Source organism: Amia ocellicauda, chromosome 5 (genome assembly GCF_036373705.1).
Source record: "Amia ocellicauda isolate fAmiCal2 chromosome 5, fAmiCal2.hap1, whole genome shotgun sequence".
Taxonomy (NCBI): Eukaryota; Metazoa; Chordata; class Actinopteri; order Amiiformes; family Amiidae; genus Amia; species Amia ocellicauda.
The window spans coordinates 45,972,340-46,198,477 of NC_089854.1; the positions used below are offsets into that span (position 1 = coordinate 45,972,340).

At 38.8% G+C, this 226,138-nt stretch overlaps 8 protein-coding genes across 11 annotated transcripts; 4 read left to right on the plus strand and 4 right to left on the minus strand.

Annotated features, from left to right (window-relative positions):
- Positions 1-863: 863 nt before the first annotated feature.
- On the minus strand, positions 864-19,614 carry slc5a8 (solute carrier family 5 member 8). Its single transcript, XM_066705466.1, has 15 exons — positions 18,797-19,614; positions 18,334-18,399; positions 17,193-17,244; positions 17,033-17,100; positions 16,791-16,945; positions 16,513-16,653; positions 15,381-15,510; positions 12,502-12,590; positions 12,209-12,318; positions 11,986-12,053; positions 11,727-11,813; positions 10,639-10,850; positions 8,729-8,832; positions 3,316-3,404; positions 864-3,110 (listed from the first exon to the last, which is right to left on the minus strand). The coding sequence occupies exons 1-15, from the start codon at positions 19,145-19,147 to the stop codon at positions 2,961-2,963; spliced, it is 1,872 nt and encodes a 623-aa protein (XP_066561563.1). The 5' UTR covers positions 19,148-19,614; the 3' UTR covers positions 864-2,960.
- A 3,824-nt stretch (positions 19,615-23,438) lies between these two features.
- Positions 23,439-49,789, plus strand: utp20 (UTP20 small subunit processome component). Its single transcript, XM_066705465.1, has 62 exons — positions 23,439-23,610; positions 23,884-23,964; positions 24,184-24,250; positions 24,418-24,550; positions 24,797-24,985; positions 25,355-25,436; positions 25,859-25,996; positions 26,331-26,486; positions 26,619-26,762; positions 27,188-27,322; positions 27,415-27,492; positions 27,608-27,786; positions 27,903-28,061; positions 28,188-28,276; positions 28,727-28,832; positions 29,057-29,207; positions 29,348-29,410; positions 29,551-29,709; positions 29,831-29,907; positions 30,079-30,158; positions 30,518-30,755; positions 30,934-31,131; positions 31,422-31,512; positions 31,731-31,816; positions 32,478-32,603; positions 32,915-33,081; positions 33,206-33,414; positions 33,977-34,120; positions 34,330-34,409; positions 34,707-34,942; positions 35,063-35,207; positions 35,801-35,888; positions 36,002-36,145; positions 36,467-36,520; positions 36,631-36,783; positions 36,984-37,139; positions 37,257-37,397; positions 37,575-37,712; positions 38,001-38,140; positions 38,401-38,483; positions 38,868-39,148; positions 39,241-39,380; positions 39,470-39,626; positions 39,738-39,836; positions 40,143-40,310; positions 40,616-40,782; positions 42,482-42,629; positions 43,082-43,198; positions 43,557-43,727; positions 43,937-44,068; positions 44,267-44,377; positions 44,544-44,623; positions 44,977-45,046; positions 45,265-45,447; positions 45,567-45,698; positions 46,270-46,402; positions 46,567-46,763; positions 47,093-47,164; positions 48,021-48,275; positions 48,504-48,630; positions 49,068-49,213; positions 49,426-49,789. The coding sequence occupies exons 1-62, from the start codon at positions 23,566-23,568 to the stop codon at positions 49,579-49,581; spliced, it is 8,370 nt and encodes a 2,789-aa protein (XP_066561562.1). The 5' UTR covers positions 23,439-23,565; the 3' UTR covers positions 49,582-49,789.
- A 503-nt stretch (positions 49,790-50,292) lies between these two features.
- arl1 (ADP-ribosylation factor-like 1) lies at positions 50,293-53,765 on the minus strand. Of its 2 annotated transcripts, XM_066705467.1 has the most exons (6): positions 53,623-53,765; positions 52,459-52,596; positions 52,197-52,278; positions 51,815-51,926; positions 51,119-51,297; positions 50,293-50,905 (listed from the first exon to the last, which is right to left on the minus strand). In XM_066705467.1, exons 1-6 carry the CDS (start codon positions 53,624-53,626, stop codon positions 50,875-50,877), a joined length of 546 nt encoding a protein of 181 aa, XP_066561564.1. In that variant the 5' UTR covers positions 53,627-53,765; the 3' UTR covers positions 50,293-50,874. The 2 variants fall into 2 exon arrangements, with proteins under 2 accessions (XP_066561564.1, XP_066561565.1); XM_066705468.1 differs by lacking the exon at positions 52,459-52,596 and having other exon boundaries at positions 53,623-53,724.
- Positions 53,766-66,428: 12,663 nt separating this feature from the next.
- On the plus strand, positions 66,429-70,175 carry LOC136750410 (transcription factor Spi-C). The gene is made up of 5 exons (XM_066705473.1): positions 66,429-66,576; positions 67,118-67,214; positions 67,600-67,712; positions 68,115-68,214; positions 68,778-70,175. Exons 1-5 carry the CDS (start codon positions 66,574-66,576, stop codon positions 69,230-69,232), a joined length of 768 nt encoding a protein of 255 aa, XP_066561570.1. The 5' UTR covers positions 66,429-66,573; the 3' UTR covers positions 69,233-70,175.
- Positions 70,176-80,908: 10,733 nt separating this feature from the next.
- mybpc1 (myosin binding protein C1) lies at positions 80,909-126,696 on the plus strand. Its single transcript, XM_066705474.1, has 31 exons — positions 80,909-81,003; positions 86,532-86,567; positions 89,267-89,311; positions 97,042-97,092; positions 99,095-99,136; positions 100,158-100,265; positions 100,418-100,566; positions 100,994-101,111; positions 101,238-101,289; positions 103,892-103,948; positions 105,857-106,023; positions 108,855-108,987; positions 111,238-111,246; positions 111,991-112,115; positions 112,484-112,589; positions 112,728-112,894; positions 113,119-113,284; positions 113,729-113,835; positions 113,985-114,121; positions 114,634-114,793; positions 115,071-115,175; positions 116,044-116,232; positions 116,317-116,451; positions 116,929-117,096; positions 118,114-118,202; positions 118,832-119,027; positions 119,352-119,491; positions 119,944-120,103; positions 120,953-121,089; positions 121,438-121,624; positions 125,445-126,696. The coding sequence occupies exons 1-31, from the start codon at positions 80,979-80,981 to the stop codon at positions 125,543-125,545; spliced, it is 3,567 nt and encodes a 1,188-aa protein (XP_066561571.1). The 5' UTR covers positions 80,909-80,978; the 3' UTR covers positions 125,546-126,696.
- Positions 126,697-130,305: 3,609 nt separating this feature from the next.
- Positions 130,306-154,871, plus strand: chpt1 (choline phosphotransferase 1). Of its 3 annotated transcripts, none has more exons than XM_066705470.1 (9): positions 130,306-130,750; positions 142,598-142,745; positions 144,177-144,318; positions 145,976-146,060; positions 148,904-149,035; positions 150,763-150,921; positions 151,225-151,350; positions 151,759-151,866; positions 154,164-154,871. In XM_066705470.1, the coding sequence occupies exons 1-9, from the start codon at positions 130,511-130,513 to the stop codon at positions 154,209-154,211; spliced, it is 1,188 nt and encodes a 395-aa protein (XP_066561567.1). In that variant the 5' UTR covers positions 130,306-130,510; the 3' UTR covers positions 154,212-154,871. The 3 variants fall into 3 exon arrangements, with proteins under 3 accessions (XP_066561567.1, XP_066561568.1, XP_066561569.1); XM_066705471.1 differs by having other exon boundaries at positions 151,759-151,854; XM_066705472.1 differs by having other exon boundaries at positions 151,759-151,797.
- Positions 154,193-158,754, minus strand: LOC136750412 (synaptonemal complex protein 3-like). Its single transcript, XM_066705475.1, has 8 exons — positions 158,180-158,754; positions 157,241-157,325; positions 156,576-156,610; positions 156,329-156,446; positions 155,927-156,026; positions 154,966-155,064; positions 154,527-154,631; positions 154,193-154,246 (listed from the first exon to the last, which is right to left on the minus strand). Exons 1-8 carry the CDS (start codon positions 158,391-158,393, stop codon positions 154,193-154,195), a joined length of 810 nt encoding a protein of 269 aa, XP_066561572.1. The 5' UTR covers positions 158,394-158,754.
- Positions 158,755-167,180: 8,426 nt separating this feature from the next.
- gnptab (N-acetylglucosamine-1-phosphate transferase subunits alpha and beta) lies at positions 167,181-194,251 on the minus strand. Its single transcript, XM_066705476.1, has 21 exons — positions 193,916-194,251; positions 191,673-191,758; positions 191,084-191,203; positions 190,238-190,288; positions 189,269-189,471; positions 187,783-187,847; positions 186,832-186,966; positions 178,211-178,372; positions 177,938-178,117; positions 177,411-177,581; positions 177,053-177,176; positions 176,562-176,777; positions 174,726-175,852; positions 174,287-174,486; positions 173,696-173,915; positions 172,906-173,019; positions 172,589-172,674; positions 171,608-171,706; positions 171,048-171,215; positions 167,893-167,983; positions 167,181-167,322 (listed from the first exon to the last, which is right to left on the minus strand). Exons 1-21 carry the CDS (start codon positions 194,042-194,044, stop codon positions 167,251-167,253), a joined length of 3,819 nt encoding a protein of 1,272 aa, XP_066561573.1. The 5' UTR covers positions 194,045-194,251; the 3' UTR covers positions 167,181-167,250.
- Between the last annotated feature and the right edge of the window lie 31,887 nt (positions 194,252-226,138).

A 226,138-nucleotide genomic window follows, 5' to 3' on the forward strand; every position in this document is an offset into this window, starting at 1 on the left:
GTTTTCTCCCTTGCTTTTCAGTCCAATCTTTTTTGCATTTTTATTGCAATTCTTAAAGATGCCTCTTCTCAGAACACAATCCTGAGCAAGGTCTCCATGTATTTTCCCCTGGGCACCAAAATCTATTTCTCCTCCATTCCACAGGAACCAGGAAAGTAAATGAAAAGCATTCTACCCTATACAGTCATAATACCACCTAGGCCTAGAGGGCTAGGGCAGTCAAGCTGTAAGTGACTATTTAACTGAGAAAGGAAAATAAAGAAGGCACAGAGTGAGCAGATCTGCCCATTTTAACCCAATAAAATACAGAACTCCCAACACTGACTGCACCTCATACCTTCCCACACATGGTGGCCATGTAGTCTGCTTAATGAAACCACTTATCGCTGAATACTCTCATGAGTGCTTAAATCACCTCTATAAGTGTGCATCGACATTATGACTACGCAGCACTCGCTACAGATTTTAAGGGTACATGCACCACTGTATTACCAATGTCTTATTCAAAATTATTTGTAAGAACCTGTAAGTAATCAATTTAAATTTTAACATTTTCTAGTAGGAACACATAATTTGTCAACGAAAGAGTAAAACACTTTATAAAAATATAGCACTGATTCACAGAACATTTTAAATAAAATACTGAATTCAGAACATCAATGTTGTAACATTTGAGGGTCAGACGGAATCCAAGAGCTCGGATGTTTGACGTCAAACCCACAGAAAAGCTTTAAATAGTAGAATTCCCACAGAATTCAATGAATTCAAACTAAATGAAAGTAATACCATCTGTCAAAGTATTATTTTAATAATAAAATAAAATAATATAATCACAATAAAATGAATCCAAAAAACAGTACAAATTCTATCTTGTTTCCACATTTATTTAATGTACACTTAATACATCCAGGTTCATAGAGATCGTTAGTTTGACAGTTGCATTTCATGTTTTGATTTGAGGTACTGCACTCGTATGAGACAATCTCAGCATGAGGCTGAGAACACAAAACTAAAATGTCAAATCAATTGGAAAAATTAAGCATAGCAAAGATGATGTCAGCAAAACATTTTATATATATATATATATACACTCACCTAAAGGATTATTAGGAACAACTGTTCAATTTCTCATTAATGCAATTATCTAATCAACCAATCACATGGCAGTTGCTTCAATGCATTTAGGGGTGTGGTCCTGGTCAAGACAATCTCCTGAACTCCAAACTGAATGTCTGAATGGGAAAGAAAGGTGATTTAAGCAATTTTGACCGTGGCATGGTTGTTGGTGCCAGACGGGCTGGTCTGAGTATTTCACAATCTGCTCAGTTACTGGGATTTTCACGCACAACCATTTCTAGGGTTTACAAAGAATGGTGTGAAAAGGGAAAAACATCCAGTATGCGGCAGTCCTGTGGGGGCGAAAATGCCTTGTTGATGCTAGAGGTCAGAGGAGAATGGGCCGACTGATTCAAGCTGATAGAAGAGCAACTTTGACTGAAATAACCACTCGTTACAACCGAGGTATGCAGCAAAGCATTTGTGAAGCCACAACACGTACAACCTTGAGGCGGATGGGCTACAACAGCAGAAGACCCCACCGGGTACCACTCATCTCCACTACAAATAGGAAAAAGAGGCTACAATTTGCACAAGCTCACCAAAATTGGACAGTTGAAGACTGGAAAAATGTTGCCTGGTCTGATGAGTCTCGATTTCTGTTGAGAGTCAGAATTTGGCGTAAACAGAATGAGAATATGGATCCATCATGCCTTGTTACCACTGTGCAGGCTGGTGGTGGTGGTGTAATGGTGTGGGGGATGTTTTCTTGGCACACTTTAGGCCCCTTAGTGCCAATTGGGCATCGTTTAAATGCCACGGCCTACCTGAGCATTGTTTCTGACCATGTCCATCCCTTTATGACCACCATGTACCCATCCTCTGATGGCTACTTCCAGCAGGATAATGCACCATGTCACAATGGTCGAATCATTTCAAATTGGTTTCTTGACCATGACAATGAGTTCACTGTACTAAACTGGCCCCCACAGTCACCAGATCTCAACCCAATAGAGCATCTTTGGGATGTGGTGGAACGGGAGCTTCGTGCCCTGGATGTGCATCCCACAAATCTCCATCAACTGCAAGATGCTATCCTCTCAATATGGGCCAACATTTCTAAAGAATGCTTTCAGCACCTTGTTGAATCAATGCCACGTAGAATGAAGGCAGTTAATTAGTATGGTGTTCCTAATAATCCTTTAGGTGAGTGTATATATATATATATATATATATATATATATATATATATATATAGATAGATAGATAGATAGATAGATAGATATCCATCAAAATGTAAGCAAAAGTGCTTGATAAGGTTTACTTTGGGTGCCTTCTGTTAGTTAGCACACCGTTAGAACACTTGAAATCTGACTTGCAATCTGTATTTCTAAACAGAAGAACATGAAATCCAATATATTATTGTTATATATTATATTGTTATATAATATATTATTGTATATCATTTGTACATATATATGCCAATTCTATATGCTTTGTATGCCCACTAACCAGCTCACCTTACATACTGTACTATCACTATTCCATCAGTACTATATAAAATATAGTCTTTAAAGTATCTTACTTAAAAAGTAGAAATGTGATGCATGAGAGCACACCATAAGCCCCCCCCCCTCCCAATTTGTATTTCATATGATGCCCACAATGCAGAAATTAATGTATTATTAATTTATTTGTGCTATTTAACAAAATACTTGGTGATACAATGTGTAGTTATTTTACCATGTTTGCAATTAAAAGATGAAAACTGTATTGTACTTCACAATTTTAACGTTTCCCAGAGTGAACTGCAATTATTTTATTTTAATAAAAATGTCTATGGACTACATAAAAATATGAATACAATGTGAAGCATTATGGGGAATAGGATTAAATGGGTGTTGTCATGAGCGTTTATCATGTGAGAAAGTCAAGTTGTTTTTTCCTGTGTTTTCCTCCATTGTGTCCACCTCTCCATCACTGAAAGTAGGGTTTAGTGTCCCACAGGCTTTCTTGGGGTTCACCCCACAGTCCAGTAATTCCTCATGTCTGTCCTGCTAGAAACAAGTTTGTAACATCGTTTAGTATGGAAAACCATTCTGTACAGGTTACTGTTTTTGTTTGTTTGTTTTCTAAGAAAATGTTCAACATGAAAGTGGAGACTTTCCCCCTTAGTCTCCAATATGATTTTTAAATTAATTTTGTAGGCCATCACAACCAATTCCCAACTGAATTCCATAACAAGCAAATGAAGCAAACCTTAGGTTTAAAAAAACAGTACATGTGGTAGAAGGTGAGGTCTTCTTTCGTTAAAGTCAGCCCTGGCACCAAGTTTTGCTTTCTTCCCCCTGATTAGAAAAAAAGAAATACACAAATAAAACAAATACCTGCTCAATACTATAAATATATATGCATAGTTGCATCCAAATGTATTTATACAGTGGATAAAGTGTAACTAAAACTAAGAGCAAAAAAAGAAAACACAAACATGATGCCTGGATTTTAAAGATAAATAGTAGGTTGATGTAGTAACTTTGTTCAAACACGATGCATGATATTTAAATGCATTCACACCTCACCACACCACCACAATCACTATTCTGTGGATCCTCTTCTGGGTTTATTTTCAATTATTATTATTAAAACTGCCAATATTACATCAGACTATTTTAAGCAGATATGCCACTGCTATGCAGTATGCAGAAAACATTTTAAATATAAATAAGTAATTTGAAAATCTTACATATTATCAAATGGTTAAAATGTAATTTTAACTGAAATATATTTTATTTTATGAATGTTAACCATGTAAAATAACAAAATAGTAATGAGGCACCATGTAGGAAATAATTCAAACTTCTTGTGCACACACATATGAAATGCTCGCACACACACATATGAAATTGAATACTCTCTCACCCACATATGAAATGCTTTCACACACATATGAAATTCTTGCAAACACACATATGAAATGCTTCACACACACATGAAATGCTTGCACGCACACATATTAAATTCTCGCACATACACATATGACATGCACGCAGACGTAGGACTTGTATTTTGTATTAATGGTATAATTTCCTATCCACTTTCCCAACTTGTAATTGTATTGTTTTGATCTGTAATTTTATACTGTATTATTTCACTTTTGTAAAGCTCTTATATTTTGAAAGTTGCCAAGGATAAGGATGTCTGCTAATAAATACATAAAATAAATACATAAAAATAATATGAAATGCTCTCTCACACAGACACACAGCTGAAAAAGATGAAGCCTTGTTCCTTCTACTTAAATAACCTGAAATAACATTATAGATACTGTATAATTTAAAGAAAATGTATACCTACAGAAGAAATAACATCTCTACATCAGGAATTGAACCCAAAATGCCCATATCACAGTGATGTTCCATAATTACTATGCCAGCAAAGACACAAGCTTTATTGTGAAACCTATATTATGTAGCGTATAGATGCATCCAACTGTCCTGATTAGTTGTACAGTGAGGGAAAAAGGTATTTGATCCCCTGCTGATTTTGTACGTTTGCCCACTGACAAAGAAATTATCAGTGTATCATTTTAATGGTAGGTGTATGTTAACAGTGAGAGACAGAATAACAACAACTTCGACTAAGTACTTGGTGGCAAAACCCTTGTTGGCAATCACAGAGGTCAGACATTTCTTGTAATTGGCCACCAGGTTTGCACACATCTCAGGAGGGATTTTGTCCCACTCCTCTTTGCAGATCCTCTCCAAGTCATTAAGGTTTCGAGGCTGACGTTTGGCAACTCGAACCTTCAGCTCCCTCCACAGATTTTCTATGGGATTAAGGTCTGGAGACTGGCTAGGCCACTCCAGGACCTTAATGTGCTTCTTCTTGAGCCACTCCTTTGTTGCCTTGGCTGTGTGTTTTGGGTCATTGTCATGCTGGAATACTCATCCACGACCCATTGTCAATGCCCTGGCTGAGGGAAGGAGGTTCTCACCCAAGATTTGACGGTACATGGCCCCGTCCATCATCGCTTTGATGCGGTGCAGTTGTCCTGTCCCCTTAGCAGAAAAACACCCCCAAAGCATAATGTTTCCACCTCCATGTTTGACGGTGAGGATGGTGTTTTTGGGGTCATTCCTCCTCCTCCAAACACGGTGAGTTGAGTTGATGTCAAAGAGCTCGATTTTGGTCTCATCTGACCACAACACTTTCACCCACTTCTCCTCTGAATCATTCAGATGTTGGCAAACTTCAGACGGGCCTGTACATGTGCTTTCTTGAGCAGGGGGACCTTGTGGGCGCTGCAGGATTTCAGTCCTTCACAGCATAGTGTTACCAATTGTTTTCTTGGTGACTATGGTCCCAGCTGCCTTGAGATCATTAACAAGATCCTCCCGTGTAGTTCTGGGCTGATTCCTCACCGTTCTCATGATCATTGAATCTCCACGAGGTGAGATCTTGCCTGGAGACTGAGGGAGACTAACAGTTATTTTGTGTTTCTTCCATTTGCGAATAATCGCACCAGCTGTTGTCACCTTCTCACCAAGCTGCTTGGCGATGGTCTTGTAGCCCATTCCAGCCTTGTGTAGGTCTGGTGGAGAGTTTGGAATCTGATTGCTTCTGTGGACAGGTGTCTTTTATACAGGTAATGAGCTGAGATTAGGAGCACTCCCTTTCTTCTCTCCTCTCTCCCCTCGCTGTCCTCACCTACCATCCTCCTGGGAGACTTCAACATCCACCTCTCCAACCCTTCCCACTGTGCCGGATTTCTTCCTCTCCTTCACTCCTTTAACTTCTCTCTCTGCCCATCTCCCCCCACTCGGGCTGGCCGCCAGCTAGACCTCATCTTCTCGAGAGGCTGCTCCCCTTCGACACTCTCCGTGACACCCATGGACATCTTGGACCACCACTTCATTTTCTTTTCCCTTTCCCTCCCCTCCCTCCCCTCTCCACCCACTCCCTCTGTCACCTTCCGCCGTAATCTCCGCTCTGTCTCCCCCTCCACCCTTGCCTCCACTGCCCTCACTCTCTTGCCTTCCATTGATTGTTTTTCAAATCTATCTGTCAACTGTGCTACCTCCTCTTTGTTCTCCTCCCTCACCTCCTCCCTTTACTCTCTCTGTCCTCTCACGTCTCGTCCTGCCCATCCCTCCCCTCCTCAGCCTTGGCTCTCTGCTGTTCTCCGTGCAACCCGAACTAGTCTGTGTGCAAAAGTGGAAAATGACCAAACTCCCAGCCGCCCTCGAACTCTACCACTCCCTACTGTCCACATTCTCGTCCTCTCTCACCTCAGCCAAGAAGTCTTACTTCCAATCTCTCTTCGAATCCACTATCCCTCGCAATCTCTTCTCCACCTTCTCCTCCCTCCTTGCCCCCCCTCCCCCTCCTCCTCCCCCATCTCTCACTGCTGATGATTTCGCCTCCTTCTTCTCCTCCCTCCTCAACTCCTCACTCCTCTCTGGCTGTTTCCCCTCTGCATTTAAACAAGCTGCTGTCATCCCACTACTCAAGAAACTAACCCTTGATGCCACCTCTCCTCAGAACTACCGCCCTGTCTCCCTACTTCCCTTCCTCTCCAAGACTCTCGAGCGGGCGGTCCACCGTCAGCTCTCGGACTTTCTGTCCCAACACTCACTCCTTGATCCTCTGCAATCCGGCTTCCGCACAGCTCACTCCACTGAGACGGCTCTCCTGGCTGTCACTGACTCCCTCAGCCGTGCTCGGGCGGCCTCCCTCTCCTCAGTCCTCATCCTCCATGACCTTTTTGCAGCATTTGACACCGTTGATCACTCCACCCTCCTCTCCTGCCTCGCTGACCTTGGGATCTCTGGGACTGCTCTCACCTGGTTCTCCTCCTACCTCAGTGACCGGTCCTACCAAGTGACATGGCGAGGCTCCTCATTCACCCCCCAACCTCTCCTCACAGGCCTCTGTCCTGGGCCCGCTCCTGTTCTCTCTCTCTACACTCGCTCCCTGGGCCCCCTCATCGTATCCCATGGTTTCTCCTACCACTTCTACGCTGATGATGCCCAGATCTTCCTGTCTTTTCCCTCTTCTGACCCTCTCATCCCCTCACGCATCTCCTCCTGCTTGTCTGCCATTTCTGCCTGGATGCACTCGCACCACCTCAAGCTCAACCTCTCCAAATCAGATCTCCTCTTTTTCCCCCACTCTTCCTCACCTTCTGCTGACCTCCCCATCTCGATCCCCTTGGAATCCACCACACTCTCTCCTTCTTCTTCCGCTAAAAATCTAGGAGTCACCCTCAATCCTGCGCTCTCCTACTCCCAGCACATCACAACGCTGACACGCACCTGCAGATTCTTCCTGAGCAACATACGCCGGATCCGTCCCTTTCTCACCCACTACTCAACTCAGCTACTCGTCCAGTCACAGGTCCTCTCCCGCCTGGACTACTGCAACTCCCTCCTGGCTCCACTCTCCTTCCTCCAGAGCCCACTCCTTCTCATCCCTGGCCCCTAAGTGGTGGAACGACCTGCCCACCGAAGTCAGCAGAGTCCTTGACCTCATTCTGGCGTTTACTCAAGACGCATCTCTTCCGACAGCACTTGTAATATTAGTCCTCTATCCCTGCTAGATAGCACTTCAGCTTTATTATGCTCCTCGCGTTCTTGATTGTTTTCCTCCTTGCTCCCTTTCCCGTAGCCCTCGTCTGTAACCCTACATCTTGACAGCACTTAGCTTTCACCGTCCAGGATGTAGGAAGGACTTGTGTAAATTGTAAATTGGAATTTGTAAAATGTATTATTTTGAATTGCTATGTTTTAGCTAAGTTGAATTTGTAATGATTGATGCCTTGTACTTCTCTGTATTTTTGCACTTTGTTTGCACTTATGTTGTAAGTCAAACTGGATCAGGGTGCCTGCCAAGAAATAAAAATAATAATAATAATAATAACATGCAAATCAATTTATAACTTTTTTGAAATGTGTTTTTCTGGATTTTGTTGTTGTTATTCTGTCTCTCACTGTTAAAATACACCTACCATTAAAATTATAGACTGATCATTTCTTTGTCAGTGGGCAAACATACAAAATCAGCAGGGGATCAAATACTTTTTTCCCTCACTGTATATGACTGAATTATTGGAGTTTCTAATAAATGTATAAACATATAAGCCTATATGTATGTGTTCTATGGCTGTACAATAAGTAAATGCATTCATGGTTACAAATGCTCATGTGGAGAACGTGTGATGTGGATGTCGCCAGGATGAATTGTCAGAAACCAATTGTTGTTGGGTGAATTGACAGGGATGAGTTGTCATTTACCCATGAAATGACTTCCTGATATAGTGAAATGACTTTCGGATATACTGAAATTGTCTGTCACAGACACGGAATTGCTCGCACACACACATATGAAAAACCTCTAACTCATGTATTTGAATTTCTCGCATGCACTTTAAACATTTCATATGTATGTGTGTGATTGTTTCATATGTGTGTGTGCATGAAAAGCTTCCTAAACGGCCCTTTATAAATGGTGGTGTAAGCACCTGCTAAATACAACACATTCATTGTGCAGCTCAGGGAGAAATATTTTTTTTTAATTAAGTTTAGTGTGAAAACTATATTTTTTAAGGTTCATTTTAGTGAGAGACAGGATCAGAGTACCACAGCATACATGCTAATAATAAGAGAAGCTACACCTGTAAGGAGACTGACTGTCACACCAACAGCCATAACTGACAGAGTCCCAATGGTGCTGAAGTACATGAAGGACAAGGAATACAAGTTGTCTGCAAGATAAGGCCTGTAGATGAACAAAGACATATTAATACTTATATATATATATATATATATACATATATATATATATATATATATATATATATATATACACTCACCTAAAGGATTATTAGGAACACCTGTTCAATTTCTCATTAATGCAATTATCTAACCAACCAATCACATGGCAGTTGCTTCAATGCATTTAGGGGTGTGGTCCTGGTCAAGACAATCTCCTGAACTCCAAACTGAATGTCTGAATGGGAAAGAAAGGTGATTTAAGCAATTTTGAGCGTGGCCTGGTTGTTGGTGCCAGACGGGCCGGTCTGAGTATTTCACAATCTGCTCAGTTACTGGGATTTTCATGCACAACCATTTCTAGGGTTTACAAAGAATGGTGTGAAAAGGGAAAAACATCCAGTATGCGGCAGTCCTGTGGGCGAAAATGCCTTGTTGATGCTAGAGGTCAGAGGAGAATGGGCCGACTGATTCAAGCTGATAGAAGAGCAACTTTGACTGAAATAACCACTCGTTACAACCGAGGTATGCAGCAAAGCATTTGTGAAGCCACAACACGTACAACCTTGAGGCGGATGGGCTACAACAGCAGAAGACCCCACCGGGTACCACTCATCTCCACTACAAATAGGAAAAAGAGGCTACAATTTGCACAAGCTCACCAAAATTGAACAGTTGAAGACTGGAAAAATGTTGCCTGGTCTGATGAGTCTCGATTTCTATTGAGACATTCAGATGGTAGAGTCAGAATTTGGCGTAAACAGAATGAGAACATGGATCCATCATGCCTTGTTACCACTGTGCAGGCTGGTGGTGGTGGTGTAATGGTGTGGGGGATGTTTTCTTGGCACACTTTAGGCCCCTTAGTGCCAATTGGGCATCGTTTAAATGCCACGGCCTACCTGAGCATTGTTTCTGACCATGTCCATCCCTTTATGACCACCATGTACCCATCCTCTGATGGCTACTTCCAGCAGGATAATGCACCATGTCACAAAGGTCGAATCATTTCAAATTGGTTTCTTGAACATGACAATGAGTTCACTGTACTAAACTGGCCCCCACAGTCACCAGATCTCAACCCAATAGAGCATCTTTGGGATGTGGTGGAACGGGAGCTTCGTGCCCTGGATGTGCATCCCACAAATCTCCATCAACTGCAAGATGCTATCCTATCAATATGGGCCAACATTTCTAAAGAATGCTTTCAGCACCTTGTTGAATCAATGCCACGTAGAATTAAGGCAGTTCTGAAGGCGAAAGGGGGTCAAACACAGTATTAGTATGGTGTTCCTAATAATCCTTTAGGTGAGTGTATATATATTTACTTATTTATAATAATAGAAGCTCTACTTTGCATCTGGCTGGTATTGATACTTGTGTGTTATTTGGAAGAATAGTGGTCGGGATGAACAATAATCTAGATGTGTTTCCCATTATTTATCAGTTTTGATGTCTTCGATGGGGTCCTTAAAGGCAAGAACTACCTCCAGGTAGGTAGATCAATTGTAACTTTTATCCATTACCATTCTGATACAAAATGACTCATATAGTTACAACCAAAGTACTACAGTCAGTGAGCTGTTCAGCCATAATCTACTGATCCTGACATTTCTAGTGTTTAACTGGTGTGGTTACTATTGAAACACTTGACAGAAGAAGCTGTTACAGCTATGTGTAATTAATCTAGACTGATTGAAAAGCTACCAAAATCATGATCCTAGTCATTATGCTGACATATAATTAGAAAACCTTTCTGCCCGACTGAGAGGGAGATATGAACACAATCACTGTGAAAGGTTAAAGGTCACACCTGTAGGCAGCCAGGTCCTGCACAGCAGTGGTCAGCAGGGGGAGCTGTGTTGGAAACGTCTTATTGAACGCCTGTGTTATAAAGCTGAAGTTACAGTTGGCTGTGCTGAGGCTCAGAGACATAGCTTTCTCAGGCAGCTGAGGGTACAGCTGGGCCCCGATCCCCACCCAGAGAGTGAGACACAATCCACACACCAGCCCCACCAAGCTGCCCTGAAAGAGGATGGGATTACTGATCACAGATTTGCATGATTTCTAGTTTTCTGTATTATAGACCACTGTTTCCCAGCTACTATGCCATCAGGCATAAACAGGCATGTCATAAAAAATTATTGAAGTATAACACATGAGAAAAATCAAAGACATAAATGAATAAGTATTAAAGTCTCCTTAATTTGAATGAAATTATTTCCTAACAGAATTCAACAAAGTTTGGAATATTGCAAAGTATTTAAAGTGAAATAAGTGTGCCGTATTGTATTACTTTAATAGGTACCTTCGTACCTTCCTTAATTATTGAAATCTTCACTGCACACAGGGATAAGAATAATTTGAATTCAAATTTTAAGATGTGATACTGTATTGCAGTGACAATGCACACAGGAGAAAAATACAGCTTTCTCACAGGAGAAAAAAACAGCTTTCTCACTGAAATATAGTTTTGTTTCAAAGTTTTTAATGTGCTGTACAGACAGGAGGCCTGGTTGACCATTTTTGGCTTAGAAATTTGGAAAACAGTGGCACAGACCACCACTGACACAAGTATTCAGAGTGTAAGAAAGTGCAGCGCCCCTCACAACAGAGACTGGCAGTTTTTACATTTCTTTGTAAAGTTGATGCATAATTAAAATAGGTTTTAGGATCTGATTAGAGAACTGTAGAGATAACATCTTATGTTTCGTAATGCTCTCACTTTAGAATTTACAGAATATGTTTTTGTGAGGGAGAATACAAGCCTCTTTCTTCCTGCAGGAAAATAATACAGACACACATAAAAAAATAATAAAATAAGATATGGGCACTGGTGGAAGGATATTTCACATCTGACACAGCATTAATACGTTTGGAATCTCTTGAGCAGCTACTTACTGTGGCGTTGGCACAGGGGAAGAGGATGCCCAATGCAAAGAGGCCCAGCAGGGGCCCCCCAACGACACCAAAAATACTGAGAACTGCCTGCAGAGGGAGCAGAACAAGTTCATCTCTGACTGTGACTCGCTCAAACTAATTGAAAGCTTTGCTAAAATCTGCACATAACCAGTTTGTTAAAGGTTTTATAATTCAGGCCCATGAGCATCATTTAGGTAATATGTTTGCTGTATGTGATTGTTTGTTTGCTTGTTTGTACCTGTATGAGACTGTCCATTAGAGATGCCATGCCAGCCACCCCAATACACAGGGCCCCATATAGTAAATCTGAAACACAGAAACAGGAGGCTTCTTTAAGCTATTGCATCACTCTCATTGGAGGTGATTACATCCCCATTTATTTATTTTGACAAATCTAAACTCTTCAAAAATTGAATCTAAACTCCTTTCACTTTTCAAGGTAAAAAACAAAATGCACTCACTCAGGCCCTTGGAAGTCCAAGAGAGTTTTCTGTCTGACATTTTGAAATATGGCTTCACCAGATCCTCCACGGTCACTGTAGCCAGGGCATTGATGCTGGAGGACACGGTGCTGCGGAGATACACACAAGCGCTGAGCTATCAACATGAGAGGCTGCCAGCTAACAACAGGTTTGTAGTATAAAGTCCAAGACACATTTGGTTACACAATTATTAATTTGACATGTCCAATGTAATTTCATATATAGAAAACATTTTGGATATAACAGGTTCATAGAGATAAACTAAGTATTACCTTAATGTCCCGCTGTAAGCAGATGCCACAAAAAGCCCAGGGACTCCAGGATAATCTCTCAGGATGTCTAGAACCAGGTATGGCATCAACTAATGAAATGGAGTTGGAGTTGAATCTACATCCTTTCGTATACATGCAGACATATACATATATATATATATATATATATATATATATATATATATATATATATATATATATATACACTCACCTAAAGGATTATTAGGAACACCTGTTCAATTTCTCATTAATGCAATTATCTAACCAACCAATCAGGCAGTTGCTTCAATGCATTTAGGGATGTGGTCCTGGTCAAGACAATCTCCTGAACTCCAAACTGAATGTCTGAATGGGAAAGAAAGGTGATTTAAGCAATTTTGAGCGTGGCATGGTTGTTGGTGCCAGACGGGCCGGTCTGAGTATTTCACAATCTGCTCAGTTACTGGGATTTTCACACACAACCATTTCTAGGGTTTACAAAGAATGGTGTGAAAAGGGAAAAACATCCAGTATGCGGCAGTCCTGTGGGGGCGAAAATGCCTTGTTGATGCTAGAGGTCAGAGGAGAATGGGCCGACTGATTCAAGCTGATAGAAGAGCAACTTTGACTGAAATAACCACTCGTTACAACCGAGGTATGCAGCAAAGCATTTGTGAAGCCACAACACGTACAACCTTGAGGCGGATGGGCTACAACAGCAGAAGACCCCACCGGGTACCACTCATCTCCACTACAAATAGGAAAAAGAGGCTACAATTTGCACAAGCTCACCAAAATTGGACAGTTGAAGACTGGAAAAATGTTGCCTGGTCTGATGAGTCTCGATTTCTGTTGAGACATTCAGATGGTAGAGTCAGAATTTGGTGTAAACAGAATGAGAACATGGATCCATCATGCCTTGTTACCACTGTGCAGGCTGCTGGTGGTGGTGTAATGGTGTGGGGGATGTTTTCTTGGCACACTTTAGGCCCCTTAGTGCCAACTGGGCATCGTTTAAATGCCACGGCCTACCTGAGCATTGTTTCTGACCATGTCCATCCCTTTATGACCACCATGTACCCATCCTCTGATGGCTACTTCCAGCAGGATAATGCACCATGTCACAAAGGTCGAATCATTTCAAATTGGTTGGTCCATGCCCCAATGAATTGAGAAAGGTGTTCCTAATGTTTAGAGTGTATTATATATATATATATATATATATATATACACATCGATCAGCCATAACATTATGCCCACTTACAGCTGAAGTGAATAACACTGATAATCTCATTATCATGGTACCTGTCAGTGGGTGGGATATATTATGCAGCAAGTGAACATTTTGTGCTCATAGTTGATGTGTTAGAAACAGGAAAAATGGGCAAGCGTAAGGATCTGAGCGACTTTGACAATGGCCAAATTGTGATGGCTAGATGACTGGGTCAAAAGTGGTCCAAGGAAGGAAAAACGGTGAACCGGCGACAGGGTCATGGGCGGCCAAGGCTCATAGATGCACGTGGGGAACGAAGGCTGGCCCGTGTGGTCCGATCCATCAGACGAGCTACTGTTGCTCAAATTGCTGAAAAAGTGAATGCTGGTTCTGATAGAAAGGTTTGTTTGTGTATGGGGCTGCGTAGCCGTAGACCAGTCAGGGTGCACATGCTGACCACTGTCCACTGCCGAAAGCGCCTACAATGGGCACGTGAGCATCAGAACTGGACCACAAAGCAATGGAAGAAGGTGGCCTGCTCTGATGAATCACAAGTTCAAGGTGTTGACTTGGCCTCCAAATTCCCCAGATCTCAATCCAATTTAGCATCTGTGGGATGTGCTGGACAAACAAGTCCGATCCATGGAGGCCCCACCTCGCAACTTACAGGACTTAAAGGATCTGTATATTGGTTATTCTACTTTACATGTTCAGTATTCAACTAAATTGTATTGTAATCACTCAGTTTATTTGTTGTATTTGTTTTAAATGTAATTGAATTAAACTTAACATGTTGATCCTTCCAAGTACTTCAGCCTGCTTTTACAAGTGCAGGGAAACCACAGGGTTATGAATGAACATGCAATGCAATAAGAGTTCAGAAACACATGCACCTTATAAGATGTAAATGTTGTGATGTAGCATTGACTGAACATTCATTGTTGAGTATTCTGATCACAGTTCACATGCATCTCTTTATCTACCTTCGATTTAATGCACTTTCCACTCTCCATGTTATGTCCACTGTCTTGTCTACACTATGCATTTATCCAATCCACCACTAGATGCTGTCCAGTCTCAGTTTTCCCTTCCTGGCCTCCTGTCCATCAGCAGCTCATTATTGCATCATCACTCTCATTGGCTTCACCCGCTACTCATCCCTGTGATCATCTGCACCTGTATAAATACTCCCTCCTCCCAGCAAACCAGTGTGAGGTCTTATTGGTGTTTTAGCAGCATTTCTGGGCATTATATCTTCTTACTGATCTCCTCTGTTTCTGACCTTTGGATTGTCCTCTAACACATTGTATGCCTGATTAACCGACCTGTGTCCTGTGACCCCGACTACACCGTTTGCCTTGCCTTCATTGCCCTGTTTGCCGTCTCTCTGACCAAGCCTGTTCCGTACCTGACTCTTCCCGCACCTGAGTCCTCCACTTCCCTGGTTGACAGTCATGACACTCCAAGTCTTTTTACGCTTTGTATCTTTGCTCAGTTCCCATTCTATCCTTTAATGCAGCTTCATTCTTGACAGTGTGCCATCATAGCTTAAGGTTTCAGTCAAGTTACTATATAATAATAATAATAATAATAATAATAATAATAATAATAATAATAATAATAATAATAATTTGTCAGTCAGTGACCTGTCAGTTCTCACTATTCAATAATTGTGATTGTTTTGTACCTGGTCTGGTGCTGATATGATCTGTGAAGTCCACGGGTCACAGTCTTTATAGATGGAGTACAAGCACAAGCCTGAAAACACACTACAGAATAGGATCACCCAGAGTCCAACCAAATTAAGATAAAGGGACCTGTGGATAAAGCACACACACACAATCACTTACTCCTCACTCTCCTCATAAACTCTTTTTCCAACACCTGACTTTGGAGCATGCTTGTACAAGCATTCCTCCAGGGCAATGTTAATATAGTCATCAGTTTTTTATTTAGTCGTAGTCTAAGTCAGGTCAACTAAAATGTCTGAGATATAGTTACATTTTAGTCATGCATCTACTAAAAATGTTAGATTATAAATCCATATAATAATTGTATGGCAAATTATTACTTACCAAAACAATTTAGCAAGGAACAAATTAATAAAATGGATAAGGAGTCTTAATTATTACTCTAAGAATATATAAGAATCATTGACTAACTTACATTCAAAATTATTATTTGACCTCCAAAGCCTTCACATGTTTATCTAAGAAATTAACACAAAAATCATACAAATGGAATTTGATTTATTTCCCTCTTCAGATGTTGTTTCAAATTAATTGTATTTTTTCCAGTCATATTATAGCCACATGTGGTTTCGTTTCCTGCAGTTAATATCTTTGTTTTCTCATTGTGCTGCCAGACTGCAGTGTTCTTTCTTCCAAGTATTGAATTAATGGTTACTTAATGGTTAGTTGAATCGACCATGCTAGGTAGCCTAGGTACTGTTAAATAGGCTGCAGCCTCGCCAATATATATATATATATATATATATATATATATATATATATATATATATATATATATATATATATATATTTTAATCAGGTTGTGTATAATAGCTAATGATAATAACAGTAACATTATAGGTAATGAGATTAGCATTTATTGAACACTCTCTTTTAGTGGGGGATGGGGGAGAAGTGTCCCACCAATGTTGAGAGAATGTTATATTGTCCCCCCAATAATTTATGTCAAGCTCCATAGGTGCAGGGGACAAGTACCTCCCAATTCTGAAACCAAACCTACGCCACTGCTTTTATCAAATATTTGTATTTATTTTGGATGAAATTACCGCACTCTCAAAACATACTTACATTTTTGCATGAAACATAGACTTGCACGAGATGTATCTCTGTACTTGTGCCTGATTGACACCATACACCCCCATCCAGGTAAAGGTACCTCCCAGTATAATAGTCCAAAAAGTTTGTCTTCTCAAAGGGTTGGGGTCAAAGCTACAATGAGATTGAAACAAATTAATAATACTGATAGAACATTATCATAAATAACACTTCATCCCCACCAGGCCAAAGAAGGCTTGGTTTGGGGGGTGGGGGTTTACAATTCTTTGACAATTCATGTTTGAACTTACTCCCAAATGTTCAGCCTTCCTCCATGATAGGAATCATTAATGATGGCGGAGAACCCGTTCTGCACTACCATGGACCGCGTGATCACAGACAGAAACCCGGCGAACATTATGCCCACTTGGAAGACGTCGGTCCAAACCACAGCCTTCAGCCCACCCTGCAGTGACAAACGAGATGCTTTTAATGCATGACCGTTTAAGTCAAGACTGCTGGACACCATTGTCACCATTGTCACCAATTTTACCATTGTGCAGTAGAAAGTGCAGACGATTCCAGTGGACACCACAGCTCCCCACAGGTCAAAGCCAGTAACTGCAAAAGTAATTCATTTTATTAGGTCTCAACTTAGATTTCTATATGAACCAATTATTCAAATTGCTAACAGTATTGTGCATCATACAGACCTTGGTTTAAAGCAAGGGCTGGAGCATAAATAACTACTCCAGTATATAAAACCTGAAATGTAGAAAATAAAATTTGTATTAACAAAATACCGATTGAATATAATTTTAATTGCCTCTAAATTTAATTGTATCTAAAGTGACAATGTGAATGTATTTAAGGGTTGCTTTCTTCATTATAGAGATGAGTAATTAGGATGGAGAATCCAATAATAACAACACAAGTAATAATGTACTTTTAGTCGCTTCCTAGCATTCTCTCTAGGAGTCTAGTTTTAAGGATGCAATGATTGTAATCATGCCAAACGTTTTTCATTTTCATTCATAATAGTAGTGTCTCTTCAGACATAATCACATGCTAAACCGAATAGTAATTTCAGTGTTGGCTCAGTTTCTGCTTTGTTCACCTCATATGACCAAGCCTTATATTGACATAATTATTTGTTAGTCATGATCGCCAGGTCCTTTTTGTTTCTATATAACCCGAAATATATTTAAATGTAATACCATCTGAATGAATGCATCTTTCCTTTACACACACACATACAGTGCATATATATGTATATTGTATTGTATTGTATATATGTGATCCAGCAGTGAGGGCTGGAACCCAGCAGCAGTGGAGCGCAGGGGCTCATGGGAGTGCTCCCTGCTACATTGGGTGGACTGTGCGGCCAGGGCAGCAGTCAGTGCTGCCTGTAAATAGTTGTGCGAGGGACTACTGTATATGGATTTGGCATCCAGACAGTTCTCTATCCCCAATGAGTGCCTGTGTTTATCTGCCATGGATGAGCAACCGTCACAGCCTTCCTTCCTTCCACTATATGATGTGTCTGTACCTAGTCTATAACTCTTGTAGAGGTGCTAGTGCTAGTGGCTAGGATGAGCACTCCTGTTTGAAACATAGAGCCTGTCTCCATGCTTCATTGAACACCAGTAACCAAAATGTTACAATATATCCATAATATGTTATTGGTATGGTATGCTTTGAACTTCATGTGTCATTTCATTATTTCTATTAGTCAATTATCAACACATTTTATTTCTGTCCTGAGCATGTTTCAAGTTTAACTGAAACTTCAAATTGAATCACATTTCATAATAGATTATCAAAATTATCATGAAGATGTTAAAAGGTACTCACTGTTAGAAATATGAACATTGCAGTCCCACAGAGTCTAACCACTGTGTTAAAACGCATTTCCAAGTACTGTTAAACAAAACAAAAAAAACAACAATAAAAAAACTACATTTATATGTTTGAAATTGAATGGTATCAGTAATACACACATGAAGCTTTGTATTGAATGGTATCTAAGAAATATGTTTTTTTCTTAGTTAATGCTAACTAAGAAATATATACTACTGGGATTTTGGATATTATTGCAGAGATAGTAAGACATACACTTTCTACTGCACAGAACAGTTGCTGACATTGACTTGGGTGAACTTTTAGCCATGCCAACATCCAAAAGTATTGACTTCCCAGTCAGATATAGAGACAAAATTATCCAACATCAATCTGAAACATTGTGTTATGTTTCTGAAAAAGAAAACTCTATCAAGTCAGAGCCAAACTATTATTAAAATGTTTATTACACACTCACCTCATAAGTGCTGGTGATTCCTAGTCTGTAAAAGACAGGAAGGAAAACCTCGGAGCAGACAATGACCACTAACAGAAAGGAAAAGGCGAAAACCCCAAACATGGCACCATATCGATACACCTCAGAGGGAGTCCCCAGCACTGTCACTGCAGACATGAAGCTGGCAGTCAGAGAGAGAGACACTGGCACTGCGGTCATACGTCTTCCCCCTATTAGGAAGTCCTTGGTTGTCTTTTCCCCCCTGTCAAAGATGGCATAATATATCCCAATGGCTGCTGAAATTATCAGCATTAGAGCAAACACAACATAATCCCATATGCCAAAGGTACCTACAATGGAAGAAATCCCCATGTGAGTGTTTGTTTGACTTCCAGTAAGTTCACAGCGAGATTCTGAATGTTTCTCAAGAAGCCACTAGAGAGACGAATGAGTCAGTTGTCCCTCTGAAGTTATCTTCTGAAAATTGGCTGCTGACAAATAGATCTCCACATTATCTAAGTCAGTAAGTCCTTCATATACTAAACTTGAAACAGAGGGATTAAAAATAAGAAATAAGTATTTCTCTTTAAAAGATGTATGTGAAGATTTGTTGTTAAAAAAAATCACCTAGTAATTTATAGGCTCAATTCAACTCTCTAGTCAATTCACTTAATATTTACTGATTACAGATAAAGCATATTGTTTTTCATTAGCCTACCCAACAGACAAGGCTAAGCAAGGCTTGGTGCAGGAAAAATTCAGTTCAGTACAAATCCAAAATAGCCAATTATTTTGTGCTCAAGACAAGCATACAAAGCAGATTTCTAGCCATTCTCTGTGTGCTGTGGAATACCTTGCAATCAGTGACTGTGTCTGGGCTTTATAAGTACCTGGAGTTCATTCTGTGATAATTCAGGAATTCAAGTTTGTGGGGGTGGTTATAATGAAGTCCCTTTGCCTCGTAAGAAAACATATTAACCTTTTCTTTGCCGTTCTGGTGAATTTATGGGAAACAATCAGAGAGAATAATATATGCACATGCATTAATAAATATTATTTATTGGATCCAGATATCAAACAAATCAGTTTTCATTGCTTGCTCAAAAATAGCATTGCTTTCAGAGACAAAGTTAGAACTGGCGATTACACGGTTTTCTGAATAGGGTAAAGCCATTATATCATGACTGTGGTTACAATTGAATGTACACTCACCTAAAGGATAATTAGGAACACCATACTAATACTGTGTTTGACCCCCTTTCGCCTTCAGAACTGCCTTAATTCTACGTGGCATTGATTCAACAAGGTGCTGAAAGCATTCTTTAGAAATGTTGGCCCATATTGATAGGATAGCATCTTGCAGTTGATGGAGATTTGTGGGATGCACATCCAGGGCATGAAGCTCCCGTTCCACCACATCCCAAAGATGCTCTATTGGGTTGAGATCTGGTGACTGTGGGGGCCAGTTTAGTACAGTGAACTCATTGTCATGTTCAAGAAACCAATTTGAAATGATTCGACCTTTGTGACATGGTGCATTATCCTGCTGGAAGTAGCCATCAGAGAATGGGTACATGGTGGTCATAAAGGGATGGACATGGTCAGAAACAATGCTCAGGTAGGCCGTGGAATTTAAACGATGCCCAGTTGGCACTAAGGGGCCTAAAGTGTGCCAAGAAAACATCCCCCACACCATTACACCACCACCACCAGCCTGCACAGTGGTAACAAGGCATGATGGATCCATGTTCTCATTCTGTTTACGCCAAATTCTGACTCTACCATCTGAATGTCTCAACAGAAATCGAGACTCATCAGACCAGGCAACATTTTTCCAGTCTTCAACTGTCCAATTTTGGTGAGCTTGTGCAAATTGTAGCCTCTTTTTCCTATTTGTAGTGGAGATGAGTGGTACCCGGTGGGGTCTTCTGCTGTTGTAGCCCATCCGCCTCAAGGTTGTACGTGTTGTGGCTTCACAAATGCTTTGCTGCATACCTCGGTTGTAACGAGTGGTTATTTCAGTCAAAGTTGCTCTTCTATCAGCTTGAATCAGTCGGCCCATTCTCCTCTGACCTCTAGCATCAACAAGGCATTTTCGCCCCCACAGGACTGCCGCATACTGGATGTTTTTCCCTTTTCACACCATTCTTTGTAAACCCTAGAAATGGTTGTGTGTGAAAATCCCAGTAACTGAGCAGATTGTGAAATACTCAGACCAGCCCGTCTGGCACCAACAACCATGCCACGGTCAAAATTGCTTAAATCACCTTTCTTTCCCATTCAGACATTCAGTTTGGAGTTCAGGAGATTGTCTTGACCAGGACCACACCCCTAAATGCATTGAAGCAACTGCCATGTGATTGGTTGGTTAGATAATTGCATTAATGAGAAATTGAACAGGTGTTCCTAATAATCCTTTAGGTGAGTGTATAGTTGGGGAGTGACCCACGAAAGAGTTGCAATTGATGCATTATTTGTGACTGTATTTTCAGCTGCAAACTAGACAGTGATTTTTTGTTTTGTTTTTTAAGACCAATGGTTACCAGTGGAATATTTGTAGTATAAGCTTCAATTTGGACAAATACTTGTTAAAACAAACAAACAAACAAAATAGTTACTTTCAGGATTAATTGACAGATGTCCAGCAAGTTTGAAGTCCAGCTGAGTAAGTTACCATAGCAACACACACATCCTTAATCTTAAAACTACGGGGCCCTATTCCTTGTAGCTGATTTAACAAATTCAGGCTAATCAGACGTTAATCAGATTCAGTTAACCTGATAATTAAAGTCAGGCTATCTCCATTCCTCAACAGCGAATACAGGCTAAAATTGTCTTGTTAATTCTACTTAAGAAATCTGAATAATTGAGTGTGCTCATACTGCCTCAACAATGAGAAATGCAGAGCATTGAAACAATGACCTCCATGGAATGAAACATCAAAACAGAGCAACGTTTTGTCAGCCCAACTGAGCAAGTTCATCTCATGGAAAGTTTTGGGGAATATAAAGACATTATCACAGCTAAATGTTTCACCAGGAGATATGATGGGCTTAATGAGGGTTAATTGATTGTTTTATTATTTAAGTTAATGTATTATTGCTGTATTTGTTTTCTCTTCGAGTGGGTTATGTAATAGGTTGGGTGTGGTTATAAATGTATGGATTTTATTTTCTTGTGGTAATGGGGATATTGGAGTTAATTGAATTATTGCATTGTTATTTTTTGAGCCCTTGTCGCCTGCAGGTTTGGCTGTTGCTAGAAAATAAACCCCAGTTATAGCCCCACACCTGAGTCTGGTTGAAATGGAATTGGATTGCAGGCTTAACAGGAGCTAATGCCTGAGCTCACCAGAACAGTGTAAGGAGGCGTAGGCGTCGGCGTCGGCGTTTTGGGTTATATATGAGGGAAGATGGGCCTTGATTGAGAAGAGTCTTTCTTTTTTATTCCAACTTGATTCAATGGGGCAAATTCCATTTATATCCCTGGGTCACATGAATAAAGTTTTTTAACTGACCTCCTACACTGCTGCCTGAATTAACCACCTTTTTTTTTCTCTTTGGCTGGCTATTGGTGGCCACTTTGCTGTCACTTGCAGGTCTGATGTGGCCAGTGAGGCCACTAGTTGAAGAAGCTCTTTTGTGCACAAAAATATGTATTTCATAGACAAAATGGGTGATGGAAACGGCACCCCATATAAATCCACCAGTCCAGCACTTGCCTGTTTCCTAACTGAAACTTCCCTCTGCACCTGACACCTCAAAATGTTGCACTTGCTCTGCTTTCCCTGTCTGCTCTCCCTGCCATCCCTGTGTGTCATCTTTACTGTAAAAAAAAAAAAAAAAATGATATCCATTCCCTATGAAGTTTTATATAAACTTTTGATAGGAGTTCACTTGAACTGATATTTATATATAATTATCACAGAAGATCCACACTACTGATGTTCTACAATAGAACAAAAGCTGTGACTAAACTGTTATGGTTTTGGTCAACTTGAATATAAAACTTGTTATAAAAAGGATTCCAATTACATGTATTTTCATTTTTTGGGTTATTTTCTCCTTCTATTGATGAGACTAACATTAATAGAAAGGGTTAAACACACATATTTACCATACATTCACAATTAATTACTTAAAAAATATTTTTCAAATCAAAAATATATGAATTTTGGCAAGATGGCAAAAAGTGACCAACTCTAAGAAATTTAAAATATCATTGCCTGTAACATTTTTCTGTTCTGACCATGTCCAAGTCAATCACAGCCCATAATCGACATGATATTAAAAGAGGATCTAAAAATGCAGCTTAAACTCATGTCATTGTTAAACACGCCACTCAAATGTGTACTGAAATTAATTGCAGCGAAACAAAAAAAAATACACTATAGTTTTCATTCTTCTTTTCTTCTTCAGTGTTTATTAAAATAGGTACAATACAAATGCAATACCCAGAGAAGACCCTGTTGTACACTTTACTCTTGCTTTTTCTGTAAAGTAAGAAAGTATAGAAAGTATAGCAAGAGCACGGATATTGAATCACTGTAGTTCTGTGAGCACAGATGATCTGAGTCTGTGAGCCAGACCAACTAAATCGACACTGTACATCCATGACTACCATCCACGTGGTTGAGACTACACGCTCCCAGAATCCCTCATTCAACATGGCTGCGCCCCTACGTAGCGGCATGTGTGTGTAAACAAGCATTCATTCTAAAACAAAACTACATGTTGTGTTAATTTTGGATATTGTGTATTTTCAGATAGAATTAATTATTTAGCTACAAAATGAAGACCAAATCGTCACATCACAAGTCGGAAAACACTTTCAGGGTGAGTTTAACCGATCTTCCGTTATTTTGTTTTACAAGGCAGGCATCGTGATTTCAAGTCCGATTTGAGGAATAAAATCAAATTATTTGTAAGCATGTATTTTATAACACAATTGAAAGAGATGTTTGAAATGAACTTAAAATATATATGTTACAAGGGAGTTATGTGCGACACCGGTTGTTGTCGTAAACTGATATTAAACTGAACAGACTGCAGTAGTTGCCTTAAATCTTCTCTCCTTTTTAATATTGTATTGTTGTTTTAAAATTGCAGTTTCTGACGTTTTCTGAACGTCTATCAAATGTAAACATAGATGTCATCCATCGCATTGACAGGACCGGCAGCTATTCGGAGGTAAGCGTGGTTTAACGTACTCTTTTGATATTTTTATATTGGTGTTTTGGGCCCTTTAATCCTCTGGTTCAACTCATACACCAAGTTTCTTTATTGCCTACAAATGCATACTGCTTTATTTTTTTCTAGCATTAATATTTAAAAGTTAACTTTTTGCCTTAAAACAAATATTTACTTCAGTTAATCAGTTAAATTATATGCATCGTTTTCTCCCATTAGGATGTTGAAACATATTTTTACGAAGGACTGACCAAATGGAGGGACCTGAATTTAACGCAACATTTTAGTAAGTGAAAAACGTAATGATCACATCTATTGTTGCCCTCTTCTTAAGAAAAGTAGTTTTAAAGCAGCTTCATTCATGTTGGCTGAAGAATGCATGAATGTTTTTCTTATTATGGAGACTGTGACTGTCTTGTTTGACTGCTAATGTGTGGACTTTTTGTTTTACAGTGTCATTTTTCCATGAAGTTATCAAAAAATGCCAGTCGTTCAACCTGCTGGTGTTTCATCAGAGCTCCATTGTGGAGAGCTTGAAGACTCACCTGAAAGTCAAAGACAGCTTGGCCTATCAGCCCCTATTGGAGTATGTGCAAAACCTGCTTTTTATTTTAGTGTTATTTTGTGAAGCCCCTTTGTATCACTTTAAACCCCCTATTAGCATTGATTTTTATGGATTCTGCATGGATTCTGTGAGAAAAATGTATGAGAGATTTTAAAGCACTGTGAAAATAATACATGTCCCAATGTTGATATTTTGTAACCACTTCTGTATGATGGTCTAGGTCTCTAACTGTGCTCATGGAACTTCTGTTCTCTGTTTGTCTTTTAGTCTGGTGGTCCTGCTGGCCAGAGACCTCCAAGCAGATTTTTATCCTCATTTCCCAGATTTCTTTCTCATTGTCACCTCTGTGTTGGAAACTCAAAACACAGAGCTGCTGGAATGGGCCTTCACCTGCCTCTCGTACCTCTACAAGTATCTGTGGAGGCTTATGGTGAAAGATATGTCTGAGATATATGGGTGAGCCAACAAGAATGAGAAAAAGAAAAAAAAAGTATTTAAGAACATTATACATTGTACATGGATTCCTACCACAGCTGAGTTATTGTGTTATACATTTTTGTGTTTAATAAACATGAAATAAAGTAAAGGGAGATTATCAAGGAAGGAACTTGCCAAAAAGTAATTAACTGGACTATTTTGGGATCTAATTATCTAAATGTATTTTATTTTTTTGTCTTTCCTAGTTAGTTCAAATCAAATAGGCAATAAATAATTGTTTAAGGAAATGTATCTTCAAACCTTTCAGGTGAAGTAATTATAAAGGATAATTTATTTTTCATAAAGAAAACCCTAACATATTACATAAACCTTTTTTCTGTCTTGCAGTATGTACAGCAAGTTATTGGCCCACAAAAAAGACCATATCCGTAATTTTGCAGCTGAAAGTTTTGCTTTCTTGATGAGAAAGGTAATATTTGTATAATTGTATTGTTGTATAATTATTTGTCATTTTTTATTAGAAGAAAACAAACTATTTGTTTAGTTTTTAAAGTGCAGGTTTTCAAACTCCTTATTCTTTTCTATTGTGACCCACATTTTATAATGCTTAGTTTAATTATCTGTTGAGACTGAAGTTGTTCACAAAGAATACATCCAAATTCATATTAGTTAATGACATTCAAATGTTATGCTCATGTCATTAGGATTTAGATCTAACTCTACATGGAAATTAATGTCTTGTTGGTTTATCTCATGATGTACAAGCATAGTCTATTCAGTGGAGATTTTCATAATAAAGAGAGATTGTTGTTTGTATTTTCTTGTAAAAAAGCACTTTCCACTGAGACAATTGACCGCATGGTGCTGATGTCCTCTTGTCTTTGTCTTCAGGTGTCAGATCTGGACAACCTCTTTAACCTGATGTTCCTTGACCTGGATGAGCACCCAGAGAAGGCAGAGGGGATGGGACAGTTGCTGTTTGAGATGTGCAAAGGAGTCAGGAATATGTTCCACTCCTGTGCCAGCAAGGTAAGTTCTGCTCCTTAGATACATACAGTACAGACAGACAAAAAACCAGAGAGTTGTTTACAACAACAAACACAGCTGGTCTCACGCAACCTCTCTGGCGGCCACACAATCTGTCCTGCGATATAAAATTAAAGCTGAAGCTGTTCATGACACATTTTTATCATATTTGTGTCAAAAATGTAAAAACAAAAAAACATCCAGAAATGTTTATCTTTAGGTATTCATATATATATATATATATATATATATATATATATTTTTTTTTAAGGAAAACCAAAATGTAAAATATTAATAATAACATTCTGATATTTGTCTTATTCTTTTCTCACCAAAGGCCTATCCAGTGGCCCTGAGAAAAATGGGCCCTGTGACCGAGAGAGACTTGACTCTGTGCTGGGCGGCAATAGAGGAGGCGATTGGTCACATGGCCAGAACAGCAGCATCGCACATCCACACAGAGCACATGATAGTGCTGTGGAACTGTCTACAGGTTTGTGTACAAATTCTGAACACTAACTCATTAATCATGTCTTCTTCTTTTTTTACTTTTTTTACTTTTTTTTGACGTAGTTCTGTGCACTGTAACCACTCAAGTCTGTAAGTCACTTTTTCTCATCTGCAGGATTCAGTCTTGGAGGTGTCGAAGGAGCTAACCAATCAGAGCAGTGAAGCGTCCAAGCAGATGCAGAGGCTTTTACAGATTTATCTTATTTTAGTGGAGCATGGCCGGGGGTCAAAGGTGACCAAGCCCGAATCGGTTTGTGAGGTAAATTGCCTGGAAAGATGAACTGTAGATGTTATTTTATGTATTTGTTTTTTATGACTGTACTACATATAGGACAGAAATCCTACTTCTTTTTCTATCCTTTCAATTGAATTTCGATCTTTAGCTGTAAAATAGGTAGGGTTTCTATTGCAGCTGTCCAATTTAGGTCACTCTAGCACGAGTTTTGGTTTTTAAATTCAGTCAGCAGTTGGGTGTGGGTCCTTATTAATGGTCTAGTGTAATGAGACCATGTAATGTTGTATGTATAGTATTGTATTTGTGAATTATATTATACTGTCCTTAATTGTTTTAAGTAGTTTTCATAGTTTTATTTAGCTAGTCTGCACAGTGAGTAGTATCATTGCAGAATTTACTACTACTGCCAAAAATAGTATTAATGTTACATTTTGCTGTGAATGTTTCAGACTTTGATACAGTTAGTCCAGGCCCCACACTTGTCAGAGTCCTGCAGTCAGACGCTACTCAAAGTGACCTCCTCTCTCGTGCTGGCGGAGAACATGGCCTTGCCTAGCAGTCTGATCGAGGAAACTGTTAAAAAGGTACATATGCCCAACAATTCAGTCAATTTATCTAAATGTCCAAATCTATCTCTCCAGGTTTACATCGATCGTTATTCCTCTATTCAATGCAGGTGTTCAGGAGCGGAATGAGCCACCAGTTGATTTTGCCCTTTTCAGAAGCGCTGTTCGGCATGAAGCAGTTTGAGCAGGTAAGGAATGTGAAAGGTGTCCAGAAAGACAGGTCTGCTTGCATCTTTAACTGTAGACTTCCTTTGCTTGAAAGGCATGAATTGGACCAAACTAACACACTTCTCTTTTTGCCAGCTGTTCCTGCCCAGCCTGCTTCAGTATTTGGAGCACCTGTTTGGGATGGGGGACTCGATTGTGCGCCAGCTGGCCCTGGAGCTGCTCACAAAGCTAATTCTGGTGAAAGCTGCACCCCCCACTGATGGATCAATGGCTTTTGAGAAGTACCCTCTGATTTTCACTGGACAGTCCTTGGTGTAAGTCTCAGGATTTGTCTGCATAGTCTACTTCAAGGGCTAGGCCTACGAAACACTCCTGGCTTTTGTTTCCCCCAAGATTGAGGTTATAATGGTTGTACATGTTTTGCTTCTAGGTTCGGTGGCAATAAACAGGCCACCCAGCCAAGTGAGAGAAGAGAAGAGAAATTTTCTGTGCCAAAATACATTCTGTCTTTAGTCGGTATACCGCAGGAGGAACCCTTTGCTGATCTCTCTCACCCATGGGCGGCTCTTGTAGTTTTGCCTCATATCAGGTAAAGATTTGTAATTCCTGAAACCTAAACTGTTTGCTTATAACTTTGGTCTGAAAATGGCATATATGTTGCCATTGCTTTTGTATTTCATTTTATACATAATCTGTTTTTATGACCGCGTTTTAGGCCACTGGAACCAGGAAAAGTGATACCAATCCTTTCGTCATTAATTGAGCACTTGTTCAAAGATGTTGAGAGCAAAAGTTTGGAAAAAGGTAAATGTTTCATTAATTTGGGCAGACTTGAGGAAAAGAAAAAACTAATTTTAATGTAAATGTTAAGGTGCTTATCTCCTCTTTGTCTCTCTCTCTACTTCTGCTCTCCTCTTTCCCATTTTCTGATTAACAGGACAGTTGAACTTTCTAACCTCGCTAAATTATTTTCATGATGTGAACTTTGAGACCAATGCATTAATGGATGCTATTGTCACTTTGGTGTTAATTAAGATCTAAGTGATCTCCTGTCTGCAAATATCTGCAGGTTCGGGCAGGTTATTCTAGCCTGCAGGGCGTTGTGTTTAGAGATTTGAAGGAATTATGACAAAACAAACCATTTTATTGATTGTGATTCTCAATGCTTAAACTGTAGATTGGACAATTTAGGCTATTTTAATATCTTAATAATCTGAAATCATTTTATAACTGTTATGACATTGTGTTTATCAGGAGGTCTTTTTGTAGCACTGCAAGCCGTAAGCACACTGTTGAGCTTCAAGGAGTCGGCTGAAATACTATCCTTGATACCAGCTGAACGTGTGAGGAATATATTGAAGTATGTGCATTTCCTATATATTTTATATACTTAATTTGTTTAATTATTGACAGTATTTTTTATGGGTCTGACTGATTTCTAACAGAATTGAATTTGAATGTTGTTTCACAATGGACTTTTTTATTTATCTGGTTTCAATCCTCATGCTAAATGCATTGTTTACTGTTAAATGCACTTTATTGAATATGCTGAAAGTTGAGATAACATTATTTGTGTTGTTCCAGAAACTTCCCTTCAGACCTGTCTGCTCTTCTGCTGGGTGACCTGTACTACACCAGACTGGCTCTGAACGGCTGTACTGACCACCTTTCCCATAAAGCAATGCTTGAATTGTATGACACCCTTCAACATAACCTCTCGTCCAATATATCCAAGGTACAGTTTAACTGCAAACACATTAAGGATTTGTTTATTTATGTGTATTTAAAAGACAGACCCTCCTGCACAGAAGTAAATGAGTTATGTAGCATAATGTTCAAAGCATTTCTTAATTGATTTATCTTGTTTCCTCTCAGGTTCGATTACTCACTTTGAGAATCTTTACTCACTTTGAAGTCCCGCTTCTGCAACGACCACAGGTAGGTTTCCTTTTAAAATCCTGTGACTCTCTGTTATTAATTTATCACTGGATTTGAAGAATGCTGTTGTGAATTTTACTATGCCAAACATGGGATTTGTTTTCTCTTGAGTGTGATATGACTAGTGCTGTAATTCCCAGGATGACGAACGTCTGGAAGTGCAGAGCGTGTTTGTGATATCCCTGCAAGCAGAGCTGGTCCCCGCCACTGTCCACGACTACAGAGAAAAGCTGCTTCACCTGCGAAAGCTAAGACATGATCTTGTGCAGGTCACCCTGCCAGGAGGGGCCTTCCAAGAGGTTTGTCTATACCCTGTTTTTTTGTTTTTTTAAACAGATATTCTTCCCTGTGGAAGTCCACAAAACTTTTTTTTCCTCCAGGTCTTCATCTTACTAAAGGAACCGTCTTTTTAATTTACAGGTTCCTTTGCGCTACCTAATAGGAATGCTGTATATCAACTTCAGTCCTCTCTGGGACCCTGTCATAGAGCTCATAGTGTAAGTATAAGAGCTGTGAGAGACACTGAGCTAAAGAGCCATAAAGCAGAAACAGTTGACTTGGCTTTTTGTCTTTATACATTGTTAGACTATTGCTTGTTCTTCATGTTTGCTTCATCATGCTTTTTTTGGTAACATGTCCTTCTTCATGTAATTGTCATTACTTTTCAGTTCCTTTGCCAAGGACATGGACAATAAAGATTTCTGGACAGTCTTTTTTGAGCATTTGGATAAAGTGGCACTTTTAGCAGGTGAGTTCTTCTATGACAGTTCAGAGTTGTTAACATGACTTTCAGTTTTTTTGAGATATCTAAAGCTTTGAGCCTTATTGTGTTAACATAATAAACCTTTGAGAGAGCCCTGCTTTTTATTTTAGTGCTTCAGCCTACTTTGCTTTGCATTTAAAGTCCTAATCCTAAACTTAACCCTAACTGTGTACCTTGCTGTCTACTTAATACTAACCCAAGCCCTAATCATAGCCTTTTCCCTAACCTTCAACAGAATTCTATACTTAACCCTTAATCTGCCAAAATCCTAGCCTTGGTCTTGTCTAAAACTTCTTCAACTCAAAAACGATTTCTAATGAGCTGCTGATATTTTCCTGCATCAGAGAAAGAGCTCCGCAGTGAGCTGGAGGATGAGCAGGACTCTAGCCTCGATCAAGACAAGGTGGCATTTGGCGACGTGGGGGTTCTGTTCCTCCAGCAGCTCAAAGGTGCCACAGAAGTAAAGGACAGGACAGACTTCACCAACTTCAGGTTTCTGCTGTGGAAGGCTATGGCCCAGTTCCCAGACAGAGTGGAGCCCCGCTCCCGGGAACTGTCCCCTCTGTTGCTCAGGTTCATCGAGTAAGTTAAACACTTCCCTCACCCACTCACTCACTCAATCTTTCAATTTTGTATCTTCTGAAGCAGTAGCCTTTGTTGATTTGCCACGGGACAGTTATATCTTTAATTGTATTAAAGAACACTAAAACATGTTTCCTTTTTTTTTTTTTTTTTTTTTTTAATCCTCCTTGATGGGCAGTAATGAGTACTACCCAGCCGATCTCTTTGTGGCACCAAAAGAAGATCTAAGGAAGAAAATCATTGCTACTCCAGAGCCACTGAAGAACATAGAAGAGATAGCAGAGGATGTAGAAATGAAAGAGGAGGAGGACGAAGACGAGCCCGTGGAAACCTTAAAACAGCCTAGGAAGAGGACGCCGAGAAGGGCAGCCGCTAAGTACGAACCGTTTTCTGATCCACTAACGTTAAATTCTGCAAAACAAAATTATTTCAAAAGAGGACTTGTCTATTATCATCGCCTTGGTTTACTTTGGCTAACCAAGTTTGCTGTTGATAGTTTTTAAGGACCATAGCTTTTATTAGCTAAATTGTAGTGTATGATTTTTTTTTTTTAATCCAACAAAATTATTATTTTATGATGATCTAGGATGTTCTATAACCCTTCCTTACCTGTCTGTTAAATTATTAGTAATAAAACGTACCTAAAAATCCGGTTTCATTTCGCAGACAGCTGATAGCTCACTTGAAGGTGTTTTCTAAATTCACCAATCCACGATCACTCTACCTGGAACCGAAACTGCAGGAGCTTTACACACAGGTATTCTGACTTCCGCCTACTACAGATATAGAGACATGTCAATAAGCATTGTTTTAGGCTTATGTATTTATGTATTATGTACCCTCCTCTTTGTTGTCTTCATATACCCTTAATATTTCAGGGTTGTTTATTCTGATGGGACATTATGTGGCAACTTTGCATTTGATTTGCAATCTGTTTCTGATTTGGCTCTTCTTGTCTTGTTCTTCTTTATGAAGCTGCTTTCCCACCAAGACCAGGACATCCAGAAAATAGCTTTGGAGTGCATTCTGACTTACAAGGACCCTCACCTTCTGCCCTACAAGTAAGACTGATTGTTTCAAAGGCCTTTGTTTGTACTTTGTCCTTGCTGGAGTATAAGGCCATGGCTCCTTAGTCCTCAAGACACTTGTATTATAGTGGATAAATCACCTATAGCCCTGTACATCATCATATTAATAATAGTATGGTAACCACTGTGCTGTTTAATGGTGTACAACATGTACATCTTTTTTCGAGGGCCTTGAGGAGCTTGGTGACTTTAAAGAGATTAACAGTAGAGAACACTGCTGGACTGTTTTTCCTTCTGAATTGTGGTCTTTGTGGCTCTGTTATTGAAACCCACCAGTGTCCTCAGGTTACCGTTCTCAATTTGACATTGTTGAACCCAGCTTGCTCCTGCCTGCTTCCAGTTCTTTAGGCATTAGCTGCCCAACTTTATTGTACTATATGAATTAAACAGGATTTTCTAGATGGTGAAGAAATAGATCCCAGAGAGAAAGAAAATCTTTTTTTTTTTTTTTTTTTTTATAAACCTTTTCTTCATTTGTATCATTGTGATTGAAATGCCATTAATGAAGATTAATAATGGTTGACACTGCTTCATATTTACATTGGGCCATACTGGGTATCCTAGATAAAGGTTTTATTTCATTAAGTATTTCAGTCAATGTATATATGTAATTAATTTGATTTCCTTTTTATAGAGAGAACCTCCAGAGACTACTGGATGATAAACACTTCAAAGAGGAGATTGTTCATTTTAACATTTCTGAAGAGAGCACTATAGTGGAGGCTCCCCACAGACCACGGCTCATTCCAGTCCTAATGAGGTAAGATAAGACCTCCTCTGGCAGTCGCAACACACCTGCGGCCTACTTCAGCCTGCGTAACCTCCTGAGATGTTGCCTGGGGAATCCACAGCATGTGGTTCCACCAGTGGCTTCTTGAAGCTCTTCGACTCTTTGAGTGGTGTGATAGTCGTTTGGTGGCATTGCCATAGGTTACCATGAATGTGTGCAATCTTTGAGTGGTTTGGTTTTAGGTCGGTAATCTACACAGAAAGCCAGTCTGTGTGCTCTATTTTTTTAATGTTTCTCTTACTGAGGAAAACATTCTCGTGCCCTTGGACCTTGTCTTGCAGGATCCTGTATGGCCGCATGAGGAGTAAGACTGGCAGCAAGTCCCAGGGGAGGGCTGCATCAATGACCCGTACCTCTATAGTCCTGCGCTTCCTGGCAGGATCCCTCCCAGAGGAGATTGGGATGTTCATTGACCTTCTTCTGGAGCCCATAACCCAGTACAGTCAAGGTCCAATAGCATTCCTCCTTCCTCATTTATTTAGATTTGCTGCAGGTGTCTTTCAATCTGCTTTTGTCATTGATATGTGTGTGAGATTCTCGTGAGCTCTGAATCCAGGTTCTTTCGCATGCAGGCAGTTGTTTCGCTGCTGTACAACAGGCCATGGAGGAAACCGATCTGACAGGAGTTCTCCCACTGGGCCGACAGCATGGCCTGCTCAACAGCATCGAGGTCGTCATTAAAAAGCTGGGCCATCTGATCCACCAGTATCTGCCAAAGATCCTGCAGATGCTCCTGTGTGTCACGGGTTCTGTGTCTGTCATCCTGGAGCAAAGAGAAAAGGTAGGCAGATTGTTTCCCTGGAAGCGCACGCCTCTCAGCTGGTAGAAGGAACTGACATGTTGTGATGGGAACAATGCACTCCTGCAGTTGTGTTTCCTCACTCTATTGGAAGAGTGCACTGAATATGGTGCCCAGTCTCAATCTGTCATGACAGTTGCTACAGTTTTGCTAATTACTCTCTGCTTTGATGTTTAAAACAAACAAGATGTACAAGGAGAAAGCAAGATAACAGTGTTCTCCTTGTACAGACATGAGCAATGCAATGTGAATGCGAATGATATCAGAAGTGTTGCAGTGTTGCTCGTGTACTCTTGGTATTCAGGACATTGTGAACCTTTTAAATTAAAAGCAAAAACAGATTATACCTACAACATATAACTTGTTTCATTTGGAAGTTCTGTTTCTCCTACTTCATGTTAAGAATTTACAACCAAAATGTCGATGGAAAATAACCGATGTCAAAGCTGCAATTATTCTTGAATCCATTCCTGTATGTTTCAATATTCATCTTCTTTACATTTTTCCCATTTTTTTTTTATTTAAAAAAATATTTATTTTATAGATACATCCAGGGAGCATCAGTCCTCTTAAAAACTTAAGGCGTCTGGGGATACTTCGAATCCAAGAATTCTTTGATGGTTTTGAGTCGTACAGTTTCACAGCTGAGGAGATTGATGCCGTGTTCCAAGCAGTCATTTGGCCACAGGTAATAAAGAATGGCCTGACCTCTGACCTCTCAGATGTTTAATCCTAAGCCATTGCTTTCAAATGAATTAATGAATTTTAAGTAATTCACATTATCAAGTTACAGTGCTGTTCACCTGTCGTATAAAGATATGCTTTATGCCTTCGCTTTGTCTCTTTTACTGTGGAGAAATAAAACACAGGCACATTTGTTTTCTTATTTATTTTTAGATCAGTCGTCTTCCCACTGAGGGGCCTTATGCTCCCACCCCCCTGATGAAACTCATCCATGTCTGGAGTAAGAATGCCAGGTGAGATTGTATAAGACAGGTACCATAATGGTCATGCAACATACACCTGTCCCAAAATGTAAGTGAATAAGGTTCTTACGGAAAACTTTTGCAAACCTTAAATGATTTGTGACGGAAGCTGCAGTATATAGTCTTGGTGTTTTCGTCAGATAGTCACTGACAAAGCAAAGTCTTTCATTGAAATATTGCAAGGGCTTATAAACCTAATAAAGCTGCAATGTTACACACAACCCGAGAGCCAAGTGTTGTGAATGGGCAGTTTATGCCACTAATGCACCATGTTCTTTCTCACTCCAGGTATTTCCCTCTGCTGGCCAAACAGAAACCAGGACACCCAGAGTGTAACATCCTCCTCAGTGTGTTCGCCCTGCTTACAGCCAAGAATGTCTCACAGTCTACCGTGGCCCTCGTCATGGACATCGCTGAGAGCCTGGTCACTACCCCGGACTTTGAGACTACAGAGCGTGAGACCCCTCTCACTGTCGACGACTGTGTGGTGCCGGAGCCTGAGGAGGGAAGCGACATTCCTGAAGGTAGACCCCAAAAACACGCAGACCTGGAGTAGAGAGCAGAGATCCTTCTAGAAGGAGAATGTTTCTAGAATCAGACCAGTGTTCCCTGCAGTACATTGTGTTTGTCTGCCCTCTGTGTAGAGTGCCTGACCATGGGCTCCAGGCTACTCCTGCCCCACATCCCCGCAGTGCTGGAGTATCTCAGCGGCGTGGTGGGCAACGCCGAGAGGATGAAGAAGAAGAAATTCAGAGTGCAAGTCAGCAAGGAGCTCAACATCCTGTCAAAGTATGCACACTTCACTTTCAGGCAGCTTTTAAATAAACAAAATTGCCTTAAAAGTGTTCATGGCTGTTTGAGAGCATACCGTTTGTGGCAGAATATATTACAGAGATATGTATTGGTCTGATTCATTTAAACAAGGTTATCTTACTGCTTGTCTCTCAACTTGTAACACCATTTTAAATTCCAATGTCTTAACTTTCAATAATGATTAGCAACATTCAAATGTTGCACAATTGTCTGCTTTGCACTGGTGGGAGTTTGCTGTTCATCACATGAGCAGTTAAATGCTAAATTAAATTCTCCAAATAGTTATGCACAAGCCTTGGAGTTTTATATATATCTTAATTTTATCCCTTTTCTTCACTCAGAATTAAACCCATAGAAGCCTGACTTGTTTTGAAAAATAATTCAGATAGTTAAGAGCCATCTTCCCACATATTTGGTCTTTGTGAAAATCATACAGTAAAAACAGGGGAAACTTAAGTGAGCAGACTACACCTTAACAAAAGGAATTCAAGAATATTCAGGACAGGTTTTGGAATACTTTAATTAGAATTCCTGCAGCTTTTTCTGACATTTTATTTTTCATTTATTAGGATCAGCAAGTTTGTGAGTGACAAGGAACAGAGTTCGATGCTTATTAGCCTCCTTCTTCCATACCTCCACAAACCGAACATTGCACAGGTATTTATTTGATATGGTTAGAGTCATTTCAAAAGTCAAACTCATTGCATCCTCAAAACATGACGTATCGTTGTTCTTCACTCTTGTGTTGACATCTTTCTTTTCTCTGATAGGAAACTGAGGTGGATATCCTGGAGACGACTCAGAATTTACTGAGGCAGTGTGCCAATCCAGCCACGTTCCTCAAGCCAATAGCCAGGCTATTCTCTGTCCTTCAGAACAAGCAGTCGCGCCAGACTCTCTGCAGAGTGTTCCAGGTACAACTCAATATCCATCAGCCCCACTTTTTCTTTGCATAAGACTTGTTATGACATGTTATACCACTAGTTTCTTACGATACTATTCATTTGCTTTACTGAAAGCCCAAATAATGAGGAAATAACTGCATTCCAGAAGGAAATGAGTCAGAAATGTATATAATTAAATGTATATAATAACTGGATTGATCAGTTTTTTTTTCCTTCAACACCCATTATTATTTAAAGAGGTTTTGAAATGGCGTCTGGCACTCGATTTGGGGGAACTCTTGGCATCCTGAGTATCATGGAGTCAAATCTTTCACTTATTTGTATTTACAGACATTATCGGATTTGGAAAGCGGACTGAAATACATTACTGATATCACAGTCAAGGTAACTCTCTTTATTATTTCAGTCATTGTGAGTAGTACAACCTTTTGATGATTGAAAATATGATTGTCAGCATACACGTCCCTCAACAAGCTAATTTCTTTCCCAACTAGCTGAACTCTTATGACCAGAGACACCTGGATGAGATTCACTATGATGTGCGTCTGTCAGCCTTCCAGGCCATCACCAAACACATCAAGGAGATGAAGGCTCTGGATATGAATTACCTTTTTACCATCATGCAGAACTGCTTTCACTCCATTGAGGTGAGGCCAGTCATGTTGTACCTGCTGTAGCATCACAATTGGGTTTGGTCTGGAGCTAATCTTGTCCAACAGTAACAAGCTGAAATGACTTGTCATTTCCTGCTTCCTTGACTGAGCTCAAGGCGAGAGCATTTTTCTTGCTGCATTCATTTAAACGTTTTTATTTCATTCTTTCTTTCTTTTTAACACTCCTCTCTCAGTTAGGTGATATGTCCCTGAGTGACAGTGCCACCTTGTGTCTGATGGCCATCGCTACCCAGCTTGCTACTGTGGACCACACTGAAGAGGAGTATCGAGAAATCATCCATCGGATACTCCTGGAGGCTGTGAGGAAAGGCCTAAGGAGCAAGACTGAGGTAACGCCAAATTAAATGCAAGAGGCTTTCAGTATGTTTTTCCCTTTGTTAGTTGTGTGCTATGATGGCTGGTCTTCAGTCCTCTTACTCAAGGGTTTTCCATTGTTCTCTCCTCAGAGCGTTCAGCAGGAGTACACAACAGTGCTGTCGTGCTTGATCCGTACGTTTCCCACCAACTGGGAATTCAAGGACCTGGTGCAGCTGACTGATTACAACGACCCTGAATCAGACTTCTTTGAGCACATGAAGCACATCCAGGTAAGTTGACTAAAGCCTGCAGACATTTATTCTCTAATTAAAGGCTTTTCTTGATTCATGTTCTTGGAATTGTGTTTGTAAGAATACTCTGTTTTAGTTCAAATTGGAAATAGACCCAAATTGAAATGAAATGCGGTGCGGTGCAGTCACTGATCTTTGTTTCTGTGATTTTTTTAGATCCACAGAAGAGCCCGTGCCCTCAGGAAGTTTGCTAAGCAGCTCACAGAAGGAACTGTAGTGATGTCATCGAAATCTCTTCAGAACTACATCATGCCTTATGCAATGACTGCTCTGTTTGATGAGAAAATGTTAAAGGTAATGTATATCTTTTGATTTTGGCAGAGAATGTGTGTGTCTGTGTGTGTACCATATTGCATTGTTAGTTCGATTAAAGATTCAATTAAGCAATTAAGAACTCAGAATAAAAAAACAGCAAGGCAGGGGGTATTCCAGGACAGGTTTGAAAACCCGTTTGTTACATATGCAAGCATCCAACCAAGCACATATTTTTGGGAATTCATCTGTATTTATTTAATTAATTTATCCTTCTGTAATGTACAAGGACAAACATGGTTTATTTTTGTTAATTTTTTTTTTAAACAGTATGAGAATATGACATCTGCATCCGTGGAGGTGGTGGGAGCTATCTGTAAGCGCCTCACTTGGTCAAAATACATGTACCACCTGAAGCACTTTGTGCACGTGCTACAGACAGGGCAGACCCAGCAGAAACTGGCTGTCAGGTAAGTTAAAGATTTTTCATAGCCAGGCAGGTTATATCCACAGCTGTAATAGATAGTTATTGGATGAGTTGGATGAGGAAGTGACAATAGATTTAAGTAACCCAAGGGTAAAGCTGTTTTTTTTAATTGTTTTTAATTGATTACCCCTCAGGGAATATTATCCTTATCATTGTGATTTTTCTTCTCAGGCAACACCATAAAGAATAGCCCATTTGTGTTTAACTTGATTATGGAAAGACTAATATTACTTTTCCTCCTAGTCTGTTGGTGACAGTGTTGGAAGCTTTCCACTTTGACTATGAAACACTAGGGAAGGAACTTGAGGCTGCACAAAACACTGAAAGTAAGTCAAAGCTGTGAAACGTAATGATTTACCAAATGGTGTGTAGCTCTGTTGGAATGGGGGGTATGTTTGTATTTTTTATTTTATTCTATTAATTGATAAAGAGCAGTCACATATGTGTACTCTCAGGAGAACTCTGGAGCCAGAGTATGTATTTCCTTCAGGTTATCACAACTATGGACCAAATTCAAAAATCATTTTTCAGTTTCTAATATGCTGGTTACCTTTTGCCAGCCAGGACAGGGGTATTTATAAAATCTGGCAGGGTTCTACCATTCTGCCACCTGATTATATTTGTATGTCCTCATTCAAAATAATTGCATATTGAATGAAGGGAAATGCTGAAGCTGGCTTTAAAAAACATCCCTTTCCTCCTATGCGCAGGTGTCGTAGACATTGACCCTGAGGTGGAGGACGAAGCGATGGAGTCTGGAGACAGTGATGCGGAGGAGCCAATGGAAACAGTGGCTGACAGGGTGGAGAAAACTGACACTCCTACTGAGGAGATCGTACCTCCTGTAGAGGGAGCTTTGGTGGAGACTCCAAAAAAGGGCTGCACAGGTCTTCCCAGGACCAAAGAAGAACTGGAGACCCTGATACAGTCCATTCACAACACAGTCACCATCAGCGTCCTGCCAAAACTGCAGAAGTGTCTCACTGCAAGGGTCAGTCCCACAGTCCTCAGACCCACAACCCTAATGGCTATAATGTTTTTGTGATTGCCTGTATTGATGGGTGACTGCTTGTTTCCTTCCAGGTGCAGCGAGATGAGGAGCACAAAATGGCAAAATCCAAGGAGGTAAAGGAGGAAGAGGTGGTTAGAGTCCCCATAGCATTCGCCATGGTCAAACTGATGCAGTCCCTGCCAAAGGAAGTGATGGAGGCGAATTTACCCAGGTCGGTTATGTGTGTGAGTCGCACTAGTGGAATCATCTAGGCAACCTGTATGTTGTTTATTTCCTAACTGTGTCCCTCTGCTTTCCCAGTGTCCTGCTGAAAGTGTGCGTGCTGCTGAGAAACCGCTTCCAGGAGATTCGAGACATCGCCCGCAACACCCTGATCAAAATCATGGACGCCCTGGGTGTTCACTACCTGCACTACCTCTTGAAGGAGATGCATACTGTCTTAGTCAAGGGCTATCAGGTAACGCACATTCATCTCACAGTCAAATGATTGGTGGTGATGGAGCTCGCTGTCAACGTATGACCTTGCACTTCCAGGTCATAGGTTAATCCGGTGTTGTGTTGATTGCAGGTTCACGTCCTCACCTTCACAGTGTATCAGCTGCTGAAGACCCTCAGTGGCTCCCTAAAGAGTGGGGATCTGGACCCCTGTATGGACACCCTTGTACAGGTCAGATTCTCAGTCAAAATAAGGCCTTACTGAATTTATTTAACATCTGTGTAAATCTCTGACACTGTTCTAGGGCCCACCTTAATCATTTCCTGTATTTTACCGCTTCTGAAAGTGACAGTGGTTTGTTGAGGTAGGATATGTCAAGGAAGAGGGAAATAAATCTTCAGTCTGTCCGTTTTTTGTCCTGATCGTTATTTGTCATCGATATTATGTAGCACAAAAATGGCTGGATGGGAATAGGCATTAACTGAGAGAATCATCGATTTAGATTGACTCACTGTTTTGACTCTTGTGGCCCCTCAGATCTTCCACAGCGAGCTGTTTGGCAGTGTGGCTGAGGAGAAGGAAGTGAAAGGTATCGTCTCCAAGGTGATGGAGGCGCGCAGGAGCAAGAGCTTCGATTCCTATGAAATACTGGCTCAGTTTTCTGGGAAGGATCAGGTTACACAGCTCATTCTGCCCTTGAAAGAGGTAGGTCAGACTACTGGCGTTATTATAGAGATGGTGAGGGAGCACTTATTTTAACACAAGCACTTATTTTTATTGCTTTCGGGTTAGACCCCTAAAAACACAATCAAGAAATTCATCATGGTCTAATCTACTGTATCAGACAATTTAAAAGTGCAATCAGCCATGACTACCTTAAATAAGTCCCTACTTCTACCATCATGATGACTTACTTACCAGAATGAAAACAAGGCCATTGTAACTCAGTGAAGAATGTAAGATGTATGTAGTTGCACCTCCAAAGTCTTGTTCTGTGTCCCTGCCTGCAGGTCCTGGAAAACACCAACAGTCTGAAGATCTCGCGCAAGGTCAACGAGGTGTTGCGGCGAGTGGTTGCCGGGCTGCTGCTCAACCCGGCCCTGACGGCCCAGGCTACTCTGCTCCTGAGCCACGGCCTGGTCAGCGAGAGCCTGCCACTGCTGACCGAGAAAAACAAGTAAGGCACCCTTCTGCGAGACACTCATCCCAAGACAAAGACCAAGAACAGAACTGCTTAGTGGACACCATTACTCAGGGCAACTTTTTATTATTATTATTATTATTATTATTATTATTATTTATTTCTTGGAAGACGCCCTTATCCAGGGTGACTTTCAAAATATAAGCGCAGTACAAAGTGCAAGAATACAGTGCATTTCAAGGCATACAACATTACAAATTCCAATTTACATAATACAGTGCAAACTTACAGTTACCAAACAAATACACTCACCTAAAGGATTATTAGGAACACCTGTTCAATTTCTCATTAATGCAATTATCTAACCAACTAATCACATGGCAGTTGCTTCAATGCATTTAGGGGTGTGGTCCTGGTCAAGACAATCTCATGAACTCCAAACTGAATGTCTGAATGGGAAAGAAAGGTGATTTAAGCAATTTTGAGCGTGGCATGGTTGTTGGTGCCAGACGGGGCGGTCTGAGTATTTCACAATCTGCTCAGTTACTGGGATTTTCACACACAACCATTTCTAGGGTTTACAAAGAATGGTGTGAAAAGGGAAAAACATCCAGTATGCGGCAGTCCTGTGGGCGAAAATGCCTTGTTGATGCTAGAGGTCAGAGGAGAATGGGCCGACTGATTCAAGCTGATAGAAGAGCAACTTTGACAGAAATAACCACTCGTTACAACCGAGGTATGCAGCAAAGCATTTGTGAAGCCACAACACGTACAACCTTGAGGCGGATGGGCTACAACAGCAGAAGACCCCACCGGGTACCACTCATCTCCACTACAAATAGGAAAAAGAGGCTACAATTTGCTCACCAAAATTGGACAGTTGAAGACTGGAAAAATGTTGCCTGGTCTGATGAGTCTCGATTTCTGTTGAGACCTTCAGATGGTAGAGTCAGAATTTGGCGTAAACAGAATGAGAACTTGGATCCATCATGCCTTGTTACCACTGTGCAGGCTGGTGGTGGTGGTGTAATGGTGTGGGGGATGTTTTCTTGGCACACTTTAGGCCCCTTATTGCCTTATCGTTTAAATGCCACGGCCTACCTGAGCATTGTTTCTGACCATGTCCATCCCTTTATGACCACCATGTACCCATCCTCTGATGGCTACTTCCAGCAGGATAATGCACCATGTCACAAAGGTCGAATCATTTCAAATTGGTTTCTTGAACATGACAATGAGTTCACTGTACTAAACTGGCCCCCACAGTCACCAGATCTCAACCCAATAGAGCATCTTTGGGATGTGGTGGAACGGGAGCTTCGTGCCCTGGATGTGCATCCCACAAATCTCCATCAACTGCAAGATGCTATCCTATCAATATGGGCCAACATTTCTAAAGAATGCTTTCAGCACCTTGTTGAATCAATGCCACGTAGAATTAAGGCAGTTCTGAAGGCGAAAGGGGGTCAAACACAGTATTAGTATGGTGTTCCTAATTATCCTTTAGGTGAGTGTATATACTGTCACACAAGCAGTTTTGTGTTTTTTGTCATTGTCCTAATTGCAGTGTTATCAGATAGCTATGCCCCAGAAGTGGCTTTGAGAAACAAGAGTGTATGTAAAACAAGGTACAATAGAACTAACACACACACTTTCTAAGGATTTTTGAGAAGGTGCTCGTCAGTAAAGGCTGATGAGAGTTTTCATCTTTTTCTGGGGCTGGTGAATCTTGCAGGGAAAAGCTGGAATTGAAGCCTCCTCCAGACCCCAGGCTGCCCCCCCCAAGCTGCCTCCTCCTCCCCCCCACCCCCAAGAGAGGAGGACTGAAGGTGCCGGTCAGCAGCAAGACAAACATGCACATCCTAGTGAACACTGGACTCAGGGTAGGTCATCTGTCACTGGAATCATGAAACCAATTGATGATTGTTTGCAGAGAAAATAAAAACCTTGAACCGGCGTATCAAAATCAACATGTTACCTTAAACACAGAATTCTGACTTTAGAATTCCTGGTTTCCTCGCTGCCCGAGACGTTGAAAAATACACAGAGCTACAGGGTTTAGTTGTTCTATTTAGTATGTGAAATAAAACTACACATCTTTGGCATGGCAGACATGGGTTTTGTGTATCTGAAGTTATGGAAAGATCATTATTCATCTACTTAAAAAGAGAAGGACCCCATCAGTAGGCCTGTTGGTTGAAAAATTCATACTGTATTTTTGTGATGCAAACTGTTTTATTTGTTTGCAAACGCTGACACTGAATTTGATATTTCAGTGTCTGCGTTTAAATGCAAATTGCCGTGGGTCTCTTATCATGCTCTTATTTTTCGCCAGCTCCTTCACATGAGTCTGAAGAGATCCAAAGTGAATTCTTCCGAGAGAGACGTGCTGGAGATGCTGGATCCCTTTGTGCAGCTCCTCATGGACTGTCTCAACTCCATGCATGTGAAGGTGCTCTTCAGCTTTAGCGGTTCTCCCCTGCAACGGAAGGCTATTCAGTCCTCAATCTTGAAGCACGCACTGTCAGCTCACGTGTTGGTTGAGTACTGGGAGAGCTTTTCAGCTGCAGTATATTCCTCACCTTATCCTTCCAGTTAAATGTCCTCCCTATTTATTCATGCTACAACCTTGGAAATGTTCAATATCACACTTGTTCATTTTAAAGGGTTAAGACTAAAGATACAATAAGAAGAGGCTTTTAGAACAGGTAGTCTTCAGCAAGCCACCCTTGATACGTTACATTGATGGCAGTAGGCATAAGTCACTGAAAAAATCCAATGTAACCTTGAAATATCCTGGTTTGTGGCAGGTGATCACAGAAGCCTTGCAGTCTTTCACCTGGATCCTGAAGTTCCCCCTTCCTGCCATCGAGAAGCATGCTGAGCAGCTGACAAAGCAACTCTTTGTCCTGCTGAAGGATTACGCCAAGGCCGGTGCAGCCAGAGGGGAAAACTTTCATCTGGTGGTCAACTGCTTCAAGGTAAGTTATGTGATAGAAGCACTGTTTTTTTTGTTTTTTTTTTTAGGTGAATGCAGTCAGATACAAAGATAATCTTAATTAAATGTGGCCCATAACATTCCAACTATACTATATTATACCAGCAGTGATAGTTTCTTCCTGCTTTTTCACCCAACTTAATGTTAATGTTATTTATTCATGCATTCAAGGGCACATTTTCTTTCTTTCAGTCCATCACCATCCTAGTGAAGAGTATGAAGAAACACAGAATCTCAGACAAACAGCTGCAAGTGTTGCTGGGATACGCTGAGGAAGATATCTACGACCACTCTAGACAAGCTACTGCATTTGGCCTGCTGAAGGTAACCGGGTCAAATGGGTTGCTCTTAGTCTTTGTAGTTTCCTTCTTGAAAACCATGACATTGCAAAAATATACAGTAGCAACAAGTTAATTTAGTTTTTAAACAAGGAGTGGTCAAAGTTAAGATGGTGGTGATTTGTGAAACAAAAGATTATGTTAACCTCTTAAACAACTAATATAATAAAGTGTTGTCTTCTAGGCTATTTTATACAGGAAGCTGATTGTTCCAGAAATAGAAGATGTGATGAAAAAAGTGGCCAAGTTTTCCATAACCGGTCAGAACGATCAGATCAGAGTTCAGTGTCGACAGGTTTGTGGACGTTTTTCATTTTTTGGTTTATAATTGTATTTCATTTCATTTCTTGGGTAGAGGATACATTTATGACTAGACAGTGTAAATATATATGGGGGGGAATAATTCTATTTAATTTGCTAAAATCTGCCAATTACATTTTCCTCTTGTTTTTGAAATACAGATTTACCTCAAATACATTCTGGATTATCCCTTGGGGAAGAAGCTGAGATATCACCTGGATTTCATAGTTTCACAACTAAGGTACACCTTGTGTGCAGCCTCTTTTATTTTAACAGTTTTTTTCCCCATTCAAACAAGTACAACAGAAGTGAAGAGAAAAACATGGCATTTGCAAGAATTCCTCTGAGACGAAGCCAACTCCTACAATTTAGAAAGTCTTTCTCTCTTTCCTGTATAACCGGTTAACAATGAATACCCTGGACTGTGGACAGACTGGTATAGTAGCTCTTACTAGGATATCTAGCCAAACCCAGCTTCAATTAAGTTGTGTAAAACTAAATGTGCAGTTTATCAAATGTCTGCAACCTCCTGCCATCAGAACTGTATGTATCCTGACCTACGCTTCTGTTTACAAAATGTCTTCTCGCTTACAGTTACGAATATGAAACTGGAAGAGAGTCCGCTCTTGAAATGATGGCCTACATCTTTCAGACATTTCCTCAGGTAAAACAGTTAACATAGAAACATTAATTAGAAAAACCCTCCCATTTTCAGTTATTGCACTTTTTGTCTAAATGTCATTGCCTTCCAAAATTCACAGGTATAAAGGCGTGAAATTAGAATTGTATACTTTCATCAACTCAAACAACTGAAACTTTTTTATGCATAACATCTGAAAGGTCATCCTTATCACAATTTATGTTCTTATGTTTCTTTATTAGGCTTTACTGCATCAGCACTGCAGCCTGTTCTTTGTTCCTCTCGCTCTGATGATGGTGAACGACGACTCGTCAAAGTGCAAGAAGATGGCAGCCCTCGCGATCAAATCTCTGCTCAGGAAACTGAACTTGGAACATCAGGATAGCATGTTTGCGTTGGTGAACGCCTGGCTCACCGACTCTAAGGTACAAGCCTACATGGCCATTTAACTGCAGTGTGCCACTGTGAGAGTTAGGAAATCCTGTATTCATGCACCTGACGCCTGTGTAGCAAATCCATAACGGTATTCCATGCTGCATTGCAGATGTCTCACCGGCGGCTGGGAGCACAGGCCTGCGGTCTCTTTGTGGAGGTGGAAGGGGTGCAGTTTGGCAGGCGGCTGGAAACTGTGCTGCTGGTGATTGAAAGTCAGATCAACCCCTCCAACTTTGAAGATGTAAGTTATATCAGCAACCAACGTCGAGAAACTGTTTATATGTATTTTTTGAGTTTCCTGAATAATGCTTATTTATGGAAAAGTTCAGTTAGTTATTAAATAATAAATGTTCTTCATTACTACCTAAACAAAATATTCTCAGTGAATATTTTTTCAAATTAAGAAGTATTTTTGGTAAGTCTTGCTTAATTGAAGTTGAAACAAAAAGTAAAAAAAAAAAAAAAAAAAAGTAAGTTTTGTTCTGTACATACCTAGCAGGTGGTTTTCTTTTTCTTTTTTTTTTGTGGGACTCTACTTATAAAGTCTGAATACATTTTTAGCAGACGCCCTTATCCTAGGTGACAGTTTACACAAGGAACATTTCAAACTGTATAGTGAATGAGGACCATGACATGCAGTTTGGAGGGAAATGTTGTGTTTGTTACACATCTTCAGTCTTTCAGCATTAGGTAGATCACTGGACAAGACAGTCCTTCTCTCAGCCTGCTTTTAAATTAGATTGACCTTTAGGTTCACAAGCTTGAGGGTTCAGTAGATAGAGACTAACAGATGCGTTTGCCATTTGTCTTAGATTGAAGAAGAAGCGGACGAGAAAGCTGCTGACAGGCTGCTGTTCAGCTTTTTGACGCTGGTTACAAAACTGATCAAAGAATGCAACTTCCTTCAGCTCTCCAAGCCTGCAGCCACCCTCAGCAAAATCTGGAGTAAGTTACCCTCTGAAAGACCAAGCCTTGAATGAATCTGCACATTCGCATGCATTGCAGTACAACATATTATTCAGAAATTCAGCCTGTGTTGACACAAATATCACACCTGAAGTCAAATCCATATAGGTCTTCACATTTTGTGTGTGCATTGTTTTTTGCAGGCCACATCCATTCCCACCTGTGGTATCCTCACTCCTGGGTGTGGCTGACCGCGTCACAGATTTTCGGCCTGCTGTTTGCTGCCCACAAGCAGGAGGAGGTGCTGAGCAAATGGAGGAGCAGCCAAGACCCCGACTCGAAGACAGTCACATGTGACCCCATAGCCACCATGTTTTTACTTGATAACCTGGACAAAAAGGTAGCGGCCAACAAGCAGATTGCAAAGAAGCGATGGGAACACTTGTTTAGAGTTAAACTAAAAACTATCCCCCACCTGGGATTAAACCCACGACCCTCGGCTCGTGCTGCTTTCCCCCCTGTACGTACAGAATGCATAATGAAACCACAGTGAAGTATGGTTGTCTTCTGCGGCTCATCAGGTACTCGCTCTGTAGGGTCTTGGGTTATATTAAAATCCTACACCAATGGTTAAATAACCCATGCTGGAAATATTAGACCTCCTCTTAATTGCATTTCTTTGGATAGTATCCAGGTAGCATGACCACCATGTTCGTTTTCCCCTCACAGATGAGAGAGCTGGTGCTGTCATTCTGTCATCAGCTGCAGTCGAAGTTCTTGGACCAGTCACTGGGAGAGCAGGTAGGGGCCCTAACAGGCAGGGCTTTGTTTTAATGGCCTAGTATTAATAAACTTCAGAAATGCCAGCACAACACTCACTCTCTATACAAGTCTTTACCAAGGAAACTGTCAATGAGAAGCATTTCTAATAAATCAGGAACCTGGATGTGGCTTATTAAAACATTTAGAAGTAAATAATTAGGATTATTTGGTTTGACTTGTTCAAGTATCAGTATCTAAAGGCCGAACAGATACGTCATGTTCCTCAATGAATCACATTAAGGGCAAACATTACTCCTGTTCTGGAAAACCTACCCTCTGCATTCCAGGCACCATCACTAAAACAATTAAATAAATAAACCTACAGATGCCACTTAAAAGGAAGTAAGACTTTTGAATGCACATGCTGATTTCAGTAATCACTGAAGTAAGTAAATTACTGATAGTGTGAAATGTTTTCTTCGTTTTGACCTTCTCCGTAAATTGATGCTCATTAACGCATGTTTTATTTGCCCTGTATGTGAGGTTATATGGATCAAGCAGATCGCTTATAGTAAAGATTAGTTCAGATCCACATTTTTCTATTGATTACTAAGTCATTGGTTTCAATTCGCCAAGGCACTAGAAAACACAACCTATTGAAATAAACCAAGCACAAACCTATTCAATGTAGTGCTTTTTGTGAGGCATCACCTACATCAAGTGGTACCTTGTCCATTTATAAATGTTTGAAAGGGTTGACTTGACCATCCTGAGTGCATGCCTCATTAATAGTCACCACACGCCACTGGGTATAATTGATATCACTGTTTACATTTTAATTTATGAATTATTTTCTGAGGATGTGATTTTTGATTTGACTATTTCCTTTTGCTAGGTCATAAAGAATCTGCTGTTTGTGGCCAAGGTGATCTACCTGCTTGCTCCAGACTCTGCACTGGAGAGTGTCGAGAGTGGGGAGAAAGAGGAGTCTGAGGGCGAGGGGGAGGAGGAGGAGGGCAGCGAGCCAGCAGGGCAGAGCAAGGGCGTGGCCCAGGAGGAGGAGCGGCCTCCCTCGCTGCTCTGGGTGATGAAGAAGCTGTCAGTGCTGGCCAAGAGAGAGGCCGCAGACACACCCAAGATTCACTTAAAGGTGAGCAGGAAATCAACCGCCCCTTCTGGGAAGTGAGTCTGAGTGTGCCAGGCTCCTAACCTCACTTTTCCGAAGCCCTGCACTATATGTCTACTTCCACCTCTTTCTAGTAATTCGTTAAATTTAGATTTTATAGATAAATCGTTTTTGCATACTGTGAAGACTCTTACTAGTAGCCGTAGGTCAGAGTGGGATGAGATTATGTATTTTGTGTTTTTCTTCCTGCAGAGAACTTGTGTTTTCAAGTTCCTCGGTGCTATGGCAGTGGATCTTGGCAGAGAGAAGCTGAGCCCTTACTTGACTACAATTATCGGACCCCTGTACAGAGAGCTGGACAGTACCTACGCCGAGCACGGTATTATACATTGAAGATGAAATATCTATGATAGAAAATACAAAGATCAGAGTTGTTTTTTTCTCTATATTCTGTATTTGTCTGCCATGCAGAGTATTGATTATGGACTTTTACATAAAGAAAACAAATAGCAACATAAAAAAGAATTCAAACATCAGCATCTCTTTCTTCTACATGCAGAATGCTGTTACAGTCTTGGATTTATATGATGTCATACACAGTGTACAATATATGCTCATTTACACACCAGAAATACAGAGGCTGCTGCATCACATTCTGTCTATGACTTCTAATCCATCGTCACTGGATTCAGAATCTGAGCACTCCAACCTATTGCAAAGGAGTGGACTTGGACCATGTGTTTTATATACCTGTACACTGGGGGGAGTGTAATAATATCACTTCCACAGTGACTTGATGTGGTTGATCCTTCACAGATCCAACACTGAAGAAGCTCTCCCAGGAAATCATTGAGCTCCTGAAGAAACTGGTGGGACTGGAGAGCTTCTCTTTGGCCTTTGCCACAGTTCAGAAACAGGCCACCCAGAGGAGAGCCATCCGTAAACGCCACAAAGCTATGCAGGTGAGTTCACCACCGCTGATCTTTAAACGTGTCTGTGTGTATATACATATGAAGTCCCATTAAATTACTGAAGCAGGAAGTACTTGATAGAACCTTCAGCTAGGGAAACCTTCCAATTTGCATTAGGATTGTTTGTATACAACGGTAGCAAAAAAAGGGAACATACAACACATGTATTATATAATTAAACAAATGTTCCCTCTCTTGTGCAGGCTGTCGCCAACCCGGCTGTTGCTGCTAAGAAGAAACTGAAGAAGCACAAAAACAAGATTGAAGCCAAGAAAAGGAAGATTGAGTTTTTACGCCCCGGGTACAAGGCTAAGAAGAACAAAAGCACCGGGCTGAAAGACTTGGCAATGGTAGAATAAAATCCCAGGGCGAAAATCCTTTCACATTGTAGCTGTGATCTCAAATGCCTCCTGGAGTGGTTTTCACTGATCTTAAAGGTTGTGTAAACCTAATTATGTGCCATGGTGATAGCATCCATTTCTAACATTTTAATCAGTGTCCATTTGAGTAAATAATGTATAGTTAAGCTTTTATATGAATGCAAAATTAAATGTTTACTTGTATGCCTATCATTGTACATATCCCTATTTGGATTGATTTGTAGATTCAACACCCAACCTATGAAATCAACTTGTGAAAACAGTCATTCTTAAAGAATCTCTCTAATGTCCCTGAGCTGGTATTATAAATCATATAGTCTAAATAGTAACCAGTTATGAAAAATAAAACATGGACCAACTCTGTATGCCAGGTTATAACACTATGGCAAAACTGGATCAATAAAAGGCTGTAGTGATATCTAGTGAAAATCTGTGAAAAAGCTGCTTAGATAGTCCTCCATTTAGCACTGTAAAAATAATTGAATACCAAATCCTATCCACTGCAAAGCAACATTTTGGTGAAATGGATGATACCATAACATGTCTGGTTATTGCTCAGAGTGGTAGTTCTGCTGTATTGCATTTCAGTTTCAGGCAAAGAGAATTCTCAATCTACACACGGTTAATCACAAAATCCCAATTATGTATTTCACTGTTCAGCTGCACTGAAATCAGGAGGAATCGCAGCAGTGCTGTAGATGATTTATTGATTTCTTAGTGTGAATCAATCACATTACAGAAGCCTTCCTCTGCTGTAGATGTTGATAAATAAATATGAAATTCAGATATCGCATACATTAGTGTCAGTTACTAACTAAAACATCAAACAGAAGATGGACTCTGTTGACGTGCAAGTCTTTTAACATCACTGACGGGAGGAGGGAGGGAGAAAAAAAATAAAACAAACACAAAAAGCCCAGCCTATATCTGAAAACACCACTAAATCCATATAAATAAAAAAATAACACCAGTACATAATCTGCAACAAAAGGAGCAGGTCAAAGGTGTTTGCAGTGCAGTGGTACCTTTACTACCACTTCCTCGGGTCACAGACAGACATGTGGGATTCAGCAAAGTGTCCTTTTGTTTGTCAGGCGCTGCCCCAAGGGGTTCCTCGTCATTTCCCATCACTGATTGAGTGAAATTTCTCACCCGGCTTCCTTGGACTGAGAATGACTGCCTTCTGTTAGTGAATACACCACCTCTCTCACCTCATTCTCTAGGGGAAGTATTTACACAGGGTATATGGTCAAGAGGGTGAAAGCTGCAGATTTACTGCCTGCTCTTCAGAGCTTCCACCAGCCTAAAGAGAAAAGAAACAGTGTCAAGACATTTGCAATTAAAAAAAATAAGTAGCAAAGTAGAAGTAATTTGAAGATTTTATAACCTGACAAGAAAATTCCAATCCCACCTTAGATTTTGTACACTAGCGAAGACTAAAACTACATACATTCAAGATGTGTTTCTTATTTGCAGTCTTAAATGTATCAAATCTCTGCTTTAACACACAACCTACCAATCCATTGCTTCATCTAATCCAGTGCCTTTTGTTGCAGATGTTTTGAAAATCTGCCATTTTCTGTCCTTCAGTGCGGGTAACCCCAGCGAGTTTGCCACTTCTGTGGGTGTCATGGCCTGTTCCATATCCTGTTTGTTAGCAAATACTACCAATATGGCTTTCTTAAGCTCTTCTTCCTGTAACAGGGGAACAACACACAACTGAAATACAAAGGCCAAGAAGACCTCTGTTGCACATGGCAGCACTCATTTGAAAAGCTTTTTGTTATTTTTAAGCAAAGAGGCCAAAGAGAAGACACTGGCTCTGTTGGATGCTTTAACAGGCAGGTGCTTGACTGAGTTCAGCCACAACAGCATTACTGACACTAGGGTCATAGGTTTCTATAAATACATATAAATTCACTCTCAGCCACCTAACACCAGCATTAGGAAAACAACAAAAATACAGAGATGGTTCAAGTGTTAAATTCAGTAATCTGATTAGATTTGACTTTTTAAATAGTGTAATAAAAGAGTTAGTTCTTTAATAAGTTCATAAGTTATTTATACTTAATAACCTTACTGTTTAAACTAATCTGATTCAGGAAATTAGTTCAATTAAGTAATTGAGAGCTCGGTTGGAACAAAAACCAGCAGGGTAAGGGGTCCTCCAGGACCAGGGTTGGGAATTACTGCTTCAGATAATTGGTCCTACCTCCAGCATAGCCACAAGCTCCGATTTGGAGATCCCCATTCTGTCCCTGTCACTGCTGTCCACCACGTAAATCACTGCATCAGTGTTGGAGTAGTAACAGCGCCAGTAAGGCCTGAAGCACAAATAAAAGGTTCAATGCATCAGGAGGTATGTTCACAAACATACACACTTCTGCCTTAGCTCTTTTGCAAAATAAAGTTGAAAAATAAAAATTAAAAAGATTGAATTGCAGAATCTTTCAAATGCATGTTACTATAACTGAAGCCAAAGAATATTCTTATTCATGTAGATAAATTAGTAATACCTGAAGATGTTTCAATTTTTTTTTTTTAATTTCTTTTTAAGTGGCCCATATTGTTTGTTCAACAAAACAAATAATTACCTTATACTTGTCTGCCCTCCAAGGTCCCACACTTGGAACTTAAGATTCCTGCATGTAACAGTTTCAACATTGAAACCAATTGCTAGAGAGGAAAAGAAGAAGATAAAAACATTTGGCTCTGTTGTACATTTTCTCTCCTTGTGATCAAGGAATTTCAGATTATTATTTTTTAAACAAATATTGATTTTATTTCACAGAAGACTTGCAGCCTTTTATCCCTGAACTAGATACAGAAATGCCACTTTTTAAAGCACACACTCACTTGGAATTGTAGTAACTACCTCTCCGACCTGTAGCCTGTAAAGAATAGTCGTCTTTCCAGCACCGTCTAGTCCCAAAATCAAAATTCTCATCTCCCTAGTCCCAAACAGACTGGAAAACAAGCTGGTGAAGAAATTACCTTCGGAAAGTAAAACACAATCAATTAGGTGCTTGCATGCTGAGGGGTAATCAATTAATACAATCCCCATTACCAACTTTTCTAATGTAGATTTGTTTTCATGATCCATATAGCTGGGCAGTGCCTCATTTTAAAATGTAACTACCAATTTGTAAACCTGTTTGACCTATAGATTCGTCATCTACGTAATCAAATACAGATCAACTCATGTTCAGTTTAGCCAGGCGTTTCTTTCTTCAGTCTCATTGTAAAACTGTCAATCCCCTCATCCCACTCTCTTTCAAAATCAATGCACTTGTCGAGGTGGAAACTACTGCGTCTGACGTCATTCTAGCGTGCCACCGTCCACGCCCACATTTTGAATAAACGATTTCATAATTAATTAAGTTATAACAAGCACAACACAAGACTTCTGAAATATTTGTATTTGTATATCGTTTCATTTTTGTCCTGTTGAAACGTAAGATAAATGACTTGAGCGAAAACACTGATTAGCCCAACCAAAAACACGGCGAGAGTAGTTTGACTCCATCTTTCACTAGGGAATGTGTTGCTCCTTTTCATTTACTTAATCAAAACAAATGATTATCCAACTAATCCGTGATTTTGAGAAATGTAAAATAAAAACGTATGTAATCAATATGAAGCAGTATAAAACGACAGTCACATGGAGGCAGAGGAATTCCTGTCTGGCCACTTGTCTTCAATAAAGGCCTTCCCTTCAGGCATCTATTTACCTCCAATCAACTGTGTAACCTACACTCTCTTCAGACTGCTTCTACAGCTATCAACTGTAGACATATGTTTATCACTATAATATTATACACAAACATATCATTATTAATGATAAAGAATCTTAACTATATGTATTTCATATTTCCAAGTCGTCAGGAAACACTTTAAAAACACAACACTGCTAATTTCCTGGTTGGGTTCGGTTCAAACGTTACTCAATACAAAACTCAGCGTAACATGACTTTGTCCACACAGTAGCCAATGTTACCTTTAATTAATGAAAGCACTTACCCATATCTGCAAACGGTTGCTTTCTTTTCCCAGAACGTGTTGAACCTCCTCAGCGGTACCTGACTCCGAATCTCAGTGACGTGTCACTGGCCAGCACAAGAGCTATCTGTCAGTTGAGAGGCATCAGATTCGCAAATGCAATTAATGCAGTTCATCAGTTTACATAGCTATGTGTAATATTATTTAAATGTATTACTTATTTTTCTTTGTGTTTTTAATAATCATAAATATGCGTGTAAATGAATATGTACATTATATATTTATTAAGGAATGTGTTTTTCACATTCACAAATACGACAATTTCCGTAAACGCACAGAGAAATGACGTTTTCTTCCTTCAACACGAGATTATTACCGTAGTAGAACTAAAAAACTGAAATACTGCATAGGTAAAATATCAAATATATCCGCACAACATTTTAATGAAATAGTTGGGAACGTAGGTATGAGAACAAGCCATAAGCACAGCATATCCAAGGACCAAGCCTAAACAATGATCTATAATTTTAGAAAAGCAAACCTTGAAGGTATGAGGCGGCACTTAGAAGAGGTAGACTGGAGTACACTGGATACAGATTCAGTTGAAAATGGATGGTTATATTTTAAGACTATACTACTTGAGGCTCAGGAGGAATTTGTTCCAAAAAAACATTGACCAAAATGGTTTATTAGAAGTTTGCAAAAAAAATATATCAAGAATAAGAAAATGTTGTATATAGCATCCAAAAGGGATTGAGACTAAACAAAATACAAAGAATATGTTGAACTGCAAAGAGACCTTAAGAAAGGGATCAGGAAAGCAACGAGAGAAATAGAAAGAAACATAGCTCTTGGAGCTAAAACTAATGCAAAGTGCTTTTTTGAATACTACAACAGCAAGAGGACAATAAAGGAGGAAGTGAAACAGATAAAGGGCAAAAATGGAAGTATCTTCGAAAATTAACAAGATGTGGCAAATGTTCTAAATGAGTATTTCACAGAGGTTTTTACAAAAGAAAAAACAGATAACATGCCACAGGTTAACAATCAGTCCAGAGAGATCAGGATAAATTAGGAGGAGGTACTAAAGGGACTAGCAGAAATAAAAACAACAAATCACCTGGACCAGATGGTATATTTCCAACAGTACTAAGTCAAATATTCCAAATGACACTTAGAACAGGGGATGTGCCAACTGACTAGAAGATGGCAAATACATACTAATCCACAAGAAAGGGGACAAAACTGAGCCAGGAAATTGCAGAACAATCAGTCTCACCTGCATTACTTGTAAAATGTTGGAAAAAATTATTAGACAGAAAATAGAGGAGCATCTTAATGAAAACCATATTCTTGGAGATAGTCAACATGGGTTTAGATAAGGCATGTCTTATTAATTTATTAGATTTTTTTGAACATGCAACTGCAGCTGTAGATCATGTGAAAGCATATGATAAGGTTCCACACCAAAGACTGATCCTCAAATTGGAAGCTGTAGGCATTCAGGGTAATGTAAGTAGATGGATTATGAACTGGTTGATGTATAGGAAACAGGGTGTCGATAAGAGGAGTTGCTTCTAACTGGAGTGAGGTTGTTAGTGGAGTTCTACAGGGATCAGTACTAGGATCTTTGCTTTTTCTAATCTATATTAATGATCTGGACTCTGGGATAGTTAGCAAACTTGTCAAATTTGCAGATGATACTAAAATAGGTGGCTCAACAGATAGAATCTCGGCAGCACAGGTTATTCAAAGGGACTTAGATAATATTCAGTTGTGGGCTGACACCTGGCAGATGAAACTCAATGTGGACAAGTGCAAGGTATTATATGCAGGTAACACAAATGTCCACTATAATTATACTATGGGAGGAATATAACTAGATTAAGTAACACATGAGAAAGATCTAGAATTTAGAACAAGGGAAGTAATGTTAAGACTGTACAAAGCTCTAGTTAGACCTCATCTGGAATACTGTGTACAGTTCTGGGCTCCACACTTCAAGAAAGATATTGCTGCTCTAGATGCAGTTCGGAGGAGAGCAACCAGACTTATTCCAGGTCTGAAGGGAATGTCCTACTCAGAGAGACTGAGGGAACTGAACCTTTTCACCCTGGAACAGAGGAGACTATGTGGGGACTTGATTCAAGTCTTCAAAATCATGAAAGGCATCAACCACATCAAACCAGAGGAGCTTTTGCAGATTAGCAGGGACACATGGACCTGGGGACACAAATAGAAATTGCGTTTCAAGGCATTCAAGATGGAAAACAAGAGACACTTCTTCACATAGAGAGTTGTCACAATCTGGAACAAACTCCCCAGCGATGTGGTTGAAGCTGAAAATTTGGGAACATTTAAAAATAGACTGGAAAGTATCCTTGGATCACTTAGTTATTAATGGACACCAAATGAGCACCATGGGTCGAATGTCCTCCTCTCATTTGTAAACTTATGTTCTTATGTTATGTTATGTAATGTTACTGGGTGTTTTTATTAAATGGTAGGAGTATTGATTCAGATTAATTGCTGTAGGTTAATTTTGTACACCTGCTTTTATTTATTTAATGAAATACCCTGCTTTTGTCTTAATTGTCTGATAAAAAACTAATAATGATATTCCACCATAATGTTTTTCCATTAATTCATTATTTCACTTTGTTTTTTTAAGTAATGCTGTTGTTGTTGTGGTTTTATTATTATTACTATTATTATTATTATTATTATTATTATTATTATTATTATTATGTTGATGACAGATGTCCCCTAATCTAGTAATCTTATTTTAATTTAAGTCATGATCTTTCAACCTGAAAATGTTGTTTGTCCCTTCCCCCCCCCCCCTCCCACACACACACACACACACTGCTAGAATACCTTCAATAGACCCACACACTGAGAGGAGTAAATGTCCACATCATCTTCATGTGTTTGAATAAAATAGACACTAATATTAAACAATACAAAATCCTCTTATGGGTATAACTTCATAAGAATTACATTGCTTTTGGATATTTACTGACTATACATTTCGGCCAACAATATTGTTTTAGTAATACTTTAAGCCCTGTGTTCCTAAGGAAGCATCAAGTACCCTTCACATGTAATAACTTCCCATACTAGACATTTGATTTAAAAAGACCAAATATGCATGTTTTCCCTATTTCAACTTTATAGAGGAAAATTGATCCCCAGTCTGCAATTAAATACCATAACTCTCTGTCAAGGTTGATGTGAAATGTTTAAGGATTTTATGTATTTCTGATGACTAAACATCTGAAAGGTAGGCAATGAATTCTTCATCTCAATTTGAATTTTACATTTGATTGTCTATTTTTACACCTGTCATATACATTTTTGCAACAGTGAGAGAAAATATTAGAATTTTCTTTATTGAAGGATGTGTTGGAATTAATCAGGGATCTAATGCACAAGGACTTATCATGGGATTCTATAGAAAGCTTTTTACTATAAAATGAATGTTGAGGCATCTAAGATAAGAAATCTGTGTTAAAATATGTTATACAGTCACTGAGTTCTACAGGAATTTTAGTTGGGTAACAAACCATTTCATTATTAGCTGAACATTTGTTTTAGCCCAATAGTTTATTTTCATTTTTAATCATCACTCATGAGTACTGGGATGTTAGAACTATAGATTGTTTACTTGTGATTGTTTTAATCAGGCAGATAATCCCATGTGTATTATTTTTTTTATATATGTATGTATTTATTTTTGTACTCTTTGATTATTTGCACCACAGATGACTTCCCTCTACGTTTAGAGAGAAAGCCTGTATTAATTGTGACACATTTCTCTAAATGTGAACCTAAAGTTAATTCTTATTCGTTCTGATTGGTAGACTTATAGACATTTAACTTACATCCAGTCTTCTCTGATACATACGTTATATATTTAATATGTAATAAATATAATAAAGACATAACAGCAAATATGTATTTTTCAAGTCTAGGGGTTTTATAATTTAAAATGGATATTGCTGGTTTCAATCTACAGCTCAAGATACTTAAATGAGTGAGTTGGATAGGTAAAGGATTTAGTTAAGGTACTGCGCCTATATGAAACCTCAGAATTGTGGACCTCAGGCAGCTAGTGTATTGTAATGTTAGGACTCAATATGTTGAACACCACAGCTGAAAGCTCAATAGGTGGCACTGCAATTCTACAGAACAGTGCTAGTCCAGACAGTACTCACTTTCCGATTCAAAAGCCAGGAAGAAGGACATTTTGCTATTATTATATATTGCATTTTAGTTGTTAATTAAAGTTCATGAACATAACCAAATATTTAATGTCCATATTATTTTAGTATTAAATAATATATGATACTTATTGTCTTCCACAAATTGTAATGTGAAAGTAAGTAAAATTCCACATTCTTCTCTTTCTGTAAGAACCTGAATGTAACTAGGCAGTTTACTGCATGAGACACTCTGCAGATTTAGCTGTCAGTCAATGATCTTATCCATGTGTTAATAGTTTGTCTCTTGTCTCTACTTCACAGTCAGTCTTTGAGACTCCTCTGTGATCAGTGCAAACACTAAGTGTCAAGACACTTCCGCTGCATATTCATACATTTCTGTTATATTAAAACATATGGAACTGCATTTTCAGTATTTCTGTGACTGTACAGATGCATACTTGTCATCATATTTGATATAATGTACTGTATCTTTGGAATCACATTCCACACTAATCAAGAAAACATCATTACATTATTTATCTCCCTCCCCTTTCTTTGTGGTAGCCCATTTTGAGAAAGTAAAATGAATGAATGAATAAATAAATAGAAATGGCACATAATGCATTTAAATCTGTGTTTTTAATGAACAACGCACATGTTTTAATGCTTGACCTCAATTCTGATTACAGCCCTGAGTATTATGCCCTCAATTTGTTTATAGGGTTTAATCGTACTTCTTTATTTTTATGGAGAAATGAGTCAGGTAGATTACATGTCATGGTTACCAATATCTTCCTGTAGACGAATGGCAATTAATGTCCCATTTGAATAGAAGTTCAGAGAAGAGGAAGGAAAGTGGTTCTTCATTCAGAAACTCCTTTGGTTTACTGGCAAGCAGAACACAAAAACATGAGGACTGGATGTACACAGGCAAATCTGTTTTAAATGAATTTATGTACATGTAAATGTAATGTATATTTAACACTTTGCTGAGGTCACTTATGCAAACTCTAAACAAAGTTTTTTGTTACATTGTTACATTCTAAATAAATAGATTTGAAAATAATCCCATAGTCTCGATTGAAAACAATTAATAAAGGTTTATGAAACAAATAGAATTTTTAAACATTGAAAATATCTGGCCACTTATATGACATTAATTAGTAATGAGTACCATTTAGGCATAATCCATAGAATGCAGACCAAATTCTCGAAAAGGGTGCATTGTTTTTTTTCCAAAAGTTAAAATGCTGAAAACTTGATTGTCAGATGTGTCTGAAGGGATATTTGAATAAATAGGGTGCACTTGGAAAACACTCTCAAACTCATTCCAAGATAAGATATTCACAACATTCTCACAAACCCTCTTGAAAATGTTACATTTACGTGCTTTGGTAATATTCGATGGGGATATAAACCTGATCTATCCTATTATGACAAATGCTTTTCAATACTCCACTGTGTTGTTGTTGACTTCTAGAGTACAGAGCAGTCATTCTCAGTGCCTTTTTAAGTTGCTGAGTCTTGTCCAAGGTGATCGCTTTCTCATGGAAAGTCTGGTGGGGTAAGCAAGTTTCAAGGAGGATAAAAAAGAAGTAGTTTATAATTAACTTAAAGGATGTCTTGTTTCCTGTCATTTTTGCTTAGTCATGCAGGTTTCCCATGACTATGCAGTGGCTCTTAGGCAAAACATAATTGGCTGAGTTTTTCTCATGATTTTTTTTTCCCTGCAAACACATTTTCTTTATCATTATTAGGTGAAAGTTCAATGCTCCTTATCGTAGCACATTCAAGCTGAAAGATACTACTCACGGCCTTTTATATTAATTTAAAATAAATGTAATATAGCTAGGAAAAGGACAGTTCATTTGCATTAAACATAGAAAATGTGTACTAATGAATCCTTTAATAGGTATTTACTGGTACTGTGTATAAATGTATAGCATTATGCAATTGAACCACTACAGAACAATAGGTTTTAGGCCTGGTAGCCACTCCAGTGTTTCCATTGTTTCTGGCAGTTGTAAAATTTAGTGAACTAAAGGCTCTGGTTTCCACTTTTGCTTTTGCCTCTGGCAGAAAAGCTACTTTGCATTACCATTACTGGAAAAGACAAATAGAAAATGACCAGGGTTCATTTCTGTCCATCCATATTCACACCCGCAAGTGTCCCTGCATTGTTTTCTCTTCGCAAAAGGTTTGCTTATACTTTGCATACTAAAAGATAACTTTTTTTTTTTTTTACAGTCAATAACATCAACATAATTGATGTGCAGACCTTATCAGTCTGACTTGACTGATACGTGACTGACAAACTTCTATTGCTTCTAAATACCTAGATAATCCTAGCGTGAACATTTAATTGTTTATGTAAATCTTGCAACTCTCTGACAGTTGGGCCTAAAACCACTGAAATATATCGAGGCCTTGATCCTAAAGTAGACATCTAGCCCATTTATATCTGTCTGCTGATGTAAATGGCAATTACATTATAAGGTATTATGGTGAGCAAGTCTCAAGATTACAGCAAGTTATGGAATATGTACGTTAAATGAAGTGTGCAGCTTTTGTTTTGCAAGGTAGCTGTAAACCACAAAGGTACAGCTTTATGCTGACGTCTGTACAGATACATGAAAGGTACTACCTAAAAATTCCTGGGGTATAATTTTACAGTTTTATCAATTCAGAATGTCAGTTCCTGTATTCCTCACATAAGTGAACATGTGTGAAATGTAAGCATGCAGTCAATATAATACTTTTGCTTTGCATCTTCCAAAACCAAATAAATAATAATAGTAATAACTTAATAATAGGCTACATGTTAAATAAACAGACGCACCAAGGCGATTATACATTTTTGCTGTGGGGATTAAGTGATAATAAAGGCACACTTTGCAGCAGGACTGGTAGAAATAGGGAGGATAAGTTCCTAGTGCAAATTTGGGGATTCCCAATGTCTACTATTACATTGTATGCGTAAGGTATAACACCATGTCTGGATCATGCAGGTACAGTCTGTTATTTTCTCCTTTTCTTCAGATGTGCCGAGATCATTTGCCTAACTGTGTCTTTGAAACAAAGTTGAAAGGGGACGGTCTCTGTACAGTTTTGCACCATCTCGACGCTAACACACACACACACACACACTCACACCATCCCTCACCCTCAGATTCTTAAGTATATATTCAGTCAATAATCATTTTAGGAATATGTACTCATCCTGATGTTTATACTAAATTGCATTCCCCTGTGGATGGCCCTAAATATACATTTTGCATTGGCAATTGTGACAGGATTTGAAGATTGTTTGTACATGTTAATAATGACCAGTTAGATATTTTTACACCTGTCTATTTTGTAGTCTCTGAGATTCCATGGCCATGTTTCTGCTTGTTGTCGTTGTTTTTTTGCTCAGCTGCTCCCAGTAAAAAGCTACTAGCTACTGAAAATGCTGCTGAAATTGAATGAGAGGATGTGCTAATAAATTACGTACTGCATGAGGCAAAGAGAAAAGTTTTACCATGCAAGTCTAGTATGATTTCCCCTGGACACTACAGAGCAAATGATTTGGAGATGACATTTTTAGAAACCTTCATTAAAGTAGCCAATTAGCACTGAAAAACGTTTGCATGAAGTCATTTATAACACCACAGGCAACAAGCTTGAAATTAAATTGGCAACAAGACAGGATCCGCTGTGGCACCTACTCGTTGATATATTAGTGCTGTTGACTTTGGAAAATCTTAAATCCTCTCAGTAATTTATGGGACCTTCAATTTCTGGTTGTACCCAGATGGCTTTTATAAACAGACGCCAGGTCACTGTGGTTATGGTCTGGGGGGAAGAATGTGTTTTTCACAACTGCAAAGAAGACGGCAGGTGCCAGCAGTGTAGCCAACGCAGTACAGACATATCTTATCAGTTTCTCTGACAGGAAACACACTGGAGGGGAACACTGGGAAAACTGTTAGAGTATAGGAATGTTTACAGTGCTGTGCATCTGTGTGAGATGACAACTCTCACTAAAAGAATTTTCCTTGTACTTAGTATTCACTGCAATTCAAATAACAGCCAAACACTTCATATGCAGTCACTGATGTTTGTATAGAAACACTGTGCAGTACACTTTTTTCCTTTCTGATTCTCTTGATCATACAACATAATGTTTTGCTTTCACACAATGAAACGTGTTATAACAGGCTGTCTTCACAAACCTTCAATGTCTATGCGTTTTATCAGTTGATGTTGCAGCAGTTGAGATGTGCCTCAAATACTGAGAATTTGATGTAATCAATATTCGTAGAACTCACATTTAGCTGGACATTAACAGAAATTATTCTGAAGTATTATGGTTACTTTCTGTAATATTCAGGAATAGTTTAATATAAATCATATAAATTGAATCTGGCCTTATTTCATGTTTCAATCTAAACTATCGATTGAAGATACATGATATATCAGAATGATTATTTATTTTCTTATATTGTACACATTCACTTTTAATGCTGCCTTGCTTATCGGTAAGATGCTTGACCAATAACATGATCAGAAATCTTGAAAGCTGTGTAATTAACATATGCATAAAAATATATCACAGCTCAATTATTTCATTGCATTCATTTCATACTGATTTATTTCACTGAGAATGTTCTCGCATTATGTTTGAAAAAGATAACAACCACATTTTTTATCCCCTCTCTTGAGACATTTTTCCCTGCCAACCCACAAGCCACTTCCTCTGAGGATGTTTGGAAAATAAAATGTGGAGTTTCAATGTCTTAATTGGCCAATGGCTGCTAAGAGCTAAAGCTACGAATAGACCATAAACTTTTACACTTAATAAATAATATAGAATAGGATTTTAATTTCTTCTGGGTGTTTTTGCTTGTTTATGCTGTCCTGTTGTGTACAAAAACAACAGACACACACATCTTTTATATAATTTCCGTTTTCCAAACATACAGCTAATGTGACAGTACAATTTAAGATTCAGGGAAATTTGTGTAATTCTTCAAATTATTTGAGGCTTTGGCTATATGTATACATTGTTGTCATTGTATCACCCTGTTATAGTTGGGTTATAGTATCTAGATTGGTTTTGGACTTGGCAGAAGTAATGTGTTGAAATTCTACACAAAAAATGTATTAATTATACTTTGACACATTTTTCGTTGTTTTCGGTTTTCGGCTTTCGGTTTTCATCTAACACAACCTAAGTGTGTTAATCATTTCTATTTTGAGCAGAAACCTTATTTTCATCACTATTAAAATCAAATTAATAAAAGCTGTTCCATTTATAATCACATAACATTATGTTTTTCTTTCCTTTTTGATCATATTTGGTTGGTCATTAACTTGTGTTGGATGTGTTTGTGTTGTTCAGGCATCACTAAACAAGCAAACTAATAACATAGATGTTTCAAAACAGTGAATATTTTTTTTACACAATGTCTTATACAAATGTCACGTTTTTGAGAAGTACATTCAGACACACAGGTAAAATAAATTTTAAATATCAACTGAAAGGCTCCACAAGTTCCCTTTTCAGGTTCAATAAGTTTAAATTCAATGATGATCTGATCTAAACCAAGAGATGAAAAGATTAAATAAACAATGCCTTATAGGAAGGAGGTTCCATTACAGTTTTCTGCTTCAAGGGATTCTCATAATGAACTCTTAAATAGTGCATAAAGCCACAGGTGTCTACTAATACTCCAGCTTTCATACATAAGTCGAAATAAAAAAATATATAGTAATTACTAACTAATGCAAAACAGCATTGTATAAATCACTGTAACTGTAGACCAAGTTTTATGAGCAATCTTTTTTGTTTCTGTTATGTTAAATAATGTACCTTTTTCATGCTTTGATAATTATTATTTTTACACAAAAAATGTAATTATTGAATGTAAAGCACACACAGAAACAAAAATTGTACTAGTTTAACCAAAAATCATCTGTAAAGTAAGAATGCTTTCAAAATAGGCATGTTAATAGATTATATTTATCAATTAACTAAATGCAACGTGAGTGAACAGAAGACAAATCTAAATCAAATCCATATTTGGTGTGACCACCCTTTGCCTTCAAGACAGCATCAATTCTTCTAGGTATACTTGAACAAAGTCAGGGATTCTGTAGGCATATAGTCAGGTGTATGATTAAACAATTATACCAAACAGGTGCTAATTATTTATTATTATTATTATTATTATTATTATTATTATTATTATTATTTTAATTTCTTGGCAGACGCCCTTATCCAGGGCGACTTACAACATAAGTGCAATACAAAGTGCAAGAATACAGTTAAGTACAAGGCATCAATCATTACAAATTCAATTTAACTAAAACATAGCAATTCAAAATACATTTTACAAATTCCAATTTACAATTTACACAAGTACAGTAAGTGAGGTCCCACATCCTGGACGGTGAAAGCTAAGTGCTGTCAAGATGTAGGGTCACGGTCGAGGGCTACAGGAAAGGGAGCAAGGAGGAAAACAATCAAGAACGCAAGAAGCATAATAAAACTGTGAAGTGCTATCTAGCAGGGATAAAAGGACTAATATTACAAGTACTGTCGAAAAAGATGCATCTTGAGTAAGTGCCAGAATGAGGTCAAGGACTCTGCTGTTTTGACTTCGGTGGGCAGGTCGTTCCACCATTTAGGGGGCAGGGATGAGAAGGAACGGGCTCTGGAGGTAAGAGAGTGGAGAGTTAGTCGTCTGGCACCGGAGGAGCGCAGTGGTCTGGAGGGGATGTATGGAGAGACGAGTGACTGAAGGCAGCTTGGTGCAGTGTGGTCGAGACAGCGGTAGGTGAGGGTCAATGTCTTGAACTGAATGCATGCCGGTATCGGGAGCCAGTGGAGGGAGCGGAGCAGTGGAGTAGTGTGTGCGAAGTGGGGCAGAGAGAATATCAGACGAGCCGCAGAGTTCTGGATAAGCTGGAGCAGGCGGGTAGTAGATGCAGGCAGGCCAGCCAGGAGGGAGTTGCTGTAGTCCAGACGGGAGAGGACCAGTGACTGGACGAGCAACTGAGTCGAGTAGTCGGTGAGGAAGGGATAGATCTGGCGTATGTTGCTCAGGAAGAATCTGCAGGTGCGTGTCAGTGTGTTGATGTGCTGGGTGTAGGAGAGTGAAGGATCGAGGGTGACTCCTAGATTTTTATCGGAAGAAGGAGAGAGTGTGGTGGATTCTAAGGGGATCGAGATGGGGAGGTCAGCAGAAGGTGAGGAAGAGTGGGGGAAAAACAGGAGATCCGATTTGGAGAGGTTGAGCTTGAGGTGGTGCGAGTGCATCCAGGTGGAAATAGCAGACAAGCAGGAAGAGATGTGAGAGGGTATGAGAGTGTCGGAAGAGGGAAAAGACAGGGCATCATCAGCATAGAAGTGGTAGGAGAAACCATGGGATTCGATGAGGGGGCCCAGGGAGCGAGTGTAGAGAGAGAACAGGAGCGGGCCCAGGACGGAGCCTTGGGGAACACTTGTGAGGAGAGGTTGGGGGGTGGATGAGGAGCCTCGCCATGTCACTTGGTAGGACCGGTCACTGAGGTAGGAGGAGAACCAGGTGAGAACAGTCCCAGAGATTCCAAAGTCAGCGAGGCAGGAGAGGAGGATGGAGTGATCAACGGTATCAAATGCTGCAGAGAGGTCAAGGAGGATGAGGACTGAGGAGAGGGAGGCCGCCCAAGCACAGCTGAGGGAGTCAGTGACTGCCCGGAGAGCCGTCTCAGTGGAGTGAGCTGTGCGGAAGTCGGATTGCAGAGGATCAAGGAGTGAGTGTTGGGACAGAAAGTCCGAGAGCTGACGGTGGACTGCCCGCTCGAGAGTCTTTGAGAGGAAGGGGAATAGGGAGACAGGGCGGTAGTTCTGAGGACAGGTGGCATCAAGGGTTGGTTTCTTGAGCAGTGGGATGACAGCAGCTTGTTTAAATGCAGAGGGGAAACAGCCAGAGAGGAGTGAGGAGTTGAGGAGGGAGGAGATGAAGTGGAGAAGATCAGGAGCGGTCGCTTGGAAGAGACGAGAAGGGAGAGGGTACAGCACACGCTGTTCATAAATTAGTAATAGTTATATCTCCAAAACAGTTATTTCACTTAATTAAGATAAATAAATCCCTTCCTCTAGAACTTCCCTAATGTTAGCTATATAATGAAACTCCTTCTTTCATAACTACATCCCCTGTGAACATGTAGAGAAAGAGAGAGACAAAGCTAACAGAAGAGATATTTAAAGGTAGGTTTGTACACATCCAATGTCTGTTATATTAGTTGTGTTTTTGGTCGGGTTTAAAACACTAGAGAAATAATGTATTGATTAGTTATATGGTGTTTTACATGGAATAGGCAATCAATATCAATATATATATATATATATATATATATATATATATATATATATATAGAGAGAGAGAGAGAGAGAGATTTGCCTTTCAGAATGCTTCTGGAAGAACTAATGTCAAAGTCAAACTTTGATTGAAAACGTACATGTTAATTCTCAAATCTTCATAATTTATGCTAATATAGGAAACATGGGAGGAGAATTCATTTACAAAAAGAGAAGTTTAGTAATCCATGTTGAGTGCTGTGCAATGATGACGTTTTGACTTTCCATTTAAATAGACCCAGTTCTTTATCTCCAAGATCACACTATCTGGGCAGTTTTAAGTGAAGGAAATCAGGTGTAAGAGCTCATCCATATTTTTTGTATTTTGGCTGACAGATTGTCACATTATTTGCACTTGCATTTATTGTACATGTAGAAAACATGGTGAGTATTAGCATTTACTAACATTTACTTCACTGCGGAAGTTTAACATGTTTTATGTATTTACCGTAATATATTTTGTAAATCTGTAACCCTTAATCCATTTAATTACATTAAAAAACAGTGCTGGATGTTGTGTGTACTTGCTCTGTCAATATTTTGTAGTGCATAGTGGGAATAACATATATCCATACTGTTTAATGTAGCCATTTCGGTATAATATGCATAAAACTGTGTATTTATTTTTTACTTGTGAAGTGAATCAAAATCTATACGTCAGATTTAATTAAACTACAGCACTCTGGTCTATTGTACAGGAACCCTGTATTTGTTATTATGGAGGTTTTTCACTGAACATTTTTATTATTATTGTTGTTATTATTAATTATATATTTCACACATATATATTAATATACACACACACATTTATTATTATTACATATTACATTACATATTTATTTTTATTTGTATTATGATGATTACTATTGTTAACAGGTGACATTTACTTGCATGATATCCTGTACTAAAGTGTTCTTTTTGACAGAGCTGCCTTGACCAGGACATTTTGAACCAACATTTCCAGGATGCAATTGACGTTCTACAGCGCCACTCAGATGGTCCTCAACAGCAGTACCCACCAGGTATTTGATATTACCCATGCTTCCAGAATATTTTCTCCATTGATTTGTAATCCATTTACTTAATATGACTTGACCAAATATGAAGAAGCTAATCTGAAAGAGACAATGTGCAATGGAATCTGAGGTCAGAACGTTAAACTGCAAACACAAAGACATGTCTTAAAAATGTGGATGTGGTCATAAATTACCTGATGTTTTTGAAATGACAGTATTGCTTTGCTCTTATATTCTCCATGTAACTCTGTCAGTAACACCTGACTACATTTGTTTTTCCAAATCATTTAATGAATTTCTCAATTATGGAAAATACAGCAATTACACTTAGTTCCTCTTTACTCTGTCTCACTAGTGGTTAACCATGCTTGTTTTTTTTTTGTTCAATTAGAATACAAGTTTTATGAGACCCTGGGAAGCCAGCAGACACCTCTCAGATCCAACTTCACCTACTCCCCTCCCCCAGTCTCTGAAATGCCAGTGTACAACTGTAGTGAACTACCGGTGAGTATCACTAACACAATGATGCTTCTGTATTGATTCAAGAATTACACGCAGAGTGGATCTGTGTTAAATTAATTCATAGGACTCGTACATTCAGTGCCAGTGCAAGAACCAGTGATGAACCACAAGCCCACACCCCCAGGACAAGAGTAGGCGAGTGGTCACAAGTTTTGCGATTCTGTCAGCTTCAGCCTGCACACAATGACTAAAGTTTGAGCCAAAGCATTGATAACTTTCTGTAGCAATTATAGCATATAATTTTCTCATCTCCCCCACAAATTATGGCACATTAGGCGATCACTAGGTTTTGCGTACGTTACTTTTATCAGTCCGATTAATCTTTGTTTATTGCAATATATATATATATATATATATATATTTTTTTTTTTTGCATTTGTCTAGGGCTGGGTCCACACCATTCCTGAAGGAGGTCTGACACACCCAGTCACCCCAGAGAGTCCACTGGTTTATTCTGTGTTCCCTCAGTCAAGGCCTGGGAAAGGTAGGCAGAAGTTGAGATCTAGACCTGCAGCTTCTTTTTCCCCTATTTTTGTCCCCTTTAACAAGACCACGCCTCACCAATTTAGATAGGCTATATTATGTGGCAAGGTGATAATCCCTTAAGTATTTAACAATGAAAATTTTACATAAAGCATATGTTCCCTTAACTATCACGTTGCCTTCAGTGTATTGAGGGACAACATCAACAGCCTTAAACTTGTTTTTCACAACTGGCCTCTTATCCCAGTCAATAAAAACATTTATATATAAAACAATGACATGAACATTTGGTGAGTAAAATTATAATTGCAAGTCAGCACTGTTTAAAAAATCTGACTAAAAAATGCTGTCCTAATGAATAAATTAAACTGACACTTACAAGCATCCCGTTAGCGACTTTAATTTTTGTCACATGCTTCTTCTAGTTCCGCTCATAAATATAGGCCTTAACTGCTATAGAGTGGGCAAGTACTCGTTTAATCCGGCCCAGATTTTTTTTGGTTTCACTGAATTTATTAAGTATGGTTTTTCATTGTACTTATTGTTGGTCATTACTTAATTCAGGCAGAAAAAAGCTCAGGCTCTACGAATACCTCCATGAAGCTCTGTATGACACCAGCATGGTGGACTCCATTCAGTGGGTGGACAAAGGCAGTGGCACCTTTCAGTTCGTGTCCAAAAACAAAGAGAAGTTAGCCGAGCGCTGGGGCAAGAGGAAGGGCAACCGCAAGACCATGACCTACCAGAAGATGGCCAGAGCGCTGAGGAACTACAGCCGCACGGGAGAGATCCTGAAAATCCGCAGGAAGCTCACCTATCAGTTCAACCCAGTCATTTTACAGAGACTCAACCCCACTCACACCTCAGCGGCGCGGGAGACACTATACTACCAGTACATCCCAACAGAGCAGGGTTACTACAGCAATGACAATTGGCAGAACTGTTACAACAACTACAGCTGTGACGTGCAGTATGATTTGAACTGTCCACTGACCCAGGCAGACCCCACCAAAATGTAGGCGTCTGCCCACTGTTTCCTTTTATAAAGTTAAGAAATGCACCACCAGTCCATCTGAGTAAGGTTTTAAGCACTATTGTATAGGCCTATAAAATAAGGATATAAGTAGTCAGTACACATTCCTGTATCATTCTGTTTTCCACATTTAGCTGAATAATCTGTTCTTATTGCAGATGTTAGTATTTGCATATGCAACAGAAATATAAGCAGAACATATTAGGAATTATTGTTTACAATTTTGTAAACCAGTTAATTGTTAGTAGGTGCTGTATATACTTTTTACTCTTTATTATTACTCAAGGGCATTTAATATATTGGTTGTGTTGTTTTATTTTGTTTTACATGAAGTTAACGAATGCATCTAATGAAGTTGTCAGATCCTGAAGTACCTCATGTACAGAGTTCCTCTAAACAACTGTTCTCTCTGACGCAGGAGTTAAATTAATGCACCTTTAAAAAATAAATGTATATTTCTCATGTTGATTTTTTTTTGTTTTTATTATTTTGTGCTCCAAAATGTATTTTAGTACTGAATATACCAGAGCTCTCAAAGTCTGAGATGCGTCAGAGTTACATTGTCTTGTAGGACATATTTCTGGTTCACAAACTCGATAATACTGAACAATAATGAATTAGAACATTTTCCCTTTCTCCCTGTTAATGAAGTATGAGAACACTGCAGAGAAATATGTCAACAAGAAGCCAAATGTTGTCTAATGTGAAATGGATCATCATGTCAAAAGATTTGAATCTTGTGAATATATATTTTTTGTATAAAATAGATGTTGTAAATAATATACTTTTTTTTTTAAGAGATGTGTTGACTATTTTTAAAGCTGTATAAATGGGTACAAATGTAAGTCGCCCTGGATAAGAGCGTCTGCTAAATGACAAATAATGTAATGTAATGTAAAAGACAAAAATAAATGAATTGATATTAGGTACGCAGTAACCTCTTGATTACTTTCTTTCATTATCTGTATTATTCTTTCCACACACTGGGGTCAATTTAAATGACAGTATATGTGTGGTGCTGGTTCTACTACACCACCACTGATATATATATATATATATATATATATATATATATATATATATATATATATATATATAGATAGATAGATAGATATATATATAGATAGATATATAGACAGATATATATAGAGAGAGATAAGATAGATCAATAGTAGATTGCATACAGTCTACATCTTTTTTTGTGGATATTGCATTTTCTTTGGTTCTTCTTTCAATCTGCCCTGATCTTAATGATGTCTGGGACTGGAACAAATCAAACCTTAACAGGTCATCCAACTAAGAAATACTTGTCAACAAGTGGACAACAGAAGTCAGTGTTGCACCCCTAGAGCGGTGCTATAAAATTAATTCAACAGTAGTGGAACAGGCCAAAAAAACTGTAGTAAAACAATACTATACAGTATATATGTGTGTATGTGTGTGTGTGTTCATGGGCAGCTTCTTGAGAATGAGCACCACCTGCTGGTCTCCCCCAGCCAGCCGTCCTTCTTATCTGGGCCGACAATAAGGATGTTGTGGTGGGTTTATTGAAGCTGTGGTTGGAGGTACAGAAGCTGGGAGATAAGGAGGACTGGCAGGCACTGTTTGATGCTGTCCTTGGGTTAATAGGAAAACTGATATAAGGCTGAGAAGAATGGTTCTGCTGGTGAAATGTTGCTCAGCCTGAAAGAGTGAAGGTCTTTGCTCTGTCTCTCGCTGCAGGGATCTCAACTGGACTGAGAGGTAATTTTCTTTTTTTTTTTTGTAATTTATATTTGTTCATGTTCTTATTTTATTTTGATACACTTCTTCTCAAATTACCAGTGACAATAAGTTAATCAGAGTTAAACAGAGAATTAGGCTTGAGAGAATTCATTCATTCATTCATCCATCCATAAAATAGTTAAAAGAGTTAATCGCCGAAGAGCAGAAAGTAATGTTGAAGGTCAGATAGCTCCTTTTAGCTGGGCATGGGCATGTGATGCATTTAACATTTGCAATGTGCTTTATTCCACCTGTGATTTTCCTGGCTCAGGCTTCTAAATATTCAATTATATCTTTCATTTCGATTTTGTTCATCTCAGGTCAGGATTCACCAGAAGGCTGCATTTTCACTTTCTGAAATTCCATTGGAAAGTTGGAGGGCATTATGGTAAGTATCCAAACTATAAAATCAATTGCAGCTCTCAAGGACTCTTTTTGAATGTTTAATTGTAAAGCTTTCTTTTTTATATTATTTTTTCAGAATACAATTAAAGGTGATCTTGATGTGATTCTGGAGTTTTTAGAAGAACATAATAAACAGGAGCTTGAAAATGAAAAAAGTTGGATACGTGGTAAGGTTTTGAGTGATTAAACAGGCCATTACTGTTGTGCAAGAAAATGTGGCAAAATCACCAACATGCTTATAAGATATGTTTGTCATTAAATCAAAGAAAACTGAATAAAAGCAATACTTTTTGAACTTCTTTTATCATGTGACATATTTAAATAGACGTGTTCTACAGAAAGCCTTGTCATGACAAACATCATTTCAAAGACTTATAAGTAAACAAGTATAATGATAATTATATATGATATTAATAGCACTTTAAAGAATAAATTACACAGCAAAATAAATTAAATGTTAAATACATATGTTTTTACCCTATTCTGATTATATATTATATATAATATTTATTAACTTGCATTCTGAAGTTTATTTTCAAATAAACTTTCACATCAAAACTGAAAAGTAGTTAACTCTAATGCATGTCTTAGCAACATTATAATAAACAGGGCTCAGAGCAATTAAAGTGTGGCCTGCTAACAAGTTTATGGGTTATTAATGCAATGACAATAAACAATAAAATGTATTTTGACTTTGTAATCGTTGACAGCTGCAGGTGCTCTATTAAACTTGGTGAATATCAGTTTAACTGGCATTTAATTTGTCTGAATGACTTTTTTTGTAATGTATGCAGGTAAATTAAAACATATTTTGGTAGCATAAACACAGCAAAGTGAGTTTTCTATGCACTCTCCTAGGCTTCGTATTTTGTATTTTGCACTGAATGTACTACTGCACTTTTATAATGCTTTAAAATGTTTCTTGTTTAAACTGTAAGTTGCCCTAGATAAGGGCATCTGCTGATTAATAAATTATAATAATCAAATCATAATATAACAGTACTACAGTGAGGCTTTTCAAGAGAATATAAAACAATTAAGTTAATTGAATTCAACAGACAATTCGGATGAATGTCTCTTCACCTTTTTTCTACAGAACACCAGATTTTTGGGACACACTGCCAGGAATGGTATTCCAATTCAAACCCCCCCAGTCCAAAGTGTTTCCAGTTTCCAGAGATCAGCAGTCAAAAGGTTTGCTTTGTTTGCCAATTTCATTATTTAATTTCCTGGAGACTCTCTCCAGTCTGATTGAATATTAAAATAAATTTTTCAAGCTTTCAACAGATTGTACAGGTAATAATATTCCTACTCAAATGCTTTTCTTAAGTAGAGAAGACAAACGTTCGGGTAAATATTAATTATTATTAAGAGTAGTAAGTAGTAGGTTATCTAGCATAAGCTATTAACCAAGGCATGTTCTAGGAGGCTTATGAGAAAACTTACATTACTGATTTGTTGGTTGTCCAGAGGGGAGAGAATTTCTTCTTCTACCCAGAGCACGTGAAGTGTCCAGAGGACGTCCCTGATCCTCCCCTGATGAGCTCCTTTCCTGTGGACTGGAAAATAACTTTCTTAAGTGACAGTATTGTAAAAAGTATGTTTATTTCTGCCGAGCTACAGACGTACTTCATAAGGGCCGTCAGTCACTGAACACTGTAGGACCCAATACATCAGAGTTGTTTAAAGCAGTTCCAGGAGAGCCCCAATGCAATGCAGCAGTATATACAGGTCTCTTGAAATCAAATTCAGACCTGAGGGAAAGGGTTAAATGGGTGTTACTCATTAAACAATTTCTTCAATTAACTAATGAACAGCTCAGGTGGAATAAAAACGTTGCATGGGCCCTTGGGGACTGGATGAGACTTACTATGCATATTATTAGATTCAGATTACTGCTGTGTAGTTGTCATTACTTTGAGATCTGATCCAATCCAGTGGATCCAAAGCAAGCACTGAGCACATTGAGCTCCTTTATCACTGCGTTCTGTTATATAGATTACCATGTTCTCTCCTAATAGTCCTTACTGTTTCAGGAAAGAAGATCCGGCTGTTCCAGTTTCTCTTTGAGATGCTGGAGGACCCTGGCATGGCCCACTGCATATCCTGGGTCCAGCCCTCTTGCGGCATCTTCCAGTTTTCATCGCAGAACAAGGACAAGCTGGCAGAGATGTGGGGCATGAGGAAAGGAAATAAAAACACCATGACCTACCAGAAAATGTCCCGAGCCCTGAGGAACTATGCCAGGACAGGGGAGATCACCAAAGTGAAAAGGAAACTGACATATCAGTTCAGTCTGATCATCCTGAAGTCACTGCAGAGGATCTCCTGAGCTGCGGTAAAGGCCTGAAGGAGCAACTGAACACCATCACTTTGATCTATTCGGCTGTGAGACATCAACATAAGAAGCTATTTGGATGTGGCAATCAGGCAGTGATTAAATTACAAGAAAGAATGAGTGTGGGGCAATACTCTGACTGTAAAAAGACATTCATGGAACAGATCATGTCCCAATCAAATGCTTCTGCCAGAAATCTAAATAATGTTTATTGATTAATACAATTAAGGTATTTTGATTGTACATTCACCTGTCAACTGTCACCAAGAGGCTCATCTTTATTAATGGTGCTAGTAATTGTGGAGGTGACTGTATATATTAAAAACAAAACAAAATATTTAAACAAAAATGAAAAGCAGTTATTGACATTACTTACAAGTTCCTGTAATTAATACTATACTTCTTTGCTATAAATATTCATATACATATTTTTTGTCCTTTTTTAAAATATACTTTTGTTTTAATATTCGTGTTGGATGGCTGTTGGCTTAATAAATGTCTTTCTGTGTCTTTTTACCTTATAGGTTTAAATCTGCAGGCATGTCAGTAAACAAAAGTGCTAATTTACATTATATTTCCATTCTATTAACTAGCAATATACTTCGCACATGACTTCGCTACAACATTACTTCTCCAATTGTTGCATTGTTTTCAGGACAATTGTTAAAAGTCTTGAAAACAACAACAACAGACACCTGACAGATTTTCAGCACTCTACTCAACAGCCATTGAGGCTAAATGTGTTCCAGATATAAATAGTTTTGATGAAATGCAATGGTAATGATACCGTGATCAGCTTCAAGTCCCAGCATGCCAGCAAAATTGCACGGTGGGTTACTGTGCTATAAAACGATGCAAGGCAATGATAAGGTATCTACTGGTAATTTTAACCCACACCCTTCGGGTCAGTGCATGCTGGCAGAAAGGCAGAATTTAACTGTAACATAACTTTTGGTATGCCCTTTCAATGAACCATAGCTGCTGGATTTTGAAGAGATCCTTAGGTAAATCTGTGAGGTATATCCCACAGCAGCGTGGTGAAAGAGAGCAGGAATTTATTCTAGCACAGTTGCTTTAGAGTTTAGAGGGTCACAGTGTACTTCTCCTTGGAATAAGGATCAAATTAAAAAATGGAGAGATATATATTTCAATCTGTTGATTGAACATGCAAAAAAAATCTAACTTTGGTAAATTCTTTCAGGTTTCGTCACTTTTCCTTTTCCTATGATCAACCTTAAATTCTGCCCATAAGTAGATATCGGATAAGCTGACAACTGAGTTTTGAAACTGATTACTGAACTAGGGACAGATGCCAGCAATAATTTTGACAGCCATCAGATTTATACTTGAAACAGTGTCTGTACTAGAAATGATATGACAACATGAAACGGTGATCTGAGAATGGCCCATTGTGTTTGTATTTTGGCCTTGGTGGGGTGGCTCATGTTTTCCCTTTATTGTGAGATAAAAGACACAATCAAACACCGTAAGCTCTGCTAATATCCCATCACCCAGGCCCACCAGCAGTCCACAGGGTGTTTTCGTTTCTTACAGTTACACCTCATTGTTCTTTTACTTCCATTTCCCTTGCGGTATTAACATACAAACTGTTTCTATCTGGTATCAAATAGCAGACCAGGTATTAAAATCCTGTTGATGTGTTTGACCTTTTTGCAGCTTACACTCACATAAAATCTAGCAACATCAAAGCAAGGTTTTTACGAGCAGGAAATTAATATTTTCATATTTGCACGAACTGTAGGAATACTACTACTGCTAACAGTAATACAAAAGCAACTTAAATATACTATGTTGTGGGCAGACTTCTGTACACTGACTTTACATAGCAAAAGGAGATTGAAAAAAATGGTAAGGGATATCTGAGTTAGAGAGAGTAATCACTGGTAAACCAGCCCTTTCCCTTCACCGCTGGACCACATAACCTCATCATTACAACAGCGAACAAGTGGTTTTATTTATACCTTGCAATGGACTGAATGGTAAGGTCAGGTAGCAACAAAATCCCTGAGCAAAACCTTTAGATGTGAATGGAAAAAGACAGGAGTGGTTGAACAGGAATCCCTAAAGGAGTTAATAGGCATGCAGACTGCAGAGATTTTAGTAACCTGTGTTGGATTAGGACAAGATTGAAGTGTTCCCTTATTTATTTAATTTACTATCCAAAGTGTAAATCAAACATTTCCATTTGCTAGCATATTCAAAAAGGGCATGTTATAGAAAACTGAGCCCCCTACCAACAAGCTGAGGTATAGCCTACATTTCTGCCGGGTGAAGCAAAGAATTACAATCCTAGATGTTTTTCTCAACTGGATTTTCTTGTATATCTTCTAAATGACTTAACTGGACAAACTGTTTGCCAGTTAACATGTTTCCACTGGCCATTTCAAGTTACCAACAAAACCTACTAGTGTGTCCCTTTTCAGGGCTAGGGACCTGTTCTAGACTATAAGTAATTTCACTCAATAGTTTAGGTATTTGTTTATCTTTTCATATAAATATACTGCAAATACCTTGGTATGCATTACCCCATAGCAGGCTAAAGATACACTGAACCATCTCTACTTGAGATATGTCAAACTTTTTTTTGTGCAAGAATGTCTGCAGCTGCTAGAACTATGGACTTTTCATTCAGTACAATATCGTTAGTACACCCTCAGCCCAGCTTTGCAATGGAAAACTATCAACACACTTCTGCACTGGAAACACAATCAGCGTTCTCCCAGTGGAAGTGGAATATAATTGAGATTAATAGACACAGTAAAAGCTTTTTCAATTGTCCATGCTGCTAAATGGAGTGATGAAATGTGCTTTAGGATGATCTACATTGCCAGGTGCTCCCAGTGTGAACACCACCCAATATTTGCAAAGCCTATCCAAAAAAAAAAAAAAAAATGGATTGTTGAATGAAGTGGAAGAAATGAATGGCATTTCCAATCTATGCCAATGGAGCTGTGAAAGTAGAGCGTACTTTGAAGGCTTGCCTTATTAACTAGCATCATACTTCTCACATTATTTCACTACGACACATTACTACATGACTTCTCCAATTAAAACAGGTCCTTGACTGATGGGTTTCACAGGGAAGACTCATCACATCACATTAATTTATCACAGAAATTGTAGTCTAAAATGGGTGATTGGAATGTGTGTCATTGTTCTCTGGAAAATTGTCTTCAAAAACAATAACAACAGACACCTGACAGATTTTCAGCATTCTGCTCAGCAGCCGCTGAGGCTAAATGTGCTCCAGATATAAATAGTTTTGATGAAATGCAATGGTTATGATACCTTGATCGGCTTCAAGTCCCAGCGTGCCAAGGATATTGCACTGTGGGTTGGAAAAAACAAAAACAAATGTAATCAAATGTTCTAATGAATAAACTGCTGAAACACACAGATGTTTCCCAAAAGTGCCTTCAAGAATGCAGTTGGCAGAAGTTTGTCTCAGAGATGGTGCAACAACATACCTTTATTTGTTTACACAGGGGCATGACGGGATGGTACCAACTCACAGGATATTTCTCAACCCTGGTATGAGTGTTTTAAATAGCCAACTGAAAAGTTTTTCTTTGCTGTCCATAATCTAATTTTACGTGTATCCTCATGGTTCTTTGATTAACCACTACGATAGCTTTCTGTTTAGTTTCTTCAGAAAGAATGTGATACTGAACCAATAAAGTGATGTTAGCAAATGGTAAGACCAGTCTTTCTCTGTTATTTGGCATAAAACAATTGAATAGGTGTGATGTGGATGTTTGGGGGAAGTAAGGAAAATGTAAATCTTGAGAATCTTGTATCTTTAAATGAAGGTGTCGATTAAATTTAGTAATTTAATAATCATTAAAAAAAGCATTTAATAAAAAGATGTACATAATTCTTTAAATTAACACCATGCTATGTTTACCAGTGATCCTGTTCTTGCTAATACATACACATGTAGTTGGCATGTCTATGTAATTTTTCACAACGAATGGCATCACTACATTGCTATGCATTGTCTTTTCAAACTTAGACTGCCTGGCCAGAGCTATTTCAAGAACATTCAGGGCAAAGCAATGTTTTGTTGAGGAAAAGACAGTATTACACATACTTTTCTGATTAAAATGTAATGTCCCACGATCTCTGCAGTGGCCAAGAAGTGCAAAACACAGTTCATGTTTGCAAATGAAACAATATTGACTAATAACAACAATAATAATGATAATAATACATTTTTAAAGAGCATTAAAAAATGTATTAAAAATGACAACACACTCAAAACTGGGAATACTTAATAATTCTACCAAGGACAACCAGGTTATTTGCAGCAAAGAGACCGGATTGAGTGTCTTTTTACTAAACTATGTATTTTTGAAAAAGTCCCAATCAATTAAGAGAGGACAACCAAATTTGTATTTAAACACGTAAAAACAAACTAATATTTTGCAACTTAAACAAAGAACTAAAAAGGGTCTATAGCTTATTTCCAGTTAGGAACAGAAGATGAGTAAATTTGCACTAAAATGCGCACAATGTTAAGGGCTGTTTAATCAGTGCTTTTGTGTATTCTCCTGTTTTACCAGCAGGTGGCAGCACAACAAACCATGTCAAAGCGCCAAGTCCAGCCTTCGCAGACGATTTCCACTGCTTAGTTCATTGCTAAAAGAAAAGCAGTGACCCTATCATTCATACACCCAAGGCACTTCCAAATTGTTTTGCGCTTGTTTTGTTACGGTCCCGGATGATAATGCTTTAAGCCATGCATTTCTAACTTGAGCTGATGGAGGTTATATATGGACTAGGAGGATCTTTTACAGAGCCCTGTTTGTCTGCTACCAATAAAGGCTACATATTTAAAAACCAGCTGTGCAACCAGTTACATAATACTGCATCAAAGTCTAACAGAGCTGTCTACTTTTTTAGTACATTTGATTGATTCATTTTTTGGTCTGCACAATCACACCATCTCCTACATATATTCTGTGTTATGGAGTAACAGGCCAGTCCAGTTCTTACATATATCTGTCATCAAAGTGCAATTGTATTAGAGATTGTACATATGCATAATATGTAACATTATACATTATGGATTTTTTTAAGTTGCAAACAGTTAAAACATTTTCCACAATACATATTACAATACAAAAAACATATTTGCTTGGAACACAAATGGCTTAAGAGATCTATTAAGAAGATTAGAAGAAAGAGGCCTCTGTATCAATCATACAAAATACATATCATGGTCACAGGAGTGAAAAATGAATATACAGAGTGGATAGATTTAATATATTTAATATATTTAATATATTCAAAAGAGGTGTAGAGAGGAACTTTCCAGTATGGAGTTTTGAGAATAATCATAACCTTTTTTCCTCCTATATTGTAATTACTGTGTAAGAGAAAAACAAAAACAAAATCTATTGAAGTTCTTGATGTTGCTTTTTTTTTTTTTTTGTTGCACACTTTGACACTTTTATGTTGCTTCTTTCATTTATCTACCATTTGAAATAAGTAATTTCTCACTAAAGGCTCTATTGCTCTTTGGAATGCAAAAAAAGGTTAATTAAACATTCAGCTATGACATCTATCTATTGACAACTCTTTTTTTCCCATATCAGATCGGTCAAATGTCAAGGTAAATTATCACTTTCTAAGTTTAGGTAGAAAATACAACACTTTGGAATTTCTGTCATATTTACAGCCCTATCTGTCTAGGCAAGCATGTCTGGATCTCATTCCTCTTAGATTAAACAGATTAAAACCATTGCCACAACTTCTGGGGCATGTCTCAGGTACTCTCCACTACCACATACTCACTCTGCATGTTGCTGAAATTTCTATTATGCTGAAATAAATGAAAACAAAATTGCGTTTTAAAACATGAAAGATTTAAAAAAGTTAAAGTTCATAAGATTGAAGTTACTTTCCAAGATTAAAAGTCTAATGTAACATGAGGATAATTTAATATAAGAATATGTGTCTAAAGCACTTTGACAATCTACAACCCACGCTCTTCAATTTAAGAGCTGAACTAACAAAGTCCTGTCCAGTGTTATCAGAACAAGAAAATTCTTGAGGAAAAAAGTAAACACAGTATTAAACCTGCCCCTTTTCAATGCAATCTGGGCCAGGTCTTTCCTGGAAACTGGCACGGAGAATACAGTAGGAGTCAGTGTTTTCTAGTAGTTAAAAAGATGAAGGACACAGGGTTGGACTGTCAGATGTCATTGCACTGAGCCCTATTGAGGAGGTGTCCACTGAACACTAGATTTTTAGATTTTTCACACTGAAAGAAATCCTTCATGTTCCAATTTCTGAAAATCTGAAAAAAGAAAAGAGAACCTAACCCTGATGGATTCATCTTTCTTTGTACGTAGCTTGGAAATGGAAGGTGAAATTGAACCTCGTAAGGCAAAAGGAGAGATAAAAGTACTTTTTAATAAAAACAGTTTTCTTTAACTATCAAAAAAGTACTTTCATGGGCGGGGGGGGGGTGCTACATTCACTGAATCTTATTTGTGTAATAGTATTTGAAGTCTACACAACCACATCCATGGGCATCACCTCAATTTTTTTTATTTTCAAAAATAAATTCCACCTGTATAAACTCCACACTGAGAGTAGATGCTCTGAATACTGGAGTGAAGAGGGAATGATGCTTAAAGTTGCATGCATTGGTCCAAATGCACATTTGTCTGCAGCCCCCATCCACAAGGGCTACATTTCCTGTGGAAATTAAAGCTCTGTATGGGCCTAGTCTAGTTATGAGATAATTGTTTCTGTCTTGGAATAGCCCCTCCACTCCAAAGCTGAATACTGTACAGTGTGCGGATTTTGGTAATCCGGAAGGAGAATGCATAACCAGGAGTTCCCAGGGAGTAGTTTTCAGACAGCTTAGAAAAGATCTCTCTCAGCTAGGTTTGGGTTCTGTAATTGATGAGTCTCTTGCCAGGGCCCAGCGAAGACCCCTAGTGGCCACCACAACACTGTGGGACCAAAAAAGAATCCCAGGAAAAGCCATCGGGGATGTGGGAGCAGGTCAGGCTTGTCCATCTTTCAGAGCTTTGACACAGAGGAGGTGTCAGTTTGCTGGCTGTATATAAAGGAAGGGAATTCGTCTCCCCCTCTGATCTGATATTGAACTGCATCTAAACACACAGGACTGAGGCTTCCACTTGCACTGTGCCTTTGCAGTGTTCAGACTCTTTGGGGGATACAATTAACAATGCCAGAGCCCACCAAGAAAGCTGGTAAGTTTGTCCCATTTTAATTATAGCCAGAATAGGAAGGGTTAAACAAGCCAAATAAAATAAAATAAAGGCACACTCAAGATGCATAATTTGCATTGTTTAAATGTCTGAATGCAGCTACTTCCTGTCAACTGGAGTTGGGGGGAATGTGTTACATTTACTAAATCTTATTTGTGTAATTGTATTTGAAGTCTACACAAACACACCCATGGGCATCACCTGACAAATTACTATTTTCAAAGATAAATTCAACCTGTATTGATCTACTCGTTTATCCTTTTCTTTGGTTTAGAATTGTGCAGCTGGTTTATCTATGTTTAGTTTCCTCTTCAAGTTGTTAGCCTATGCACCAAACTTTCTCTTATGTATTCTTTCTTCAGCAAATGTTCTACTGCAAAAGCAGGAGAGTTTTGTTTTTGATGTAATTTGAATACGCTGAAAATCTTTGCTGCATATGATGATTTCTTCAATTTCCTCCCACTGGCTTGTTGGCTTTTCAATTGAGACATAAATACTATCTCAATGTGGTGCCAAAGTAATTTAGGAGAGATTAATATGGATTAAAGGTGTTGAGATTCTGGCTTGGTTTGCTGAATTGGTTTGTATGTATTTCTAGGCAACAATCGGTTGTGCTCCTGCTTGTTCTAATATGCTGTTTTTATGGATTTTATGTATTGTTATTATTAACAGAGAATCATTTTTCACTCCACACACAGAATGATATATGATGTGTTTCTGAATAGCAGCCAGCTGTTAGTGTCAGATTGTCATTGTTGCTGCACTTAGCTGGTGATGCGTTGTTGTATCACACAATGGTAGGGAAACCCAGGCACTCTTTTGACTCAGTATACTGGCCCTCTGTGCCAGGTCAGATAATGAGCATAGTTTCTCTGCCTGTGTGTTTCTTCCACACAGCACTGCCATTTCAGTTGTCACTCAGAGGCTCATTAAGGAATGCCTGCTGACAGCCTGTGATCTTTACTGTCCTTTTACCCGGCTGCAGGGACCTGCTGATGAGTGATGGTGATTTGTCTTGGATGAAAGTGTGCCGCCAAAAATAGTTGCAGCGATCACGCTTATTAATACAAATAGTGCATCCAGCAAATGGACAGGTTCCCAGTCTGCAGACCTTGACAGATGTCGTTCTTCCCAAATTATACGTTGCTTTCAAAGTTTCCCCCCTTTCTTTTTCTCTTGAATGACTTTGCGTAAAAGATTAAGGGCCGGATTAAATCAAAATGTTGACCCACCCGCTAACAGAAAACTACAGAACTGTACTCAGTTGTGGCTTCATTTTTAGTAAGATGTCACGTTCTTCTAATCATAAATGTAACCGCTATGATGTACAGGTTTGTAGTTTTCTATTAGCGGGTGGATCAAAATTTTGATTTAATCCGGCCCTAAGGCCAAGATATGCACCTTTTCTTTATTTTTTTGCAGATTTTTCCCTGTTTGTTGTGGAAGTTGTACAGGTAAAACCTCCTCTCACCTTCAGCATGCTGGTATGAATCTGTTCAACAACTGAAATTAAATCGCAGCCATACTGACAAACCTAGGATATCAGATTTAGCTAGCATAGTACAGTAGCTGTCAGCTGATATCAAAATTGAGTTGGAAACACATTATTACTATATATAGATGTAAATATTTTAAAACAGCTTTAGACAAAATATACACACTCTATAGTGCCAAGCAAACGATTCTCAGGATGCAATTAAATTTGGCTGGATTTCACTGAATGGCAATAGATTGATACTGAGGTATCCATTGTTTTTGAATAGCAAGCAGTTGAAGTTTAACTGCTGCCAGATTTGAACAGTGGTGTGTCTTGTTTGACAGTTTTCTCTAGTTGTGCTTTACTGGGATGGAATGTGTATGTGGAAGCAGTGTTTGTGAAGAGTGAACTGTGGCTTCATTTATTTATGTTTTTGAATTTATGCCAATTAGAACCAAAAATTTGTTAACAGTCTCCTGCAATATTAAACAAATTCGGAACCTCATTTACTGCCATTGCTTTGTAATTGCTGAGTGGAACAAGGGTGTAAAGATTCAGCCCAACATAGGTTTGCCATGACAGTGACTCGCTCAAACACAGCACAGACTTTCTTGAGCAAACCATGTGGTCCAGCCAGGAATTCCTAAAGCTAGTAATAGTTCATTATGAAGGACTGCAAATCCCTCTTTTCTGTACTGGAGCACTATGTCGAATCCCCCCTGTCACCTCTCACACTGACACACTCCCTCAAACAACAATAAATAGCTGTCTGGGTTACATGAAGTATAACTCATTCTTCCCTGACCCAGCATTCTCTATATTTTTGTATTACAAAAAACAAAAACTCAACTAAAGTGTGTCTGTGCCTCATTTGTCTTGGAAACTGGAGTGAAGAATTTCAGCTTTGTAATCAAAGGACATAAGGCATCATGTCCCAAACACCTCTGCAACATTAATCAATCACACAATTCCCAGCCTATGGGTATTTATTTCAAATAATCAGGTCTAGTGTGACTCTCTACAGTAATCAATGTTTTAAAGACACGTTTAACACATCTTGTAGGTTAGGCATGTGAAATATAGGAAGGTTAATTAAAAATATGAATAATAATTAAAGGAATAACACACACCATAAAAAAAACTAAACTAAACTAAACTAAACTAAACTAAACTAAGGCTATTATAGGAACAGCACAAAATGCAGTTGAATTACAGCATTGATCTGGTGCAGTAAAACAATAGTGCTTCAATGTAATGAGTTACATTTTTGCCTACCTTAATGAGAACAAGTGCCCAACAGAGACACCCAACCCCCCTTGCTATGTTTTCCAGCAACGTTCTGTAATGTAAGCTATTCTTCAGGGTCATTAGCAAAATAAACCAAAGAATCTGGCAGTGCTGGCCAGCAGTACTGGAGAATTCACAGACGCCACTGCCAAAACAGAAGCCAAGGTGACATGGAAAATAAGATGACAAGGACATCCAAGGAAGACCAAACCCTATATAACGCCAGCACCGGTGACATCAGCTGGTTAAAGTTTGTTTGCTCACAGCAGTTCATACTCCATTCCTGGTCTTGGACTCAGGCTGAGTAACCGACTTGCAGTACCTGGAATTTCAACTAGGAGGAGTCAAGCTCTGTTGGTCCTGATTGGAAAGTAAAACAGCAAAGTTGCTACCAAAATAATACAGACATGCCATCATCATATGAATTTAGCACCTGTTGTTATTATGTGCGGGTATGCTTTACAGTTTCCTCAGTTTGACTGCATGAAGTTAGCTTTGGAGTTTGGCAGAAAAATAGTATAAGTGAAGCTGTGAAGAGAGTGTGCATTGTCTATTATAATTAATGTGCGTGGTGTATTGTTTTTTTGTCTTTTCTGGACTCAACTGTGTTACTATTTTAATTGTGGCAGTTGTACAGTGAGAGATCAAGCCAGAGAAAATATAAACACCTTTCCTTAATTAGCTAGCCCACCCTCTGAAGATTGTGGGTAAAATAAACAGCAAATCTGGACTATGGAATGCCTTTTACACTGTTACTGGGTTAGAAAGAGACAGCAACACCACTTTTTTAACCTCCAATTTCAATGTTTCACTATGTTTTCCCAACATTGCAGCAGGTTTTTAAAAAGTAATCTTGTGACTTTATATGCAGTACAGGACAAATTAATATTGTGAAAGCTCCATACATACCCCTTATCAATTTTGTACCTAGCTTAGCTTTCATGGTATGATCTTAAACATTTTCATTCAGAGTTCAGAAACATCCTTCAACACACTCCTTCATGTCATTCCCTTCCTGTCTACATACGATCTGACACATCACCACTGGTTGTCCCGATACAGAAATAAATACAGTGAAGGATGTCTAAGTATGCAGTCAGGTGTCTCTGTTTCTCGAACGCATTCTTTTGACAGTTTGAATTGTGTTTTCCCTGTCAGAGATATACAAAGCCCTAGTGAGTACATTTACATACAGTCTTGGGGACTGTGGCGGGGTAGCCAGTAAGGGAGGCTTGGAGACAGATCACAGGCAAACAAAACAGGCTTTTATTAAATAAAGAAAATAAACTGGCAGGATGGCCAAACAAAAGATACACAGAACTCAAAGAAAAATACACAGGCTGGACCTGGTCTTCACTGTGTAAAAACGTCACTTACATACTCAAACAAAACATGGGCAACACTGGGTAGGTTCCCTCCCACACCCAACCCACCAACACCAACAACCCAACCCTCCAACACCAACTCTCTAATGGGAGGCTGAGGCCTCCTTATATAGCAGATGGCTATATTTGTGTTATATTGTTGGGTTACATTAAAATCATACACAACACAGCAAGTCCTCTTGGCAGCACTAGCGCTGGCCAGTAGGCAGTGGGCCGGGGCATGGTGACAGATGGGGTTTGTTGATTTAGACGGCATATAAATAGCAGCGAAGTGGTAGTCAGAGTGGTGCCCTGTAGACACTCCACTGCACCCTGCGACTGTGTAAGGATTCAACAGCAGCTCTGGGGAGGGTAACAAGGATTAGGCCTCAAGGATAGGCCACCAATCTCCAAGCTACAGGGAGTTGATCCCGTCTCAGTCATGAGACCCATATTTTACTGGCATTTGATTATCCCACACACTGTAGGTCAGAGGGTTACAGTTCCCGGACCCAGATGAACACTTACCTGTGCAGTTTTCCCTTGGGACAACCAACCCCATCATTTAATTGTATAACCAGGGTATTTGGTGGTTTTACTTGGGGATCATTTCTAACAAACCGCTGAATACCTCACTTAATAGAAACAAATGACTGGACTTGTTCAATTTATCAATCAATCAATTTAGTAATTAATACAAAATGTAAAAATAAACCATTAGACATGGAGCAGTGAAAAACAAAAACTCCTACAGGATGACAAACCGTTGTAGGCGATAATAAATCTCTGGGGGGTCCATATTTTAAGGCCCAGGTCTAATGGTTGCCTCCCTCCAGGCAATATAACATAAGCATGAAGTTCAGAAAGTTCTTATATAGTGCTGCTGTCTGTAGACTTCCCTATGGGATGGCCTGCCTGCCTGCCTGCCATTTGGGAGGTGTTTTGAATGCCCTCTGGGCTGGGGGGGGGCTTGTCAGTTAATTTATAAATAACTAATGTCCCAGTTTTTAGAAATGGTTCGTATGCAGCTTGATTGCAGGAAGAAATGATGACTGGGCAAGGTATGGTGACTGTTGGCCCAAGAAGATCCATACTTTGTGGTTATGGCCCCATGAAGGATGGTTATAACCTAGGACTATCCCATGTACATTTGCTCTCTGTATACATTATACTTGTTTTCACCAACACTTATGAATGATAGTCTTTTGGACTAAATTTGAATTCCAAGCGGAGTCCTTTGCCTATGTTCAATGTGAGCACTGTATTGAGAATTTAAAAAAGGTAATATTATTCAATACCCTTTGCAGCACTGATATTCAATGAACTATTGCAAATTAGAAGCAGCACCAAATGGAACTCATGACCTCTTTTTTCTTTTACAGATGGCAATGCTGAGCAATCAAGTGCCGTACCTGAAGGTAAGCACTGAGCCAGTTTGAACAGGCAAACAGTTTAAGCTCTACCCCCTCTAACCCCCCCCCCCCCAATATACTTGTTTTGCCCTGCCTCCTGGGTTTCACACAGTATATTCGCCTCCACGAGGCCATTGGAGTGTTACTTTGATAGAAGCTTCCTGTGTTCATAAGCCTTTTGCAGCCACCGAGCAAACTGCTTATTCCTAGAAAGGGTCAATGTAATGATGCCCTGTCACTTTGACCTTGGCCTGCTGGGGGTCTACTTCTTGCATGGGCTGACATATAGTTTAAGTAGCATGCATGCACACACTATTTAGTGTACAAAGTGTAGGAAGAGTAATGAGGAAAATAAATAGCAATAAGTGCATGCATGCATTTTTCCTGGCAAAAAAAAACATATCTAACAGCAAACTAAGTGTTTACTTCTTTATGGAAATTCCCTCTTACTCATTGATTAGAATATATTTATAATACAGTGACGGAAAAAAGTATTTGATCCCCTGCTGATTTTGTACGTTTGCCCACTGACACAGAAATGATCAGTCTATAATTTTAATGGTAGGTGTATTTTAACAGTGAGAGACAGAATAACAACAAAAAAATCCAGAAAAACACATTTCAAAAAAGTTATAAATTGATTTGCATGTTAATGAGGGAAATAAGTATTTGATCCCCTATCAATCAGCAAGATTTCTGGCTCCCAGGTGTCTTTTATACAGGTAACGAGCTGAGATTAGGAGCACTCTCTTAAAGGGAGTGCTCCTAATCTCAGCTCGTTACCTGTATAAAAGACACCTGTCCACAGAAGCAATCAATCAATCAGATTCCAAACTCTCCACCATGGCCAAGACCAAAGAGCTGTCCAAGGATGTCAGGGACGCGATTATTCGCAAATGGAAGAAACACAAAATAACTGTCAGTCTCCCTCGGTCTGGGGCTCCATGCAAGATCTCACCTTGTGGAGTTTCAATGATCATGAGAACGGTGAGGAATCAGCCCAGAACTACACGGGAGGATCTTGTTAATGATCTCAAGGCAGCTGGGACCATAGTCACCTAGAAAACAATTGGTAACACACTAGGCCGTGAAGGACTGAAATCCTGCAGTGCCCGCAAGGTCCCCCTGCTCAAGAAAGCACATGTACAGGCCCGTCTGAAGTTTGCCAATGAACATCTGAATGATTCAGAGGAGAACTGGGTGAAAGTGTTGTGGTCAGATGAGACCAAAATCGAGCTCTTTGGCATCAACTCAACTCGCCGTGTTTGGAGGAGGAGGAATGACCCCAAGAACACCATCCCCACCGTCAAACATGGAGGTGGAAACATTGTGCTTTTGGGGTGTTTTTCTGCTAAGGGGACAGGACAACTGCACCACATCAAAGGGACAATGGACGGGGCCGTGTACCGTCAAATCTTGGGTGAGAACCTCCTTCCCTCAGCCAGGGCATTGAAAATGGGTCGTTGGGTATTCCAGCATGACAATGACCCAAAACACACAGCCAAAGCAACAAAGGAGTGGCTCAAGAAGAAGCACATTAAGGTCCTGGAGTGGCCTAGCCAGTCTCCAGACCTTAATCCCATAGAAAATCTGTGGAGGGAGCTGAAGGTTCGAGTTGCCAAACGTCAGCCTCGAAACCTTAATGACTTGGAGAGGATCTGCAAAGAGGAATGGGACAAAATCCCTCCTGAGATGTGTGCAAACCTGGTGGCCAACTACAAGAAATGTCTGACCTCTGTGATTGCCAACAAGGGTTTTGCCATCAAGTACTAAGTCGAAGGGGTCAAATACTTATTTCCCTCATTAACATGCAAATCAATTTATAACTTTTTTGAAATGCGTTTTTCTGGATTTTTTTGTTGTTATTCTGTTTCTCACTGTTAAAATACACCTACCATTAAAATTATAGACTGATCATTTCTTTGTCAGTGGGAAAACGTACAAAATCACCAGGGGATCAAATACTTTTTGTGCGGTAGAGTTGTAATCTTTCATGTCTGCACTCTACAAACCCTCACATTCCTCTAGTCAGAAGCACAGAGGGGACTTTAAGCTGGGTGATCCCCGCCTGTTGATACAGCTGACAAAACCTCCTTGTGACAAGAGATATGGCATTTTGTTCAGTTGGCACTGATGTCAAAGCTGGCCCCTCTATTTTAACCCTGACCTTGGAAAGCAGCATGTCTTAAGCAAGATACACTTTCTGGAGAGTGTGGTTGTGACCACACTCTCTGGACATCTTTAGTACATAATTAACCTCATTAACAAACTGCTCCAAAGTTCACCTTCATGCGAGAAACAAAAAAATATCCTTATGTTAATGTTAATTATAGCTAAAAGCACCTATTGTAGTAGTAATGTATTATTTTCCACATATTTGTGTGTTTATTAGTATACTTTCATATTTGTTTGTTCATTAGTATAATTTACACTGAGCTACAGGTAATGTACAACTGACAGACGTTGGTTGGGTTCTTGCGTCCAGATTCGACTTTCAGCGCTATATACGTGTATGCATCTTTATGAGATGCCACGCATGATAAAAAGTAATTTCCTGTACTGCAGCCCATGTAAAGTAAGTACATATGATATGAAAATTATTTATATATCTCATGGCTGTAAGAACACCAACGAACTGCTAAATAGGAAGATGAACCTGAGATTATGAAAAAATTACGAACAAACTGTGTTTGTTGCATACTTAGCGACAGAGAATTGTGACCCTCCTCTTGAGATTTCCCCATCCCCAGGTTAGTGAGATTCATCTGTGTCTTGTCTGCGGATTTCTTTTATCTTCCCTTTAATCCACATAGTGTACCATCTACAGTTGTGTGTAATTTTGTGTGTGTGTGTGTGTTTCTCTCATGTTCTTCCTCTGAGTTTCTTTTTACCTGGTGGTTTCCTTTTGTGAGTGTTTCATTTGATCTGTATTTAGATTTTTAATCCCTTGCCTTATTCCCATATCTGAACTGCCATGGTCCTGGATTTACATAAAGCTGTTCATGAATGCAGAATAAAAATAATAATAATAAAAAACATACCTCCTGCAACTAATAAAAGATTTGGTTTGTTTTTAATGTTTTGTGACAAGTTTTTTCTTAACGGATTGTCATGTAAACCTGCACGACGTTGTTCTTCTACGTTGTTTGCATTGCTTTGTTTGTATGAGGTGTAAAAAGGAAATAAATACTACCACAGTTGGAAACAACATCAAAATAGACATTTATTTTCCATCCATAAACAACATCAGTTTATTTGGCTCATATATTACAATTGAAACAAGGATGTGCAAGTTTCTTCATCGTCAAAACTACGATGCAAGATGAGGATCTCCACAAATTGTCAGGCTGAATACAGTAACATATTGAAATAAAGGCATGAGACAGAAGCCTCAATACCTTCCCAAAGATAAATCAGTCACAAGAATATACAGACAGCAAAGCAAACTAGATTATGTCTGTGTGATTTTGGGGCTATGTCCTTTTACTGAACTAAAATTGCTTCAAAGCTTTTTATGATTTTCAGTCTTAAAACGAGATGCAGTTCTGGCCACCATCTATATTCTTTCATTGCCAGCTTTTGGGGTGTCTTCTTCTATTCTACACAATAGTCTTCACAATTTGAGTCTCTGGCTTTTCTTACGTCTCTCTTATGCTATGGCACAGTCATGCGCCTACGTTTTGATACAGCAGTAAACCGCACCAACCAATAAACAAATTAACTAATACTTGATTAAGTGTATATGTATACCTTTTCTCAATAAAATTGTGGGTACAGTATTATCTCCTAACCAGCACCTCATACACTGTAGTATTTGAAGCCTGCAGAGCTTTAGTCGCAGAATTGTGTTTGATGTACCGAGCCAGTAGGAGAGCTAAAGGACGATGCACCTTTTAGCGCCTCTGGTAAGTAAAGCATTTGTCAAGCCATAAAGTGACATAACAGTTATGGTGTATGCTGTGTGTATTTAACAGGCTGGACTTTCACACAGAAATCCATTGTAATTAAAACTTCTATAAAGTACGTTAACCAAGGGGGGATATTATACCATTAAATGTAATCTCTCTCCTGTCAACCATTTGGTGCAGTTAATCTGCACATGGGGAACATCTTTTGCATTTACATTTTTGAACCAGTTCTCCAGCACTGGCGGATAGACATTACAAATATTATAAAGTCAGACACTTAGTGCAAATGTGTCTATTGGTGACCTACTCTTATTTCAAAGTGCTCCTAATTGACCCCTGTAGGCATAATCCAAACTGAGTTTCAATATTTATCCATAACAATAATGTCCAAATTCAGCAATAATTAAAGGGATGATGTCTCTAGTAGCTTCTTTCCCATATTGTAGTACGAGTCCTGCAACTTGGACAGTGTCTGTTCAGTTGTCTCAATGGGACAACCAGTGGTAGGATTTGGTGCCTGCAGGACTATATGGCTCTCTCAGGTGCTGTCTGTCTGTCCCCCGGTTCACCCTCAAGTCCCATTGTTTCCATTCCAACAACATAACCAAGCCTTTCTCCTTGTACACATACATGTCCTCAGAGGTCCATCAATAGCATCATTATAGAAGTCATTATTAATGGATCTCTGTAACTGAAGTGTGAACATTCATTGTTCAACTCGCAGTAATACCACACTACTTATATCTCCATGTGCTCATTGTGTCTGTAACAAACAGTATTCTTTGAAAGTCTTTAAAGAAATATCAGGTCTTAACAAAACCACAATGTATTTCTTGTAAGTGATATAGCTCATCTGCTAACAATTGTGTAACACTTTTCTTGAGAGGGTAAATTCTATGTACATACTTTGTTTTTCATAACTCCATTCCTTCTTTGTGTTCGTCCATCACTACATATTAGCTATATGTTAATCAAAGATATCTATTTATTGTTTGATTGTTTCTATTGATTACGTGGTATGTTTGCATGTGTGTATTGACTATTCCAGTTCCTTATCTCTGTATACAGTGAGGGAAAAAAGTATTTGATCCCCTGCTGATTTTGTACGTTTGCCCACTGACAAAGAAATGATCAGTCTATAATTTTAATGGTAGGTGTATTTTAACAGTGAGAGACAGAATAACAACAAAAAAATCCAGAAAAACACATTTCAAAAAAGTTATAAATTGATTTGCATGTTAATGAGGGAAATAAGTATTTGGTCCCCTATCAATCAGCAAAATTTTTAGCTCCCAGGTGTCTTTTATACAGGTAACGAGCTGAGATTAGGAGCACTCTCTTAAACTCTCCACCATGGCCACGACCAAAGAGCTGTCCAAGGATGTCAGGGACAAGATTGTAGACCTACACAAGGCTGGAATGGGCTACAAGACCATCACCAAGTAGCTTGGTGAGAAGGTGACAACAGTTGGTCCGATTATTCACAAATGGAAGAAACACAAAATAACTGTCAGTCTCCCTCGGTCTGGGGCTTCATGCAAGATCTCACCTCATGGAGTTTCAATGATCATGAGAACGGTGAGGAATCAGTCCAGAACTACACGGGAGGATCTTGTTAATGATCTCAAGGCAGCTGGGACCATAGTCACCAAGAAAACAATTGGTAACACACTACGCCGTGAAGGACTGAAATCCTGCAGTGCCCGCAAGGTCCCCCTGCTCAAGAAAGCACATGTACAGACGCGTCTGAAGTTTGCCAATGAACATCTGAATGATTCAGAGGAGACCTGGGTGAAAGTGTTGTGGTCAGATGAGACCAAAATCGAGCTCTTTGGCATCAACTCAACTCGCCGTGTTTGGAGGAGGAGGAATGACCCCAAGAACACCATCCCCACCGTCAAACATGGAGGTGGAAACATTATGCTTTGGGGGTGTTTTTCTGCTAAGGGGACAGGACAACTGCACCGCATCAAAGGGACGATGGACGGGGCCATGTACCGTCAAATCTTGGGTGAGAACCTCCTTCCCTCAGCAAGGGCATTGAAAATTGGTCGTGGATGGGTATTCCAGCATGACAATGACCCAAAACACACAGCCAAAGCAACAAAGGAGTGGCTCAAGAAGAAGCACATTAAGGTCCTGGAGTGGCCTAGCCAGTCTCCAGACCTTAATCCCATAGAAAATCTGTGGAGGGAGCTGAAGGTTCGAGTTGCCAAACGTCAGCCTCGAAACCTTAATGACTTGGAGAGGATCTGCAAAGAGGAGTGGGACAAAATCCCTCCTGAGATGTGTGCAAACCTGGTGGCCAACTCCAAGAAACGTCTGACCTCTGTGATTGCCAACAAGGGTTTTGCCACCAAGTACTAAGTCAAATACTTATTTCCCTCATTAACATGCAAATCAATTTATAACTTTTTTGAAATGCGTTTTTCTGGATTTTTTTGTTCCAGCTTCTCCTTTTTTTGTCTCTCACTGTTAAAATACACCTATCATTAAAATTATAGATTGATCATTTCTTTGTCAGTGGGCAAAATCAGCAGGGGATCAAATACCTTTTTCCCTCACTGTATGTCCACTGTTAAGGAAATTAGAAATTGACCAGAAAGGTGTTTTTAGGTGAATGGGTGTATCTATAACTTTATATTTATTGAAATTCACAAGTTTGAAATATCTATATGATCTTTACTATAAAATGAAGTATGCAGTCATCAAAGACGGGAAATGTAAATCTTAAGCAGGTGTCACATATATTATACATAATACCGATTTCTATTTCCTTCATTGTAGCTACTTGCTCAGCAGGGCCTGTTTTGAGTATGTGTTTTAACATAGAAATTACATTATAATATTCTGTTAGTTGTAGGCAGATGTGTAGTAGATACACTACAACACGGTGCTTATTTTACACTATTGGAAAACCACAGGCAAATACCAGTAAATTAATCTGATGGGTGTCGTGGGAATACCAGGGCTTGTATTTCTTATCTTGAAGACTTAGGATTTTCAGTCTTTATAATAATAAAAAAGAAACACATAGTTAGGTCCATAAATATTTGGATAGTGACACAGTTGTCATCATTTTGGCTCTGTACGTCACCACAATGGATTTGAAAGGAAGGCAAAACACCCCAAGAACAAGCAGGAACTAAAGACAGCTGCATTACAGGCCTGGCAGAGCATCACCAGGGAAGAAACCCAGCATCTGGTGATGTCTATGGGTTCCAGACTTCAGGCAGTCATTGACTGCAAAGGATTGAAAGTATTGAAACTCACAATTTAATTAATGATTGTTAGTTTGTCCAAATACCTTTGAGCCCCTAAAATTGGGGGACCACATATACAAAAGGGTGTAATTCCCACACCGTTCACCCAATTTGGATGTAACTACACTCAAATTAAATATGAAAGTCTACACTTTGTTGTTTTAAATCAATTGTGGTGGCGTACAGAGCCAAAATAATGACAATTGTGTCACTGTCCACATATTTATGGACCTAAGTGTATATATCAATCCCTTTAGCTAGTAAGACATATCGTAGCAGCGTTATAGCACTGCACAATGGTTTCCTTTTCCTGTCTTTCAAATGTGTTCAAGGCTTATTTTATTCAGCACACATTGTGTTTGCAGAAAAGGAGGAAGACGAAATGGGTGTGGGTGTTACACCGCCCCCTCCACCGGAAGGTCTGAAACCGGTTTAATCTTTTGGCTGTTTGTGTGTGAGGTGGTGTCCTTAAAATTCATCCTGCGCATAGATAGACCAGCACTCATTTCAAAGGACATCACTGAGTATCATTCATGATCATGCCAGCTTAGACTATAGATCAGCACAGAGGCTTGGCTTTCATTTTCAAGAGCAGTTACGTCTCACACACCAAGTTGGCAATCTCTGCTGCAGCGCACAACTACACAAACCTATGAACAGGTTTTAAGTGACCTTGGGAGCAACAGCATGAGAACGACCGAACTGCTGACAAAACAGAAGCTGCTAATTACAGAGTTTTGCTGGGAAGTTACAGCTTTTTCTGAAATGCCCTACTTAACTAGGATATTTTTTTCTCTTGCTTCACACAGTATTCCTTGTTATAAACCCTATATACACTACCATTCAAAAGTTTGGGGTCACTTGAAATGTTCTTGTTTTCCATGAAAACATACATGAAATGAGTTTGAATAGGAAATATAGCAAAATGAAATATAGTCATTGACAAGGTTAGAAATAATGATTTTTAATTGAAATAATAATTGTGTCCTTCAAACTTTGCTTTGTCATTGAATCCTCCAATTGCAGCAATTATAGCATTGCAGACCTTTGGCATTCTAGTTGTCAATTTGTTGAGGTAATCTGAAGAAATTTCACCCCATGATTCCTGAAGCACCTCCCACAAGTTGGATTGGCTTGACTTACGTACCATACGTCAAGCTGCTCCCACAACAGCTCAACAGGGTTGAGATGCGGTGACTGTGCTGGCCACTCCATTATAGACAGAATACCAGCTGACTGCTTCTTCTCTAAATAGTTCTTGCATAGTTTGGAGCTGTGCTTTGGGTAATTGTCCTGTTGTAGGAGGAAATTGGCTCCAATCAAGCACCATCCACAGGGTATGGCATGGCATTGCAAAATGGAGTGACAGCCTTCCTTCTCCAAGATCCCTTTTATCCTGTACAAATCTCCAACTTTACCACCCCTAAAGCACCCCCAGACCATCACATTGCCTCCACCATGCTTGACAGATGGCATCAAGCACTCCTCCAGCATCTTTTCATTTGGCCTGCGTCTCACAAATGTTCTTCTTTGTGATCCGAACACCTCAAACTTAGATTTGTCTGTACATAACACTTTTTCCAATCTTCCTCTGTCCAGTGTCTGTGTTCTTTTGCCCATTTCATTGCAACGCTGCCTAGAAGGCCAAAATCCCAGAGTTGCCTCTTCACTGTTGACGTTGAGACTGGTGTTTTGTGGGTACTATTTAATGAAGCTGCCAGTCGAGGACCTGTGAGGCGTCTGTTTCTCAAACTAGACACTAATTTATTTGTCCTCTTGCTCAGGTTGTGCACCAGGGCCTCCCACTCCTCTTTCTATTCTGGTTATAGCTAGTTTGCGCTGTTCTGTGAAGGGAGTAGTACACAGCGTTGTATGAGATCTTCAGTTTCTTGGCAATTTCTCGCATGGAATATCCTTCATTTCTCAGAACAAGAATAGACTGATGAGTTTCAGAAGAAAGTTATTTGTTTCTGGCCATTTTGATCATGTAATTGAACCCACAATTGCTGATGCTTCAGATACTCAACTAGTCTAAAGAAGGCCAGTTTTATTGGTTCTTTGGTTCAGTTTTCAGCTGTGCTAATATAATTGCAAAAGTGATCAATTAGCCTTTTAAAATAATAAACTTGGATTAGCAATGGGCTGATAATGGGCCTCTGTACGCCAATGTAGATATTCCATTACAAATTGTTCCAGCTACAATAGTCATTTACAACATTAGCAATGTCTACACTGTATTTATGATCAATTTGATGTTATTTTAAAGGACGAAAAATTTGCTATTCTTTCGAAAAAGAAAGAACAGCACCAAACCCCAAACGTTTGAACGGTAGTGTATATTTTTTGAATTTAATAACAACAGTATTCATAAGATACCACAAATACTATTAAAAAACAATCTGGGCAGCATTGATAAGATTACGGCATTGAAAAAGTTGGAATAAACGAAAACTACAGAACTTTACTCAGTTGCGGCTTCATTTTTAGTAAGAAGCCACTTTCATAAATATAACCACTATGATGTACAGGTTTGTAGTTTGGTATTAGTGGGTGGGTCAAAGTTTTGATTTAATCCGGCCCTTAGTCAGCAAATTAGTGACTTCCTAATATCAATGTTTTGGACTTCGTCGTTTTTCCCTTGTATTTAAGTATGTCACAGCAGCAATAAATCTGTTTGGTTTTATTCAAATTTACGAGACTAAACTGAATGCACATGGCCTAAAATACACCTCAATAATTCTATGTGGAAGAAGAGCACTTGCTTGTAAACACATTTTTTCCAGAATAAGTGCACACTGTCCTGTCAGAAGGCACAGGATCTAGATATCTCACAAATAAGATGTGTATCTGCTCCTGAGAATAACATTGCTGCCCATCTATGGTATACCCAAAAGGAAAAACATTTTTAATACAGGGTAGAAATGTTTGATCCTTACATTCTTCATATGCCAAGATTGGCCCCTTTAGTATTTAGGTTGATTATATAATGAGGTTAATTTCTACAACATAATAAATTAATGGATTACGGACTACTACGTATTAAATATTTACTCTGTATGGGTATATATAGATAAGCAGTGTATGGGACCTCTTCTCTTACATCCATCATGGTGTGAACCCATTCATAGCCAAAATCACAAACCTCATGCTCAATCCAGTCTCATGCATTGCCCAGAACCATCTTTCATGGCTTACATTTCACGGTTCGGCCATCTGATTCATGTCCCGTGTTTGGTGATAGGTTGAAGAGCCGGGTGTCACCATTACATTTCACAACAGCTCCATTCTGAATCACCGTCTTTATTGCAGATAAAGAGGATGATCTGGCGGCCAGCACCCCATCACCTCAGCCTCCATCAGGTTGGTAAACTGGGGCCATCTCTCATCTGTCTCATAGTCACTGTCATCCATCTCATACAGTTAGTAGTGCACTGGAAACTACATGGGGAACTTGTACTTGGACTTGTATCTTTATATACCACTATAGATGCATTCCATTGGAAGTTAATGTACAGTAAGGAGAAGCTGGAATCAATGGATTTCGATGCCATCCTTCTCAGAATACCTGCTTTTCACTGGTATATTTTAGGGATCTATGAAAACAGTTCTATTTGAGTTTCAATGGGTTTCTTGGAAAAACGCAAAGCAACCACACCCGTGCCATACAAGATCCACTACAAACCATTTACAGTTAGGATCAAGAAGCTTGCCAGATTTATACACTAATATAATATTTATATATGTATATATAAAACGATATACATGATATAAATATAAACATATGCATAATGTGTGCCTGTGTGTCTCATTTATATGTACAATATATTATGTGTGTATGGACATAAATGACACTTCTAAGGACATGTATACATGTGCCATAATACATATATATATACTGTGTGTGTATATATATATATGGCCTTTAAATTATTCATATATGGAAAGATAGTTGTATGTCACACCTGTCAATCTAGATTTATGCTGATTTCATACTTGAATTATTCATTTCCATTACATTCTAAAAAGTATTTAAGTTTACAATTATATTTATAATAAGGTGTAAATAAATATAGATAAATAAATATAGAAATAATATGCCCATGCTGCTTTGTTTTTAATCTTTCATCAAAAGGTTAAGTCGAAATCAGGCCACAAATTGCATTTATTGAAACCAATGCACAGGAACACTGCTTGACACAAGGGACTTTGTTTTTCTTTTCACAGCAAGACACCTACTCGCAAATCTCTAGGGCTCTGCGATTTTTCAAGTTCATTAATATTTATAATGTCCTTTTTTCACAGATGAAGCCAATACACTTCCAAAGAACAATAAGTTTCCTAGTAAGCAGACCTATGTGTTCATTCTAGGATTCTAGAGTGCTAAATAACTAGTTCTGTACAGACCTTGAAGAAAGGAGCAGGAAATATAGTAAAGGATCTTTGGAACTTGTATTTTCTTGTTTATAGTGCTTTAACTTTAACTTGGCAGTAAGAACAAAGCCAAATATCAGTATACAGTAGTTATAGCATAGTATAAGTATTAATATTTAATGTTTTTTTTTAATTATATTACTTCTATAACTTAACTATTGTCTTTAAGAATAATTATACCCTTTTCTTTCCTATTTCTTTTAATTAACTAAAGTATAAATATGTATGGTTATACATATGTATACTTTTCCTTTGGAATTCTGTATTTCAAAACAGAATGTTTTCATTCCATTTGTCAGTATAGATTCTTGATCTGTTGTGCTGAATTTCTGACAGAGCCAGATCCATAAGAAATGATTTTGCCAGTAAAACATGATGTTGGCGTTCTTTAGCCATGATATTTAGACCAACTGGTATTGATTTGACTTTTTCTATAATTCTACTGTATTTTGATCACTGCCAAAATAGTATAATGACTACCAGGTTTATCTAGAATTTGGGTCTTGCCCTCTTTTTTTCTTTTTACCATGAGCTGCACAAGTATGAACATGGAACAAGAGTGTATAAGAATGTCAGGATTAGGCAGAAAAAGGGACACATAATTTCCTTACCTTTTCTTCAGAGGTGCAGACAGTTATTAAATGTCACTTAAAAAACAGCCAAACTAAGTGTTCATTACAAAAAAAATCAGAAAAGAACTATCACTCTGTACTCAAATCACAGCATCAGTGTTGTATGATGGTTTTTCAATTCATCCTTGAATTTCAGAATTCTACAAGCCCCGACTGTAGGCAGGTACTGCTAGCACAAACTCCTGTGTAAGCATGTGCCTTATGTGTGCTTGCTGTATGTCCAGGTGCTTACTGCAATAGATGTTATTATATTTTGCATAATATGCTGCCTATTTATTTAAATTTTTTTATTTATGTAGATGATAGCATCCCTGAGTCAGCCAAAGGAAGAAAAGACTCAGGTAATACTGCCTAACTCGCTACGCCTCAGCCAACTGCAAGGGCCACAAATACCTTACATAGGATCCGATGTACCATACACAAGGAGCTGTTTCTATTCATTTTCACCACGTGGGTCCAATGAAACACACGATGGGCTCAGGCTGCATTCAGTTTCATTGGACTAAAAGCCACGTTATTCCTTAATGAAAAGGAACTATTGCTGAAAATGCTAGAGTGGGCTGTGTCTGGCGCAAATAGAGCTTTTTAGAACGCTATAGCATTTTTGGAGAACTAGCTGCTGCACTTCTTCATATAGGAAGTGAAAATGAATACATCACAAACATTTTCTCCGTACACTCTGAGCAGCACATTGTACGGTAGGTGTGGGGCTATACATTTTTTGCAGAAGGACAACAACCCAGAGAGCAGGCTTGTGAAGTAAAAATGTGGTCACCAATCTTTTTGGGGTTAATGAAACTTTTAGTCCAACTGTGTACTGATTTTTAGTTCAGGTAGCTTTATTCATTTTGCTAGATCCCTGTGGCATACTCCAAATGATGTCCAAATTCAGGTTTCTGCACATAGAAGGGTAACAGCAGGAACCATGACAAAGAAGACCTCAAGAATTCCCTTTCTCCAACTATTTGTTTTTTGGAATGTTTTTCCAAAAGGTGTGCAAACCCCCTTTTGAGTCTAAAAAAAATCAAAAGGCAAAATCAACAGCACATTGTCACAAGGTTTCTGGATGCTTCTAACTTGTCCGGTCTAGTTCTGTGATAAAAACACATTTTTAGTCCTTTCTTATAGTTCATGGTTTGGAAAGATCAACAGGATGGGTCTGGTTTGTCCCTTTTTTCCCACTTTCTCATTAAGGTAGTCAAAAGGGTTTCATTTCAGGAAGTGAAATGAGGGGACAGATGGAGGTGGAAAAAAGAAGAAAAAGAAGAGGGAAGGCCTGTTATGGGGGCCATGTTTGCATGCATGTATGTATGTATGTCTTTTCATACCAGCTAGTCTCTTTCCCCCCCAACCGCTGAGTAGTGTGGTCCCTTGGTGAGGGCCAACCCCCAGAGGAGCTGGACAAACCAGAGAACACCCAGCGCTCCACCTTGCTGATCGAGAAACCTCAGAGTGGCTCCATCACTGTGGGTGAGTCGGCCTTCTCTCTTAGAGGAGACCTCTACGTAAGAGAGCTTATCGCCTTGCCTTACAGCATAGCAGTGGGTTCATTGCTTGTTACACAAAGGTACATAAAGGTTTTCTTAATAAGAATAACAAATTCCATGATATTTATTCCCAAGGTGGAGATATCACTTTCGTAGCTAAAGTTGAAGCAAAAGACCTGCTTAGGAAACCAACAATCAAATGGTTCAAAGGTAAATGGATGGACCTGGCCAGCAAGACAGGAAAGCACCTTCAGCTGAAAGAAACCTTCGACCGCTTCACTAAGGTGAGCTCTCCATCCTAAGGATAACGTTTACTGCATTAAAGTTGCGTACTTCACAAAGAAGGCATATTTATTTGCCCTGAAAAGCAAGGCGAAAAAAAAGCTAATATCACAATGGAGTGTAATCTGTATCATAAATGTATTGTATGCGTTTGATGCATCGTCATAGATCAGATCCTTGCAGCCGGCTCTATGCAGGAAGAGGGCATGCCGAATCAATAACTGGCTCTTTCATTCCAGTTTTGCCATCATTAGCTGGTTAATGTGATTAATAAAGCATGCATTAAGATTTATATAATTCAGGAGCTGGTAAGACCATAAACCTGCATTGAAAAAAATGGGAATCTGTACACACTGAAGAAATCGTTTACATTCTTGGTGCCCCAATATAAAACCTTACAGGATATATATATTTGATTTTCTTTTTCAGGTTCACACTTTTGAAATGCAAATCATCAAAGCCAAGGAGAACTATGGAGGGAACTACAGATGTGAAGTGACATATAAAGACAAATTTGACAGCTGCTCTTTCGATTTGGAAGTTATAGGTATGCTCTTTATCATTTCTTCTATTGTTATTGCTGAGACATTAACATTTTTCACAGTGCCTATTTTGTCTGGGTCATTATAAAAACACAAACCAAAAACAAGGTAATTGTATTGATATTTTTCAGAGGTTCGAGAAACTTCTCAAGCTATCGATATCCGATCGGCCTTCAAGAGGAGGTAAAGAGATGCATTTCAGTTGTATGTAGACATTGAACATGTAGATAAAAGATTTAAACTGAAGGACTAAAATGTGCATTTTACCATGGGTAGATATTTTGGTTGTCCTAATAGACAGGCTTCTGTATCCAAATCTGAAACCCCTTCTAAATGAAACTCAAAATTGACATGGTGTGTCCTGACACTGACACCAGCCTATTGCTCCGGGTGAAAAACCTATGCAGCTGATAAACTTTCACAGTCACTGTCCAGAGAGAGCTGCTTGGGAAAGACAACACAGTGGCCAAACTCCCCTGTCTCTGTCCTTGCTTTTCATATACATGTTTACAGTACAGCTCCCTTCATCATTGTCACTCCCTATCTCCGCCTATGCACATGGACTTTTAATATGACCGTTTTCCCCTGTGTTCTCAGAGTGTTAAATGGGGAAAACCCAGACTGTGCTATTATCATGCATACAAGTATTCCTCCCTGACAATCCATTTGTTCATTTTTTTGAGTCTGTGAGTAAGACAAGTTTCCTCTCCATTGGGTTTACCAGTGTCAGTAGCACTGCTGACCATCCCTCTTCCCCTCAGCCTCCTGAAGACGCTGCATTTACTGGCTGATCATGCTTTTGCCCTGTTACCTATAGACACCTATTAATGCATGGCAAATTGCCAGCATTCATCCTATTCCTTACTATTGCAGATTTAAAGGTCAAAATCTGAACATATCACACAATGGCAAATTATAAATGTCTCTCGATTTGCTTTCTACTATATGCCAGAAGCTTCAGGCTTCTGCCAAATGGAGAACTGCTGAGAGGTCTCAAGTTTAGAGTTTGTCATTGACAGATGGGTCAAGGGTTTTCTAAGATCCAGGTCTTTGTTAAGTTCATATCTTTTTTTTTGTTTGTTTCCCCTTGGGATTAAGCTCTTTTTTTATATATTTAAAATACAATATAGGAATTCTAATACAAAAACTACTCAATATGAATATAAGCAAACTATAGTTGCTCTCTGCTTACTAAAATTAATTGCTATTGCAGAGAAAGCCTTGAGAATTATAGCCATTCTGTGCTCAGAAAAGCAAATTCTTGTAAAGTTAATGTTACAATATTGTGACAGAACAAAAGAAAAGGGTTCAAACTGTATTGTCCGATGATTCATTTGATCTTTTTTTATAATTCTTTGTAATTAAATATTTCGAAGTTTGCCACTTTTTCATTAAAAAAAAACCTAATCAAGTTATTTTCTTGAAAGTACACAGAAATTAAATGTATCGGATGATAGGGATGGAAGTTGAACTACAAAAAGCATTTATAAAAGCAGGGAATACAGGGATTGTACCTGCTCTAGAGGTGTATTTTCATTTTATAATATAACCATATTGAAAGGTAACAATCCCTGTTAAGTGATTTCAGAATATCCTAGTGCTCGCAAAGTACAGTTGAAAATCAGTATTCATTGGTGTAAACTAACATGTTACTAGACATTTAACAGTAGATTAAAATTAGTATTGTCAAATTACAACAGTTTTCGTCAATGATTAAGAAGTAAACATTCTTGTTTTAGTTTAATCCATTCATTCAAGCCCTCAATACAATAAATACACAAATATGTGGGTATTATGGGGACACTTTGAGAGTGTTCAAAATGGACCATACAAAATCAGAACATCCACACTATAAAATTATGGAATTCACCAAAGATTTTTGTTGCAATAAATAAATAAATAAATAAATAATAATGCAACACAAAATCTGGAATATGCTTTTCAGAACAACTCTTGTGTTATTGTGACCTATTTCAATCACATGAAATAAGAAAATGACACTCTTACATTACTGTGTTTGAAGCTATGAAACAAATGTGTTGAAAAATGCCAAAGGTCAACATATACATTTGTATTAGCTTTCCAGCTATGTGATCCAGAGCAATGCAAAATAACCCTATATTACCAGATGTATTGGGACAAAGGACAAGATAAAACAAAGACAGCTGTAGGTGTAATCTAGTTTGATAGACCAGAGGAGACCTATACCATTACCTATACCAACACCCAGATATGTTGGTGCCTTCTTGCTTCCCTGCTCCAATTCTACCCTAGAGGTGAAACATGGGACTGACATCAGGCCCTCCAGTGGTTCTGGAGTCATTCTCCTTGAACCACATTGTTACACTACCAGCTTGGTGACACAGTATATGTATAGACCCCTACTATCAATGTGAGCAGAACGCTGTTATCCAAAATACTTGCTGACCATGCAGTCATGGTGCCCTTCACACACACACACACACACACACGAACAATCCAACAAAGCCCATGTTCTCGGGTAAAATCCATGAGTGGGAAGCATCTTGTCCCAGTGCATATGGTAATATACAAGAGGTAGGTTTAACATCCTTACACAAACAAGTTTTTCACTGTGAACGAACAGAAGATTCTTTGTGTAAAGTCCAATTATGCATTAGGTTCACTAATGCATAGATTGATGTTAGCAAGACATGTTTGCGCTTGCCATTTCAGCATTGTTACTATGATTGTACAGTAGTGCTTTAGTGCCTGCCACTCTGTTTTCTTTTTATTAAAAAAGGATTTAATCTCTCGTTAATAACAGCAGTGAAGGACAAGAAGATGCAGGGGAACTTGACTTTAGTGGTCTCCTTAAACATAGGTGAGAAACCATGATGACCCTAATGTGGATATGAACCTTGTGCCTAAAAGATTCTTTGTGAAGTTAGTGGAATTCTGCAGCTGTTCATTATTCACCCTGAAGTAAAATATGTTTCCCTGGCTGATTTCTAATTTATTTTTCAAACTCTAGGGGGTTGCAAATAGCAACTGCAACTGAAGATCTTTTCTATTTTTTTGATGTATATATGTACAGTATATATACCTAATATGCATATATTTGTATAATAAGTATGTTCATATATATATATATATATATATATATATATATACACACACACACACACATCTACAGACATTACATTAATTATAGTAAAATTATACATTTATTTGGGCTTCTCTCTTTTTCTTCCTATGCATTCAGAATGAACAGGTTAGTAAAGAAAGAGATTAAGTTATTTATTAACTTAAAAGATTAGAACTTGCTCATGGTAAGTACTATGATTCCTTAGTCTTAAAAGCATGTAATGTAGCTGTAGGTTTAAACAAGAGTGTTGGCCTATTGTAGCTTGGTAACACTTCATTTAAAAGTGCCATTTATAAATGCTTTATTAATGGTGAGCAAAGAATGACTGTTCTTTGCATTATCAATTTATTATCAATTGTGTATTCTATTTGATGCAGATGGATTGTTCTCTGTCACTCTGAGAACTGCAAAAAATACAAAATCATTTGTAGGTTGTTAATAAACCATTTATAAATGGTTCTGTAAAATAGTGTTACCTCTACTTAGTCATTTTCTTTTAGTTCTAAAATATACACGTACATTCTTGGTATTAAACCTTTGAAAGCAACATTTAATACAAAACACTTTGCCTGAAAAAAATAAAATTAAATTAAATAATCAAACTTTCACACCGTTTGACTCCAAAACATTCAGACATTGGGAAATGTCTGAGAAAGGGTTGAATGTATGAATGTCATTCATATCTGCTGATTAACCAATGACATGTTGAATTGACATAACTCTCACAACTAATCCCACACTAACACCCTTGCCTAACTGGTATGACAGGGATGCCTTTTGAGTATGTGCATTTCTAACTCTCTGTCTCTGTCATAAAAAAGAAAAAGAGAAAGAAAGAAAGAAAGAAAAAGAAAACAAAAGCGAAAGAAAAGAGAAATTATACAAAGGGATGGGCATTTTCACAATAGTTCAGCCATGGTTAGATATTCATTGTGCACAATTATTGAAAGAGCTAGCAAAGTATTTCTAAATAGTCGTCTTGAATAATACAGCTATATTCCCGCTATACTGCAGAATCCCAGCACCCTCCACTAACACATATACTGGAAATAATATCCAGCAATATGAAACATAACTCCCCGTTCTTTTTTATTGTTATTCCTTTTGCATGTCCACGCCATCCTGGCCACGGTCTCTCTACCCCGCCCACCTTCCTTCCCCTCCACCCACCACCACCAACATTTGACTAAAAGTGTAATAATGATTTAATGGTGACAACCTTACAAACTCCAACTGCGTCTGAAGCACTCCCTTGTTTTACCAGCTTTCATAGCTTGTGTTTAGTCATTGAGGCCTAGATAGACAGATGACAAATAGCCCATCCCTGAATGTGACATGTACTGAGAAACAGGCAATAAAAACAACAAAATCATATGATTGTGGCCATAGTTTTGAAACAACTCAGAATAAATTATTTTGCATTTATTGCTGCACCGTAGGGCCACTGTAAGACACAACCTTATAATAATAGTAATGAACTATAAATAAGGCGCTTATTACAAAGACAAGAAAAACCCTCTCATTCAAGCCCCCCCCCCCACAACCCCACTGCTCATTTTCAATGGTGTTTCTCAGAACATGTTGCAAATGATCTCATAATAATAAAAATTACGTTGACACTGTGCTCTTATTTCTAATAACTAGGGAAGTTAAGCCAGAGGAAACTGTTCCTGAAGAGGATGTGTGGGAACTTCTCAAATCTGCTGCCCCACAGGACTATGAAAAGATTGCATTTACCTATGGCATCACTGACCTCAGGGGCATGCTGAAAAGACTTAAACGCATAAAGAAGGAGGAGAAGAAGAGTGAAGGTGAGGACTCTGTGTGTGTGCTACATTCTCTAGGTACAGAGTAATACACTCACCTAAAGGATTATTAGGAACACCATACTAATACTGTGTTTGACCCCCTTTCGCCTTCAGAACTGCCTTAATTCTACGTGGCATTGATTCAACAAGGTGCTGAAAGCATTCTTTAGAAATGTTGGCCCATATTGATAGGATAGCATCTTGCAGTTGATGGAGATTTGTGGGATGCACATCCAGGGCACGAAGCTCCCATTCCACCACATCCCAAAGATGCTCTATTGGGTTGAGATCTGGTGACTGTGGGGGCCAGTTTAGTACAGTGAACTCATTGTCATGTTCAAGAAACCAATTTGAAATGATTCGACCTTTGTGACATGGTGCATTATCCTGCTGGAAGTTGCCATCAGAGGATGGGTACATGGTGGTCATAAAGGGATGGACATGGTCAGAAACAATGCTCAGGTAGGCCGTGGCATTTAAACGATGCCCAATTGGCACTAAGGGGCCTAAAGTGTGCCAAGAAAACATCCCCCACACCATTACACCACCACCACCAGCCTGCACAGTGGTAACAAGGCATGATGGATCCATGTTCTCATTCTGTTTACGCCAAATTCTGATTCTACCATCTGAATGTCTCAACAGAAATCGAGACTCATCAGACCAGGCAACATTTTTTCAATCTTCAACTGTCCAATTTTGGTGAGCTTGTGCAAATTGTAGCCTCTTTTTCCTATTTGTAGTGGAGATGAGTGGTACCCGGTGGGGTCTTCTGCTGTTGTAGCCCATCCGCCTCAAGGTTGTACGTGTTGTGGCTTCACAAATGCTTTGCTGCATACCTCGGTTGTAACGAGTGGTTATTTCAGTCAAAGTTGCTCTTCTATCAGCTTGAATCAGTCGGCCCATTCTCCTCTGACCTCTAGCATCAACAAGGCATTTTCGCCCACAGGACTGCCGCACACTGGATGTTTTTCCCTTTTCACACCATTCTTTGTAAACCCTAGAAATGGTTGTGCGTGAAAATCCCAGTAACTGAGCAGATTGTGAAATACTCAGACCGGCCCGTCTGGCACCAACAACCATGCCACGCTCAAAATTGCTTAAATCACCTTTCTTTCCCATTCAGACATTCAGTTTGGAGTTCAGGAGATTGTCTTGACCAGGACCACACCCCTAAATGCATTGAAGCAACTGCCATGTGATCGGTTGGTTAGATAATTGCATTAATGAGAAATTGAACAGGTGTTCCTAATAATCATTTAGGTGAGTGTATATAGATATAGATATGCCATGTCTATAGGTAGTATTTACCACCCTTGGACTTTTAATCATTTTGTTGAGTTATGAGCTGACATTTGATGCATTTAAATGGGATTTCCCCCTATGATTTACACAACATACTCAACAATATGAAGAGGCAGGAGATTTTTTTTGATTGATGAAAAATAAAAGATCTGAAATGTCTTGGTTAGAGGTATTCAATACTGAGTCAATACTTGGTAGAATCAACTTTGGCAGCAGTTACAGATGTGAGTCTTTTGCGGTAATTCTATACCAGGTTTGCACATCTGAATTGTACAAGATTCACCCATGCTTCTTGGAAAAACATGATGCTGCCACCACCGTGATTGGGAGTAAGCAGAGTAATGTGGTGTGTTGGGTTTGCACCAGCCATAACACTTTGCATTTATGCCAAATAATTACACTTTTGTTTCATCAGACCACAGAATCTTTTGCCACATCTTTTTGCAAATTCCAAGTGCGATTTTAATAGAGCCATTTTCAAAAATGGCTTTCTTTGTGCCACTCTTCCAAAGGGGTCAAATTCGTGAGTCTCAGTTATTGTTGACACATGGACAGTTCCTCCCATCTCAGCCATGGAATGCTGTAGATCATTCAGAGTTGTCATTGGCCTCTTGGTGGCTTCTTTGATCAATTACCTTCTTACCAGGCTCCTCTCGATTTGGGAAGATGGCCTGCTCTAAACAGATTCTGGATGGTGCCGTATACCTTTCACTTCTTAATGATGGACTTGACTGTGCTCCAAGGGATATTCAATGCCTTTAAACTTTGTGGACCACTCCCCTGATCTGTCCCTTTCCATACATTAATCCTGGAGTGGTTTTGAAAGCTCCTTGGTCTTTATGGTAAAACCTTTGGTTTGAATGCATTACCCAACTGTAGGACCTTACAGAGACTGGTGTATTTAATCTGAAATCATGTGAACCACTTTCATTGCACACAGATAGTCATACTCCATTCAACTTGTGTGAATTCTGAAAGAAATTAGTTGAACCTGACCTTATTTAGGAGTTTCATAGCAAAGGGGGTGAATACTTCTATAATGAAGACTTTTCAGGTTTTAGCTTTTAATGTATAAGTTTCCGCCCCCCCACCCCCATTTTCCCTATATTGAAAGTGTTGAGTAGGTTGTCTAAATCTAAGGTGTAAACATTTTTAGGTTGTATTACAACAAACAATTGAAAAGTCCAAGGGGGGGGGGGGATACTTTCTTGAGCAATTGTATTTTATATATAAGAACAATAACTGAGTTTTTGATAGTTTCTGTATCTGTTTAGAACACTCTCAACAAGTTTCAGTTAGCTTCTTATTTAGTAAATAAATATTCAACTGGTATAAAGTTATAAAACTAGTTATAAAAATTGGTGTAATGGTGTATTTTTTTAAAGATGTCGGTACAGTAAAAGTGTATCAGCACAAGCAACAACAACAAATACAACATAAGAAGCTTTTTTTTACGTATGACATTTTGCAATATTTTGGGAGTCCCTTAAACAATGATTAAAACACTCTTTCTAATGTCTTATTCTAAGCCTTTGCCAAGAAGTTAGATCCTGCCTACCAGGTTGACAAAGGTGGGAGGATAAAGTTTGTGGTGGACTTGGCTGATCCTACAGTGGACTTAAAGTGGTATAAAAATGGTCAGGAGATCCGGCCAACTCCAAAGTAAGTAATTTCAATTTGTTTAGCTATTTATTGTGGTTATTTTTGTTTCCACCCCCAACATGTCACAAATGAAAAACATTTTTAGAATCCTAAAAATCTGATTCATTTGTGCTCTTTCATATCTGCTGTCTCCTAGTGCTTTAACTGTTCTTCTTGTTTTCCTTGTGACGCCTCAGCACCAGCAATGGTTCATAAGTTTCATTGTGCAGATTATCAATGCAGTTTCTGAGTCACAATTCAGCTGCATGCAGGATAAAAATAAAAACTGTTAGTCATAGATATTCTAATCTACATTCACATAGTTGTCTGTTTCAGAGATGTTAACATTCTAAAAAAAATAAAATAGAAAATAACATCTACTGCTATGCCTTTTTTTCTTTCCTGATTTTGTAATGCAGTACTTACAGTTAAAACTTGTGTTATTGTTATTTATTGTCCTTTCATAGTCAATTATCTGTCCCATAAATCCCTCAATAACTTAGGAAACTTAAAATGTACTTCACTCTAAATAAATGGTTTATGGACTACAACCCCTGATTAGTCACTATGTTCTTCTAGTAATTTACTATAGTTTTAAATGTTTGTTTCATATCATCCATTGATGTTTCATGGAGTACAGCGTATCTTACAAATTAATCTTCCTGTCTTTAAGCCATAGTCTTGCACTCAATGTTGCTGCCACTGTCAGATAAACACTTGATAAACAGCAAATATGTCCATAGATGTGTGCATTTTCATAAGACAAGTTAAGACACCACCGGAACTTAATGGAGATTGTCTTACTCTAACAAGAAAGAAAAATAATAATATTAAAAAGCATTTTCAAAGCATTATATGAATAATAGTGCTAATTGTACCCCTTCAGTTTCTTGTAAGAAGAACATTTTAAATGTTCATTTCAATTCAGTTTTATTTTTTAATGTTCTGCAGTGAAGTATCTGTTGTATACTGAGTTACAAGCAATGCTACCATTTTACTTTGATTGGGTACTCTGTTCATTAGAGTTAAGTTTGAGAATTACATATTGGAGTGCAATAGATGTCTTGCAACATCCATATTCACATCAATAGCAGAACCAGATGTCCAGGACAGGCTGATAACACACAGGAATACTTTAATAAATGAAAAAATGCTAAATTGTGAACCATTGCCAGTTTAAAATGTATTTTCCTGAGCTACATTGTAGTTGAAATGTAGTGTTCTGATGTAATTAAACATAAATCCTATACCATTAACAGCAGGTCTTACTCTGTACTGGAAAAAGGTAATACCTCCTCTAAAGGCCATTTAACTGCATTGTGCTTTGTAACTTCTCTAAAGAACTGCAAATGGTTTGTCAAACCAGTAGTTTTTCATCATTAGTTCATCGTCCAGTTTATACAAAAAATTCTCTCTATCTCTAAATACCCTTGTATGAAGCAGCTTCTCCTTTATTTTCAATGTGGAAAAATGCGGCCATTATAAAAAGGCTTTTAGGTACCTGAATTGGAATCTTATTTATTTTTATTTTTTTTTAAATTACCCATACGTCAATTATTTGCAACCATTAACTAACTTAAGGGAAATATTTGAACCTAAGTGGGATTCCTTACCTTCCCCTTAAGGGATTTAACTTAAGTTGTTTTATGCAACACACTTAAACTTAAGTACCAAGTTAAGATGAAAACTAAGGGGAAAATTCCCTTAAGTTGTTTTATGCAACCAACCACTCTGGTAAAGCATGATCAATGTAATGTCCCATTTTTCTTCTCAACAGATTTGTAAATTTCAGCTCTAAGTCCAACTTTCCATCTGAACTGGCCCTTGAGATTAGTAGGTTGAAAGCAGAGGAGTGTCCCTTGATCTTTCTCACCAAACAGATTAGAAAACATTGCATTGCCTTCAACCTTATGGCCCAGAGTAAAGTCTATGCTTACAATCTGGGTACGTTGGAAAATGCTGATTTTAGGCGTCCTGTGATTGCCAGGTAAACCTACAGTGAAGTTCAAAGCAGAATTAAGTTAAAGTCATCTAGAAGGTTATTGCTGTTTTCCACAGCCCCTGTTTTCAGTGCTGTATCCCCAGGGTATTTTAATCGAGAGTCCTCTGGTGCTGTCTTCTGTTGTTCTGTCACTAATGATTCTTGAAGTCCCCTCCAGGCATGATGTTTTTTGTCATTTTTTGTCTGTTAATGCCTTGTCGTGGCCCTCCTTCCTGTCTGCTATTATTTCCACTACCTGGTGCAATCCTGGCTCTGCTGCAAACCCCAAGTCAAAAGAAGTAAGTCTGCATTCCCTTTTACCACGATACAAAGTAATGACCTTTGAACCATTCTAGCAAAACCAAATGACTTCTCTATGGTTCAGAGAATAAAACAGAAAAATGTAATTGTCATTCCTTTAGAAAGTGTGATGACAGGCTTGCTGCATGGTTTCAGTTTGGCATGAGTGATGTAATCTTCAATGGTGTTATGGGTAATAGAGAAAAATAAATCTAATGTTTTAGACTTGCATACATTTACTTTTGCAAATGGGGTGAAAATAAAAATACAAAACTGGATTCTGCCTGAAGTTCTTTGCTACAGTTATGTGAAGAAAGTTCAAGTTTTGGATCCTCCTTCAATATTTCTCTAGAGAAACCGAGGTATCCATCTCCCAGGATGTGTTTGTGGAAGAAACTTCTGTGCTAAAATCAGTGGGGCTTCAGTGTCAGCTTTCCTGCTCTCTAAAGCAATTTCACACTAGCTCCCCCTACTTGGGCTGACCCTCCACAGCTTATGACACAAGTCAATACTCAGCTAATACAACTAGTTCTCATGTAACTATTTAACTGCCCTATACAGAAAAGTTACATGGTTGCTACACAGATGGTTCAATCAGAAGACACTTTTACTGAAGTTTCAAGTTTCGGAAGTATGAGAATTTCTGGTTGGGCTAAGCAAATCAATTTAATTTCCAATCTTATTCATATGTTATGAAATATATAAGCCAGGAAACATATTCAGTTCATTGTCAATCTTCTCAGGTACATTTTTGAGCACAAGGGTACCCAGCGCATCCTGATCATTAATAACTGCACTCTGGCTGATGACGCAGCCTATCAGGTTTCAGCTGGAGATGAGAAATGCACCACCGAACTGTTTGTGAAAGGTAATTGCCTTTGGACTGGATAACATGATGTGTTCACTTCTATCAGGTGTAAATACTAACAATGGGTCTCAAGGGGATAAAATATATATATATATATATATATATATATATATATATATATATTTAAAACTAGTAACTGATGAAAATATTAAATATGTGCTGAAGTAACTTGTCTGGGTCTTTGTCTGAGTTCCAGCTAGAAGCAAAAGGTAGAATTTTCATGCTAAAAGTAAATTGCTGTTTGTTGTGCGTGTTCTGCAGTAGAAATGAAAAATCAAAATGTGGCACCTTGTTTCTTCAGATTTTACTAAATATCCCCTGCTTCTCTGACTCCAATCTCAGTGTTTTCACTCTTCCTTCCGGTGCAGAGTTGCCGGTCACAATAACGAAAGAGCTGGAAGATGTGAAAACGACGGTCAACGAACGCATTGAGCTGGAGTGTGAAGTGTCTGAGGCTGATGCTCAAGTGAAGTGGTATGGCATTTTAATTTTCTTAAAACATATAACTGATGAAAGATTAATTAATTTTTGTTTTGTTTTAAAATAAATGTTTTGTACGATATTGCGCATTGGATGCCGTGTCCCTCTAACAGTGTGGTGATCTCTCTATAGGTTGAAGAATGGTGTGGAGATCCCCAGAGCAATCCGTTCCAGATTCAGATTTAAGAGCGAGGGGGCAAAGCACATCCTGATCATTGACGACGCCATGAGGGAAGACAGTGGCGTTTACTCGCTGATGGCTACAGGGGGCAGTACAGAATCTCGGGTGCAAGTTGACCGTATGTATCATCTTTCCCCATTGCTCAAATTCTTTACTCATTGTCTCTTAAAAATGCTCGACAATATTTCTGCTTCTCGCATTCTTGTTCCTTATTTTTCTTCTTTTTCTTCTTACTGTTGGTCTCTTTGTTGTTGTTGTTCTTCATCTTTTAATTTAGCAGTCACCATCCTTGTGTTTATTGCAATGTTTATTTTGCTTATTGAATGTTGTCCTCCTGCTCAGTGAAACCACTGAAGGTGATACAGGATTTGGCTGACCAAACTGTCAGACTGGGGAAGCCTGTCTCACTGCACTGCGAAATTTCCCCTGGAAACGTGCCTGGGAGATGGTACAAGAATGCCCAGCTCATTCAGAGCAGTGACCGTATCACTATTATCCACAGAGCCAGGTACATGTGAAATAAAGGAGGTGTTCTGTGTTGCACCCCGTCAGCTCTAGCTTTCATGCAATTACCAAAAAACAATTGAATGATGTATAATATTCTTGTACCCAAAAAGCTGGCACAGGGACGATCACACTGATAAACTTCTATTCCTTTCTTCTCCTGTACTGGCCACATTATACTATATGATATGCTTTATTTAGGATGCTACAAAACTGCTAGGCCTAAAATGATCAGTTTAGAAGACATCTGAGCAGAGATGTACGGTTTGGTTTTAAACTGATTTTGTCATTCTGAATTATTCATCACCTTCTTACCTGTCCTCCCCCTCCAGAGTATCAGATTTGAACATATACTATAAATCTGAATATTTGCAAATAGTATTTTAAACTGCATCAGAATGTATTAATGCATTTTATAATGAAAATACAAAAAATATTTTCGTTACAGAAACCACAGACTAGAAATTCAGAATTCCACTGTCGACGATGAGGGGGACTACACTTTTGTTCCCGAAGGGTATTCAGTAAGTCTGAGTGCCAAAGTTCATATAATAGGTATGTGTTTTTACACTTATTTTGTAGTTATTTTTACTAAGTCTTAACATAAATATATATATATTACAAATGTATTCAATTTTTTAAAAAAAACGGAGCACATAAAACAGTTGAATAGTGTATTGGAGTACTGTTTCATATAATTTCAGATCCCCCCAAGATCCATCTTGATAGTCTTAACTTCCCAGAAAACACTGTGACAGTGATAGCAGGAAACAAGCTGCGCCTGGAGGTGCCCATATCTGGAGAACCGACACCCAGGGTGGTGTGGATGAAGGGGGAAAGGGTGAGTCCACAGAGAGATGTGTCAGTCTGCAACAAACTCCCCAACTCTGTTGTGGATGCCAAGTCTTTGAGATTATTCAAGAACAAACTGAATGTGATTCTTGGATCACTAAATTACTGTTGCTACCAAAACGAGCAGGACAGGTTGAAGGCCTTCCTCTCATTTGTAACTTTTCTAATTTTCTCCTTTCTAATTGGAATTTCAACAGAGCTTGAATATTAAAACCAGATTTTTATGCCATACACCCAATGTACTTGGAAACCTTAACTTTGTTTAGAAATTGGCTTTCATTCTCATGACAACCCTAAACACTGACTACAAGTACATTGCTTAATAAGAGCCTCTCCCACATGCAGAGAAACAAAGGGCAAGATCCACTGACAATCTCAGGGCAAACGACGAAGAACGTTGTGGAGTATTTGGTTACTTGTGGGATAGAGAGTGCTTGTATAATTCAGATGGATAGTATTCAATGTAGAGTGCTACAACTTCCTGTCTATCTCTGTTTGTAGGTGATTATGGACACTGGCAGCCGTGTTCGAGCCGAGTCTTTCCCAGACCATAGTACCTTCACAATAGACATCGCTGAAAGAGAAGATAACGGCAACTACAAAATAATGCTCCAGAACGAGGCAGGAGAAGATTCGGCTCAGATCAGAATTAAAGTAGTGGGTAAGGGAACAAAACTAAATGCCATACCTTCATGTCATACAAATGGGAAAGGTAATAGGCAAGGTGCAAAATTCCTTGCCTGGCCTTAGATCAGTCTATTTATTTATCGTGACATTTTGACTTCAGATTTAAAGTCAACTGGACTATGTTAAGGACCAAACCTAGCACCTAAACAATCCTGGGTCTGCTAACAAAGATGGCAACCACACAAAATGAAAGTAACCTTAGCCCTTGAGCACAGAGTTTCTAAAGCAGAGTCTGTTCTTTTTATCCCCAGATGTACCTGACCCACCCGCAGCACCCACAGTCCCTGAAGTTGGAGGGGACTGGTGCTCAATGTTGTGGGATCCTCCTCACTATGACGGAGGTTCACCAATTTTAGGTATGAAACAGATGTTCGGATCAACACCGTCATATCGCGTGTTAAAAGGATCATATTTCCAGTATATATTTGAAAATGTTAGATGATTTTGAACTCTGTTCTTATCTGAAAAAACATACATGAAAACACCAGCCTATGATAGTGTCCATTTACTAACTGCTTTGTACTGTACATACACTCAAGGGTAAACTTGAATTTAATTTTCTTGATAAAAGCTAAAGTGCAAAGTTTTGTCAAGATCTTAAAGGTCTACCTTTACACAAATGTACATTTCAATGTTCAGATGTGTTGTCTACATATTACAAAAGTGCACACATTTCTGTGAACATCAAATAGTGGGCAGCCAAGTACATGAAATAGGCAGTATGCATAAATCAATTTGAAGCTCACACTAGGATTGGGCAATTTGAATAGGTGTACTACATTATCTTCTTTTGAATTAAAACATACTAATATTTTATAAAAGACATCCAATTTGTTCAATGGCATTGACAAACACTTCCCGATTTGCCAGGTCAGATCTGCACACAGTGACTTTGTTAGTTTCTTTATCAGAAGTAATGGCGACCTTATCTCGTTCTAGTGGATGTGAGCTCATCGCTAGAAAATGAGAGCTTCAGTGGTGTGTGTGGGGGGAGGGGGTTTAGATTAAAAAAAACAAATATAAAGCAAAGTACTGTCATTCGTAAACAGTAGAAAGAGGCAACAAATCCAATTTGAATAGATCTACATCTAGAATACTGTGATATATTGTTTGGCCCACGTCACCCAACCCCCTCACACTATCATGTATCCATAACTAGAATGTTCAAAGGATATTATGCTCTTTCCAGAATGGGCAGCATTAATTTCCCTTTGGCCACTGCAGGATATTTCATCGAGAGGAAGAAAAAGCAAAGCTCCAGGTGGATGAGACTGAACTTTGATCTCAACAAAGAAAATGCCTTCGAGCCAAAGAAGATGATTGAAGGTGTTCCCTATGAAGTCCGTGTTTTTGCGGTCAATGCCATTGGTGTCTCCAAGCCAAGCGAGCCCTCCAAAGCATTTATTCCCCTTGGTAAGTGACTAAAATGCCTCCACTTTGACCTGCAATGCAGTGTAGGGCTTACCCCTAAAATGTTGTTTTGTTTTGCAAAACCAGCTGTGACCAGTGAGCCAACAATGCTGGCAGTGGATGGAGTAACCGACACTACAGTGACAATGAAATGGCGCCCTCCAGACATGATTGGGGCTGCAGGCCTGGATGGCTATGTTGTCGAGTACTGCTTTGAAGGAAGTAAGGAAGCCTGGAAACATGCTCAGTAGAAATGCACCCTAACCCCTATGGTTATCTTCATTTACCAGGGAATAGAAACCCTCACACTAGCCCCAAACCTAAATATAATTCACATTTTAACTTTGATATCACAATCTAACTAATTTACCTAAGATTATATTCTAATTCAGGAGTTTATTTTTATTTATTTTTATTCAATATCCAAAATAGCAGTTAAGTGGATGATAGAATATCTAACACTAGCATGAACACAAATGTAACCCTACTTTAACCATCCGATTGGGCAGTTAATACAGGGATGAAAGTTAAAATTAGCCAGAAGTAAATCATGCTTTGTGATTTTATTTCAAACAGTAAAACTGCCAGACCCATTCTAAATATATATTCTGAACTCATGAAAATAATATAATCTACTAGGACAGGAAAAAAGTATTTTTTTCCAAAACAGGAAGTAAAGTCCTGTGTGTTGTCTCCCAGAGGATGAATGGATAGTGGCCAATGAGGAGATGACTGAGAAGACAAAGTACACAATCTCTGGGCTGCCCACTGGAGAGAAGATCTTTGTGAGGGTCAAGGCCATGAATGCAGCAGGAGCCAGTGAACCCAGAATGCACCCTCACCCCATCTTAGTGAAGGAAGTCATCGGTGAGTGCATACCTTTCAGCAAACACAGCTTCCTACTTCCTTCCAGTCCCCAAAGTAACTGCCGGTTGGCTTCAGTAAGATGTTTTGTAATACCCTTGTTATTGTTGTTAGAAAACAACCCCTTGTGATACTTTGCACATTGTCATTGTAGAGTGTGCTGGGTGAAACATTAACTGTGGCCAACCACCTGTCAATGGTTACAAATGTTTTACAGCAGCAATAATGCTCTTGGATAAAGGCTATACAGTACTGAATTGCAAACATCGTGAGGCACAATACATACACAAAACTGTTTCCAAGGAAGAAAGTGAAAGTTTGCAGTAAAATAGTAAAGCACAGCAAGCCTGATCACACAGTCAGCATGAGGTGACCAGGTTATCCTGGTATTGTGGTTATGTGGTGGAAAAAATTTTGGAGTCAGGAGTTCTAATCAGTATTTATTAAGTGCACAGGAGGAACAGCGCAACACAGAACTCAAAGGATTTTAGGCTAGCATGACACTGTTCCCCAAAAGTTTTAAGATAGAACAAAGCTTTTATACCCCTTCTGGGACATTCCCTCAAGGAGCCTTAACATATTATAATCAGTGTCTATCTAATTTCTACTAACTATAGCAGTGATTTCATTGGCATTCTAAACTAAGCCTTCCCATTTTATCAATATTATAATCATTACTCATGAATAATAATCATTAACCTCTACATTACCAGTTGCAAGAAAGGAATGTGAGCTGCTGATAACCAAGTTAGGAGTAACAGCACACCGAGGACAATGTCAGGATAGGATATTGATATTTTTCCCCCACAGACCACACATGCTCGCTGTAAACTGTTAGCAGTTAGTTTCAAGATGATCAAACTGCACAAGGCACACAGCTTGTCAGGAGGATGCTGCTGCAAACCACAACTAACACAGCACACTCAAAGGGGAGTCTTCACTTTTACCATGATAGACAGGCAAGTCCTGTAGGTTCATGGGCTCCTAAGCATTCATTTTGACGCAACCTTTCTCTTACAGAACATCCCAAGATTCGTGTTCCCAGGCATCTTAAGCAAACTTACATTCGGAAGGTTGGAGAAGTTGTCAACCTTGTTATCCCTTTCCAGGTAATTGACCAGAATCATAACTGTGCTGTCTGAAATCTGTCATGTTGCACATTATGGGTGGATGGTGTAGGGTCCAGAACCTGAACATAAGAATTGTTTGAGAGAACACTTGGTTCTAGCAGTAGAATGTCAGGAAGCAACCTTTGCTGCACTAGAGGATAGTACAGTATCTGGCAGTAGCCTATACACATATTCCATTTCAAATGCTCAGATTGAACTATGGGAATTGAGAGACTAAGGCTGTGATTAAATCAAAACTTTGATAATAGAAAACTACTCTATGCCAACTTAATTTTATTTCTTCAACTCATGAATGTAACCACTATCAAGTAAAAAAGATACATAAGTACAACCAGTATCACTTTCAAACACCATAATGATGTCATCTTTTGAAATACACTCACACATAAAAGGATCTTTTCACATTCACCACAAACAATGAAAGCAAGACATGATATAATATATTTGTATTGGTGTTTGACCTGGCCTATTTCCATCTGATAAGAGACACCTGGACTAATATTATTAAACAACTAATGCTGTTGTATCATGTGAGAGGCAATTAAAAAACAAAAAATAAAAAGGAAATGGTTTTGTTGGTTTTAAACATACCTGCTGTGTGATTGCAGGGTAGACCAAGGGCAAAGGTGAGCTGGACAAAGGAGACAAAGCCTGTGGATCCAACTCAAGTGAGCATCCGGAACAGCGAGACTGACAGCATCATATTCATCCGCAAAGCTGAGAGGAAACACTCTGGAAAGTACGAAATGATGGTTCAGGTGGAGAACTACACTGACAAAGCCACCATAGACATACAGATAGTTGGTAAGTCTGGACATAATGTAGGAATGCTGCATATAAATGTTGCCTTTTGAAATGCATTCCTGATGAGGTGTCACATTATTATTATGAAATGTATTCAAACTAAATGTGGCGTAGCATCAAAATTCAGCAGTACATGTAATTCTTGTGTATGAGTGTGAGTACATTTTCAAAATTAAGATAAACTAGAGGATTTCTGCTGACCAAACATATGCAAGGTATTGTTTTTTATATATATATTTTAAAGCTTATGTTGACAGCGTAACTTTTTGGCTTCCACACAATTTCAATGCAATGGCAAAAATACACTTCTTGTCCATCACACAGACCGACCGGGCCCACCCCAGCACGTGAAGATTGCAGATGTTTGGGGAGAGACTGTTGAACTGGAATGGACGCCACCAAAGGACAATGGCAATGCACCCATAACAGGCTACACCATTCAGAAAGCAGATAAGAAAACCATGGTGTGTGAATCTTTGCTTTCTCCCTTCAACAGTGTCCTGAAACACTGTGCAACTTTCTGAAAAATTTGCAATCAACAGAGCCTGACATGCAACAGTAATGGGCATTAAACTAGTAATATTTGTATAACACAATAAGGTCAGATAATAATGGGATGGCATGCTTATTGTTTAATGGCAGCTTCTTTACTCAATCCACTTAGTGGGGGGGGGTTCTGATGGCCTCGTCCTCATGGCCAGGTCATTGTTCCCTTAGTCAACCAAAATATAAGTATGTCAGTGGTATGTAAATATTTATTGTACGGTGTATTATTCCAAATAATTATTAAGATTACATTTACTGGGACTGTGATTGTAATGACAAAGCAGCACAAAGTACAGTACAGTACTCTTTGTGTTTTAAACAAGGATACACTAACTGAAATCCCATACATAACCTGGAATTTATTTTTTAGGAATGGTTCACTATACTGGAACATTACCACAGAAACTTCATCGCAATCACCGAGCTGGTTATTGGAAATGAATACTATTTCCGGATCTATGCAGAGAACATGTGCGGCCTCAGTGAATGTGCTACAGTGACAAAAGACAGTGCCCTCATTTTGAAGCAAGGTTAGTTGCAGTTGCAAAGATCTGCAGGAAATGAGACCCAGTGACTCATCATTACTGCTGACAGCCACTGCCATTGTTAAGAGTTACACTGAAGGCTGTGCTAAATGTCAGGGAGAAGACATGGTTAATTTGACACAAACTGCTTAACTTGGCTTGAAAAGCTTCAAAGCCTTTCTGGGCATCTGTCTCTGAAGATGCCTAGTGGGTCCCTGGACCCAGCTTTGGGGAACTGCTTTTAAGTGATGCTCTTAAAATAAGTTTCAACATATAAAACGTCAGATAGATGTGGGAGGAAAAGGCCCGTTCTTCACAAATTCCAGTCTCATTGTTGTACGAGCTAACACCCTACCAGAAATATATCCAGTGCAATCTCTGGATCCAAGAGAATGGGCCTTGTGCACATTTTGGCAAGAGATCATAGAAGCAGGGCAGCATGTCTATGCTATTATTTATTTACAAGTTTCAGTTTCCCCAGTTCAGAACCTTAGTCAGCTGATGCTCATCCCACATTTTCACACTTGTCATTAGGCAGTGCACCTGTTTAGGGTACATTCGTTCTGGTGTTCAATAGCAGGTTAAGCAATTACATATCACACAGTGAGCTACTCTATTTTAGACACCCAGTACATGAGAAAAATGCAACAGCTGAAAACCTGTTACGATAGAAGTACATTCATTATTCTCTCTAGGGACAAGTTGGATCTGACAAACTCTTGCATTGCATTATACAGCATCTTGTTAATCTTACTTCAGTTAGTATAAAACCCAGATCTTCGAGGCTTCAGTACAAATTGATATTTCAAAACAGAAATGTGGTTTTGGTCACATTGTGTCTGCATTCTTTCAAAGGTTTGAATTATAAGAACCCAGACTACAAGGACTTTGACTTCACAGAACCCCCCAAGTTCACCCATCCCCTGGTGAATACCATCGCTGTCGCAGGCTACAACGCCACACTGAACTGCAGTGTCAGGGCTAACCCCAGGGTAAGCATAACCTATGGTACAGAAACCCTCCTAGTTTCCAAGACAACTTGTAGAGATTATTGAGATATACACAACAAACAGAGCTATGGAGATTACAATTACAATGGGATTTACACTTAAAAAAACTAAAACATATCTGAATAATTTCCTCAACCATTTAATGCTCAGAAATACATGTATCTATATATTCCTGTAAATGCATATGATAATACAAGAATTTCAGGATTCTCTGTACTAAAATACTCCAACTCGGTCAAAAAAAGTCTGAAAAACATTAGGGGGACTGAAATATCACAATGAGGAACATTGTATGGCTGTTTTCATGTTTTGCTTTTCATCCCATTTTAGCCAAAAGTGATATGGTATAAAAACAAGATGGCCATAATTGATGACGCACGCTACCGCATGTTTAGCAACCAGGGAGTTTGTACCCTGGAGATTCGGAAACCCAGTCCCTACGATGGGGGCACCTACAGCTGCAAAGCCATCAATGATCTGGGGGAGGCGGAGGTAAATTGCAAACTGGAGGTCAAAGGTAAGCACGCTTGGTTCAAACAGACATACAATCTGCTGCAATACTTTATGCAAATCACAGAAATTGATTGTACTGTAAAACTGTGTTTGATTTCCATTTCACACTGAAGATTAAATCAACACCCCCCCACCCCAACTGCTGTGCTTTTGTAACAGTATTTTTTTATTGTCTAATTGATTGTTTTTGTGTGCTTGTCTTGTTCTAGGTTTGTGGTATTACCTTTAGACCCCTTAGTTATTTTTTTTAGAGGTTTATTTGTTCCCCCAGCTCTTTTGTAATTATGACTGAAGATTTCCAATTTATATCACTTTGCTCCACATCTGACCGAATTTTGATTATACTTCTCTTCCGTTTTCTTCTAAAAATTGCAAATTAAGCTTGTGTCACAATAGGCCCAAAGAGAAATTAGGGAGTCTTTAATTTGTTTCCCTTCACCTTTTTATTTCTCTGTGTGGTCAAAGCTTTATTGTATGTGTTTTATGGTTTTGATTGTTAAAGGTTTTTCACCGCTATTATATCTTGTTAATGTTTCAATTTTTGGGGTTTCATGTTTTATTTTTTATCAGCTTTAGACTTTATTCATCAAGTCAAACTGCTTGTGCATGCAAACCCATATTTATCTTGACATTTTTGACATTGTTAGCTGAATGATTCATGTTTGCTTTCTACTTTAACCACTAGATTCCTTTTCCTCTTCTCTGCACTCAACACACTCTAAAAAGTATTTTAAAACACACACGCAATTTTCAGAATGACTTCTGTTATCATACTATGTGACATCTCAGTTTAGGTATCACCAAACTATAATTGAATTAATTAACTTATACAATTTACCCTTAAAAAATGAATTCTTGGCTACAGGTTGTAAATAACCATATGTAACTTAATATAACAAGATGCAAAAAGGTTCAAGCTTCAAAGTTGTTCTTAAGAGCTGAGAGTCTGTGATCTTTGTGTGTGAATGTTTTACTGCAGTTAAGAGATCTAAAGATTTGGTTAAAGATCCTGCCTGGGGTCAAAAATATGATTCATGTGAGCTTTAATCTTTGGACACTTCTTTGGGAAATCTCCAAAACAATTTCTTAAAAGATAAAACTGCTATTTCCAGCTCTTCCAGTCTCTCTAGTTGCCAGAGTTGAGGAAAGGGATTGTAGATAAGGGCATCTGCTAATAAACAAACCATCAATCAAACAAATAAATACATAATAATACTGTTTTGGACTATTATAGAACAGAATACAGATAAAATAAGTCATTTCTAAAACTGCAGTGTGCAGCACCAAAGTTTTAAACTAACATAAAGCTATCAAGTTACTGTATATGATTACAGACTGATTAATAGTTATATCACATATGAGAGTTTATATCTCATATGAAGTAGAATGTGGTTTATCAATGGAATTAAAATGACATTTGAACATTTGATGTTCCTGGTGTATCTTCACCAACAAGCCACGAAACGTATTCAAAATGAAACTCCTCTGTTCAGTTTCAGTAGTCATACCCTGACAGTCCAAAATATGTTTGTCTTAAATCTGTGAAATTGCTCTGTGACAGCTTGCTGTGAATAGTGCTATGCCAAATAGGTATATGTAAAAGTGAAAAACATATTTAGTGTGTGAGATATTGCTTGAAAGAAACGTCATGGTAAATACACATTCTGAAACAAAACATACACATAAAGATAAAGCGATCAGATTAAAAGACATTTTGACACAATTATTTGAGTAAACCACAATTTGAATGACACACAACCTGGGTTTATGTTCTTGTTAATTCTTGTTACAATAATGTTTTTTACTTGTGTTTAAAATCATTGCTAATTCTCCTTTTTGTATCCTTCACTTTCAATACCATACTAAGTTCTAAGATCTCCCTTGAACGGTACATGTAAAATGATTTTAAAACGTCTTTTCTTCTCTCCCCTAGTTGCGTAAGGATTTTATGAGTGTATGTGTTCATCCAAGGTAAGCTTTCATATGATCATAGCATATGAAGCTTATGTCTTTCATTTTACATCTTTTAAAAGCCAATAATAAAGTTCGTCAAGTATCCTCAAGCAGTACAAGTTAAAAAAAACAAAACATTAGCTTGTACTACTTATTGCTTGTATAACCCATACCCTGAAAAGAAACCTGCATTGTTTTACTCCTTAGTAACTGCTTCTTGCACCTCATGTAACGTTTGATGCAAAATAAGGTAAGTAACTAATACGTTTAGAGTATAAATGTTCATATTCTGGTGGTTTCTATATACCCTGATAATTCCATGCAAAGACAGCCCTGCAAGACAAGATATTGTGACTATTGCTTTGATACAGAAGAAGCAAGATTAATTTTCAGCTGATGAAGATTTTTAGACAGTGTTTTCAGTATGAAAGTATTTTAGCTTTGTTGTTAAGCCTGAGAATTTCAGCAGTTTTCTACTTATCTTGTCAGTCATATACTGGGATTAACATCATCTTAACCATCTTGACAATGAATAAAATATATTTATATTGCATACCTGTTGATAGATCTTAATAGTTTATACCATATTCAGCAAACACAAAGTGTCCAAACACAAATGTCTTACTTTCTAACTCAATAGAATACATTCTGAAATATTAGCTTTTTTGCAATACTTGTATAACTGAAACATTATGAGTCATAAAGTCTGTAAGGGCTATGCAAGCTTCCATGAACATAAATATGGCATTTTAAATTAAATACTGAATATCACACTCCATAAGATTAAATAATTTTATTAAATGTAAATCAGATTGCATGTTTCAAGCTTAATCATTCCTAAAAGTCATCATACACTTTAATGTTCAGTATACATAGATATAGATGTAGCAAAGCACTGCACATTGTTCAGTTAATTAAGAGGAAAACACAGGGGTGGAATGACACGTATTTTATCAGTTTTTAAATTGTTTTGTGCCATTGGAAAAAAATATAAATAATCAACAATGGGGCTCCTCACACAACCACACTGTGCCTCGTAGCAAGACAAGCATATTCCTTCTCGACACCAAAACAGTTGAATCATTTTTTTTAATGCTTTCTTGGCATTGTTGCTGCTTTTTATCTACTTCTTGAGGAAAATGAAGCACAGCACATACACAAACAGAAACAAGACACACTATTCCTGAGCAGCTTCCTGATTAAGCTTTTGCAAAACAACCAATCATATATCAACTTCAGTTCCAAAGTCCCTGTCTTGCACAAATGTGGACCTAACTACGTCCACAGGTTACCACACACTGGCTGTGAGGAACTCCTGACTGCAGCAAATTATTCTATACGAGCAACTGATTTTATTAAATATTATCCAAAACACCTTGAAATGTATTTACTCAATGGAAGAGCCACTTTAGCTTTGCTTGTGAGCTGTAGCTGCTTGCCTTATGCAAGTTTTCACTGGTACATTTACCATGCATTTTTAGAACTTCTAAAGGTTCTACCTTGGTTTAACCTTAAATTTGAAGTGGTTTCCTATCAGTTCAACATGCCTTCATCGTGCCGTAGTGTACAATATCAAACATAACCTTACAAACATTAAGTATGGTATTTCAGTTAGTGATCCAGTTTTGAAAACACGGTGAAGGCATACTGAACCCATAAGAATCCACTGCAAAACCATGAAAAAAAAGGGTCAAAATCCTCTGGCACATTTACTAACAGAAACTTGCTTAAAGGGTCAAAATCCTCTGGCACGTTTACTAACAGAAACTTGCTTAAGGGCTTGCAGGTCATGAGGTCTGAAATGCATCATAGCTCGTCTCCTTGTTTCCTAATCCCACTGGAAGCTGACCTCCTGTTTCTCTCTCATCCAGGGGGGTTTACATTTTACGAGCTTATGCAGCGCGGAGTGCCTTTGCACCTTATTGATAAATACATGAACGACACAAAGAACTCTGAGCCAGAGAAGAAGTGACTGCCTTTCCAACTGCCTTCTGCTTCTCAGCATTTTGGGAATTATCCGCCAGTATTGACCTGCTACCTTGCCCTCTCTCTGTTGCCTTCGGGAGCCTGCGGCGAGTGATCTTCAAGACAAGAACTTGGCACAAAGTGCTTTGAGCTGGCATGGAGCTAGATACCATAGGGCAGTATTATATCATCAGCTGTTGCACATCTTGCCTATTTAATGCTGGTATTTAAAGGGATATTTAAACTCTGAAGCATGTCATCTGGTGTTTTTGGCAAGTAGCTTTGTTTTAGAATAGGACATGGTATTGTGGGGGAAAAAAACAGTCACGTACAACAGCAAGCCAGACCCACTATAATGAGCACATACAGGGATTCCCAATTAAATTATATGACAAGAACAAACATTTTATGAAATGAATAAATACATACATAGACAAAAAAGGTAATCTGAAAACACAAATAAATACATAAACAAAGAAACCTCCTGCATGAAAGGTCAAACGTTTATACTTATTTAAAAATTGCATATCAGTTTAGTGTTAGACACTTCTGATGAAAATTTTTATTCTATGTGGATAAACAAATAAATCTCATAAATGTCACACATAATGTGGTTATTAGTGTTAGAGAGAAGGGCTCATTTAGTGTTGACTAGCAATGCTTAAAAATAGAAAATAAAAACACTACTTTTAATTTAATTTTACACTTTTTGTTTGATCATAAGCAAGTTTAGGTGTACAGAGATATGCACGTGTTTAATGAGCTCGGATGTTTTACAGCAATCTCCTTCTCTATGGCAATAAAGTGTTTTCATTTTTTTTTTAATTCTCAAATCTGGCTCACACAAGCTTTCTCTATTGTTGCCCTACAAAAGCTGCATACAGCTTAATCCTATTCCACATTAAAGATTCAAATAGAAAATTCCTGCCGCCCCCCGAAAATGTTTAAATGGCTGAAACATGACACAAAAATTAAAATCTACAGAAAGTTATTGAGTTAAATGTGGTGTGATTAACATGTTGCTTTGTTTTAATGAATGGATTCTGTCATGTTCAGATTGAACAGTTAATAATCTGAAGGAGAAGAGTATTTTGTGATTTTGTTTGCAAAGCAATGGATTTTGGAATGAAGTTGACATGAATACTGGCTGTACTTGCATGTATGTGTTTTCCTAAGTGTTTTTATTTTCACAAATTCTACAAATTTATAAGCAACCTGTCCAACAGGTTCTTCTTATTAGAAATGCTTATTAGAAATGTGATAAGGGTTTGTGACACACAGTTGGGAAATAATTAGGTTTTCACATTTTCTAATGTTTTAAATTTACAAGCACGGCATTCTTTCTATACATTTTAAATATATATATATATATACAGTGAGGGAAAAAAGTATTTGATCCCCTGCTGATTTTGGACGTTTGCCCACTGACAAAGAAATGATCAGTCTATAATTTTAATGGTAGGTGTATTTTAACAGTGAGAGACAGAATAACAACAAAAAAATCCATAAAAACGCATTTCAAAAAAGTTATAAATTGATTTGCATGTTAATGAGGGAAATAAGTATTTGACCCCTTCAACTTAGTACTTGGTGGCAAAACCCTTGTTGGCAATCACAGAGGTCAGATGATTCTTGTAGTTGGCCACCAGGTTTGCACACATCTCAGGAGGGATTTTGTCCCACTCCTCTTTGCAGATCCTTTCCAAGTCATTAAGGTTTCGAGGCTGACATTTGGCAACTCAAACCTTCAGCTCCCTCCACAAATTTTCTATGGGATTAAGGTCTGGAGACTGGCTAGGCCACTCCAGGACCTTAATGTGCTTCTTCTTGAGCCACTCCTTTGTTGCCTTGGCTGTGTGTTTTGGGTCATTGTCATCCCCATCCACGACCCATTTTCAATGCCCTGGCTGAGGGAAGTAGGTTCTCACCCAAGATTTGACGGTACATGGCCCTGTCCATCGTCCCTTTGATGCGGTGCAGTTGTCCTGTCCCCTTAGCAAAAAAACACCCCCAAAGCATAATGTTTCAACCTCCATGTTTGACGGTGGGGATGGTGTTCTTGGGGTCATTCCTCCTCCTCCAAACACGGCGAGTTGAGTTGATGCCAAAGAGCTCGATTTTGGTCTCATCTGACCACAACACTTTCACCCAGTTCTCCTCTGAATCATTCAGATGTTCATTGGCAAACTTCAGACGGGCCTGTACATGTGCTTTCTTGAGCAGGGGGACCTTGCGGGCGCTGCAGGATTTCAGTCCTTCATGGCATAGTGTGTTACCAATTGTTTTCTTGGTGACTATGGTCCCAGCTGCCTTGAGATCATTAACAAGATCCTCCTGTGTAGTTCTGGGCTGATTCCTCACTATTCTCATGATCATTGAAACTCCACGAGGTGAGATCTTGCATGGAGCCCCAGACCGAGGGAGACTGACAGTTATTTTGTGTTTCTTCCATTTGCGAATAATCGCACCAACTGTTGTTACCTTCTTACCAAGCTGCTTGGTGATGGTCTTGTAGCCCATTCCAGCCTTGTGTAGATCTACAATCTTGTCCCTGACATCCTTGGACAGCTCTTTGGTCTTGGCCATGGTGGAGAGTTTGGAATCTGATTGATTGATTGCTTCTGTGGACAGGTGTCTTTTATACAGGTAACGAGCTGAGATTAGGAGCACTCCCTTTAAGAGAGTACTCCTAATCTCAGCTCGTTACCTGTATAAAAGACACCTGGGAGCCAGAAATCTTGCTGATTGATAGGGGATCAAATACTTATTTCCCTCATTAACATGCAAATCAATTTATAACTTTTTTGAAATGCGTTGTTCTGGATTTTTTTGTTGTTCTGTCTCTCACTGTTAAAATACACCTACCATTAAAATTATAGACTGATCATTTCTTTGTCAGTGGGCAAACGTACAAAATCAGCAGGGGATCAAATACTTTTTTCCCTCACTGTATATATATTATTTTATATAAATATTCTGAAGCAGTCATCTCCTTGACTTCTGCATCTTAACTGTAATATCTTTGTCAAGATGTTTTTCTGGTTTGAGTAGATTTTGCATTTGTAAATCTATCACTAACATATAAGTCAGAAAAACAAAATACTGCATACATGATTAAATTACATCATTAAAGACTTTGAAAAGGAGGTTCCATGTAACAAAAAAAAAGATATTTACAATACTTGAAAACATATAATGCAGATTATAATATACATATACTGGATTTTCCGATTCAGAGTTGCACGCTTACATATGTACATATATAACAAGGCCTTATGAACAGTGAAAGGAGATGTTTTCTAATATTTCTAATTCAATGTAGGTTGGCAGTTACACTACCCATAACAATAACTCTATTATCTACTCAAAATAAAAAGTTGTAAATGCATATGTGTGTATTATTTACAGATCTCTTGATAATATATTAAATACATAAATCAGACTGACAGTGAATATTTGTTGTTGCTATTTGTACGAGACTGTTATGAGAGCAGCAGGGTTTTTCTTAATTAAATCGGTACAGAATATCAGAATATCTTCTTTTGTTGTTGTTGTTTCGTTTAGTTTTTTTCTCAAATGAAAGGCTTTTCTTGGATTGTTTCTTTATTGATTCACTTTTCCTCATTGTATTTGTGTAGAAAAATGACTAGAACAATGTTAACCCACCTTGGACTTGTAAAGCATGCATTTTAACTGAATTATGTGGATTTGTAATTTAAGCTAAATGTAATAAATATACCATGTATAAAAATTGCATTCTGGGCATTATTCTGGAAAAAACTCACATGTATTCGACATTCTCAGGTAAAATAAATAAATCCATTTTATTTAATTACTTTATATAAAGGTAATAATTGGGTATGAGCCAGGGCCAGTTGACGAGAAGTCCTTTATGTTCTGGTCATAACTCCTATCCTTCAGCCATGAATAAGGTTAACCCTTCCAAAAACTTTCTATAGGGGATTAAAAAAATGGGATGAGATTTGGGATGAAGAAATATTCAGAGAACTGTGAAGGTACTACTAGACAAGGGGAATAAATTAATGCAACTAGTGCAATTGACTGAATACAAGATTTTAAAGTCAACCTTAGACTGTAACAGAAGAGGTGCTCAATTGTAGTTGTCTGATCCGAGGAGGCTTTCAAAACAATTCATGATTGACCCAGCACTTCAGCATTCACAGTATAAATAAGTGACAACTCTGATTTAGTCCTACATTGTTAACACACAGGCACAATTATAATTAATAATAATTAATTATTTATAATTGTCAAAGGTTGGGTTAGCCCTGTTTCGACATATCCTCCATATTTTAATCGAAATCACATAAAAGATGCCTTTGTTTTAATCTGTCGTGGCACATTTATGAGTGAATTTAGGTACACTCAGTGTTACATCTAAGTGAAATACTCTACATCATGTTAATTTGTGCTTAGCGATATGAATTCATATGTAACACTTTTGTGTATATCAAGTAATCTTACGTAGTTTGTTTTTCGATTTATTTGCCGTTCCTCTCACTGCGTAGGCTACTACATTGTGTTTGTTTGGTAACTCAAAAACAATCACAAAACGTTTTTTGTTGATTTCGAAACAGTACATACCAAGACAACTCAGTTGACTTTCTGGATTGTCGAGCATTACCACCATTTTTAACACAAGCCCGTTTTTTTCCTGTCTATACTCTCCCTGCGGCAATGGCTGATATTGAAATACCCGTTTAAATTTCCCGGTTTCGCTGTCTTCCGGGTCCTGGTTTCCTGCCCAGGCACAGAGACCGATTGAGCGTTAACAAATTTCTGTGTCTGTGTAGGAAAATGACTTGATCCCCCCCCCCGCCCCCCGAAAAGGCTAAATGCTTGAGCTAGCGCCGGAGGAAGCGAAGACGACGTCGGATCGCCTTGCAAAAAACTTGAGTCTTTTATTAAGCCATACTCGTCACATCTGCTGAGAAACAACACAACACAAACGATGCCACAGTGTCTCTGGCCGGAGCCGCTGACTGCCGCGCAGCTGAAGCGGCTGGAGGAGCACAAATACAGCGCTTCTGGTCGGTCTCTGTTCGAGCCCCCGTTTCAGCTCTACTGGAATTGGTTGGTCCAACAAATCCCAACATGGGTGGCCCCCAATACCCTAACTATAACCGGACTGGTCATTAACATCGTCACGACAGTCATTCTAGTGTTTTACTGTCCCTCTGCTACCGAAGAGGTAAGTCTGGATCAACTTTCTGTCTCCCTATATGTGTGTGTATGTCGGAGGTTTCCCCTAACACGTTTTCAGTCCTATTTTGAGACTCCCATCATCCCTAATGTAATGTGTCCCTTCAGAAAACGACAAGAATAGACGGCCGTCTCATTATTTGCATTATTCTCAGAACAAACGTGTCGATGAACCTGTTGTGACTGGACTGGGAACATGCCCTGGACGTTCAATGCAGCCACACTTGAAGATTTTCAAAAAGTTTTGGATTAATTCTAACATTGTTAGCCATTGCCCCCCGTTCATGGTTGGTGTTTTTCGCCCTCTCCTTTTTTAGTTGTAGCATGTTATAATATGGAAAGCTGCGCTGTAATTGGAGAAGGGTGACTAGATTAAGTTTTTTTCTAAAAATAAACTAAGATAGTCGTCTACGGTGGCCCAATAGGCCTTTTCAGAATCGGCCCAATCTGTGATTGAGACACCAGAAACTGGAGTTCTGTTTTTTACTATTAATATTTCACATCATCTTCATCATCTTCATCATCATCATAATCTTGATTCTGCAAAATGTCTGTATTGTTGTAGAAGTATCAGTCGTTTTGGGTTCCTATAGCACACAGCTTAAAGTTTATTTTATAATAATAATAATAATAATAATAATAATTTTGCAATCAAATACAAAATACATCAAATTAAAGAGCTTTAACGTGGTTTTACTTTACCACCCCCTTGTTTGGCAAAAGTGTTGAAATTTAGGATGCAGTCGAGAAACTAAATCAAACTATTTATCTTGTTGTTAATCTCAGCCTATTTTAAATTGACCCCCAGTCATTCAGCAGAAGCAAAGTAAACGTAGCAGTACAAGGTCTATCCTGGTTTCTGTTATGTGGCAGTTGTCTGAGGTTGCCCTTGGGTACTACTGACTTTGTTTGCTGTTTAATATTCAGTACAGGAATGCAGGTAAAATGATCCACAGCCATATTAATGCATATGTGCGATCCCATGAAAAGGTGGACATCCATCTGTTTATGATCTATTTGTGTACAGTCCACATGAGTACAGGATTCATCATTATTTTCATGCAATTGCGTGAAATTCTTTTTAGGTGAATTTGTAAATAAAAGTTGTGTTATAATAAAAAGTTGGAGGAGAGCTGTATTATGAAATGAAAAAAGCATGTCATAGAAATGCAATGAAGTACAGTATTTAGAAATTTGAATAATTAAATACCAGTGAATGTCCGCTACAACACATTAACCTGTGCTATATAAAACAGAAATGGTTGATGTAGTTGTTTTTTTTTTTTTTACTTCAGTTCAAACAAAGAGAAACCCCTCAGTAGTAAAAAGTATACATATCCATAATATAAATTGTTAGGTTAAATAATTAGGCTACTTATTATGTTAATGAGACTTAATTGTGTTAATTATCATTAAGAACCATTACACAGAAACTTGCTAAATTATGTAATAATACAGATACATTTACAACCTATATTATTCTTGTTCTTGCCAATAGTTATAGTTTTGTTGCCTTTGAAATGTTTCTACAAAGTTCTTTATGAAAAGTTTGTAATGTATTATAAACTAAATGTTATTGATATTCAGAAATATTAAGTAATTTATATAAAGGAGATAAGCTGTTCTTAAATCTTACTTTATCATTTCTTTATGATTAGTTTAATTGTGCAAGGAGCATTCCTGTCAGGTCCGAAAGTTTTTGATTGGAATCAGTGATTAACAAAGTTGTGTCCTTTATAAAACATGCCCAAAATGTATTAATTGTAATATTCATGACAATCAATTCCTACTACTTGCCTAATGTGTAAAGTCAGGTTTTCGAACAGTGTCAAAATGAAAGTAGTTAAGGAAGCTGCTGTTATTTGCAAAGCGAAAGAGAGAACCCTTCTGAATTTCCAGTGGGACACGTCGAATCGCCCAGGTATGGTTAGCACTATTGCCACTGGTTACAATAGGAAAACAAGCATAAATAATACAAAATATGTCTGACCACTGCCAATGGAATGTTAATATTGAAATATGCTGGTGCATGTTTGATTATTTTTTTTATAATGTGAGATTGTGATTTTTGTTTTGAAAAGTTACAATTACAAACATGAGTTAAAACAAATGGTATACAGAAAGTGTAACCAACTGAACGTTTGGAAACTCTTAAAGTAGATTAAGATTTAAAAGTAGACCCAAACCTTTGACACCTCTGTTTTCAATAAATTATACCCGGGCCTGTGAGCTATCAATCAGTTTGAAATCAGGTAATCTCTGAGCACTGTAAATCGGTGTAATAAGAGCTTTTCTTCAATGCTCCTTTTTCCAGTGCCACTCCTGGGCTGTGAAGTCAGTATTGGCCAGTTTGAGGCCATCTGTGTAATACATATGGGTAACTCCAAGAGTCATAGCATGGCCTGTTATTCAGAGAGGAGCCAAATGGCAGCTAAATCTGTAGGCCAAATTATGTAGACTGTATTTTTTTTATCTGAGTTGTGAAATGTTACAGCCAGAAAAGATTGTTAGGAAGTAGTTTGACCAGATTTGTTTTTGCAACTGGCATCTACACAGACTGTTTTTGGTCTACTGTTTATCAGAACAGTTTGACTGGACTTCCCCCTAAACAAGGAATCACCTGTCTCTGAATCCTTTTATGAACAAGTAAAGCACCTTCTACTGTATGAGACTCATCTTATACTTACTTAGTGTTATAATTAGGGCCCTGTGTTTTACGCAACATGCTTTCTTAAGCTGCACTTCATTCCTTCCACTGCAAGGTGGTCATGTAGTCTGCTTAATTAAGCAACAAATCCATGGAGCCAAAAGGCGGATCTCCCAACGCGGGGGATTTATACACTCTACTGAATTCAGAGAGGGATTGCATCAAGCTTATAACACTATAAACCCAATTACACAAGGTTGTTCAGGTTGTTCAAAAGCAGCACATTGTGTTACTTATTTTTTGTTCTTCACAGAATGTCCTGTGCATTCAATTATAACATTAAATTGAAGCATCGTCGTTTGGTTAACCCTGCCTTCTTTTATAGATTGATGTTCTGTAAAAAGTTGGTCATAATAAGAAACATTTCAGCATCTACAGAATTGATCACAACTGACAAATATTCTAGCCTGTGTTAAATTGTGAAATAATTATTCAGCTTTAGTCCACAAATCATTCAAAATTATCCTACTGCTGTTTCCGTGGCATATGGTAGGTATTTGCCCATTTCTGATTTAGTCAGCGTCATATCGTGCCTGGAATTGAATATAATGGGAGGGTTTCCACATCCTAACTACACACTTGTTGTGGGTTGAATATCGCTGCTGCCATCAGAAAGTTATGAGCTGGTTGAATAAAACCGGTTTTTCTTTTTGCAATGATCTGAGTTGTAGTAATTAGTCTGTTTTTACATAGTTTGTTAATTGTGGCTTGTGTAAAAAGGGATGTATTTGGAATGATATTCAAGAGCACAATACTAAGTGCTCCGTCGTGTTATGCATGACTCAGGCAACTTTATAGATAAAGTACAGCCTTCTTGTTGGATTGCTTCTGGTATGTGGTCTTTAAAATGTAGTTTTCTGCTTGGGTGACATTGTTTTTAATATTTGCAACCAGTTTGTTTGCTGGTCATTGTATGCCTTGATCATGTAACTGGCATTATTGGGGACAAATACAGTTGCATTATTAAAATTAACTGCAAATGCATTTAAACATTGTGCAGATTAACTGTATTGGCTAATACTACTTTCAGTTCAGAAATATTTGATAGTCCCTGGAGAACAAACAAAATATGCAAAACACACTGATCTTGTGCATCTGTAGTCTCTATTAGTAACTACAGATGCACTATCGTTCATCTTTACCTGTTGTACAATTTTAGTCTTATGCAAATCAGCAATTTGGGGTAGTTATTTCCCTTCTCAGTTGATCTGCTGTAGGAATTACACCCAAATGTATAACATGTTTGTTCAGAAAGGTGTGTAGTTTTGAATTATCAATATTTTCCAGGGGAATATTGGCACAAACAAATGTCTCTGTCATATATAAAACTTCACGTACATTAATAACTTTTTCCTCTAAAGTTTTTTTTACTGTCAATCTCAGTCTTTCATTATGTGATGATAAATGTTGGTCTATTGACTTCTGAGTGTGGTACAAAGATAAATGGCAAATGGTGCAAAATAAATGATATCCTTCAGTGTACAGAACACAAGGTTGATATTTTTGCTTGCATTTGCACACACGATTGCTTTTTGATTGAGATGTCTTTGACTCCATGTACAGATCTCAATTTTGTTTTAATGCAACAATTTATTTAATTACCATGTATACTAATCGTAATTAGTTTTTATTATTCTGATTAGTCAAAATGTAGTGTGTTGCTTTCTTAATTGTGAATTTGACTACTACAACTAGTGGGTTCAGGGACATCTAGATCATAGCAGTAGAATCACAATTGAATAAACCAATTGGTGTAAAACATAGTGAACAATGTATTACATTAGAAACAGCTGTAACACATACTCTGCTGTCTTCAGCAAGCTCAGCTACTTTTGGACAACCACCCCTTATTTATGGGTTACCTGTAGAAAGAAGTAGTGGTATCCCAATGCCGAGTTTTTTGTATATTTTATTTCCCCCAGTCGATTTAAACCCCAGCTATTCTAAGTCTCCTTTGGATCAATAATTTGCAGAATTCCTCCAGGAGTTCTTTGGAAGGGATTCTGCAGAAGGTGGACCATAGTAACCTCCAAGGTTTTTAACTACCAAGGTGTCAGATTATCTCAAATGCTACAGCAATCCCTGGGAAGCAATGGGCAATTAGGGTAGATAATGACAGCACACCAGTTAATGAATCTGTGCACTCAACCATCCATTGCAAGAGACCAGGCTACAAAGGAGACTGTAAATCAGATGAGCTTGTTGAGCTTTCAAGTTTCACAAGATGTTCTAATTGCTCCAGTTGTTGATTTTTTTTTTTTTTTTTTTTTTTTTTTTTTTTTGAGGGGCAATTCATTTTAATTGAGTTCAGATGGTTCATATAAACAAACGAATGGCCTCCGCAGGCGACCCTGTTTGAGGCCTGTGAGTTAGGCTAGCATATGCTGAACAGTTACTGAACATAACCAATGTAATGTAAATCAATGTTTGCCACAATTTAGCAAACATATGTAGATAAAAGGAACTGAAATCTTTAGGGTTCGTCATGTGACAATCAATTTTTTTTTTTTCCTCTTTTCTCTTGTTGATACAAATTGACAATGTTTGAATACTGTAGCATGCCAATGCTACAGGCTTAATGGGTGGTGCGGTGGGGAGGAGCATAGGGAGAAGGGAGAAAAGGTGAAGGGAGACAAGTCAGTGTGTGAGTGTTCAGTTCCTGAGACCTGTGTGTGCTGCAGTAATAATAAGTAAAACGAGTTGTTGTTACACCTGCAATGATGAGTTGGGTTTACTCCTTGGAAAACCCCTGCATGCATTACAAGACTTGTAGGGTTAATACTTGTAAAATCAATACCATGTGCTTGTAAAAAATAAATAAAAAACATGATTACTGTTCTATACACTAGCAGCTAATTTGACGTCATTGATAAATTATGCAAATTAGCACCAATGAAGCTTCGAACCTTCGTTTGGTAATACTTTCGAAGGTAAAAATGTAGCCTTTGGGACAGTCCTAGAAATCAGTAGTAGTAGTAGTAGTAGTAGTAGTAGTTGAAAGGTAGAAGAAACTTTGTAGTATGAACAAGATAAATTATCTTCTGTCCTAAGGTTCTTGTTATGGAAAGGGGATGTCAAATGCAAAATGTTCTTTCTTGCATAAACTCCCAAATGTACAAATAATAATAACTGTATTTTATAAAGTACCTTTAAAAAAATATATATAATCTGAAAGCACTGAATACATTTCAAACACAGATCCACAGAGAAGGACACAGAACAATATACACAGCAAGACATAGGCTAGGGCCAAAACACAAAAACAAAAGTAGTCATGTAGCAGATTAAAAAATAATATGCCAATGTAAAAAAAAAAATGTGTATATTTAAATATATATAAAGGGAACTGTATTCCACAGCTTTGGGGCATAACAAGAAAAAGCCCAATCAACCATAACGTGAAGTCTTGTAGTTGAGACTCACAAATGACCCAGAAATTATTCTTCAAATTTAGATTGAGATACTAAAAAGTGAAATGAATAATTTTAAAATAAACCTGAAACTGAGACTGGGAGCCAGTGCAAAGATTTCAATATTGGGGGTTATATGTTCTCTTTAACAGGACCTGGACACAATTCTGGCTGCAGAATTGTGGACATACTGCAATTTTCGAAGAGTATGTTTTGCTACTCCTGTGAGCAAGACACAATGTTCAAGACGTGAGAACACAAAGACACAGACCAAGTTTCCAGCAACTGGCTCAGACAAAATTGGACAGAGCATAGCAAGGTTTCTCGGGTGGAAAAGGATAGGTGTTCTGAACTGAGGTCAAAAAATACTTTTTTTTTTTTTTTTCTGTGTAAAGCTCAAGTGACGTGCCATCAAAAGTCAAACATGGAATTCCTTTTCTTCAGAATCGTAGCTTCAGTCTTTTTTCAGTTTAGTTGAAGTTTAGAAACACATTTGGGAGTACAGAAAGAGCAACTGCAATGTCTGGTTTAGGTTGGACATAAACCTGTGAGTCATCAGCATGGAAGTGTAAAATCCCATAAAACTGAAATATAAGGAGAGAGAGTTGGCACCATTAAAAGAACATTAGTCACTTTCACCAGAGCTGGTTTGATGCTATACAAACGTCAGAAGCCAGACTGTAATGGTTCAGAGTTAATTTTGGGCAAAGTAGTGGTGTCCATTTGTAAAGAAACGACATGCTCTAATATACAGTGAGGGGAAAAAAGTATTTGATCCCCTGCTGATTTTGTACATTTGCCCACTGACAAAGAAATGATCAGTCTATAATTTTAATGGTAGGTGTATTTTAACAGTGAGAGACAGAATAACAACAAAAAAATGTGGGACTCAAGTACGGACTCTGTCTCATCAACAGCTTGAGATTTCACCTCCTGAATTATGTCGTGTTCAATATAAGTGGTTTTAAACCTTAGATCAGTGAGGGAGCAAATGTTCAGCAGCCTGCTGGATGATTGATTTGGTGAGGTCTGTATCTTCCTCTTGAGGTGCAAGGATGTCAGTGTTGAACAGAGAAAGCACTGGTTTGATACAGGAAACTGTGACATAATCCTCACCTGACAATCCGTCAGTGAAATCTAGAAGTGGCCATAGAGCTTTGTGAACAGACTCCAGGACCTGAAGATCATACCAGGTGGGCACCAAATGTCTTTGCTTATGGCTGGCTCTTGCTCCAGGACTCGAGCAATCATTTGTTCCCTGGATCCCCACCTTGTAGGTGACTTGGTAATAAAGCTGGTGGTTTGGTAGACTGAGATCTCTCTGGACATTGGCAAGTTCTCTTCTCCTTCTCCAGCTGTGTGAGAACCTGGCCACAATTTTGGTGTGTGCAAAGAAAATTGTGGCCAGGTTCTCACACAGCTGGAGAAGGAGAGAAGAGAACTTGCCAATGTCCAGGGAGATCTCAGTCTACCAAACCACAGCTTTAATTACCAAGTCACCTACAAGGTGGGGATCTCAGGGAACAAATGATTGCTCGAGTCCTGGCAAACACACACCTATCATTATGAAGACTTTCCATTGACGTAATGTTTTTTTATGCTGTGCTAAGGATATTTTCTATATCCTATACCCTACCCCTAAAGTTAACCCTGACAGAAAATGTACTGCATTTTTATATTTTTAATAACACATTTAGTGTTTAATTAGCTATTTGAATTATTAAACTGTATACAATATTGTGTGTATATACAGTGAGGGAAAAAAGTATTTGATCCCCTGCTGATTTTGTACGTTTGCCCACTGACAAAGAAACGATCAGTCTATCATTTTAATGGTAGGTGTATTTTAACAGTGAGAGACAGAATAACAACAAAAAAATCCAGAAAAACGCATTTCAAAAAAGTTATAAATTGATTTGCATGTTAATGAGGGAAATAAGTATTTGATCCCCTATCAATCAGCAAAATTTCTGGCTCCCAGGTGCCTTTTATACAGGTAACGAGCTGAGATTAGGAGCACTCTCTTAAAGGGAGTGCTCCTAATCGCAGCACGTTACCTGTATAAAAGACACCTGTCCACAGAAGCAATCTATCAATCAGATTCCAAACTCTCCACCATGGCCAAGACCAAAGAGCTATCCAAGGATGTCAGGGACAAGATTTTAGACCTACACAAGGCTGGAATGGGCTACAAGACCATCGCCAAGCAGCTTGGTGAGAAGGTGACAACAGTTGGTGCGATTATTCGCAAATGAAGAAACACAAAATAACTGTTAGTCTCCCTCAGTCTGGGACTCCATGCAAGATCTCACTTCGTGGAGATTCAATGATCATGAGAACGGTGAGGAATCAGCCCAGAACTACACGGGAGGATCTTGTTAATGATCTCAAGGCAGCTGGGACCATAGTCACCAAGAAAACAATTGCTATGCTGTGAAGGACTGAAATCCTGCAGCGCCCGCAAGGTCCCCCTGCTCAAGAAAGCACATGTACAGGCCCGTCTGAAGTTTGCCAATGAACATCTGAATGATTCAGAGGAGAACTGGGTGAAAGTGTTGTGGTCAGATGAGACCAAAATCGAGCTCTTTGGCATCAACTCAACTCGCCGTGTTTGGAGGAGGAGGAATGACCCCAAGAACACCATCCCCACCGTCAAACATGGGGGTTGAAACATTATGCTTTGAGGGTGTTTTTCTGATAAGGGGACAGGACAACTGCACCGCATCAAAGGGACGATGGACGGGGCCATGTACCGTCAAATCTTGGGTGAGAACCTCCTTCCCTCAGCCAGGGCATTGAAAATTGGTCGTGGATGGGTATTCCAGCATGACAATGACCCAAAACACACAGCCAAGGCAACAAAGGAATGGCTCAAGAAGAAGCACATTAAGGTCCTGGAGTGGCCTAGCCAGTCTCCAGACCTTAATCCCATAGAAAATCTGTGGAGGGAGCTGAAGGTTCGAGTTGCCAGTCATCAGCCTCGAAACCTTAATGACTTGGAGAGGATCTGCAAAGAGGAGTGGGACAAAATCCCTCCTGAGATGTGTGCAAACCTGGTGGCCAACTACAAGAAATGTCTGACCTCTGTGATTGCCAACAAGGGTTTTGCCACCAAGTACTAAGTTGAAGGGGTCAAATACTTATTTCCCTCATTAACATGCAAGTCAATTTATAACTTTTTTGAAATGCGTTTTTCTGGATGTTTTTGTTGTTATTCTGTCTCTCACTGTTAAAATACACCTACCATTAAAATTATAGACTGATCATTTCTTTGTCAGTGGGCAAACGTACAAAATCAGCAGGGGATCAAATACTTTTTTCCCTCACTGTATATCTATATCTATATCTATATCTATCTATATATATATCTATATATATATATATATATATATATATATATATCCCTCTCTCTGTCTCTCTCTCACACACACACACACACACACACACGTGCATACTTTGGAAACTGCAGTTTATATTGACATAAAATGTTGATACAACATTTAAGAATTTAAAACACTTACCAACAGCAAGATGAAGGCTATGCCCGAAACACTCCAGCCTTGTCCACTTATTCAATTCGGTCGCTTTGACAATATTGCTCCCGTTATCAGTTGTGATGCAAACTTGTTGCTCCTCTCTCAAATTCCAAGACAAAAGTGCACCATGTAATCCATCTGCGATGATCTCCCCGGTGTAGTTTTTTCTACAGCCTGTCATCACTCTTTTAGATTTCAGTTGTGTCCGCATTTGTGACACTCAGACTCCCTTGCAGAGAGCCTGTGTGGGAAGTTTCATTAGTCTGCTGTGCCTTATCATCACCATCTGGTTGTGGTGGAAGTTGTTAATTAGCAATCCCACTGGCAATTTCAAATGGCTGTACCTTTAGTTTTTCTCCCCTGTTATGAAATGCTTCTCACTTGTTTTTTATATTCTGACTTCTCGTCTGACTTCTCAACTTATGTTGCAATTTAAAAGTCACAGCAACCCTCCACCACCACTTCTCTTTTCCACATGACCATTCACGTTAAACACTTCAACAAGCTATTAACGGAGAGGGTTCTTCTCAATGAAAGGTTAGCATTGTGACAAAAGAAGCTTGTGTACTTCCAGAAGTGACCCACATGGTTCTGGTTGTTCATCCCAGACTGTACCTAAATTTATGTAGTCTGCAAGGCCTTCTGGGTGAGTGCTGGGGGACGTTTAGTTAGGACAGCATTGTATTGAACATATTTGTTTAATACCTGTTCTATACCAATTCAAAGGAAAGTGGAATAGATCAGGCTAGAAAATGTATGTGAGTGTTAACAACAGAATTCAGGCTATACAATGGGGATTGGGGAATCAGCCACACTAATACCATGTCACACATTAGGTTGTCCAGTGTTAGGCCACCTTTTCTCCTTTTTCCACCTTTCCCAGCTAGTAGTTTTGCAGGAACAATGGTGGATTTCACTGGAGGGGTGGGGGAAAAGCAGGTTTTGCAAGTGACATGCAAGAAAGTGTAGTTTCAAGAATGCTCTTCTTAAACCTCTAATGTTACACAATTACAGTTACACACCCAGACAAAGGGAAGTATTAATCTGCTGTTTGTACTAGTGGAAGGAATCCCAGCCAGATCAAATGCATTTGCATTTGGTTCAGCGGGGGTGCAGTTAGTGTCGGTCATATTTGAGAGGGTGAATGAAGGGATAGAAGGCTAGCAAGTATAAAAAAATACCTTTGGAACTAAATTGTTTACTGAACTCAGTCACTAGTGCTGTGAAAGTGTCTCGGTTCATTCCCCATTTAAATTCACATATAACTCTTGGGGAGAAATATTGTAACACGCGTGACTACGTTCACTCAAAAAAGTATTTGAGAATAATGAACCTCTTCCTCCAAAAGACACATAGTATATGGCTATACTGGGAATATCGATTGTGCTTGCCTGTGTGTGTGTTTCTGTACGCTCTTTGCACGATGCTCAGAGAAAAAGTGGACAGATGTGAAATGATGGAATAGTTGGAGGCACAAAATAATACCACTGAAGCGCTGCAAACATATTTGGCACAGAAGAAGCTTGTTGTCATCAGTCAAACCCACATGGCTGAAATGTACTGTTCAGTGTCCTTAAACAGATGTTCATTAAAACATGCAACCAGGCTGCTAAATAATGTATGGCTGTGGTGAAAGTTTTTCTGTTCTTGTTGTAACACTGAATAGCCTACCTGAAAGAAATCAAATTGAACATGCATGATTGCTTACTTGATTTGATTGGTGTTTTAAGAAGTGTAACAACCAGTAGTAGCTTCAGCCAGCTTGGGTGTCAAGGGTTTCCAAAAGCTTTGTGACTTTACACATCATTGGTGACTAGGTCAAGGGAAATATATTTTTATACTCTTGCATTACAAAGTACTTGATTGCCCTCAAGGATTTCTTGTATTCAATTTTTTTTATATACTAGATTTTATTGCTTCAAGTACATAGATTAAACATGTCAATCTTGAAGACAAGACACCAAAGCCAATGAAAGCTTTATAGGCAAAACGTCAAGTAAGTTTTCCATATCGGCTGTCGTCGAGATTATAAATAAAAATGTCATACTTCAATGCGATTCTCTATCATATACAGTTCCTGATTTATTTATTTTTTGGCGGGATTACACACTGCTATCCATGTCTTTCGATTATATACAAAAGAGTGTCAGTCTTTTCAAACTGGTCTGATCTTTTCTTTTCAGGCTCCAGGATGGGCCTTCTTTTTAAGTGCACTTGGCCTTTTCATCTATCAGTCTTTAGACGCCATCGATGGGAAACAGGCGCGCAGGACGAACAGTAGCTCTGCACTGGGGGAACTCTTTGATCATGGCTGTGATGCTGTCTCAACAGGTAAATCCGATTTAAGGCTCTTGCCATTTTATCTAACATATGAGAGCTGTGCAGTGTCTGAAACCCCTTTAAGAAAATTAAATCAGCCCCAGGTGGGAATTTATGATTGAGTATAGCAGTTACATTAAAATGGCATTATGATGGGGATAGGATTGGAAAAATATATAATCTATAGGTCATAGCCTTTTCTTTTGGGTCAGGCAGTTGACTTGTAGAAACTCAAAGGTCAAATGTATTTGTGCTGAAATCCATAATAGTATTTTCTTGTGTTCTCTCAACCCATAGTTAATTAAGTGTAATGTGTTTAAAATTAATGCATAAAAGGAAACCATAGTTTGGATTTTCAGGCTAGAAAGATATGTGAATGTTACAACTAATGTCATTCAGGATTTATATTGAGAAGCTTTGTAGTTTGGGGTTAGGCCAGACTATTGGAGTGACACACAGCAAGATGTCCTGGGGTCAACCACCTTGTCACATAACCTCTGAAATTTCTATCCTTTATGCCACCTTAAACACTACAATCTCCTCTAGATGTGACCACAGTGGCAAAACTGGTTTGGTCTGTTACCCAGTGTAATTGTTTTTCACTGCAATTATCACTCTGTTATAAAGTTGACATTTCTGGTTAGCTCAATCAAAACCAGTTTAGTGAAAATCATTCAGAGGTTTTTTTTTTTTACCCTTTTTGTTTTAGGTTAAATCACTGTAATTGTACTCCTATTTCCACTAATATTAAGATGACAGATCTAAATCAAAAGACTGCCGTTCATGGTGGATTTCCTCTAATACGGTGTAGACCCCCCTTAGCCTTAAAGACTATTGCAAACCGTTTGGTAGACAGCCAGAGGAATACTGTGCCATGCCTCTCTAGTGAATTAATTTGGTCTCTGTGGCCTCGTCCTGATTTTACCTTCCAGGTCTAGCCAGAAATGGTCTACGGCATTGGTTTCAGAACAATGAGCAAGCAAAGACATTGTGTGCCTTATTTCTGTCACATTATGTGCAAGTACCTTTCCTTTATTTTTTTGGAATGAAATCAAACAGCCAAAACAATCTCTCCTTTGTACATCCCTCTACACCTGCATCTGTGTCGTATAATAAAGCAAAAAAAAAAAAGTTAGCCTCGTACTTATTTCAAGACCACGCTTTTGTACAGTAGTACAAAATAATTGCAGTTGAAAAGCAAAACTGTTGCTATATTTATGCATACTATTTATTATTTCAATATCAATTCACAGTTTATACACACAAACACACATACATACATGCATGTACTACTATAATCAGAGTATGAGACCACCTAAACCATCTTTAATGCTTATTCCTAATGCATTCATTTCCTTTGCCTGCTGTTTAGAAGTGACAACTGCCCATGACAACTACAGTATTTCCTAACTTTTGTTCTTCTTCCCCCCCGCCCCTGTTTAGTTTTCGTTGCTGTAGGAACATGCATAGCAGTTGGACTGGGAGATTACTGTAACTGGATGTTCTTCTGTGGGTTCATTGGCATGTTCATGTTTTACTGTGCCCACTGGCAGACCTATGTCTCTGGAACACTAAGATTTGGATTGTAAGTAAATAATTTCTTCAGTCAGGGAGGGAGGGAAAGGTTGTGTAAGGACAACTAACCTTTGGCAGGACTATTGAATGGTCAGCTAAGCCACTGGCTTGGGGTTTACATGAGCCGAGTATAGGCCTGACTTCTGAGAGACCGTTTAGAGGGGCATTCATAAACCAGTGCTAAATTCCCCTGAAATAGAAGATTTAAGATGTAATAAGATAAGGATCGGAGTGGTTAAACACTACTCCAGAAATATTCCTACTGTGAAATGATTAGACCAAATTAAATGTATTTTTAAACAAAGGGAGAGAAAAACACACATTAATCATGCAGTATTTTGCTCAGTGTAAAATCCTCTCCTTGGCACAAAATGTGTGAGGGGAACACACGGCAGGCACAGGAGGGGAACTTATAGCGTTGTGTATATATTTATCCTTTGTCGTGGGAATCGAAGGGAAATCATGAAAGTAGATGTAGAGATGCAGCTGGCAGGCAGTTTTAAAAGCATGACACACCATATCATCAATAATGTATCCACGTATCTTTCCAAAGAGGGATATGATTGCCACCAAGCAGTATTGAAAAGGGTGTGTTCTCAAGATGAAAGCTGGTGTGCTGGCTGACTGTACAGACCTCCTGTCTACAGGGATGCCATTCAGGCTGCTTGTAGTGTGTCTGCTTTTTGGGCGTCTAGTTCTGTGGTGTGCGAGAGCACACATAGCATAGCAGTCAATGGGGATTTGATATTTTCCAAATATGGGGAAAATTGACCCAAGAACAAGAACTTGATTATAACTATAACTTTATTTTGCCCATACTTCATGAGTATTGATAGGAAAACATCAGAGGGGAAAAACTGTTTCCTTGTCCAAAATGGCATATTATTTATTAATGAAATCAATAATAAATAGGTTGGTGTGCTTATTTTGCTTCTACATTATGAAACATACATGCTCTGATACACTCCCTGTGGTGCATTATCTTTTTACACCTCACTTTTAATTTCAGCGTTCTCTTTTCCATGCTGGGGTTCGTGTCTGCTCTTTGAAATCACACCAATAGGGGCACTTCTTATGCAAATAACTGAAGGCAGACAAGTGATTCAGAGCTGGCACACCCATGCTGTGATCTGCTGGGCTTTGAATGAACACTGTGTTCTCAGTCTAGCTGGGTATGGCTTCTCCTGCAGTCAGGGCCTAAGCAAACAATAGCCCAGCCTACCAGAGTGGAGGGGGTTCTCTGCAGGGCGGGGGGACGAGAATGTTGAGAAGGGACTTTCAAAACTGGGATAAAGGTCAATTATGCATCTAATGGCGACTGCTCCCTTCATTTATTACCAACATACAGAAAGACATACAATACACATTTAATGTTTAGATTGGGCAGCCAACCCTATTCCTGGAGAGCCACAATCCTGTAGGTTTTACAGGTCTCTCTACATCATCTACCACTGGAACCCTTAAACACAGGGATATTTTGACTCCTTAAGCCCAACATTTGGCTCAATTAAGCAGTTATCAATTTGGATAAAACAAAAAGCAACCCAGACCTGCTCTCCAGCACCAGGGTTGGCCACCGCTGGCTGACATGCCAAGATTGCTGAGATTTCCCTATTCCCTATCTGTCTCCTCTCTTCTGACCCATTCTTATATCGATTTGCTTCCAGAGTTGACGTGACCGAGGTCCAGTTTGCCATTATCATCATGTATCTGATGACGGCCTTTGGAGGGGTGGGCCTGTGGGAGACCAAGGTAACAAGTTTGTTTGGTTTTCTTTTCTAGCATCAAGAGGATATTTTAGAGGAAAACTGTTCTTTTTGAACTCCATTTTGCAGCTCTTCTACAAATTCCATGTCCTCTATAGGAGTTTGAATAGCATAGACTTCTGTAGAAGAGATATGAATAGGCTTTAGTGGGGCATTATTTGTAGCTTCCCTTACTCGTCCAAAAGGGATGATTCAGCAAAGATGCTGAAATCCTCGGTTTCAATTTAAAATATACTAGGGATGAAACGGTATGAACATTTCATATCACGATCATAGTGACCAAAATGATCACGGTTATCAGTATTATCGTGGTATTGTTAAAATGTGCTGGAAATGTTCAAAAAGTACTGATACACACACTGAAATCATTTCACCAAGTTGTATATTTAAAACCAACAAACAACAAATAAAATTAGCAGCACTATGCACTTTTTTTGAGCATAAACATTAAAATAATAACACTAACATTAAAGATGGCACCATGTGGCCATGGGAGGTAAAAGTTTCCCTAGTGCAGGTTTAAATGAACACAACCTTAAGTTAGCAAATCAAATGTAATCTTTAAATCTATATATATGGTTAGATGCATTTGAGTAAATAATTGTTTTTTTTACAAGAACAAAAATAGTCTCGAACGAGTGTGGAAATAATCTGTGGTATTTATTCAGCACGCAGAAAAACGCTGTCTGCCCAATTTGATTGACAGATCAACACCGCACAAGTTAAACATAAGATAAATGTTGTCAAAGCACAATGCCGCCCTCGATAATATTGCTTTGCAACAAAGCCATTATAGGAATTCAGATTTAGAATTTTGTAATTTTTAAAACACAAAATACATTTAATCTCTCTCTCACGCACACATATGATATATATGTATGTATGTATGTATGTATATAATAGTTATTTCTCATTATGCACTAAGCAAGGAATTTGTAATCAACATGGGATATACGTCTTCAGTTTTAACACTCAACGAGTTGAGAGGCAGCTTGGTTTCTTTTTCAGACGTCACTGAGTCAGCGAATGAGTTTTGATGGGCAGGTCAATTGCAGCGTGATCATCAGTCAGCGCTGCTTTCAACTCGTTGATATTGTTGACCCATATGGACTGAAGACGATTTACATTCTGTGAACATAAACACTACCAGATCGGATGCACGCCGCAAACGCAGAGCTAAAACACAATACCTGCGATTTAATTAGACATGTCTAACGTTTACATATGTCTATCTGTGTCTGGAGCTTATAAGCACAGGAAAGGTTATATGATGTTCAAATACTGAAGATCTATCTGCAATAACTGTACAAGATGTAAGATTGATAAAGCGCACTAACTGTTTATATCGAAACACACACATATTAACAGCGTTTTTAAACAAGGGATGACGGTTGAAGTCCGTTCATCACATCTGACAAGCACAGAGCACAGTAATATAGACAGAACCCACAACACTAAGACGTTGCACTCGTGCGAAACACCAGAATTAGTGACTGTACTGTGAGTCTCTCCGAGTCTGTCCAATCAGCGCCCTCAAGCTGTTGACCAATGACGCGGACCTATAAGACTAGAACACGCCCCTAGCAGAAACTGGGCGTGGCTTTGGCAAAACTGCGTTAGAAAACAAATGACACTGCCGATAGCTGTCACTGCCTTCCGCCATGTTTTCACACAAAACAAAACCCACGCTGCAAGCTGCGTCTGCGTCAGACTGCTACTAACTTTGGTTGATTCTGATCATTATTTACCGTGTGTTTTTCAAACGGCTGTAATCAAACACGGTTTTAATGATAATTAAAATTTGAAATGGTAAAACTAACCGTCTGGAATTAACAGGTAACCGTTTCATCCCTAAAATATACCTCCTCATTTTCTTTACTGATTTAAAGTGATGTGTATACAGCCAACTTGTACCAAACTTACTGGATGTAATGAAATATTTACTGATGGCTTGTACTTTGTTGCTGTAACTAGGGATAGCAAAATAGAACATCCAGAAAAAGATGTCATTTAATCAATTCGTTAATCACTGAGGCCTCACTCTGGTCTTGTCTGTAAACTTTTTTTCCTCTTCGTTACAGTTGCTTACAGTAGGAAAACTCCAGAGTGTCTCTTGGTTGTTACTGCCATGACAAGGAAGCAGAATTAGGCAACCCCAGTGTTCAAGTTGTTCAAAATGGCTTTCCAAGTACACATTGCATTTATTTAAAGGGAATATGTATAGTTTTCAAACTGAGATCGGGCATTTCATAGTACTCATTTGTTTAAACTCTCTATATTCCTTAAATACCTACTAAAATAAAATCAGAATCTGTTATTGTAGATTGTCTTCAGATGTAACTTTAAGTTACTAGATAATAACATTCAGAGTCTGCACTTAAAAACCAATTCAGGATCTCTACTCCAGGTTCTGAAATTCCAGTACAAAATAAATAATTGAACCCTTGGTATTATTCATGTTGTAGATTCAGGCTGATTATACACCTATGTCTATGAATACTTTGTATATGTAGGGAAGGTATGTTCAGGTAAAGGTAAATAAAACGTATAGGGAGTGCTCCAGTATAAATATTTAAATAGAACTTTTGTTTCACTTTTACTCTTTGCTGCCCACGGAAACTCGAATATACTGCACAGGGGATGACTTTGAGGTAATTATCATCATGGCGATGGATCAGTCATGGACATAAAAAGGAGGTGGCTCAAACCTCAGGCTGACACCCCTGCCTTTGCCATTGGCTTTGTCTAATCAATGAGCTAAGCATGTTCCGAGCTTTGATCAGTGTTACTGCAATTTAATGGCCCTGCTACATTTTTGTTTCCTTCAAGCTTCCAGTAATAGGATTGAAACTCCACACCTTGCCGACACTTGGCATTATGGGTGGGGCTCTGTATTCCTGCACCAATTACTTCCGAGTCATTCTGAGTGGAGGCGTCGGCAAGAATGGTTCGACAGTTGCAGTAAGTGTATTCTGTCTGGAATTAAGTATAATTTGTTTGAATCCTTATCAAGAATATTGAAGACCAGTTATTCCTCGTTGCTGTAACACTAATGCATATTCTTCTATGTATGACAAAGGTGATTTATAAGGGATCTAATAAAGTAACTCCTCCTTTGAGGCTGATACAATGTTTTATATCACCTTTTCAATTCAATATTTCTCTGGGTTTTAGAAGCAGAATTCTATTGATGCTTTAATATACTAGAGGTCACTTAGCTACAGTGGCCCCGAAGTGCAAAACACATATGCAAAAAGAAAAACGCAATTGCAAAAAGAAAAACAAAAACAAAAAAAACGCAAATGAAAAAAGTTTCTTTATCCCCCAGCCGCATTATTACAAAACCCATCTCTGTTATAGGAAAGCTACACACCCACACAGGACTGAAGCCCTGCCATTGGTCAGCCATCTCTTCTCTGCTTTCTGCTTTCTGTGCACGAGAGAAGCACTTGATTTCAAGTATAAGTGTTGATGCAGGTTATATTACAAAGGTTAGAAAGTGATGTTAGCCTACTTTAAGTGTTTCTTAAAGCAATTGCCATGCACATGGTGTGTTGGTGAGTTAACATAAACAACTAAACACAGATGTTAACACAGAAATAAGAGGACTGATTTCACATTAATGAAGAACATCATGCTTTTATTAGCTGAACACTAAAACATTACAGTTCACACAATACTGTGTGTGTGTGTGCGCGCGCATACATTTAATACATATGAGGGCAGTGTTGACTGTAAACACTACAGGGAACACACACATAATTGGTGCAATGAATGTAAGTTATGCTCTCTGTTTACACAGTGTTTATTTCTGATATTAAAAGTGATTTGGTCCCAGAGCTGGTATTTTTGCATTCTATATTAACAAATATAGGTCTTGATCGAGATATGAAATTAGCCTACAGGACCTACATTTGTCGCTCTATACAGTACACCTCCACTTCTAATTATACTTCCCTGTAAAGAGTTTACAGTCAATAGTCATTTAATGTATTTTGTGTTTTAATCAATGAAGCAAGAGTGACATTCAAAATAATCGTAATTCCAGGAGCTGTCTGATTTCCGGATCTGCATCAATACATATACTTTAAATCAAGCGTTTCTCTCGTGTAGGGGCACAAAGCAGAGAACAGCAAACGGAGACCACTGACCATTAGCAGTGCTTCAGTCCTGTGTGGGCGTGTAGCTTGCCCATACCAGTGGTGGGCTTCAAAATAACGTGGCTGGGGGATAAAGAAGCGGGACACGTGTTCTATTGCTAGGACACTAGATGACGCAATTCCGTAATACAAAAACATTTTTTTTTTATTATTATTATTATTATTTTAGTTTTTCTTTTTGCATTTGCGTTCTGCTTTTTCTTTTTGCATTTCTGGTTTTCTTTTTGCAGTTGTGTTTTGCACTTCAGGGCCACCGTACTTAGCTGATCAGTTATCATTAAGTAAACCAGTTTTTGTTTTTTAATCTGTGAGTGGTGCGTTTTTCCTTTGCTGAACAAGCGCAAAATACAGTAAATCTGGTTGTTGATTAATCAGATTGGCTTCTTTACACATCAAACTAAAATCCTGGACCCTGACAAATATTCTGTTATGTACCCTGAGGTTCCACCAATGCAAATTACATTTCCTAGCTGTGAACCCAGAGTATTTTGTATATCTCATTGCAAATATGTTTTTCCTTTCCTGCAGGACACTAGTGTTCTTTCCCCAGGCCTCCACATAGGCCTAATACTAGCTTTGGCTTTCATGATCTTCAAGAAGTCTTCAAGCCAGCTCTTTGAACACCATCCTTGCCTGTACATTTTAACATTTGGATTTGTGATTGCAAAGATTTCCAACAAGCTTGTTGTAAGTTCGCTTTTATTGTTGTTTTTACAATGGTCAAAGTGAAAAACTAAAATCTCAGGTTTGAGCTTGTTGCTTAAAAATTGAATCTTTCAAGAGATAAAAGTGTACTACTATATTACACTTCAAGCATGTTTTGCTTTATTAAATGAGCATATGAATGGTGTAAATTATTTAATTTGTATATCCATTCAGGCTAAAGAAATAATGTCAAGGTTAAATATCTCTTTGAATATAACCTAAAGATGGAATTTAACTTTTTTTTTTTTTTTTTTTTTTTTTAATGTTTTATCTCTTTCCTGTTAGGTGGCACATATGACAAAAAGTGAGCTTCATCTCCAAGACACAGCATTCATAGGCCCAGGCTTGCTATTCTTGAACCAGTACTTCAATGGCTTTATCAATGAGTACATTGTTCTTTGTATAGCACTGGTAAGCTAAACAATGAACGGCAGTATTTCCTATGAAGCAATGAAAAACACATAGAACCAGGGATAGAAATAAACATTACAAACTAGGTTTCAGTAGCTGCAGGGTCTGCTGATGAAGCAGAAAAGCAAATATATTCAAAGGGAGTTTAACTCTTAGTGGCTGTTTATGCAGAGTTTACTCGGACTACAAAACCAACATAAATTTCCAGTTCCTGGTTTTAACTTCAGTTCAACCTGTGCAATAACTTCCCAGGTATACTTCAAAAAAATTGATTTCTGGGAGATTTTTTTTTTTCAGATAGTTTTGTCAGTTCTGAATTTTTTAAAGGATATCTGAATGTTGTAACCATTGTGTATTATTTTACTGTTCTTTGTCATACACCCATCATTTTTTTCATTACCCTTGCAGGTCATCTCGGCGGTGGACCTGAGCCGATACTGCACTGGGGTGTGTATACAGATCGCCACACATCTGCGGATAAGAGTCTTCAGCATCACACCTCAGGTTTCTCAGCAGGTTCATAACCACCATGACTGACTGCGTGCCCGGAAGGAGGAGGTTAATACAGGGGACCCCTTAGTTGAAAGCACAGCTCCCTGTTTAGAAACTGTGCAGGAAGACCCCAAAAATGAAAACCTGATAAACCTTGATACTGTCATCAGTTCCAATTAGATAATCTAAATAAAACAAAATATAATAAAGTAATTTTCACTGGACTTAAACCTATTGAAAGTATAAAATGCACATGTATATTCCTACTGTAAACAGCATAGAAAATAATTATGGAAACGCCAAAAAAATAATTCAACTATAGTCAGCTTTTTAATTATTAGTTAATTAAAGGAATTCTCTCTCCACATTGAGATAGGGGGGATTCCTTCCAAATCGGCCACCTTTCAGGCTGATGAAACTGATGTATTGTGAGCCTTATTCCACCAAATAATGTGCTGTGCTGTACTTCCTTCTAAATAAAGCTCTCCTGACCAGCTTTTAAACAATCAGTCTTTTGGTGTATACAAATATTGTAGACTTTGAAAGTTCACTTCACCTAGCTTTCAGATACTGTATGAGCAGAGCTCTTTTTCACATGCACTGTGGAGAAATTGCAAATAAGCAATGCTCATTATTTATAGGATTTTGTAGGATATTTCCATAATTATTTCCACTGAATACAGCATACATGTGTATCAAATTAAACCAAGATCTTAAGTGTCGTTTCCCACATGAAACCAAATTCATTTAGAAGCAAAGCTTACATTATAATTGATATTCAGTGTCCGGTGATTTTTTGATTTTGTTTTGGCCCGATTTAAACGGCAATCTCCTTTTAACTTTTATAGAGAATCTTGCCAATGTGCCTTTTGATTAGGCAAAATCACCAAACAAATAAACTACAAAAAAAGTATTTCAGTATATTCTAATGAAATTACTTTGAATGAGGGACAATTTGCCTCAAGGGCTTCAGGTTTGAAAGGGACCATGGCTCTTTTAATGTTCTAATCGGTGGCATGTAAACCTACTGCCATTTTTTAACTTAAAGCCTGCCCAGTCTTTCCCCACAATCGCATTACTATAGTGAATATAGTATTTATGTATCAAGTAGAGTTTTGTACGGTTCCTTAATGCAGGACCATTTCGAAGCGTGTAGTGTTGCTGGTTGATACATTAGACATGAGCCACTGCATTATTTTATTTTTTTAGACTTCCTCCTGAAGGGCATACTGTATAGCAATTTCAAATGATTGAACATAATTTTGTTAACAGCCTTAAACTGTTCTATTTTTTTACTATGAATTTGGATGTATGAAGCAGCTGAAGACCAAGTAAACTTTTTTTTTTTTTTCTTTGGGTTTCTCCACGACTTTTGCAAGAAATTTTCATGAAGAAATTGTATTTATACTGATCAACAAACGTGTAAATAAAAATATTTATTAAAGTTCATAATTGAGTAGGGTACTTAAGAATTTGAAGCTATGGGACTATTTGTAATGTTCAGTTCTGTAGCCTGTTCAGGATTTAATCACTTTACTGTGTGATATCCATGTCTATATAAGGATTTTTTATGTGACCCTGTAGTGCCTATGGCAAATACATTTCCTAAGCCACCCGGCATTGTGTTGCTTAAAACAGCCACGTTAAGATCAATTTTTGGCTTCTTATTGTAGGATGATCAAAGGGATAATTATTACTAACCTAAAAAGTAACGGTGCTTTATGAAGTTACATTCATACAGAAAGGATGTTATAATGATTATTACTGGTATTAAAGAATGCTCTACTGTTTTGAATAAACTGAAATAAGTGTGAACTAAACTGTGTTTTTAAAATAGTAATTAAACTGCTGAGAATGATTCAGTGTAGCAAAACCCAATGGGAGGTGGGTGGGGGATACATAACAGCTTATGTATTTTTACACCAATCAAGCAAGACATCACATTCCAACACTAATGCTCCTTCTCCCTCGTCATCCTAAATCTGTTACCCACAGAGCTGGCTCAGGAAGATCTGGCTGTCAGTCATCACATGCCAAGATAACCATTCAGTAGCTTACAAACAATAAGAGCAATGCTGCAATTAAATAACATTTTTTATTGCTGGGAAATAAAGGATTTATTTTTCTAAATTGAAACACCATACATTAAAAAAACTACAACAAAAAAAAGGGGGGTGTATTTTTCTAAGATATGAAATGACATAAGATATTACATTTAAACTAATAAGCAAGCAAGTGAAGCAAGGTTGATACAAACAAAGTGAACTGTGTAAAAGACATCAATACCAAACCATTAACATGTTAACTGTTATATCACATAGGAGGAAGGTTTTTCAATTGCTGTGGCTCCTCAGAATAACATGGACTGAAGAGATTTGCGAACTGTTGCCATTTCCTGCTGTTGCTGTCATGAAGGAATGAGGGGGAGAAATCATACAAGTTAAAATGCCAAGTGCCAACAAACTGTATTTATCCTGATGGGTCAAGTGATTATGGTCACTGCTAATTAACTCTGAAAACATCCAAACCCGTTTCCCTGTCAAGGAGCTGGGTTAAGAAATGGAGCAGTGGTTACATACAGTGGAAAAACTTATCTACAAAATGTTTTGTTTAAGATTTTATATTTTTACTTTTAAATATATAGACAGTAAATATAAATACATATCATGAAGTGTCCTACTTACTGTGTCCATCATGATTTTCTTCTGCAACAGAGACATTTCCTTTCGGAGCTCGGTCTGGGCTCCCATTAGGAAAGCTTCTTGACTCTTCTCCATCTCTTCTGTGTTCTAAACACATCCCAATAGAGGTTTTGCACAGGAGTTTTCACTGAACTCTTTCAGTGCAAAAGCTGATGTCAACCGCAGATTAGTTTTACTGCTGTGATTCGATTTGTACATTGCAAATCACATAAATCGGGGAAGAATTTAGCCAGCATTTTGTTTTGTTTTTGATGGTGGTGATGGTGGTTTGATCAACAGGTGTTTAATTGTTCACTGAAACCACAATAAACAACTATGAGCTCTGAAGGGTCGATTCTCAAATTTCTCTATTTGTCACTTTAAATGAAGTAAAATAAAATCCTTGTCCTCCCAGTGAAAACCCTATTGGCCCTGCTCTCACCTTTACAAACTGCTCATACATCTGCCTGATGGTCTTCAGTTTCTGACTCTGTACTATTCTGGCTTGTTGGAAGAATTTTTGCTGTTGTCGCACAAAGGTCTGCAACAACAAACAAAACGAATGAAAAATGGCACGCAGCAGAGTGCACTACAGCACAAGAAAAACACTCTCGCTTCCATAACACAGGAACTCCAGATAGTTCAGGCTGAAACAGTTTTGTATTGCTAATAAAAGATTCTACAGGTCACGAGTCCATGGTAACACATTACACAGAGTCTTCACTTCTTTGCTTGTGGTGTTTTTTAAATGTTACAAAATGCATCAGCCTTAAGCATTAAGAATTAAGTGGGGTAAACTGTGCCCAATACACTGCTGTATCTCTGTGAGCTCCTTCAGTTTCACTGCATGTTCATTGTGCTGAAGTCACTCTGTGTGCCACCCCGTCTCTTTGCCTCTAGTACAGGAGGCCCAACCCAGCAAGTTTTCCATCAGTCTTTAAATTAGAACTTAAATTGGCTCAATTAAATCAGGACTTACATTTAGAAAATAATTAATGGCATTAGGTAGTTAAGTGCCCAAGTGGAATTTAAACCTGAGGATACTGCAGCCCTCCTGAACTAAGATTGGGGACCCCTGTTCTAATGCTTATTACACACAAAAAAAAAGTATTATGGTCTTAAATAAGGGTGTACTCCACTCTGAAGGCAGGTTCATGAGCTTTTCGTGGGTCTTTTTCAATACTCGACACTGAAAAGTAGTGGAAAAGTTATTCCCTTTGTCTTAAGTAAGTAAATGATTTGTTCAGTTATGTTAAATAACCCTAAGGGAGCAGATCTGGATACTCCTGATTACTAACGCACCCTGGATCTCATCAACAATACATAAGCCTTATTCCAATGGTTGATTACATTAAGGGCATACTTCACAATAAGCACCAGTTTTCATAAAAGTTATTACTGACGTTCAGCTTTTCTTCTTGTTCCTCTGATTTCTGCACCTCTGCCTCCCATTGCTGCAGTACGGAATAGAACTGCTGTGAGTAGTCTTGGGTAAGTTTCAGTCTGCACAAAAGGGAAGCACAATTATTACAACACTCATTGGAAAACATCCCACACTTATAGTCTAATAAATCTCAAGACACTCAATATTGGAGACATGAAGGACTTTCTATGATAAGCACTGTGACCCTGGATGGAGCACTGGTTGAAAATTGAAAGGATGTTTTATAAGTTCAGAGTAGCTTACACCCCCCAAGTTTGCAACTGCATGTAACTTCAGTTTACTATTCTCTGCTCTCTGGGACATTGTGAGCATTGTCTTTCTGGGAACATGGCCTGTCTTTGTGCCTTCGTTATCGGGATACCTTTGGTTTTGCTGCGTTTTCCACATCTGCTCCAGCTTCTGATTGCTGGACTTCAGAGACGACTTGGCATAGGCATCCAGGCGCTTCTTCTTAGCTTGCATAGCTTTATTGATGTCAGCTGTAAAAAGCACAGGAGCCTTCCAGAGCCAATACACAGCTTACATCTTCACTTAAACAATGTTGTCTTTGCAAATACTGTTACAAATATGAATTATTCAGTAGACACAAGAAGGAATCCTGTACTTGCCTCCAAACCTCTCGAGCATAGTCTGCACTTCACCCCTGCAAAACAAGAACAGTCTGTCAGACTGCACTATGTAATAATTTTGAATTGGCTAACAATGAAGCCACATGCATCTTTTTCAATGTACTGATTTGTTCTGGACATTGCTCATAGACAAGCCAGAGTGTTAAGTCCCATAAGGTGTTTGCTTGAATTCTCTTGAAATCATATGTCCCAGAGATGTGGCTGCTTTTCCCATGTAAGTGTTAACAGGGCTATAGGCAGGATGTTACGTTTATGATAGCGGGGGGGCGGGGGGTTGCTAATGGTGTGTCTTTCATGAAGGCGGGGGAGGGGGGATTGTGCTCAAGCAGGGTGGGGGGGAGGGGGGTGCTGGCGGTGTTTCACATAAGGGGGGGGTTTGCAGACGGGGTTTCTTTTGTGCAAGCGTGGGGGGGTGCTGACGGTGTTTATTTCATGCTAGCAGGGGCTGGGGGGTTCTAGGGGGCCCCTTTGAGTCTTGGGGGCCCCAGGCAGATACCTACCTTGCCTGTCCTTATGCTGTGCCTCTGAGTGTTAAAGAGTAGTTTCAAAATGAAAACTGACAGTACAGTACAGGTCTATGATTTAAGGGTCTTTAAAATGGTTGGTGTGTGTTTTTGTCATCACTGTCCTGTAGAAAGCATTACCCCATGCTAATCCCATCTTCCACCTCATGTCTTGTCAGTGCAGCTGGTCGTTTTTTCCCATGCTTCTCCACCACAGGAGTTTCCTCTGAAACAAACAGACAAGTAAACATATACATACCTTTCTTTAGAGTCGCATGAGATGGAAAACAGCAAATGATACAAAACATTTTTATTGAAAGCATTCATACCCTTCATTGGAAACAATGTTATTCACAAATTCAATGTTATAAATCACCCCAGTGTTATTAAAACATCTAACTCAATTAACTGGTATCTTTACAGTGTTATTTCACAAGGCTGAAAACATTTAATTGATAAATCAGTATAGTAATGCAAGGGTCCCCTACCATGCTTCTTCCATCTGTGCTTTAAATTACTTAATTGCACCTTAATTAGATGAACTCTGCTTAGATTGTGCTTTTTTGAATTGTTTAAATAAATAAGAGTTGGTTCTTTAATAAGTTATTTATACAATCATATACTTAACTTAAAACCCCTACTGTTTAAAATAATGAAAAGGCTCTGATGTAGGAAATTATTAGTTCAATTAAGTAATTGAGAGCTCGGTTGGAGCAAAGCCGGGTAGGGGGTCCCCAGGACCAGGATTTGGGACCTGTGGTCTAATGAACAATGTTTATTAAACTTAATGAATCAACGACAGGTGTGAATGTATGTGGCTACATAGCTACATCTAACACTGTTATATTAAATCTGAATGACTTAAACCCAGGGTTCCTAACCCAGGTCCTGGAGGACCCCCTACCCTGCTGGTTTTTGATCCAACCGAGCTCTCAATTAGCCTCTGGAATGTTTTAAAATTATGATGCGAATAAGAGGCCAATTTAAACCTTGTCAGCCCAGACAACTGCAAAGTTTATGTATTTATGTGTGTTCTTGTGTGTTTTTTCGGTTGTTAATTGTATGTACACAGTGCAGTACCTTCTAGGACATCCTCCTCGGACCCGCTGAGGGCCTTTTTCTCCTCGTCCACAATGAACTCGTACGGGCGCTGGTCGATCGGGCTCTCGGGCCCTTTGCTCGCTTTACCGGCTTTCTTCCTGTCCGCAGTCGCCATGTTCTCCGTAAAACCGAAAGGATGGAGGGAAGCTGTGAGGAGAACTAACACCCAGAAACTGAATTTAACTTCAGCCATTCGGTTATTCGTGGGTTGTTGTCTTTTTTAACAAAACTTGAACTAGGTCCCTATTCTACCAATAAATGAAAGCCATATTAAACCAGTTCGTCTCTTCATATGACAGGAAGATCACATTGTCATTCACTATTCAAAGACAATTCTTAAAAAAAATACATTGTTTTGAAGTTGGAGCAGCGAAACTGGTATTATAAATTACAATTTCGTATTTATCGCGATGCGTTTTTGTTTTGTTCACCTCGTTTTTCGCCCCTAAATAAAGTTGTCTGGTTAGGTGAATACGTAACCCTGACGAGTAACACAAATGCCTATGAAAATTAAAATATTTCCAAGTCAGAATGCAAATAAAACCACTTCTGTGGTGAAAGCGTGCGCAGATGTATTGGGCGGTGCCTTATTTTTTGAATATATTATGTAAATTAAATTACGATTACGTCAGAAAGCAACATGTGAAAGGAACCACCCACCCATCCATCATATTATTATAATAATATCGCATCTTTCAACTGCCATTTGTAAATACAAAAGAAAAAAGTGGTTAAGTATATACATTAACTTTATAAACCCGTGAGTGTTGTTGTTACCACTACCATAAGCAGCTGCTCAACTTGTCACTGCACTGCTTGCATTATTTAACCAGGACATTTGAACGCACCCATCCTAATGCAACTTTTCTCACCTCAGTATTATTAAAGTAGAAGATGTGTATGCCAGAGCAAAACAAATTATATAAACACCCAACTAAAATATTGCATCAGGTTTTTAATTAAATGTATTTCCCTCATTAACATGCAAATCAATGTATAACTTTTTTGAAATGCGTTTTTCTGGATTTTTTTGTTGTTATTCTGTCTCTCACTTTTAAAATACACCTACCATTAAAATTATAGACTGATCGTTTATTTGTCAGAGGGCAAACGTTCAAAATCAGCAGGGGATCAAATATTTTTTCCCTCACTGTATCTATGCAGACTGTTTTGTTTGTTTGTTTGTTTGTTTTAACCACTTTAACATTTTCTAAGTTCACATAGCAGGAGTGTTTTATTTATTTATATAAACGTATCAAATTACAATCAGTAAATATGTTATTTCCAGTTAAATATCTTAAGAAATATATATTGTTCAATAACCTTACGTCTAGGTAAGCATTACAGGGACTCAGAATATCAGGTATATCCTCGTTGATCATTTTAAAATTGACAATATTAAACATTAGAAAAAACATTATATCGAATAATTATATATATACACTACCGTTCAAAAGTTTGGGGTCACATAGAAATGTCCTTGTTTTCGAAAGAAAAGAAAAAAATGTGTCCATTAAAATAACATCAAATTGATCAGAAATACAGTGTAGACATTGTTAATGTTGTAAATGACTATTGTAGCTGGAAAAGGCGAATTTTTAATGGAATATCTACATAGGCGTACAGACGCCCATTATCAGCAACCATCAGTCCTGTGTTCCAATGGCATGTTGTGTTTGCTAATCCAAGTTTATAATTTTAAAAGGCTAATTGATCATTAGAAAACCCTTTTGCAATTATGTTAGCACAGCTGCAAACTGTTGTGCTGATTAAAGAAACAATGAAACTGGCCATCTTTAGACTAGTTGAGTATTTGGAGCATCAGCAATTGTGGGTTCAATTACAGGCTCAAAATGGCCAGAAACAAAGAAGTTTCTTCTGAAACTCGTCAGTCTATTCTTGTTCTGAGAAATGAAGGCTATTCCATGCGAGAAATTGGCAAGAAACTGAAGATCTCGTACAACGCTGTGTACTACTCCCTTCACAGAACAGCGCAAACTGGCTATAACCAGAATAGAAAGAGTAGTGGGAGGCCCCGGTGAGCAAGAGGACAAATACATTAGAGTGTCTAGTTTGAGAAACAGATGCCTCACAGATCCTCAACTGGCAGCTTCATTAAATAGTACCCACAAAACACCAGTCTCAACGTCAACATCTAGGCAGCATTGCAAAGAAAAAGCCATATCTCAGACTGGCTAATAAAAAGAAAAGATTAAGATGGACAAAAGAACACATATGTACAGACGAATCTAAGTTTGAGGTGTACATTTGTGAGACGCAGACCAAATGAAAAGATGCTGGAGAGTGCTTGATGCCATCTGTCAAGCATGGTGGAGGCAATGTGATGGTCTGGGGGTGCTTTGGTGGTGGTAAAGTGGGAGATTTGTACAGGGTAAAAGGGATCTTGAAGAAGGAAGGCTATCACTCAATTTTGCAACGCCGTGCCATACCCTGTGGAAGAAGCAGTCAGTTGGTATTCTGTCTATAATGGAGTGGCCAGCACAGTCACTGGATCTCAACCCTATTGAGTTGTTGTGGGAGCAGCTTGACCATATGGTACATAAGAAGTGCCCATCAAGCCTATCCAACTTGTGGGAGGTGCGTCAGGAAGCATGGGGTGAAATCTCTTCAGATTACCTCAACAAATTGACAACTAGAATGCTAAAGTTCCCAAAGGCTGTAATTGCTGCAAATGGAGGATTCTTTGAAAAAAGCACAGTTTGAAGGGCACATGTATTATATCAATTATAAATCATTATTTCTAACCTTGTCAATAACTATATTTCACATTCATTTTGGTATACTTCCTATTCAAACTCATTTCAAGTGACCCCAAACATTTGAATGGTAGTGTGTATATACACCAATCAGCCATAACATTATGACCACTGACAGGTGAATAACAAGTGAATAACACTGATACTCTCGTTATCATGGCACCTGTCAGTGGGTGGGATATATTAGGCAGCAAGTGAACATTTTGTCCTCAAAGTTGATGTGTTAGAAGCAGGGAAAATGGGCGAGCGTAAGGATCTGAGCAACTTTGACAAGGGCCAAATTGTGATGGCTAGACGACTGGGTCAGAGCAACTCCAAAACTGCAGCTCTTGTGGGGTGTTCCCGGTCTGCAGTGATCAGTACCTATCAAAAGTGGTCCAAGGAAGGAAAAGCAGTGAACCGGCGACAGGGTCATGGGTGGCCAAGGCCCATTGATGCACGTAGGGGAGCAAAGGCTGGCCCGTGTGGTCCGATCCAACAGATGAGCTACTGTAGCTCAAATTGCTGAAAAAGTTAATGCTGGTTCTGATAGTCAGAACACACAGTGCATCGCAGTTTTTTGCGTATGGGGCTGCGTAGCCACAGACCAGTCAGGGTGCCCATGCTGACCCCTGTCCACTGCCGAAAGTGCCTACAATGGACACATGAGCATCAGAACTGGACCACAGAGCAATGGAAGAAGGTGGCCTGGTCTGATGAATCACGAGATGCTGAAGTTTCCACTCTCCTCCTACGTCACAAACCTACAACATGTGCCCTGGACCCTCTCCCTTCTCGTCTCCTCCAAGCAACCGCTCCTGATCTTCTCCCCTTCATCTCCTCCCTCCTCAACTCCTCACTCCTCTCTGGCTGTTTCCCCTCTGCATTTAAACAAGCTGCTGTCATCCCACTCCTCAAGAAACCAACCCTTGACGCCACCTCTCCTCAGAACTACTGCCCTGTCTCCCTACTCCCCTTCGTCTCCAAGACTCTCAAGCAGGTGGTCCACCGTCAGCTCTCTGACTTTCTGTCCCAACACTCACTCCTTGATCCTCTGCAATCCGACTTCCGCACAGCTCACTCCGCTGAGACTGCACTCCTGGCAGTCACTGACTCCCTCAGCTGTGCTCAGGCGGCCTCCCTCTCCTCAGTCCTCATCCTCCTTGACCTCTCCGCAGCATTTGACACCGTCGATCACTCCATCCTCCTCTCCTGTCTCACTGACCTTGGAATCTCTGAGACTGCTCTCACCTGGTCCTACCAAGTGACATGGCGAGGTTCCTCATCCACCCCCCAACCTCTCCTCACAGGCGTTCCCCAAGGCTCTGTCCTGGGTCCGCTCCCGTTCTCTCTCTACACTCGCTCCATGGGCCCCCTCATCGCATCCCATGGTTTCTCCTACCACTTCTATGCTGATGATGCCCAGATCTTCCTGTCTTTTCCCTCTTCTGACCCTCTCATCCCCTCTCGCATCTTTTCCTGCTTGTCTGCTATCTCCGCCTGGATGCACACCGGATCTTCTGTTTCTCCCCCACTCTTCCTCACCTTCTGCTGACCTCTCCATCTCGATCCCCTTGGAATCCACCACACTCTCTCCTTCTTCTTCCGCTAAAAATCTCGGAGTCACCCTCGATCCTGCACTCTCCTACACCCAGCACATCACCACACTGACTCACACCTGCAGATTCTTCCTGAGCAACATATGCTGAATCCATCCCTTCCTCACCGACTACTCGACGCAGCTGCTCATCCAGTCACTGGTCCTCTCCCGCCTGGACTACTGCAACTCCCTTCTGGCCAGCCTACCTGCAACTACTACCCGTCCGCTCCAGCTTATGCAGAACTCTGCGGCTCGTCTGATATTCTTTCTGCCCCAATTCACACACACTACTCCACTACTCCACTCCCTCCACGGGCTACTGATACCGGCACGCATTCAGTTCAAGACATTGACCCTCACCTACCGCTGTCTCAACCACACTGCACCAAGTTACCTTCAGACACTCGTCTCTCTATACATCTCCTCCAGATCGCTGTGGTCTTCCGGTGCCAGAAGACTAACTCTACCTCCTCTCCACTCTCCTTCCTCCAGAGCCCGCTCCTTCTCATCCCTGGCCCCTAAATGGTGGAACGACCTTCCCACCGAATTCAAAACAGCAGAGTCCTTGACCTCATTCCGGCGCTTACTCAAGACACATCTTTTCAGACAGTACTTGTAATATTAGTACTTTTAATCCCCGTTAGATAGCACTTCACAGTTTTATTATGCTTCTTGCGTTTTTGATTGTTTTCCTCCTTGCTCCCTTTCCCGTAGCCCTTGACTGTAACCCTACATCTTGACAGCACTTAGCTTTTACCGTCCAGGATGTATGACCTCACTTACTGTACTTGCCTGTGTAAATTGGATGTTGTAAAATGTATTATATTTTGAATTGCTATGTTTTATGTAAATTGAATTTGTAAAGTTTGATGCCTTTACTTAACTGTATTTTTGCACTTTGTTTTGCACCTATGTATTAAGTCGCCCTGGATAAGGGCGTCTGCCAATAAATAAATAAATAAATAAATAATAATAGTAATAATAGTGCAGTCCATGCCTCAACGGGTCAGGGCTATTTTGGTGGCAAAAGGGAGACCTACACAATGTTAGGCAGGTGGTCATAATGTTATGGCTGATCGGTGTGTATATATATATATATATATATATATATATATACACACATACATACATACATACATACATACGCACACACATTTTCATAGAAATTATCGTTTAAGAGAGTATGCAAACTGACATTGACACTTTAAGACCAGTCTTTCATTGTGATAGGAGACCTAAAGGTTATGAGTCTGATGGCTCAGATATGTCCCATGCTACTGCTTCTGCATCACCAGCCTGCCACCTTTTGAGTAACGTAGTTTGCTTTAAATAGGTGCAATGCTGGGCACACTGCTGGGGGATTAACTTTCCTATATGTGAAGGAAGGTTTCCCTTGGAGAATCGTTTCCTGAGGCATGCAACACCATCTGCAAGTTGATATTAAAACACTGAAACAACAGGCCGAATAGAGTATAACTTTCTTTCAGACTTTGATGTAATCAGTGATCAAGAATACAGATGGAAAATCTGAACCAAAGCACAGCATAGACTAGAGATGCTAATAATAACCCGAAAGTCAGATTCTTGATTCATGCTGCCCTTTGAAGAGTACTGGCTTGGTGAAACTTGACTTGACTCTGTCATTAGCAAGTATACACTTGTCCAGAAAACTAAATAGTAGAAGCAACTCTGCTGGTCAAATTGATTATCGTAGTAGTGGTATCAGGGGTATTAAAAATGACACTTAAGACACTTAAAAACTGAAAAGGTGAAGTTCTGATTTCATCCAGCCCTTTGTTTTGTGGCTGCCATTGATGCTGAATTGCAACCCAACCACTTATTATTCACTTCCAAATACAGGACAGGAAGTTACAGAAGTTTCTCTCAGACTTGTTTTTTTAAACCTAACAGGTTACTTAGAAGGTATGAAGCATAGTTACAGGCAGGTTAACGTTGCTTGAAAGATGCCAGGATGAACAGGGTTGAATTAGTTTTGAAAACAAGGAAACAATGTACTAATTGTTGTTCTCTTTTCCCCTCTACATCTCCAAAAGCAAAAAAACCACATGATTCTCAGTTAATCTGCATAATAGTTTAACTGAAACTCATATCATCAACTCCACAAGATTCTTGTCAGAGGGAAGACGTCAAACCATAGGTGTGCAATAATAATTTATTTGGGACAGTTAATGTCAAACTAATCTCAATTGATTATATCAATAAAATAAGAATATGGAGCTTCTGTTACAGGAAATGAATAGATGATACCGCTAATCTTCTCTGCTCCTCAAAGATAGTCAATTTCGGTTCACAGCAGGCAGCCTGGTGTTTCTTCTCCCTCTGTGTCTCTTCTCCATTTCCTTTGTTCGGTTGTAGACTTAAAAAGGGTTTTAATCCAACCAATCATATCCCTCTATATAACGTGTTCCATACGTGATGAGATCATGTGGTACCTAGGTCTCCTTCTCTGTTTATGCCTAAGGTCATGAGGTGAACAAAATAATGCACTGGACCCTATCTTGTTTTGATGAGTTCAGACCATATATGGATATGAAATGGTTAAACTGCAGGTTCCCATAAAGAAAGAATCCTCCATGGTAGACACATATGCTGTGTCCTAGGATATCTTACATGGCCATTTGGAGTTGGTGAAATCTTCATTAGGATAAAAGCTCTGGCACACAGGCTCCAGTAAAGATTATGGTGACGAGCAAAATACAATAAACAGACAGAAAAACAACAATCAGCATAAAGCTGGAAAAAAAAGGTGGGACAATGCAAAAACTGACACATGCACACGCGGGTGAGATAATGGTTTGCCACTCTGAAACTATCACCATCAAAAATGTTACACACTTCAGAAACGTTGAATTTTTCAGTCACACAAAGGATTGTAATAGAATTTATGTGCCTATCTATTTATATATATTAAAATAAAACAAAAAGATGTACACCTCTACCTTTGCTTTGTGCAGATGAGCCACAGGGAACACCCATTGTTGTACACAACACAACAGTTATCTGATTATTCATCACTAGAATTCAATGCATTTATTTATCATTAGACTTAATTGTAAAATTTAGGATGAGTAAAGCTGGATCCTTCATTATTAAAACAGGCACCTTGTGCAATATTTTCTTTCCTCTTTACAATGCACTGAAAAAACACATAGCTCATATCAATGTACTCCTTTCAAAAGGATATCACACACCCTCTTAATTTAAAACCTGTTAAGTAGGATAGAAATTAGCATTTCTTCAGCTTAGCTAGCTGACCCAATGTGGGTGACAAGAAGAGAACCGATTTATCAATTTATCATTCTCAGTAATGATTTCCCAAGTCTGAAAACTGAACACCTTTTTGAGCCAGCAGGAATTCAGCTCCATGAAGCAGAAAAAAGGATTACAAAGCCAAACTTAGGAAAATAATTTTTCATATTTGTGTTTTATGGCATCAGTCATAAAGTAAATCAAATGGATTTGTTTTCACATAATTTAAATAAAGCAAATGGTTGGTATCAATCTTTGTACCAAGTTTTATGATTTTGAATGAGTTAATTAATGCTGATTAACTGCTTAAAACTCACTTTGCACCATATGCAGTGCAGAATATATGCCATACAGTTTAAGACAAACAATCTTGTCAGATGTGCGGCTGACAAAAGACTTCCCCAATTTTTTTTTTAAATGATATGTAAATTCTTCTTGTATCATTGTCTCTATTGCCACCAGTGTTGGTCCTTCAGTGTTTAACAATAACCACTAATGTAAAACTGACAGTTAACACAATGTAAATGGATGTGAACATAAAATGAAACAGACCCCAGAATGAGTCAGTGCCCACATTGCTTTGTGAGAAATTCACTCGAATAAACCTTCACAAAATAGGCACTTGTGTAGCGAGAAAGTAGTTAAGCAAAGGCAAAAACCATCCCCTCATCCTGCTCTTCCAAGACGCCAACACACCCCCACCCCCCAACTCAAATTTAAAATACAAACTTTGAAACTTTGTACACAGTTAACAGCTTCAAATTAAGAATATGACCGGTTTTACTTAATCTATAGTGTAAACACTTTCGCACCTCTGTCCAATTTACTGAAACAGAACCAGCTTAGGTTTCAATAATGCATTTCCCCAAGAACCTGATTTTTACAGCAACAATTAAAAAGTATTGTTGCCCTGGCATTCACCAGCTTTAGTTTACAGAAATGGCTGGGAATAGCTTGTCCAGGGATTAATTCCACTGGGCGTTCCTCGGGGGAGGCTCAAGTTTCCAGCGTTACACCCATTTGGCAGGGTCCCGCGTTCACACCAGCTGCCTTTCCATCCAATCCCCCGTTTTTACCACTGGATGAAATGTCAGCAATCCAAAGCTGCACAATCCAAAACAGATGAGAGCTGCCAATCAAGGGAACGTGTGGCTGCCACCCAGGCATCTGTCTTGCAGGGAGATTCAGGCTCCACAGTGACTCCTCTGATGAGGTTCCATATTGCAAGTAGCTCCTGATGATTCCTTGGCACTTTGTACTGACAGCTCTTCAGTCTCGGTTGTTAAACCTTGCAGTCTGTGTTTGGAAAGCCATCTCCCCCCTCCCCCTCCCCCTCCCTCTCCCTCTCCCTCTCCCTCTCCCTCTCCCTCTCTCTGTTTGTCTCATGCAATGCTGGGAATGTAGGTAGATGCGAGAAAGTCTCCCTAGACTCGCTCAGGGTTGATCTCCTTGTTGATCCTTCGTCTGGGGAACAGCTTGCGCTTCAGTACGATCAGCTGAAGAGTAAAGACAGGAAAATATTTAAATACAAAATGTGTTCAATTGAGTTCTGAAATATATTACTGGCTGTAAACACAGATTAAATAAATAAATAAATAAATAAATAAATAAATAAATAATCTGTTCAATAATGGAGCACAAACTAATAAACCACCGACCGGTCAGCTTGCCACCCACCTAACTTTAAACCGTTTGTTTCATATCTTAACTCAACAGCCCTCAGAAACATTGTGAAGCACCTTACATTTTGTAGGTATACAAATAAATAAATAACTCTGAATATCATCAGATAGGGTTTAGAGATGCTCAGAGATGCCGCCTGAAAATGTCTTATCACCACAGGAAATGTTCTGAAAAGGTCAGTCTAGTCATTAACCTTTACCAGACCTCTTCAACAGGCCTTTTCTTAAGCAGACACTTGATTTGATAAAGTAAAAACATAAAAAACGTCACTATTTTTATAATTTTATCAAGGAACTTGCTAAAACAATTACAAAAACTGAATTACTATTTGACACGTCAGCTGATGCGAGTACATCAGTTTACAGTAATAATCAATGACTCACCTGTTCTGCAAAAAATGAGATAATTGTAAACACAACCAGAGTGACAAGAACACAGTGAGTCCAGAACTTCAGCTTATCCCTATACACTCTCCTGGAAAAAGACAAAAAAACACAAAAAATGTAAAAAAAAATTTAAAATAAAAATCAGACTGAAGGATAGGATAATTTACATAGAAACCAGTGAATATCTACTCTCTTCATCCATTTAATGCAAATGTAGAAATTTGTTTTACGTTTTTGAAAATATTAAGTTTTCACGAATATTTGTAGCACAAATAACATAAATTAAAATATGACACACGCACACACTATAATCAGTGCTCAGCGGGATTTGCAGATCAACAGCTGAGAAAATAAAAATCACCACGTTGCAATACTAGACTACCATGTTCATAAATCACACCGATCATCACTAGAGCTGCTTACAAGATGTCCAAGTAATTTCGAATCAAAGAATACTCAACTTTAATAAAGACATTTCAACTCCTGTGTTGGCCCTTAATTCATAAACTTACTTTCGTGGCAGAAACCCTAATCTGCTGTATATTAATTTAATAATTTAATTCATTAATTCAATCATTAATAGACACAGAATTTTAAGCTACTTGGGTTTTAAACACTTTTAAAGTATGCTATTGCATTTTTCAGAGGCCCCAAAAAATGCCACGGAAACAAAATTGACAAGCTTTATTGGAAAAAACAAAACTATAAAATAAATCTGTTCTTTGCAAACTGTTATTAAGTGCACATAAATTGTGTAGACTTAGCATGAACAAGGTTCTACCAAAATGCAGAACACTTGCTGGCACACTTACTCCCCTATAAAGACTGTGATGCCTTGTATTCATGATGGTGAATAATGCTTTAATAGATTATATTTATATAGCATTTAAATGTGTGACAATAACTATGATGTTCCAATTGGAAGATCTCAAATCAAGATCCTATGCTGATTTTAAATTCATCTAGACAGACAGCAGAATCACTTTATTCACAGATGCTGGTTCAAACTTATAATGCTCCCTAACTGGCCCAGGAGAACAAGTAAAGCCAATGCAACTGCTATTAAAAATTCCCTCCTGATCCCTGCAGATGTTAAAGAGCTCTTGGATTTAGCTACCACTAAATATACCAGCCATCTTGGCAGACTCCGTCTTTCTCTTCTGAAGAAGGCGGCTTTACAAAAAAGGCTTTAACTACAAAGTCTTTCAGCGGGAGACTGCAAAAGGTTACGTTTCTACAGGACTCCAGTTCCATACAAGGTCCTTGTGGAATACATTTACACAATCACTCTGTAATCCTAGTATGGCAACAGAAACGGGTGTCATGAAATAAAAGCCCCCAGTTGTGGTAAAACGATATAAACTGGCATGTCAGCGTCAACAGACTAGACCCAAACTATCAGTTACAGCCACTGGCCCTTAACATATGATGAAGTGTTACCAGAGTGACAAACTCTATGGCTAGCAACTCACTGGGACATCAAATACTACCTTCAATCAAGGATTATGATTGTATGTGTAGGGGTCAAAATCATGAGAATTAAATGTATAACATAAGCAGTGACACCTATCCAAAATAAACTGAAGTATAAGTTAAATGTTTGTAAAATTGCACTTAATTATTTGTCATCTATACCTATTCTAAGTTTACTGTGTCATCCTAGCAAGTAGTATAATCTAGTGCAGTGACTCTCAACCCTGGTCCTGGAGTACCACCTGCCCTGCTGGTTTTGGTTCCAACTGAGCTCTCAATTACATAATAGAACCCTTAATTTAACTAATAATTTGCTTACATTTGACTTTTTAAATTGTGTAACTGATAAAAAGTTGGTTCCTTAATAAGATAAGTTCCTTATACAATTTTATACTTAACTTAAAACCCCTATGGTTTAAAATAATTAAAAGGTAATTAAAAGTAATTGAAAGCTCGGTTGGAACAAAAACCAGCAGGGTAGGGGGTCCTTCAGGATCAGGGTTGGGAACCACTGCTCTAGTGAATTAATTAAAGATACAAGGTGCCAACCCTAAGTCCTTCAATTCTACATGCATAATTTAGTGTAATGTAAGAGTTTACATTTTGTTCCTTTGCACTCCAGCAACATACAAACAGTACACCAAATATGATCTGAGCACACTCTGTAGCATGTTAACAATGTGGTACAATACAGGTAAACGGTTTTGGCAAAGTGGTTATTTATATTACACACACACACACGCGCGCACACACACGCGCACGCACATGCACACACGCGACCTCACTGAGTGTAACACATCCCCATTTTAGTTCATTGCAGGTCAATGACAGATTATCATTGGAAGGCAGTATGAAGTGAGTTGTGCTGGCTGTCAGTGCATTGACCCATGGATCACAAGAACAAAGTTGGGGAAAACAACAGCCTTCCACTCCACTGAACTCGGTGGGCTCTCTCGTTGGCACCAGCCCAGTTTCAGAGCACACACGTTGACAGCTAACAGCTTCTATTTTATCTGCTCTGAGGTGTTGAGATGAAGGGGTCATTAATTATTCTTCTCTAACAAAGATCTGAGCTGCTCACAGGCCTCTGTTCCTCATAAATCATGAGGAGAGCTGAAACCATTCAAGGCTTTGGATAGGAGACCAGTCTGATCTTCGTTACACATCTACTAGAAATGCGAACTGCTTCTATCAATAGAAATGATGTGAAGGGAAACACTGACAGAGGTCCAGTTTCCAAGAAGGAAGGAACCCCTGCGTGTTTATATTCAGAGCAAAACAAAGAGCACTGCAGTCAGAGGACACACAATTAAAAAGCACATAAAAGTAAATATATTTGTTTTTTGCGGGGTTTGTGTACTTGCCAGTAAACAAAATATACTGATAAGTATAGACAGAGATGGATAGGAACAATAAGGTTCAGACGTTTGCTTGCCAAGTCTTCAAAGATAGTACCGAGCTTCAGAGTCACATTTGTTTTTCTTGTAAACAGAAACGGTTTCACAGTTAATTTAAGTACCTACCTTTTCTGTCATCTTTCAAGTTCTTGACATCTACGGATACATAGGTTTCAAAATATCATGACCTATAACATTAGCATCTGTAAGGCCTAAAATATTGCAGCATATACATATTTGTTTTCATGTAAATGACCCAGCCCTGCCCACCAGGCACCGTACCATTCCTGCAGCTCGTGCATATGGAGGAAGCGGTTCCTGTACTCCCTGGGCAGCTCGAACTGTGAAGGGATGGGGAACATTGACTCGTAGAAATCCCGTAGCACTGCCTTCACCGTTGGGGCGTCCTTGTGGCTGTGATCAATGTTGTCATTCAGGCAAATGAACTTCCTGCAAGATTGCCGCAAAATAAAAAAGTCTCATTAAGTACATACTGTTGTTCACCTCCACAGATTGACAAAGTAGGACTAAGACAGATTTATTGAAGGACCTACAGAGTCCCAGAGTCCTGAGTTTCAATATAGTGTCCTACAAGGTTATGACTTTCTTTCCCATTTTCCACTCAAGAGATGGTTATTGAAGTAGCCTTCATCAGAGCTGGATTCAGGCATACCTCGTGCCATGATGTCACAAAGGGATTTGGGGGTGGCAGGGACTTGGCTTGCAACATGAGCTTCTAGATGCAGCAAGAGCTTTCAATTTCATTCATGAACAGGGAAAAAAAAAAAATGTACACTTAATAATAAGAAGCTGTTGTGGGAAGAAATACATCGTTACAGTACCTGGGGTTTTTCCGGATATCATCAAGTTGACCAACCACATGGGATACGTTTGTGCGGACCATTTTGAAAGCAATTTCTTCTTCACCCATGATTTCAAACCTTTCCAGATTAAAAACAGCATGAATAACTGTTACTATTAATAATATATTTCTTACTACCACCACCACTAAATGGGACAAATACTGACAAAGCTCAATTCAACAGTCAAGAAGAACACTTTGCCTTTGTGAAAAATGTATTACAGGCTACAGTTTCCGAGGTTGGTAAATTATTTACTTATAAGTAAATTCAGTAAATTTGAAAATCCTTTACCAGCTTTGGAAAATCAAATCAAATAAAAAATCATCACAGTGAACATATGAAACAAGCATTCAGGACATGACAAAAACAAAATAGAAAACCACAATTAAACCATTTACAATGCCCAAAGGTTTAAACTAGGGCTACAACATTCAAATATGTAGGTCTTCGAATATTAATTCGAATTTAAACTCGAATTTTCGAATAGTAGGAATAACAATATATAAAAAATATTTTTTAACAAAATATTCATTTTATTGACAAATGTGTTTATTTTGGAGTCTTGGAACTAAAATAAAGCATTGAGAAACACACATTTATGCATGTTGATCCTGTAGCTCCAAACAATAATATAAAAAAATATATTTTCCTCTCCCCGCAATATATCACCTAAGTCTCAAATTCAATATTACTGTACAATGTTTTTTACAACATTTCAAAATATTAGGCATATTTTATTTTCAGATGCACAATCATATATGTTGTACTTCGTCACAATCAGATTTGCAGACAGTGCAGCATACGTTTTTGTTGATATTTTTTGGGGGGTAAAAAAAAAAAAACACACCATTTTGTTCACCATCATGACATCAAATAGAATCACTGAAGACTAAAAATCTAAATTGATATTTGTTTTTAAACAAATTATTTGAATAGTTGATATGAATATGGATGACTTACTTGTATTTGTTTTGGTCTCTGTAAGCCTTGTGGATGCGCTCTGTAATGGGTTTGCAGTTGATTACCAAACCTTTGGTCACTGGAGGCTGTGAAGATGAAAACAGATGATCAGTGTCTGTGGTTTACACTTTCTTGCACAACAGAAGCCAGCGCCATTCTACTTATAAACTGCAGACAGGGGGAAGAGGTCAGTCAATTGAGGTTGATAAACACTTATGACTTAGAGAATTGACACACAAAGACCAAAATAAAGTAATTGATTTGTACTGTCTGTGCTGCTCACAGTGACAAGCAAACAGTTGCAAAGTGTTTCTTACCATGCTGGGATCATAATACGCTTCCTGAGTTGGGCTGACAGCGTTGATATGAGTGATATTGGCAGGGAGTGTTTTTGAACAGTTAATTAACATCTGCTCCAGTCCAGTTAAATCCTGCACAAAGAGAACATTTGTTTAGCCACCAACCACAAAAAACAACAGGGTAAATACTACTAGCTGAGCTATGGTACAATGTAACTAGTATGCAACTGTGTAAGAAAAGAACACTGAATTTATTAAAAATCAAAATTTAGCTTTGTTTTTATGGTTGAAAGTTATTTTCAGAGGGGAAAAAAATGCTTGTACTAATGATGAATTTAATCTGGGTTTATTTAAGGGCTAAAAAAAAGAAGTAAATAGAGTTAACAATTTGTGTTGCCTCACTCCCTCCCACCATTGTTAAATTATTATGGTGCAACACTGACTCTTGGGCAAGTAGTTTCTTGTCAACTAATTCTGAAATAAATCCTCATTATGAAGATGAGAGGGTAACCGCAAACAAGGCCAGAGGAACAAACTGTGAGTGATTGATGTCATTGGATATTTCTTGGGGTGGAATGAAGAAGCAGCCAAAATAGACACCAGTGTCTTGGTCAAGACCTAAAAGTTCAAGAACGATGCAGTTGCTGGGTCATTCAGAGCCTTTCCAAGGTTAATGAAGGAAGTTAATCATCTCAAAACATGGTTTAAAGCATGTGAGGTAATCAAAAATAATAATTTAAATAAAAAATCCAGTCCTAAATATACTTGTCCAAAAGATGCATAAAAGAGCAGAGAGCAATGGGGTCACCTGAAGACTGAGAGGGAGCTCGTGGATCCTTGTTGCCAAGGTGCGGATCTCCCTGTCAGACAGGATCCCTGAGCTGTCAGTGTCCACCTCCTCAAAGACCTGCGAAATATTGAGCTGCTGTACGGCACTCATCAGGTAGTAGAAATAGGAGAAGGCGAACTGCATGTCCTCAGAGTGCCGTACCTTGTGGGACGAGGTCTTGTCAAACTCTTTAGGAAACCTGAGTATATAGACAAGGGTAACGCTTAGCACGAGTGAAGTCAACATTCATTCCACAACAGTGTCAGGGTTTTCTTTGCTTTGTAATGGCAATCCAGGAAAACCGAAACATTTAAATAAATAAACAAACAAAACCAATGACAGGAAATAAAGTACACAAACATGTCTGTAGACTGCTGCTTCTACAACCACTCTTACCTATAGAACTGCGATACATGAAGGTAAAGCGGTGTTTAAAATTTGTAATTTCTGGTGAAGCAGCTTTTTGGCGCTTTCTAATTACAACACATTTTTCCCTGCCCCCCTTTTCTTTTCGTCTGCAGTGGAAACACCCCAGCAACAGCTGAACAGACACACAATCTGATTCCTTACATTTCCTGGAGCTCCTGCATGATGATGCGATCGATCATGTGAGGCATGTGGGCGGGAACTTTGCGCGATGTGAAGCCAAACTGGCCATTTAGCAGCTTGTTGACATAGCGCAGGGAATCGGCGAATGTGTCCCTGAGCTTCCTGCCAAGAGCTTTGCGGTCGGTTTCGTACAGGAGCACCTTCTCAAGCCTCTCCTCTTCCTTGGGGGAGACAAACGGGGAGAAATCATTAGAAATTATGCAGAAATGCCAAGAGTAAAAACACATGAACTTGAATACATTTTACATTGTGTGGTTAGTGAATATGATACGTTTCACTTGACTTGTTCACTGTATCAGGAACGTAAACACCACAGAGCAGCCTAAAGCTGGGAGGGGAAACAAAAAAAGGTCAATTACATAATTGAAATAAAAATAAAAATGTGAATTCATAAACTCACTTCCAAGAGATCCTGAAAGTATTTCCTCCTCTCCCAAGGGAGGAAGCCTCGGTCACCATGAGTGTAGTGCTGGAGTCTCCGGCCTAGCAACACTGGGGCCTCACCCTCCTTCTGAAGAGGTTTCTCTTTAAGCTCTGCCTCTTTAAGTCTGTCTTTGTCCTCCTGGTTTCCATCCGTATCCTTTACCTTTGACCCCCCCCCTACAATGGCACTTAGTATTTTCAGGGGAGGGCTTTTTTTGGTTATAAGTTGCAGCCTCTTGTCAGCAGGCTGTTTCTGCAGCACCTCACCTGCATGCTGGTCATCAATTTTTATTTGGATGGCAGATGGGGCAACTTGCCCTCTAGCGATCTCTGGCTTTGGCGTGGCTAGCAGGGGCTGGACTTTGTCTTTCTCCATGTCCTCCCCCACAAGGTCTTTGTAGGGTTTGTGGGAGTCCGGCCCCTCCTCCAATTTTGCCTGCGCAGTTTTGACAGTGCTTGAAGTATCGCGCCTTTTCTCGACTTCTAAAACCTTGGCTGAAGCTCTAAAGGGTTCCAGCAGTGTAGCTTTTGTTCGATTATAGCCTTTAAGAGTGATGTCCCCGTTTGCCAGCATTTCCGACAGTTTTTGCAAATCCCTCTGAATGTCAGGTGGCAGTAAGGTAATATTTAGTGCAGGCACATCCATGGACACCTCCGAGGCCCTTGGTGGTCCTTTGTGAATTCTAGGACTTCGTTTGTCTTCAGGCACATCTTCAAACAAGATCTCTTCCTCCAGAGGTATAGTGGGGGCTTTCACATCACTGCCATCATCCTTCTGAACCTCGGTCACGTTAGGTTTTACGACCTCCCTGGTGTTCACATCTACGAAGAGAGTTATTTTAAACTCTTGGTCATCCTGGTCCTGGAAGGTGAAGTTGTACTGGATGACGGTGGCGTTCATGCCACTATGCATGAGCAGATGCACAGTTTTCCATTTATTGGCAACAGAAGTGTGGCGGACAATGGGGTTGTCGGCAACATAGGCCTCAGAGATTCTCTTGGCGATACCAGCGAAGCTGAAATAAGGTTTTACCTCACTCTGCGGAATGGAGTAGTGGGTCTTATTCTTCAACAGAGTTACTTTATACAATTGGTTGAAGTGATCTGAAATAAAATAAAATAAATGTTAACGATGGTATACCTGCAACAAACTGCCATCACTTGTGTTTTGTTCTTCAAATGGCAAGATGTTGATATTTTATTAATTATTCTAGTAACTTCACTGTGTAATACAATTAACTTTAATACTGCAACAATCACAAATGATTGATTCAGCTGCTTAGTATGTTAATGAATGCAGTTCCACAATAAAACACATTTTTAGTGTGTTTTAAGTTGAAGCTGGATAAAAGGCAGCCCTCAGCCCCTCACGGATTTTGTAAATTATACAGTTTAATGCAGACTCTCTTTTCCTGAGAGAGGTTAAGACCTTGGTTATTCAGACTATTTAGGAATAGAATCCACATACAGAGTTCAGCTGGTCTGACTCAAAACTGTACCCCAAAATAGTATTTTTACTACTGTAAAAAACCTCTATAACCTTCTAGTCCAAACAAGCAGCTTGGATTTGCAGTCAAAGCAAAAACTGGTCTAAATATTGTGCTCTGGATAGGAAAGAAGAAAAAACAAGCTGCGCAAGCCAACAAATTGCTAATCTACCAGCTCAGTACTGCTGTACCATATTATAATATGTTAACTTAATTTTCTTTGTGTATCCTGAACACGTTACTGGCAATTAATGTCGGCAGTACTTAAAGAATATACAAATAAAACAAATACATTAATAATGGCCTCTGTTGACAGGAACACTTACCTTTCCCACAGTCTCCCACATCGAAGCCACATGACAGGACGTTACAGGCCTGATCGCAAAATTTATCCGCCAACCACGAGTTGGCGCAGCCCTGGTTGCAGTAAGAGATTCCCCCAATGCCCCCCAGACCCCCACCAAACTGCCAGGCTTGTCCATTTCCCCCAATTGCCCCTGCTACTCCAACTCCTGCACCAAACCGTGTGCTCCCTGTCGCACCTGCAAAGAGAAAGGAGTAAACAGCAATTAAAGACAAACCATCAATGACAGGGAACATCTGCTACTGGGTGTGAAGGTGGAAGTCTATATACACTCCTAGAAAGACTAAGTCACTTTTGCTTTGTTATAAAATGAACATCACCTTGTATGTTATGGTGAACACAAATCCTTTGGCCTACCTATAGATTTACTGTGATGCACACCAGGACTGACCTATTCTATCCCATGTAACCTGACAGAGAAATCTAAAAAGGAAAAAACAAAAAAGTGCTAACCCAGGCAGTCTCCCCCATCCCAGTCGCAGGCAGAGTTGTTGCAGGCTTTGTCACAGTAACCATCCTTGATCCAGGACCCGGGGCAGCCCTCAGCACAATTGGGGACTGGCCAGGTGAGGTACACCTGCAAAGACATTTAACCCTTAGGAACCCAGCAAGACATACAAATCCCAATCAGAGGCCTGGTTTATTGGGATGATGCACATTTTCTGCCAAGCCTGTTAAATGTAGTACAATAATGAAATTTTACAAACAAGAGCAATGATTTTTGGTTAGGATTTAGATAAATGTTCAAATGAAACATACGATAGTCATGGACATTATTAATGAGTAGTTCCACATTCCACCTCAGACTTACTTTCTGTCCCTTGGAGTGGCTGTAAAAGTCATCTGGCCAAACGTCCTTCCCAAACATAACATCATCATTCAGGTAAATGAACTTCTGTGAAAGCCCAGGAATTCGATGGATATGACTTTCAATAGCAGGGGAACTGAATGTAGGCAAATGGCTTTCATTCAAGAAAAGGTCCTAAGGGAACAGAGGGCGAGTGAATTTAATTCCCAACATACAAAACATGTATGAAATGATTTTCACAGAGAACAAATAGCAGGGTTTAGAGGAATATTACTTTCCTATGCGTTTCTACAGTGTTGGTAATACACCTCTTATTTTTCACTACCAAACTTAAAAATCCTTATACATTTTTTACAAATAGGTAGCTGAAGTCTCTGTCTTCAAGGTGAGAAAGCTGAAGGCGAGACGTATGCCTTGCAATAATGCAGTGTGTGGTTTTACTTAACCCGCACCCTTAAATTTCTACGGCTCACTTGGGATCAGTTTTTCAAGCCAGGACATCGCCCAGACACAGGTGAGTGGATGGTTACCTGATGTGTGACAATGGTGACTCTGGGGTTGTCCAGGTTGAGCCAGGAGGGGATCTGTCCATTGGTGACAATGAAGATGTGTCTGACCCACGGTGCGTGTCTCTCCACAGATCTGAGAGAGTAGCGCAGCTCCTCGTTGTCCTCAAACCGGCTGGCTGACACGTCCTCATCCTGCTTGGACTGGGAAACCAGAGGGATATGAGTTAGACTTCCAGCTGAGGCCCAGCTAACACCACCACCACACAACAAAAACACACAACAAAGCATGAATACCTGGCTGATGGCACTCAGGTCCCAGAACAGATAGGCAAGGCTGACTGTGAGCTCCTTCCCATCTATTGTTAGGTTCTTCTTGGCTTGCTGGGTGAGCTCCGAGAAATCCTTGGGACTGTTCAGGTGGAGAAGGGCAATGCTGGCTTCCGAATATAGCTGCAGCTGCATGAGGCCAATAAAGAGAGGTTTAGGGTTGTGTTCTGCTTTCCCGAAGGAAATTCAACATCAACATCATTATTCACAGGGATCCAAGCCAAAGATACGAGCAGAGCATCCTTCCTCCAGCCAGATCATCGGTTAACTAGAGGTTTCCTCCCTTGGCCTTGAGGGATTTTAATATTGAGGGAAATATTGGTCAACTTTTCCAATGGTCTATCCCCCTGGCATAATACATCTATATGACCAAATATAGAAATAGTCCAAAACCAATTTTTACATTCTAATGTACACTTGAAAACGCTTAAAATAATTCAGACAAACATACTCTGCGCACTCAAAACTTGGAGAAAACCGAACTTCAAAAATAAGAGCATTTAAAAAGCAAGTGAGAATATAAAAGTGCAGAAAGCAAACTTCAAAACTTCAGTAGAGTCTGGCCTCAATATAATTCAGCTCTGGATTTCCAAAGAATGGGGAATGGGGCAGGTTTCTACCTTTATGCATATTAACTGTACTATAGGATTTTGCTGTTTTAATATTTACTTTTGCAGTTACAATATTTATGTAATTTAACAGAGGGATACGAGTTCTATTTCCCACTGATGCCCAGCTCAAGTGCAACAAATCTGGAGGTATTTTGTTATAATGAAACAGCCCTCACCACAGGTTATATACACGAGCTGAAATGAAAGATCCCAACATTTTTCCATATGCACAAAAAGCTTATTTCTCTCAAATTGTGTGCACAAATTTGTTCACATCCCTGTTAGTGAGCATTTCTCCTTTGCCAAGATAATTCATCCATCTGACAGGTGCGGAATATCAAGAAGATGATTAAACAGTATGATCATTGTACAGGAGCACCTTATGCTGGGTACAATAAAAGGCCACTCTAAAATGTGCAGTTTTGTCACACAACACAATGTCATAGATGTCTCAGGTTTTGAGGGGATGTGCAACTGGTTGCTGACTGCAGGAATGTCCACCAGAGCTGTTGCCAGAGTACTGAATGTTAATTTCTCTACCATTATCCGCCTCCAACATCACTTTAGAGAATTTCGCAGTACCAGCCTCAGAACCGCAGAGTATGTGTGAACACGGCAGCCCAGGACCTCCACATCCTCCACATTCTTCACCTGCAGGATCGTCCGAGACCTGCCACCTGGACAGCTGATTAAACTGTGGGTACAACCAAAGAATTTCTGCACAAACTGTCAGAAAGCGTCTCAGGGAAGCTCCCCTGTGGCTCGTCATCCTCACCAGGGTCTTGACCCGACTGCAGCTCTGGTGGATATTCCTGCAGTCAGTAGGCCAACTGCATGCTCCCTCAAAACTTGAGACTTTGAAATCCACAGATTAGGCCCTAATGAATTTATTTCAATTGACTGATTTCCTTATATGAACTGTAACTCAGTAAAATCTTTGAAAGTGTTGCATGTTGCATTTATACGTTTATTCAGGGTAATAACCACATCAAACCCATGGAATACTAAAGTAAAACCATGTTAAAACTGCAACAAATCCTATAGTTAACATAAAAAGGTAAACTTGAAAAAGTGTAGCAGCATCACAAAAGAAGAAAACAAACAAAATCAAGAAACCACTCAGAAGCTTTTGCCACAGTGTCAAAATACCCTGCATTCACCAGCTGAGAAGTCATGCTTTTCCTGCATCTGTTCACAAATCACCCATGAGAATAACAATTCTCCACACCGATGTAAAAGGAAACATTACAACGAACATCCACACACAGATTGGTTCTAATAATAGTCTGACCAGATCAAAATATGGGTCAGTATCAAAATCATGCCTTATGCATCTGAAAGAAGAGGACTACAGCCCATGAGCTCATTGACACCAATGCTGAGCATGCACCTTGGAGGAAAGGAAGCTTGCCCACTGGATGAATACTGCTATTTCAGTCAGCATTGTGAAACGGGGGGGAGGTTCCTGGAAGATAAAGGTGACGCCATCCCGTTGTTAAAAATGGCTTTTCTGCTAACCCACCCAGTGGTCTTGATTTTCACAGCTCAGACAATGCCTGACTTATGACTGAGCAGACTATTAATACACATCCCAAAAGCATTTTGTTCAGTTTATATCACTGAAAATGTAGTGAAGTCTTTGAGGGGTGCACCAATCTCACTGTAAGCTCAGTTATTATGTCAAAAGACAAGGGCCTCTGCCTCTGACTCTGATGTACCTGCGAATCACAAATTACATATAAAAAAAGTGGTGAATTCACCCAATACAATCTTGAGCCTTTAGTGGCTTAAGAATCACCGCTGAGGATTTCCCAATAGGCCTTTAGTGAGTGGCACAGAGCAGATTCAAATTTGTGGTCTCCATCACTTTGCAGTTTGGATTGAGCATTCTCTCAGCTTAGACTTGTGGCAATGCCAATGTGTTGTTTTTCTTGGTTCTCAAAAACTTAACTAGTCAATTAAGAAAAGCCAACACTCCTCACTGTTCCACCATATAGCAATGAATACGAACCAATCTGGTCTATAACAACAATGGGAATGTGCTAGAAAGGATGAGAGCCTTGTCTGTCCTTGAGGATATTTCTTGCCTTCCTTTTATTGGCTTAAAATAGATGACAAAACAAAAAGAACCCAGTCTCCGAACACTTTCTACATGGTACAGGATGATTAAAGCATCCATCTGAATAGATCTTCATCAAGATAAAACATTCAACAGCTGTGAGACTAAATCAGGCACCAAAAGCTCAAGATTCTCTACATCTCAAAGCATTCTCCACTAACACCCACACTTTCCAGCTGGGAAGCTGTGGCAGCTCTTCCTGAGAAGGGGTGTGTGCTGACAAGTTGACCTGAAGAATGAGTGAATGTTTGGCAAGGCCTACCATTACCTCCGCCAGTAGAGGGTAAACAGGAGTCCATAAGTCCTGCACTTTATTTAGGAAGGATTGCAGAACACAAGGCAAGCAACAAATAATTAAATTAAAATAAATGAACACTGAACATATGAATACATATAATAAGAAAGAAAATAGAAGTCTCAGGTGGGGACACTGCTGTTGTACCTAGTTTGCTCCATTAAAAAATTGGTTATTGTATGTAAAATAGTGTGATATTGTAACAATTGTAAGCTGCCCTGGATAAGGGTGTCTGCTAAGAAATATAAATACCCTGTAAGAGCTGCCTTGAACATTTCAGCAACAGGTACTTCCTTAAACAGATTAATTGAAAATCAGAAAGATTGTAAATTATATTGTAAAAGCTCTCCATTGCCCAGGTCAAAGTATATGACTACAGCAACTGTCATGCAATTAGCAATAGCAACATACAATTCTCAAAGCCCATTAATCTTGTCAGTTGTAAAATGCTGCTAAATGCTCTTCAACCATTATAGGCCTGGGTCTTGTAGTTTAGCTTTACAGAAGCCACTACATCATATGAGTTAAAAAAAAAAAGGCACTTTGACACAAATCATGCCATTAAGTGTGTTTTTTTGTTTAAATCAAGGGTGTTTTACTATGCCAATCAATTTCCCGTCAACACCAGCAGACACGAGACAAGTCTAAAAGAGTAGTTAAAATAATCTGGTGCTTAGAATACTTATGATCAGGTTTTATCAAACTATAGCACCATCTGCTGTGCAGATAATGGCAATATGCTGCCCTTATAATTCTGTTATTTAGTAACATCCAGAAAAGTGCTACTGGAATGCTGCTTTAACAGCTGAAGAATACACACACACCAACACACGCACACACCAACACACACCTGAAAATGGCCTGGTTAAACCAGACCCCCGGGTGCCATGAGCACATGCCAGTGGGTGGGCCCTGCCAATACAATGGAGGTAGGTTTTCATCAGCATTGCTATCAGTCGGACGCTGGCTATAAATACTTCAGAGTCTTGATCCTCCGTGCTTCACAGAAATGGTGGGCAAGCACCAGGAACAAGTGAAAGAGGAGAAGCCTGCCTATTGTGTGATAGATGACCTAGATTCTACCCTGCCACTGAAGAAAGCATATCAACACCAAGGTTAAATCCGTGTTAGGTGTCCAGAAGACAATGGTCTACACGACAGACTCAGTCTCCGGCCATGGTTACACTTACACTGTTAGAAAGCAAGTGTCTAACCAATAATTAAAACGGTAATAGGAGAAAACAAATCAGAACAACTGGAGAGTGGAATGTTACTAATCACACTTATCTGATCTCCATCCAGACCTACTTGATATTCCAAAGTTCATGGTGTACATTATCTAAGCTTGTAATGAGTGAGTTTGTTATTTTTTAATATGGTAACCCTATATTCCATGAAAGTGTTTATAATAAATGCTGAAAGAAACTTTAAAAAGCTATTTTTGTAATTACCCAGTAACAATGGAAGTACGGTTTCAAACTTTGTCCATTGACCATCCCGTCCCAAAACTTCCTCTCTTTTCACACTCCATCAAAAGCCAAACAGTCAATTAAATTGTCTAGTTTGGCATTCTTCAATATTGAGGAACATCATCATCATACTCATGAGAAGATAGAGGCTGATAAGAGTAAGTCTTGTTTCTAAGAAATTGATCAGGATTGAAGTCAATGATTCTATTAATAAAGAGATTCAATCTTACAATTTTCTTTTCTCCCTTGATTACATTTACAAAACTATATGATTATCCTTATGGTTTCTTGATTTTGTGCACATTTGTGCAAAGTTGTCTGTCTTGCTGCAGGAGTCTTTTGCCGAGGATTGCAACTTACTTAGCTAACAAGACACAAGGCGGAGATTCTGCCATTCAGATTAACTAGGTTCGCAGACTGACACCTTATCAAAGCAATGGTCTGTCAAACTGTTAACTTAAACAGAGACAGAAAGAGGAGAAGGTTGGAATAACCATGTTAACCTTTCTTTGTATGGCCCTGGCGGGGCGCCACACAAAACAGTTGTTCTAAACTTACACAGAATGCACAGAGGTAGGGTTTCAGTTTAATACCCCTGCTATTATCACATGACAGTCCCTCATCAGGAATTCGAAAAGGCAGACTAAAACCCCCGAGCTGGCATAGAACTGGTGTGTCTAGGGAGGGAGATAAACTTTATTATTGCCACAGATCCCAGACAGTGGGCATTCCTCCATTTTACAAGAGCAGGCATGCAACCACTGCCATGTACCATTGTGGTGCAAATATTAAGGATCACCCTTAATTAAAGAGCTTTAAAGAATAATCAGGGTAACAGTCTTTGCTTAGCTGGGAAAAAAAACTCCACATTCTCCAAATTCATATCTTGCAGCAGATTGATGAATACCTAAATCAACTGCATAGAATAGGGATGCAAACAAAGACAAAAATCCTTCCAGGAGGCTATGTACAACATACTGCAATCAGAAAGGAGGACTGAATTTGCAGACATTGTAACATGAAATTGTAGGCTAGTATAGCTCTATATACAGTATAGATTCTCTCTACAGTAAATGTAATATGATTTTTGTTGTATATTGTTTAAAATTACAGAGCAAGTTATCGAAGAACTGAAGACTTGTGGCCCTGGTGTCTGAACAAAGTGTCCCACTGTACGTTTCCCCGTAACTTTCCATTTTTGTTTAAACATTTTTCCTTTTATATTATTTAAAGTATACCCAACCTTAGTAGCAGTAGAATCAGGTGAAAATGCTGAGAGAAGAAATTCAGAGTTGGTTACCATTGTTGTATAAAAAACATCAATACGGTTTCAAACTCAGCCCCCACCTTGTCCCCTTCACAGGATTGCTGACTCCATTTGAAACACTGCAGCGCCACCTTGAGGTTATATAGAGGGAGCTACTGTACCTTTATAACAATTAAATGCATTTCAAATGATGAGATAATTAAATAAACCATTAAAGGAGTCAAACTGATAAATTATGCAAATTCATACATTACATTTGCCATTCCATTCCGCTTTACATTTCATTTTGCATTTTACACCCCATTTGCCATTTTTCAGTATCTATTCTGGATTGTCTGTGGTCCTACATAATGTTTCACTTTATAAATTAGCACTACAATGATCTGAAGCCTGCTGGTGTATCATAATGCTTCATGCTGTGCAACATTACAAAGTCTTGACTTAAATGAGATTAATCTTTAAAAACTCTTCTGGAAACAATTTTTGTTGTTGTTGATCAATCTTTTTACTAGCACAATAAAAACCTGGCCCACCAGAAAGCCCTGCAGAGAGTCAAACATGTAACACAATACAGTCTACAAACAAATGGGAAATGAAACCCAGAGCTCTGTAGTTTATTGTATTGCAATGTTTATTTTCGACTGCTCCACTGGCTCCAGCAGCTCAGTGGTAGACTGTACTGTTAGCTCAAGTCATCATCAAACCTATGAAACTCTCGTTTACATGAATGGGCTGATTACAGGATGAAGTGGATAACATGAATCTCTCTCAAGGCTTCAAAAAAATGCTGTATCTTTCATAGCAGACAGCACATTTCAAGCTTTTGACTGTAAAAATAAATCAATAAAGTTGAAGATGGAGGAACAAAACCACTACCAATTCCAGCTTCCAACACAGTAAATTCACCAGTGTTGAATTAACTCCAACAGTGTTAAAATTAACTCTAAAAAAGTGTTTATATAATCCACACTCACCAGAGTAAAATTAACACTTTCAACAGAGTTGGTATTTTTACACTGCCTCAGAGTTAAAAGTTCTGCTCTCAGGGAGTTAAATAACAACTCTTAAAAGTGTTTATTTTATTTAACACTGCACTACTCTCACCAGTGTTAACTCTGTTAGTCCATTAAATTGTTAAACCCCTGTTTACTCTACTTTTATCAATCAAACGATAACAAGCAATACAACAAGATTTGCTTCTATACACTCTGGATGATCAGAAATGTGTATAATTGATACTATGTATTAAAATCTAGCAGTCCTTTGTTAGAGAGAGAAAGAGAAAATATATATTGGTTTACAATTTACTTTTCAGTAAATAAATACCCAGACCCAATCAAACACACAAATGGGACAGGCATATACAGGTAATGCTTACAAGCACCACCACAAACCGATAAACAGCCAAACAGTCTGGTTTGGGGTTGACTCAAAGATATGAGTTCGTATTTAGGGTGGAAAAATCTGACAACACAAATATAAATACATCGGTGGGTAAAGATACATTTTACCCTCAAACAATACTTAATATACAATAATTAACATTTATACAATTATTAAGAAAAAAATAAAACCATAAAACAATTATTCGGGAAACTACCACAATGCATTGTGGGTATGGTAAATTCTTTGGTTTTAAATTCAACACTCTTTAATTTGACACCCAGTATTAATACTGACTATCAAGATGGTTTAACTGAATCTTTTTAGTGTTGAAACAACACTGATTTTAACACTATATTATTAACACTGGGATTTCAACACTACAGATTTTGCTGTGAATGGTTTAATGAGGGTAGGAATAGCAGATTAGGTTTTACCCAAAATAAGTTAAAAACAGTCTCTACTCATAAACAGCATGCATGACAATAGCTCATCCTGAATAACTCATCAGCGCCTCACACTCTGGTTGAAGAATGACAAAATATGAAAGATGAACTTGTTCTTCCAGTCTTTGGTAGCATGCCAATATGAGCAATCTTAGAGCAAAATAAACTATTGTGAATGTGCCAAGACTCTCCATCACACTCATGCTTCAGGACCCCAGCTTCTGTCTAATCCTTGAAGACAGCAATACAAAAATACTGTCTTTCAATTTGTGCCATTTTAAAATTGTAGAACATGCACTGTCTTCCTTCGGGCATCACAACACGGAAGGACAGAGCTCTCTAAGGACACCCAAGGGTGGCTTTTGGCAGTTCTCACACAGCAAGTGTCAGAGGCAGAAGAGCACTCCTGTTGCACAGTATGCATGTAAGACATGGCACTAGAAGACTGCAGGTTTTCACACCCCATCACTCAGCGAAAGACTCGCAATCACACCACCTAATGAGGCAAGTGTCACATTCATTATGTATTTTCCACCCCCACCCTGCATTTTGTGAAAAAAAAAAAAAAGACTGAATGTGAGAAGAAAAAAAAACGTACACTGCCTACAGGGACTTTTCAAATACCATCTTGAAGGGTTTTGGAGACACTTTACAACTTAATTTTGTTTGTGGTTTCTGTAAAAACCAGCAGCACATAAAGATGTTATAAATAGGATTAAAAAAAATGAAATGGCCCTTTTCATGACGCATCTACTTAGCTTAAACGTTTATGGGCCACATCAACCTCTCCTGCCCCCAGACCTTATTCCAAATTTTGAAACAGCTTACTTTTTGAGAGTGTGTCTCAAAGGGCATTTTGTTCAGGCACAAAGTTTACTCTCTTTCTTTCTTTAAGATTGTATTCTTCTCGTGTTGACACTCTTCAAGAATTCTGCAGCTCACTTTTTCAAGCATGATGGCACACCAATGTGTCACAGCACCCTGGTTAATAGACTTACCCTTTTGATTTTGCTGGTGACAGACTGTGGGAGCTTGACCCGGAGCTGCTCGGTCTCCTTAAAGGAAGCTGGAAAGCCGCTGAGGTACGCCAGACTCTGCATCAAAACCAGCCCAGGAGCTTCCTTGTCAGTAGTCTGCAACAGGGAGAAGGAGAACAACACATTCCAGCAATGCCTATAAAGGAAGTCTACTCAGTGTATTGACATTTCACAAAAAGAATAACACTTAAAAACTCACACACACAGCCACTGTCACTTAAACACAGGGCTTAGGCTACGGTACATTTGATTACCCATCTTCAGAAAGCAGCATAAAAAATACAAATATACAAACCGAAATACCACAGCTTCTTATTTTGCATGTTTTCAAATTACTTTTTATAATGGGTGGGTAAATATATTGTTATATAATTAATATATAGAAGTTTATTATTGGATATAATTGCACAAAACTAGAAGTGTAATGTTACATAACAATACAATTTTGCAGATACTTACATTCCTTCTAACTGATCCTTTCCTTCAATTTTTGTAATTTGAAATCTGTAGTCACATGTTTAAAACTTGTAACTCCAGTAAGTTTATAAGATTCCTATTAGTGATTGAACCTCAATCCGTTCGGTATCCTGTACTGTTAATTAGCTTCACGTAGATTACTTCTGAAACATGTTTCTGAATTAAACTGACTTTCTTTTAAAGATGTGACTCCCCAGTTGCACTCTCCCTACGTCCTGTTGTTCAAAGACTCTATTGAACTCGCACTGAATACAGCAGGCAGATTACCGAAATCAAAGCAGTTTTAAGTCATTAGAACTCTTCAAATCCTAGTTAATGTTTCAAATCTTCCTCTAAAAGTAGACTGTCTGGCAGACACTACCCAAATGCTACGGCATTAAAGAAACATAAGGTGGGCCCTTTTATCCAATTGCCATCAAAGTGTTAAAGACACACCAGGTATCCTCTTGAAATAGAGAGCTTCAGGCTTTCATTTGGCACAGCAGCGTGAGCTTCATTTGCTGAAAGATGAAGGGAAGAAGAGAAAAACACCTGAGTTTGCCGCATTTTTAAATAAATCAATTCGTATAAAGTTGTTTGCACTACTGAGCCTTTCAAAAGAGTATGTATATACAGTATTCATAATCCAAGCAGTTTTGACCCTTTTTTCCCTGCATTTAAAGTTCTTCAGATAGTGTAGCCAGGATCCATTCAATTACAAGAACTTGTAACATAAAAACTACACATAATGCATAGTGTGTCTGTGGTGCATTGTCTGAAGGATTCAAAGGCAGAAAGAACGATTACACAAGATGAACCCCATGAGCAAACTCTTAACAGAAAATAAAAATTACAGTTTACAATCTCTTTCACTCCATTCTGAAGCATGTGCTAGTGGCCTTTCTTTAATAAAGTGGTTCAGAAGCTCTGAAGGAACAGTTAAGTGAACTTGTGAGGTTCACCCTGGACAAAAAAAAAAAAAAACTCCTTTGGTTAAAGTCCTTTTTTCTTTTCATATGCATTGCTTGCACCTTGGAGTGTGACCCATGGAAATTTTGAGATTATTTTTCACGTCATCATGGGGATGGATATTTATTTATAGAATTGCACACTTTAACCAAAATACATTTAGCCAAATCAGCCTCAATAACATCTGCTAATGTCATCCAGTCCCTGCTAGCCTGAAGGAATGCCTTTTTCTATTTTCTTAATGCTAACAGCAGGCACCTACTGATCCCCCTAATGAGTGAGTCATAAAGGATAAGAGATTCTGCAACAAAACAAATGCTGATAGGCTTGTGTAACTAAAAAATGGTAGTTTGGTCTTTTAAGAAGAGCTACAGTGAGGTCTCTTAAAACATAATTAAACAAATACAACATTCCACAGGTTCTCTCTCCTATTTTGGTAAGGCGAATATTTATTATATTTATTACATAAGTTGCTGCAAGTTGCCTGACTTATGTTAATAACACAGATGTTCCAATAAGGAGACACTGATTTTCGCATTGTCCACCCATCATAAACAGGTAACACAATTACATCCAAATGCCAGCTGGCTGATTTGTATACAAGTCTCCTGTTTTCCCATGCTTCTCTTAAGGTCTCTGTATTCTTACTGAAAAATGCATAGGCATTAGGTCAAAATGATAGGCGCACCTGGTAATCCTCCTAATCAAGAACAACTAGCCTTAATCCTAAAGCTGAGGCCTAAAGATGTATCTCTAAAAAAATCTCGATTATCAAACAGGCGGGGTTTAGACCACAACTTCAGATTACACAATCAGTTTCCCCTCCTCTCTTTATAGCTTGTTGTGGCTGTAGTGGAGTGAGAAATAGATTTTACAGATTGTCTCCTTTAACGATTTTAGAGCTGCACCAATAATGTATTTTCTTGCATCATGTACTGCTTGGAACGAAGGAAAATAGAAGACCCTTGGCTACCTTCAGTCTGGGTGTCAAACATGAGAACAGTGACGCTGGTGATGGGGTTCCTGGGCTTGGCCACGTGCACAATCTGTTTTGTGGAGTGGAAGGAGGGGGAATAGGAGGGCAGGTCCTTCAGAGTGATATTTGCTGGCAACCCTGGGTCCAACACAAGCATCGGGACTTTGATACAATGGGACAACAGGCATTCTGGCTTCTCGCTGCAGCAATGACAAGACACGCAAAAACAAACAGAAGAACCGTTAACAACAGAAAATAAACCTTTTGCCTTCAATTCAAATAGTACCCCGCACAGGTATACTCTCGTGTCAGCACAATTTGAATGTGTCCTAACCTGCTTTTACACAAGCCACAAAACAAAATAACAACAACAGTGCACTTCAGAGTAGCACAAGGCACAGACTGGTTTAGCCTTGGAACCGGAAACAGGCTTGATCGATTTGACACAGCAGATTATCTGAATTGCAGTGCGGCGTCAGAGACAGTCAGACAGTGTAGGCGCTGTGTTCGAAATTTCCAAAAGGATGATTAAAAAAGGACAGTAAAGGTCCAAATGTAAATAAAAATCTAGACACAAAAAGTACAAATCTCATATAACGCCCCCTTAATGCAACAGTATGCACTTACAATACAAGTTCCTCAAAAAAGCATTAAAAACACTTGTCATCACCAACAGTTCAATGTGGAATTCATACATATGTTGAGGTTCCCAATTCCTCTTAGGAACTTCAGATTGAAATCATGACAGTCCATCTTAACCGAGGGAGGTCGTGGACATATTTTCAAATTTTTTATATCATACCTTAAATCGACTAGGAAGCCAAACCCCTATAAACGATTACAATTGTATAGCAAGCACATCTTGTAGGCCCCACTTACTGCGGTTTAAGGTTCTTGAACACAGGGTAATGTGGATTTGCAGCTGACATTTTGTTATCACCTTTTTAAACGTTTTATCAATCTTACCTCGGTTTTGGCAATTCTGTAGCATCACTGGCATTCCTTCCAAGATGTTCCCTTGGGTAGAAATAAAGGAAAGAAAAAAATATATACTTTCTCAGATCAGTTGAGGTGGGGGGAGGGGTTATTTTAATCACAGTGTTTAACTTTTCAGATCCATTCTTGCAGACTTGGAGAAATAGTGGCTAGGGCATACTTATATGTAGCACCTTTATTCTAATAACAAATTGTTGAAAGGCAATTTCTGAAAAGTTAGCTCTTTTAAAATGATGCTTCATAAGACTCTGGAGTCCAAAAAGGCTCTCTATTGCTGGCTGTCTAACTGTATTAATATTTCCAATGGCACATGAAATGAAGAACAACACTGCAGAGCATGGCAGGCTGTATTCAAAAGGCATTTTGTTCAGTTGTTATTTGAAAATTGCCCATATTATTAAACTGTTAAGAGCAAAAAACAATACACAGAAGCATCTGAAAATACTAGCCTGAACTGATATTTAATAACATAAGGGTATAAAACTGAATGTGAGACTCTGCTTACAGTTTGCGTAGTGGAAGTAAAAACATATATATCTTTAACAACATATTATATAAAAAAAAAAATGATCATAGTACGTGTTTTTTTTATGTAATTTACATAATTTAGCTGACGTCAGGAAAACATCATGTAAGGAAGAATAGGTTTAGTAGTGAGGAGGAGGGAAAAACATGAAAGAAAGAAATGACTGAACCTCCAAGAGGGGAACGACCAAGCCGCTTGGACAGCCCATGAGCTCCATCACTGTGGACCCAGGCAGCCCAGTTTCCGAGTTTGTCTACAGAGGTAAGGAAGCTATGCTGTTTTAGCTTTACCTCAGTGCTCTCTGCTCCTCCTCCATGGCTTCTCGGACCGTGTGGAGTTCGCGGATTAAATTGGTGTCCGTCCCATTCACCCAGGTGTACACCACATCGATTGGCATGGGCAGGCACAGTCTACAGGTGGAAGAGGGACCGATGAGTGATGATAAAACTTGCCCAAACTTGATTGCATGCTCAAGGCTTGGGCATTCAATGGTTTATCACACCAATACAAGTTACACAATAATGAAGGATGGTGATGATTCAAGAGATAGAATAGCTTCTGATCAGTGCCACGCATCCCACAAATACATCGAAGAGCTACACAATGCATGTTGCGGAGTAGACCAGCATGCAGTGTTGCTCCAGTAACTCAAAACCAGGCCGTTATCCATCTTGTCCATCAGTGACACACCAGGCTTTTCTGCCCATTCTCCACGGTGCCCTTGCTTAAACACATTGAGAGAACAATAGACCTACTAACATTAATGGTAATATTTTATGTTCAGAATGACTCCAAAAGTGACTTTAAGGCATGTGTACACTCACATCAACGGCAGGTCAGGACGATACAAGCTGAAGGAGAACTGCATCCTAAACTCACCGGTTTTGGAAGGATTTGCCTGCCACATTATCTCGATAGGAATCGAACAGCACATGATACTGGTCGCGACTCCACTCCACCACAACCTGAAGGAAGACAACAAAATTAGAAGCCTCTAATACACAGTTACTTTACTTGAGATTGAAAAACAGGATCCACTTTACTTTGCTTGGCCCATGTAGGTATTATTATTATTTGAAATGCTCAAAATAAATCCAAAGGTGCATACAACTCCGAATACATTAATTTAATGGCATTAAGGGTAGCCACTAGTGATGGACATACATTTACATGCTAATGATCTCATAATGTCAATATTTTATTTGTCTCTGGTTCAGTCTAAGATTTTGAATGATAACATTTTGACTCATTCATTTTTGGGTAAGTCTCTACAAACTTTGCACACCGTCTTGGTGCTGGTGCCCGTTCATCTTGGCAGATTGACTAAAGCTCTCTCAAGTTGGATCCCTAATGGACAGTAGTTTTCACGTTTTTGTACAAATTCTCAAAAGGATTCAAGTCAGGACTCTGACTGGGCCACTCAAGGACATGCACTTTCCTATTCATAAGCCACTCCAGTGTAGACCTGGCCATTGTCCTGCTGAAAGGTGAATTTTCACCCCAGTATGAAGTCTTTAGCAGAACTCAGTAGCTCTTTAATTGTTGTCATTGGCCTCACAGTGGCATCCCTCACCAGTTTCCTCCTTACACAGCTGCACAGTTTGTAGGTACAGCCTGGGTGATACAATGCACCATCGATTTCTTCAAGTCTGTGTTCATAAGGATATTCAGAGACTCCAATATTTTCTTCTGTAACCTTCTCCTGATCTGTGCTTTTCAATTACTTTATCCCTGACTTGCTTTTAAAGCTCCTAGGTTTTCATGGTTGAGTCTTTGTTTGAAACTCACTACATGACCAAGGAACCTCAGAGACATGTGTTTGTATTCTGAAATCACCACTATTACTACACACAATCAATGGCAGGCTCGTTAAGGTAATTTTGTGCACCTGCATTGATTTAGGTTTGCACACAGCAAATTATTTGAAAACGTATGCAATCATGACATTTGTATTTTTATTTGACATTAAATTATCCATTTACTTTTTAGTTTTTGCTTTGAATGTGTAGATTTGGTTGTGTATATAATACATATGAATTCCTACTTCAAAGTGTCACAACTGCAAGCTTTAAACCAACAAAATGTAAAAACAGGGTTGGAATACTTTTGCAAGGCATAGTAATACTAAACATGTTTAAACTATAAAAAGTAGTAGGCCTATTTACATTATTGTGCCAATATTTAATGCTAAAACCTGAAAACATTAGATTCATGACAGTCACTACATTACTCCATTTAGAATAATACAATGTAATCTTATTATTTACATAGACATTATAGACCATCTATTTGCTTATAGATTATTTTAAAGAAAGAGATGAATTATCAATAGGAAGAATGTCCTTGTGAAATTACTTATAAATCTGGGGCTGTTTTATCTTTTCTTAAACTTCCTGACAAATAATAGGATACACAAGCTATGTAGACTGTAGGCTCTATTTTGAAAAGCAATGCCCAAAATTTAGAAGTCCACAAATACACTTTTTCTTAAATGTATGTATCTATTTATTACTGAGACAGTCTGATCTGTATTTTGTGTGTCAGCAGAAAATAAGGTTTATCCAACATGGGATTAATCTGGATTTGCACAGTTCACCTGTTGTGAGTCTGGTTTGACATATATAGATACACACACATATAACTTCCTATATTCACATTTTTGTCAAACCACATAAACTAGCCATTTATTCAAGTTCATAAATGATAACACTTTTGCTCATTCATTGATTAAATCATAAATCGGTGACTCAAAGGCTTAACAACAAATCTGGTGCATTATGTTTTTATATTTATACACAACATTGCAGCTGACTGGCTTGACAACTTGATCAGGCTTCCCCTGGGGATCAAACTGTTACAGTTGCATGAAGACCACTGTACAATTCACTACAGACTCTTTGGAAGCATGCACAAACCGTGGACACATTTGTGAATAAAGTCTTGTAGAGATAATGATATCAACATGCTTCCTGTGTCAGCCTAAAACCCAAGTTTCGAAATGAGTTTGAAAACATTGTCCAAAAAAACAAAAACAAAAACGGAAGCGACACGAAGCTTACTTGTGATGCACTGTTTCACCTACAACAGTTGACTTTAACATTAAAATGCAAACGCCCACTTACCTCTCCAAACTGAAAGGCGGACACGATCATGAGGACAATGCCTCCAAAGCAGAGGTACAGTCCATAGCGGTGAGACAGACAGGTGTACGTCTGTCTCTGCAGCAATTTGAGCAGAGAGCTGAGTACCATGACTAATCCCAGTTTCCCATTCCCCCTCAGCCATTCACCGTGAACAAAACGACATCACTGCTATAACACACTACGGATAGAAACCATGAAAGTGAAAAGAAACAGACAAGACACATATTACATCTGGCGCACACTTATCAGCTGACCGTGGTGAAACTGTCACAAGCGATGCATGCCAGCCTACACTTCCTCACCAACAGAGCACACGCCGCGGCAAGAGCGACGCACAGCACGCAGCCGCATCTGTGCTCTCCAGCGCCCTCTGTCGGTTGGGCGTATTTGTTACATATTATATAGCGTCCAGTTTATATTCATTTTCAGTTTTTCTCAATTGCGTACAAGCATTTTTCAAAAAGGGTGACATGAGTATCTGCAGCATAAAAGCAATGATCAAATCCCCAAATCCATTACAAAGCTTTTAATAATGTTCTTGCCTTTGTACTTTGATAGCACATCCTTGACATTGTTTTGCAAAACTAAATACAAATGTCATCAATGAATACAAAATGTACTCAAAAGTGTTTTGTACGCACTTTGGTAAAACCATGTGCCAAATTGAAGCTAATTAGTTGCAGTTGTGTTCATCCGCTCAGTCAATCAGCAAGGGCGCAAAACTCTAAATTAGCCAATCAGTATTTGTCAATCAGCACTATATGATGGGTCGTGGGCTATTGGTACCGTCTTTTGAGGCAGACACAATAGAAGCTGGGAGGGGTATGGGTATGGGTATGCTTGAGGGGAAGAAGAGCAAGAGGTGGACCTAGCTGAAGAGGAAAAAGACCAGGAGCCATATCTGATGAGATTTGAGCAACAATAGTTGACCATGTCATAAACCATGGACTGACACTGGTCAACGTGTTCAGCCAAATCTGTCAAGACCTACTTTGAGCTCAATCATCCGAATCTTCAAGAGGGACAACTGGTAGATAAACTTTTAAACCAAACCTCTAAATGAGACTTGTGAAACTTGTGACTTGCAAACCAATTCTATTGGTTGCAATGTACAAAGCAAATTACAGTATGTACATTACTGTAAATCAAGATGTTTGATTATATGGTCTTGCTGGACAACTCTGTTCTAGTGCTGTAAATACAGAAAGTTTTTGCTGTTCCAGAATTCAGAGAATGGCCATTGGCAACTCTTCTCAGAAGAACAAGAATGCAATAGTGGACATGGTTTGGGAGAACAATGTAATTTGCTTTTGGAAGATGAAGCAAAAGATTAATGAAGATCATCAAACATTTGCCAACATACCTACAGTCAACATATCAACCATATACAAGGTTTGTAAAGCTTTGCCACAGTATTTTTACATGTATTTCTGTGTTGTACCGAGTACGGTTCTGAAAATATGAACAACCTTGAATCTAATGCATTCTACTCTATGTAGTCTATGACAGTATTCTACTGTACATTATGTGCTGTACTGTAATGCTCATGCTGTGATCCACTATCTCTGCAGAGAATCATGGAGATTGATTCCAGTGTAATCCCACATGAGTATGCGTTTGATGAAGCAGGTTTTAATCTTGCAAAGGAAAGAAGGCATGGCAGGAATGTCATCGGGCAGAGGGCAACTGTTAACATCCCTGGTCAGCGTGGGGGCAACATTACTGTGCCGCAATTGGTCAACAAGGAGTGATGCATCACCATGCCATTACTGGTCCTTACAACACTGACCGTCTTCTGGTGTTTCTTGATGGGCTGGCCCAAAAGCTGAGGGAAGCAGAAAATTCTGCAGGTGAGTGGACTCAATCCAACTACGTCATCATCTGGGACAATGTAAGGCTCCACCCCAGTGTCCAGGTGCAAGAATGGTTCCAAGCCCATCCCCATATGTTGAAGGTCTTCTTCCCACCATATTCCCCATTACTCAATGCCATTGAACAATTGTTTTCCACCTGGTGTTGGAAAGTATATGACCCTCGTCCACATGTGCAGGCTGCCCTCCTTGACGCCATGGAGCCTTCCTATGATGACATAAGTGCTGAGGCTTGCCAGGGTTGGATCAGGCACACAAAGCGTTATTTTACATGCTGCCTGGCTAGGGAAAATAATATTGTGTGACATAGATGAACGTTTGTGGCCAGATGAAAATGACAGGAGAGACAATGCCTAATACTTGTGATTTTTTTTTTTTGTCATGACTGCGAATCTACAAAGATTTACTTATGAGATATTGCTTTCAAAGTTAGTATGAGCAATAATATGACTGTTTGTATTCATTATTTTGTTATATATGTTAAATGTATTAGACCTTTTGAAGACAATATAGGTTTTTCTTGAATGTATTTACAGTAGTGGGGAAAATTTTAAATATATTCATGTTTTGAAAAATGCCATTGAGTTCTGTGTCATGTGAACATTGTTTTTAAAATTGACAATATTATTTTGAAAAATTCTGAGATTTCCTAAAATGAGCATGTTTTCCATAAGTTTCAATGTAGTTCCAGGCTGCTTCGGTGTAAGGGTTGGTGGATGATGGGTGTATTTACTTGTTATGCATACCTGTATGTTTTTTTTTTTTTTTTTTTTTAATGCTAAATGGCAGTGCATTAGTGAAGTAGTGTACATTGCCTACTGACTGCCTGCATAACTTATTACATTTCTATTTGTGGCAATAATATCTAGTGGAAATAAAAATGAACATCAATTAAGGGCCCCTTTTTTACAGTATGAAAATAAACTCATACATAGAAATAACATTTGTTTAAAGGTACATCTATTTCTGTACATATAGTCATTATTTATATGCAAATAGGTGAATAAGAGTGTTCTGATTCAAAATTTGTCAAAATTAGACCAGTAATTTATTGTTCTAGAGAGTGATCTAACCTTTTGGCTCTTGATTTTGCTGATGCTATGAAGCCCAGTTCATTTTGTACTGTAGTAGTATACAGTACCAACCAACTCAAAGCAGCAGTGAACACATTCTTGTCAATTATTTGATCAAAAACTAGAAATTATCAGAACCTTAAATTCAAAGAATTTCAGTTAATGGTTTTAAGGCTGAGAATGTAGTGGGATTTTAAACTACTTTAGTTTTAGATCTTATTTTAACTGCTGTGCACTTAATTGAATACAATGAGAATTCATTCCTTGCCTCCAGCTCGCTCCTAGACCCCACATATTGCTAAATACCAGACTTCCCATTTTACCACAGGTGGGGGCAGTGGTTATTCTATCTAATAAACCAAATGGGGTTCAGATTTATTATACACCTAGGTCAGTCTCCTTGAGAAAATGTATGCACTGCTGCTACCATTTATTTGTTTATTTTATTTTCATACTGTCCAGAGTATTTCAGATGAAGTCTAACTAGTGCATTGTACAAACTTAACATTACTTCCTGTGTTTTAAATTCTACACTTTTGACAATATACGCTAGCATTTTGTTTGCATTTTTTATTGCTTCCCCACATTCACTCTAAGAAGTAGAGTTTCTAATAAGAACCTTTTAGGGTTCCTGGGGTTGATACTGTGGAGAGATCTGGTGACTGGGTAGGCCGCTGCAGTGAGCTGAATTCACTGTCATGTTCATGGAACCATTCCTGGACAATCCTAGCCTTGTGGCATGGTGCATTATGGATAGCAGGAGCAGGGATTCATCAGACCAGGCAATATTTTTCTAATCCTCCATTGTACAGTGTTTTCATTACAGTTTTGCTGAAAGATAGCTGTTAGCTTGTCAGCTGCTGTAACCTATTTGTGTCAAGCTATCACAAGTTGTGCAATCTTTTATGGGTCTTTCCCCAGCAATGTTTTGTACAGGACTGTAGCTGTACTCTAACTGTAGCCCATCTGCTGCTCTCAATAAAACATTTGCATGGTGTGATGATTTGAAACTCTTGCGCATGTGAATGGGCAAGTTGGTTGTAATTGGATGGATTAAGTGCATGTTTCTTTTCAACAGCTGATTCGAACAATAGAAACTCGTGCATATTCAAATAAAGAGCACAGCTTATCCAAGAGAACCAATAAAAACCACAAGTTACAGAGAAGAGGGATAATAGACTCAAACTCTGACTGTAAGGCAAAGGTGCAATGTAACAGAGAAGTGTATGGCTCTGTTCCCTATTTTAATTTACTGTTTTTAGCTATTGTATGTATGGTCAATTGTTCATAGAGTATGTTCACACTGATAAGATTGAGGAAGCATGGGGATTTTTGTAACATTGATGGAGTGACCCAGTGCTGGCTTTCTATATTTATTGGTAGAAATTGGTTCTACACTTCATTTTGGATACACAGAGTTAAAAGTTATTTCTTGTTTACAATTGTATTATTATTGGTGTGAAAATGAGTGATATGGTTTGATGTGTTTATAATCTTTAAGTGTTTTGATTTTAAACCTTGGTCCAACAGTGAAAAATGGAGGACACCTCTTTTCCACTTTATAGAATCATATTTTTTAAGGTCATTTGCAATAAATCTACCCTCTGAATCGCACACATACACAATGCATGTCTCAATTGTGCCAAGGCTTAAAAATCCTTCATTAACCTGACTACTCCCCTTTATCTACACTGATTGAAGTGGATTTAACAGGTTACATCAATAAGGGATCATCACATTCACCTGGATTCACCTAGTCAGTCTATTTAATGGAAGGGCAAGTGTTTCTAATGTTTTGTACAGTCAGTGTAGTATGCACACAAACCAATATAGTATGCACACAATCCGATACAGTTCACACACAAATGATGAATTATGGCCTGTTTGCACCCCCAGAAAATGAGGATTGAGGAAAGTAGTTCTCTTGCCTAGCCTTGCTCTTCGCTCCCCTCTGTTGGTGATTCTGTGAACTTTATATACACAAGTACTGTAACGTCATTCTGACATAGGATTGTGTGTTTTGTGTTTTGTCCAGTTGTTAAATTACTATCAATTACCTCATACATGTTTACTATTTGAATTAAAAAATAATTATACTATATCTCTAGCAAATTGTGGAATATGTAGAAAGCTGTGCATTAATTGTTAGATAGCTGTTTTTCAAGATGCTAAAATATGAAAAGCATTGGACATTACTCAGGGGGACAATGTTGTGATGCTGCTAAAACGTTGACCATGGCACCTGACCCATACATTGCTTTTAAAGCCAGTCTTGAAAATACAGATACTGAAATCTTAGAAATTGCCAAACAAGTTATATGTAAGGCAACCCACGCAATATTTTATAAAGCTTAAGATTTTAAGTGAAACCAAATTGTTTACAGTTGTGCAAGATGTGGCCGATTTTATTTCCCACTCTGTTTGCAAGCAGTGTTTGTAAAAAATGTTGAAACAACTTTTTTATACTAATAGATTATTTCTTAATAATACAAAAATAGATTAGTAATGTGGTTTCTGTCTCTCCTTCTCTCTCAATCTGCTGTCTAGACTGCAGATGCAGCAGCAACCTGTTTCCCACCTGCCACCACACAAACATGTGGGTCAACTACTCACATATTACACATCACCCTCATTACAAATCCTGTTTCAGTCTTCATAGTCTCACTATAAGGTTCTGACTTATAACAATACAGACAAATGTTTTTGTGAAGAGCTCCTCAAAAAATCCTAAAATCCCCCACATACCACTGACGAATCTTGTCAACCAAACACAACCAGGCGCAGCTGACAAATTAAACCTAGCTCTGGTGAACCTGTCAATCAAAAACAGTGGTCATTTGGTCAGACACTGCACATTTGGTTAGCAGACCGGTCACTTTAAGTAAAACACACAACTCACAAAATGCCAGATAGACAGGGGTCTCACGGAAATCATTTTTTTCCATGAAATTATTTATTCATTTACAACAAAAATGCTGGAAAGTTGGAAATGTACACAGAAAATAATGAGGATATTGCTAAACATAATAGGAAACATTTTTTGCACTGATTTTCACCCGCTTTTAGCGTTGTTTTGTTTGTTTTGTTTTTTCATAAATAAAAACCGAAAACACGGAACACTATGTGTATGATAATGAGAAAACAATTAAAACAGCATTGTGTGCAGGTAAAATGTAAACCGGATTTAACACAATTTTATTCTGCACTATTAAACTGTTACCGACGGCACTCTCGCTGAGGAGGCGCGAGAGGAGGACGATCCTCCGCCCTGCAGAAGCGCTCGCTACGGCCCCTAGCGGAGCAGAGCCGACAGAGCAGTGGTGGGCGGAGCTTCTGCTGCGACGGCTGGCAGACAGGGAGTCTCTAGGCCTTGTAAGCCGCGATGCCTCCGTAAAAGCCGCGCAATACATTCAGCCCCCTTCCCCCGTCAGCGCATTCCGGGCGTGTTTCTCCCAGTAGGGGTTGTAGCATTGTAGCAATCATAAGTATTACAATTTTGAATGTTTTTAAATTGTAATGTAAAATACTAAAACAATAAAACAGTAGGGGTTGTAGCATTCTGTGGTCCGTGGTCCACTCGAGTGAGTGCCAGGGACCATATCGATCGAGTGGTCCCTGCAGTGGTTCAGGAGTGCTGCGCAGTGCTCTCTGTTGTTCCCCGGACTCCACTGAGCAGCTTACGATGATTGCTGTGCTTTGAATTTATATATTGTTGTTGTTTTTGTGTTTATTTTGGAAAGTATTTGTATTGTATTTTTAATAATACATATCTATTGGAATTTGCTAATTACATAATGCTTTGAACTGTCCTGTATTATTGCACTTTGTATTGCTCTTATATTTTGTAAGTCATCCTGGATAAGGACGTCCGCTGATAATAATATCTGTAATGGGTTATATCAGGGGCGGTTGTAGACTACAAGGTTTAGGGGGGCTACGAAACAATGCCCAGGACCGGTGTGGGGGCGGGGGGTTGTGCGGAGTGACTTCTTCACTCTTGGGTTCCTATGTTGTATTGTTTTTAGGGGGGCTGAGAGAAAAGACAAGGGGCGGCTGACGGGGTTTTGTCGGACTGTATGATCGCGCCGTTACTTCATAATCGTATTTTTTTAGGTGGGCTGACAAAATACAGGGGGGTTGAAGCCCCTCTAAATAGGGTCTAGCGCCGCCACTTGGCTGTATGTGAGGTAGCCAAAGCACAATAACATCACAATCAATGGTATGGAATATAATGTACATTATATTTATATTTATCAATATTACCAACAAGGACAGTAATACATACTTATATCAGCTCGTATTAATCAATTATTGTCAATATTTATTAATTCATTCAAGTAAAGTCTGCCACGATATCATACCGTGTTTCTCTGGTGGCTGCGTGGTCGCGACACTGCTGACTGGTCTACACTCACCTAAAGGATTATTAGGAACACCATACTAATACTGTGTTTGACCCCCTTTCGCCTTCAGAACTGCCTTAATTCTACGTGGCATTGATTCAACAAGGTGCTGAAAGCATTCTTTAGAAATGTTGGCCCATATTGATAGGATAGCATCTTGCAGTTGATGGAGATTTGTGGGATGCACATCCAGGGCACGAAGCTCCCGTTCCACCACATCCCAAAGATGCTCTATTGGGTTGAGATCTGGTGACTGTGGGGGCCAGTTTAGTACAGTGAACTCATTGTCATGTTCAAGAAACCAATTTGAAATGATTCGACCTTTGTGACATGGTGCATTATCCTGCTGGAAGTAGCCATCAGAGGATGGGTACATGGTGGTCATAAAGGGATGGACATGGTCAGAAACAATGCTCAGGTAGGCCGTGGCATTTAAATGATGCCCAATTGGCACTAAGGGGCCTAAAGTGTGCCAAGAAAACATCCCCCACACCATTACACCGCCACCACCAGCCTGCACAGTGCTAACAAGGCATGATGGATCCATGTTCTCATTCTGTTTACGCCAAATTCTGACTCTACCATCTGAATGTCTCAACAGAAATCGAGACTCATCAGACCAGGCAACATTTTTCCAGTCTTCAACTGTCCAATTTTGGTGAGCTTGTGCAAATTGTAGCCTCTTTTTCCTATTTGTAGTGGAGATGAGTGGTACCCGGTGGGGTCTTCTGCTGTTGTAGCCCATCCGCCTCAAGGTTGTACGTGTTGTGGCTTCACAAATGCTTTGCTGCATACCTCGGTTGTAACGAGTGGTTATTTCAGTCAAAGTTGCTCTTCTATCAGCTTGAATCAGTCGGCCCATTCTCCTCTGACCTCTAGCATCAACAAGGCATTTTCGCCCACAGGACTGCCGCATACTGGATGTTTTTCCCTTTTCACACCATTCTTTGTAAACCCTAGAAATGGTTGTGCGTGAAAATCCCAGTAACTGAGCAGATTGTGAAATACTCAGACCGGCCCGTGTGGCACCAACAACCATGCCACGCTCAAAATTGCTTAAATCACCTTTCTTTCCCATTCAGACATTCAGTTTGGAGTTCAGGAGATTGTCTTGACCAGGACCACACCCCTAAATGCATTGAAGCAACTGCCATGTGATTGGTTGATTAGAAAATTGCATTAATGAGAAATTGAACATGTGTTCCTAATAATCCTTTAGGTGAGTGTATAGCGAGTGGTCCGAGTGGTCCCTGCACTGGTCCCTATTGCCGGCGCTGTAATTGCGGTGCAGTGTGTTGTAAATTGCGAGTTCCTGCACTACAGTGAAGACTGCTTTATCTGTTATACTCGTTAGTGTTTAGTTCGTGTTAGAATATCACGTTTTTGTTTCAGTAGTTATATTCTTGTCATGCCATTATTTTTCAAATATACTTATCGTAATAACCATTTTTGTCTGTTACGAATATGCGGTTTGTCTGTGGGTGTTCTTGTGTATTAACCACAACAACAAAATGGCAGTAATAAATGTGGTCCGGCACTTCTGAGTGGTCTCTGTGGTATATATTATTTCTTGTCTTGGGTATACAGTGAGTTGTAATCTTTTACGAGTTTGTCAACTTGGTGTTATAAGTTAATATTATTATTAATATGATAATACAAATAATAATTATTATTATTAATAATAGTAATACATTATAATTATTATGAGGAGGATAACGATGATAAAAATATATTTGGACGTATTTGCTTGTTATTTCACAGCCTGACTGCTACTGTAAAGTACAATGTATCCTGTTCTGATGTGTTTTTTCTATCATTCAGTATTTTGCATTAAGAACCAACAATGTTTGTGTGTTCCCTGGACCACTGTTGAGTGGTCTGTGTACTGGTCCGCACCAGTTGTGCCACGTCGAGTGGTGTTATGACTAGTTTGATTCAAACTACTACTAATAAAAAAGATGATGATGATGATACATACACGATGTCTCAACATTCGTTTATTTCGAATTATTTGGTTAGCCCTTCCATTTTCTCACATCAGTTGAGAATATTTTATCAAATCTTTTACACTGATTGCTGTTCACACCTTGCACCAGGTTACTTAAACAAGACTCGGGCACTACGCAAAGTATCAAATAGTTTGTGTCTGACTTTTTCTCGCCAATATCCACTTTCGTCGGATACACTGACCAGCTGATTAATGGTTTTGAACGCATTTTTAAGTCCGAATCAAAGATCACGTCAGATTCTTTCCATCTGAAAAGATCGCAGATCAACGTCCTTATGGCAGGTATGATATTTGAAACATTTTGCCACTTCTGTGTACTAACATAAAACTGGTGTCATTACTTTTTATAATACCACTGGGGATTTTCCATTTGTTTTGAAGATGAAGGTGTTGGTAAGTTATTCATTTATTCTTATGTTACGGTTTCAGATTTGTTTTTGTTCTTGGTAAGAAATAAAGGAGACACCGCGCTTGGAAAAAAATAAATCAATACAATATATTGTATAATATCTGCAGATCAAACATCTATTTTTTATGGCTAGGCATTGTATTTAATGTACTGTGATCATTGTCTTAATTACAAGTTTAAATGTATCATAGTTATATAAAATGCATGTATGTTTTGACTTTCAAACATTGTATTTAACTTACGTGTTCAAAGTTTGTCCTACCAATGTATTTTGAATTGCCCAATAACCATTTTCTTATGTATATGTCAATATTTATGTTGATATAATCTAAGTTTTGTGGTATATATATTTTCACAGATAAATGTATCACTCCTTGTTACTGTGCTGAGCATGGATGCTCTGCAAACAGAAGCCACTGGCACTGTCATAAGTATAAAACTGTTGTGCAGAGAAAGCATAATTTCAAGAAACACCTTGAAAAACATGGTAATACAGATATTTAAGCCATTGTATTTTAAGAATTTCATACCATTACAAATGAGTAAAATTGTTTTTATATAATTAATTGTAACTCTTTGAAATGCCTAAGAATAAGTGCTCTACTTTTGTATATTTTCATAGTCAGTCTTATGCTCCACTTTCTTCCATACTGATACATTTTTATTTCAAATGTACATCATACTAGCCTATTCTGCTTTAAAATCTGTAAATTTTGAAAAACATTCCCAAAACTATATATGTCCTTCTTACTACAGATTGCAAAATTAAAAATGGAAACTGTGGTACAGGTAAGGACTCTTTTATTAACACATTCTAACTTGCTTTTTAAATGACTCTACTGTCTAAGGCTGATCCTAATATTTTACCACTGTTGTATTTTTGTTAACAAGTTACATTCCTACACAGTTCTAAAAATGCTGTACAGGCAAATCAAAATAAATAAGAAAACCACTGATCTCAAAACCCTTTCGTGTGAGTAGAACACCCTAACATACACTATACTGACATACGTGTTTTTCATTAAACGTTATGTATTTGTTTTATTAGAAACACTGGCTGAAAGGAGAAAGATTCCTCTAGACAGCCAAACCAGTCCTGGAGGAAAGATTAAACTTAAACCATTGCAATATAATACCTGCAATGCCAGTTTTGGAAGTCATGCTTCCTTGCGATGACACGCTATGCATCAACATGGTGTAGCAAAGCATCCCATTTACTGTGTTGATGTTAAAAGTGGTATTTATTTCACTCCCAAAGACAAAAGTGGTCAAAGGGCACCATTACATATCTGCAAATCTTTCACTGCATAAGTGATTGACTGTGAATCGGAGAAGTGTAGGGAGTTTATGGCTCTTGCTAGCCGAAGTGGGAATCCAGCTTTGGAACGTATTCATTTACAGAGAACTGCTGTGTCACTACCATTCACTCCACCATCTACACTACAAGACACAGTTCCTGAAAATATATGTGATAATGGCCTTATTTCAAAGTTTAGGAAAGATGAATGTCTTTCATTACAAACACAAACATCCATTGAAGGGGTGTGTAGTGTTTACCCAGTTTTTTTTTAATGATCATGGATTCTCTGACAGATTTGTGTACTTTTCTGTGTACACTGGAAAGAAATATTATTGGTGTTATTTTGGAAGGACAAGAGTTACTTTTGACACAGAAGACAGATCAGTGGTACTGCCAATGCAAAGGAAGTAGGAAAATGTCAAGATGTGTTCACAGGTATCTCTCAATGTGGTGGCTATATCAAGAACGAAAGGCTTCTTTTGAAGTACATGAATACCCACCAGACAGAGAACGCCTTGTCAAGATGGTTGTTTACTTGTGGAATAATAAACGGATACCCGAAGAATTACCAGAAGACATAGCAAAGCAGGAAAAAGATGTACCTGCACAGTTTATCCCACATGAAACAATAGGTCCTTACTGTCCCGGACCAACCCCAACACAGCTCTCCGATCCTAAACTGGTGACTAAGAATGCTGTTGTATATGGACTTTTCAAAGTTCACAAAGGTAAGTATTTTCTATTTAAGCAGTTATTCATATTTGTTTTGAATTATTGTATTCATGTTCTTTAAGTATTGTTTATGCTTTTATACACAGGCATCCAAGTGTATGTAAAGATGTGCCCAGTCTGTGACATACCAGTCCGATTTCAAGAATACACGTCAGGATTTCATAATTTCAATGACCGGATTCTCTTTACCATTCCACTGTTTATGGTTTTAACAGCAGCTTTGCAAGTACAGTGAGGGAAAAAAGTATTTGATCCCCTGCTGATTTTGTACGTTTGCCCACTGACAAAGAAATGATCAGTCTATAATTTTAATGGTAGGTGTTTTTTAACAGTGAGAGACAGAATAACAACAAAAAAATCCAGAAAAATGCATTTAAAAAAAGTTATAAATTGATTTGCATGTTAATGAGGGAAATAAGTATTTGACCCCTTCGATTTAGTACTTGGTGGCAAAACCCTTGTTGGAATCACAGAGGTCAGACGTTTCTTATAGTTGGCCACCAGGTTGCACACATCTCAGGAGGGATTTTGTCCCACTCCTCTTTGCAGATCCTCTTCAAGTCATTAAGGTTTCGAGGCTGACGTTTGGCAACTCAAACCTTCAGCTCCCTCCACAGATTTTCTATGGGATTAAGGTCTGGAGACTGGCTAGGCCACTCCAGGGACCTTAATGTGCTTCTTCTTGAGCCACTCCTTTGTTGCCTTGGCTGTGTGTTTTGGGTCATTGTCATACTGGAATACCCATCCACGACCCATTTTCAATGCCCTGGCTGAGGGAAGGAGGTTCTCACCCAAGATTTGACGGTACATGGCCCCGTCCATCGTCCCTTTGATGCGGTGCAGTTGTCCTGTCCCCTTAGCAGAAAAACACCCCCAAAGCATAATGTTTCCACCTCCATGTTTGACGGTGGGGATGGTGTTCTTGGGGTCATAGGCAGCATTCCTCCTATTCCAAACACAGCAAGTTGAGCTGATGCCAAAGAGCTCGATTTTGGTCTCATCTGACCACAACACTTTCACCCAGTTCTCCTCTGAATCATTCAGATGTTCATTGGCAAACTTCAGACGGGCCTGTACATGTGCTTTCTTGAGCAGGGGGACCTTGCGGGCGCTGCAGGATTTCAGTCCTTCACGGCGTAGTGTGTTACCAATTGTTTTCTTGGTGACTATGGTCCCAGCTGCCTTGAGATCATTAACAAGATCCTCCTGTGTAGTTCTGGGCTGATTCCTCACCGTTCTCATGATCATTGAAACTCCACGAGGTGAGATCTTGCATGGAGCCCCAGACCGAGGGAGACTGACAGTTAATTTGTGTTTCTTCCATTTGCGAATAATCGCAACCAACTGTTGTCACCTTCTCACCAAACTGCTTGGCGATGGTCTTGTAGCCCATTCCAGCCTTGTGTAGGTCTACAATCTTGTCCCTGACATCCTTGGACAGCTCTTTGGTCTTGGCCATGGTGGAGAGTTTGGAATCTGATTGCTTCTGTGGACAGGTGTCTTTTATACAGGTAACGAGCTGAGATTAGGAGCACTCCCTTTAAGAGAGTGCTCCTAATCTCAGCTCATTACCTGTATAAAAGACACCTGGGAGCCAGAAATCTTGGTGATTGATAGGGGATCAAATACTTATTTCACTCATTAACATGCAAATCAATTTTTGAAATGCATTTTTCTGGATTTTTTTGTTGTTATTCTGTCTCTCACTGTTAAAATACACCTACCATTAATATTATAGACTGATCATTTCTTTGTCAGTGGGCAAACATACAAAATCATCAGGGGATCAAATACTTTTTTCCCTCACTGTAAGTAGTAATTTTGAAGTTACTATCTATGACTTAACATTTGAAATGTAGTATTTACATCATGGTAGTACACATGATAGGAAGCAGTTTAATTCTGGGGTACATGGAGCCACACAGCCCCCATATACACATGCACAGCACAATAGTCTTCAACATATAGTGCTATTAATTAAAAATGAGTTTGTCGTACATATTTCTCTCAACAGAACCACACAGCAGTAGGACGCTTTCTGAGGACAATGGAAACCTTTATGGGGATTAAAATACATCAACGACACCATAAGAAAAGGATTTTTTCATTTTTCTGCTATGAGACCATATTCTTATAATTACTTTTGCTTGCGATGTGGCCACCACCCACCTGTTATCATTGCAGATGCAAACTGGAAAACCGCATTTGATCTTCCTGGTTAGTGTAATTTATGTTGTTGTATATAATGTCCATTGTAAATTGTAAATGTAAATTGCTATACAATTAATTGATGAGCATACATTTTTTCCTCTAGTCAATGTTTAAAAGACCCAATCAGGACAATGTACCTGCAGAGGCTATGGAAATGGACTTAGACTTAACATGGCAAAACTTGGAAGGAAAAATTATAGCCAATGGTTTATGTGATGGTAAGAAATTCAAATAATTACATTTGTCAGTGTATTGTATTGTGAGAAATATGAGTATTACAGATAATTAAAATGATAAACAATGCTCAAATAGTCAATTACACATACTATGTATTTTCCCTTTAGAAGTCCTTGAGAATGGAAATTTCACATACACTTCTAAATAACATTCAGACTTTATTTTCCTTGACACATTCATTTAAAGAGGTCAGTCTATGGATATCCAACACTTATGTTATCTCATATCATATATAATTTCATAAGTTTGATTATTTCGTAGCCATTTTAATATTTTATATCTGTATAATAATTAGCATGTAATGCATGTGTATTCTAATTGTAATCCATGTATAAAATAAAATGCACATGTGTTCTGCTATTGTTGGGGTAAAATTGCTTTCCAGTAAGATACTAGTTAAAACTTGCTCTTATGAGGGTTTCCTTGTTCTTATTTGGATTTCTCTGCTCAGACTTATCTGTGTGGCAGATAGAGATAATTTCTACTGCCGTGGACATTCTTTAGTTAACGAACCAAAACTATATAACATGTTCTTATCAGTATAGTGTGTGCTGTGTCCTTGGTACCAGTGCTTCCATGTCTGGATGAAATATTGTTTCCCCAATTAGAAAGATTACCTTATCAATTATTGCTTCCCGTGCCTCGGAACTGCCCCGGGACATATGCCAAGAAAATATCATCCAGGTTCGGGACGGCCCCGAACCTCCTTTGAAATATTGCTTGTAGATGTATAAAAGGCTGTGTGAAACGTTCAATAAACAAAGATAAACAAACAGACAGTGACAGTGACTTTACTTCCCGGGCCTGTGTCCTGCTGAGAGTCTACACTGTTACTGGAAGCGCTCACTGGGGTGCCTGATTCACTGGGACCCAAAGGGTTGCTTCAACTGAAGCATTGTACCTTAACAGCTATGAAATTTTATATTTTTATTTTCTATTCTTATAGGTTATACTGGTAACAATCCCTTCCTTAAACCACTGTCATATTCTGCATTTGCACCATGGATTGGAGTATCCAGCAGAATAGGGCCAAAGGTACCAAAAACAGAAGCATTAAAGGGTATGCCTAGAAGAAAAGCTGCCGAGCAGCAAATTAAAAGCATCACCAAGATTGATGAGGACATGGTTTTTCACCTTCTGGAATCTGGAAAGGTATTTTTTTCCTAAAACATGGAACATGCATCTAATCCAGCATTTAACTGATCAGTTGTCTATACATCTATTTAGGCTATATCATCATACAATCACCTAAGTGTTACCAGACAGATACATACAATAACTATGCTTCTATATGGACTGCCCCCTCTACAAAAAAGTAATGCAAAAATACATATATATCCACAGGCCAACAGAGATCAGCTGGCAGCAGCCTGTCAAAACCTGGTGTGTCTGGTCAAGGTTCCCGAGCTGACCTGACCATTCGACTGCAGGAGCTGTTACTTTATAAAGGCCTATATCCAAAGATGTTTGTTCAGATTCCAAAAACAGGAGGTATGTATATTTTGAAAAACAATATAAAGAAATCAGTCAAAAGCATGATTACTTGTTTTAGAAGTTTCAAAAACTTGATTTCTGGTTGTCTTAATCTTTAATTTCCTTGCTGTCCAGGTGGAGTTTTGCATATGGGGTGTATGCACTCTGTGGTCTATTACTCATCACCACTGTGGTGGCAAGAATCGGCAAGAGATCATGCGGATGGTTTGCTAAGTTTCAGACACCCTCCAAACATCTATATGCAGGCATTGCAGGCAGAGTCGCAAGACACACCAACAACCGGACCTCACAGAAGTATTTTCAACCACATGATGGCAGGCTCTGTGAAGCATCAGAAGTCAATATCAACAATGCCCTAGATGACACACTTAACATAGAATTGCCCTGGATAGCTGCGCTGCACTTTAAAGGTTTTACTGTGAAGACTGAGCAAGTGCCGTGTGAAAGATACACTCAAGTGCATCCATTAACTGGGACAAATTAACATTATTCTCTGTATGACCGGTTTCATGAAAAAGACCAGAAGAGGCCAGAGGAGAGATTAAAAAGTATGAAACTGTTGCCTGAGCTGTTAGGAATCGTCAATACCTCCGAAGCCAGACAGTTAACCGGGAACTTTCCTCAAGCCGTTATTTCCTTTCAGAAATGAAAGACACCCATTACATGTTTTCTTTACGGCTAGTTTTTCCATCTTCATAATGAAAAGATAAACAAGGAATTTCTAAGAATGAATGAATTCGACCCAGTGATTACAGTGGAGATGACTACAGCCACTTTAAAAGTTTGTGCCCCCCATACATTCTTTTTGCTGAAGAAGAAACGCATAAGAATTGGGGTGGTGGACCCTGGCTGACAGATAGTGTAAGTAAGGCTTCTTTGTAAAATTCAATTGTATGAACATGATATGTCCTTTTTCATTTAAAATAACTTTGTTTTATTTTAAAGATTGTCAATGTGAGGATAAAACAAGCAACTTCTGGGATAAAGGATGTACGTATGTTTATTCAATACAACATTTAAATCAGCTTTGTGCATGGCCAGCGATATCAGTGCCTGCATTTACCAAAGAAGTACAACTGGAAAGAAGTGGGTAACTTTTATTCTAGCAAGATCAATATTAAAAGAATGTAAAAAATATTCTAATTACATTCTCTGCTCCACATTTTAGAATGCTGTACCTGGAAGAAAAAACAATGCAGTGGATCCAATGTGATGATTGCAAGGGTTGACTTCACACGGACTGTGCAGAGGTAACACCTGAGGACCTTGTTGAGAGAGTCCATAGTCCAAGTCCATACCACTTTCAAAGGTTTGCATCATTTATTTTTCAACCACCTATCAAATTGTGACAGTAATACATAAAGATATGATTTTGATTTAAATAAAGCCTTCACCTGCAATACAAACTGGATTATTAATTGATATACTGCAGGTTTACAGCTCAACATGCTGAAAATATTTTCATGCATGGTTTGTACAATACTCTCCAAACTGAAATATATGCTTCATGTTACACTAAAATGTTTTCCTGACAGTCAATGCTTGGTTATAAATGATTTATATATTGCAGTGTAAAAACACTTCTTAGGATGGGAGGAGCTGGTGCTTTAATTGATGATGAAGAAATTAAGGTAAATCAAAATTAACAATAATATTATTTGTACAAAAGGTTATATTCTCAAGTAATCTTAATGTGCTTTACCGTAAGTTATTATACTTACATGGAATAAAGCACATATCTCCAGTTTATATAAAACACTGAAATATATGTAATGCATAGGAAAGTAAATAATGCTATTTCAAGTTTAAATGGATATTATTAATTGGAGAGAGGACCTGAAATAAATGTGATATTGATATATTGTTTATCCAACAGAAACTGGTGCATGACTTAATGAGAGGCAAAAATAAATCAAACCGGATGTTTCTGTTCCAAAACCCTTCCTATATGCCAAAACTGAAACAGACACTAAAAATGAGGATGTCAATACTTGATGAAAAAGAGGCAAGTACATTTACACAGAGTATTTCACTGTCATTGATGTTGATAGCAGTCAGAAGTGTTGGTACTATGTTATGTGATCTCCCTTTCTTTTGCAGACAAAAAAGAAAAAGTGCTGTGAACTTGGACATGACGTATAAGAATACATCATTATTGCTAGATGTGTTGGCTCCAGAGGTAAATATTTATTTTGTATAGTTTTAAATATTTTACAATTTGCATTACCATGCAATATATGATAGCCATGCTAGGACTGCTTTTGCTTACATAGGCAAACCATGTATGTGAAAAATGTCACACTATTTATGAATTAAATAATGAGTATCCACAGTTAACACTGCAATGTTGATCTCTAACAGGTAACTGATGCACTTTTTTTTCAGATCATCATCAAAATATTAGAAAAGCATGCAGGATTCTGCAGATTTCAGGCAGAAGTCACATTAGCTTCAGAAGGGCCTATCAAAATTTGAAGATTATGTAGTAATCCCAAAAGATTGCTGAGTTTCCATTCCTGGAAACACGAGAAAGTCCAAAAAACATTAAACATTATTGTTGTTTTTTAAAGGTTACAATCTAGCTCTTGAAGCAGAAACTGTAACCACTGATTGAACAATAATGTCTTTAAAAAAAAAAAACATACGTAGGCTGAGTTTGTTGCTTGAGTGCTGGTGTGTTTGTACATTAGGCTTCAAAAAAGAAGACAAATGAATCTCAAATCCTCAATTTCCATTGCCTTTTATAGCCAACAGTGTCCAATCTAATTTAGTGTACTAAGTGAAATCAATTTAGAAATTAACATAATTTCCATATTCACATCCAATTTGACTAATTTATAAGGTATAATCAATTTTGTATTTCCATCATTTAAAACAAATTGCAAATAAGCATAACAATTAAGGCTGAGAGGTAACAAAGTAATAGAGATGTATATGCACTTTAATGGACCTTAAACATAATCATATGGTAAGTATAATGACAAGTACAGTGAAAGCCCCAATATAGAATGCAGTTGTAAAGTTAAGTAATGAGACTCATGTTTTATTTATTTTCTTTTATTAAAAACTTTTGTCAGAATTAATGTAGTATTGAGTCATTCTTGCCAGATGATGGAAGTCTCACTATTAGGATAGATTTCATATTATGTAATATTGTGTCATGCAATTGATTCATACATTTTTTTTTCCTTTTTTGTATGTAAAGTTAACGGTTTGTATTTTCATTTATACATTTCAGAATTCGCTCTGCCCTTCACCGTACTGTAAATCCAGTAATACAATTAGACTATATTCCTATCGACAGACAAATGCGTACACAGATATATTTAGAAAACAAGCTGTCAATACACTCGCAACAGATAATTTCAGCCTTGTGATAGGCTACACAAAAATGCTAAATAAAAAAATATATATAAACAAAGGGAAGAAAAACATAAACAAAAAGTAAATACATATTACATAACTGTCTGAGCCAACTCACTATACACAGCGCAGTGTACAGCCCATCGCAGTGCGGACCACTCGGAACCACAACAGAGCATAACACACAGCAGTGCCCAGTCACAGCACTCAAGATCGCGTTAGAGTAGAGAAACGTGACCACTCACAAACATTGCCTGTTCATGCTTTATGCATTTACTATTCGTTCAGCACACTAAGGAAAACATACTTATTTGTGTTTAGTTAATGTAATGTGCATTTTATTATAGAGACGCAAAATAGACAATACTGTATATAAAACTACCAAATAGTAATGGAACAGTTTGAGTGGTTAGTTCGCTGTAGGAGACCGTGCATTGTACTGTACTCTGTTTAACAGGAACAGATAAAGCAGTCTTCACTGTAGTGCAGGAACTCGCAATTCACAGCACACAGAGCACCGCAATTACAGCGCCGGCAATAGGGACCAGTGCAGGGACCACTCGGACCACTCGCTATAGACCAGTCAGCAGTGTCGCGACCACGCAGCCACCAGAGAAACACGTTATGATATCGTGGCAGACTTTACTTGAATGAATTAATAAATATTGACAATAATTGATTAATACGAGCTGATATAAGTATGTATTACTGTCCTTGTTGGTAATATTGATAAATATAAATATAATGTACATTATATTCCATACCATTGATTGTGATGTTATTGTGCTTTGGCTACCTCACATACAGCCAAGTGGCGGCGCTAGACCCTATTTAGAGGGGCTTCAACCCCCCTGTATTTTGTCAGCCCACCTAAAAAAATACGATTATGAAGTAACGGCGCGATCATACAGTCCGACAAAACCCCGTCAGCCGCCCCTTGTATTTTCTCTCAGCCCCCCTAAAAACAATACAACATAGGAACCCAAGAGTGAAGAAGTCACTCCGCACAACCCCCCGCCCCCACACCGATCCTGGGCATTGTTTCGTAGCCCCCCTAAACCTTGTAGTCTACAACCGCCCCTGATATTACCACTCGATCGATATGGTCCCTGGCACTCACTCGATATGGTCCGAGTGGTCCGGACCACGGACCACATAATGCTACAACCCCCTCTCACGGCTGTGTGAGGAAAAATAAAGACTAGGCTAAAACTTAAGTGAAAATTAAAAGTGGTGTATACATCGGTATGCACATATCTAAGCAGATTTATACATTTATAAAACATAAATAACCAATTATACAAAAGCATAAAACTAAGACATCACATCCTGTGCAAAGTGAAGCGCTTTGAAATGGCAGACATGCGCTACAACAGACCGCACCGCTGCACCGCGTTATTTCATTATCATGATCAATGGCTGATCAAGGCTTTGATCCGGATCCCGGGTTTGACTGAATTCCAAGGAAAGTTAGAAACTTGCTGAGCCGGTCCGGACAGGCGAGAGCTCAGTGCAGATCTGCTAATAAAATAATGATAATAATGACTAGCTGTAGAAAAGCACGTGTTTCAGCAACCAACACGATTATAATTCTTTCACACTTACTGATGTATTACAAAGACCAGTTTGTCGGCTATATTATACCGCAGGTCCGGGGGTTTGAGAAGAAAGTATTTATAACGTATTAATTATGAGGATTTTCCATCTGAAACGGCGTATTTAATTGAAATATTTAATAACACAACAGATATGCGGGAGAAATTCACATTCGCACTTTTGAATTGCGAAAGCTGCACAAAAAGCGGCTATAACCACTCTAGTGTTAATTAAGTTTAAAACGGGCTACAGTAACAATAACAAAACTAAAAACTAAAAAACGCCAGAGTTTTATTACAATACAACAATTACATTATAGAGAAACAGACCCACTAAGAGTTATTAATGGTTTAGAATTGGTGGCGGCTGAAATACTTTGGATATACTGTTTGACCTCATTTTCAAAGATAGTTTTTTATGACTACATTTATGAATGTGAAATAAGATTAAATAATGATCACTTTATTTTTCTTTAGTGTATTCAGTGAAGGCCACGTCCGCTCCCTGACATCAGGTATGGTCTTCATTTGTAATGAAAAATATTTGATCATTGTCTGTTTGCTTGAAGTCAATGCAGGTGGAAAAATATGGATTCTCTTTAAAATTAAGTAATTTGTAAGTATTTTCATTCTTCCAATTGATGCTATAATTGTTCTTTACCTTTTTTGTCTTGCAGCAAATACTAATATTCAATTTATCATTCTTAAAACAAAAATTGGAGCATCTGGAGCAGAATCAAGGAATCATCATGAGGGATCAATCCTAATAAAATTAATTCCTGATGAGGATGAACACAACCAGTTGGTCGACAAAGTAGAGGAGTTTGAGGGATTTTCAGTAAGTGTAATCACATTATTACAATTGTGATTTTCCCCCTTGCAATATGTATAGCTAACTGGATTGTGCTACGTGGTAAGGTAAAATAATTAAACTGTTACCAAACATTAACACGCATTAATTTTCATTGATATTCCACAAATTGTGTTGTATTTACAGCTTGATTTTCTATTCCAGAATGTTTGAAGCATTTTCATGATGAGGTGGCGGTAGAAGTAAAACGAGGAAAATTGAACAAAATGAAGACAGCAGAACTCTAAGTGCTTCATCAAATTGAAACATTGTACAGATCACTAATAAATACATTTCTGAACATATTACTGTGTGTGTGTCTTGAATCTAATTACTGAATATCCATGTCACAATGAACCCACAGTGTGAGCATAGTTAGCTCACAGTCAGCTCTCAGTGTGAGCTCACTGTGACCTCTCTGAGTGGTTACAGATTTAGCTCAGAGGGAGCTCACATGGAGCTCACACTGTGTTCCCTGTGAGCTCACAGTGACCTCACATTCTTCACTGGGCTATTAGAAAGTTCAGCCAAAAAATGTTTCGGTAACTATCATTTAATTAATTAGGCCACCAAAGCGTTTTCCGCAGCTGAAAACGCCAGGCGCTCGTCTGAAAGCGCCTGACTGCAAGGCTTCAGCACTGTTTCAGGGCTGTGATACGGAATATCCGCGGAAGTCATGTGTTGAAGTGCCTAATGTCGCAGATAGTTGGTTTTGCTAACAAATACTGACTGTACAATGTCGGCACAAGGTAGAGGGAAGGCTGAAGTGCGTAGAGAGAGAGGACAGACGGGCACTGTTCTCCACTGTGATTGGACGGCTGGGTAAAAAGTGACAGTGACGAGCGCTGCGTTTTACCCAAAGTTGAACATTTTTCAACTCTCGGCGACCAGGAAAAAACGCCCAGCGCTCAGCGTGAAAAAGACGCTCAGCGCCGCGTCACGCTGCCGGCGTTTTAAAAAAGCCGACCTCAGCAAAAAAACGCTTTGGTGGACGCTGTTTATATTCACCTAGAAACTCCTATATCAGCGGCGGAAACAGCTGATTTCCAATGCAGACGCATATTTCTAGCAGCGCACAAATCGAGAGTTGTGCATCCTCACCAGTTTCAATTACAAAGACACACAGAAATGTATCTCTGTGACAAGCACCAGAAACCGCGCCTAGTTTGCCTGCATAATATCGATTGATATGTGATTTTTCGCTGGTGTTATATGGTTGTGAAGCAAATAAATGTTTGAGTCCAAATATGCCTGATTTCATGGAGATTTTGAAATGTTTTTCGACTTCGAAATGACTCAGAATCGCGCATTTCAGAGAGGTGTACTACGAATGGAGTTTAACCTACTCAGATTTAACTTGGGGTTATCATCGAAAGTCAAGGTTGACAAACTCTACCTAAACTGGTGTTAAACGGTACTACGACGGTGAGTAAGATGTCAGTTGGTTGACTCGGTGTTTACTGGAGTTCGTGCGCGTCCGGCGGCGCAGGCTCAATGTGTGCGCAGTGTCTGTGCGCCGTATCGTCCCCGGAATAATGCACGCTGATAATGTCAGCATTTGAGGAGTTTAAACAAAGTTTTACGGCTAAATGTAACACCGTGGTGGACAACAAAGCTAGGGAGACTTGCTGGTAGCGGATTGCCAAGTAAATTCGTAAGAGCAGTATTCTTGTCATATGTTCTCTATTTTGTCTTACGGATTCTTCTTTTATTTGTAATATGATTGAGATGTAAGGACACGTAAATAGTCTATCTCAATATGTGAAAACAATTAGGATAATTAAATTATAGCCTACACATGGGCTACATCTCTGAAATTGACCCTAAAGCAGTGGTTCCCAAACTTTCTGGGTGGTGCCCTACCAAAAACATTTGGGTCACAGCTCGCCCCCCCCATGTCCCACACGTTCATATTTATATTACCATTTATTTATTTTTTAAAGCCCTAACATTTACGAATGATGAGTATACTTTAAAACTTGTTTGCATTTCACTTTTCACAATTTTATTTGTCCATTTACATTGGAATCTCTCTATGCATGAACCTATTCTTAACAGCATCTAGTACGGATGAGCCTGAATCAACATAGTTACAGAAGATACAGTAACCCTCTCTTTCCATTTCATACAATTGTACTAGTTATTTAATACATATATATATATATATATATATATATATATATATATATATATACACTCACCTAAAGGATTATTAGGAACACCTGTTCAATTTCTCATTAATGCAATTATCTAACCAACCAATCACATGGCAGTTGCTTCAATGCATTTAGGGGTGTGGTCCTGGTCAAGACAATCTCCTGAACTCCAAACTGAATGTCTGAATGGGAAAGAAAGGTGATTTTAGCAATTTTGAGCGTGGCATGGTTGTTGGTGCCAGAAGGGCCGGTCTGAGTATTTCACAATCTGCTCAGTTACTGGGATGTTCACGCACAACCATTTCTAGGGTTTACAAAGAATGGTGTGAAAAGGGAAAAACATCCAGTATGCGGCAGTCCTGTGGGCGAAAATGCCTTATTGATGCTAGAGGTCAGAGGAGAATGGGCCGACTGATTCAAGCTGATAGAAGAGCAACTTTGACTGAAATAACCACTCGTTACAACCGAGGTATGCAGCAAAGCATTTGTGAAGCCACAACACGTACAACCTTGAGGCGGATGGGCTACAACAGCAGAAGACCCCACCGGGTACCACTCATCTCCACTACAAATAGGAAAAAGAGGCTACAATTTGCACAAGCTCACCAAAATTGGACAGTTGAAGACTGGAAAAATGTTGCCTGGTCTGATGAGTCTCGATTTCTGTTGAGACATTCAGATGGTAGAGTCAGAATTTGGCGTAAACAGAATGAGAACATGGATCCATCATGCCTTGTTACCACTGTGCAGGCTGGTGGTGGTGGTGTAATGGTGTGGGGGATGTTTTCTTGGCACACTTTAGGCCCCTTAGTGCCAATTGGGCATCGTTTAAATGCCACGGCCTACCTGAGCATTGTTTCTGACCATGTCCATCCCTTTATGACCACCATGTTCCCATCCTCTGATGGCTACTTCCAGCAGGATAATGCACCATGTCACAAAGGTCGAATCATTTCAAATTGGTTTCTTGAACATGACAGTGAGTTCACTGTACTAAACTGGCCCCCACAGTCACCAGATCTCAACCCAATAGAGCATCTTTGGGATGTGGTGGAACGGGAGCTTCGTGCCCTGGATGTGCATCCCACAAATCTCCATCAACTGCAAGATGCTATCCTATCAATATGGGCCAACATTTCTAAAGAATGCTTTCAGCACCTTGTTGAATCAATGCCACGTAGAATTAAGGCAGTTCTGAAGGCGAAAGGGGGTCAAACACAGTATTAGTATGGTGTTCCTAATAATCCTTTAGGTGAGTGTATATATATATATATATATATATATATATATATATATATATATATATATTACAACTATTTGTTAAAGATGGCCACTATCGACAAGTTAATCTAACATTCGATAGTTAATAATAATAATAATAATAATAATAATAATAATAATAATAATAATAATAATAATAATAATAATAATAATAATAATTTTATTTTGAAGCCTGTACGGTCGATTGGCGCTACAAGAACGCGACCAATGGCTTCCTCTCAGAGAATTTCTGCTTTGAAATACTTTGACAAAGTAAATTAAAACACTGTTAAGTGTATAATATGTGCAGTACAATTAATGTACCACACATCTACAGCTGGTATGTTAACCTACCTAAAAGTCAAACACCCTTCTGCGAAACTAGCAATGACAGAAAAGGAAAGAGGAGCAACAAACTAATATAATTAAAAGACATACAGCCAGCTATTGCTATATATTTTGTTTTCACTGGAACTTGAACGCACAGGTATGTTTCTGAATTTATTTAATACAGTTGTGTTAGATGAGTATTGTCACATTGCATTATCGCATTTAATGTATTTTTTGTATGCGTTTCTTAATATTGCAGCAGAGTCCTGGCGAGCTCGTTTCCCACCACTCGATGACATTTTGGAGCTGCAAGTGATTGTTATGTATTTATTTTACCGTAATTATCACCTAATATAAACTGCTGTGTATTTTGATCTGAAACTACCAATTAGCGGCTTTCACAGACACTGCTGCCCGGCAATCCTCTATTCTGATTGGCCAGGACTGGATATGGAAGAATCCAATAACCGAGACCCAATTTCCAATCTTGCGAGTCGCCACACTACAGTTTGTTTTTAATGTGTGTAATGTAGAAAAAGTCGAGATAGGTTGATGCAAAATATATCAGTTTATCCAGTGCGATTTCAGTGGCGCGGCAATCAACAGCTGTCAGATCCCCTCGTGGATTTCTTGTGTCTCGTCTTGACTTTTTACACATTCAGCTCTTTCCCCGCGTCCCCCCATAAAGGGTCTTGCGCCCCCTCAGGGTGGCGCGCCCCACAGTTTGGGAACCACTGCTCTAATGGGGATATGCGTAGAATCAATCGCACAAATCACCCTCTGTATTCCTATGGTCTGTATATAGGTCCAGCCTATGCATATTAAAAATAGACCAAGTATATTTATATTGCGAATTACCTGCGATCGCATAAAAAGCCCATTTGATCTTTAGAACGCTTAAATGATCCAGCAGTTTAGTGAGAGCAAGTGCCACCTTGCGAGCTGCACGGCATACAGTATTCCTGCTCAGATGTTCAGCATCACCGATGGAATACATGAAGTGTCCGCTGGCAAAATACCGCAAAGCTGTTTAACAGTGAGGGCATTACTCCGGCGAGTGGCATTGGAGACATCTGGCCCTAGAAACAGGTGTTACGATACTGAATTCCCTCAGATGAGAATCGATATCTTTCATATAGAGTATCATCGTGGTAAGATAGAGGAGTTGCACGGTCTCTAAACACCCTCGTCCTGCGGAGTGAGCCTCTCACAATCCGTGCGACAGTGTTGGGTCTTCCAAATGTGCCAGCATTTTTCCCGACAAGATTGTGGGCGTAGGGCGGTGCTTAGAGTAACATCGAATTAACCACGAAGATAACGTGCTCGGAGCAGTTTAGAGATGCAGCGTAATTAATTGCCATCACAGCCTACCTTGGGTAAAACTTATCCACCTTTCGTAGTACGGGTTAATCGGAAAGTTACACCCGATGTCACAAAGTTACTACTGAAGTTACCTGGATAACCCAGTTACCTCGTTTCGTAGTACACCCCTCAGGTCTCCAATTGTCAAACTCTTCTGGGGGAGGACCCTCAGTCCCCCCACCTTGAAATACTCAATCATCTTTGCCCTCATTTGTCAATATTAATTTTGTGCAGTGGCCAATCCAGTCTGCGTGCCGCTGAACAGAAGTGGAAGCTCCCAGCTGCCCTCGATCTCTACCGCTCTACCGCTCTCTACTGTCCACATTCTCCTCCTCACTCACTTCAGCTAAGAAGACTTACTTCCAATCACTCTTTGATTGGAGGGGAGAAAAGGGAGAAAAAGATGAAGTGGTGGTCTGAGATGTCCAGGGGTGTCACGTAGAGTAGAAGGGTAGTAGAAGGGTAGTCTCTTGAGAATACAAGATCCAGCTGGTGGCCGGCCCTTTGAGTGGGGGGAGATGGAGAGAGGGAAAAGTTGAAATAGTGGAGGAGGGGTTGTAGAGGTGGATGTTGAAGTCTCCGAGGAGGATGTTAGGTGAGGAGTGTGAGGAGAGGGAGAAGAGAAGTAAGTCCAGTTCATCCAGTAAGGAGGTGAGTGGACCAGGAGGAGAGAACTAGAAGTAAAAGGTGAGAGGGAGAGGTGAGTCCTACTGCATGGAATTCAACGCTGTTAGTTGAAATAGAGGAGAGAAAGTGGGGGACAGAGAAGGGGAGGGAAGGGGAGAGCAGCAGGCATGTCCCTCCTCCCAGTCCAGTAGGATGAGGGGAGTGGGACAGGACAAACAGATTGGCTAGGGCAGCAGGGGTGGTTGAGTACTCAGGGGAGATCCATGTCTCGTGAGAGCAAGGAAATCCAGAGAGAGGTGGGAGGCAAAAACGGAGATGAAGTTGGCCTCGTTGGAAGCTGAGTGGCAGTTCCACAGACCTCCTGTGAGGGGAATGGAGGGGACAGAAGAGTAGGGGAGGGGCAGAGATATGATGTTAGAGGGATTAGTGAGGCAGTGGTGAGACGGACACACTATACACTGAGACGTACACATTATATACCGAGACGCACACACTATATACTGAGACAGATACACTATACCCTGAGATGCGTACACTATACCTCGAGACGCATATAGTGAAATACTTCCATATACAGTGAGATTTCACGTAGGTATACAGCAAGATTTTGCTTCCATATACATGCACGTCGATGCATTTACTATTGGAGCATGTGCTGCCACTGCGTCTGGGCCATCCTCTACTGCATTGTCTCTTGGCAAAACGAGGACTCGGTCAGCTGCTCCTCCAGGAGTTTTAGGTGTGTGTGGGCCTGGTCTATCTCTTTCTGCATGGTCTCCAGGAGGAGGGTCTTCTCGTTCTCCAGGCTATTGGCAATATATGCCAATGATGATCTCCAGCAGGCTGGACGACTCTGCGTCACGTTTCTCCTGCAGACAGAGCCAATGGTTTCTCTCCTGCTGCTGAAGGTGCTCAGCATCCGCCTTGGTCAGCTGAAGTCTCAGAGACACAGCCTTTACGATAGAAATACACAACAAAACAAAAACAAAAGGTTAATTCTCACATTCACATTCACACGCACACACACATTCACAGTCTTCATTTGAACACTGGTTTGGTTTTCTGGGGAAACACAACCTACCATTTTCAAAATCACAGACCTGCAATACCCAGTAGGAATCATTGTGACTTAAATTATCGAATTTGAGAGATTGAATTTTCTCATTCAAAATATAACAGTTTTGTAGAAATAGAAAAAACTAAACAAAAATAAACTTCCATTTAAAAGCAACACAGCACAGCATAAAACCAATGTTCAAATAATTCACATAATGTATTAGTATATGAGAATAAGAATCTCTTCTCCGAAGATAGTTTTCCCTAGGCAGAATTAGGAATTTACAAAATACTGAATTGATAAATAAGTATAATTTAATTAACAACTAACAATTCAATTAACAATATAATTAACTTGAATGGAAAAAATCAATTACCCCTAATAAAGAAAAAAGGGGGGGTTGAACATCTGTAACCAAAACTGTATATACCAGTAACCAGGAGCTGTCACATGCATATGCAATTAAAATGTGTGAAGCATTGATAAAATTATCCAAAAAAGCTGAATCCTTCAGGAGTAAATGATAACACAGCAGTGATTAGAATTTGTCATTGATCCACTGAAAATATTTACTTTAGTTCCTCTCAGTACACCAGACTGAGAACAGTCCAGCAGTGTCTATATTTAATTATCAGGAAAACGCAGTAGCGTGTCGAAGCAACTTTCACATCATGTCCTGTAGTATTTCAGAACAAACAAACAAGGTGAGTCTGGGAGGGAATAGCAATAGTTTACCTCATTCAGTGCCTCTGCAACTTCAATGCCGTGGACACTTGCTTCATCCTCCGAAGCCAGGTGTTGTTCGGGGCCCTGCATCTCATCTAATCGGAAACAATTGAGCAGGAATCAGCAACGCACACACAAGACTCATATGCACTTTACAATGTTATGTGGGAAATGTCACAAAACACATAAAAAACATCTTCATGTCTTCAGGCAGTTACTTCAGAAAAAATTTCATTTATGACCATGACTGATATTGCAAGGTTGAGGCTGGTTTAAAAATATATAAATGAGTCACAATATCAAGTCATAACTTTCAACGTGAACATAAACAACATGGAAACAATTATCAATATAAGACATTAAATGCTTTTTGATTGTTGTTGTATATTTAAAATATTCACAAAGAAAAAATACTAAACAATATACTTTAAACAAACATGCCCGGGGTGATCAGTAGGCCAGGAAATGTAGCAAGGATGTGGCTGTTATAATGGGGGATTTCAATTTCCCAAACATAGACTGGGAAAGCCCAGTTGGATACTACAGAAGCAGAAATAGAAATGGTTGAGATGGTAAATGATTGCTTTCTAACTCAATTTGTCAGGGAACCAACCAGGGAGAGTGCATGCATTGACTTGATCTTTTCAAATGACCAAGATAGAGTCAGAGGGACACTAGTTAGAGAACCAATGGCAAATTGTGATCACAATATGGTTAGCTTTGAGGCATTCTTTCAAAAAACAAGGTCCAAATGTAAAACAATGGTCTACATTTTTAGAAAAGCAAACATTGAAGGTATGAGGCTGCACTCAGAAGAGGTAGACTGGAGCACACTGGAAACAGATTCAGTTGAAAATGGATGGTTATATTTTAAGAATATTCTACTAGAGGCTCAGGAGCAATTTGTACCAAAACTTAGCAAATTGAGGACCAAAAAACATTGGCCAAAATGGTTTAATAGAGCTATGCAGAACAATATCAAGCGAAAGAAAATGCTGTATAGTGCATACAAAAGGGATGGAGACAAAACAAAATACATAGAATATGTTGAGCTGCAAAGATATCTTAAGAAAGGGATCAGGAAAGCAAAGAGGGAAATAGAAAGAAACATAACTCATGGAGCTAAAACTAATGCAAAGAGTTTTTTTCAATACTACAACAGCAAGAGGTCAATAAAGGAGGAAGTGAAGCAGATAAAGGGCAAAAATGGAAATTAGTATTTCACAGAGGTTTTTACAAAAGAAAAAAATGGGAAAACATGCCTCAGGTTAACAATCAGTCCAGTCAAATCCTAAGAGAGATCAGGATAAATGAGGAGGAGGTACTAAAGGGACTAGCAGAATTAAAAACAAACAAATCACCTGGGCCAGATGGTATATTTCCAACAGTACTTAAAGAAATTAGGGAAATTATTTATAGGCCGCTAACTCAAATATTCCAAATGACACCTAAAACAGGGTATGTGCCAACTGACAGGAAAACTCCAAATGTCATACATATCCACAAAAAACGTGACAAAACTGAGCCAGGAAATCATACACCAATCAGTCTCACCTGCATTACTTGTAAAACAGAAAATAGAGGAGCATCTTAATGAAAACCATATTCTTGGAGATAGTCAACATGGGTTTAGATGAGGCAGATCATGTCTTACTAATCTATTAGAATTATTTGAACTTGCAACTGCAGCTGTAGATCACGTGAAAGCATATGATATGATATACTTAGATTTTCAAAAAGCTTTTGATAAGGTTTCACACCAAAGACTGATCCTCAAATTGGAAGCTGTAGGCATTCAGGGTAATGTAAGTAGATTATGAACTGGTTGATGTATAGGAAACAGAGGGTGTCGATTAGAGGAGTTGTTTCTAACTGGAGTGAGGTTGTTAGTGGAGTTCCACAGGGATCAGAATTAGGGCCTGTGCTTTTTCTAATCTATATTAATGATCTGGACTCTGGGATAAATAGCAAACTTTTCAAATTTGCAGATGATACTAAAATAGGTGGCTCAGAAGATACAATTTTGACAGCACAGCTTATTCAAAGGGACTTACACTACCAGTCAAAAGTTTTAGAACACTCTCAGTTTTTATTGAAATTTGTCCACAATAATTACACTATGGGAGGAATTAAACTTGAAGAAGTAACACATGAGAAAGACCTAGGAGTCTATGTAGACTCCTCACTTTCCCCATCCAAACAATGTGGGAAGGAACAAAAATGGCAGACAAAATGCTATGGTATATTGTCCATAGTGTATAATTTAAAACAATGGAAGTAATGTTAAGACTGTACAATGCACTAGTTAGATCTTATCTGGAATACTGTGTACAGTTCTGGGCAAATATTGACTTTGCATTATCACAAGCAAAGTATTTGAATGTAGTAGTAGACGCTACACGAGAAAGATAGGAGTTTCATTTAAATCCTGCACTATTCCACTGCACTTGCCCTGTTCTGGCAAGCTGGTACTGGATCACCTGTTGTTAGCTCTGCCGATTGCTCTTTTTCACTTATGTGACCAATTACAATTTCAGAGTAATTTTCTTGAGCTGGCGTTTTCTCTTTACTAGGCTGAGGAATATTCTGACTCAATGGATCATGAGGACAATCGAACAAATCATTACTTTTTCATTTTTCAGCACTGGCTTCTAGAGATTTTTTTTTTCCTCTGATTTTTTGCCCAAATTCGTAAAATTGTGACAATGTTCAAAATCAGCTGGCTTCACACATTTGTTTAAAATGGAAATCGACAAACGAAGGCCTGTGTGAAAGATATCACTGGCTTACAAACCAGGAAGAGAAGGCAACACAGGCAGTTGAGTGTGTAAATAACATACAAAACAGGGCAAATACAAAAATATTTTTAAAAAATAAGTAGAGAGTGTGTTATTTTGACATTGATTACATTTGCTTTTATTAAAAAAAAAAAAAAAGAAATCATACGAGGACCAACCCACTGTCCCCTGAAGTGCACAGGCATTTGCCAGAACTGCCAGATGGGCATTGGTCTCTCTGCCTGCCGAATCCACCACTCACACTAAGTGGTGTTGAGGCCCTTTCTGAAGGCAGCCCAGTAGCAGTGCAGCCTTCGGGCCTACCTCCTCTTTGCAGGTACTCTGCCCGCTTTCCACTCCC

Coding starts and splice junctions, on each gene's coding strand:
- slc5a8 (XM_066705466.1), bottom strand. CDS start 19,147: ATGGGGATTTCTTCCATTGTAGGTACCTTTGGCATATGGGATTATGTT. Junction 17,245..18,333: donor CAATGTTCATATTTCTAACA/GTGAGTACCTTT, acceptor TCTACATTTCAG/GTTTTATATACTGGAGTAGT. Junction 16,654..16,790: donor GGAAGGCTGAACATTTGGGA/GTAAGTTCAAAC, acceptor ATCTCATTGTAG/CTTTGACCCCAACCCTTTGA.
- utp20 (XM_066705465.1), top strand. CDS start 23,566: ATGAAGACCAAATCGTCACATCACAAGTCGGAAAACACTTTCAGG. Junction 23,611..23,883: donor AGTCGGAAAACACTTTCAGG/GTGAGTTTAACC, acceptor TTAAAATTGCAG/TTTCTGACGTTTTCTGAACG. Junction 37,398..37,574: donor AGCACATGAAGCACATCCAG/GTAAGTTGACTA, acceptor TGATTTTTTTAG/ATCCACAGAAGAGCCCGTGC.
- arl1 (XM_066705467.1), bottom strand. Junction 52,279..52,458: donor GGTAGTTACTACAATTCCAA/GTGAGTGTGTGC, acceptor TTTCCTCTCTAG/CAATTGGTTTCAATGTTGAA. Junction 51,927..52,196: donor GGAGGGCAGACAAGTATAAG/GTAATTATTTGT, acceptor TTTGTGCTTCAG/GCCTTACTGGCGCTGTTACT.
- LOC136750410 (XM_066705473.1), top strand. Junction 67,215..67,599: donor TCAACAGCAGTACCCACCAG/GTATTTGATATT, acceptor TTGTTCAATTAG/AATACAAGTTTTATGAGACC. Junction 68,215..68,777: donor TCAGTCAAGGCCTGGGAAAG/GTAGGCAGAAGT, acceptor TACTTAATTCAG/GCAGAAAAAAGCTCAGGCTC.
- mybpc1 (XM_066705474.1), top strand. CDS start 80,979: ATGCCAGAGCCCACCAAGAAAGCTG. Junction 100,266..100,417: donor GAGTGGCTCCATCACTGTGG/GTGAGTCGGCCT, acceptor TTTATTCCCAAG/GTGGAGATATCACTTTCGTA. Junction 119,028..119,351: donor CATAGACATACAGATAGTTG/GTAAGTCTGGAC, acceptor TCCATCACACAG/ACCGACCGGGCCCACCCCAG.
- chpt1 (XM_066705470.1), top strand. CDS start 130,511: ATGCCACAGTGTCTCTGGCCGGAGCCGCTGACTGCCGCGCAGCTGAAG. Junction 144,319..145,975: donor GGAACACTAAGATTTGGATT/GTAAGTAAATAA, acceptor ATTTGCTTCCAG/AGTTGACGTGACCGAGGTCC. Junction 149,036..150,762: donor AGAATGGTTCGACAGTTGCA/GTAAGTGTATTC, acceptor CCTTTCCTGCAG/GACACTAGTGTTCTTTCCCC.
- LOC136750412 (XM_066705475.1), bottom strand. CDS start 158,393: ATGGCTGAAGTTAAATTCAGTTTCTGGGTGTTAGTTCTCCTCACAGCT. Junction 157,326..158,179: donor CGAGGAGGATGTCCTAGAAG/GTACTGCACTGT, acceptor TGTTTGTTTCAG/AGGAAACTCCTGTGGTGGAG. Junction 154,632..154,965: donor TGTATGAGCAGTTTGTAAAG/GTGAGAGCAGGG, acceptor GGATGTGTTTAG/AACACAGAAGAGATGGAGAA.
- gnptab (XM_066705476.1), bottom strand. CDS start 194,044: ATGGTACTCAGCTCTCTGCTCAAATTGCTGCAGAGACAGACGTACACC. Junction 187,848..189,268: donor GTTTGACACCCAGACTGAAG/GTAGCCAAGGGT, acceptor TTCATCTTTCAG/CAAATGAAGCTCACGCTGCT. Junction 174,487..174,725: donor ACTTTCAGGATCTCTTGGAA/GTGAGTTTATGA, acceptor GTCTCCCCCAAG/GAAGAGGAGAGGCTTGAGAA.